The sequence below is a fragment of the Balaenoptera musculus genome, chromosome 19 (assembly GCF_009873245.2).
Source record: "Balaenoptera musculus isolate JJ_BM4_2016_0621 chromosome 19, mBalMus1.pri.v3, whole genome shotgun sequence".
NCBI lineage: Eukaryota > Metazoa > Chordata > Mammalia > Artiodactyla > Balaenopteridae > Balaenoptera > Balaenoptera musculus.
Window position 1 is genome coordinate 60,088,466 of NC_045803.1, and position 248,992 is coordinate 60,337,457.

Below are 248,992 nucleotides of genomic sequence, written 5' to 3' on the forward strand. Positions count from 1 at the left end.
CGACCTCAGAGGCAGGGCGGTGGCCTCCAGGAGCTGCTCAGCCCCAGGGCCTCAGAGCCTGCAGCTGGAAGGGTCTCCTGCCCTCCACCCCCACCTTGGAGCGGTGAGTACCAGGGACACAGTCACTGCCAGAGCCCCTGCCCTCACCCCTACCCCCGGCAGCCTGGCCTCCTTCCAAGCAGGCCTAGGGCGCAGATGGTGCCGCACCTGCTCAGCTGCCCCGCAATCTGGAGAGGAGAGGAGAGGAGAGGAGAGGCCCCCGTGCCTGCTCCTGCTGCAGAGAAGACCGGCTCCCGGAGACGACACTCCCCACTTCCCTGCCCAGAAGACGGCTCGAGGTCCGCAGGCCCCCCCTCGCTCCCCGCCCTCCCCTGGTTCTGAGCCACAGGCCGCCCAGGAGTGCAGGGGCTTGGAGGGGAGAGATAGCCTCCCCCTTCCACCAGGTAGTTACCAACCAAGTAACTGCCAACCAAGGAGGAAGGAAGGGGCGAGTACAGCTGGGCACGGGGCCAGGTCTGTGCCTGTCCTTCCTGTGTGCTAGCCCTGGGGGTCAGCAGCGGACAACCTGCCCTGGGGAGCCCCACCCCAGAGCAGGAGACAGTAAAGGAACACGGCAAACGTGATCCAAGCCCTGAAGGCAGCGAGCGGCTGGCCCTGGGGAGAGCCGGACGGGCAGTCATGGCGAGGGCACTGCCGGTGCAAAGGCCCTGAGGCAGCAGTGTGCCTGGTGCTCAGAATGAATGAGGGAATCCACCCTAGTCCCCAGCCCCCACCCACCGCTGCCTTTCTGACAGCTTCCTTCCTGGAGCCCCGCATCCAGCCTGGGACAGTGCCCGACCCCTGCTCCGCCCAGGACACATGCTGTCAGTCAGCCCCAGGCCCCGCCCCGCACACGTGCTGTAACTCAGCCGCCCCCCCCCCGCCCCGCCCATGTGCTGTCACTCAGCCACCCCCAGCCCCGCACACGTGCTGTCACTCAGCCGCCCCCCAACCCACCCCCCGCCCCGCCCATGTGCTGTCACTCAGCCCCCACGCCCCGCCCCGCACACGTGCTGTCACTCAGCCCCAGGCCCTGTCCCGCCCATGTGCTGTAACTCAGCCCCACGCCCCGCCCAGCCTCGCCCCCGCACACGTTCGTTATCATTCCCTCGCCAGGCCCGCCCGGCACACTTGTGCTGTCACTCAGCCGGGTCCTGTCCCAGCAGAAGGCGTCGCTCCCGCCGCCGGACACTCGGCCCGCTGCCCGCCGCCGGGCCATGGACGCCGCGCTCCTCCTCGCCCTCGGGCTGCTGGCCCAGGTAAGGCACGGGCGCTGCCCGGGGGTTTCTGGCCCCTGCACTGAGCGCCGGCGTCTTAGAGTGGGGCGTCCCGGCCTCGGGACCACTGGCTCTGGCCGCCTGGTGAGCGTCCCCCCTCACTCCCGCAGCCCCCCAGCTCCGGCTCGCCAGCTCGGGTTTCAGCCCCTGGCCCGAGAGCCGAGGGTTCTGCGTGGGGCAGCCCTGTCCAGGGGGGAGTGTAGCCGCCTCCGCTGGACCGGACGGGGAGCCAAGTTCGGGGACGGCCAGGAGAGCACCCAGAAGGCGGGCCCTCACTCCGGAGGTGCGCCCCTCAGCCCTGCTGGGGTCTGGGAGTGTTCAGTCTTGCGGGAGGCGAGGGAGAGGGGGCCGCAGGAGCACCCCGCGCTGGGAAAGCCTGGAGGCCTGGTCCCTAGGGACCCCCCGCCCCCCCGTGAGCTGGCAGGTGATTCTGCTTAGTCTAGTTGGGTGGAGTCTGAGCCCCCGTGTGTCCGGCCGGCAGGGGCAGCTGTGGGCTCTGCCCTCCAGAAACCCCCTCTCCCTGGGGAGCCCTGTGCCCAGCATGCACAGCAGCTGCCCTCCGTGCCTCCCCCTGGGCCCTGGTCTCCCTGGTGGGAGCAGGACGGGCGGCCGGAAACACAGGCCGCCCCACTCGCCACACGGGCACCCCGGGGTGGGTGGGACCACGTCCTCTCGGCCCTTGGCTGCTGGGCAGGCGCTAGGCTGGGGCCAGGAGTGGAGCGTGTGGCCTCAGTGGTCTACGGGCTTCGGGGGACCGGGCTGAGCCGGGGTCACTGGTGAGGGCCAGGAGGACGGCCTCAGGCCTCTTACACCTGACGGGCGATGAGCACAGGCGTTGCCCTGCGCCCACGATTCATCACTCACTGCTACACTTCCAGACCCATCACGCAGCGCCGGACGCTGGTGAGCGTCCCCCCGCACTCCCGCAGCGCCCCACCTCCGGCTCGCCAGCTCGGGTTTCAGCCCCTGGCAGCTCACTAGGTGCTGCCAGCCGGCCCCTCGAGCAACTGGCCTCCGCCTCCCGCCCCAGCTACCCACACCCCCGCCTCTGGGCCTTCACTGACCCCCATGGAGACGGTGCCGGCCGCTCCCCACTGCCATGTCCAGCCGACCCAGAGCGAGGCTGTGGTCACCCTGGCCCGGCACAGCCTGGCTGCCCACGGCCTGTGCCCGTCGGCCTGCTGCTGGGAGCCCACCCGGGGCAGCGGGCTCTCTGCCCCCACCCCAGGGCCTGGATGCCCCCATGTGCTCCAGAAGGCTCCAGCCTGTAACGCCCCCACTATTCCTGCCCCTGCCCCGCATCAGGTGGCATGTCCTCGGAGGCCCACTCCTGGGTCTGGGGGTGTCATCCTTTGACCAGGCCCCAGGGGGACTCTGCTGTGGGGGAGGGCAGTAGATCCCTCTCAGACGCCTCTCCCCTCCCCCAGGGTCATGCCCAATGCGCCCGCTCCCAGACAGCTGGGGACTGCGGGAATTCTGGTGGCGCTGGGGGACCAGCCAACGGGCCTGGCCACTCATGTTCCCGCACTCCCCGCAGCTCAAATTAGCTCCGGTGTGAGGGGAGCGACTTCGGGACTGGCTGACATATGTCTTTGTCAGGACTTCGCACGGCCCTCCCCCATCCAGCTCAGCTTTCAGACTTTTGTCCTCTCCTGTCCAGACACACGGGTCCTGCGGCCGCTTCCCGGACACACCTTCCTCCACCTCCGGGAGCCCCCCAGCAGGGCTGTCTCGGGTGGGGGCCTGTTGACCAGACTCCGCACAGGCCCGTCTTCTGCTTGGTGGCCTCGGGCGAGGCTCAGCCCTCCCTTGTGTCCCCTGAAATCTCAGGCAGGGGGCTTAGCGTGTGTCTTTTCGGAACTGGCCTCTATCGGCCCCTCACCTGTGCCCCACGGTGTCCCCAGTAGCTGGGCCTACACTGGGACCCCACCCTGCCTGGGGGTGGGGGGCCCAGATGGCAGACCCACGTGCTGCTGGAAGGGGCCCCAAGCCTGCGTCCGGCTCCACTGGGCCACATCGCTGCCCGTGCACTCACGTGCGGGGTCACCCCTCCAACATCACTTCCGGGCCTGGGTCCCTCAGATTCCAGGAAGCAGGTGGGAGGCCTGGAGCCTGGGGGAACGTGGGTGGGGTTTGCTTGGGCTGAGGGAGAGGCCCCACAAGCTCCCCAGGCCTGAGCCCCTTCCCCACCCCCGCTGGAATCCAGGCCACCCTGTTGCTGGATGGCCCGGCAGGCATCAGGCGTGCCAGGAATGGACGCAGCTGTCTGCCTGGCCCAGAGGGGCCCCTGCGGCTCTCCCCTGAGTCCCCCTCCAGCTGTTGCGGGCTTCAGAGGAGGGACGAGGATGGCGAGGCGAAGGGACAGCTGTTTTCTCCAGCCTCCCCCCCTCCCCCTCCCCGCTGACTGGGGCAGGCACCGTGCTCCCGGCTGTCCTGCCCACCTTGAGAGGACAGCGCCCCGATCTGGCTCCGCTCCGCGGCCCCGGTTACTGTCACACCGATGTGGGGCTGACTCCCCTGCCTGTTCTGGAGAAGACCGTGCGTGTCTGCCGTGGGGACCGTCCTGCTCCAGGACTTTCCCGTTGCCTCAGGGGGTCTTCACGGTTTGCAAAGCCGCCAGGAGTGTGGCTGAGGCTTCCTCCCAGAGGCCACGGGGCTCAGCAGAGCCCCAGAGCCCCTTCCCCAGCCGTGGCGGCCTCCGAGTCGTGTAAGGGTTGCCCGATTGCAGGGAGATGGAAGATGCACACGGGTCTCCTGCCCGCCACTCACAGGGGCCACTAGAGGCCGTAGTGCCAGGAGCTGAAGCAGGCTCTCCCCGCGGTCCCCCGGCCGCCCTGGTCACCAGCATCTCTACCCAGGGCAGGTGAGCCATCAGCTTTCTTCCCAGGAGACGGGGCCGTGCCTCGTAATTCTTTGTTCCGAACCCACCGAGGGCTGGTGGAGAGAAGCAGAGAGCTCTGCGGGCTGCCCCCAGGCCCCCAGGCAGGACAGACCCCTGCAGAGGGCAAGGGCGGCAGGCATTCCCTCCAGGGCTCAGGCACTTGATCGCTTCTGAACAGTTGATGGTGGGGTGCATCCACCGTGCGCCCCAGAACCACCCCACACGCAGAGCCTCCGAGGGGTGGGGTGGGAGCCAGGTCAGGGCTGTGTGACCCTCAAGTCCCGCCTCTCAGCCCTGTGCCTGCCTTGATTCCCAGATGTTCCCAAGAATCACTTGGGGGCTTCGGGACCCCCTGGGAGTTCTAACTCAGTAGGCCTGGGGTAAACTGGTGGAATCCATATTTTTTGCTGACCTTGGTTGGTTCTCATGATGAGTCAAGTCTGGAAGCCCCAGCCGGTGGTGAAGTAGCCCAGCCCCACTGCGGGGGCCTGAAGGGGAGGAGGCGCCGTCACAGATGCCAGGGGACGGGAACTGCCCAGAGGCCAGAGAGGCACCCGGAAGGAAGCATGCCGGGAGGAGATGGCCAGCCGCTCTCGGGCTCAGGGCCTTGCCCACCGTGGCCTGCAGCTAGACCGTGTCACCCACCCTGGCCCTTGCCTGGGTCTGGGGTGGGTGAGGCCCCTCCTGCCCCTGCAGTGGGTTTGTAGGGTACTCACCGCGCAGCTGGGCCCCACGAGCTCCGAACCAGACGGGGAGCTCTCTTACTCGGCAGCCGTGGGGCTGGGGGCCGGGGCTGGGCCCACAGCGAGGGGGCAGTGGCCCGGCGTCTCCAGGGCTTCCAGGCTGTTCTCTCAGGCTCTTGGCTAAGGGAGCGGTGGAGGGTGAGCATGGGGGTGCCACCGGGCACCCACTGGGAGAAGTGGGTCCCTGACGCCCGCTGGTTCTGTGTGGTGCGGGGGCGGTGAGGGTGACAGCGTTTGCGAGCCATGTGCGCTCAACGTCCGCGGCTCTGTGCACGTGGCTCCGTCCCGGCTCCAGTGTCCTGTGATTCCCAGGCCTTCCCCGGCCACCTGCGTCTTCTGGGAAGGGGCTGGCGGGAGGACAAAGGACAAACCGAGAAGCGTCCCGAGAGCCGGAAGTCGGCTTTAGCCCAGTCTGGCCACCCCACCTACTGCAGCCTCTGATCTGGGCGAGGGGCCCCTGCCAAGGCTCTGCGGCTTCTGCTGACCTCGTGACCTTGGGCCGTGCAGAGTCTGGGGCCCAGGACTCCCAGACTCCGCCCCGGCCACATGCCCTGTGCCGAGCCGGTGGGCGTCCTGGAGTGTCAGCAAAGCTGCTGGCAGGGGGCGGGCAGCCGGAGGCTCGGTGGGGGGCTGCAGGGGCGGAGGGGCCGGCCCAGGTACGGACAGGGCAAAGCGTGTCCCCCAGTGCCCCTCCAAGAGCCTGAGGCCCGGGAGCCCCTGCAGGCTGTCCCTCCCCCGCTGCTGGGGTCAGGGCGGTGCCTCTGTGTCACCGGGCATCACGGAAACGCTCCCTGCGATGGAGGTTCGGCGCTGGTGGACCTGTGGCTGCCTGGCCCTGCCGCTCCCTGGGGGCTGAGAGGGGCGGGGGGAGGGAGCAAGGGAGCTGCTGCCCCAAGATGCCCAGGAAACAGACGCTATCCCGCCCGAGCCTGTGACAAAGGCCGGCAGGTCTCCGCTTGGCGGGAACACCACGCTGGCCTGTGCTGGGCCGTCTTGGTGAGAAGCCAGCTGCCCGGGAGGCTTGGCGGCAGTGCTGCCATCTGTCGGGCCACGGGGAGCTTGGGGCCCTTTCTCCGAGCCGGGTGTGTGGCTACCTGGACCCCAGGCCCCTGGCATTTCAAGTGCGGTGACAGGACGAGGACTGGGAACTGGGGAGGTGGCCCGGGGCCCCCCAGGGAAGCTGACTTTAGTTTGGATGTCAGTGCAGTTCTGTCAGCAAAGTGTACAGGGACCCAGGGGGGCAGAACAGGGAGGCCATGCAGGGGGGCACAGGCCAGAGGTTGCCCAGAAGAGCAGCCTCCTGGCTGAGGGGCATCTCCTCCCTCCCCTGCCCCCCAAGTCCCCCCACTCACCAGTCACCATGCCCCCCTTCCCTGAGGCCACCAGCCCAGGCCCGGTCCCTCTACCGACCGCGACAGGGAAAGGGATGGAAACCTCAGCAGAAGTCGGGGGACTGGGCGGCCAGGGGCGGGGTCGAGGGGTCGAGGAGGGGAAGGGCCGTGGGAGGGGGAGGAAGCCCCCTCCCGTAGGGCCCAGGGCCAATCCCGCAGCACAGAGAGCTGGGGAAGGGCCGTGGGAGGGGGAGGAAGCCCCCTCCCGTAGGGCCCAGGGCCAATCCCGCAGCACAGAGCGCTGGGGAAGGGCCTGGCAGGAGCAGCTCCCCTGCATCTCCCGCCGCCGCCCTGCCTTGGATTTGGAGGGGGCTGGGCAGGGGGCAGCTGCAAACGCAGGGGGATTGGGGGGGGTCATAACGGCCGTGGAAGGCGCGTTGCTCACGTTCTCCTATAGCCGAGCCGAGCCGGGTCCCAGTAGCAACCCTGCCCCCGCCCTGGGCCCTGGCAGCCCTTATCCAAGTCCAGCCAGGCTCTGTACCCTCCAAGGGTGCCCCAGCGTCGACCCCACTCATGAGCACAGAGGGCCCCAGTGCCTCCACGCCCAGCCGGCCACAGTGCCTGAGCCCACACTTAGACCAGCCACTGCCCGATCAAGGCGCGGGATACGGAGACCACATGTTTAAACCAGGGCTGTCCCAGGAGACTCTGGGTGTTTGTTTGGGCTGCCGCCAGCTCTGCCTTCACCCCGCCAGGTGGCTTTCTTCTCTGCGCCTCAGTTTCCCGGTCTGAGGGGTGGGGGGGCGGGAGCTGACAGTAGGTCTGGGGAGGGTTTCGGCACCGCGGGCGCCCTGCCCCCTGCCATGTTCCTGACTAGCCTCAGTGCTGAGCCCAGAGCTCAGCGGGTGGTGGCAGGGCAGGGGGTGCATATCCCTGGCCCCGCCTGTGGGGTAGCGTCGCGGGGACACGGCTGCCCCGCACTCCGTCCTGCCTCTGCAGCCCCACAGGCCCCGAGCGCTGGGCTTCGGGGACACTGCACACAGGGCGCCCCTGTCCTCTGGGCGTGCGGAGCCGGAGAGAGCGTCCCGGGTTCCAGGTACTGAAGTGTTGGTGAGACGGTCACACCTGGTTCCACGGTTCTGGGAGAAAAACAGCACAGGCTGGGGATGGGCTCTGGGGGACCGGGGTGGCTGCGAGAGCCCAGAACACTCCAGCTGCCGCGTCCTCCCCGCCGGCCCCTCAGCCTCACAGCCGCACACGCCCCACCCCGCCGGTCCCTAGAGGCAGAGGCAGCGGGGCGGGCCCGTCCCAACCCCACGGGCAGCTGCCGCAGGGGGAGGGGAGCTGGGAGCTCAGCTACGTTTCATTTCCACAAAGCAGCCCTGGGACAGACAGCCCCACCGCCTGATTCCCAGAGGCGTGTGGAGTGTCCCCCTCCCCAGCCTGGCAGAGGAGACCTGCCGTGTGAACAGCTGCCCTGGGTGCGGGAGGGGTGGGCGCTCTGGCCCCCCAGGTGGACCCCCTCTCTGGGCCCCTTAGGACGAAAGCGCTGGCCTGGTCAACCTCGACCAGCCCTCAAGAATTCAAGTCACAAGGAGGCCTGGGATGGCCGCGTGTTCCCCCCCACTGCCCCCCGCCCAGCTGTCCGTCCTCTTCAACCCACCTCCCCCCCGGGCCTCGCCTCCCAGCCGCAGGCTCCCGGGAGCCAGGCTGCCTTCTGTCCCCCTGAGCACCCCATGCCCCCCAAGTCCTGGCGCCCGAACCTCCCCGGGCCACACAACGGAGGGCTTGGCAGTCAGGGAGGGGACGTCCCGGCCCCGGTGGGGGAGCTCTGGGCGCTGCTGTGGTGGTGACGGAGGTTTTTCTTTGTTGCAGAGCCTGTGCCTGTCAGTGGGGGTCCCCGGGCTGAGGAGGCCCCATACCCTGTACCCCTGGCGCCGGGTGCCGGCACCGGGCCGCGTGCGGAGAGCCTGGGTCATCCCTCCCATCAGCGTGTCCGAGAACCACAAGCGCCTGCCCTTCCCCCTGGTGCAGGTGAGGGGCCGAGAGGGGCCCCAGAGCCGTGTGCTTTAGGATGGGGACACCCCTGGGGCCACAGGCTGCGTGACCCCATCCCAGCTGGGGGAGGGGCCGAGGGCTGCAGAGAGGGGAGACCCCTCCCCTGGGGCACCTCCCCAGCCCATTACCTGCCCCACAGATCAAGTCGGACAAGCAGCAGCTGGGCAGCGTCATCTACAGCATCCAGGGGCCCGGCGTGGACGAGGAGCCCCGGGGGGTCTTCTCCATAGACAAGTTCACGGGGAAGGTGTCCCTGAATGCCATGCTGGACCGTGAGAAGACAGACCGCTTCAGGGTAGGCCCCGCCCCGCCCTCCCCCCCCCCCCCCCCCCCCCTCCCCCTCCCCCCCCCTCCCCTCCCCCCTCCCCTCCCCTCCCCTCCCCTCCCCTCCCCTCCCCTCCCCTCCCCCTCCCCCTCCCCTCCCCTCCCCTCCCCCTCCCCTCCCTGCCCTCCCCCTCCCCTCCCCTCCCCTCCCCCCTCCCCCCTCCCCTCCCCTCCCCTCCCCCTCCCCTCCCCCTCCCCCTCCCCTCCCCTCCCCACCCCGCCCCTCCCCCTCCCCGCCCCGCCCCTCCCCCTCCCCGCCCCTCCCCTCGCCTCGGGGGGCCATGGCCACACCTCCACCAGCAAAACCCAGCATCCTTAATTGGGGGGCAGGGGTGGGATTTGGGACCGGCTGCCCAGGGAAGCAGGTGTTCAGGATCACAGGCTCATTCGGCAGGTGCGTGAGCCGACTGAACACTGGGTCCTGCCCGGGAGGCCTGGGCCGCCAGCAGCAGGGTGGGCGGCAGCCTTCCCAGGAAAGCAACACCAGACACTGGTGTGGCCGGTTCTCCCCCGAGCCTGCTATGTGTGGTGAGGACGGGGTGCCGTGAGGAGTCCCATGGAACTGGCCACCCCCAGTGGCAGCTGCCCCGTGACTGTCAGGGTGGGGTGGCAGGGGAGGTGGGATGGGATCTGCCCATTGGAGGCCTTGGGATCGTCGGGTGTGAGAGAAAGAGCAGCGGGCGGGTGTGAGCAAGGGGCCGAGGAGGGGAGCCTGGAACTCGCCTGAGTCCCCTACAGACAGATGATCAGCCCCCCAGCCTGGCCTCCCTAAGATGTTGTTCAGACTTGCCCCGGGGAGGGGGCTTCAGCCTTTGCCTTTCATGTGCCCTGAGTCTCCCTCAGACTTTGAGAACCAGCTCTTGGTTCCCTTACACAGAGAGTCAGAGGGTGTGTTTGCCCTGGAAGTTGTACCAAGTCTGTTCTCCAAAGGGACAGGAGATGGTTGAAGTTAAAATTTCACGTGTGGAGAGGAAAGGAAACTTCAGTAGCAGCCAAAACTGTTCACAGAAAAAGGGAGAGGGACCAGGAGCGCTAGGAAGAGCATTGCTTCAGCCACGCTTGAAACATAGCTGTGGGCTTCCTGGTGGCCACGGCAAGAGGGGGAGCGTGGTGGCCGCCCTGCCTGCTGGGAGAACCCAGGCTCCCCTTGAGGGAAGTCCCACCGGCCCGGCACTGCCCCGTCCCCGTGCCGCTTCTCACCTGTTTCCGGCAGGACACAGAGTCTGTGCTCACTGCCGCTCTTGCCCTCGTGGGGGCCACAGTGCCAGCCCCTGCTCTCTGCTTGACCAGCTCAGGGCCTTCGCTCTGGACCTGGGGGGGTCCACCCTGGAGGAGCCCACGGACCTGGAGATCGTGGTTGTGGACCAGAACGACAACCGGCCCGTCTTCAGGCAGGAGGTGTTCACTGGCCAGGTGCTGGAGGGCGCCGTCCCAGGTGAGCCGGGTGGGTTCCCGTGGGGCAGGGAGCTTTGCGAAGGGCGCTGGGTAGGTCAGAAGTCCAGGGTTTCCCTTCAGCAAGAGCTTCAGAGGTCCTTCGGAGAGTCTAAAAACACGTAAACAGTCAACAGGACGGAGGGAATTTCCACAAGTCGACTCAAGCCTCTTCCCATTGCAATATACATGTCAACCCCCAAATCTTCCAGAGTTCAGAGAGGATTCCTGGATGGCAAAGCTCTGGTGGTTTCTGTTGCTCTCCCCTCCCCCTCCTCCCCCCTCCCTCCTCCTCCTCCCCCCTCCCTCCTCCTCCTCCCCCCTCCTCCTTCTAAATAGAGGTGACATTCACATAACATAAAATTAACCACTTTGAAACGAACTTTTCAGTGGCATTTAGCACATTCACAGTGTTGTGCAATCAACACCTCTGTCTCCTTCATCCCCGAGAGGCGACCCCCCTGCCCATTATCAGTCACTGCCTCTCACTGCTTATTAATTCCACACTGAGTGCAGGAACCGCTGACCCTCTGTCCCTTCTGCGTCCTCACAGGGCAGACTTGCTGGCCTGATTCTGTTCCAGGCAGGACAGACATTCCAGACAGCGCTCCTTCCCCTCCCCACCTGGTCCCCGGGGCTCTGGTCAGATCCCAGGCTGGTGGCAGACCGGAGGCCTTCAGAGCACACCAGTGACTCGGTGTAACTTCAGAGTCAGGGGGTTAACACTAACACATAGTGACGTCTCATCTGCACGCCTGTTCAGCTTCAGCTGCCCAGTCAAGCCTTTTACAGCAAAGGAGGTCCTGCCTCTGTCCACAGCCCCTGCCTCTTGTCTGAGCCTTGTCTGTTCCTGCATGCCGTCCACCTTTTCCTTTACGGCCTTTTGCACACGGAGGGTGGTTGCTTCAGTTCTGTCAGATAAAAGCCCAAGTGTCTGGTTGGCCGTACATCTGGTTCTGTTGGCTGTTTAATCACTGAGGTGGAGCTTTTCCCTCTTGCTCTGTGTGTAAGAGCACAGGAGAGCTGGGGGCCGGCCCACTGTGGGGAGAGGGGACGGGCCTAGCCTCTGCCGCTGCTTGAGCTCAGCTCCCGGGGGCCTCTCTGCGTTCCCGCCACGGCAGCACAGCCCTGCATGCAGAGGGGCCCCTAGCAGGGTGACAACCCTTGCGTGCTATCTGGCAGGGCTCCTGGGGTGCTGGGGGGTGGGCGGTCTCGGTCGTAGGTGGTCCCTGAGCCCCTGGGGTGGGGCTCCTTCGGGGTCCCTGCTCCTCCCCCAAAGGCGAAGCGCCATCCCTCCAGCCCAGCAGCCCCACCCTCACCCTGTGATTGTGGACCACCAGTGGCCTTCCCCACGCCACGGCCACCCTGTGGCCTGAGCCGAGGGGCCCTCCCGGGTCTCCTCCCGCCCCGCCTTCCCTGGGAGCACTCAGTGGGCGCCTGGGAAAGGGCACAGACCCCCTTGTGGGCACCCAGGGACCGCCAGCAGCTGTGCCAATCTCGGCCCCTCTTCCTGCTTCCATGGGGTCGCTGCACCTGCTCCACCGGGGAGCCCCAATGTGTGCACGTCCTGGGGGGGTCACAGCCTGGACTCGGGGGTGTCAGGTCGCCTGTGCGTCACCATCTGACGGGCTCACACAGGTGTGATCTTGATTCCCCTTCGTTCTCGTCATGGTGGCAGGACTGAGGCCCCCACCTGCTCACGCCCCCTCACTGGGGACGGGTCCTCAGCCGCTAGGTGTTCATGACACTGACTGCTGTTTCGCCAAATTTTACTGTGGCAAAGTACATATAACAGAATTCAGCACCTTAACCACCTTTAAGCGTTTGGGTCGCTGGTTCTAAGCCCGTTCACGTCGTCGCGCAGCCACCGCCAGCACCCGTAGCATTTTCTCATTTTCCCAAACTGGAGCTCTGTCCCCATTAAACACTAACTCCCCATTTCCCCCTCCAGCGCCTGGCACGCACTGCCTACTTCTTGTCTCTACGATTTGACTGCGAATGAGTGGAATCACGTAGTATTTGTCCTCCTGCGTCTGGCTGATTTCACTGATCATCCTGTCCTCAGGGCTCATCAATGTGGGAGCCCGTGTCAGAATCACCTTCCTTTTCAAGGCTGAATAATACTCTATTGGATGTTTATACCACATTTTGTTTATCTGTTTATTCTTCAGCGGACCCTTGGGTTGCTTTCACTTTTTAGCTGTTGTGAATAGTGCCGCAGTGAACACGGGGGTACAACTATGTCTTTGAGACCCTGCTTTCAATTCCTTTGGGTATGTACCCAGAAGTGGGGCTGCTAGATCAAATGGTAGTTCTATTTTCAATTTTTTAAAATTATTTTTTTTATTTATTTATTTTTGGCTGTGTTGGGTCTTCGTTGCTGCGCGCCGGCTTTCTCTAGTTGTGGCGAGGGGCGGCTACTCTTTTTTTTTTTTATTTTTTTTATTTATTTTTATGTTTTGGCTGTGTTGGGTCTTCATTGCTGCACGCAGGCTTTCTCCAGTTGCGGCGAGCTGGGGCTACTCTTCGTTGTGGTACATGGGCTTCTCATTGGTACGGTGGTACGGTGGCTTCTCTTGTTGCAGAGCATGGGCTCTAGGCATGCGGGCTCCAGTAGTTGCAGCACACGGGCTCAGTAGTTGTGGCTTGCGGGTTCTAGAGCGCAGGCTCACTAGTTGTGGTGCACGGGCTTAGTTGCTACGCGGCATGTGGGATCTTCCTGGACCAGGGCTTGAACCTGTGTCCCCTGCATTGGCAGGAGGATTCTTAACCACTGTGCCACAAGGGAAGCCCCCGGGGCGGCTACTCTTCGTTGTAGTGCGCGGGCTTCTCGTTGTTGTGGCTTCTCTTGTTGTGGAGCACGGGCTCTAGGTGCGCGGGCTTCAGTAGTTGTGACTCATGGGCTCAGTAGTTGTGGCACACGGGCTTAGTTGCTCTGTGGCAGGTGGGATCTTCCCCGACCAGGGCTCGAACCCGTGTCCCCTGCATTGGCAGGCGGGTTCTTAACCACTGTGCCACCAGGGAAGTCCCTATTTTTAATTTTTTGAGGATCCTCCATGGTGTTTTCCACAGTGGCCGCACCATTTTACATCCCCACCAGCAGTGTAGGAGGGTCCCAGTTTCTCCATGTCCTCACCAGCGCCTGTTGCTTTTTGTTTTGTTTTGTTTTATTGTTGTTGTTAACAGCCATCCTAATGGGTGTGGGGGGGTATCTCGTGGTTCTCATCTGCATTTCCCTAATGATTAGCCATGTCGAGCGTTTGTTCATGTGCATATTGACCACTTGTATATCTTCTTTGGAGAAAAGATTGTTCAAATCCCTTGCCCATTTTTGAATTGAGTTGTTTGTTGGTTTTTTTTTGTGGTTGAGTTTTACGGGTTCTCTATATATCCTGGATATTAATCCCTTATCAGATATATGATTTGCAAATATTTTCTCCCATTTTGTGGGTTGTCTTTTTACTCTGTTGATAGTGTCTCTTGATGCATTCTTAAATGTTCATGAAGTCCAATTTGTCTATTTTTGTTGTTGTTGCCTGTGCCTTCGGTGTCATATCCAAGAAATCATTACCTTCGTGACATTACCAGTGTCATGAAGCTTATGCCCTGTGTTTTCTTCTAAGAGTTTCATAGTTTTACGTTGTACACTTAGGTTTGATCCACTTTGAGTTGATTTTTGTATATGCTGTTAAATAATTACGGGTCCAGCTCCATCTTTCTGCATGTGGATGTCTTTCCCAGCACCATTTGCTGAGGAGATGGCCCTCTCCACGTTGAATGGTCCTGGCATCCTGTGTAAAATCACCTGCCCGTGGATGTGAGGTTTATTCTTGGGCTCTCTCTTCGGTTCCATTGGTCTATGTGTCTATCTTGAGGGCAGGTGCACACTGATTGCTGTACTTTTTTCAGAAAGTTTTGAAATCAGGAAGTGTGTCCTCCAGCTTTGTTGTTTTCCAGGATTGTTTTGGCTCTTCAGGGTCCCTTGAGATCTTATAGGAATTTTAAAATGATTTTTCTGTTTATATAAAGAAACTGTCCTTAAGATTTTGATAGGGATTGCACTGAATCTGTAGGTCGCTCTGAGCGGTACTGACATCTTAGCAACAAGTCTTCCAAGCCATGAACATGGCCTGTCCATTTATTTGTGTTTTCTCAATTTCTTTCACTGATCTTTTGTAGTTTTCATTGTGAAAGTCTTTCACCGCCTTGGTCACGACACTGACATCCTGGGGCATTTAGGCAGTTGTTGTGATGATTGCGTGGGTCTGTGTGGCTGGAGCCCCCTCAGGAGGCATGAACATCCCGTTCCTGGAGATGCCGATTTGGGTCTGTAGTTCAGGGGGTGTCCGCCAGGCTTCTCCACTCTGGTTTTTCTCCTTTTCCCTTTGTAATTAATAGGTGTCTTGTGGGAGACCCTTTGAGACCGTGCGGGTATCCTGCTACCCCTCAAGCTGCCACCCAGCAGCATTAGCACCCCTGGCGGCTCTTGCCTGCATCCGGTGTTGATCTAATTCATGGTTTCTTCTTCGTCATCACTTGGCTTTCTATTAGATGTTAGGACTTTCAGTACCCCTATTTATGAATACATGTGTGTATGTGTTACCCACCAGGGCTCTTGGCCTCCTTAATCAATAGAAATCGATCAAAGGCCAGACAAGAAATTCAGGCAAGGCTTTATTGGGGCCCCTGCTGCAGCAGTGGGGAGTGAGAACAAGAAACAGGTTCCCTTGCTAGCTTGCTCCTGAGGGGTGGGGGGCGAGCTTGTTCTTTATATGGGGTGAGGGTAGGGGTGTGTCCAGGGGTCAGGCCGGAGGGGTGGCTTAGGTGGTCTGCCGTAAACAGAAAACTCATTCTAAAATTCCTATAAAATCTCAAGGGACCCTGAATAGCCAAAACCATCCTGGAAAAGAACAAAGCTGGCGGACACACTTCCTGATTTCAAAACTTTCTCCAAAGGTACAGTAATCGGTGTGCACCTGCCCTCAAGACAGACACATAGACCATAGACCAACGGAACCGAATAGAGAGCCCAAGAATAAACCTCACATCCACGGGCAGGTGATTTTACACAGGATGCCAGGACCAAGCAACGTGGAGAGGGCAGTCTCCTCAGCAAATGGTGCTGGGAAAGCTGCACACCCACATGCACCACCTTCGGTGGCGGTGTGTGCGCGGGGCACGCACAAGTACCCTGCTTTTGCTCCCGGCCCGTTTTTGCTCTTCAGAAGTGGCAATTGGGCTTTTTAGTCTTTTTGTATCTCGTCCAGAATTTGCTCTAACTGCTACGTACATAGTTATTTTTAGCCCCTTGTAGTTTCTTTGTATTCTGGAGCTCGAGGAGACTGTGTGTCCAGGGGCAAGCCCTGCAGCAAAGGGTCCCAGGTCCCAGCCTGTCTCGTATGTGTTTTGTTCACATGTATCTGTCTGCACTTATGGAGTCTTGCTTCATTCAGTGGGTTACGATTCTTTGCACCGTTGTTTTGAAGCTCAAATCGTCCCAGATATGGTCGATCAGAAGCTCATCAAACCGGCCCAGGCCCTTTCAGCAGCCGGAGCTGGGAAATTAAGCTCACATGTATACAGACATGCGTGTGTGTGCGCGTGCTCTCTCACAGCTGTGTTCACATGTCTCTCTACCTTGTCTACCGTGTCTATCACAAGTCACGAGTCCTCTCTGGCACCTCCACTTCCGATCCAGCTCTGCAGGGTTCCTTTTGGGTCCTCTTCTCTGATGGCGAGAAGCCGGGCTCCAGTCGCCCCAGGAGTTTGCGCACTTGCTCAGTCATAGAGAGCCTGGCAGGTGCTTTTGGAAGCGCTCGCCTGCACCCCCGTGGCAGGGTGCCTATTCTAAACATTCTTTTCGGCTTTAGCCTGGGGTCCAGCATCATGCCAGGAGTTACCTGCTAAGGTAGCTTCCCACCTTGTAAGGCTGGGTCAGTGGCCGGGTCACTACCGTTCATCAGACACCAGCATGACACTCAGCTGACCCGTCAGGGCCCAGGAGGGGCTGGGATGAGCCCAGTCACAGGTGAGGGGGGGTGCCAGCTCCTCGGGTGGCCCGAGGCTGGTCCACCTCACCGGGATAACTTTTAGTACACCTGATCTGGGCCGGTGGGGGGAGGGGTGGTCAGACCTGAATTGCTCCAGAAAACAGGTGGGCACAGGTGCTGAGGCGCCTCCAGGACCCCTGCAGAGGCCCTTCTCTCCTGAGATTCAGGGCCTTGTTTGCCCCAGAGCGCAGGTGCGGCCCTGGGCGCTGCTTCGCTCCGCCTGGGGCTGATTCCCCGGGGGGTCGCCTGGTCTGTCTCGGGGTTCTGTAGGAGACAGGTGTCAGCTGTGTGCACCGGGCACCCGACCTCATCCCCACAAGCGACACGAGCCAGGACGCCGGGACGCTTGCACATGCAAGGCTGATCGGGGGCCTGGACCTGGTGCGGCAGGCCGCAGGGGAGTGGGCGACGCGCCCTGGCACCCATGGGTGTCACCCCCACATGTCCCCGCCTTTCCCAGGCACCTACGTGACCAGGGCTGAGGCCACGGATGCGGACGACCCGGAGACGGACAACGCGGCCTTGCGATACTCCATTCTGGAGCAGGGCGGCCCCCAGCTCTTCAGCATCGACCCACACACGGGGGAGATCCGCACGGTGCAAGTGGGCCTGGACCGTGAGGTGAGGCCACGCAGCCGCACCCTGACAGCTGAGGCAGGGCCGCCCCCCAGACGAGGGGTGTCCGAGTGACACTCTCCGTGGCCCTGGGCTCCGGCAGACCTGCCCTGCGGGTGGTTGTGCGGTTCGGTCCAGAGACGGTGTGAGGGGCCCTCAGCGTGTTTTCTGCCGGAGACCTCCCCCACCCTGTTGCCTGCAGAGCAGTAGGGCTCCTCGGCCTGGGGTGGGCCCACAGCGACCACGCATGCTGCAGAGAAACAGTCGCCCTCCGGCCGTCCATGCCCGCTCTTCCCCTGTGGGGCCCCTGGCTGCCGGGCTTCTGTGTGGCATTGGCACCTCACCTCCAGGAAGCCCTCCTTGGTTTCCCCAGGGCCACTCGCTGCGTTAGTTGATTTCTGTCCCCTCTCTCGGCAGCTGCACCTGGCTCCCCCGCGCAGGGACCTCACACCCCAGTGCAGCAGGTGCCCCATAAGTGCTTATCCGACTCGGCAACTGACCTCTTGCCCACTCACAGGCTGGGGCAGAGTCTGGGGTTCACAGCGGTGCCGTCGGACCCTGAGAGGCTAGGCAGCCTGTTTCGCCCCAGAGCTTGGGAGCAGGGCAGGTGCTGGAGCCTCCTGGGGTCTGCCTGCCCTGCCCTCAGGCCCTAAGGTGGCTGACCAGCCCCGCCCTGCTCTCCTCACCCCGTGTCACTGTGCTCCTAGGTGGTCGCCGTGTACAATCTGACCCTGCAGGTGGCGGACATGTCTGGAGACGGCCTCGCCGCCACTGCCTCGGCCACCATCACGCTGGAGGATGTCAATGACAACGCCCCCGAGTTCACCAGGGGTCAGGTGCTGCCACCGTCCTCACCTCCACCGGCCGCTGCTCAGGGCTGACCTCCCCCCCACCCTGGGGCTTCTGGTGGGAGGGAGGCTAGGTGCTGAGAGGAGGCATCCTGTGTGGATCGTGCAGGATACCCTGCCGGAGGCCAGCATGGCGGGGCTGTGAGCGTGTCAGGAGCTGGAGGGCCCTGGGGGGAAGCCCCCAAGACCCTGGGGTGTGACCTGTCCCCAAGCCTTCCTGGGTGGGAGGGGGCGGCGGCCCTGCCCTCCGGGGAAGATGTGCCCAGCACATGGCCGAGACTGGGAGGGGGCTCCTGGTGCCCTGGACTCCTCATGGGTGGGCAGTGGGAGGGTGAGCCCGCAGGGGACTGTCCCCCGCCCACCCGTGGGTAACGGGGCCGAGTTCCCACAGTTCTTCCTGGAGGCCACGGAGGCCGTCAGCGGAGTGGACGTGGGGCGGCTTGAGGTAGAGGACCGGGACCTGCCCGGCTCCCCCAACTGGGTGGCCAGGTTCACCATCCTGGAGGGCGACCCTGACGGGCAGTTCGCCATCCGCACCGACCCCAGGACCAACGAAGGCGTGCTGTCTGTGGTGAAGGTGAGCTGCGGAAGGTGCCTCTCCTCACACCCTGGGACCCCGTTTGGACCCTCTGTGCATCCTTAGGAGGGGAGCCAAGGGGACCAAGAACGCTAGGACTGTGGGCTCGGGCCACGCTGACCACGGGGGACGGGGCTGGAAGGAGGGGGCAAGCCCACATGTTACTTCCAGTGTCTTGCCACTTAAAGTATGTGATCAGCATGCACAAATACAGACCTCACGTGTTGGCCAACCTGAGACCAGGGACAAAACCAGCAGGAGACAACGTGTGCACACATACATGGGCGCACACCTGCGCACACAGGTGCACACATACACCCGTGCATACACACACGTGCATACACGTGCAGAGAGATGCAGATGAGCTCTCAACACAGGAAGAGCTTTATTGCCGGAGACTGGCTCACGCCGGCCGTCGTGCAGGCTGCTGGCGAGTCCAGAGTCTGCAGGGCTGCGACAGGCTGCAAAGTCAGGAGCTGAGGCTGCATCTGGAGGTGGGATCCCTTCTTCCCCAGGGCAACCTCAGGTTTGCTCTCAGAGACTCTCACCCACAGATGAGACCCACCCAGGTTCTTCAGGACCATCTTCTTTGTGTAAAGTCAGCTGATTGTACAGGTCAGTTCAACCACGTCCACCACATACCGTCTTAGCAAGACCCAGGTGAGTGTCTGCTTGAGGCATTGAGGAGGATGCCCGGCCAGGGGACGGGAAACTGACCTCACAACACCCAACAAATATGTTTGCGTGATGAGTAGCCGTCATTTTTACATTATTTTTTGTGCCTTTTTGTCCTGCATGATTTTTGTTTTTCTGAGGCTTTAAGCAGAAGGAAAGAAGGGGCTCTGAGGACAGACCAGAAGAGGCCTCTCCAGCCTGCAGCTGCCTCTGGGTTCCCTGAATGGGGGGGAGGGGTCCGGAGTCCTGACGGGCGGCCGCCCTGCTTCCCCTACAGCCCCTGGACTTTGAGAGCCGGGAGCGGTATGACCTCAAAGTGGCGGTGCAGAACGAGGCTCCCCTGCAGGCAGCTGCCCCCAGGGCCGCGCGGGGCCAGGCCAGGGTCCGCGTGCAGGTGCGGGACATCAACGAGGCGCCCGTGTTCCAGGAGAACCCACTGCGGACCAGCCTGGCCGAGGGGGCGGCCCCAGGAACCCCCGTGGCCACCTTCTCTGCCCGAGACCCTGACACCCAGCAGCCGCAGAGGCTCAGGTGGGGGCCCCGGGGTGAGCAGGGGGAACTCACAGCCCCACTCCGCCTCCCAGCCAGGGTAGAGGCACAGCTAAGGGTACTGAGCCCTGTGCCCGAAGGGTCCCCATCAGGGCCCTGGTCAGAGGGCAGAGGGCTCACCTGTGTGCATCACCAAGAGCCCAGGGGCTCTCAAGTACTGTGCGTGTGTGTGTGTGTGTGTTCACATGACCTCGTCCTGTAGGCAGGACTGGGGTGCATCTGGCGCACACTGACACGGCCCGTCTGTGTTGGCTAGCCTCTGAGCATCCGGCCCTGTCCGTTCCAGGGAGCCGTTGCTCCCATAGGACTGGCTGTTACTGTCTTGGATTTCACCCCCTGCCCTGACCCTATGTACCCGTGTCTGTCAACACGGTGCCCACCGTTGAATCCTGGCTGTCACTCAGTGGCCACGGGGCCCTGGGCGGCTCACCTGCCCTCCCCGAGCCTCAGTTTTTTCATCTGTTGATTGGGATGGAAAATACCAGCTTAGGGCTGTGGAAGGACTATCCTTAAAGGCCTGTGTATGTGTGCGTGTGTGCGCGTCTACACGTGAGCACACCTCGGGGGTCCAGCTCCGGCTCAGGGCCACCCTGTGCCCTCCTCCCCTCCTCGCCAACAGCTACTCCAAGGACTATGACCCTGAAGACTGGCTGCAAGTGGACGGGGCCACCGGCCGGGTCCAGACCCAGCGCGTGCTCAGCCCTGCATCCCCCTTCCTCAAGGACGGCTGGTACAGGGCCATCATCCTGGCCCGGGATGATGGTGAGCGTGGAGCTCGGCCCGGGTTCCAGGGCTCCCTGACCCTGGCCGGGGCCCCTGCTGCCACCCAAGGGCTGAGAGCAGGCGCTCCACCGAGCAGACTTCAGGGGTGGGCGGGGGCTCTGCAGGGGCAAGGGGCCCACCAGGCCTCTCCTGCTTGCAGCCTCCCCACCCAGCACGGCCACAGGGACCCTGTCCGTTGAGATCCTGGAGGTCAACGACCACGCCCCTGAACTGTCCCCACCGTGGGGCAGCCTGTGCAGCATGCCAGACCAGGGCTCCGGCCTTCTCTTGGGGGCCACGGATGAGGACCTGCCCCCCCACGGGGCCCCCTTCCACTTCCAGCTGAGCCCCAGGCTCCCAGAGCTGGCCCGGAACTGGAGCCTCAGCCAGGTTAACGGTGAGCTCGCCCCACGCCCCTGGGGGTCCCGAGCCGGGAGCAGGTCCCCACTGGTTCCCACCTCAGTGCACTGCATCCTCGGGCCCGCAGGGATCAGTTATCGTACACGGGACGGGTGGGGAACCGAGGCCTAGCCTCTCGGGATCCCTGCCCAGCCGGCTGCCGAAGCACAGGCGCGGAGGGGCACGGCCGCCCCCGGCCCCTGCTGACCGCCAGCACCCTCCGCAGTGAGCCACGCGCGCCTGCGGCCGAGGCTCCGGGTCCGGGAGGGGCTGCACCGCCTTAGCCTGCTGCTGCAGGACTCCGGACAGCCGCCCCAGCAGCGCGAGCAGCCCCTGAACGTGAGCGTGTGCCGCTGCGGCCTGGACGGCGCCTGCCTGCCGGGGGCCGCCGCGCTGCGGGCGGGTGGCGCGGGCATCAGCCTGGGCGCCCTGGTCATCATGCTGGCCAGCGTCATCCTGCTGCTCTGTGAGTGCCCGCGCCTGCACATCCCCGCGCCCGCCCCGCGCCACCTGGCAGCCCCGCCCGCCCGCCTGGCCCCGCCCCACACCGACCTCCGCCCCCTCCCCCACCCCAGTGCTGGCCCTGCTGGTGGCCCTCCTGGCGCGGTGCCGGCAGCAGTCGTGTGACAAGAAGCTTCTGCACGGGCTGCAGGACGACCTTCGGGACAACATCCTCAACTACGACGAGCAGGGGGGCGGGGAGGAGGACCAGGTGAGGGGCCGGGGTGGCTTACACGTGCTGAGGGGGCTCCCCAGGGGCCCCAGCTGGCCAGCCGCCTCCCGACCCGCGATGGCTGCGGCTCACCCCCATGCGCTCTATCCCTCCTCAGGATGCCTACGACATGGACCAGCTGCGCCACCCGGCAGAGCTGGCGGCCCTGGGTGCCCCCCTGGGACGGCCTTCTCTGCGCAGAGACGCCCCGTTCAGCCGAGCGCACCCCCAGGCCCCCCGTGTGCTGCCCACCAGCCCCTCTGACATCGCTGACTTCATCCACGAGGCAGGTGCCCCAGGGGTGCCCCGTACCCCGTTCCCCCACCCCACAAGCCTGAGGCATCGCTCTGGGGTTGGACAGACGGGTGGTGGTTCTTGCCAAGGAAGGAGAGTCGCCCAGAGAGAACCTTGCCTCCAACCCGTCTCGTGGGGCCAGGCCTCAGCCGAGCCGGTGGCGGAGGGCACTTGGCCGGCGCGTGCTGGTCCTGAGCCCCAGGCCTCTCCACAGGGCTTAGAGGCCGTGGACGGTGACCCCACTGTCCCACCCTACGACACGGCTCTCATCTATGACTACGAGGGGGACGGTTCCGTGGCGGGGACACTGAGCTCCATCCTGTCCAGCCTGGAGGACGAGGACCAGGACTACGGCCGCCTCTGGGACTGGGGGCCCCGCTTTGCCCGGCTGGCCGACTTGTACGGGCCCCCGTGAGGGCACCAGGCAAGAGGCTTTCTGATGGGGACCTGCACCCACCCTGCTGAGGGCACGGCCACAGGGGCCTGAGCGGACATGCCGGACTTGGCTGTGTGTCCAGATGGACAGAGGGCCCTGGGCCCCGCCCTGGGGCCTTGGCCAGCCTGGTCTCCGCCAGGGGAAGTCAGGGCCCCAAGCCTGGAGTGGGGTGGCCAGAAGGAGGCGCCCCTCCTGCCCCGTCAGTCGCCTCCAGTGGGGTCAGAGGCCCCATTCCCAACTCTGCTTCCCAGCCACGCTGATCTTATCTCTGTATGAGGGGAAGCACCTCTCGGGCAAACGTGAATTAAAGACGCGCTCATCTCTCCAGTGCACGGGTGGCACGACGACTTGCAGGGCCTTTCTGCACCTCAGTCCCACCAGAGCTGCAGCAGTGGGCTGGCCCCAGCTGCCCCCCGAGGGGGTGGGGGCAGTGGGAGGGGCTGCGGATGCCTGGTTGTGAGGGGAAGGTGGACACCAGAAGCCCCCTTCAGCCAAGGGTGCGGCCTGAGGGAAGAACCAGCGAGGGTGCCAAGTTCCATGGACGCCTTTATGCTCCCCACGTGGAGGGGGAACCAGGGCCCCCGGCAAAGAGGCCCTCTTCCCACCGCCCTCCCGTTCCTTCCCGAGACCCATCTGCCTGTACTGGCGGGTGGTGTGTCTCTGCAGCCTGGTCACCCCTCCTGGACCAGCTGTGTCCCGGCCCTGGGGAGGGAGGCTGGCAGCAGGGGCAGGTGGTCCTGGCTGGGGCGGCCCCAGAGGCGCGGGGAGCGGCACAGGCGGTCGGCGTCCTGCAGCGACTGGGGCAGCGCACGGCCGCGGCTCTCGGGCAGCAGCAGGACGCACGGCAGGGCGAGGACGGCAGAGAACGTGAAGGCCACGTGTTGCAGGAAGAAGCCGTGCCGGCCATGCGTGTCGGTGAGCAGGGCGGCGGCCTGGCCCAGGAATCCAGCTCCCAGCACCAGGCCCAGTCTGGCACCCCTGCAAGTGGGGGCGGTGGGACACGGCCCAGCGGGGCACCCGGCGCTCCTGGGGTGGATGGCCCTTAGCGGGACCCAGGAAAACACCTGCAAAATCTGGGGGGGTAGCTGCCCTGGATCAAGCGTTGTCCTTTCCATTAGAAAACTGAAAGTGGATTTTTCCCCTGGAATCCGACCCTCTCTGGGGGCTCTCACTTCCGACCACCCCCTCCTCCACTCCTGAGCTGATATGCAGACCCTTCTGTGGCCATTGTCCCCCTCGACACCCAGGAAGAGACACCCGAACTCTGGTCCCGAGGGCACGGACCTGGGGAGTGTGGGGAGCGCGGGGTGCACAGGCAGGGCCCTGCATCCTGCTCACGGTGGGGAAGACCTCGGCTGAAAAGAGGCTGCTGAGGGCGGACACCGCCTGGGAGGCCAGGAGCCCCAGGACAGAGGCGGACAGCACTGTCCAGCCAGGCAGGCCTGGGGAGGAGGAGAGGGCGCCCACGCTGCCCACACTCCCTCCCTCCCCTCCCCAGCGTCTCAGGGACCCGGGCCTCCCCAGCCTTCCACCTCTGCTCCTGCACTTGGGGTCAGTGGTTGCAGGCTGTCCCCGTCCAAACCGAGCCCTTATGTTAAGCCCCTTCACGTAGAGTCTTTTTGGCCCTCACCTCTTTGGGCCTCAGTCTCCCCGGGTGCACACTGGGGAGGTGGGTGGGGAGAGAAGAACTGCAGCCTCATCCGAATGCCTCGTGCCCTGTGCCTGCCTCTCCGGGATCCCCACCACCACTGGGCAAACCCCCAGCCACACGTGACAACTCTGCCAGCCTGCAGGGCCCCCACACTCACACTGGGCCCCTGCAAGGAGCAGCAGGGATGCCAGGCCAGGACCAAGGTGCCCAGCAGCAGGTCTGGGCGGCGCCCCCAGAGGTCTGCTGTCAGGAGCAGGAAGACGGTGGCCGCTGCCTCCAGGCTGGCCTCCAGGAAGTAGGGCCAATAGAAGGCGGGGTCACGCGTGGCCAGGTTGCGCAGGAAGCTGGCGCTGATACCCCCGCCGATCAGCCTGGGAGGCACGGCAAAGCTGCAGGCCCAGCCAGAGCCGGGGACTCTCACCCCAGGGGGACGGCAAAGATCCCTCCCTCCCCTTCGCCCACCCACACCCTCCCTTCCTCACGAACTGAAGCCCAGGATGAGTCCGTGTCACCAGACGACGCGGGTATGCCGGAGTTCCGGGGCCGAGCGGTGCCGGGGCTGGGGGCTCCCTGCACACAGCACGTCCAGCTCTGGGGCCCCGGGGACATAATGGGGCATGAATGAGGGGGTGACACCTCTCCTCCCTCCTCCAGTACCCAGGTCTCCTTTCTCCCTGGCTGGTCCATTACCCATAGCCAGGGAGCTCTCCTTCTCCGAGCTGTCCTTGGGGTCCACACCGCTGGCTTCCACAAAGCGCCACAAGATCTTCCTGGCTCGGGCCGGCTGCCCTGTGGTCAGCAGCCAGCAGGGAGACTCGGGGAACAGGGCTGGAAACCTGCGGGGTTTGGGGGAGGATGCCAAGGACCTCCCGGTAGAGAAGGACCCAGGGGCGAAGCACAGCGCATGGCTCTGTGTGTCACTGTGTCCCTGTCCCCTGCCCATCTTCCTGGTGCTGCATGGAGGTCAGAGGGAAGCAACACACGTGGCCTCCACAGTGGATGTGAACCCCTCTCACTTACCCTCAAAAGAACAGCAGGAGTCCCGTTGCCAGGGCGCTCAGCCCCTGCGGAAGGCGCCAGCCCTCCAGGAGCAGGGCCAGGCCGGGCCGCGGCAGCATGCCCGCCACAGAGAAGAGGCCGGCCCCCGTGGAGAACGCCAGGCGGTGCGGGGCGTCACACAGCTCCAGGCCTGGGCAGACACAGACGGCCTGAGGCGCAGGCCTCTTGGGAGGGCTGCTCTGTCCAGGGCTGTGGGGATCAGTCGTTGGCCTGCCCAGGGCCTGGACATCTGAGGCCAACGCGCCGCTCGCTCTGGCACCCGGGCCTGCGCACAGAAAGCAGAGCCCGCAGAGCAAACGGTTCCCCGCCCACCTTCTGGGGAAGGGCCCTCAACTGGAGCGCCAGAAAGGCACCCTCCGGCGGGTCAGAGGCTTAGCCTGAGTGGGCGCCCCCCAGAGCCCCCCACGGTACTCACGAGCCACATGGAGGGCGAGGGAGGCCCCTGCTAAGGCCCCCCCACGAAGCAGCCGCAAAACCAGCAGGGCAGGAAAGCCAGTGGCCAGGGCCTTGCTGGCCCCCAGGCCCGTGGCCAGCACCAGAGAGCCCACAAACACAGCCTGGCGGCCAAACCTAGTGGGCAGCGGGGGACACACGTGGATTTGGGTCAGGAGGGCTCAGGGGAGGGCTGCCAGGGCAGAAGGGAAGGGGCAGTGCCTCACCCGTCACAGCCTGGGCCCAGGAGGACACAGCCCAGCAACCAGCCCAGGAGGTGGTCCACCTGCTCCAGTGGCACCTTCCAGCCGTCCTCACACACGAGGTTCCACTGTAGGGGACACCAGTCACCTGTCAGCTAGCCAGGACCCCTACCCCCGCTGGAGTTCCCAGAATGTCACGCTGGAAGGGACCCTAGATATCCTGTTCCGATTCCTCCCTGGAGACAAGGGGAAACAGGCAGAGAGAGGCAAGGGACTTGCTCAGGGTCACACAGTGTGGCCCCCTGACCCTGGTGGTCTTCACGTGGAACTAGACAATTCCTGGTCTGTGCCCCCAGTGGGTAAAGGCCTGGAGTCCCCAGGACACCTGCATGGAGCCCCAAGTCTGGTTTCTCCTTTGCTCTGGACGGGGTTGCACCTGCCTTTCTCCAGCCATCACTCTGCTGCCAGGCTGGCCCCAGGGCCTCTCCCGCCCCTCCCCTCGCCTGTGCACTTCAAGAGCCACTCCCGGAACAGGCTGTAGGGCCATGCTCACCGGCTTTTCCTGGCCAAGGGCCCTTGACCTCAGCTTTGCACCTCCCAGCCTACTCTGTGTCTTCTCCTCAAGCTTAACACACTCTTTTGGGTCACACTACGTCAGAGTTTTTATTTTAAAATCCGACTACTTGTGAAAGCTGGTGGGCGAGGATCCATCACTACACCAAACAGGTGGCCAGAAGGAGGAAGCCCAGCCGGTTCAGGGCCCCAGATGGGCCTGGCAGGGATGTGGCAACCCTGTCCAAGTTTCCACCCGGGGCCCCTTCTCCCAGGGGCAGGGGGTGGGGCTGCGGGGCAGAGGCTGCCAAGAGGAAGGCAGGGTGGGCTGGCCTAGCCAGAGGGTGGGGACGGAGGCCCCGTTACCCGCTTTGCTCCTGGAGCCCTGGGATGCGCCCTTGCTGTCCCTGCCCCTAGGCCAGCCTGCACACACCTTACAGGTGGGAGGTCTGCTCTTCAAAAACGGAACTGACCCAATCACTCTCTTGATTCAAAGTCTTGGGAGCCCAGTCTGGACACCTGCATAGCCCAAAGTCACAGATTGCTAGAATGTTAATGGCACCGAAGGGAACTCCAGGCCCTGCTGACCGCTGGGGACCTACCTGCTCAAACCTTCAGCTTACTACCGCCTCCCTCCCGGACTGCCTGCCCACCTTGGCAGCCCCCAGCCTCACACTCTGCCTTTAGGCCCGGCACCCTGCCTACTTAGACACCTGCTGCACCGTCAGACAGGAGGGGGCTGACCCCCCCGCAATCGAAAGCCCTAGTACCACAGACCCGGTCGATCAAGGGCCGAAGAGCGAGGCGGGACCGGAGGAGGGGGAACAGAGGAAGGGCGCTGAGGGCAGGGGGACGGAGGGAGGGGGAGAAAGAGCAGGGAAGCAGAGGACGAGGCGGGGGACGGAGGAGCAGGTGCAGAAGACCTGGGTGACCGGGCTGCGCAGCAGGCCGGTGGCGGGCAGCGCGTAGTGCCAGCCGCGCGTGCAGGACCGCGTGCCGTTGGGGCGGACGCAGGGTGCGGGCTCGGGGTAGCTCAGCGGCAGGCAGGGGCCGGGGGCGAGCGCGGGGTCCGGCCCGCAGCGCTTCGCGGGCAGCGCGGTGAGCAGCAGCTCCGAGCCCAGCGCCAACCCCAGCGCCACGCACGGCAGCCACGAGGCGGCGGCCAGCAGGCACCGGGACCGGCCGAAGCCGCCCGCCGCGCGCAGCACCCGCGCCCCCAGCTCCATCCCAGGGCTCTGCACTCTGGCTGCCGGCGGGGCGGGGGCTGAGAGGGATGGTACCAGCGGGGCGGGGCCTGAGAGGGCGAGGCCCCATAGGGGCGGTGTCTGCGCTCTGGAGGCCGGCGGAGCGGGGCCTGGGCGGGGCCCGGAGAGAGGCGGGGCCGGAGAGGGGCGGTGTCGGCGGGGCGGAGCCCTGGAGGGCAAAGCAGGCCGCTGGGCGGGGCCTGGGCCGAGGAGCGGGGCGGATGGGGTGTGGCCTGGAGCGGGCGGGGGGCGGGGCCATCGAGGGCCGGGCAGGTGAGGGGCCTGGCCGTGGACGCGGGGGCGTGGTCAGCGAGGCGTCCTAGCACGGACCGTGGCCTGGGGGCGCGGCCTCCGGGGCGCTTTGGAGCGCCCGAGGTCCGAGCGGCGTCGGAGCGGGAAGGAGGTCGGGAGGCAGCGCTTCGGTCGCCCCCGCGGACCCCGGGCTGACGCTCCCTCAGGCGGCTCGGGGCCTGGAGAGGTCGGGGAACGTGAGGGGTTCGCGGCCGGATACTTGCAGGACCCCGTGCCGGCTTCGGGCCAGGCCTGCGGAGCGCGGGCCACCACTGCTCCCCGGCGGCCGGCCGCGGCGCTGCAGCCAGGGAGGGAGCGCCCCCGGCCGTCCAGCTCGGACCGTCCAGCTCGAACCCTGACCCGTCCAGCTCCCGTCGTCCTCCGGGGACCGTCCTGCGTGGCCACCGGTCTGCAGCCCCGGCGGAGCGTGGTGTCCGGAAAGGAGAGGCCCCACTCGGTGCTGCGCGTCCTCAGAAGTTTGAGGGTTATCGTAGGGTTATTCGGCAAAACGAGCTTCCAAGGTACTTCATCCCGCGCTGGTCCTCCTGTGAGCTTGGCTCGGAATACGCTGCACTTCGGCTTAGCCGACACCGTCACCCTGGAGGGTCTTCCATCCCAGGAACAAGGTAAGTCGCGTTTGTTTTTCACTTTTCTTTTTCGCAGGGAGGAAAGTTAAAATAGGTCCTATAGATTATGCTTAATTTTTTTTTAATTGAAGAAAAATTCACATAACATGAAACTAACCATTTAAGGTACTACCACCACCTCTATCAAGTTCCAGCATATTATCATCACCACGGGAGAAAACCTGGTACCCATTAAGTAATGATTAAGTAATCACTCCCTAGTCCTCCTTCTTCAGCCACCTGGCAACCGCCAACCATACAACACGTGGCCTTTGGGATCTGGCTTCTTTCACTTAGAATAATGTTTTCAGGGTTCACCCACGTTGTAGTAGGTGTCAGGACTAAATTCTCTTTTATGGCTGAATAATGTTCCATTATATAGATATGTCACATTTTGCTTATCCATTCATCTGCTGATGGGCATTTAGGTTGCTTCCACTACTTGCCTATTGTGACTAGTGTTGCTGTGAACACTTGTGTACAAGTGTTTGACTCCCTATTTTCAGTTCCTTTGAGTGTATACCTAGGAGTGGAATTGCTGGGTCATGTGGTGAGTCTGTGTTTAATTTTTTGAGGACTCACCAAGCCATTTTCCACAGTGGTTGCCTATTTTGCATTCCCATTAGCAATATATGAGGGTTCCAGTTTCTCCGCCTCCTCGCCAACACCTGTTTTCTCTTAAAAAAACAAAAACCAAGAAAACCCAGAACTAGCCCCATCCTGGTTGGTGTGAAATATCTCACTGAGGTGTGTGTTTTTTTTTTTTTTTTTGCCACGCAGAAAGGCTTGTGGGATTGCAGTTCCCCTAACAGGGATCGAACCCGGGCCCTAACGGTGAAAGCTTATCCAGGTTTTGATTTGCATTTTCCTAATGGCTAGTGATGTTGGACATTTTTTCATGTGCTTGTTGGATGTGTGTTTGTCTTTGGAGAAATCGCTGTTCAAATCTTTTGCCCATTTTTTACTTGGGTTGCATGCCTTTTTGTTGTTCAGTTGTAAGAATTCTTTACGTATTCTGGATACTAGACATCATTAGATATATGATGTGCAAATTTTTTCTCCCATCCTGTAGGTTGTCTTTTCACTTTCTTGATTGTGTCCTTTGATGCACAAAAGTTTTTAATGCTGATGAGTTTCAATTAATTTTTCTTTATGCTCATGCTTGTAGTGTCACATGTAAGAAACCATTACCAAATTCAAGATCATGAAGGTTTACACCTATGTTTCCTTCTAATCGTTTTATAGTTTCAGCTCTTAGATTTAAGGCTTTGATCCAATTTGAGTTAATTTTTTTTTTTAAATTAGAGTGTGATTTCTTTTTTTTATTTTACTTTTAAAGATTTATTTATTGATTGATTGATTGCTATGTTGGATCTTTGTTTCTGTGCTAGGGCTTTCTCTAGTTGCGGCAAGCGGGGGCCACTCTTCATCGCGGTGCGCAGGCCTCTCACGTTGCGGAGCACAGGCTCCAGATGCGCAGGCTCAGTAGTTGTGGCTCACGGGCCTAGTTGCTCCGCGGCATGTGGGATCCTCCCAGACCAGGGCTCGAACCCGTGTCCCCTGCATTAGCAGGCAGACTCTCAACCACTGTGCCACCAGGGAAGCCCTGAGTTAATTTTTATATGGATGTGATAAGGGTTCAACTTCATTGTTTTGCATGTGGATATCCAGATTTCCCAGCACCATTTGTTGAAAGGCCTATTCTTTCCCCATTGAATTGTGTTGGCACCCTTGATGAAACCAGTTGTATGGTTAATATCTGGACTCTCAATTTTATTCCAGTGATCCCTATGTCTGACCTCATGCCAGAAGCATAATGTCTTGAAAACTGGAGCTTTGTAGTATGTTTTGAAATTGAGAGGTGTGGGTCCTCCAACTCTGTTCTTTTTTAAGATTGTTTCGACTCTTTGACTGTTTTTCACTAGCAACTCTATATGAATTTTAGGATCACTTTTTCTATTTCTGCAGAAAAGAATGTTGGGATTTTAGTAGGGATTGTGTTGAATCTGTAGAATGCTTGGGGAATATTGCCATCTTAACAGTATTAAGTTTCACAAGATGTCTTTCCATTTATTTAAGTCATCTTTAATGTCTTTCAGAAGGGTTTTGTGGTTTGGGGTATACAGATCTTGGACTTGATTGAATTTATTCCTAAGTATTTTATTATTTTTGATGCTATTGTAAGTGAGGTTATCTTATAAATTTCCTTTTCAGATTGTTCATTGCTAGTGTATAGAAGTACAAGTCATTAAAAAAATACTGATCTGGTATCCTACAATTTTGCTGAACTTCTTTATTAGGACTTTCTACATACGACATCAAGTCATCTGCAAATAGAGATAGTTTTACTTCTTCCTGTCTAATTTGAATGCCTTTTATTTCTTTCTCTGACTAGAACTTTTACTATAATATTGAATAGAAGTGGTGAAAATGGACCTCCTTGTCTTGTTCCAGATTTTAGAGGAAGAATTTTCAGTCTTTCATCACTGATTATTATATGAGCTTTGGGTATTTGGGATACTAGCTTGGGGCCTGCTGAGGTACACTCCTTCTATTCCTTGTTTTTCTTTTAAGATTTATTATTTATTTTATTAATTTTTGGTTGCGTCTGTTTTTAGTTGCGGCACGTGGGATCTTCGTTGAGGCTTACAGGATCTTTCGTTGTGGCGCGTGGGCTCTTCATTGCAGTGTGCGGGCTTCTCTCTAGTTGTGCTGTGCGGATTTTGTCTCCTCTAGTTGTGGCGCCTGGGCACCAGGGTGCGTGGGCTCTATAGTTTGCGGCAGGCAGGCTCTCTAGTTGAGGCGCTCGAGCTCAGTAGTTGTGGTGCACGGGCTTAGTTTCCCCACAGCATGTGGCATATTAGTTCCCTGACTAGGGATCGAACCTGCGTCCCCTGCATTGGAAGGCGGATTCTTTACCTCTGGACCACCAGGGAAGTCCCTATTCCTGGTTTTAAAATGTTTTATCATGAAATGATGCTGAATTTTATCGAATGCTTTTTCTGCATTAATTGAGATGATCATTTGGTATTTTTTTCCCTTCCTTCTATTCATGTGGTGTATTACATTGATTGATTTTTGTGTGTGGAACCACCCTTCTAATTCCTCAGATAAATCCTGCATGATCATGGTGTATAATCATTTTAATGTGCTGCTGGATTCAGCTTGCTAGTATTTCCTTTCTTTTTTGAAAAATATTTTATTGATTTATAGCTGATTTACAATGTTGTGTTAGTTTCGGGTGTACAGCAAAGTGTTTCAGTTATACGTATACATATATCCACTCTTTTTCAAATTCTTTTCTCATAGAGATTATCACAGAATATTGAGTAGTGGTCCCTGTGCTATACAGTACGTTCTTGTTGGTTATTTAATATATAGTAGTGTGTGTATGTTAATCCTAAGCTCCTGATTTATCCCCCCGCCCCGTTTCCCCTTTGGCAACCATAAATTTGTTTCCGATATCTGTAAGTCCATTTCTGTTTTGTAAATAAGTTCATTTGTATCATTTTTAAAAATCAGATTCCACATATGAGTGATATTTGCTAGTGTTTTCTTGAGGATATTTGCATCTGTATTCATAAAATACTGGTCTATAGTTTTTTTCTTTGGTGTCTTTGTCTGACTTTGGAATCAGGATTATGCTATCCTCATAACTTAGGGCATGTCCAATAACTTCAGAGGTGTTCCTTTCTCTTCTGCTTTTTGCAAGAGTTTGGAGTGGATTAGTGTTAATTCCTTAATGTTTGGTGGAATTCACCTGTGAAGCCATCTGTTCCTGGGCTTTCTTTCTTGGGATGTTTTTGATTACTGACTCAATCTCTTTATTTCTTACAGATCTATTCTTATTTCTTCTTGGGTCAGTTTGGGTAATTTGTGTGTTTCTAGGTATCTGTCCATTTCATATAGGTTTTCTAATATACTGCTGTTGTTTATTGTATAACCTCTTCTTATTTCTGCAAAACCCATAGTAATGTCCCCTTGTTCACTACTGATGATAGTAATTTGAGTCTTCTCTTTTTTCTTAGCCTACATAAAGAATTGTCCACTTTATTGATCTTTTCAAAGAACCAGCTTGTTTTGCTGATTCTGTTGATTATTTCATGTATCTCCACTCCGATCTTTATCCTTTAAACTAAACCCAAAGCCTCACTTCTAGTGGCTTTGGGTTTAGTTTTCTCTTCTTTTTCTTGTTCCTTAAGGTGTGAAGTTGGGTTATTGATTTCATTGTTTTTTGTGTAGCAGGCATTTACGTCTATAAGTTTCCCTTGGAGTACTGTATTCACTGCATCCTATAAGTTTTTCATTTTCTGTAGTCTCCAAGAATTTCCAAAATTTCCTTTGCGATTTCTTCTTTGACTCATTGGTTATTTAAGAGTGTGTTCTTTAATTTCCACGTGTTTGGAATTTTCCACTTTCCTTTCTGTTACTGATTTCTAGCTTCATTCCAATGTGGTCAGAGAAGATCATTTGTGTTATTTCAGTCTTTTCAAATTTACTGGGACTTGTTTCATGGCCTAGTGAGTTATCTATTCTTGAGAATGTTCCATGTACACATGAGAAGAATGTTTATTCTGCTGTTGTTGGGTGAAATGTTCTGTGTATGTCTGTTAGATCTAACTAGTTTATAGTGTTCAAGTCCTCCATTTCCGTACTGAATTTCTGTCCCGTTGTTCCATCCATTATGAAAGTGGGGAATTGATGTTTCCAACTGTTGTTGTAGAACTATCTATTTCTCCCTTCAATTCTGTCGGTTTTTAGATCATACGTTTTGGTGTATGTAATTTGGTGTGTATATGTGTGTATATGTTTATAATTTTTATATCTCCTTGATGGAGATATATATATAATCTTAAAAAATCAATATATAATGTCTTCCATTGATTCTTGTAACAAATCAATATATAATGTCTTTCATTGATTCTTGTAACAATTTTTAAGTTACATTCTATTTTGTCTGATATTAGTATAGCCACCCCAGCTCTCTTTTGGATTTACTTCTACATTTATTGTTTTATGTATGTCTTCTGTGTGTGTGATTTTTTGTTTTTGTTGTTCCTTAGTTCTTCCATTACTGTCTGCTTTTGTATTTACTTAATTTTTTTAAGCATACCATCTTGATTCCATTTTCTTTTTCCATATGTTTTTTAGTTATTTGTTTGTGGTTACCTTGGGAATTACAGTTAACATCTTATGACAACCTAGGTTAAACTTATTTAAATAATACCATTTAAATGGCATTTAATAATACCATTTTTGTATTATATAAATAATACCACTTAGTTTCAGTAATATACAAACACCCTGCTCCTGTATATCTCTGTCCCTCCTTTATTTTTTAAATTATTTTTAAAATTAATTAATTAATTTGTTTGGTTGGTTTTTTTTGGCTGTGTTGGGTCTTTGTTGCTGTGTGTGGGCTTTCTCTAGTTTCAGCGAGCGGGGGCTACTCTTCATTGTGGTGTCCGGGCTTCTCATTGTCGTGGCTTCTCTTGTTGCAGAACACGGGCTCTAGGTGCGTGGGGTTCAGTAGTTGTGGCATGCAGGCTTTACTAGTTGTGGCTCACAGGCTCTACAACGCAGGCTTAGTAGTTGTGGCGCACGGGCTTAGTTGCTCCACAGCATGTGGTATCTTCCTGGGCCAGGGATTGAACCCGTGTCCCCTGCATTGGCAGGCGGATTCTTAACCACTGCGCCACCAGGGAAGCCCCTCTGTCCCTCCTTTAGATTGTTATTTTCACAGATTACATCTTTATATATTGTGTTCAAAGATTTATAATGATTATTGTGTGCATTTGTCTCTTAAATAATATTAGAAAAAGTGGAGTTACAAACCAAAGTTCAATAATAGTGGCTTTTATGCTTACCTATGTATTTACCTTTACTATTTGCTGTTGACTGAATTGTGTCCCCCAAAATTCATGTGTTGAAGCCCCAACCCGCAATGGGATGGTATTTGGAGGTGGAGCCTTTGGGGGTGATTAGGTATTGAGGGTAGAGCTCTCAGGATGTGATTAGTGCTCTTAATAAGAAGAGACACAAGAGAGATCTCTTTCTCTCGCTCCACCATGTGAGGACACAACAAGAAATTGGCCTTTTGCAAGCCTGGAAGAGGACCCTCACCAATCTGCTAGCACTTTGATCTCAGGCTTCCCAGCCTCCAGAACTGAGAGGGGTAAATGTTGTTTAAGCCCCTCAGCCTGTGATAAAATGTTGTGGCATCCGAGTTGACTAAGACAGTGGTGTTCCTTATTTTACTTATGGCTTTGAATCACAGTCTAGCATCCTTTCATTTCACCGTGAAGGACTCCTTTAACATTTCTGTAGAGCAGGTCTGCTGGCAGTGAACTATTCCAGCTTTTGTTTATCTGGAAGTGTCTTAATTTCTCTTTCATTCTTTTTTTTTGGTTTATCAATATATTTTTTATTGAAGTATAGTTGACTTACAGTGTTGTGTTAATTTCTGCTGTACGGCAAAGTGATTCAGTTATATATATATATATATACACACACACATTTTTTAATATTCTTTTGCACTATGGTTTATCACAGGATATTGAGTATAGTTCTCTGTGCTATACAGTAGGAACATGTTGTTTATCCATTCTGTATATAAAAGCTTACATCTGCTCACCCCAACCTCCCACTCCATCCCTCCCCCAAACCCCTCCCCTTTGGCAAACACCAGTCTGTTCTCTGTGTCCGTGATTCTGTTTCTGTTTCATAGATAGGTTCGTTTGTGTCATATTTTAGATTCCATATATAAGTGATATCATATGGTATTTGTTTTTCTCTTTCTGATCTATTTCACTTAGTATGATAATCTTTAGTTGCATCCATGTTGCTGCAAATGGCATTATTTTGTTCTTTTTTTTTTTACAGCTGAGTAATATTGCATTGTATATATGTACCACATCTTCTGTTCATCTGTTGGTGGACATTTTGGTTGTTTCTGTGTCTTGGCTATTGTAACTAGTGCTGCAGTGAACGTTGGGGTGCATGTATCTTTTCAAATTATAGTTTTCTCTGGATATATGGCCAGGAGTGGGATTGCTAGATCATATGGTAATTCTATTTTTAGTTTTCTGAGGAACCTTCATACTGTTTTCCACAGTGGCTGCACCAACTTACATTCCCACCAACAGTGTAGGAGGATTCACTTTCCTCCACACCATCTCCAGCATTTATTATTTGTAGACTTTTTAATGATGGCCATTCTGACTGGTGTGAGGTGGTACCTCGTAGTTTTGATTTGCATTTCTCTAATCATTAGCAATGTTGAGCATCTTTTCACGTGCCTATTGGCCATCTGTATTTCTTCTTTGGAGAAATGTCTATTTAGGTCTTCTGCCCATTTTTCAATTGGGCTGTTTGTTTTTTTGTTGTTGAGTTGTATGAGCTGTTTGTATCTTTTGGAAATTAAGCCCTTGGCGGTCACATCATTTGTAAATATTTTCACACATTCTGTAGGTTGTCTTTTTGTTTTATTTATGGTTTCCTTTGCTGTTCAAAAGCTTGTAAGTTTGACTGAGTCTCATTTGTTTATTTTTGTTTTTATTTCTATTGCCTTGGGAGACTGACCTAAGAAAACATTGGTACAATTTATGTCAGAGAATGTTTTGCCTGTGATCTCTTCTAGGAGCTTTGTGGTGTTAGGTCTTATGTTGAAGTCTTTAAGCCATTTTGAGTTCATTTTTGTGCATGGTGTGAGGGTGTGTTCTAACTTCATTGATTTACACGCAGCTCTCCAACTTTCCCAACACCACTTGCTGAAGAGCCTGTCTTTTTTTTTTTTTCTGAAACATTTATATTAACATATTTCCATACAAATAACCCAAAGAAAGTTTAGTGTTAGTTGTTTTTTTTGTTTGTTTGTACTGCATGTTCTTATCAGTCATCAATTTTGTACACATCAGTGTATACATGTCAATCCCAATCGCCCAATTCAGCACACCACCATCCCCACCCCACTGCGGTTTTCCCCCCTTGGTGTCCATACGTTTGTTCTCTACATCTGTGTCTCAACTTCTGCCCTGCAAACCGAGCCTGTCTTTTTCCCATTGTATATTCTTGCCTCTTTTGTCAAAGATTAATTGACTGTAGGTGTGTAGGTTTATTTCTGGGCTCTCTATTCTATTCCCTTGACCCATATATCTGTTTTTGTGCCAGTACCATGCTGTTTTGATTACTGTAGCTTTGTAGTATTGTCTGAAGTCTGGGAGGGTTATACCTCCTGCTTTGTTCTTTTCCTTCAGGATTGCTTTGGCAATCCTGGGACTTTTATGATTGCATATGAATTTTATGATTACCTGTTCTAGTTCTGTGAAACATGGGTAATTTGATAGGGATCACATTAAATCTGTAGATTGCTTTGGGTAGTATGGCCATTTTAACAATATTAATTCTTCCAGTCCAAGAGCATGGGATATCTTTCCATTTCTTTGAATCATCTTCAATTTCTTTTATTAATGTTTCATAGTTCTCAGTATATAAGATTTTCACCTTCTTGGTCAGGTTTATTCCTAAGTATTTTATTTTTGGAGGTGCTATTTTTTAAATAAATTTATTTATTTTATTTATTTATTTTTGGCTGCATTGGGTCTTTGTTGCCACACGCGGGCTTTCTCTAGTTGCGGCGAGCAGGGGCTACTCTTCATTGTGGTGCAAGTGCTTCTCATTGCAGTGGTTTCTCTTGTTGCAGAGCACGGGCTCTAGGTGCACGGGCTTCAGTAGTTGTGGCACGAGAGCTCAGTAGTTGTGGCTCACAGGCTTAGTTGCTCTGCGGCATGTGGGATCTTCCCAGGCCAGGGATCAAACCTGTGTACCCTGCATTGGCAGGTGGATTCTTAACCACTGCACCACCGGGAAAGTCCCTGGGGGTGCGATTTTAAACTGTATTTTTTTTTACATTCCCTTTCTGATATTTTATTGTTGGTGTAAAGAAATGCAACCAATTTCTGTATGTAATCTTGTATCCTGGTACCTTTCTGAATTCATTTATTAGTTCTGGTAGTTTTTGTGTGGAGTCTTAAGGTTTTTCTATATATAGTATCATATCATCTGCATATAATGACAATTTTACTTCTTCCTTTCCAATTTGATTATCTTCTCTTTCTTTTGTGGCTAGGACTTCCAATACTATGTTGAATAGAAGAGGTGAGAGTGGGCATCCTTGTCTTGTTCCAGATTTTAGCGGGAAGGCTTTCACCTTTTCACCATTGAGTATTATACTGGCTGTGGATGGGACTTCCCTGGCGGTCCAGTGGTTAAGACTCTGCGCTTCCAAGGCAGGGGGCATGGGCTCGATCCCTGGCCAGAGAACTAAGATCCCACATGCTGCCTGGCGCAGCCAAAAAAGAAAGTTATCATATATCGGCTGTGGGTTTGTCATGAATAGCTTTTATTATGTTATGTTCCTTTTTTACCCACTTTAGTGAGAGTTTTAATCATGAATGGAGGTTGAATTTTGTCAAATGCTTTTTCTGCATCTATTGAGATGATCATGTGGTTTTTGTCTTTTATTTATGTGGTGTATCACATTGGTTTGCATATGCTGAACCATCCTTGTGAACTTGTGATGAATCCCACTTGTTCTTAGTGTATGATCTTTTTTTATGTGTTGTTGGATTTGGTTTGCTAATATTTTGTTGAGAATTTTTGCATCTATATTCATCAGAGATATTGCCCTGTAATTTTCTTTTTTGGTGGTGTCTTTGTCTGGTTTTGGTATCAGGGTGATGGTGGTTTCATAGTATGTCTTTGGTAGTGTTCCCTTCTCTTCCATTTTTTTTGGAAGAGTTGGAGAAGGATCGGTAGAAGTTCTTTTTTATATATTTAGTAGAATTCACCTGAGGAGCCATCTGGTCCTGGACTTGTGTTTGTAGGGAGTTTTTAATTTTTAATTTTTATTTATTTTATTTATTTGGTTGCAGCGGGTCTAAGTTGTGGCATGTGGGCTCCTTGGTCGCGGCACGTGGGCTCCTTAGTTGTGGCAGGCAGGCTCCTTAGTTGTAGCTCAAGGGCTCCTTAGTTGCGGCTCACCGGCTCTTTAGTTGCAGCTCGTCAGCTCCTTAGTTACAGCACACGGGCTCTCTAGTTGTGGCATGTGAACTCTTAGTTGTAGCATGCATGTGGGCTCTAGTTCCCTGACCAGGAATCGAACCCAGACCCCCTGCATTGGGAGTGTGGCGTCTTAACCACTGCACCACCAGGGAAGTCCCTGTAGGGAGTTTTAAAAAATTACAGATTCTAGGGAATTCCCTGGCGGTCCGGTGGTTAGGATTCCATGCATCCACTGCAGGGGGGCACGGGTTCGGTCCCTGGTCGGGGAACTAAGATCCCGCATGCTGCATGGTGAGACCAATAAAGAAAGAAAGAAAGAAAGAAAGGGAAGAAAATTACAGATTCTGTTTCTCTTTTAGTGATCAGTCTGTTCACATTCTCTGTTTCTTCTTGATGCAATTTTGGTGGGCTGTATGTTTCTAGAAACTTGTCCATTTTTTCTAGGTTGTTGAATTTGTTGGCATATAATTGTTCATAGTATTCCGTTATGGTTTTTTGTATTTCTGCAGTATCAGTTGTTATGTTTCCTTTTTAATTTCTTATTTTGTTTATTTGGGTTCTCTCTCTTTTCTTTTTGGTGAGCATGGCCAGAGGTTTGTCAATCTTGTTTATCCTTCCAAAGAACCAGCTCTTGGTTTTATTGATCTTTTTTCTATTGTTTTTTAAATCTTTATTTATTTCCTCTCTGATCTTTATTATTTCCTTCCTTCTGCTGAATTTAGGTATGTTTGTTCTTCTTTTTCTAATTCTTTTAAGTGGTAGATTAGGTTATTTGAGTTTTCTTGTTTTTTGAGGAAGGCCTGTATTGCTATGAACTTCCCTCTAAGAACTGCTTTTGCTGCATCCCATAGATTTTGTGTGGTTGTGTTTTCATTGTCATTTGTCTCAAGGTATTTTTAAATTTCCTCTTTGATTTCATCATTAACCCATTGGTTTTTTAGTAACATGTTTTTTAGCCTCCATGTAATCATTATTTTCTCATTTCTTTTTCTGTGTTTAATTTCTAGTTTCATGCCATTGTGGTCAGAAAAGATGATTGAGATAATTTCCATACTCTTAAATTTATTTAGGCTTGATTTGCACCCTAGTGTGTGGTAATGTTCTATATGCATTTGAAAAGAATGTGTATTCTGGTTTTTTTGGATGTAATGTCAGTTAAGTCTAATGGTTCTCTTGTATCATTTGGGATCTCTGTTGCCTTATTGATTCTCTGTCTAGAGGCCCTGAGTGGGGTGTTAAAGTCTCCTACTACTACTATTATTGTATTCCTGTCAGTTCTTCTCTTTATGTCTGTTATTTGTTTTATGTATTTGAGTGCTCCTATATAAGGTGCATATATGTTGACGAGTGTAATATCCTCTTCTTATGTTTATCTTTTATTAGTATATAGCGTCCTTCTTTATCTTTTTTTACAGCCTTTGTTTTAAAGTCTATTTTGTTTGATATGAGTATTGTGACCCCTGCTTTCTTGTCATTTCTGTTTGCGTGAAATATCTTTTTCCATGCCCTCACTTTCACTCTGTGTGTATCCTTTGCCCTAAAGTGGGTCTCTTGTAGACAACACATTGTAGGCTCTTGTTTTGTTTTGTTTTTATCCAATCTGCCACTCGGTGTGTTTTGACTGGAGCATGTAGTCCATTGACATTTAAGGAAATTATTGACAGATATGTATTTATTGCCATTTTTAACCTTGTTTTCCCATTGATTTTATATTTCGTCTTTGTCTCTTTCTTTTTCTTTTTCCTTTTGTGGTTTGATGATTTTCTTTTGTATTATACTTGTGTTCTCTTCTTTTTGTTTTTTCTGAATCTGTTGTATGTTTTTGACTTGTGGTTACCTTGTTTTTCAAGTATGGTAACCCCTTCCTATATCTACTTGCCTTAGACTGGTAGTCATGATACTGACCAGGGTTATTAGCCTGCTTAATCAATAGAAGTTGACGTGAGGCTAGACAAGAAATTCAGCAAGGCTTTACTGGGGCCCTGCACCAGCTGCAGGGGGGGAGCGAGAACAAGTAACAGGTTTCCTTGCTCACTCCCTAAGGGGGCTGCGAGCTGGTTCCTTATATGGGGTGAGGGCAGGGATGTGTCTAGGGGTCGGGCTGGAGGGGTGGCTTAGGTGATTTGCCCACTCCTTTGTGGTGTTGAGTGCAGGGGGGCATGCATAGTACCGGGCTTTTGCTCCTGACACCCAGTTTTTTTTTTTTTTTAATTAATTTATTTATTTTTGGCTGTGTTGGGTCTTCGTTTCTGTGCGAGGGCTTTCTCTAGTTGCGGCAAGTGGGGGCCACTCTTCATCGCGGTGCGCGGGCCTCTCACTATCGCGGCCTCTCTTGTTGCGGAGCACAGGCTGCAGATGTGCAGGCTCAGTAATTGTGGCTCACAGGCCTAGTTGCTCCGCGGCATGTGGGATCTTCCCAGACCAGGGCTTGAACCCGTGTCCCTTGCATTGGCAGGCAGATTCCCAACCACTGCGCCACCAGGGAAGCCCCTGACACCCAGTTTTTGCTCCCGGCTCTTCAGAAATGGCAGTTGGGGTTGGGTTTTTTTTGTCTTTTATATCTTTTGGGTCCAGAATTTGCCCCAACTGCGCATGCACGCAGTTATTTTTAGTCCCATATAGTTTCTTTGTATTCTGTAGCTTGAGGAGAGGTGTGTCTAGGTGCAAGCGCTGCAGCAAAGGGTCCCAGGTCCCAGGCCTGTCTCATTCCCCCCGAGAGACTCTACACCCTTATTCTTAAGGAGTAAGGGCCTGAAGGTCTCTTCTTCTAAACTTCTTCCTGCTCGACAGGGGCCACAGACCGTAGCCTACCCTAGAGGTGTAGAAGTCCCTCGCTGACTGTCCCAAGGACCTGTAGGGACCTAGGCCGCCCTCTGCTGGAATGGGCTGAATTCCTTGAGCGATCGTGAGCCTCACTTGAAACTGTTGGAGCCTAGAAGACATAAACTTAACCAGAAGATTAAACAAACAAGGGCTTAAAAGGAGAAGAACAACAATAGCCGTTAAAGGGCCTAGAAAGGGAAGGAACCAGGTTAACTTTGGGAGGGCTTCCTTAACTGTTGACCAGACAGGGGGTGATGTTGCCCCTGCCAAGAAGCCATTCTGCTTGGGTATGTATTTGTGTTAATCTTGGGGTTAAAGTTTAACATGTTTCTCTGTTTATAGAATGGAAGGTCTGGACCTTTTGGTTCCAGGTCTCCTTCCTGGGCTGCAAAGTCTTAGTCACAGGTTTACAACAGTAGGGAAGACAATGGAGCACTAGATGAAATATAGCATAAATCAGCATGACTGAAAAGGGTTATGAGAAAATGAAAACCTCCTGCCGGAAAGTTTTTTATACCTCGTGGGATCCAAGAGAACAAACTAGAGAACCAGTTTTCAGTTTCCCCGCCCATGTTAAATAGCGAGGATTGTTGGTTAACTGTCTGCTGAAGACACGTGGCTTGTTGTCGAATTTTCTCAGTGTTGGTTTCTACCTGGGAAGAGGTGTTGACATATGTGCCACAAGAAGTATTTGGAATGGGGACTTCCCTGGTGGCGCAGTGGTTAAGAATCCGCCTGCCAATGCAGGGGACACGGGTTCGAGGCCTGGTCCGGGAAGATCCCACATACCGTGGAGCAACTAAGCCCATGCGCCACAACTACTGAACCCACGCACCACAACTACTGAGCCCATGTGCCTAGAGCCTGTGCTCCACAACAAGAGAAGCCACCGCAATGAGAAGCCCGCGCACCTCAACGAAGAGTAGCCTCTGCTCGACACAGCTAGAGAAAGCCCACGTGCAACAACAAAGACCCAAAGCAGCCAAAAATTAATTAATTAATTAATTAAAAATAAATAAATAAAAGAAGTATTGGGAATGGCACAAACCCCTCCTTGTTCTGCCAATAGATAACCCAGGGCCAATTGGTTGTCAAGTACCACCTTGGCCAAGGAATCTAGAGACTCTTGTAAATTAGTAAGAGATTTAGCAGTCTCATTGGCTAGGATGGTGAGGGTGCGAGACAAGTTTCGAAGGACATGTTGGTGGGCAGCTACCCCCCACCATGGTAGCAATGTGTACCCGAAGAAATAGGTATCTCCATCTGGAATGTTTCTGGGTAAAAATGTCGAGTTAATTGGGTGCACAGTTTTAATGAACTAGCCCAATGCTTGAGCTCCTTTAAGGAAGGAACCAAGAAAGGGAAGGGGTAATTAAAGTTCCCAGCATACATTGCGTGGGTGTGGAATAACTGTGTTAGGCAATTAGTAGCCCACAGTTGTTTATCTACCTGGCATACAAAAACATATCCTGGCGGGGCACAGTAGACCAGCGGGCCCCAGGCTTTAAGTCCTAGCCATCTAATCCTACCGTGGAAATGTTCTCCCGCGTACACCCGACGCGTTCCGTCCATGTCCGGTCTGTCAGTGTCCCCTCCCTCCGTCAGGTAGCGGGTCGGGGTTTGAGCGCAAATGGGCAGCTGGAGCTCCAGCTTGGGAGGGGCCACGGTAACATGTTGGGGTGCTGTAATGCCAGTTCTTTGTCCCCACATTTTGACTTCATACTTTTCCTTCTCTTGCTAAGGGAAGAGTTAAGCAAGAGATAGTAGAATTTTCTTCAGCAGGGAAAAGAACAATTCTGACTCTGCACATTACCGCACTGAGTCTTGGGTTTTCAGTGGAAAACCATTTTCCCTCAGGAACTCGGCTAAACTCTCTTACAGGATGGACAAAGGGGTCTCTGTGGTCAGTGACAGACTTAGCTCGAGGCAAGCAAACCCAGCGTTCAGTCAGCCGCGTGGAAGCCAGAGTTTGAGCAGTGCGAACCAGGGGACTACCCGTCCGTCCTGCGGGCGAGGGAAAGCGGTAGAGAAGGGTTAGGGTAGCTAATAGCCTCGTCGTTGCACCAATCAGAGTTTTGATCTCGAGAGATAACCAGAGAGCAGGTAGCAAAATAGTATTAAGAGAAGTGCTATAGTGACTTAAAACCCAGTGGTAAGTATGGGGTCCTGAGGTTTTAAGGTGACTCATATTAAACCACCCAGCATGGGCAGAGAAGTTCCCTGTGGGGTATAGGTGCCGGACTATAGTGACACTCGTGGAAAATTCCGAGAGCAAGAAGGAGAGCAAGGAGGACAATAATTACCCAAATCCGCCAGAGCCTGTTAATTATTTTGTGAGTGGGCTGGAGTATTGTCAGGCAAAAAAGAAAATAGTGGTTATGGGCACTCAGCCTTGGGTTTGTGAAGTTTCTTTGTCCTTCCCGAACAAGAGCTTCAGGTCTTGAAGAGGTTCACTTGTCCACCTGGGTTTTTCAAGTTGTCCAGGGTCCTCTGTGTCTTGTGAGGACGCAGAGGGGGGCAGGTTCGTAGGGACAGCTGGGACGTGTGCCTTTGGTTCCTGGGACGTACTGGTGGAGACAGGTTTAGGCCTGGACACGTGTACCCAGCTCGTGAGCCCCTGGAGTTGAGGTGCTCTGGGGTGCTCAGCAGACTTGGTAAGGGCCCCTCCATTTCGGGAGTAGCTGGTCTCCAGGGGACTCGTCTTTCCAGGTCTTTAAGCACACCCAGTCCCCAGGTTTACAGTGGAGTGACTGGGGTTGTTACCTGGGGGAGGCCTGGACTCTTGCCGTATTCCTGTATAGCCCTCAGGATTTGGCGTAGGTTCGTGGTGTATTCACGACGGGCTTGGGTCTCCAGGTCAGTCAGCATGTCCAGAGTGAGAAATGGCCTTCCGTATGTCATTTCGCAGGGACTCAGCTTAGTGGTTGTTTCAGGGGCTGCCCTGACGCTTAAGAGAGCTGTTGGCAGCAGGCGATACCACTACTCACTTTTCCTGACAGTTTGCTCAAGGTTTTCTTTAGAATATGATTGGCCTGTTCTGTTTTTCCTGAGGACTGAGGTCCCCAGCACGAATGGAAGTGGTATTTAATTCCTAAAGCCTGCAGAAACTGTTGAGTGACCTTTGCTACAACTGAAGGTCCATTGTCGCTCTGGAGTTGGTGGGGCAACCTGAACCTTTGAATAATTTCTTTTAAAAGCACCTTAGCCACTTCAGTTGCCTTTTCTGTCCTAGTGGGAAAGCCCTCTATCCATCCAGTAAAAAGTATTTATAAAAACTAGTAAGTATTTGAAGCCCTGGAAAGAGGGCATCCGAGTGAAATCTACTTGCCAGTCCTCTCCTGGGTAAGTCCCACGTCACTGGCCTGGGCTAACAAGAAGGGGAGGCTTGAGGTTGCCCCCTGGATTATGGGTGTCGCAAAGGGCACGGGCTTGAGTAACTCTTTTAATTGTCTCTGGGAGCCCTTTTCCTGTAAAAAGCCGGAAAATGATTGTAGACGTTGCATCCCTCCCCAGATGGAGAGAATCATGTGGCCCTTTAATAATTTTCCGTTGCTCAGAGAGACGTATGAGCAGCTTCGGCTCTAGGTGCCACCAGCGGATTCCGTTCCCTTAGCTCCCCTTCTGTCTCGTGCCCAGCTCTCTTCGGAAGTCGAGTCGGGTGTAACGTTAGAGGAGGTGGGTATGGGATTAATGCCATTTCTGGGATGGGCGTCAGGGCTGCTTTCTTCGCCTCCCGATCTGCCCTGCTGTTTCCTCAGGTGATTTGAGAATTTTCCTTTTGGCCCCCACGGCAGTGGATGACTGCTACTAGTTTTGGTTTTTGAGCCACTTCTATGACATGTGCAATCTCAGCCCCATGTTTTACAGGGGAATTTATTGCATTCAAAAGTCCTCTTTCTTTCCAGATAGCTGCGTGGGCATGTAAAATAAGGAAGGCATATTTCGAGTCTGTATATATTTATAATTTTTCCTTCCCCCAAGGTTAAGGCTCAGGTTAGGGCTATGAGTTCAGCTCTCTGGGCTGAAGTGTTAGGTGGCAAAGGTTTGGCTTCTGTGGCACCATGAGTGCTCACAATAGCATACCCTGCCCTCCTGGCTCCATCTTTAACGAAACTACTGCTGTCAGTAAACCATTCTTCCTCAGGGTTTTCTGTAGCCTGGTCTGTTAGATCAGGCCTACAGGCATAAACCTGGTCAAGGGTTTCAAGGCAGGAATGTGTTAGTTCTGGGCCTTCAGCAGGCATCAGTGTAGCCGGGTTGAGGGTGTAGCAGGTTTTCAGGGTTACCTCTGGGGAGTCAAGGAGTAAAGCCTGGTACTTAGTAAGGCGGCCTCCAGTTAGCCTGTGGTGGCCTTTTATCTCTAGAATCCCTTGCACTTGATAAGGGGTCTGGACTTTCAGTGGCTGTCCAAAGGTGAGCTTGTCAGCTTCTTCTACTAATAAAACAGTGGCAGCTACCCTCCCCCAGAGGCAGCCAGGCCAGCCTCGGGCCACGGAGTCTAGTTGTTTGGAAAAATAGCCTATAGGCGGAGGAACTTCTCTTAGCTCTGTACAAGGACCCCCAGAGTTGTCCCCTGCTTTTCAGCTACATACAAGATAAATGGTTTTATTTTCAGTTGGGGAGACCAGAGCAGGATCTCTGGTGAGGGCCTGTCTGATATTATTAAAAGCCCTTTCTTGTTCCCCTGTCCAAAGTAATGGTTCTGTATCTGGGCCTTTAGTGGCTTCATATAGGGGCTTAGCCATTAGCCTGAATCCTGGAATCCAAATTCTGCAAAATCCGGCTATGCCTAAGAAAGTATGAAGATTTTTTTTTTTGTCTTTGGGGTGCTTAGGCCTAAGAAAGCTTGTTTTCTATCTGGAGATAACTGTCTACTTCCAGTGTTTATAATATATCTCAGATATTTAACTTGTTGCTTTGAGATTTGTGCCTTTTTCTGGGAGTCCCTGTAGCCCCGGGCACCAAGGAAATTAAGGACTTCAATGGTATTTTGATCTGAGGGCTCCATGGGGGGGCTACGTATTAATATATCATCCACATACTGTAGAATGGCCCCTTTCTTTAGGTGTATTAATTACCCTTAGTTCTTTTCCTAGGGCCTGGGAGAACAAGTGTGGGCTGTCCCGAAACCCCCGAGGCAATACTTTCCAGGTATATTGTTGCATTGGGCCTGAGTGGGAGTTAGTCCACTTGAAGGCAAACAGGTACTGAGATGAGGGATGAACTGGGGTACAAAAGAAGGCATCCTTGAGGTCAAGCCCAGTAAACCATCTGGCATCTCCAGGAACCTGGGCTAATATAAGGGTTGGCCATGAGGAGATGTATAGGGAGTGCCTCAGTTACTGATCTAAGGTCTGTACCGTTCGATATTCCCCATTTGGTTTAACAACTGCATGAAGACTGACAGGGCACTAAGAGGCCATGTTTCAAGAATTTATGAGGGGTTGCAAACGTTTTCTTGCTCCCAACTTTATGGGGTACTGCCTCTTGTTAGGATAAGTGAGTTTTGGCTTAAGGCTGATTTTTACAGGTTGGGCACTTAGAGCTTTCCCAGGGATTCCTTTGTCCCAGACTGCAGGGTTTACTGCGTGTAGAATATGGTTGGGAATAGGCCCTTGTTCTTCCAGCTGATTTGTCTTAGAGTCAAGAAAAGGGGCTGCTTGGGGCCTCCTAACTGTAACACGGCTCCGCGGGAGCCCAGAAGGTCTCTCCCCAGTAGTGGGGTAAGACCCTCAGGCACAACTAAAACGCCATGTGAGATCAAACCCTGTTCAAATTGACAAGCGAGAGGCCCAGGTTAGAAACGGGTGTGAGGCTTTCCAGTGACACGTCACTGCAGCTTTTGGAGGAAGGAGGTCCAGCGTGAGAGATCAGGACAGAGTAAGTGGCTCCCGTATTAATTAAAAAATTGATTTTCTTACCTGCTACATCAGGGACCACCCAGGGCTCCTTGATGGAGATAGACATCTTGTTGCAGGGAGCCACCGGAATCCCCGGGCCTCCTCAGTCATCCAGCATGGCCATCTCGGGGGTGGGAGCCCCCCTTCCCTTTCGGGACTGGGGACAGTCCCACTTCCGATGACCTGTTCGTTTGCAGACCGGGCATGGAGCAGGGGTTCTTTTTGGCGCTTTTGGGCCCAGTGGCCGGTTGACTTGCATTTGAAGCATTCCCCCTTGCTGGTTTATACCTCTAGGCGGACGGTGAAGCTTCCTTGGCCCCCTTGGGTTGTCCTGAGGTCGCAAGGCATGGCTGACAGCTACGGCTATCAGTTTAGCTTGAGCCCTGGCCTGCCTGTTTTCACGTTGGGTTCTCTCTTCCTCCTCAGCTTGATCTCGATTATTAAATACCCCAAAGGCCACCTCTAGGAGTTAGGACATAGGTGTTTGTGGGCCTAATTGTAATTTTTGGAGTTTCCGCCTAATATCAGGGGCGGATTCACTGATAAAATGTTGTCCCGGAAGGCATTTACCCTCGGGAGTGGAGGGATCAATGTTAGTAAATTTTCTAAAAGCCTCCACAAGCTGTCCCTGAAAGAGGGCTGGATGTTCTTTTTCTTCTTGCGTCACTCCTTTAACCTCTTCATAGTTAACTGGCTTTTTGATACACCTTCTCATCCCTTCTAGTATACATTGGATCATGTGCTTCCTGGCTTCTGTTCCCTCACGGGAGGGGCTCCTGATTTGGGACTGCGTCTCCACCCATAACAAAATGTTCGGGTTGGTCCCTGGCAAGCTGATCAGCGTGCCCCTGGGCTGCTCCCCAAGTCTCTGTTTTTCCTCAGGGGTACAGCAAATAGACAGGACTATTTGGACATCCTTCCAGGTTGAATCAAATGCCAGAGTTAGGGCCTGAAACCCTTCAGCAGACTTACTAGGGTCTTCCGAAAACCGGCCCAGTCTCTGCTTGCATTGGGCTAAGTTGGTTAAAGAGAACGGCACATGTACTCTGATTGTCCCTTCGCCATTTGCCACTTCCCTAAGAGGGCGTAATTTCCCTGGTCCTGGGTGATAGGAGGTTCCACTACGAGTTACCCCAGAGGGACTAGCTTCTGCCTCCTGGGGTAACGGAGGGTATAAAGGAACATAGGGAGGCGGAGTGTAGATTGGTCAGAGGTATCTGAAGAAGTAGGTGGCTCTGGAGACCTGGTTTCCCCCCTGAGAATTGGGGAAGGTTAAAAGGGGATCATCTAAAATGTTGAAAGTGTTTTCTGATTCCCCTGGCTTTTGATTACAGGAGCAGCATAGAGTGGGGTTTTGGTAAAGGACCATGAAGGCTTGAAGATGGGAAACCTCAGTCCATTTTCGATCTTGCGACAGTAAAGATCCAATTGCAAGATGGTATTGTAATTTAGAGACCCGTTTTCAGGCCATTTTTCTCCATCCCCCAACCTATATAAAGGCCAGGCAGTGTTACAGTAAAGTTTAAGTTTTTCGCTTTTCAGCCCATTTATTTTAAAAAATTTCCAGTTTTTAAGGGTACGTTCCAGAGGTGTTTCTTCTGGCTTAGAGGATCCTCCCGTGTTCAGTAACCTGCAGCTTAGAAAGAGCGCTCCTAGAAATGAAGTCCAACGTCTCAGAGACGTTTACTAGGAGGCTTTTGTCGGGAGGGGGTCGGAGTGTCCTCCGAATTCCCTTCTGACTTAATGGGATTTTGAGCATCCTGTACTCTCCCATTGCCTAACCAGACGTCTCTGGTCAGCCCCGTCCCTCGCTCGAGGGGTCCCCAGTAGGGGACGTTTGAACCAGTGTCAGGGCGTTGCCAGGACTCTCCTAGAGGGGGATCTGTTGTCTATAAAGTTTCCCTATGCTGGGGTGTATTCCTCGAGACTGAGCATCTATAAAGCCTAGGATGTGGGCTGCTTGGAAGTGGCCAGTCCAATAGGTAGTCTGTAACAGTGTATGGGCTGCCAAGGCCTGGAGTGAGGGGGTCCTAGAGGTGCAGAGAGAGACTCCTGGAGGAAGTGGAGTTGGGAGCAATGGAAGATGCCACAGGGGTCAGGACCTGAGGGCCTAGAAGTGGGCGTATTCCCACGGGGCAGTTTTTGGACATAGAGTAAGGTGAGAGACAGCGGAAGAGCCCCAAACCCTTTCCCCTACCTGTTTGGTGTCTGTGATAAAATTGGGGAGAGCCTGATGGTTCCATCTGACACAGGCAACAGCGAGTTTGGACAGTGTTTCCCATGTAGTTTAACATACCAACCCAGTTAGTTTAGGATCTTTCTTTGGAATGCTCCAGGGGCCCTTTGAAGCACCCCAAAGTTAGCTGGAGATCAAAAGAACTTTAGTTAAAATTTGATATTTGGGAAGTCTGTCAAAAGTTTTAAAACACCTGGTCAGATAGAATCATAGGTCGCTGTGAAACAATGATTCCTTGAGCTAAGTAAGGTGAAAAAAAGATTCCAAACGTTAATACAGATCACTTAAAGGCACAGAAACTCACACGATCTGTTATCAAAAGCAGCATTCCAGGAAAATTTTGTTCTGAGAGAGAAGAACCAAATCCCGTCTTGCATCAGCCTACTCATAAAATCCTTTTACATAAATAAACTTAATCCAACCTTAGAAAATTGTGACCACATACAAAAGTCTTTTCCCAGTGGTCCTTTTCTGCAAACCTTCTGCAACTTTCTATAACCATCTTTTGTCCCTTATTTTTTTCCATTCAGAAATAACCAGTTTTAGGACAAAAATCATCCCTTTCTCCTTTCAACAAAATATATTTCCATTCCTCATACCTTTTCTGGAAACACACGTCCTATTTCCCTTATGCAACTGTGAACTGTCTTCTACACTGGCATTCTACAGATTGGTAGGGAACATCTCAAGGTGGCACCAAAAATCTTTGGTTTCTCTCTCACAAGAAGACAAAAGTGGGTAAATTTAGACCCGTTTAGCAGTTAATGTTCCAATATTTCATCTTATTTGAAATAGCCTGAATAGTCAGTGAATCCCTATCATTTAACTTAGTTTCAAGTTACCAACATTTGGAGGGACTATTCTAGTATTTATTTATTTATTTATTTAGGCTGTGCTGGGTCTTAGTTTTGGCATGCGGGATCTTTTTTTAGTTGCGGCATGCAGACTTCTTAGTTGCAGCATGTGCACTCTTAGTTGCGGCATGCATGTGGGTTCTGGTTCCCCGACCAGGGATGGAACCCAGGCCCCCTGCACTGGGAGCGCGGAGTCTTACCCAGTGGACCACCAGGGAAGTCCCTGGAGGGACTATTCTAGATGGAGACTTCCAAAACATAATTATTCCTACAGTGTTTCCCAAAAAGCGCTCATCTCAGTTACATTTAGTTAAAAATTTAATTATATCAAGTTATTTTCCTTCTTGTCAGATTTTATAACAGAAACAATATGCTCTTGTTGACTTCCAGTAACCGTAGGTACAATAAACGCATTATACTTAACGTTGATGACGCTAAAAACAGGTCTGTATTGGGAATTCCCAAATGAGGACTTGGCGCTCTCACTGCCAGGGGCCTGGGTTCAATCCCTGGTCAGGGAACTGAGATCCCGCAAGCCACGCGGCACGGCCAAAACTAAAACGAAAACAAACAAACAAAAACAGGTCTGTATTAATTAAACCCACAAGCTTAAGCTAGCTCTAGTACCAGGTATTAATTTAATATTGAATATTTCCCAGATCACATGAACCTGAAATGTATTCTGGTGAGTTTTCTTTTATATTTCTGAGAATGTTTATAAGTGCTCGCTTTCCTTTAAGCTAATTAAATACAGCTCATTTATAAGTGAATTTTTACATAAAGACAGAACCAGAGATCTCAGTTTTCCCACTTGGATTTAGAAAGGCCTCTTTTTTTCCCTCAGTCTGGGGGACTACAGATGGATCAGGTAGTTCCTGAGCGTCCAGGCAGGATAGTTACATTGCAAAGGCAGAGGAGAGAGATGCAAGCTCCTCTCCCTTTTTTTTTTTTTTCTCTTTAAAATCCCACTAAAACCCAAGGCTGGAGTCTCAGGCCACGTGGGCTGTGTTTGTATTTCAAGGCTTAAATGCTCCATCATGCCCACAACGTCAGCAGAGACTTGTAGGAGCAGTTGGACAGACAAAACTACATAAAACAAAAACACCAGTGACGAAAACTTAAAGACACAAACAAGAAGTTATCAGGGTAAAGGGGACAGGAGTGCAGGTATAAGCATCAAGGGAGAGGTGCAGGGAGGAGGGACAGAAAAGACTGGAAGGGAGAGACAGCAGGAAACTGAAGGTGAGAACGCTGGGGTGATGGGGCTTCCAGCCACTACCCGATGCGAGGCCGGCGCCTCTGTCCCTCTCATGACTCTCCGGTCGGGGGAAGCCCGCTGCACCAGGGTCTGCGCCGCGTAAGGCGAGCCTCTCCCCGCTCTGCTTGTCACCCGTCAAGGTGAGCCGTGGCTGGCCAGAGGGAGCAGGTCTCACCAGCTGAGAGGAGTGACGCTGTAGCTGCCTGCCATCCACTGTCTCGGAAGGAGAGGACCGAAGTACGAGAGGACAGAGAGACAGCAGGAGAGGGAAAAAGAAAAGGGGGAGGGGAAAGCGTTGCCTGAATGAGGGTCCTGAGGCCCCCAGAGGCCAGGAAGGCAGACTTACCAAACGTGGTGATGCTGAAACAGGAGATTCAGGCGGCCACTTGTCAGCCACGGGGAAGCTGCATCCGGTGGCCCCCAAGGTGCCCAGATCCTCTCCCCAGAAGGGGGCAACTGCCCCACGATGGGCGCCACTAACTCTGATACCGACCAGGGTTCTTGGCCTCCTTAATCAATAGAAATTGATCGGGGCCAGAGAAGAAATTCAGGCAAGGCTTTAGCGGGATCCCTGCCACAGAAGCGGGTAGCGAGAACCAGTAACAGGTTCCCTTGCTCGCTCCCCGAGGAGGGGCGAGCTGGTTCCTTATGTGGGGTGAGGGCAGGGGTGTGTCTGGTGGGGGGGGCGGAGGGGTGCCTTAGGTGGTCTGCCCACCCCTTTGTGGTGCTGAGTGCAGGGCGCACACGCGTACCCCGCTCTTGCGCGGGACCTCCTGCTTTTGCTCTGGGCTCTGTAGACGTGGCAGTTGGGGTTTTTGGTCTTTTTGTATCTAGTTCATAATTTGCCCCAACTGCGCATGCACGCCGTTATTTTTAGTCCCTTGTAATTTCTTTGTATTTGTTGCTGGAGGAGACGTGTGTCCAGGTGCAGGCCCTGCAGCAGAGGCCCCAGGTCCCAGCCTGTCCCAGTTCCACCTTTAAGTACCTTACAGTAGCACGCTTCCATTTCTCCCACACTTTTCTTGATCTGTTGTTGTTAACATTGTATGTTTCTTGTGCTGTAATCAATAAGTGCATTGTTGTCACTTTTTAAACAGGCAGTTATGTTTTAAAGGAATACATGAGCTATATCTTATTTGTTTAGCCATGTAGTTAATTCTAAAGATCTTTGTTTCTTTACGTAGATGCAGAATTCTCTGATATTATTTTACTTTTGTCTGTAGGACTTCTTTTAAGACTTCTTGTAGTGTGGGTCTGTTTGAGACTAATTATTTTTACTTTTGTATCATAAATGTCTTTATTTCACTTGAGGTTTTCTTTTTTTTTCTTATTGTGTTAAAATACACATAACATAAATTTACCACCTTAGCCGTTTTTTAGTGTACAGTTCAGTGGCGTTAAATACTTTCACATCGTTGTGCAGCCATCACCACCACCATCCACCCACATGACTCTCTTCATCTTGTAGAACTGAAACTCTATACCTGTTAAATAGCTCCTGATTCTCCCCCTGCCCGGGTGACCACCGTTATATTTTCTGTCTCTGATTTTGACTACTCACCGTACCTCATATAAGTGGAATCGTACAGTATTTGTCTTATTTCATTTAGCATAACGTCCTTAAGGTTCATCCATGCTCTAGCGTCTATCAGTACATATCAGGTATATATGCCACCTTTTCTTTATGCATTCATCTGTCAGTGGATAGCTGGGTTTGTTCCATGTTTTAGCCGTTGTGAATGGTGCTACGATGAATGTGGGTGTACAGGTATGTCTTGGAGACCCTGGTTTCAATTCCTTTGGGTATGTACCCAGAAGTGGGATTGCTGGATCATATGGTAAGTGTATTTCTAATTTTTTGCAGAACCTCCATATTGTTTCCACAGTGGCCGCACCATTTTACGTCCCCACCAGCAGTGTAGGAGGGTCCCAGTTTCTCCACGTCCTCACCAGCGCCTGTTGTTTTCTGTTTTGTTTTGTCGTTAGTAGCCATCCTAATGTGTGTCAGGGGGAATCTCATTGTGGTTCTCATCTGCATTTCCCTAGTGATTAGTCATGTTGAGCATTTGTCCATGTGCTTATTGACCATTTGTATATCTTCTTTGGAGAAAGGACTATTCAAGTCCTTTGCCCATTTTTTTTGTTTCGTTTTGGCCGTGCCGCACGGCATGTGGGATCTTAGTTCCTCGACCAGGGGTCAAACCTGTGCCCCCTGCAGTGGAAGCTCAGAGTCCTAACCACTGGACCTCCAGGGAATCCCCTCCTTTGCCAGTTTTTTAAAAAATACTTATTTATTTATTATTTATTTATTTTGGCTGTGCCAGGTCTTAGTTGCAGCACGCGAGATCTTCATTGCGGCATGGGGGATCTTTAGTTGTGGCATGTGAATCCTTGCGAACTTCTTAGTTGCGACCTGCGGACTCTTAGTTGCGATATGCATGCAGGATCTAGTTCCCTGACCAGGGATCGAACCCCGGGCCCCCTGCATTGGGAGCATGGAGTCTTACCCACTGGACCACCGGGGAAGTCTCCCTTTGCCCATTTTTGAATTGAGTTGCTTGTTGGTTTTTTTTCTGGTTGAGTTTTACGGGTTCTCTATATATCCTGGATATTAATCCCTTATCAGAGATATGATTTGCAAATATTTTCTCCCATTTCGTGGGTTGTCTTTTTACTCTGTTGATAGTGTCTTTTGATGCATTTTTAAATGTTCATGAAGTCCGGTTTGTCTATTTTTGTTGTTGTTGCCTGTGCCTTTGGTGTCATATCCAAGAAATCATTACCTTCGTGACATTACCAGCATCATGAAGCTTTTGCCCTACATTTTCTTCTAAGAGTTTCATAGTTTTACGTTGTACACTTAGGTTTGATCCATTTTGAGTTGATTTTTGTATATGCTGTTAAATAATTATGGGTCCAGCTCCATCCTTCTGCATGTGGATGTCTTTCCCAGCACCATTTGCTGAGGAGATGGCCCTCTCCATGTTGAATGGTCCTGGCATCCTGTGTAAAATCACCTGCCCATGGATGTGAGGTTTATTCTTGGGCTCTCTATTCAGTTCCATCGGTCTGTGTATCTGTCTTGAGGGCAGGTGCACACTGATTACTGTACCTTTGGAGAAAGTTTAGAAATCAGGAAGTGTGTCCTCCAGCTTTGTACTTTTTCAGGATTGTTTTGGCTGTTTGGGGTCCCTTGAGATTTTATAGGAATTTTAGAATGAGTTTTCTGTTTATGTAAATAAAATGTCCTTACAATTTTGATAGGGATTGCATTGAATCTGTAGATCACTGTAGGTGGTCGTGACATCTTAGCAACATGAAATCTTCCAATCCATGATCATGGGCTGTGTGTCCATTTATTTATGTTTTCTTTAATTTCTTTCAGCAGTGTTTTATAGTCTTCACTGTGTAATTCTTTCACCTTCTTGGTTAAGCTAATTCCTAAAAATTTTATTCTTTGCGAAGCTTTTGTAAAAGAAATTTTTTTAGTAATTTTCTCTTCAGATTGTTCGTTTCTTTTTCTTTAGCTTTCACTAGTTTGATTATGATTTGTTTAGGTATGGCTTTCTTTCGGTTTATCTTCTTTAGGGTTTTCTTAGCTTCTTGAATCTGTAAGTTTGTATCTTTTGCCCAACTTGGAATGTTTTTTAGCCTTTTATTTCCTCAAATTTTTCAGCACCATCTTCTTTCTCTTCTCCTTCTGGGGTTCCGGTCACATAAATGTTAGACTTTTTGTTTATGTCCCCCAGGTATCTGAGGATCTGTTCATTTTTAAAATTTAATTTTTCTCTTTGTAGTTCAAATTGAATAATGTCTATTGATCTCTCTTCAAGTTCACTGAATCTTTCCATTCTGCTGTTAAGTCTATACAATGAGTTTATTGTGCTTACTTTATTTTTCAGTTCTGAAATTTCAACTTGGGTTTTCTTGATATCTTTTATTTCTTTTATGAGATGTTCTATTTTTAGCATTTGTTTGAAGAACATTCGTGATTGCTTCTTGAGAGTATTTGCATAATAAACATCGTATTTGTCAGATAATTCCAACATCTTTGCCATTTTGGCACTGGTATCTGTTGATTGTCTTTTCCTATGTGAATTGAGTTTTTGTGGTTTTCATATGCTGAAGAATTTTTTTAACTGTATCCCAGACGTGTGAGACCCTGGGTCTTTATTTTGAAACTATGGAGACAGGTACTTATGTGGGGTTTTTTTGTTTTTGTGTTTTTTAAAAAATTATTTATTTGTTTATTTTTGGCTGTGTTGGGTCTTCATTTCTGTGCGAGGGCTTTCTCCAGTTGCGGCAAGCGGGGGCCACTCTTCATCGCGGTGCGCGGGTCTCTCACTATCGCGGCCTCTCTTGTTGCAGAGCACAAGCTCCAGACGCGCAGGCTCAGTAGTTGTGGCTCACGGGCCTAGTTGCTCTGCGGCATGTGGGATCTTCCCAGACCAGGGCTCGAACCCGTGTCCCCTGCATTAGCAGGCAGATTCTCAACTGCTGCGCCACCAGGGAAGCCCAGGTACTTACGTTTTATCAGGCAGCCCACCTGGATAGATTCAAGCAGTAAGTTCCAACCTGCTTCTGTGAGCTGTAGTTCCACTGTCAACTCAGTGCAGAGCCTTTGTGGTTCTCTTCTGATCTGTCCCAGGTGTGCATCACGTAATGGCAGTTTGTGATCTGGGTATGCGTGGTCTCTGTGTTCCCAGAGTTTGTAGTGTGCTATTTAGAAACAAATCCATGCATGTATGAGTGGGGCTGAGCCCTGGAGTAAAAAAAGACGTTTTATGGGATCGCTTTCCTGAGCTGCTCTCTATCCACAATCGCCTGGTGCTTTCTGCGCCGCCCCTTTTTTGATCCTCTGGGCAGAAACTTGGGCCTCTAGTTACCCTGCTCTGCTTGAACTATGTTTGGGTCCACATCCAGGCCCACGTAGTGGGAGGAGAGAGAGGGAAGAACGCAACGGGAGTTGACCCCACCCTCTTGGTCTCAGAGCTACTGTGAGCGGAAGAAGTTTTCCTTCCTCAGAATACTGACCCCCCCCCCGCCCCCGCCCCAGCTGCAGCCAGTCCTGCCACATGAGAGGATGGAGGGGAAAAGGAACAGAGGGATTTCCGTGCTCACTTTGAGCATTAGGAACCCCCCTTTTCTCTCCTCCAGCCAGAAGTGAAAGTTTTCTCCTGGATCTCTGTCTGCGCCACTTACTGCCTTCTGGATTTCAGCCTGTATTAAGTTGAGGCGATGACGCTGGAAGAAAAGACAGCTGTGAACTCAGTGCTGGGTCAGCAGTACTTCAGGTTTTGGTATCTCCCCGTTGCACTTGCTGCTGTTTCCTTCTCCATCCTTACCTAGCTGTGCTGTCATGCTGCTCAGGCTCAGTGCTGTATTCAGCTGGAGAGAAGGGTAAAGCGTGTCTGCTCCGTCGCACCTGGAACTCGAAGCCTCTGTTCACGGTGCTGGCCCCAAGGATGTCCTCCAGCCCAGGTCCTGCTCTGGCTGCCTTGTTAGCTCAGGGGTCTCAGTGGGCACCCCGCCCACATACTTCTTTTGCTAATTATGTGGTGAATTAGCTCAATTTTTTTTTTCTATCAAATTACCTCAAAGTATTTTCTAATTTCCCTTGTAATTTCTTCTATGAATATTTATGAGTGTGATGTCTAATTTCCACATATTTTTTGAATTTTCCAAATTCCCTCCTGTTTTTGATTTCTGATTTTATTCCATTGTGGTTGGAGAACATACTTTATATTATATTATCTCAGTCCTTTTAAATTTACACAGCCTTGATTTATGGCCTAGCATATGGTCCTTCCTGGAACACATTCCACGTGCACTTGAGGAGACTATATACTTTGCTGTTGTGGGTGGGGTGTTCTATAGATGTCTAGTTGGTTTATGGTGTTAAGTCCTCTGTTTCCTTGTTGATCTTCTGCCTGCTTACTCCAGCCATTATGAAAAATGAGAGGAGTGAAGTCTCCAGCTATGACTGTTGTCTGTCTATAGGTAGCATATAGTTGAGTCATAATCTTTTTAAAATCAATTCTGTCAATCTCTGCCTTTTAACTGGAGAGTTTAATTCACGTACATTTAAAGTAATTATTGACAAGACTTCTGACATTTTGCTCTTTCTATGTGTTGTCTGTTTTCTTTGTCAGTTCCTCCACCACTGCCTTGTTTTGTTAGATATTTTCATGTATTCCATGTAAATTCCCATTTCTTTTACTATATGTTAAAAAAAATTGGTGTGGGGCTTGCAATTAACATCTTAACTAAAATAACCTAGTTTAATTGAACAGTAAGGGAATTTCAATAGTATCCAAAAACTTTGTTCCAACATAACTATCTCCTTCCTACCTTTGTGCTGCAGGTCACGTACAAGTTACATCTTTATACATTGTAAATGCATCAACAGTTTTATAATTATTGCTTTATGTGGTTGTCTTTTAAATAAAACAGAAGAGTTTAAAACAAAAATGCATTTACACTGTCTTTTGTTTACCCGTATAGTTGTCTTTAGCAGTGTTTTTTATTTCTTTATGTGAATTCAAGTTTTTATTTAGTGATTTTCATTTGAGCCTGAGGGCCTCTTTTTAGTATGTCTTGAAGGGCAGATATACTAGCAATAAGTTCTCTGTTTTTGTTTATCTGGAAATGTCCTACTTTCTCCTTCACTTTTTGAAGGATGGTTTCACCAGGTAGAGAATTCCTGGTTGACCGTCTTTCAGCATCTTGAGTATGTCATGCCACTGTCTTCTAGCCCCATGGTTTCTTTTTTTTTTTTTTTTCAGTTTTTTTTTTTTTATGTGGACCATTATTTTCAAAAAGTCTTTATTGAATTTGTTACAATATTGCTTCTGTTTTACATTTTGGTTTTTTGGCCGCGAGGCATTTGGGATCTTAGCTCGCCGACCAGGGATCGAACCCCCACCCCCTGCACTAGAAGGCGAAATCTTAACCACTGGACCTCCAGGGAAGTCCCTGGCCTCCATGGTTTCTGATGAGAAGTCAACTGTTAATCCTACTGAGGGTCCATCTGGTGGCCTGAACTGATTTCTCTTGCTACTGTCAATATTCTTTGTTTTTTGCTTTTGACAGTAAGATTCTGATGCATCTAGGTGTGGAGCTCTTTGAATTTATGTCCTTGTAGTTTATTGAGCTTCTTGGAGATAGATTAATGTTTTTCATTAAATTTGGGTAACTTTTGGCCCTTATTTCTTCAAATATTCTTTCTGCCCCATTCTCTCTCTCCATCTAGGATTCCCACTATGCATAAGTTGGTACACTTGATAGCAGCCAACAGGTCTCTGAGGCTCTGTTCATTTTTACTGTTTTTCTTTCTTTTCCTCAAATTAGACCATACTAATTGATCTGTCTCCAAATTTGCTGATTCTTTCTTCTACCAACTCAAATTTAGCTTTTGTACTTTTCAATTATGGAATTTCCCCTTGTGTCTTTAAAAACTTTTGTTCTCTCTCTTTAATGGTACCCTGTCTTTGGCGGGATACTGTTCTCTTAACTGTCATATTAATTCTTTAGACATGATTTCCCTTAGTTATTTGTACATATAAAAGCTGATTTTGTCTTTGTCTGATGTATTAGGGTTCTCCAAGGAAACAGAATCATTAGAAGATATATAGCTCGATGGATAGCTCGATTGTTAGGACTTAGTTTCTCTGACTGTGGAGGCTGGCAAGTCCAAAATCCACAGGTTAGGCTGGCAGGCTGACCCCAGGGCCAGGGGATGCTGCATTTTGAGTCTTCAGGCAGTCTGGCTGGCAGAATTCCCTCCTCACTGGGGGACGTCAGTCATTTTTTGTTAAGGCCTTCAAATGATTGGATGAGGCCTTCACATGACCTCCATAATATGGAGAATAGTCTGCTTTACTCAACTTCTAGCGATTCAGATGTTAACCACATCTAAAAAATACCCTCACAGAAACATCTAGAGTAATATTTGACTGAAATTCTGTGTACTGTGGCCTAGCCAAACTGACATAAAATTAACCATCTTTCTTCCCATTTCTCTCTTTCTTTCTAGGACTCCGTTTCAGCATTATCGGTACCCTTGATCATACCCTGCTGGTCTCCGAAACTGTTCATTTTCCTTCGTTCATTTTTCCCCTGTTTCTCACGTGTGATAAAATCTCAACTGATGTGTCTTCAAGTTTGCTGGCTCTTCTGCCCGCTCAAGTTCATTTAATGTGCTTTCAACCACGGAATTTCCATTTCCTTTTTGAAATAATTTTTTTCTTTACTGGTATTCTCTATTTGGTGAGAACCATTCTGTCATATTAATTCCTTAGACATAATTTCATTTAGTTCTTTGAACATGATTTATGAAAGCTGACTTATCTAGTATGTTTAACATCTGGGCCTCCTCAGAGATAGTACCTATTAGCTGATTTTTAAAAAAAATAAATTTACATACATACATACATATACACACACACACAGACATACATTTATTTATTTATTAGTTATTTCTTTATCGTTGGCTGCATTGGGTCTTCGTTGCTGTGTGCGGGCTTTCTCTAGTTGCAGCGAGCGGGGGCTACTGTTTGTTGCCGCGTGCGGACTTCTCATTGCGGTGGCTCCTCTTGTTGCGGAGCACGGGCTCTAGGCACGCGGGCTTCAGTAGTTGTGGCTCGCGGGCTCTAGATCACAGGCTCAGTAGTTGTGGCGCACGGCCTTAGTTGCTCTGCTGCATGTGGGATCTTCCCAGACCAGGCCTCGAACCCGTGTCCCCTGCATTGGCAGGCGGATTCTTAACCACTGTGCCACCAGGGAAGTCCCCTATTAGTTGATTTTTAAAAACGTTCCCCAGTTTCTGGGTCATACTTTGTTTCTTTGCATGTCTCCTAATTTTCTGTCCCAAAGTAGACATTTTCTTTTTTCTCTTTTTTTTGGGGGGCCGCACTGTGTGGCATCTTAGTTCCCTGACCGGAGAGCGAACCCGCGCCCCCTGCACTGGAAGTGTGGAGTCTTAACCACTGGCCCACCAGGGAAGTCCCCAAAGTAGACATTTTAAATAATATAATGTGGTGACTCAAGAAATCAGTTTCCTACTCCCCAGACTCTCTGCTGTTGCTGTTGTTGGTTGCTCTTGCTGCTGCGGTTAGTGACTTTCCTGAACTAATTCTGTAAAGTCTGAGCTCCCTGTTGTGTGTGGGTTTTGAAGTCTCTGTGCTCTTAGCTCGTTACTCAACTAATGATTAGACAGATTTCCTTAAAAGCCTTGATCCAGTAAGTCATCTACCCTTTACCCAAAGGCTCTTCAGTATCCCCGCAGGTTACAGTTCTGCCTTGGCCTTTACCTCCTGCTTCCGCAAGGCCTCAAGGTTAACCCAAAATGAGAAAATAGGATGTTCTCAGTTATTTCCTACGCATGCACACAGACCTGCACATGTGCATGGACTTGTGTGTCCCCAGGAGTATGTCAGAGCATTTAAGAGTATTCATGGGTGGGCATTTTATTCCCCAGATCTTCCTTTTTTTTTTCCACTTTATGTGTGTATGTATTTTAATTGAAGTATAGTTGATTTACAATGTTGTGTTAATAACTGCTGTACAGCAAAGTGCTTCAGTTATACATACACATACATATTCTTTTTTATATATTCTTTTCCATTATGGTTTATCATAGGATATTGAATGTAGTTCTCTGTGCTGTACAGTAGGACCACGTTGTTTATCCATTCTGTATATAAAAGCTTACATCTGCTCACCCCAACCTCCCACTCCCTCCCTCCCCCAAACCCCTCCCCCTTGGCAAACACCAATCTGTTCTCTCTGTCCGTGAGTCTGTTTCTGTTTCATAGACAGGTTCATTTGTGTCATATTTTAGATTCCACATATAAGTGATAACATGGTATTTGTCTTTCTCTTTCTGACCTACTTCACTTAGTGTGATAATCTCTGGTTGCATCCATGTTGATGCAGATGGCATTATTTCATTCTCTTTATGGCTGAGTAGTATTCCGTTGTATATATGTATCACATCTTCTTTTCCGTTCATCTGTCGGTGGACCTTTTGGTTGTTTCTGTGTCTTGGCTATCGTAACTAGTGCTGCAGTGAACGTTGGGTGCATGTATCTTTTCAAATTATAGTTTTCTCTGGACATATGCCCAGGAGTGGGATTGCTGGATCCTATGGCAACTCTACTTTTAATTTTGTGAGGAACCTCCATACTGTTTTCCATAGTGGCTGCACCAATTTACATTCCCACCAACAGTGCAGGAGGGTTCCCTTTTCCCCACACCCTCTCCAGCATTTGTTATTGTAGACTTTTTAATGATGGCCGTTCTGACCGGTGTGAGGTGGTACCTCATTGTAGTTTTGATTTGCATTTCTCTAATCATTAGCAATGTTGAACATCTTTTCATGTGCCTATTGGCCTTCTGTATTTCTTCTTTGGAGAAATGTCTATTTAGGTCTTCTGCCCATTTTTGCAATTGGGTGGTTTGTTTGTTGTTGTTGTTGTTGAGTTGTATGAACTGTTCGTAACTTTTAGAAATTAATCCCTTGTCGATTGCATCATGTGCAAATATTTTCTGCCATTCCGTAGGTTGTGTTTTCGCTTTGTTTATCGTTTCCTTTGCTGTGCAAAAAAGCTTGTAAGTTTGATTAGGTCTCATTTGTTTATTTTTGGTTTTATTTCTATTGCCTTGGGAGACTGACCTAAGAAAACAATAGTATGATTTATGTCAGAGAATGTTTTGCCTGTGATCTCTCCTAGGAGTTTTATGATGTCATGTCTTATGTTTAAGTCTTTAAGCCATTTTGAGTTTATATTTGTGCATGGTGTGAGGGTGTGTTCTGATTTCATTGATTTACATGCAGCTGTCCAACTTTCCCTGCACCACGTGCTGAAGAGCCTGGCTTTTTCGCATTGTATATTCTTGCCTTCTTTGTCAAAGATTAATTGACCGTAGGTGTGTGGGTTTATTTCTGGGCTCTCTATTCTGTTCCATTGATCCATATGTCTATTTTTGTGCCAGTACCATTCTGTTTTTATTACTGTAGCTTTGTAATGTTGTCTGAAGTCTGGGAGGGATATGGCTCTTGCTTTGTTCCTTTTCTTCAGGATTGCTTTGGCAATTCTGGGTCTTTTATGGTTCCATATGAATTTTAGAATTACTCATTCTAGTTCTGTGAAAAATGTTATGGGTAATTTGATAGGGATCACATTAAATCTGTAGATTGCTTTGGGTAATATGGCCATTTTAACAATATAATTCTTCCAATCCAAGAGCATGGGCTATCTTTCCATTTCTTTGAATCAGCTTCAATTTCCTTTATTAATGTTTTATAGTTCTCAGTGTATAAGTCTTTCACCTCCTTGGGCAGGTTTATTCCTAAGTATTTTATTTTTGGGGGTGCAATTTTTTTTTTTTAAATCTCTTTTTTTTTTTTAATTTTTTAAAAAGTATTTATTTATTTATTTATGGCTGTGTTGGGTCTTCGTTTCTGTGCGAGGGCTTTCTCTAGTTGTGGCAAGCGGGGGCCACTCTTCATCGCAGTGCATGGGCCTCTCATTATTGCGGCCTCCCTTGTTGCGGAGCACAGGCTCCAGACGCGCAGGCTCAGTAGCTGTGGCTCACGGGCCCAGCTGCTCCACGGCATGTGGGATCTTCCCAGACCAGGGCTCGAACCCGTGTCCCCTGCACTAGCAGGCAGACTCCCAACCACCGTGCCACCAGGGAAGCCCTTGGGGGTGCAATCTTAAAACATATTGTTGGACTTCCCTGGCAGCCCAGTGGTTACAACTCCATGCTTCCACTGCAGGGGGCACAGGTTCCATCCCTTGTTGGGGAACTAAGATCCTGCATGCCAGGTGGCGCAGCCAAAAAAAAAAAGGTATTGTTTATTTAAATTACCTTTCTGATATTTCATTGCTGGTGTACAGAAATGTGACCTATTTCTGTGTGTTAATGTTGCATCTTGCTACCTTGCTGAATTCGTTTATCAGTTCTAGTAGTTTTTGTGTGGAGTCTTTAGGGTTTTCTATATATAGTATCATATCATCTGCATATAATGACAATTTTACCTCTTCCCTTCCAATTTGTTTACATTTTATTTCTTTTTCTTGTCTGATGGCTGTGGCTAGGACTCCAATCCTGTGTTAAATAGAAGAGGTGAGACTGGGCATCCTTGTTTTGTTCCAGATTTTTAGCAGGAGGGTTTTCAGCTTTTCACCATTGAGTATTATGTTGGCTGTGGGTTTGTCATAAATAGCTTTTATTATATTGAGATATGATCCCTCTATACCCACTTTGGTAAGAATTTTTATCGTGAATGGATGTTGAATCTTGTTAAATGCTTTTTCTGCATCTGGCGAGATGATCATGTGGTTTTTGTTTATGTGGTGTATCGTACTGATTTCCATACATTGAACCATCCTTGTGAACTTGCGATGAATCACACTTGGTCATGGTGTATGATCTTTTTTATGTGTTGTTGGATTCGGTTTGCTAATATTTTGAGAATTTTTGCATCTATATTCTTCAGAGATATTGGCCTGTAACTTTCCTTTTTGGTGGTGTCTTTGTCTGGTTTTGTTATCAGGGTGATGGTGGCTTCATAGCATGTCTTTGGGAGTGTTCCCTCCTCTTCCATTTTTTTGGGAAGAGTTTGAGAAGGATCAGTATAAGTTCTTTTTTGTATGTTTGGTAGAATTCACCGGTGAGGCCATCTGGTCCTGGACTTGTGTTTGTAGGGAGTTTTTTAAAATTACAGATTCTATTTCACTTCTAGTGATCAGTCTGTTTAAATTATCTATTTCTTCCTGATACAGTTTTGGTGGGCTATATGTTTCTAGAAACTTGTCCATTTCTTCTAGGTTGTTGAATTTGTTGGCATACACTTGTTCATAGTATTTTCCCTTATGGTTTTTTATATTTCTGCGGCATCAGTTGTTATGTTTCCTTTTTCATTTCTTATTTTATTTGGGTTCTCTCTCTTTTCTTTTTGGTGAGCCTGGCCAGAGATTTGTCCATAGTGTTTATCCTCCAAAGAACCAACTCTTGGTTTTATTGATTTATTTCTATTTTTTTAATCTCTATTTTATTTCTTTCTTCTCTGATCTTTATTATTTCCTTCCTTCTGCTGAATTTAGGTTTTGCTTGTTCTTCTTTTTCTAATTCTTTTAAGTGGTGGGTTAGGTTGCTTGAGATTTTTCTTGTTTTTAGAGGAAGGCCTGTATTGTTATGAACTTCCCTATAACAGCTGCTTTTGTTGCATCCCATAGCTTTTGATGGTTCTGTTTTCTTTTTTTTTTTGATTTTGTATGGTTGTATTTTCATTTTTTCAAGGTATTTTTAAATTTCCTCTTTGATTTCATCATTGACCCATTGGTTTTTTAGTAGCATGTTATCGTTTTTTTCCCATATCTTTTTTTTTTCTAATGTCTGATCTTATTTGTTAGAATATCTCATTTTTTAAATAATTTGGTTAGTTTTATGTTAGATAATGAATATTTTCTCAGTTTTATTTCTTGTTTCAAATTTTTATTTTATTTATTTGGCTGCATCAGGTCTTGGTTGTGGCATGCAGGATCTTTGTTGCAGCGCACGGGCTTCTCTCTAGTGGCACGTGGGCTCTCTAGTCATGGCGCGTGGGCTCCAGAACACGCAGGCTCAGTAGCTGTGGTGTGTGGGCTCTCTAGTTGTGGCGCACGGGCTCCAGAGCACGTGGGCTCAGTAGTTGTGGCATGTGGGCTTAGTTGCTCCGTGGCATGTGGGATCTTAGTTCCCCGATCAGGGATTGAACCTGCGTCCCCTGCATTGGAAGGCGGATTCTTACCACCACGCCACCAGTGAACTCCTAGAACATCTCATTATTTTTTTTTTAATTTATTTAGTTACTTTATTTTTGGCTGCGTTGGGTCTTCATTGCTGTGCATAGGCTTTCTCTAGTTGTGATGAGCAGGGGCTACTCTTTGTTGCAGTGCGCGGGCTTCTCATTGCATTGGCTTCTCTTGTTACAGAGCACAGGCTCTAGGCATGCGGGCTCCAGTAGTTATGGCACGTGGGCTCAGTAGTTGTGGCTCGTGGGCTCTAGAGCGCAGGCTCAGTAGTTGTGGTGCATGGGTTTAGTTGCTCCGCGGCATGTGGGATCTTCCCGGACAAGGGCTCAAACCCGTGTCCCCTGCGTTGGCAGGCAGATTCTTAACCACTGCACCACCAGGGAAGTCCGAACATCTCATTTTTGACTGGACTCAGAAGCTCTCAGAGAGGACAGCCTCCATCTCTTGACATTCTGTTCCCGGCATTTTTCTTTGGCCTCCTTCATTCTCTTGGCCAAGAGTTTAGCATATTCTGCAGTCTCTGCCTTAGTTTTCCTAGAATGCTGTTTCTTCAGAGCAATACACCGACGTTTGTGTTGCAGACACATGGAGTAAAGGATACTGAACTTGTGTGCTTTGGTCCTAGATTTCTTACCTTAGTTTAGGGGGTTTCTCACAACATACTGGTGGACATCATCTTCTTTAGAGAGACTGAAAAGTGTGCAGATCCTGCTAGCTCTTTTTATTGATTGATCGATTGATTTTTTTATTTTTTGGCTGTGTTGGGTCTTCGTTGCTGCGCGTGGGCTTTCTCTAGTTGTGGCAAGTGGGGGCTGCTCTTCATTGTGGTGCATGGGGTTCTCATTGAGGTGGCTTCTCTTGTTGCGGAGCACGGGCTCTAGGCGCGTGGGCTTCAGTAGTTGTAGCACGTGGGCTCAGTAGTTGTGGCTTGTGGGCCCTAGAGCACAGGCTCAATAGTTGTGGCTTGCGGGCTCTAGGCACGCGGGCTGAGTAGTTGTGGCTCGTGGGCTCTAGAGCACAGGCTCAGTAGTTGTGGCTCACGGGCTTAGTTGCTCTGCGGCATGTGGGATCTTCCTGGCCCAGGGCTCGAACCTGTGTCCCATGCGTTGGCAGGCGGATTCTTAACCACTGAGCCACCAGGGAAGTCCCTCTGCTAGCTCTTTTGGGTCCCAGGCGATGAGGCACAGTAGTATCAGTGAGTCCAGTAATACTTTTCTCCCTTTTTTTTACGAAGACCAAATTGAGACCACTCAGATTGGCATCCACAGTGCAACCCCATACAGATTTGTGAATTCTTTCTCCAGTTCTCCTTGGTCTGTAACAGGAATGTCCCTTACTCAGTAGCAGGCGGATGTGGCCATGGGTTAAGACACTTTGCTTTATGGGGAAACCCTGTTTGTCATTCCCACCACTTATTCGGACCACATAACCCTTCCGTTCTTCACCCAGAGTGTCAGCAGCAACTTCTTTGGCCGTACGATTCTCATAAAAGGCGTGAAGTTTTCATTCATCATCCACTTCAGTGAGTTTCTGGCAGCCAGTGGCCAGGAAAGAAATGTTCAGCTTCATCCTGAAGTGGCCAGCTGCGTCCAAGGCACCACCTAAAAGAGCTCTCGTTTCTTTTCCTGTGGTTAATTTCTAGTCTCATGCCATTGTGGTCAGAAAAGATGCTTGAGATAATTGCTATACTCTGAAATTTGTTGAGGCTTATTTTGTGCCCTAGTATGTGGTCAGTCCTATATAATGTGCCATGTGCCCTTGAAAGGAATGTGTATTCTGGTTGTTTTGGGTGTAATGTCAGTTAAGTCTTACTGTTCTATTGTGTCATTTGGGATCTCTGTTGCCTTACTGATTCTCTGTCTAGAAGCTCTGAGTGGGGTGTTAAAGTCTCCTCCTACTACTATTATTGTATTCCTGTCAGTTTCTCTCTTTATGTCTGTTATTTGTTTTACATATTTGAGTGCTGCTATATAAGGTGCATATATGTTGACGAGTGTAATATCCTCTCCTTGTATTGATCCTTTTATCATTATATAGTGTTCTTTATCTTTCTTTATGGCTTTTGTTTTAAAGTCTATTTTGTCTGATATGAGTATTGCGACCCCCACATTCTTGTCATTTGTGTGCATGAAATATCTTTTTCCATCCCCTTACTTTCCATCTGTGTGTGTCCTTTGCCCTAAAGTGGGTCTCCTGTAGGCAGCATATTGTAGGCTCTTTTTTTTTTTTTTAATCCAATCTGCCGCTCTGTGTCTTTTGATTGGAGCATTTAGTCCATTGCCATTTTAAGGTAATTATTGACAACTTTTTGTTTCTCCTTTTGTGGTTTGATGATTTTTTTTTGGCCATGCCATGCGGCTTGAGGGATCTTAGTTCCCCTACCAGGGATTGAACCCGGGCCCTTGGCAGTGGGAGCTCGGAGTCCTAAGCACTGGACCGCCAGGGAATTCCCCGATGATTTTCTCTTGTATTATACTTATGTCCTCTTCTTTTTGGTTTTTGTGAATCTGTTGTATGTTTTTGATTTGTGGTTGCCCTGGTTTTCAAGGATGTTAACCCCTTCCTATATCTGCTTGCCTTAGACTGGTAGTCATATAGGCTCAAACACATTCTAGGAAATGAAAACAAGTCTACATGTTCTTCCTCTCCTGCCCCACGTTTTATGAATTTGATGCCCTTTTACGTCTTCATCTTCTTCCTGTGGCTCTTCATTCTGGTCATCACCACTTTCCCAGAAATTTTCTGATTTTTAAAAAATCTGTGTACTGGCTTATTTAAGTGATTTACTTTCCAATTGTGATTTTTCTGTTTCCTATAGATTCTTCGTTCTGTTCTATTTAGAGACGACCTTTCAGTGTTTCCTTTAGGATAGGTTTAGTATTGCTGTATTCTTTTAGTTGTTGCTTGTCTGAGAAATTCTTTATCTCTCCTTTTTTCTAAATGATAATCTTGCTGGGTAGAATGTCCTAGGTGGCAGATTTTTCCCGTTCAGGACTTTGACTCTGTCTTGCCACTCCCTTCTGGCCCGCAATGTTTCTGTAGAGAAATCAGCTGATAGCCTAATGGGGGTTCCCTTGTCACTAACTCTTTGTTATTCTCTTGCTGCCTTTAGAATCCTCTCTTAATCTTTACATTTTGCCATTTTTATTATAATATGTCTTGGTGTAGGTTTGTTTGGGTTTACCTGGTTTGGGACCCTCTGTGCTTCCTCTACCTGGATATGTTTCGTTCTTTAGATTTGGAAAGTTTTCAGCCGTAATTTCTTCAGATACATTTGTGATGCCCTTTTCTCTGTTTTTCCATTCTGGAATCCCTATTACGTGTAGATTGGCACGCTTTATATTCTCCCATAGGCCTCTTATATTGCTATCTTTTTTTTTTTCATTTGGCTTTCTCTCTGCTTTTCTGATTGGGTCATTTCCTCATTTCCATTGTTCTACCTTCACTTATTCATTCTTCTGCTATTCATTGCCTTTAGCTCAGCTTTTGTCTCTGCAAATGAGTTTTCTAATTTTTTGGGGTACCCTTCAGAGTTTGTTTCTTTTTATAGTACTGTGCATTTCTGTCGATAGCCGTTCTTTTATTTTTTTAATGTATTTATTTATTTATTTATGGTTGCGTTGGGTCTTTGTTGCTGTGTGCAGGCTTTCTCTAGTTGCGGCAAGCGGGGGCTACTCTTCGTTGTGGTGTGCAGGCTTCTCATTGCGGTGGCTTCTCTTGTTGCAGAGCATGGGCTCTAGGCACGTGGGCTCAGTAGCTGTGGCTCGTGGGCTCTAGAGCGCAGGCTCAGTAGTTGTGGCGCATGGGCTTAGTTGCTCCATGGCATGTGGGATCTTCCCGGACCAGGGCTTGAACCCGTGTCCCCCTGCATTGGCAGGCGGATTCTTAACCACTGTGCCACCAGGGAAGTCCCCGATAGCCTTTCTTAATTCCTTAATTTCCTTTTTGAAATCAGTGTCTATTGGAGTGAAGAGGTGTGTGTTATTGGTTCTTTCAGCAGAATTCTCTTGTCTTTTAACTGGGAGCGGTTCCTCTTCTTCTTCTTTCTCTTACTCTGTGTGTTTAGGAGAAACAGTTATCTCCTGTGGTTTTGGAGGGCTGTTTACATGTGGGGGCATCCCCGTGTAGCTCCTGTGGGTTTCATATATTTGGTACCTGGTTTTGGAGGGCTGTTTACATGTGGGGGCGTCCCCGTGTAGCTCCTGTGGGTTTCATATATTTGGTACCAGGGCTGTTTTTAGTATGGATACCTGTCAGCTCTTTCCTTAGTGTGTGCTGGTTGTTTTCCCCTTGCTAGGGGTGTGCAGATGCGGCAACTGGTAACCGGTCCTGGGTTTCTCGACAGCGGTGGCAGCTTAGGCACACCCCCAGAGTATGCGATGGGAGTGGAGGTGGCTCGCGACCAATCCTGGAGCCCGTGCAGTCCGTGTCCCGCTCTCTGCGATCCCACACGCAGGGGAAAAGGCTACAATTGCAGGTCCCGCTCCTCCTCTCACGCACCCCCCCGAACAATGGTGCCCGGCCTCCAAGGCAACCCAGGCTTCCTCTGCGTACACCCTCAGTTGCAGTTGCACCGGATTCCAGCCCCACCCCCCAGGCTGTTTCCGCACAATCAACCCAAGTTTTCTCCCCGGGTCTGACATCCGAAGCCTGAATTTCAGCACCCATTCCCCCCCGCCCGGGTGACCACCGTTATATTTTCTGGCTCTCTGATTTTGACCCCTCAGAGTACCTCATATGAGTGGAATCATACAGTATTTGTCTTATTTCATTTAGCATAATGTCATTAAGTTTCATCCATGCTCTAGCATCTATCAAGTACCTCATTCCTTATGAAGGTTGAAAAAATACCAGTGTCTATATATGCTGCCTTTTCTTTATCCATTCATCTGTCAGTGGATAGCTGGGTTTATTCCATGTTTTAGCCGTTGTGAATAGTGCTGCAGTGAACGTGGGTGTACAGGTATGTCTTTGAGACCCTGGTTTCAATTCCTTTGGGTATGTACCCAGAAGTGGGATTGCTGGATCACATGGTAAGTGTACTTGATGAACCTCCACTGTTCTCCACAGTGGCTGCACCATTTTACATTCCCACCAGCAGTGCAAGAGGGTTCCAGATTCTCCACGTCCTCACCAAGTGCTTGTTGTTTTCTGTTGTTGTCGTTGTTCGTAGCCATCCTAATGAGTGTCGGGGGGTATCAAATTGTGGTTCTCATCTGCATTTCCCTAGTGATTAGTCATGCTCAGCGTTTGTTCTTCTTTGAGAAAGGACTATTCAGGCCCTTTGCCCATTTTTGAATTTTTTGTTTTGTTTGTGGTTGGGATTTACGGGTCCTCTGTTTATATCCTGGATACTCATCCCTTTTTGTTCTCTGGGGCCCACCCCGCACAGCCATGTGACGAGGGCATCTGTGCCATTGTCTCTCATGGCAGGAAGTCACACGCAGAGCCAGGAAAGCGACGTCGTGATGTCACAATGTCATTGTGGTGTAGACACGCCAGAGCATGGGGTACACCTCCAGATGCGCTTGCTGCAGCAGGACCAGCACCTACAACAGGCGGGACCTCTCTGAGTGCGGGGTCTCTGTGGGGTGGCCTGAAGTTGCTGATGCCAGGATGTGCCAGATGAACAGGTGCGACCTAATTCATGCTGTTTAGAAAGACACTGGGCAGTGAAGGCTCTGGCCCCGCCCCAGGGCCACTCGAGGTGGGACCAGCCAGGGGCGGGGGGCAGGGATTCGCACAAAGGGGAATGCAGAGTCGGGGTGTCTCTGAGGCAGAAACCGAGGGCTTGGGTCAGGCCAGGCAGCCCAGAAAGAGGAAACCGGGGCTGCTCTGTGGGGCACGCTGGTGGCACAGGGCTGGGCTCTCACTCCCGAGTGGGGTCATGTCTGCAGCTCCCACCCCCGCCAGGTACAGGAAGCATGGGGGAGGGAGCGAGGTGCCCGAGGACTCGGGCAGGGGCTAGGGCCACCCCAGACCCCCTGCCTGGCCCTGCAGCCTCCACCCGTTGCCCTCCAGCTGGAGCCCGCCGTTGGATGGGAACCGTGGGTGGAGCGGGCGGGGCAGACGCCTCTGCTCAGAAAGGGGCCCCCGGCCCGGCCCTGTGCGCGCCCTCCTCGGAGAGGAGCACAGACCCCAGGTCACGCTGGGCTCAGATCGCCGACTCCTGCCCCGCGAGCCGGTCTTCAGGCGGGACACGCGTCCCAGGTGGGGACTCCCACGTGGCAGCCCCACGGGGAGTCGGGAGACAGTGGTCCCTCCACAGCCGTGCCACCCAGGGGACCTGCTGCCCCAGCACACGCCTCGCCTGTCTCCTGCCCACTCTGATGGGCCCTGGGAAAGAGCCTCTGGGCAACCCCTGCCGTCCCGGCCAGCAGCCCCAGTTGTTGAGTGGAGGGCAGGAAAGGGGGGCGGGGGGAGTATAATTTGTTTCAAAATTAAAAGCTACTCATTTGGTAGGAAAAAAGTGGAAGACACTGGGATTTGCAGGGCGGGAACCCTTCCCTCACAGCCATGTCCACCCTCCTGAGGGGCCTGTCGTGTACAAAGAGCATTTAATTAATTTATTTATTTCTTTACACATAACTGAAGTGATGTTACAGTACATAAGTTATTTACAACTGTGCAGTAATGTGTTGCAAAATAAATTATCTAGAAGGCAGCAAAAGTACATTGTGAACGTGTATAAAACTGTACAGCGTTTACGGGTACACTTTTTATATGATTATTGGCTCTGTAGTGTTTCAAGTTATGTTCTCAGAAAGAGAAACAAAATGCCCAAGATTAAAGGAAAAAATATACAAACCACGTGGATTTGACTCCATTAAAAACACAACCCGGAGTCCTGCCTGCGTGTCCCTGCGAGGCGGGCGGGCGGCGCAGCCAGGCCCTCACCCGGCCCGGCGTCCCAGCCCAGGTCTCAGGCCGGCACCGTCGGCAGCTTCGTGGCGACAGGACGCAGCCGGCCCGAAGCTCTCCCCACCCTCCGACCCCAGAGGCCGCTGTTGGTGAGGGGTGGACGCCTTGATTTTATTCTCTTTTGTCGATCAGAAATGGAACAAGGAATTTAAAAAACGCTCTCCGTCCCGCAGCTCCTGAGATGCCCGTGCAGCCGCCGGAAAGAGCCCGAGTCTGCCGTGTCCGTGCCCGCGTCCCCGGCTCCTCGTCCTCCTGCGGCGGCGGGTGTGAAAGAGCCGCGTGCCAGGGACCCAGCGCGGGCTTCTCCCTGGGTGTCCCCCCCGGGGACGTGGTCTCCTCCCACCGCCCGGACTCGGCGGCGGCCTGGGGGGCTCGCCTGTGACCCGGGCAGCTGCCCCAGCGCGTCAGGCTGGCAGGAGCACGAAGTCATCGTTGACGTCGACCATGGGCACGTAGAAGGAGGGCACCTCGTTCACACACAGGGACTTGTGCCCGGCGGGGTCCAGCTCCTGCACCTTCAGCTGCCACTCCATCCTCTGCACAGCGTTGAGGGCTGCGGCCTCGTGCTGCTGCCGCATCAGGAGACACGTCTACACGGGAAACGCAGCAGGTGAGGGGAGGGGAGGCGAGAGCCCGGCCGCCCCCGCACCCACTCCCCCTGCCGCAGCGCCTCCCGGGAGCTCGGGGCAGGGGACCCATTCGCACTCTGGCCTCAGGACGACCTCCGCGTCTGGGTCTCGTCCTGCACGGTGAGTGGCCTTGCTGACCACACACGGGTCTGTCTGTCATCCCTGCTCTGTGCCCCCACCCCTGGGGGTTTCACCACAGCCTCTAGTCGGAATTTATAATAGCTCTGCTCTTCTGTTTTCATTTTCCATTTATCTTATTTATGGTTGGTAACATTGGCTTCATTTGCATTCACAGTGGAAATTATGCCTTTTAGAAATGTACTTAGTTGTTAAAAATTAATGTTCACGTGTTTACTCTTAAGCGGGTACTAAGTAAGGTAAACAGTTATACTACTAAAGGCGTACTCTGTATTTCATGTTAAGAAAGGAGAATGTTGAAACTGAAATAATGACGGTACCTGGGTTACCAACAGCATGTGGGGGGTGGGGTGGGGGGGTGGCGTTTGGGGTACAGGCGGGCGACACAGAGCACAGCGGGCGGAAGACCAGACTTCAGGTGAACAGAGTTAACGACGTGACAGTGTGCATCTTATTTTCTTAGATGTACACACAAGCATGTAGGGCCAGGTATCACAATTTCTGATTTGCTTAAAATAGTTGTTTAAAAAAGTGCTCTGGAAACAAGCCCCACGTGCTCCAGCGGCCAGCCGTGTCCTCCTCGGCATGCCTGGGCCACTTGTCATCCTCAGGGAGACGTGAGTCCGGCTGCTTTCACCTCATTTAAAGTGTTACATAGCGTTTCCATCTCTTGACTAAATTGATGGGCCGCTGGGTTTCCACCACTGTACTGAACTGTACGTACCCCCGAGTTTTCAGTGACTAAAATGAAACTCTTTGTTAGGCTAAACCCCGTGACACATGACCGGCATGTCTGGAGTTGTCCCAGGGCTGCAGGAACTGAGGGAGGGCAGCCTGTCTCCCGAATAGGACCTCGTCCACGCTGTGCTCTGAGACCAGTGGCCACGCGGGTGGCCGTTTTGTGCCCCTGCACTCTCCGTACTTCACCAATTCCTTTTTCTATCCATCTTTTTTTCTTATTGGTTTGTAAGTTCTTGGCATGGCACATTATGGAAATGAGACTTAGGTTGTCTTTGTAATGTACCAAGTCTAACTTTAAATTATTTCTCTCTTTATAGGAAAGTTTCCCGTGCAGCTCCCTTCAGGCTGGCTGGTGGTGGGAGGAGTGACCGTGGGACCCCCGAACGGTCACCTTGGAGCTTGTTAGAAACGCGGCCTGGGCCCGGCCTCAGCTGGGCCTGAACGCCCTGTAGGGTGGTTCCTCTCTGCTCTGGCCTCTGGCCTCCTGGCCGCCCCTCTGGGTGCGCTGCCGCAGTGCCGGAGGCAGGGTCACTGAGGCAGCCCAGCGTGGGAGCCTGGGTCACGCCTCCATCAGCTCCACGCAGCGGGCCCTGCCTCCTGGGGCTTCCCGGGTGCCGGCTTCTAGGTGTTAATTCTGTAACGGGCACGTCACTGCCGGTCTCTGTTCACAGGGGACCCCGGGTGCAGACAAGGACTTGCTTCTTACTTGCTAATCTCTCTCTATCTCCCCCCCGTCCTCTGCCCGCTGCACTGGTCAGCACAGCCAGGGCAGGGTGATGGGTGGATGCTGTGACCTTTGAGGAGGGCTCAAGGTGGGGTCCCACAGAGGTCTGACCGCCAGCTGGTGACAGGAGCTGCTCCCCGCACACCTGGACAGGAGGGAAGACACTCTAAGAGGCAACATGGGGGCGGGGAGGCCTCGGCTCCCTCGCTGCCAGCCGGGCTCAGGGCGAGTCTGAAGCTGCCTCCTCCGAACACGGCCCTGCCGCCCCCGCCCAGAAGAGCCCTGGCCCCGCCGCCGCCGCCGCCGCGGCTTACCTTCATGCGGTCGTACTTGTCGTCCACGTCCTGCAGCCACGAGATGAACTGGCGGGCGTTGAACCGATCCCGCACCGACTTGTTCTCATCGCCCTGGCGGGAGAGTGAGGCACGTGTGGGCATCGGGAGGGGTGGGCCTGCCTGGCACGTCAAGCCCCGTGTCCCCCGGTCAAGGGCTGACCAGCAGGGCCCTCCCTCCCCCACCAGCTCTCCAGGCCGTGACTCGGGACCCCGGCGGCGCCTTCAGGCTCCCCTCTGTCTCCTGGGGAGGCCCCAGGGCGAGCCGGCGAAGGTAAAAAGCGGCAGTGACTTTCTTCTTTGAAAGGACGTCTGGGAGGCCTGGGGTGGCTGCAGGCCGCCCACAGCGGACTGTGGTTTACAAGCAGGGCAACCTCGGGAGCAGGAGGTCCCCACAGGCTCCTGCCGGGTGGGTCTGCAGGGCCTCCCGGGTCTGGGTCTCGGGGCAGGAAAGTCTCTCTCTCGCCCAGCCACACGCAACCACCTGCCTGGGGGAAGCCCAGGCCCCACGACAAAGGGGCTTGAGGGGAGGAGGCTGCAGCCTGAGAGTCCTGTCTCCTTGACATTCAGAGGAAACGCAGCAATCCCTTGAAGGTGAGCAGATTCTTTTTCTTTCAGATGCAAAAAAGCAAGACTTCCACCCAATACTTCCACCCAATCCCTAAAATACTTTGTGGACAAATGTTTTTGCTTTAGGGAAAACGCGTCACTATGCATAGTATGTTAAACGTAGAAGCTTTTACAGATGTATCCTTAAAGGTTACACGTAAGACTCTTTAACGCACTAAAAAGAAATAAGGTTTAACTGAACCACCGTACGTCACCACGCGGCCAACCTGGGAATGCTGCTCAGACACCCAGGGGTCCATGTGATCCACCTGTGGGCCTGGGGTCACTAGGGGCCTCTGTCAGGAGGGAACTCAGCACCGAGGCCTGGCCCAGAATGACACGCTCTGGGCTGATGGGCTGAGAGTCACAGTGGCTGCGGGGTAGGAGAGAATATCAGGGAGGATGGGAACCGACTTGCTTTCTGCACATTTTAGATCTCCGTGTGTCAGCGGATGGGTGGGGCCCTTAGGGGCACAGGTGCCACGGGGACAGGGGTCGGCTGGGGAAGGGTGTGACCTCATGGGACAAACACAGCCCTGGGGGCGGAGGGAGGCGGGCTGGACTCTGGAGTGGACAGACGAGGCACACCGTGTGCTCCAACTGGTGGGCATGCCCTGGGCCCGCATGCCCGTCGGGGGCGGCAGCAGCACGGTGGTCCCCAGCGTGACAGCCTCTCTGGGGCCCTCGTTGAGGAAGCCCTGGTGCAGCAGCTCCAGCTGCTGCGCGTGCAGATCGCACGTGAGTTTCAGAGGGAACTTTCAGTAGAGTCCCAGCCCGTGACCCCAGCGCCGACCCGTCACCCGGCGGGGGCACGCCCCCCCCCACAGGCCCGGGCACCCACCTGACTCTCGAGCGGCATGTTGTACACCTCCGAGTCCAGCAGCATGGTGCAGGCGCTGAACGGCACCGCCTGGTTCGCGATGGTCCTCGCCGCCCGGCAGTGAACCCGCAGGATCTCCTGTTCGCAGGAGACGATCAGCTTTTCCTGGAGGAGAGGAGCTGGTGAGCTGAGACCCACCCGGGCCGGGTGCCCTGGGCCCGCGGCCGCCCGCTTACCCGCTCGATGCTGTGCTGCAGGCGCAGCTTCCCACGCACGGCCTCCTGCTGCTTGAACAGCTCCTTCAGGGGCTCCGCCAGGGAGGGAGGGGGCGCGATCTGCGGTCACAGGGGGAGACGGGGGTCAGCGGGGGCCGTGACTCACCCCGGCTGCCAACTCGCAGGAGTCACCCCGGAGACCACAGTCCTGTGAGGACGCGCGAGGTGCTGCCTGTCCCCAAGAGTAGGTGAGCGAGCGCCCGTCCGCCCTGCGTGTGGCTGTGAGGAGGGCGGGCGGGGAGGGGGCGGCAGAAATGGGGGAGGAGGCAAGGGAAGCTAAGAACAGAGGGCATCTGCACCGCGGCCCTTGTGCGGCCAAGAGGGGACGGAGGAGGGGCAGGGTGTCCTCTGTTTACCGCGGGCTTCACGCACCCTGAGTAACTGTGAGACCCAGTGGGACACAGCTGCCCAGAGGCCACACGAACAGGACAGCTGGGCCCGCCCATCTTCCCAGGGCGTCAGTGAGGGAGAGGGCTCGCCCGGGTACCACCCCCAGATGCCGGAGGCCACCCTTGAACCCGGGAGGGCGCTTCTCCCGGGAGAAGAAGCCGGTGCTTCCGAAACACACAGGAAACGTGTCACGTGTCACAACAGCACCAGATGGGCTGGAGCCTCTCGTGGGGCCAGGAAGCGAGAGCGTGTTCAGGAAGCACGGGACTGCCGAGGAGCCCCTGGTGGCCGAGGCCAAGTAGGGTGCGGTGGCTCGTGTGGCCACGACCTCGGGCTGGAGGAGAGGAATAAATAGCCCACGGTACAGTGGCTGCCTCAGACAAGACCCTCTGAGGGGCTGGACTCGAGGCCCAAGCTCAAGGTACATGCTCTCTTCCAACTTTTCGTCTAAGATTATCTCAAAACCCGAGATGAAACCACCCAGCCGGGTCTCTTTGGCTGCACGTCCTGCCCATCGTGCCCCCAGGGGCCAGGGCGCTGGCCTCCCCTTGCCTCTTGGGCGCCTACAGTGGTCTCTGTACAGGGGTCTTGTTTGGGGCTGTTGTGGGTGTGAGGTCACCTCTGTTTCACCCTCCCCGGCTCCGGAGGGTGTGGGAATGAGGCCTCGGCCTGCCCTCACCCAACAGCCTGGGCCTGGCTGCGGGGCGACAGGCTGTGAACCGGAGCCCGCCTCTAGAAAGGGCTGAGCTCCAAGAGACACACAGGCTGCTGCGGGGTGAAGTCGGGTGGCGGGGGTCCAGGGGGAGGCAGGAGCACAGCGTTCTCTCCAGTTTCCAATGCTCTATGGTGGCCACGGTGCTGTTTGTCTAAATTTTAGTTACTGAAACCAAACAGCAAAAGTCTCACTGACCAGGGATCCCAGGCCAGGTTCCTGAGTCCAGTGCCTCGCGCTCCGCCTCTCTGCCTGGGAACAGGCAGCGCAGGCCGAGGTCTGACAGCAGGACCCACGCGTGTGACATAGCCCCACGGAGGGGGCCCGTCCCGGGCGGCACTGACAGCCATTACGGGGGCTTCTCCCAGGCCCGACAGACAGAACAAGCAGAAAGCTGGGCTTTTCCTCACGGGGTGGGGGTGGGGGTGGGCTGGTCAAACAATGAGGCTGGTCTGCCACACAGGTGTGGGTCGGCAGCACCTGGGGAGCATGGCGAAGCCTGGGGGCGGGGGCGGCTCTGGGACCACTGAGCACAGGTGGCTGAGATCAGCTTTACTGGCCGTGACGCCTGTGCCTGCTGCTGGGGCGGTGGGGGGAAGGGCAGCACGTGCAGGATGTGCGCTCCCCGCGTGACTTTGTGTGCCAGGACCTGCCAATGGCCCGCGTCCGGGCGTGAAGAGGGGGTGGGGTGTGCACGGCGGGGCTCGGACAGGTTACATCTGCACAGACGTGGGGCGAACCACCCAGGGGAGGGGGCACGTGAACAGACGGCCGAGAGGCGGGGCGTGGGCCTGACTGGGCAGGTGGTGAAGCCTGGAAACCCAAGGAAGGACCTGCTTTGAGGAGGCAGAGAGTTGCCCTCAGGTCTCTGGGGGAAAAGACTGGGGTCTGGCCTTGGGTTGGCAGCGTGGGGCCGCTGGGGGCCAGGGTTGGAGTCTGGGGAGCCCTCGGGCTGTTGAAGGGGGTGGAGGGAGCACTGAGCCAGAGAGGGGGCCAGGCGTGCCCCACGTGGGTGGAGCCCGGGTCAGGCGAGGTCCAAGCATGCGGACTGGGTGGGAGCCGACGCGGGGCCGACGGGGAATGCCAGGGAGGACAGCGCGGTGGGCCCTGGGCCTGGGGGCGCCCCCCAGGCAGGCACTCACCACGGGGATGTGCAGCTTGCTGAGCGGCTTGCCGTCCAGCAGGTAGGAGCCGGTGTAGGTGACGTACTCGGCGTAACACTGGGGCGCCTGCGGGCTGATGTAGCAGAGGATCTTGCGCTTCTCCTCGATCTTCTTCCTGATCTGCAGGTACTCAAAGTACGGGTTGGCCCTGTCGCTGTGGTAGGGCTCGATGTCGTCCAGCTTGATGGCGTCCACGATGGCAGCCAGCGTCTGCTGGATCACCTCCCGCGTCTGACGTGTGGACGTGTGCATCTGCTGGGCCAGCTGCTGGCTGGAGCGCTGGAAGCGGCGTTTGCGCGGGTGCTGGGCCTGCGGGTCGTCGTCCTCGGAGCCGCGGCTCTTGGCCCTGGGGGTGGGTGCGGCCGCGGGCTCCTTCTCGGCGGGCGGCGAGCTCTGCTTGTGCTGGTTGGCCAGCATCTGGGCCCGGGTCCTGGTCATGCGCTGGGGGATCTCCTCCACCTTAGGCGCCTTCGGGGCTTCGGCTGTCGGTTTGGGTTCTGGTTCGGGGGCTTCGGGCTGGACGCCGTCCGGAGGCCCCTCGAGCCCGGCACCGTCCTGGGGGCCGGCCCCCTCCACTGCGCGGGCCTGGGCCGAGCCGTCCCCGGGGGCGTCGGGAGCACCGTGGGGCGTGGCTGAGGGCTCTGGGCCCGCGGCCTGCTCGTCCCCACTCCCCGGCGGATGCTGCTCCGAGGGGGCTGGCGTGGGCCCGCGGCCGGGGGCGGGGTCCTCGGGGGCCCTCCCCTCCGGCCCAGCCCCGGCCTCCACCGTGGCCTCGGGCAGCGCGGCGGGCTTCGGCTCTTCCGGGGGCTCGGGCGCAGGCTCGGTAGTGAGCCGGGCGGCCGCCTGGTCAGGAGGCAGCACCAGCTGTTCATCAGCAGCTGCCACGGAGACGTCCCCGCCGCTCGGGAGCGTGGGGGTGTCGTCCAGAGGAACGAGAGGACTCTCTTCCACAGGCTCTGCTTCGACGTCGGAAACATCCTTCGTCTGGAGAGGAAGCTCCGGCAGCGAGAAAGGTCCCAGGTCGAGGTCATCTTCGGCGGCGGGGAAGGCACCGGGCCAGGGCACCGGCTCCACCTGGCCGAGGGCAGACAGGTTGTGACCACTTTCCAGGAAGTTATTCTCCAGGGGACCCAGGGCCTCCACCTGAGCCACGGCCGTCACGCACGCAGGCTCGGGGGGCGCGTCGGGGGGTGCTTCTGGGACGGACTTGCAGTTACTGAAGAAGGACTCCAGCCTGGAAGGAGGGGCGAACGTGGCTGGCTCTTCTGAAGCAGAGACGACGGCCGGCACCGCTTCCCCGGCCTCGTCCTTGACTTCCAGGCCCGGCTCGGGGACCGACAGAGGGTATGAAACGGGGGACACCGGGTAAGGGGGCTCCGGGTGGAGAGACTCGGCAGGGCAGAAATGTTTTGGGGACTCTGGGAATCTCTGTGGGGACTTCAGCAGGAGGTCCGACCCCACGGGCCAGCTGGCGGGGTTTTCGGGGGTGCCCCCAATGAGGCCAGAGGGGAGGCCCTGCTCCACAGTGGCGGGGTGCGCCCACTCGACCGGCTCCTCTGTGATGACGGTGCTGAAGGGGCCCTCGTCCAGGGGCTCCAGGAAGCTGGGCTCCGGGGGGATGATGGCCGCGGTGGCCTGCTGGTCCTCCGTGGCATCCAGGGGAATGCCAAGGTCAGGGGGAAGGGCTCCCTCCATGGACGGGGCCAAGAGCTCGTCTCTGTGTGAAGGGGGGGACTTTGTCGGTAAGCCAGAGAAGGCGCCCTCTGGGGAAGGGGTGATGTTGGCTGCGGCCGCAGGCGGGCAGTGCAAGGCGTCCGCTTTGGGGGAGGGGATGCCATAGTCCGGGGAGTAATACCCCGGAGACAGGCAGGCGAACTTCTCGGTGGGTGCTGGGGGCCCCGGGGCCTTGTCCTCTGGGTGCCGCCCCGGCGAGCTGTAGCTGGGCGCGGCAGGGACGCTCTGCTGTCTGAACAGCTTGTCCCCGAGTCCGAACTCTTCCTCAGGGGTCCTCCTGATGTCCACAGACATGGAGCGGTAAAGGTTCGTGCATAGCGGCCTCGTAGGTGTCTGGCCCGGGGTTTCTGAAACCCCGCTCGCGGCCACGGAGAACCTGTCGAAGAAGGAGGGCGAGCAGGCGCTGGCGGACGTGCTGGACACGGGCTGGGGGTCTGCGCAGTCGAACATGAGGTCGGGGTAGTCGTCGGCGCTGCAGGACGGGGTCCGGGGCGTGTGCATGGCCTCCTCGTAGCTGGGGCAGGACACCACCGAGGCGGGGGTGGGGACCCCGGTGGGCCGGCCGTGGTCTGGCCTGGGGGAAGCGGGCAAGACCTCTTTCATGTGGGGGCCCGCCAGCCAGTCTCGGGGGTCCACCACGGGTCCCGGGTGGGGCTTGTTCTCGGCAGCAGGGGCGGCGGGAGCGGGCTCCTTGAGCTTCCTGTCCTTCGGGGCAGGGTCCAGCCCCAGCGGCTTCTTCAGCGGGCCGTCCAGGCTTTTCTTCCGCCCGTCCTCGGCAGGCCTGGCCTTCTCCTTGAGCTTGGGGTCACCAGACCGGTGGCGCAGCTTCTCCATCTGCTTCATCCTCTCCTTGTGCCGTTTGTGGCGCTCCTCGATCTCCAGGTCCTTCTGGGAGAGCATCCGCTCGAAGCTCGTCATCATCAGGTCCCCATCGCCCAGGAGCTTCTCCCGGGGCCGGACGTCTTTCTTACCTGGGTCTCTGACCGGGAGGAGCTTGTCGTTCCCGTTGCTGAGCTTCACGGGGTCGCCCCTTTCTTTCTCCAGATTCTCCTTGACCTTCTCCTTCAGCTTGGCCTCGCCGAGCTTCCCGCCCTCGTCCTTGGGCTTGTCCCGGAAGGAGCCGGGAGGGTTGTCCTTGTCCCTGGCGGCGGGCTTGAGCTCCTCCCGGTGGTGCCGCAGGGGCCCGTCCCCGTGCCGGTCCCGGTGCCGGTGCTTCTCCCGCCGCCTCTTCTCCTTCAGGAGGGTCAGGGTGCTAGAGCCGTAAGGCCTCAGTTCCTTCTCTATCTTCTTGGCAGGTTCTCTTTCAGGATCATTTTTCTCCTTCTTTTCGGTAGAAAACAACTCGATGGTTTTCTCTAACTCGTCCTCTGCATCGGCCTTGATGCTGTAGGAGAGGCCGTAAGCGTCGGCCTCCAGGACCTCCTTCTCGTACGGGCCGCTGTCCTTCCGGCCGCCCGCGTCCTTGCAGTCGTCGCTCTTCTCTTTCTTCTCGGGCTTGTCCTTCCTGATCCGCTCTCGGTCGTGGCTCTTCTTGGAGGACGACGAGGCGTGCCGGTGCCGCTCCCTCTCCCGCGCCCGCTCCTCCGGGGGCTCCGGGAAGGGCACCTCCAGGAGGGCGCCGAGGCCCGGGTCGTGGCCGCGGTCCGGGAAGCCGTCGGACGACGCGTCGCTGCCCTTGTCGTTGGAGTCCTCGCGCAAGTCCTGCAGCGCCGCCTCCTCCAGCCGCTCCAGCAGGCTCTTCTCCGCATCGGCGCCCTTGCCCGCCTTCCTCTCGCGGCCCTGCTCCCGGTCGGGCCTCTCCCGGTGCCTGCTCCTGGCCCTCTCCTCCGCGGGGGGCCTCCTCTCCGCCTTCTCAGGCAGCTTCTGCCTGCCCCTCTTGTCCTGAGTGGCGTCCACCGACGCTCGGTCCTTCCGGTCCTTGTACTTCTCCGTGGACTCTCTGTCCTTCTTCTCTTTGTGCTTTTCCAAGGTTCGTTCTTTCTTGTCCTTGCCCCCGTCTGTGGCGCCCTTCTCCTTCTTCTTCTCCCGGATGTCTTTGTCTTTCTGCTTCTCCGCGTGCTGCCTGTCAGCCGAGTGCTTCCGGTGCCTGTCGGGGGGGTGCGGCTCCCGCCCGTCCTCCCTCTCGGGGGGGCCATCCCCCCGCCCCTCGCCGGCCTCCCCGACTTTGAATCCGCTCGCCGTGTAGTCATCTTTTTCATCTTCGCTTTCATCAGTGAATATATCTGCAATGTACCAGCTTTTCTCTTTGCCCTTCTTTTCATCTCTTTTTTCAGAGAAGTCCTCCGAGAGAATGCCGGGGAAAGTCTTCTCCCGTTTGTCTTTACCTTGGTCGAGAGATGCTTTTCTCTCTTTGTCTTTGCTATGCACATCTTTGTGCTTTTCCTTGGCATCCTTTTTCTCTTTAAAACACTTATCAAATTCCTTGTCCTTCTGACATTTTTCAAGGATCAGTTTCTCGTTTTTGTCCTTGTCACTGGACTTCTCTTTGTACTTCTCTAGCTTTAGCTTCTCCTTCTTCTCCTTCTCTCGCGCCGGGTGATGCCTCTCCCAGGGCTCCAGGCTCTTCCCGAAGTCGCACTCGGGCCTGTCCTTGAAGACCCCCTCGCCGCCGTGCTCCTTCAGGTCCTCGCGGTGCCCCTCCTCGGGCTTCGCGCGGCCGTCTCTGCGCTCCCTGGCGGCCTCGGGGGCCTCCTTCCTGTCGCGGCCGCCTTCCGCAGCCTCCCGCCGCCGCTTGTCCTTCTCGCAGAGGTAGCCGGGCACGGCCCTGGGCCTGTCGGCCGCGTGCTCCCTCCTCCGCTCCGAGCCCCGCTCCAGGCCGTCCCGGTCTTTCTTGCGAGAGAAGGTGTCCCTGTCAGGGCGCTTCTCCCGGGCCTTGCTCTCCCGCCTCTTCTCCTTGCTGTCCTCTTTCACCGTCTCCAGGATCAGCCTGGCCACGGACTCGCTCTTCATGTCCCTGTAGTCTGTCACTGGAGAGTCCCAGCTATCTTCCCCTTTGAAATCGAAGGACGAGTCTGACAAGTCAGAAAACCACCGGTCCTGGTCGTCAGAAAGACTAAACTTAGTGTCTTCGTTCTCCAGAAACTGGCTTTTGTTACAATATTCATCAAAAGCAGAATCCTCCCTGTACACTTTTTTGAGTTTTTCTTTATCTTTGTCCTCTTTGAAGGTCTTCTCCTTCTCTTTTGAAATTTTATCCTCTTTAAAGTCATTCTTTTTCTCTAATTTTGAGGGCCTGTCTTTGGACTTCTTCTTTCTTTCCTCTTTGTAGAGCCTCAGCTTTTCCTCTTTTGGAGATTTTTCCTTCAGCAGTTTCTCCTTGTCGGCTTTGCTGGAACGGTCCTTCTCCTCCCGGAAGGCCCTGCCCCCATCCTTGTTCAGGTCCCTGATTCTCTTGAGCGACTTCTCCTCTCTGGAGACCTTGATCATCTCGTCCTTAAAGAGCCACTCCTTCTCCTCCGACTTCACCTTGCCGAGCTTCTCCTCCTTCTTACAGTGGTCCCTCTCGTGCTTCAGGCCTTTCAGCTTGCTCTCAGCCGGCGCGTCGTCCAGCAGGACGGCCTTGTCTGCCCTCTGCTTGGACTCCTCGTACTCGTAGGTGAAGCTCTTCAGCTTCAGCTCCTGGCTGACGGAGCACAGCCCCTTCTCCTTGCTTTTGTGTTTATGTTTCGTCTTGTGCTTCTTGACGACCTTGCCCTCCTTGTCCAGCTTGGGGATGGCGCCGTCCCCGCCTGGATGGAAGGAGTTCCTCCTATCGGGCAGCGTGCCCTGCAGGCCGGCCCTCTTCCTGTGCTCCTGCCTCTTCCTGACCGGCTTGAGCGACTCCACGCTGGAGCCCTCGGAGGAGCCGTCAGACTCGCTGCTCAGCCTCGTCCTCGTGGAGTCTGTCAACGAGCTGACCTCGGACCAGGCTGGGGAGGAGATGGTTTTCCAGTTGTCCGTCCGCCAGTGCTTGGCGTGCGGATCCACGTGGCCGGGGTTATGCTTCTGGGGGGCGGAGCTGCCGTGGGACGAGGTGGAGGAGGCGGACAGGGAGCTGAACAGGGCAGGGTCCTTCAGCACCAGCGGGGACTCCTTGAGGCAGCCGGGGCTCCCCGCCGAGTCCCCGCCGTCCTCGCCGCTCTCCGAAGACTCGCTCTCGGACTCAGAGGAGCAGAACTTGTCGCTCCTCTTCCCAAACCGCACTTCTTTGCCCTTTATTTCTTTCTTTCGCTTCTTTTTCACTTTATTTTTTTCCTTCTGCTGCTTGGAGTTGGAAGGCTCCCGTGTTTTGCTACCAGGCAGCATCGTGTGAGCTGAGAGTCTCAGCTTCTCCCCGGTCCCCACGGCGACACCGACGTCCTCCTCGTCTGACGTGTCCGACAAGATGCGATGAGACGCCTTCTTTGGTGCAATCGTGCTGTTTTTAGTGTAACTTTTCACTTCCATTTTGGGTATAGAAATAAAACTATTTGACTTAGTTTCTTTCCTGTAATCCTTTTTCAGCAAGTGTTTGTCGTCCACGGGAGGGACTCTGTCCTGCTCGTCGTCCTCGTCAAACTCATACTCGTCCTTGACGGGGGTCACAGTTTTCTGGGGCTCCGGATTCTTAGTCTTGTGCTTCAGGCCCTTCTCACACTCGGAGTCCGTGTTATTGCCGTCGACTGAGCTGGAAGGTGCGAATGATGGGGCGTCGTCCTCCTCCTCAGAGCTCTCTGCGGGGACAGGGGGGAGGAGGTCAGAGGTGGTTCAGGCAGGGGCTGCAGGCGCCTGGGGAGGGAAGGGCGCCTGCCCAACGGGCACGTCACCTGGCTTAGTTCAGGTTGAGGCTGGCCCTGGGCAGAGGGGCCACAGAGAGGTCTGCACAGACACGGGGCTGGAGGCCCTGCACGGAAGCCCCCCATCCCGGCTGGGGGGGACTCCTTACGGTCCAGAGGCTCCCGTCAGCAGCAGGCATCCAAGCAGGCTGCCGCGAGAGCCCTGCCGACCGCGGGGACGCCACCTGCCCAGCCCGCGCCCCCGCAGCACTGACCGGCCGAGCTCTCCTCGCTGGACGTGTAGGTGCCCTTGCCCAGCAGCAGGTTCACCATGGTCGGGGAGCTGGCCACCTTCAGCGGCGTCTCGCCCTTCCTGTTGCTCTGCTGGGGGTTCCCTCCGTACCGGAGCAGCAGCTTCACCACCTGCGGAGCAGTGAGAGGCCCGTCAGGGACCCAGGGACCCTGGCCACCACGCCGACGCCCAACTGCGGCCCCTTCGCAGGGCCTGAGCACGACCAGGCCAAGGGGTGGAGACCATTCGCGCCGCCTGCGAGGCCTCTCCCACCACAGACCCACCACTCACACAGGCTGCTCCCCTCGTGCCGCCGGGTTCCTGCAACTTGGGGGGAAGGCTTTTATGGGGGCGGGGGGGCGTGTTACACAGTAGAGAAAACAAAGACCAAGCTTGTGCAAGCAGGTTTATTGCATGTTTTCATTTATTGCAGAAAGTAAGATTACCTGTCGCTAATCCGTGCCCAGGACCCACTGAACGCAAGGACAGCAGACCTCACTTTCGTACGCTTCAGATGCCGTGTTGTCTACAGACTAAAGGTCTGTGGCGACCCTGCACCCAGCAAGTCTACTGGCGCCATTCCCCCGACAGCATTTGCTCACTTGGTGTCTCTGTATCACATTTTGGTAGTTCTCTCAGTATTTCAGACCCTCCACCAGCAAAAAAGATCACGACTCCTGGAGCTTCAGGTGACAGTTACATTTTTTAGCAATAACGTATTTCTTTTTTTTTTTCTTTTTTTTAAGGCCACATGGCACAGCATGCAGGATCTTAGTTCTCTAACCAGGGATTGAACCCGTGTCCCCTGCAGTGGAAGCGTGGAGTCTTAACCACTGGACCGCCAGAGAAGTCCCGCAATAATGTATTAACGAAGGAGTGCAAATTGTTTATAGATACTGCTGTTGCACACCTAACGGCAACTGTCCAGGGCAGACAACGTTCCGATGTACCAGGAAACCAAAGAATTCTGTGTGACTCGCTCCATCTCGATCCTCGCTGCACTCGGGTGGCCAGGGTGGAACCCACGGCCTCCCCCAGGTGCCTGGCAAACGGGACGGCGGCCTCCACTTCAGCCTGGGCTGCACGCAGCTGCACCTGGGTCTGCATGGCGGGAGCAGGACACTGCTTCCCGGGCAGGAGCTCCCCTGCCCTGTGACAAATCACCACGGTGTTGGACAATCCTGGCGCCAGAGTCAGGGCTCTGGTCCCGTGTCCTTGCTGTCTGCCAGCCAAGGAACACCCCAACTGCTTGAGGCCACCACGTTCCCTGGCTACGGCCCTTCCCTCTGAGACCAGCAACGCAGGTGAAGTCCCCTCACGCTGTCCTCCCTCCGGCCGAGAAAGGGTCTCTGCCGTATGCAGCCCTGAAGGCCACCAGCCCGCCCGGAGAGTCCAGGGTCATCTCCCATCTCCTGGCCCTCAGCCTTCTCCTCTCTGCAGAGCCCACACCTGAGGCCACGTGTCCATGTCTCTGACTGCTCCCTAATAACAAGTTTAAAGACAATTAGAAAAGCGGAGATTCAGGCGGCGGCCCTCTCCCTCCCAGCTCCATCACCTACCAGCCAGCCAGCCTCATTTCACCCATACCCCATACCTGCCCACTGTGCCGGGTATCTTTTTTTTTTTTTTTTTTAAATTTTTGGCTGTGTCATGTCGTAGCTGCGGCGTGCGGGACCTTTCATTGCGGTGTGTGGGCTCTTTGTTGTGGTGCGTGGGCTTCTCTCTAGTTGCAGCACGTGGGCTTAGTTGCCCCATGGCATATGGGATCTTAGTTCCTTGACCAGGGATCAAACCTGCATCCCCTGCGTTGGAAGGTGGATTCTTAAGCACTGACCACCAGGGAAGTGTCTGCCTGCCCCGGTTGTTTTTAGCAAATCCCGGATATTTCATAAAGTTTTTCAGCATACTTCTCTAAAATGGCTCTTAACAAACAGTGACAACAAAAACCCCATAATGCCATCATCTTCCCTAAAACGTTAACTGATTCCTGACATCAGCTCTGTAATCAGCGCTCAGGTGTCCCAGGCGTCTCGGCACCCCGAGCCCAGAGCACCTCCCCATCTCTCCCTGCGCCGATGCGTCATTTTCACACTGGCCACACCGCCGGTTCCCTGACACCTGCCTACAGTGACCAGCGGGGCCGCCACGACAGACCAGACACTCAGCAGCCGCCATGTGTCCTCATCCCGCGCGCCATCCCATCTCCGGCCAGGGGCCTCTTGGACAGCGTGGCAATGACCGCGGCCAGACCCTCACCTGCACGTGCGGCTGCTGCGTTGGACCGAAGGGGACGTGCCCCAGGTGCTTGCGGCTCCTGGGCTGCTCACCCCATGTTGTCTGCCCCCGTCCAGGCTGCCGGCTCTGGCAGCAGCACAGGGACGAGGACAGACAGCGCCCCTTCCCCTGGGTATGGCCACTCACCTGCTAATGGCCGACCACACCTGAGTGGCCAGAGCAAGGGCCCTGACACACAAGCCACAGACGGCGCCAGAGGCCATCCAGGTGCTGACCCAGGATGAGAAAGCTGGGCTGGGGGGAGGTGGGGCCTGTCAAAGACTCACTTCCTGGTCACCCCGCAAACAGGAAGGACAGAGAAACAGGCGGCTACGGACCCGTGCAGTCTGACGGCAGGCCTGCCGTGGGGTCCGCGGGGAGGCGCCCACCTTGTAGTGCCCATTGTTGGCGGCGTCGTGCAAGGGCGTGTCGTCATCCAGGCCCTTGGTGTTCACCTCCGCGCCGGCGGCCAGCAGCTGCTTCGCGACGTCGTAGTAGCCCCGGTTACAGGCCTCGTGCAGCGCGGTCCAGCCTGGAAACAGACACTCAGCACATACGTGACTTAACCCTCGGGAAGGTCACCCCCGCCTCTGGGCGGCACTCAGGAAGCGCTAAGGACAGGACAGAGGCCTGGTGGGCACCCAGCCTAGAAGTGCCAAGTGGTCTTTACTTGGGCGCCTCTGGGTTGCTCGTGACCTCTAGCGGTTAACCCTACAGACTAAGAAGCTGCGAGGGTGACGTGGCCCACCGAGCTGACAAGGGTAAAGGATCAATGAACACAGGGTCACAAGGGGCAGCCTCAGCCCGAGTCACCTGTCAACACACAGGGAGGATGTGCCCCGTCTGCAGCCAGGGAAGCAGGCAGAGCATGGCCACGGCCGCGGGTCTGGAAGGGCCTCCGTGAGCACGCGCTGAGGCCTCGCGGGGAGCGGCTGCACACGTCGGCACGCACACGGAGCTGCCCCGTGGACAGATCCCAGGGCTTTGGAAAAATGCAACTTAGGAAAATTGCTTTTTTTTTTTTTAAAAAAAAAGAGGTGCTAAACTAGGTTTGGGTCCAACACCCAGGGCCGTGGGAAAACCTAGGATTCCACACGGGAAGGCCTCCTGGTCTCACATATGCTCTTCTCTCAGTGCACAGCTCTGGACACACAGAGCAGATCATCCCATGTAAGAGGGGGTCTGCCCCGCAGCCCTCCCTCCGAGCTCTCACCTGCGAAGTCCTTGACGTTGACGTCCGCCCCCTCGCTGATGAGCTCCTTGATACGCCGGGCGTCCCCCCGGATGGCCGCCCGGTGTAGGCGGGTCTCTCCACGCTCATTTCTCTTGTTCACTTTATCTTTGGTTTTTGAGGCAGAATTGGGCGTCCCCTTCTGACACACTGTCGACTGGGAGGGGTGCTTTGGTGTCGTGTCCACTGCAGGCCGAGGAGAGGATGGGCGGAGGTTACCGGGAGGGGCCTGCGGGGCTGGGCCACCGTCCCGGAGGAGGGCCTCCCGGGCCCCAGGACCACCCGCCCCCAGGGCTCACCTGGGCTGTTCGCAGACTCCTCGGCCGTCATCTGCATGAGGAGAGCCACCTGCTGGCGCTCCGAGAGCGGGTAGCCGGCGCGGATCCCGGACAGCCCCATGCCGAACAGCAGCCCGGCCTTGCGGGTGACAGGCTCCTTCTTAATCCTCTTCCGCTCAGGACCCTGCTTCTCTGTGAGGCGTGGAGGAGAGAGGGGAGACTTCATGCCACGGAGCCCTCTGACTGCGGAGCCTCAGCTGGCAGCACGGGGCCCCCGCCTCACAGCCTGCGGGGGAGGGGAGGGACAGCCGGCAGCGCGCACGCCGCCCGTCATCACCTCTTCCGGCAGCAGCTGTGCTGGGGACACGATTCCGACACCTCGTCACCCGCCGCTGAAGCCAAGCCTGGCCCCCACCGACCGTCCACTGCTCCAGGCGCCTCCCCAGACCGTGCCCTGCGCGCCAGGCGGCTCACGCAGGACGGGCCTCGGTCTAGCAACTCCTAGCGTCTGTGATCCAGGTCCTCCGCCCCACCCCGCCTCCAAAGAGTTCAGATGGAAAATGCAAACACAGCTTAGAGACCCGCGGAGAGGTCAAGGCTGACTGGGCGGTACTGTACCTTTCTTCTTGCTTCTAGGAGCCTCCATCTCATGCCATGGCGCTTCGAGGAGCGAACCAGCCTTGCAGTACCACGGCGTGGACTGAGCTGGAGGCATCTAAAGGCATCAACACAGAGCACTAACGAGATACGGGGCCAGCCCGGCGCCCCCTCACGACAAGCATACTGTGCTCCTCTGGCCCCTCACCTAACACCCTGCCGGCCTCAGGCAGAAACACTGCGCCGTTTCTTTCACAGGGGCGGGGAGGACGAAGAGAAAAGACACCCCCGACTCCACGGATCAGGAGTCAAAAGCTCACTTTGCTCCACACTCACCCTCCTACTCACAGGAACTGGGGCTCCGTCGAGTCTCAGACCCCTCCCCTGCTGCCCTGTGCGTTCTGGGGAGCCCGGGGATGGGGGGGGTCCTAGGTCACAGGTGCGGACCACGGGGAGGGAAGCTGGGTCGCCACGGGGCCCGGGTCTCTGAGGGGCTCTCCCTGCTCTCCGTGTCCCAGGGCTGGGGCGACCTCTCCACTCCCAGAAGTACAACCCTGGGCTGCTCTCCACCTCAGGCCCCACAAGCGTGTCACGCTTTACATTTTCTTACAAAGAGTTTTCTGTAAACTGCCTTTTTAAAAACTAAAGTTGTGATCTGCTGACAATGCTGATCTGTGCATCTTAGGTGATAACCCCCAAGCACCACAGGCCACCCCACCAGCAACAACTGGTTTTTAACCAATGCACAAGGCATACGCCCAAGCAAGGAGGAAATTCAGAAAGGACGCTCCTCAGGGGTGACCAAGGACCCCGCTCGCCTTCTCCCCCGCCCCGAATTCCCCCACGACCCGGCAAAAGCAGTGAGGAAAGGGCGGCACGTGGCCCCCGGGGCCCGGCCCTTCAAGGAGGCCTCTGCACAGGGCACAGCTGGCACCCAGCAGCTTCAAGGAGCCCCGAGAAACGAAGCCACGCTGGGGCAGCGGCCGGACGCGGGCAGGGGCCTGGCTCAGAAGCTCTCCCACAGCCGAGTGCCACACGGACGGGTCTGGGCATCGGGGCAGGGGGAGGCCGTGTGGCCCTGCCTGTGCCCTGTGACCTGGGCCCTGCTCTGCCCAACCTCCCGGGAAGCACAGCCTGGCCTCAGACAATTGGGGCGTCTGGCCTCTCAGGGGCTCCCCGCTCCCCCCTGCCCAGGGGCGGTGGAGACACGAAGCCCCCAGAGAAGAGGACGGAAGCAGAACCTCAGCGAAGCGCGTCACCCCGTGGCCCCCCGCCGGGCTGTGGGTGGCATCTGCTGAGTACACTGGGTCACCTCAGGGGTGGAAGCAAGCAGACCAGCCCCCCTCTCCGCGGCGCACGGGTCTTCAGGACAGATGCACCCGTGATTTAAGACGCCAGAGGAACCTGGCAGAAGGGCCACAGCCACCTCTGTCTTCAAGTGACCGTGCAGGCAGTGGACGCCCAGGGCCAGGGAGGTGCCTCGAGGGCCTTGCCTGCGCTGCTGTTGAGTGGCAGCGAAGAATCAACTTCTGCCCAGAGACTCTGATGCCAGCTGCAGAGCTGGGCCCTGTGGCACCGGCCTGTGGTCTCAGGAAGGGGTTGGGAGAGCTGTAAGGCTGAGGCAACCCCAGCACGAGTCCACACCTGCCCAGGGGCCCTGCTCACCCCACACGTGGAGGAGAACAGACTAACCCTCTGGTCTCCCCAGGCTTAACACAGGAAAAAACCCCAAATGTAATCCCATCTCCTGAGACGCCAATTTCTCGGTGGTGGAGTGTACTTTTCCACAGGTGCCGCGGCTGCCGGGATCTGGAGAGCCCACGTCTGGCCGGGCTGGGAGTCTCGGGTGGAGCGGGCGCCCACGGAACCCCGGCCACAGAGGAGCGGAGGCCGGGGCGCTGGTGCTGCAGAAGGGTCCTCCTGCCCAGCCACTGCGTCCTGTCGGCAAGGGCCAACCCGGGGGTCAACCCAGGTGAGACCTGCAGAGCCTCCTTCCTGCCCTGCCCTGGGGTGGGCGACGGCCCCACCTGCCAGTGCAGGGACGGGGACGCGGCAGAGGAGGTGCCCGGGCCACGGCCCAGCTCCCTCAGCGCTCTGCGAAGGTTTTGCTTCTCACATCCAACCGGAAGAGAACAGAAGTTACACGAAGCCCAGGCGGCGTGCGTCAAGTTGTAGACTGGAAAACTGGCAGGTCCGTCTGAGTGGCGAGCGAGGCCAAAGGGTGCTGTGGAGGCGCAGGGGCTGGAGCGCACCCTGCCCCCTCGTTCCCCGGGGACGCCAGCGGTGCCGTCTTCCCAGGGTAATGGGGGGAAGGCAGTCTCATGAGCCTGGACAGTCCCCTCACCGTGAGGAAAGCAACGCACAGCCGTGTGACTCGGCCTGTATGTCCACGGCGCCTTGATTCTCACGCTCGGTCACCTCGCTGGTCCTCTGTGAAATCGGGGCCATGTTTATCCTCTCTTTCTGGGACACGGTCACCCAGCTAGCAGATGCAAGGGTCCCCAGCCCCCCAGGCCATCCCTGGGTTTCCCCCTAAATGCTGTTCCTGTCGCCCCCGGAACACACCTCTGCTCTCCTCCCACAGCCCCCGTGGCCTCTTCTGGGGCTGGGCCTGCGGAGGGCGCAGCCCTGAGGGCCTCTGTTTCAGGACCCAGCATCCAGAGTCCACTCCTCCTGGGGAGTTTCACTCCCCAGCAAAACTGACAGCGTCCAGTGGAGAACTTCCCCGAGTCACGGCGAATCCTGGCAGCAAAGACACAGAGCGAGCTTCTGGGAGGTCTCCTCTGGCTTCCGGGACGTGGTCTGCAGACACCCTCCGGCCGCCCTGCGCGTCCCCTCGGGCAGTCCCGTGGTCCCACACGACGCTCCGCGTGGAGCCCGCACCCTGCGCAGACACCGGCGGCCCCGTGTGCTCCTGCTGGACCCTGGCTGGCAGCTCTCCTGCTTCCTCTGTGCCTCAGTCAAGGCGGCGTCTTTAGTTTCAGCAGCGTCCAGCTCACTCATCCTGCTCATGGCGGACCCGGTAAGCGCTAGAACCGTCCCCTGAATGCTTCGTTTCAGCCGTCATTTCTGCTGCCTTGTGCTCTGTTTTACACTGTGGAAACTCTGCCTGATCTTCTGGACGCCGTTCTGTGTCTGCTCAGGTGTCTTCCTCCTGCCGCGGCCATCTCTAGGCCCAATCCTCGTCTCCGCTCTGGGCCCTAGGAAGGCGCACAGAGGCCCAGGGAGGGCCAGCCCCGTGGGGGCAGGACGGCGTGAGCCTGGGGAGCCCTCTCGTCCCCCAGGCTGGAGGACGGCATCTTCCAGCCGGAGGTGTCGGCGGGCACGGCTGCCCTCAGCCCGTCCACTGCCACCAGAAGCCCCGTGGCTGACAGCCAGGGCATACCACGTGGCCGAAAGTGGGAAAGCTATGACCCTCCTCAGATGTCACCATCGTCAGGGCTCGCCCTGTGGGGGGAGGGGCGGAGCAGGTCCTCTGTCCCCCAGGAAGTTGCAGGGCTCGGCCCACGGCAGGCTGACGGGAGGTGGGTGGTCGGCACCGGGACCTGTTGTCCCGAGAGCGTCCCGTCCCTCGGCCTCAGAGCACACCTTCCACACCACACAGGGCCTGACCTGCACGATCAGTCACAAACACATGCTTCTGACCAAGAAGCCGGCCCAGGCACAGTCCACATGTGACAGACACCCCGTCAGGTGACGGGCTGCACGGGGTCCTCCCGCATTACACTCCGACCCTCCAAGCGCCACTGGACCCACACAGGCACCATCATTCAGGCTGTGGTGACAACCGGCTTTCCTTCCGGTTTCCTGCTCTATGTCTCCTCCTTTTCCTTTTTAAAAAAATTTCTGGCGTTGATCATTTAAAGAAAGAGCGGTCTGTGTGGCCTTCAGCAAGTCCCCGGCCTGAGAGGGACAGGCTGGACCCCCCCCCCGTCTCACTCCCCCCGCAGTGGCTGCTCCAGCTCCAGGTACGGGCGACCACAGAGCCGCCCCACAGGTGACCGTGATCAGGAGGCCAGAATCTACGGAGGTGAGGTTGGCATAAAGGGCCTGGACAACAGGGGTTCCCAACCACTGACCCCAACTTTCAGTACAGCAGTAAATCAGAACCAGTAAATCGTAATCCAGACCGCCAGCAACGCACCAACAGCGTCAACCATCCCGCCGCTCCCAGCCTGCCTGGGGGCCTCCGACCACCCCTCCAGCTCCCCACACCCAAACCCGGGAGTTCATCGGGTGGAGCGGCCACCCTGACCCAGACCAGAGAGAAGTGGGCCCAGCCACGCCCTCTCGACTTGGCCTGGGGTGGAGGTGGCCAGCGTCCTACACCAGTCCTGCCCGCTCTGGGGTCCTGAGAGCTCCAGGGTCACGGTGTGGGTGGCATGTGCCCTCCCAACCAGCGACTCACAGCGTGTCACGCCTGGCAGGCGGCCAAGCCCCTGCATGGTCAGCCACGTGGCCTCCGGCACTTGGCAGGGGGCGTGCTCAGAGCCCAGCGCCAGTGAGTCCCTGCACACAGGGCAGCCTTGAGCAGGAGTCCCGACAGGCCCTGCCCACCAGGGGAGCTGCGTGCCCGCCGCCTCCATCCCCAGATCCCAGCCCTGACGGGTGAGCTGCTCACACACCCTCCCTGCAGAGCCAGCCCGAAGGAGAAGCAAAGAAACGCTGGGAGCTGACAACAGGCCCCTCTCTGGAGGGCCCTGGGGGCTCCAGGTGGGAGGCGGGAGCACTGCTGCCAGGCTGACAAGAAGCCCGCAAGGCTCCATCCACACAGGCCTCAGCAGCAGGTGTGTGTACATGTATGCTGTGGGGAAATCAAACACGTAAGAAGCAGACAGCAAAGTATAATTTGAAGCAGGTCCCGGTCCCACCAAGACTGGCACCGGGCAGGAGGGCCCCCTCTCCCTGCCTGCAGGCGCCTGCCCGCTGGCGGCCCGAGCTCCAGGGAGGACGCCCCAGCCCTGACTAAGCGCTGCGGGCCTCCTGGGGACCAGCAAACAGGAGGATGCTCCCAGGGAGCCCGGGGGTCTCCGGGGGACGCTCATCAGCCTCCCTGTCTCAGGGAGCACAGCCGGAGAAACTCGCTATTGGCCACTTGGAACCGTCGCCTGAGCGCCAGGCTGCATCTTCCCAGCAGGGGGCGCTGGAGGAACACGGCAGGAGCCAGCAGGCAGGGAGGGGACGTGGGAACACGGGGACCTTCAGCCTCCCCAGCTCGGCGCTAACCAGAGTTGGCACTTCTGTACAAGAGCCTCCCCATCTGCCCTGGGGCGGGCGGGCGGGCGGGCAGGCGGCACCTGGTGCAAGCGCGGATTCTCAGGGGAAGAGCTTCACTCCGCCCGGCCAGGCAGCCGCTCACCAGGAAGGGCAGGGAGGGGTCAGTGACCAGGGCTGTAGGCGAGGTGCCCAGTCCTGGCCCGAAGGATGAGACGCTCCCAGTTACTGGAGACCAGTTCTGCCACGTGACCAAAGCAGATGTACAAGAAAGCTGCACGGTCGGCCCCTGAACCCCGGGGGGCGGGGGGGATGGGCAGGACACAGTCCCCCAGTCGAAGGCCCCTCCTCCTCCCACACTGTGTACTGAAAAAACCGCACATAAGCGGACCCATGCAGCTCACACCCGTGCTGTTCAAGGGTCAATGGTACAGTAAAACTGGCCCCCAAAGAGATAAACAATAAACAGTAAAAGGACAAATGCTGTACTTTACATGTATTTAGACTTTGTCCCTGCCTGGAAAATCCCACTTGCAAAACGTTCTTCAGTTTCCCACCTGCCTGGAGCCTCGTGCTGAGGTGCCAACCGTCCCCCAGGCCTGCTGGAGGCCGCCTTCACGGCCAGCACACCGCAGAGACCCCAGAGGACGCCCCGCCCGCCTGTGCTCGGGCAGCAGTCCTCCCGGGAGCAGGCAGGAACATCCCGGAGGAGGACACGGACCTGCAGACCCCCAACATCCTGGAAGCCGGCAACCAAACAGCGATGCCACGCCCTCCAGTACCGGAACTGGCTCGGGCACCCAAGCCTGAGTTCGGCCTGTCTCTTCTGCACCCAGAGCCTGAGGCACAGGGTCCCCGGGAGGACCCCCACCTCCTCCGCCCTCCTCCCCGGCCCACCCCCTCCCCTTGCGAAGGACCCCGCCGAGGTTGAGCTGCCTGTCCCGGACCCCAGCCACACCCCAGCCGGCACCCCCAACCCCGCCAACCTGCTTCACCAGCCTGCAGCTACCCCAGGTCTCTGCTCAGTGGCTGCGGGCCCGGGGAGCACCCGCCTGGGGGGCGCCCCGTGCAGGAGACGTTGTGAGTGAAGACGTTCATTCCAGGCTGTTCCCCTGCCATTTCTCCCCGTTCTCTCACATTTATCTCATTTCTGTACCTGCCATTTTCCTGAGACTGGACACAAACCCTCACGTGCAGCAAAGCCCCCCTGCCCTCCTCCCGGTCCTGGCAGGACCTCTGCTCCTTCCCCCGTGGCTGTATCCCGGGGGACCCAGGCCCCCCTTGCGGCTCTGCGGATCCACCCCGCACCTGCCCCTGGCTCAGGGGGTCTGCAGTCAGATGACCAGCAGGCGGGGAAGGCCCAGGACACCAGGACCAAGAGGAGGAGTGTGAGCCGGCTGGCAAAGGGGCCAGGTTCTTGCCTGGACCCAGCACGTGTCCCTGCAAGCAGCTCAGATGGAACCAACCTGAAAGTGCGCGCACCACATGGAGGTAACCGGCAGGCCCGCAGCGCGCGCATGCGCAGGAAGACTGCATGGTTCCTGCCCATTTTCACAGCTCCCTTTGGCCTCTATTTCAAACAACTGGGTTTAATTTATGTGCTGCTGTAGCCCTGAGGGGAAACATGTTTATCCTCCCATGTAAAGCTCTCCAGAGGCTCTCCTTGAGGGAGAGGAGCCCGTGGTCACACGCACGGGAGGCCCCGGGCAGGCTGGGGCTGGGGGAACGTGGCTTCTTGGCGCACTGGCGGGAATTCTCTGCCTGGGAACCTGCCCTGTCAGCTCTGAAGCACCCCTCCCGGGCCTGTGCGGCGGGACGGGGGCGGCGGGGGCGGCGGCGGGGGTACCTGTGTCCGAGTCCTGGGAATTCTCTGCCTGGGAACCTGCCCTGTCAGCTCTGAGTACCCACCCCGGGCCTGTGCGGTGGGACAGGGGCGGCGGGGGCGGGACGGGGGCGCCGGGGGTACCTGTGTCCGAGTCCTTCTGCTCTCCATGGGCGCCCACAGTGAAGGGCAGCTTCCGCTTGGTCGCTCGCTCTCTCACCTCCTTCCCGCCATCACTGCGGTCCAGCTTCGGGGTCTTGGTTAGAGAAACTTTATCTTTATCCTGGGAAAGAGAGTGACGCTTTCAGACGTTGGCCCTAAGTTAGATTCTCAAAGTCCTCAGGTCTACCAGGTCTTCACGTGCCAGGAAAGCAAGTCTCTCATTCGGGCAATGGACACCCCTCCTGCCCACCAGGCTCAGAGGCACCCACGGCCCTGCCACCTCGCTGCCTCCTTCCTCGTGCTCCCAGAGACGGACTCAGTAACGGGGAAGGCGCACCTTCAGAGGGGCCTGCTGACAGACGGAGCCCGCCCTCCACTGGAAACTCTCCCCGTGACCGTGGACGAAGGGGCCCGGCCTCCCACCCAACGGGAGTATGTCTGCCCTGAGACGCTGGCTCCCCTCCAGCGTGTCGTCCTTCGCCTGCCCTGTGCCTGAGCCACCTCTGGCCACCACAGGCCTGTGACACTGCGGGGCCGTCTTTGGGACGGATACTGCAGCCGCAGCAGCCCCGGAGCAGAGCCAGTGCAGGCGGCCCAGCCCAGAGCAGGAGCTGGCTGGAGGGCGGCCGGGTGTGGCCATCGCTCCCGGCCCTGCTGACCTGTAAGGACCCAGGAGCCCGAATTCCAGCCTCAACCTGGGAGGTCCAGCCGGGCGTCTGCCTCGCCTGTCACCGTCTGCAGAACCGGGGGAAGCGCCACCTTGGGGGGGGGTGGGGGGCTCGGGATGTGACACGCCCCGCCTGGAAAGGGCAGCACGCAGAGCCCTGAGGGCGGGGGCCGCTCAGCGGAGCCTCAGGCTACCCAGCACCCCGGCTCGTCTGCCCGCAGCGCACCGCACGGGCCAGCCAATTTGCGTTGCTGACATGGAGGACGGCACCGCTACCACCAGGCGGCTCCTTCTCCAGCGGCAGGCTTTCCTTCTGGAATCCACCCCGGGGAGGCGGAGGCAAACACACGGCCCTCACAGCAGCCCTCATGGCACTGGGGCGTCGGGTGCTCCTGGGAGGGGACGCTCAGCCCTGAGCGGCGCAAGTCCTGTCTCCCAGGGCCCTGAGAGTCCTCCGCTTGACTGCCACGCCGTGCCCTCCAGTCTCAGCAGGCAACGAGACACCCTTGGGTGACCAGGGGGACTCCGCCACAACACACTGCCAGCTCCGAGGGCACCTGGAGCGCGAAGAGGGACCAGCAGGCAGAGCCCGAGCCTCGGCGGAGCCGGTGCCAGGGGCGCCAGGACACAGGCCCACTTGTCACCACCTGCACGCACCTCCCCCCCACCCCGCCGCCCCTGCCCGGAGAACAGCACCACCAGTGAAAGCCCCGAACTGTAATAAGCAACTTGCCACCAAGAAAACTCCTGGCCCAGTTGGTTAATCTGATCGACAGACACAAAAAAGATAACACAAATCACAATAACAACGTATTCAGAAATGCAAGAAATTAAAAAATCAATGTAATTCACCACACTAAGAAAATAAAGGACGGGAGCTTCCCTGGTGGTCCAGTGGCTAAGACTCCACACTCCCGATGCAGGGGGCCCAGGTTCGATCCTTGGTCAGGGAACTAGATCCCACATGCCGCAACTAAGAGTTCGCACGCCGCAACTAAAGATCCCGCATGCTGCAACTAAGAGATGGTGCAGCCAAATAAGTAAATATTTTAAAAATGCTTTAAAAAAAAAAAAAGGATGGAAAATTATGATCATCTCCACAGCTGCAGAAAAGGCCTGAGGTCCTGAGACCAACTCCCAGCACACTGTGGGGAGGGACGTCCCCCACCTGACACAAGTTTGGTGCAGAAGATGGGGTGCCGCCCCCGAGAGGGGGTTCAAGTCAGGAATGCTTATACTCACCACATCTACTGAAAAACTAAACCTTTTTTTTAATGAGCAAAAGATCTGAACACGCACTTGTCAGAAGAAAATATCCATACAGCCAGTTAACATTTGGAAAGGTGTTCGGCGTTGGGAAAACGCAAATTAAAACCAGGAGGCAACACCAGTACTCCCACAAGAATGGCTGACTGGACCGGCAGAGCAGTGGGCCTCGGACGCTGCTTGGGGCCACTCAGAGTTTCTAACAAAGTCCGGGGAGTAAGTGACGTGCCACACAAACTCACAGTTTTGTTCATAACAGTAAAAGAAAGAAAGAGCAACCGCCTATCAAAAGGCAAATGGGTGCATCCACTCCAATGCAGCCGTAGACGGAACATTCCACAGCTGTGGGAAGATGCCGGCGGGCTGCACCCCACCGTGACAACACGCCTCAGGGGGGCGGTCTCCTCCACGGTCAGACCGGGACAGCCCCGCCCCCCTCTTCTTCCTGAGGGATAACAAGGAGTATTCATCTTACGATGCTGTGATTTTACACAGGAAAAAATCCAGAGGAATTTACAATTAAACTCTTCAAATTAGTAAGTGAATGAGAAGCTCAATCACACAGAAAGTGATTGGTTTCTATATACTATAAACCATTGGGAAATCATGCTGAAATATGACATATTAATATCGAAAGACATTACATACATAGGAATAAATCAAACAAAAGGTGTTCAAGTCCTCTACGTAGACAATTACAAACATTACTGAGAGAACAGAAATTAGACTGATAAAAATGGAGGCCCACTTATGGGACACTGTTCAATACTGTTAGCACAGCAAATCTCCCCAAACTCATCTTTACATTCAAAGCAATCCAATCAAAACCCAGCAGGCTTTTCGTGGAGATCAACCCTTTTTCCAAAATGTACATGGAAACGCAAAGGGTCAAAAGTAGCAAGGACAATTCTGAAGAACAATGAAGTTGGGCAAATTAAACTGCCAGGTATCAAGATTGTACAATTATAGAGTCACAACAGGTGGTCCTGGACCCAAGGGCCAAAGGTTCAGAGCAAAGAGCAGAAGCTGAGCCCCACCTGACTAGTGACAAGGGCTCCGCTACAAGCCAGCAGGAAAGGACAGTCTTCCCAGTGACAATGTCCACGTGGACATCCACAGGGAAGAAAATAAACCTTGACCCTCCCTTACAGCACAAAACAAAAAATGAGTCCAGATGGATCACAGACGGAGAGCGTGTACAGGACGGTACAGGAGACCAGTAGGCGACAGAAAAAAGCAAATTAAACTGACATCACCAAGTGTTAGCACGGATGGGTCCACCTGACCTAGGCTTTGGGGGTGCAGAACTGTGCAGTCACTTTGACGAACTATTAAATCCTATCTGCTGCCTCCACAGAAAAACCCCAGTGTATGTCTGTTCACATCACACCCGGACTGGAAAGAATCCAGATACGTATCAGCACAGGAATCGGCACAAGCTGCTTGAACGTCCATCCGATGGACGCCACACAACCACAGAGGAAGAGCCTCCTTCCAACAGCAAGGGCCTGTCCATCGAAAGGAAGCAGAGATCCCCGCCATGAGTCCGCATCCCCTGTGGGTGGGGGCAGGGTGTTACCGCGGGGGCTGCTTGCGGGGGAGGGGGGTGTCCCGAGAGCCTGGTCTGGATCATCGTTATCCCAGGTTCTAGAAATGAAATGTGCACTTCTACTTCACTGAAAGTGCTCACCGAAAGCTTTTAACCCTCAGCCAGAGCAGAGCGGGGCAGACCTCGCTGAGCCCCCCTCATTAGCACCCAGGCACCGTCACAGGGACCAACCGTACACACTCCACAGTGTGTTTATTTCCTCAAAGCTAAAAGGATATCTAGACGTCAAGTTCAACCTCTATCAGGTTCAACCTCCATCAGTTCAACCTCTGTGTCAGACCCTGGCACACCCTGAAAACTGCCAGGGCGGGGAAACAGGTGCAGCCTGCGGCCCAGCAACCAGTGTCCCCACGGATGCTCAGTCAACTCCCACACACCACGTACAGAGAGAGGAGGGCTCGCTCTTAACCCGCACCCCACACACCTGCCCTGGAACCACCTCGACTATGATGAACTGAGGCTTATCTGTAAATGACCAACAACGACAGAATCCAGTAGAAATGAGGACTCTATATCAGCCACCAAAAACAGCACAAACAGGTTGATCCGACTGTCCCACCTTCGTTTGCTGAAAAGATGATCCTTTCCCAATGGAGCAGCCTCAGCATCTTGCAGAAAAGCAGCTGAGCACACACTTGGGTGCCTGTGAGGACCCTGCTCCCCAGGACGGGTGTGCACCTGTCCCCACCACCCCGCAGCTTCACAGCCAAGGCTGAGGGCCTCCGACTCCCTCCTGCCTTTTCAAGATGGCTGTGGTTATGCCAGGTCCTTTGAATTTCCATACACACTTTGGAAGCAGCTTATCAGTTTCTCCCCAAAAGCCCTCAGAGGCTTGGACCCGCATCACAACAGCTCTATGAGACGGGCCTGGGGAGCGCTGGTATCTGAACACTATGGAGCCGCCCTTGGCCCGCGAGCCCTGCTCCTCTCCAGCGGCTTGGACCTGCCTGAATTTCCCACAGCAAAGTTCTGCAGGTTTCAGGGCGCACATCTTTCATCAAATTAATCCCTAAAGAGTCTGTATTTTTGATGCCACTCTACCATAGATGTGTTTTTAAACTTCCACGCCCGACCGCTGGCTGACAGCGCTCAGAAAAAGCACTCTGCACGCTGCTCCGGCCACAGCCTGGCCTCCTCAGGCGCGCGCCCCGCGGCTTCCGTGCGCACCTCCTGGGCCTCCTCCACGGACGGCCCTGTCATCTGGCTGAACGCAGCTGCCCTCCCCCCTCCAGTCAGGGAGCTCCTCTCTCTCAAGGCCTGGCCTGTCCCTCCCCTGCAAAACCTGCGTGGACACCTGTGGTGTCACACAGCCATGCCCGGGGAGCACCCAGGGCGGACGGCACTGCCCTGTGGAGGGGAGGGAGTGGCGGCGGGTGGCGCGTGCTTCAGCCTGGCGTCCCGCAGAGAGCGGGGCAGGGCGCGGGGCTGGCTCCTCGGCCAGGCACAGCTTGTTCCTTGGGCCTTTTTCTCTATTTCCCTCTCTGCCCTTGCAGACAGACAGGTAGCAATCCCCAGCGTCACCGGGACCGCAGGAGTCCACCCGGGACGGCAATACCCTGACGCCTTCACTGCCACCAGAAGGCCTGTCTGGAGCCCCGAGAGGAGCTGGGACTCCCAGGGGCTTTGGATCCACGGCCCCCAGCCCCTGCCACCCTTCCTGTGAACTCAGCATCTGATGTGGCCTCCTACTCGCTCCTCGGTGGATCCCTCTGGGATTCCGGGAACCAGCGCTCCCAGAGTTTCCCAGCGTTGGGAGGAGCAGGGAGCCCGAGGCCTCTTCCCAGACCTGCCCGTAAAACCGCGGGACAAAGCGGCAACAAGCCACATCCAGCTTCCACACTGAGGGCACCTCTGAGCGTCCTCCTGGATCAAGGGGGGCCAGGGCACGGGCCACAGCACCCCACGCAGAGCACAGGCAAGGCCACCTCTGCAGGTGGGCCCTCCCTCAGGAAGCTTGTGAGTCTGTAACTCCTGCAGACCAGCCTGGGGCTCCCTCTAAGAACAGTCTGGAGGGAACACTGGGTGTCCCAGATTGTGGAGCACACAGCACACACCCCCGAGCCCAGGGCACCAGCACATTAACAGGACACAAGGATGCAGATTTACAACCCATTTTCCTATTCACATTGGCAACAAGCAAACAAGGAGTACAATTACCCAGCAGTGTTTCAAGTCAGGACCACTCGCATGGCTACCGTCAGATGCGGTCTGCCAGCAACCGTATGGCAGGAACCCATGGTCCTGAGGGACAGACCGTGGGGCCGAACTGGGGTTCGCTCAGACAGCGATTTCTGTCCACGGACCTAGTGGTTAAAGCTCCACTTTGGCCCCCAAATAACAAACACATCCTTAAAAAAGCCAGACGTGTCCTCCACAGCCACCCAGACCACAGCAGTTCCTCCACTGCCACCCGAAGAGGGTTTCCCGGCACAGATGTCGCCCACTGCAGAGGGACGAGCGACAGAGACAACCCCAGCCCTCCCCCGGGCCCAGACGAGGCCCACGCGGCGTGGTGGGGGAGGAGCGAGCTCACCTTTTTCCCGGGCTGCTTCTCCACCATGTCGCTGCTCAGGGAACGCTCTTCCTGCTGTGGGGTTCTAGAACACCCACCCTTGGGCATCGTTTCCTCCTCACCAAGCCTTCATTCACGCCGCCATCGCTTCATCGTCAACCGTCTGCTTCAAAACAGAGGACACGGGGTTAAGGTCCGGTGACCCCACATGAAACCCAGGTGCCTCCAGTCGGTGATGCACGACGCATGGATGCAGCAGCCTTCTGAAGGGGCCGCTCCTGATGCACCGGCCCGGCAGGCAGCCCCGGCAGCAGCACGTGCACCCTCCACGACGGAGAACGGCAGAACCCCAGGGAGCACACGGGGCCCTGCTCCGGGGGTCAGGCGCCACACATGTTCGGCGGCAGCACCCTCTGCCCATGGGCAGGGTCACACCTCAAGGTCCAGGGGATCACGCCCACCACCCTCTCGGCCCCCTGCCCTCACCCCCAACATAAGGTCAGGATGAGGGCTACTCTGCCACTCAGAAAGCACCCAGCACCCCGAACTCCCCAACTCCCGCAAGTAAAATGTCCAGAAGGCAGGCAAGTGACACCGCTGGGGAATGCCCGGAGGATGCCAGGTGCCCACTCCTGCACATGGGCCTGAGGCCTTGGCCCCTGCATTTCCCAAGACACAGGCTGTGTTTATCGTGTTTTCTGTATTTTATGATGTTTTGGCATCTTCAGTTTGCTTTCTGGGGACAGACTGCCCTCCCACCACGGCCAGCCCTTTCTTGGCAAAGAGCCCCCACAAAACCACCCACCACCCCACCTACCTCTCACACACAAGCCGGTGACTCCCCCGAACATAAAGCATCCCAGCTACCAGGTAACCAGAGACCACCTCACAGCCCGTGGAACTGTCCACTCCGCCCGCCGCCCTCCCCACGGAGACCCCAGCGGAGACTCTGGCCGACTCGCCTCTCAATCCTGCCTGCTGCTCCCGACAAGCCCGGTGCTTCCCTGGCGGCCCTGCCGGCACAGCCAGGCTCTCTGCACCTGTGCGTGGCGTCGTCTCTGCCTGTGGCCACGCTGACCCGCCCCGCCCCGCCCCACCCCGCCCCGCCCCTGCCCTGCGTGGACAGCTCTCCCCACCCCGTCCTCCTGTGCTTGCGCCACGCCTCACATCCGGGGTGCTGGCTGCGCTTAGCAGAGGAAACAGGGAAAAGCACATCCACTCCGTCTTCCTGAAAGCCTTCCTCTCAGACATCCTCCTCATAGTCAGACTCAGAAAAGAGTTCATACAAACCAGATCACACCTCTGGTGCCTTGCTGTGTTGGACGAGGTTTTCTGCAAGTAACTCACCCGGAATTAAACAGCCTCTACTCTGTATGGTTTTGGAAACACACTGTTCAGAAGCGTTCTGGAGTGGCAGCTCCGACCCGCCCTTCACCAGCCTCCGGAGAACCTGTCTCCTTTTCCACGTGAACGGATAAAAGGTTCCCAGAGTGTCCCCTTGGTTCTTCACTGGCCAACACACATCTAACTGTAGTCAGTGGAGGGACCACGCCACCTCCTGACACCTCCTCCGCAGTACACCACGCAGGTGGGCCGGGTCTGCCTCCACACGTTCCCCATGGCTGTGGCTGGAAATGATTTCCTATCAGTGCTTGAAACTGTGAACTCCAAGCTCTCTTCCAGTTTTCCACTACAAAACTGGGCTGTCTCAGCCTGAGGAATGGCATGTCAGAGCCTGACTCAGGACAGCTGCTGAATCTCAGGGCTATCTGGGAACTCATCAGCAATGCTTCCATAGAAATTTAAAGATTATCCGGAAGTTAAAAATTTTTTTAAAAACTCCTGACTGCCTGCTCCCAAGATGGAAACTCCAGACAAGGAGCCATGGGACGCTCGACCCTCCTGCTCCCAGATGCAAAGGCCCTGAGTCTGTGGCGCCCAGGCAGTGGACGCCGAGCAGACCCACGAGTGCTGGACCCCGACCTCGCCGCGTCCAGACCAGGAGGGCACGTGGAGGGCCGGTCCAGGCCTCGAAAGCTGATGTCACCAAGTGCCCCGCGTCGGCTCTGGCCTTTCCTGGGAAGCCCTGCATGAGCTGCCCAGAGGCTGGGGGCAAGAGGGGGGCCTGCTCCTCCAGGGCCTCGGCGCCCATGGCGGCCCCCCCAGGCGCACCCCCAGCTTCTGGAAACACCTGCAGACCCTGAGGCTCCTCTAGCGCCTCCTGCTCCGCTGCTGTCGTCGGCGTGAAATTTCAACACTACAACCGCGTGCACGTCTCCGACCCGGGCTCTGGCACGTCCCTGCCACCAGGAGACACTCGCCACTGCCGTCATTTTGGGCGTGATCCACCAGCTGATGGAGGAGGCCCGCGCCTCACCAGGACGTCCGTGTTGGCAGCTGGCCCCAAGTGCCAGGTCTCCACTCACTCCTGAGGAGGGACAGGGCTCGACGGGCCCAGGTCCGCCCCAGCTGTGTCCCGGTCTCACAGGCACACTTCTGTCCTCTCCCCTAGTTGCCCAGCGGGACCCTCCCTGAGGCTGCCCAGCCCCTCGGGCTCCACACCACCCTGCACCCCTCCGCTGGGCAGCCTCTCCTTCCCGCCTGCCTGTCCTGGGCCCGGAGAGACGTCCATTCAGAGGGGCTGGCAGGACAGACATCCTTGTCAAGAGGCCTCGTGTCACAACGAGGCGTGTTCCTCCCCAAAGGCGCTCTGAGTGCCGCGGGCAGACCCAGCCCCTCGGGCACCGCAATAAGCGACTGCCCGGACCATGGCATCCTCCTCCTTCCCGACACAACACGACCCTGCGAGTCCCTCTCCGTGGGCAAGAGGCGCTACGCTCGGGGAAGAGGCTCCCTCCAAACTAACCCTGAGGAAGATGGGTGGCCGCACCCCTGCCACACCCGCCGTGCAGCAAACTCCTGCCTGTGCGAGTGACAAGCTAAAAAGCAAGACACGAGGGGGAATCTGAAGGCAACTTTACTGGCCTCATGGGGATCAAAGCTGGAACCTGAGTGGAAAAGGCCACGGCACCGTGGGCCCCAAATCCACGGACAGGGAGAGCCCGGCCCAGCAGCTCCAGGAGGGAACGCAATGGGGCGGGATGAGGGCCCACCGCCTGCCGACCTGTGCCAGCCACCCCCCACCCCCACCCCCCACCCCCCACCCCAGCGGCCTGGTCCCCACAAGCTGCAACCACAGGGGCAGAGAAGGCACCCGGGAGGGAGGCTGAGAGCGCGGCCCGCAGCAGGAACCACCACCCCAGCCCCTCACAGCGGGGCCCGGAGGGACACACACACACGAGAGCAGGGCGAGCAGGGGCTACAAAACAGACAGAGTCAGCAGCAACCCTGGCTTCAGGAGAGTGTAGAAAAATTCAGAGACAGAAGAAAAGACTCACAAATTTTAAAACGAGAGAAAACGCTAAGTCCTAGAGAAGCGATCCAGAAAGCCCACTATCATAGCAAGGCAGAGACACTGCCCGAGGAGGAACAAGAGACAACAGCCCAGGACAGGACCGCAGCCAAAGGGCAGGAGCCCACTGAGCCCCGCCTCTCCCGCACGGGGGCCTCAGTGCAGGGGACGCGGACACAGCACAGCAAGGGTCCCAAAAAACGACTTCCAGACTCAAACACCAAATGTAGCCACACTGGCAACCAGGGTAACAGCAAAAGAAAGGCACTTCCAAGCCTGCAGAAAAGCCCCCCTGCCCCTCCCCCTCCTGCAAGCCTGGGGGTGGGGGGTTGGTCAAGGGCAGCCGCAGGCACAGCCCAGCCTCTCCCGCCGGATCAGAGCTGAGCTCCAAGAACGGTCTGAATTTAAATCCTTGGGGGACAAAGAAAATCAAAACTAATATTTTGTAACCCAGAAAAACTGCGTGGAATTAGAATTTCTGTGTCCATAAGTAAGGTCTCCCTGGACAGAGACCACACCCAGAGCACTATCCTGGGCTCCACAAGGGACTGTGGCCTATCGGTGTCACCCGAGGGCCCCAGGACGCCCCAAGCCCTCTCTGGCCAGCGTGGCCCAGCACCCGCTGTCACATGGCCGCGGTGAGCCAGCCAGCGTCCCTATTGCTGCCTCGATAAAGCAGCAAACATCGTCCACTCTGTCCCTCTGCAAACCCTACTCCCCGTCCTCCTGACACTCTGAGCAGTCGGACGGTGGGGCTGGCGGGACCGCACTGGGCTCTGGAAGAGCCGCTGCGGCGGGGCTGTGGCCACACCGGCTGCATTTTCATGGGGCACAACTGCTGCTTGAAAGACTCTCCCAGACAAGCTATGATTATTAAGGACTGGTAGGTGTTTTCTCAAAAATGAACAAACTGAGGGCATCGCCTCAAGGAAAACTAACAGTAGTTATGGCCAGCAATAAAATTTGAGCTTTCACATGAATTCTGGGAAACTTGTATCCCTTCCATTAGCTTCCTAGCACCCAGCCTGAAGACGGGTCAAATGAGGTTGGTGGTGATCACGGACCATCCACACTGGGGAGACCCACACACCTCAGGGGACCAATGCTTCACAAGGGAGCCCCCAGGGTCTTCAGATCCCCCGAGTCCAGTCGGAGGAGAACCCACCCTCACGTGGAGGCTCCCAGGCGACTCCCTGTTCCCTATACGTGTCTGTGAGAGGCTGGATCGTTTTCACACACTTTAAGCAAAACCGCATAATGCAACAGATGGAGTAGAGGTGCCAGGTACTAGAAAGAGCTGCAGCTATATGAAACAATGCCACTCTTCTCACTAAACTTCTGTTTTCTTTTATAAAATAGTTACTTTTCAGTAAAAGTTCAGTAAAGTTTACTGTGGGGTCCTCACTGTGAACCCCCTGGTGTGTAAGGGACTCAGGGCCCAGCAGCTGAGCACCAGTACAGAGGCTCCCGGGCAGAGGGAACCCAGCTGGAAGTACCTGCTGTCAGGAAACAATGAGTGCAAACCAGGAGCAGGGGCTGGGAAACCATAAAATGACTCCTGTACAGAAGCCCAAATTGGCGTAAGAAAAAAAAGGAAAAGGTCTTTAAAAAAGAAAGAACTTGGAACTTCCCTGGTGGTGCAGTGGTTAAGAATCCGCCTGCCAATGCAGGGGACACGGGTTCGAGCCCTGGTCCGGGAAGATCCCACATGCCGCAGAGCAACTAAGTCCGTGCGCCACAACTACTGAGCCTGCACTCTAGAGGCCACAAGCCACAACTACTGAGCCCACGTGCCACAACTACTGAGCCTCTGCTCTAAAGCCCATGTGCCACAAACTACTGAAGCCCGCGCGCCTAGAGCCTGTGATCCGCAACAAGAAGCCACCGCAATGAGAAGCCCGCGCACTGCAATGAAGAGTAGGCCCCGCTCGCCACAACTAGAGAAAGCCCGCGCGTAGCAACAAAGACCCAACGCAGCCAAAAATAAATAAATAAATAAATAAATAAATAAATAAATAAATAAATAAATCTTCCTTCCAAAAAAAACCAGAAAGAACTCATGCTAATAAACTTAAAATGAAAAGGAAAGGACCTCAAATTGCATAAATAAATACTAATTTAAAAATTTAAAGTCAAAGTTAAAAAGCTGAAGAACGTACTGACACAGCCTGATGCTGACAAGGGCCAACCGACAGGCCAAGCGCATGTGCACGGTGACCCGTGTTCCGACCAAGGAGCCCCCCACCTGCGCCCCCCGGCAGAGTCCACGCAGAGAAATGAAGGCGATTCCCACTCACCCCCACAAAGAACCCAAGTCCAGACACTGCAGACCAGAGAACAGGCTGCTGGACAACAGGGTAGAGAACACCTTCACAACCTCAAGGTAAAGAAAGAGCCCGCACAACCGGAAACGCTAACCATAATGGCAAAGTCTGAAAATTCTGACACTTCATTTTTAAATTTTATTTATTTATTTATCTTTGGCCGCGTTGGGTCTTCGTTGCTACGCGCAAGTTTTCTCTAGCTGCGGCGAGCGGGGGCTACTCTTTGTTGCGGTACATGGGCTTCTCATGGCGGTGGCTTCTCTTGTTGCAGAGCATGGGCTCTAGGCGTGCGGGCTTCAGTAGTTGTGGCACGTGGGCTCAGTAGTTGTGGCTCACAGGCTCTAGAGCACAGGCTCAGTAGTTGTAGCTCACGGGCTTCATTGCTCCGTGGCATGTGGGATCTTCCCGGACCAGGGCTCGAACCCGTGTTCCCTGCATTGGCAGGCGCCACCAGGGAAGCCCAGATTCTACCACTTTAAAAACAACAAGTTTTGTTCATTAAAGGTCACCTTCCCACAAAAGAGAAGAGAGTATTTCCTACACACATAACTGACAAAAATCTCTTATCCAGCATCTATAAAGAGCTCCCACAAATCAGTAAGGAAAAGAGAAAACGTCCACTACAAAAGATGGAAGTGAGACTCAGGCCTTTCACAGAAGAGGAAATCCAGATGAAAAAATGATCAGCTTCTTTAACCAACAGGAAAATGCAAACAAAAACCAAAATAAGCTACAGAACATCAGCGAAGATGCAGAGCAGAGGAAACGACGCACCCTGATGGGAGCGCGAGCAGAGCCACAGGACCCACCGCGCACGTGCGCCCAACAGCCCACAGCTCCTGGGGCGACACCCAGAGGCCACTCCAGCGCAGGATGCAGGCCTGTACCGCATGCCCCAGCGGCCCCTGTGGGAGCCTGCAACAACCCAACCATTTCACAAGTCAAGGCAAAAAAAAAGTTACATTGTATGTTTCCCTAAGTTTCTGAAAACAGTGCTGAGGGATGCAGGCTCAGCGGACAAGACTATTAAAAACATCAAGCGGTGACTATTGTAAACGTCTGGAGGAGGGTGGGATGGGCAGTCATGTCTGGGAGTGTGACCTGGAGTTTTCTACACCAAGGTCACATGGGTGTTTTTTTGTGAGAATGAAATTGTACATGTTTATTTTGCAGACTTTTGGATATTATGTTACATTTCACAATAGTAAAGTTTAAAACACAAGGTATGTACCAGCTACACCTGGCAGGCGCTTAGAAAGTGGAGGGCTAGTTACCAGACCCTGTCCCAGGACGGTCTCCCTTCACGGGGCCCCACGCCCTGTGCAGAAGTGCAGCTCCCTGGACACAATGGGGCAGCAGCTCAAGGCTCCAGCCTGTGGCGAGACCCCCCTCCCTTGCACAGAGCACACAAGCCACTGTAACTGTGGCCAGAATGGAAATGAAAACCTGATCAATTAACGGTGAACACACAGCTCTAGAAGCTGGGGGTGAAGGCGGCTAAAAACAGAGGAGGAAAAAGATGTCTTAGAGAGAAGGGACCAAGCTGCAGAATAAATGCGGGGAGAAGACAGGGAAAGGCCGGCACCCCGAGAGCCCCACAACCTGGTGACCAAGAGCACAGCAAGGGACGAGTCCACACACCTCCACGGCCGCTCCACGGAGACAAAAGCACAAGCCAGAGAAAGAGCAGACTGAGAACCCAGAGGAGGACAGCCCTGGGGAGGGACAGGATGGGAAAAGTGGCCCTGGGCGGGCACTACACCCACCCACCAGGCAGCTGCAGGACAAAAGGGGGAAGATCCAGCACCGGGACCAGAGGGGGCCCCACAGGGTCACCACATGGAGGAGGCGACTAGAGAGGCCGGTGCGACTATGCTTGTGTCAGAAACATGCAAACCTGGCTCTGCGTTTGAAAACCGATCAAGGCAATCCACCGCATTAACAGGCCAAAGAAGAAGAATCACACAATCCTAACAACTGGTGCAGAAAAAGTATTTAACAGATATCAAGGCTCACGATGGAGACTCTCGGCGCAACAGGGTCCAGAGAACCCCTCAGAGCGAGCAGGAGGTGGACAGCGTCGTCGGCCAGCATCACCCCTAACGTGGGACCCGGGACACGGCTGCCCTCCCACCACTGCTTCTGGACATCTTGCTGGAAGCACCAGCCAGTGAATGAGGAAGCAAGGAAATAAAAGGCAAACAGACTGGAAGGGAAGAAATAAAACTTTCTATGTGATAATGATGTGACTGTCTAACTAAAAAACTGCAAGGAATCTACCAAACTCCTAGAAACAGTGAGCTCAACAAGGTTGCAGAATACCAGATCGACACACGAAAATCCATCACATGTCTACGAATCAGCAAGAACATGTGGAAACAGAAATAAAACACAATACCATTTACAAGTGCGTCAAATAAAAATGAAATACTCAGGTATAAATCTAAAAAAAAAAGTATGAAAACCTGTACAAATTGTAGAAAAATAAAAAGAAGAAGAAAATCTTTAAGACCTCGGGCTAGGCAAACAGTTCTTAGACACGACACCAGAAGTACCATCCATTCACAAAGGGAAAAACTGGTCAACTGTATCTCAGCAAAATTAAAACCTTCTGCTCAGTGAAAGACCTAGTTCACAGGATGAAAAGGCAAACTGCAAATCACAAGTCAAAGGACTCGTATGAATAAAAAATAAACAACAATCAAAACAACTGTAAACAACAAACATCCAATTACAAAGTGGACAAAAGACGTGAAGAGACATTTCATCAAAGGAGAAACATGAGAGTGAGAGCAACTCTGGGAACGTGCCCTGCAGACACAGCTCACCTACTGGGGGTTTCCAAAACCACACTCAGTCCCACAATTGTTTTAGCATGTTCAATAGCCACTTGTTAGAAAGTGAAATAACACAGAACAGAAAATATCAGGAGGCATCACACACACCATCTCATGAAGAGTTATTTTGTGAACACGTTTCCAGGGTGTCTGTTAAGGGCAAAGACAGAAATAGACTGTTTTTCTAAATGATGAGAAGCTGTCAGGACACTTCAGAAACACTGACCTAAGTAGTTAAGGACACAAATCTGTTACTTTTCTATACACTAATAATGAACTATCAGAAAGAGAAAGCAAAAAAAAAAAAAAAAAAAAATCCCATTTTGAAGTGCATCAAAGAGAATAAAATACTGGGTTGGCCAAGAAGTTCATTCAGGTTTTTCCATAACATCCTACAGAAAAACCCGAACAAACTTTTTGGCCAACCCAATACCTAGTCATAAACTTAACTATGGAGGTGAAAGATCTATACTCTGAAAACTATAGAACACTGATGAAGGAAATTTGAAGGTGATGCAAAGAAACGGAAAGATATCCCATGCTCTTGGGTTGGAAGAATTAATACTGTTAAAATGGCCATATTACCCAAAGCAATCTACAGATTTAATGCAATCCCCGTCAAAATATGTCTGACATTTTCCACAGAACTAAAACAAATAATCCAATCCTAAAATTTACATGGAACCACAAATTTTGCCTAATTGCCAAAGCAATCTTGAGGGAAAAAAGAACAAAGTTGGAGGTATCATGCTCCCTGACTTCAGACCATACTATAAAGCTCCAGTCATCAGAACAGTATGGTACTGACACAAAAACAGACACTTAGGGACTTCCCTGGTGGCGCAGTGGTTAAGAATCTGCCGGCCGGGCTTCCCTGGTGGCGCAGTGGTTAAGAATCCGACTGCCAATGCAGGGGACACGGGTTCGAGCCCTGGTCTGGGAAGATCCCACATGCCACGGAGCAACTAAGCCCGTGAGCCACAACTACTGAGCCTGCGCATCTGGAGCCTGTGCTCCGCAACAAGAGAGGCCGCGACAGTGAGAGGCCCGCGCACCGCAATGAAGAGTGGCCCCCACTTGCCACAACAAGAGAAAGCCCTCGCACAGAAACGAAGACCCAACACAGCCATAAATAAATAAATAAATAAATAAATAAATTTAAAAAAAAAAAAAAAAAAAAAAAAAAAAAAGAATCTGCCGGCCAATGCAGGGGACACGAGTTTGAGCCCTGGTCTGGGAAGATCCCACATACCGCAGAGCAACTAAGCCCGCGAGCCCCAACTACTGAGCCCACGTGCCACAACTACTGAAGCCTGCGCACCTAGAGCCAGTGCTCCACAACAAGAGAAGCCACCGCAATGAGAAGCCCATGCACAACAATGAAGAGTAGCCCCCGCTCACCGCAACTAGAGAAAGCCTGTGTGCAGCAACAAAGACCTAACACAGACAAAAATAAATTAATTGATTTAAAAAAAATAGATACTTAGATCAATGGAACAGGACAGAGACCCGTGCACCTATGGTCAATTAATCTACCACAAAGGGGACAAGAATATAAATGGAGAAAAGACAGCCTCTTCAATAAATGGCGCTAGAAAAACTGGACAGCTACATATAAAAGATGAAAGATTAGAACATTTCCCCACACCATATACAAAAATAAACTAAATATGGATTAAAAGATCTAAGCGTAAGACCACAAACCATAAAACTCCTGGAAGAAAACATAGACAGAACTTTCTTTGACATAAATCATAGCAATATTTTTATTGGATCTGTCTCTAAAGGCAAAAGAAATAAAAGCAAAAATAAACAAAGGGGATCTAATTAAACTTAAAAGTTTTTGCATAACAAAAGAAACCATAAAAAAGACAACCTACTGAGTGGGAGAAAACACTTGCAAATGATACAACGGAAAAGAGGTTAATATCCAAAATATATAAACATGAACTCCCTCGCGGTCCAGTGGTTAGGACTCTGCGCTTTCACTGCTGAGAGCGCGGGTTCAATCCCTGGTCAGGAAACTAAGACCCCACAAGCCTCGTGGTGCGGCAAAAAAATATATATGTGAGTGTGTGTGTGTGTTTGTGTCTGTGTGTATGTGTGTGTATATATGCATGCGTGCACACACACACACACCATGTAGATACAGCTCACACACTCAAATATCAAAAAAACCAACCAACCCAATCAAAAAATGAGCAAAAGACCTGAATAGACATTTTTCCAAAGATCGATAGATAGATAGCCAACAGGCACATGAAAAGATGCTCAACATCGCTAATTATTAGAGAAATGCAAATCAAAACCACAATGAGGTATCTCCTCACACCGGTCAGAACGGCCGTCACCAAAGCCTACAAATTACAAACGCTGGAGATGGTGTGGAGAAAAGGGAACCCTCTTTACACTGCTGGTGGGAATGTAAATTGGTGCAGCCACTGTGGAGAACAGTATGGAGGTTCCTTAAAAAACTAAGAATAGAGCTACCATATGATCCAGCAATTCCACTCCTGGGTATATATCTGGAAAAAATGAAAACTGTAATTTGAAAAGATACATGCACCTCAATGTTCACAGCAGCACTATTTACAATACCCAAGACATGGAAGCAACCTAAGTGTCCATCAACAGATGAATGGATACAGAAGATGTGGTGTTTATACACACGATGGAATATTACTCAGCCATAAAAAAGAATGCAATTTTGCCATGTGCAGCAACATGGATGGATTTGGAGGGCATTATGCTAAGTGAAATGAGTCAGACAGACAAAAACACACACTGTATGAGATCACTTATATGTGGAATCTAAAAAATACAACAAACTAGTGACTATAACAAAAAGAAGCAGACTCACAGATACAGAGAACAAACTAGTGATTACCAGTCAGGAGGGGGAAGGGAGAGGGGAAAGATAGGGGGAGGGGATTAAGAAACACAAACTACTATGTATAAAATAAATAAGCTACAAGGACATATTGTACAGCACAGGAAATTATAGCCAATATCTTATAATAACCTTAATAGGAGTGTAATCTGCAAAAATACTGAATCACCTGAAATATATATAACATAACATGGCAAATCAACTATACTTCAATGAAGAAAAAAAAGAGCCCTGGGTTTGCGGTTGGATATATCTGTTTCTCTATCTATAAAATATGGAAGTAAACCTTCCTCATGTTAAGAGCTCAGGATGATACCTGACACCTGCCCAGGGCTCCATCAGGGACCATTGACGTCTCTCAGGCTGGGGAGGTGGGGGCTGAGGATGGAGCCCTTGAAGCCAGTGTTCCTCCAGGGCACTTCCAGATGCTTCTCCTGAAGGAACACCTGGTTATGGGCTTCTGCCTGAGCGCCAAGGTGTGCCCCCCTCTCTGAGGAACCAGTCTCCTCCTGCCATCACCTCCCTGCCCCCAAAGGGTGAGGTCCCGCCACTTCCAGCGAAGAGCCACAGCCGCGGCAGTGACAAGGGGCGGGCAGGCACAGGCTCCGCCCACTGTCCTCACGGTGGTTTATCGCCTGCGTCTGCCCCAGGCCTGCACGTGCAGATGGTGGGGAGCAGACACGCAGCGGCCGGTGGCTGGACGCTGCCTCTGCCGTGCATCTCTGTGAATGCAACCGTGGACGTGCCCCCCTCTGCCTGATGACACCCGTGGGTAGATCTTTCATCAGTTTCTAAATTAAGAAGTGATGGCGACGTCACAGGAAACTCGACACTTTTTCTGCCAGTTGGTTCGAAAAAGCCTTAACTGTTACTTCGATAATGGGTTTCTGGCCACGTGACCATGCAGCCAGGAGGCCTGAAGACTCAGAACCACCATCCTCAGGGGCAGTGAAGGCCCAGGCCAAGGACACTGCCTCCACCAGAGCCTGAAGCAGCCCGGCTGAATGCACACACACGCAAAAGCACACGGCACACTCACCCCTGAAGGCTGGACAGCCAGGCCCCGTGTGAAAATGCTACCCCCTCCCCACTTCCCGGCACCGTCCCACAGGGCTCAAATAAGAGCCACCACCACCGTGGGAACCCAAACTTCCACGAGGCTGGAGGCACCCTGCCTACAAAGGTGCCTTCCCAGGAAAGGGAGGGGGCCGTGGCTGACGTGGCCCTGTGGGTCCTCCCACTCTGCACAACCCTCAGCACCTCCGTGTCCCCCCAGGATGGTCTATGTGGCCAGAAAAGCCAAAGGACAGGTGACAAAAGGATTTTGTACAAGTGTAACATTTTGGATATAAAGGGACATCTTCCCATCAGGAAACCGGACAGATGGATGGAGACACCAAGCAGAGCATCAAGGTCAAAGTCGCGGTGCTCGCACACCTCCTGCTGCGCAGGTGCATCCAGGAGAGGGACCCCGGGTGTCTCCTCCCTCCTCCGGTCTCGGCCCGGTGCCCACACAAGGGCAGCTCTGAGCAGGGGCTCGTTTCAGGAGACCGGGGCGCCACGTGTCCTGTCCTGCAGCCCACGCCCCGCAGTGTGTCCCACAGCACGTCCTCACCGAGGACGTGAGACGCCCAGGCCCCGCTCCTCCAAAACTGCTTTTTAAAAAAGGTTGTTCACATCAGCCTGCTGGGCCACACGCTCTTACGGGCGCACGTGGCCCCGCAGCTGGTTATCAGCTCCGCATGTGCAGGCGCGGGTGTGTGTGCGCACTCGCAGCGTCTTCGGAAGGACTGCCGCTCGGCCTCTGAGCCGGCCCAGGAGGGCGCCCTGGCCGGCCGCCAGAGCCGGAGAAGGCTTCCTCCCCTCCCCTCTGTTCTCAGCCCACAGCACAAGCCCGGGCCCAGTGACCGCAGCCCCCGAGGCACACCTGCTGCCGGACATGCTCGGTGCAGCAGCGTCACAACGTGGCCCCGCGGTGTCACAGGACCAGCACCAGCACCCGCCTCAGGGTGGGCGATGTCCCCAGACGCGTCCTCCGCTGGGCCCCATGACACACTGTCCCCTGGAGCCCTGCACGTCCACCTGTCCGGGCCGGGCACCGCCGAGGCCGCTCACCCCATCGTGTGCTGCTGCGGTTTCCCCGGGACACAGCCCACCCCAGCCCGGTCATCTGTCACAGGGGACACAGCGGCTAAACTCACACAGCAGCCTGGAAAAGACCTGTCTGTGCTGCCAACACTGTGTCCACCATACTCTCTGGTTCCTGAAACAGAAAGTCTTTTGCAGAAAAAGGTTACCAAAAGAACGATCCTCTCCACTTCCCTTACGTTTAAATAATCGGCTGGTAATTTCCCTCTTTGAATGGCAAGTTTGCCAAGGGGACGCTTGGAGCAAAACAAGCCTAATTAGTAACAACTGAATCATCCAGAAATAAACCCATAATGAAGCCACCTCCTTTGTCCCAGAAGTCACCATCACCTGGCCTGTGCCCGGAGTCTCGTCAGACTTGGGAATGAAAAACCAGGGAGGGACGCGTGTCCACGGTTCCCGACGCTTCACCTTGGAACTTGAGCAGAGGGGTGTTCCGGTAACTGCTCGGGGCAACTACACTCACTGCGACCTTCTTCTGAACAGGTTTCCCCGCACCCGAAACAAGTAACTCTAAACACACACCCCAGTCACAAGTCCTGTTTGTAGTGAAGGTCGGCCACGTTTCACGTGCTGCTGCTGTGTGCCTTTGTGACAACGGGGGGCGTGGGCCTCATGGCGGGCAGGTGGAGGTCGTGGCCCTGCCGCCTCCAGGGTCCCGGGAGCACAGGGCACCACTCCCAGGTCTCCCAGCCCTTCCTGGGCACTGGCACCGCCCACTCGGAGCACAACACACGCTGACCCTCGCCCTGGACCCACCTCCTCCCCAGACTGCTCACTTCGGCAAAAACCAACAAAAAGCCTCTCCTGGACGGAGCAGCAGGGCTCCTGGAGAAACTGAGCGGTTTTTCCTTAGTAAGAGGGCACGGAGAGAATATATTGAAAATGCATTTACCCAGACACCCTACTTCCTGTGGGAGGGAGCCTTGTGCACGACAGCCGCGAACTGCAAAGCACGTGTCCGCGAGGGAGCGGCGCCGGGTGCACCGTGCCCACAGGGCAGCGCTGCTCAGAGGCAGGCCCCCCACCGTGGAGTCCCCGCCGCGTCACGGAAGTGCCCTCTCAGTGGCGTTGAGAGTCCCAGGGGTGGGCACACTTACACTGTACACCTAAGACCTGTGCATTTGTTCACGTCTACATTACATCTGAAAGAGGAAAGAGAAAAGCTACACGGTTACCTCAAGGAAACACCAGCAGTGGGCTGAACGGGAGGCCCGCTCCCAAAGATCTTGCCACGCAGCACTTGTGAGCGTGACCTTATTTGGGATAAGGTAAACTAAGTGAAGGACCTCAAGATGAGACCTTCCTGGATACTCCGGGCAGACCCTCACCCCAACGGCAAGCGTCCTCGTGAGAGAAGCGAGACAGTGCCGCGGCCACGAGCCGAGGAAGGCGTGGGCCACCAGGAGCTGGAGGAGACCGGGGGTGCTGCCCAGGAGCCTGGGGAGGGAGTGTCCTGCCAGCACCGCAACCTACAGTTCTGCCTCCAGAACCGTGAGGACGCACTTCTGCTGCCTCCACCACCCAGCGCGTGGCGGCTATTACAGCAGCCCCAGGAACCAGCACAACATCTACGCAAGACAAACTCGTGGAGCGTCCTACGACTGGCCACGTGCTCCCCAAAGCCAAGATAAACGACCTCCCCCTGTGTCCTGCAGACCAACAAAGGCTGCACCCCGCTCTCCACCTTGCCTGGCGTGGCCCCTCGGACCCCTAAGGGAAGGCGGCACACCAGCTTCAGGGGTCACCTCCGCCCCGAGGAGGCCCCGGCCTGGATCACTGGCTGCTCCCCTCACCCAGGGAAAGGGGCTCTGAGCGTGGTGGCTCCATGCCAGGGAAGAAGGCTCATCACAGAAACCGGGACTTGTTCACAGCAAACTCAACAAGGGCTCAGTTGAGCCCAAGGCAAAAAGCTGGTGGGCACTTGCTGCCCCTCCCTGGAGAGGAGGGTGGCTGGGAGGGGAGCCAGAGGGGCCCTCCTAACAGTCCTCACACCGCCAGTGCAGGCGTTCCTCCCTGCTGGGCCCACCAACAGTGCTGACACCTGTAAACGGTGATACAAGTACCCATGTGACACCCTCAACACTGCCCCTTAGGTTGCGATGCCTGAAATATTTACTCTCTGGCCCTTTAAGAAAAAGACACCCGGGCTTCCCTGGTGGCGCAGCGGTTGAGGATCTGCCTGCCAATGCAGGGGACACGGGTTCGAGCCCTGGTCTGGGAAGATCCCACATGCCGCGGAGCAACTAGGCCCGTGAGCCACAATTACTGAGCCTGCGCGTCTGGAGCCTGTGCCCCGCAACAAGAGAGGCCGCGATAATGAGAGGCCCACGCACCGCGATGAGGGGTGGCCCCCACTTGCCGCAACTGGAGAAAGCCCTCGCACAGAGACGAGGACCCAACACAGCCATAAATAAATAAATAAATAAATATTTAAAAAAAAAAAAAAAGAAAAGAAAAGAAAAGAAAAAGACACCCAACCCTGTGCTAAACCAAGGCACTGACAGACACAGTAAAAAGCAGCTCATATCAGCAGTCACGGAGAAAAAGCCTGTTTCCACACAACAGCTCTGAGGTCTGAAATGGAAAGGTAAAACCAGTTACAAGATAGGAGGATCTCACTTTTGCTAAAATATAACATGTAATAATAAAATACAATTAATCCACGAAACAAGACTCCAGAAGCTAGTGACACAGGGACCCCTGCGGGAATGTACTTTCAGTCTTATTTGTATTTTATGATTTTCCACCATGCACATACACTGCCTCTATCATTTGATTACAGAATCAAACATATGGAATTGCAAACTGCATCCACAAACCTTACTTAACATTTCATGTTTTACTAATCATTTTACCTACATGATCTGGAAAAACCCCACGAGTTTTGTCCTAGGACAGATATTTCACAGGGTGAAAAACAGAATCCGCACGGTGGGAACGACACGCCCAGAACTAGCAAGCGGGATGCTCGGAGAGTCCAGAGTAGAACCCACGTTCCACCTAGAAACTCCCTCCAGGGCCACCGTCACAAGTCCCGTTCACTCAGGATCAGAACAGAAGGTGACGTCTGACCACTGTGGTGAAAGCCTGGACTGGATCATGAAAGGACCCGGTGGGCTTCCCCTGGACACAACCAAAGGCATGACAAGTGGCCAGCTCAGTTCGAACCCTACCACCTGCCAATTAAACACAAAAAACAATCACAAACAAAAAACCTCACCTACGAAACTGTAATAAAAAAATTACAGACTGGGCAGGCCAGTCAACAGGAGCAAACTGAGGTCAAATTCTAAATTCCCAAAGCCCACGGCACACATTGTTTGAGTCACATTTTCCCAGTGTCGAGGGTAAAAGCAGTTCTTTTTCAAACCATTCCAGGAATCCGGAGGCCCCTTAATATGTTTAAAATGGGTTATTACATTTTATGATTTCCTCACAGCAAATATTTTCTATCCTTGTCATTTTATAACAAAGTAACAATGGCTAATATTTTCATTAAAATGTAGAAACATACAGAAAAGTATGAGAAATAATGTAAGAAACATTCATGTATCCATTGTCTGTTCATTTTGCCGTATTTGGTTTGGAATTTTTTTATATAAAAATATTACATACATAGTTGGAGCCCCTATGAATCCTGCTATCATTCCTCCTCCTCCTCCTCTCCGAAGATCTTGGATTTTGATGCTAGTCATCACCATACATGTTTTCACACTCGTGCTACACGCTACACTGTAAACCTATAAACATGATACGTGATATTTTTTACAAGAAACATGTTGCACGGATCTTCATACACCGTTTCCCCTCCAGATTATGCTTCGGGGATTTATCTATGCTTCTGTTAAATGTAGTTCTACTTTATTATAACTGCAGTGTGGTATTCATTGTCTGAAAGGGAAAAAAAATTCTCTTATTGACTGGCATTTATTTTGTTCCAGCTCTTTGGCAGTACAAACAATGCTACAAGGAACATTTGTCTTTACGCTTCTGTACATGTATACCTAAGAGTTTCTTTTAGGGTTCACAACTAGAAATGGAACTGCAAGAAACTAAATTCTTTTAAAAAACCTGATGCAGCTTCTCACTGCACAGTCATTCACACCATGCCCTCTGTTACTTCTGATGGTGGCATACGTCTTCAGTTGTAAAATTATCAAGAGATCTTGACAGAGAAAGGGGGAAAGGTATTTTGCATGTGACAGAGTCTTTTGTGGAACGCAACTAGGTTCCACCCCAAAAGTCAATAACCGGGAACCTTCATCTAAATAGAAATTGTAAATTCGAGTGATGATAGGAGACTCTCCCTGGGCCAAACCTCTGAGACGAAGTTCAGGGACAGCTGAGGTGAGGGGACAAGGGTCTGGAGAGCCCTGAGGCTCCAGAAACGGCGCAGGAAAAGTGAGAGGATCCACAGCTTTTAACCCGATCCCCAGGGAGTCCATGACCCAAAGAAGGTTGACAGTTTTCTCTTCCTGGAAGTGCACAGTGACATGGCAGGTGAATAGAAGGCGGCCCCAAATGAAACACGAGGCCGCTTCACTGTACAAATTCAACCTTCAGAGAGACGGAAAAGCCACCGACACACCCGGAGGAGCACCACTCTCATGCACACGACTTCAGGCTCCTTTAACCCAGCGGAAAAACCCATACATCACAACCCAGGTCCTATGACTGCAGTTGTCTATGTGCAATGTTGTAGAAATGTTTAAATGGATATTTCCACTGACAAACATAGGAAGCCCGAGTTGGTCACTGTGTCTCTAAGGAGGTCGGCTGAAAACAACCACAGAAACGAAGCGGGTCCCCTTCTCTCCATGGGAAACACACTGCAGGGAAAGCAACCAGGCAATCAAGCTACAAGGGGGCAGACAATGTGACTGCAACGGGACAGCCTGGGGACCCTTGTGTGAACAGATCCCGCCAAGCGTCCCCCGCCCGGAAGGACTGTGTGGGCAGTGAGACGAGGCTCGTCACCTTGGCAACAGCTCTAAACATATGTGCAGTGATACCAGATGATTCCTGAAAGCTGTAAATAGAGGATAATGGCATAAAAATTCCAGATTAAAGCAAGGACCACCCACCCCCTCCCCTCACTACCCTGCCCACGGCTTAAATCCCACTGGTACCACTCAGAGCAATTCCATGTATGCAAACGTGCTTTTAATCTCCGGATATACCAAACACTGCAAAATTATGTACCTACAGAAGCAAAATATAAGGCCCCCGGATTAATCAGCTTTGTGCAAACTCGTGTACGGACATGAAGTGGCCGCGAGACGGCAGCGTCTACAGCACAGGGCGTGAGCCCACAGCGGCTGCAGTCACCTCAGGGATCTCTGGGCCCTCCCCACACGGTCACCTGAGCCTCCCCGGGCCCTCGGGGCCAAGGTTCCTAGGACCAACTCAGAGCTGGCTTCAAAGGAAGAGGTGGAAGTGGGGGCAGGCCCACAGCCGGAGGAGACCCGAGGGAGGGTCCAGGCCAGAGAGTCCAAGATTTCCGGCCTCAGAACCCAGTTCCAACTTGGTCTGAAAAACACAGTCCACTTCATCTTCGGAGAGTTTGAGACTTTGGAACCAAATCATGCAGTCCAGGATAAACCAGCAGTATAAGTCGGTGTGCTCTTGACAGGCTTGCAGAGAGAAGGCTGACATGAACCCAACCGAAGGTGTGAGGGCGTGACTTGGCAGGACTGCAGCATCGTCTCCGGGACTGTCAGCATCCACCCCATCACCTTTGGTCTTCTTCCAGCACGTGATGCGGTGAAGAAGAACATGCTTTTCCCCTTTTTCTTCCTACCACATTTTTAAAGCATCGTACAGAAAACTAGGCAACTAAATCCCCAATCATGAGCTGATATTTTTAAGAGAAAAAACAAACTTGATATTTTGTGTTGCAAAAACCTATTTATGGGCCCTACAGATACACTTCTCAGGACAGTCATCATTAAAATTAAATACTAAATATTCCAAGGAAAAGAACAATTGCATGTAAAACGGAGATGATAAAAATGTTCCGAGAAATTGTTTTTACAGAATAAGCGAACCTTCGTTTACTCAGAGTGTCCCCTGCACTGATTTCCGTCCGCATGGCAAAGGGGCGGAAGAAAGGGAGCAGGTGCGAGGCGAGGAGGCCTGGGCCATCACATGTTTAGAATCCTGGACTCAGGATGCAAAACCAGGAGAAACTGCAGTCACGTCCGTTTGCAAATCTAACTTCCTGAACAGATATACAAAATAACATTTATAAACTCCAGTGCTTTGTTTTAAAGATCCAGCTATTTAAACTGCATCTGTGGCAAATTCTTTCAAAGTAAGTATCAACTCAGATTTGTCTTTTTTGTGAACTTCCTAAAAAGTCACAGTACGCAGGTATTCCTCTGCACAGGGCTGGGGAAAGGGGGCGGGTGCAGGCAAGCCCCGTGTCTCCTCTCGACAACCTGCTACAGAGAGAGGACCTGGTCCCGAATCCACTCCAGGGAGTAAACTCACATGTGTGAAGACGCGTCCATAGGTGCTGCCTGATGAGAAGCGTCCGATAAGCCCTGCACCAGGGTCATTCCCAAAGCTCACTGTTCCTGGTGTTCAAGGAAGCGCCTTGGGCCCTGAGAAAGGGACCCCAAGGCCACGGAAGGCTCCCTCCCCCGTTCTTGCTCCAAAGCTGATGGAGTAGAGGGAAGGCAGGCCTCCGGGAAACTACGACGACAGGGCTGTTTCCGGGCTGTTTCAGGCCAGGGCATCTGCAAGCCAGACCCTCACAACCTGTGGTGTGGTGTGGCCGTGGACCACGCAGCAAACAACCCGTGCTCACTGGCTGAAATCATGAGCAAGCCCTTTAATCTGCATCTCGGTCTCCTTGTGTGTATATCAGGAAAAGAACCACTGTCCTACAGGGCCACATGGAACCCAGGCAAGTGCGCCGTACACACAGCAACTGTAACTAACGACAACGCCCCACCCCCTTCAGTAAGGGCCTGGGTTTAATGATCCATTTCCAATTACATTTGCACGCTGCTTTACTCTCATATGTCATTTTATTTAGAGCCCCTAACTAGCCTCAGTTGAACAGATGGTGTTGTTTCCACTTTACAAAGGCAGGCAGGGGCTCAGAAAATCACGGGGGTGCCCCGGCAGGGCCTCTGAGGACCATCTCTCAGGGTCACGGCCACAGGGTCAGCAGCTCCAAGCAAACCAACCGACACAGATTTTATCCTCTCGGGGATAAAATAATTCCATCTTCCAAAATTACCCCTGAATAAAGGAGTCTTGTCCTTCCCTTGTCTACAAGCTGCCTCAGAGTCTCGAGGACAAATGCGGGTACTTCTCCGCAGCCCGGAGAAGGTGTCTGGGAGACATCGAGAACCACGGGCAGGAGCGAGGGTCGTGGGCTGGGGGAGGCTCGGCCGAGGCCTGCACACAACAGAGGCCCCGACCCTCAGCCTTATCTTCACCTGCAAGGAAACACCAAAGTCCATTTCTCCAGTTTCATTACGAAGCTCCTCATGAAAGATACCAATAAAGAAGATCATTCAGAAGAAGTGGCAGTTATAGGTGAAAATATATAAACACACACACAACGCAATCGAAACAAGAATGGACACGAAGCGCGAGGAAAGGCAACCTGGGGGGTGTCCCAGGTGGTCTGAAAAGGCTGGCTTGCTACACATCACTCTAATGTCCAAGGTGACCACGAAAAGTGTGTAATTCCCAAATCTGTAGAGGAAATAAAAAGGGAACAGAAAAAGATCTAAAAAGGCAAAATAGGAGAGAAAAAGAGACAGAAAAGTCAGAATAAACAAATACAATGTTAAAGAACTAATGTTTATTAAGTACAAAAGTAAGAGGACTAAGAAATACAGCTAAAAGACGAAGTCTGTCAGACTGGAGAGGAAAAAGCAATCCACCTAGCTCAGAATGAGCAAGGGATATCAAGAACATAACAACCTAGAAGGATTTCGAGAGAAGGAAAGAAAAGATACATTGCTTAAATAGCCAGCAGAGGAACTGAGGCTGCTACACGACCCAACCCAGGAGGTGATGAAGTGTGTCACTACCTCACAGCAGAGGCTCCTTTCACGAGACACAGAAGACAGCCTCAGAGCAAAGAGCAAAAACTGACACAACAGGGAAGACAGAGCCACAATCATAGGAACAGGCTTTAAAGCACCTTTCAGTAGCTAACGGGCCAAGGAGACAAGCCCAGCAAACACTAGAACACAAGAGACTGGAACACAATAGCCAGCTTGATCCAATGAGCACACACAAAACATCCCAGCCAGTAATCGCACAATGCCCATTCTTTTCAAGGACACGGGACAATTGGTCATGAAAACTGGCCACACACAGCCCAGAGAGCAGTCTAACAAATCTGAAAGGACCAACTTCTTACACCACAATACAGTTTAGATGGGGGGCGGAGAGACCACGGACATCTTAAATCTGAGAATTAAGAAATGCACTTCTAAGGACGAGGGTCAGAAAGGAAATCAGAGTGGGAATTAAAAGCCTTCAAAACTGGGGATGACAAAACGCTACACAGTAAACTGGGAAACACCAGTATAGTGGTTCTTAGAGGAAAACGTATTTATTTCCAAAAGGTATCTCGATAAAGAGGCTTTCAAATCAGAATATACCTAAAAGCACAGAAGGAACATGTGATAGGTAATTACACAAAACCAATAAAAAGCAAACGTATAACAGAGCCCAAAGTCAAAGGTGGATTTTCATTTTAATGACCCATAAAATAGGCAAGCTAAAAGGCACAGGACGAGGTACTAGTGCAACAGGAGAGCAGGAAGGCAGGACCATAAAGGGAGGGCTTTGTGGGCAGCAGCAGGGGCAGGAGGTCTCTCCGTGGTCCGCGCAGTAGACAAGACAGGGCTCACTGACACGGAAGGTGGCAGTCACTGACTGTAAAGAGGGGATTCTATAAAATTACTAAGTATACATTACACACTCTTATCAGGTCAGTCAGGGTCAGCCAGAGACACAGACACACATACTAAGAGACTTACTGCAAGCAATCGGCTCGCAGGGTGGCAAGCAGGGCCCCGCCGTGGGATCAAGCCACCTTTACTCCAGCCACTGGCCACTGGCCATGAGGCAAGCACCCCACAGCAGCACCTGGACTGCGTGGGCTACCTGGGCCCCAGAGCCTCCCACACACAATGCACGCATGCACACGTGTAAGCACACACACACAGAAGATCTCTTCTCCCGGCAGGGAAAACGTGGTGTTGTATGCTTTATTTTTCCTTATCAGTATTTCCTAATTTTCCACAAGGCAGAGTATTGCTTCAGCAGTAAGTTATTTCTAAAAAGAGAACAAAAGAGGTGCCAGCATCAGCCTACTTGCACTTGGCATAGGAGAGGACTCAGCTGTTCACACTGCAGTACCTGCAGCCACTGCGGGGACCCCTAAAACCTGCTCATGAGACTGAGGGAGCGCCTTCCGTTCTCACTTTGTAGAGTGTTTTTTATTGTGAATGCGTATGGAATTTTGTCACTTTTTTTGTTTGTTTGTTTGCATCTTTCGAGATGATCGCATGGTTTTTCTTTTTTATTGCGTCAGTATGGCACATTACAGCGATTGATTTTTGAGTGTTAATCCAAATGCGAGTTTCTGAGATAAACCCTACCTGCATTATTATCCTTTTAAATTGCTAAATCAATTTTGCTCCAAAGTAAGGATTTTTACAGCCATATTGACGTGGGAACTGGCTTGTAGTTTTCTCATCACAACCTCCTCTGATTCTGGTATCAAGGTTATCCTGCCTCACAGACAGGTGGAGAAGCCTGTGTATGACAGACATTCCCTGTTCTTTAAGCGGTGGTAGAAATCACCAGTGAGGTCACCGGGGACTGAAGGTCTCTTTGTGTCAAGATTTTATTAAAAATTCAATTTCTTTAATAGATACAGGGCTACTCAGGTGATCTATTTCTTCTTGAGTGAGCTTAGGTAGTTTCTGTCTTTTAAAGAATTTGTCCATTTCACCTAAGTTGTCAAATTTATTGGCATAAAGTTGTTCGTAAAATTCCCTTATCCTTTCAACAGCTACAGGATCATAGTGATGTTCCCTCTCTCACGCTTGATATTGAAAATGTGTCTTCTTTTTTCCCTGATCAGTTTCACTAGAAGTCTATCCATTTTATTTCTTTTCAAAGAACCAACTTTTGGTTTCACTGAATTTTCTCTATTGCGTTTTCAAAAATTATCATCTTGATAGGTAAAAAAGAGCGTAGGACAAAACTCTACTCCTGTTTGCCTTAAACACTCTGAGCAAACTAAGAAAAGAAGAAAACTTCGTCAACCTAATAAAGGGAACCTACTAAAACTCAACAGTAACCCACTGAACTGTAAAAGACTGCACACACCAAGAGTGCCCACTCTCAACACTTCCCTTCAATACTGGGCTTTGGGCGTAGACGGCGCAGTAAGACAAGACATACAAGGTACACAGAATGGAAAGGAAAACGTAAAACCGTCTCCACTCACATGTGACAAACATATCCACACAGAAAATTCTATAGAATGTATTTTTTTTAAAACCTATTACAATAAGTGAATTTAGCAAATTTGCAAAACAGGTCGCTACTGCAAAAAAAAAAAAAAAAAAACAAATCAATTATATGTATATGCAGTACCAACAAACATTAGAAAATTGAAATTTTAAAAAAGCAAGACGCTTACAATAGCACCCCAAAATTACTTAGGGATAAAATATGTGCAAGTCCTCTCTACACGTAACATTCCATGTTGTTAAGATACTGATTCTCTCCAAACTGATCTACAGACTTAACACAGCTTCAATCAAAATCCAAGCTGACTTTTTTTTTTTTGGTAGAAACTGATGACCTGATTCTGAAATGAACATGGAAAAGAAAAGCACACAGCGTAGCCTCAGCAATGTTGAAAAAGAGCAATGTGGAAAGACGTACACTACCTCATTTCAAGACTTAATACAAAGCTACAGTCATGAGGACGGTGTAACACTGACCTAAGGACTGATGTGCAGATCAGTGGGACAGAATGGGGAGCCCAGAAGTGGACCCACATATACACGCAGCTAATCTTCAGTAAAGGTACAGCCACCACGTGGCAAACAGCCGGCTGGTCGGCAGGCGGTGCTGGGATAACTGGATATCGTCACGTGCAAAACAAAGAACAAACACAAAAACCCTTTAACCTTACACAAAAAGGATCTCAAAATGGATTGTAGAACTGAATATAAGAGCCAAAACTACCTAACTTCTAGAAGAAAACATAAGAGAAAATCTTGTGACACTGGGTTAGACAAGGATTTAAGACCCCAAAAGCATGAAGTATCGGAAAAAAACTGTTATTTAGCTTGGACTAAAATTAAAACTTTGGCTCTTCAAAAGATACTTAAGAGATTGAAAAGACAAGACACAAACTGGGAGAAAATATTTGCATGACATAAACCTGGTAATGGACTTCTGTCTAAAATATATAAAGAACTCTCTAAAGTATAGAATTATAGAGGATTCTCAGTAAGACAACCCAGTTCTTAAATGGACCAAAAAAATTGATATGAAGGAATAGATACTTCACCAAAACAGCATACAAGGAACACACATACATACACACACACACACACACACACACAAGAAAAGACAGTCAACATCATTTGTCATTACGAAAACAGAAATTAAACCCACAACAGGATACCACTAGAATGGCCAAAATTAGAAAGAACGACCATACCCAGTGACGGTGAGGCTACAGAGCAACTGGACGGACTCTCATTCACCGCCAGTGGAAACACAAAATTGTACAGTCACTTAGAAAAAGTTTGACAGTTTCTTTAAAAGTTAACCATTCCCCTACCAGAAATCCCAGCTCTGAGCAACAACCAAAATGAAAGGAAAACACAGGCACAGCGTCTGTACACAACTGTTCACAGCAGCTCTGATTGTAACAGGTAAGAACTGGAAACAGTGCAATGTCTGTAGACAGACAGGTGCTGCGTGGAACCCATGGGATGGGCGCTGAGTGGAAGGATGAATGGAGCAGTGTGGTTCCGTTCACAGCAAAGTCTAGAGAAAGAAAACCTATAGTGACCAAAGCACACCAGTCGTTTCCTGGGCCCAGGGGATGGGACGAAGGTGTTGGCTTTGAAGAGGCACTTCGGGATGATAGAGATTTCTGCGTCAGGATTGTGGTGGTAGGAACATGGCTCCAATGATTTGTTAAACTCTGTGCACTGTATACTTAAAACTGGTGCATTTCGTTGTATTTAAACTGTGTCTCAACAAAGCACTCAAAGAGCGGGGGCAGGAGAGGCTCTGAAGACAAAGGTCCAACCACCTCTTTAAGAGGACTTTTGCTGTGAAGGGGAGCAAAGAAACAGGGTGTAGCTGGCAGCACAGTGGGTTTGGAGGATTCGGTAAAGAAGGGGAAAGGACAGCAGCTTGCGTGCCCATGTGCACTCCACGCTCAGCCCTCCAGCGACAAGCAGGGGGCTTGGGGAGGGGAGGGGGTCTCCTGGAAGCTCCATAGGAGCGGGAGCCGGGGTCCGGGGCACAGCAGAGGCCCGGCCGAGGCCTGGGGGGCTGGGAAGGAGGCCGCCTCTCTCAGCTCAGCAGGTGAATGGCTGGTGCTATGAGCACACATGCAGTCTCACTTAAACAAGATCAGACCACAGTTTTTAAATGAAACATCAGATATAATCTCTTTAACGTGTCTGCAAGTTACATTCCGCACATCTGGGTTCTTCCCGTGATTCTGCCATCACAGACAACGCATTCCTGACACGTGCCCAGGTGCACACGTGCGTGTTTCTCCGTGGTAGCAGAGTGTATGATTCCAGCACACCCAGGGTCCAGAAGAGGCAAATCCTCGGAGACGGAGAGCAGATGAGTGGCTTGCCGAGGGCGGGAGGGGGGTGGGCGGCCATGACCAAGGGGCGCGGCTTCTTGCTGAGGTGGCGAGGCAGCCGTGGGGACACAGAGGCTAGGCGGGGCTGTGTGGTGTGCCGACTGTATCTCAGCAAAGCTGTTACCTTCTTCAAAAATAACCATGAGACGAGGGTCCCTAGAGATGGCTGGGTCAAAGAGACAGGGCCTTGTGACAGGCGGGCCACCGCGCACCTCAGCAGAGCCCCGGCGCCCGCGGCCCCTCGCCCTGTGATCAGGGCCGCCCCGCCGACACCGCACAGCCACGCCACCACCTCCCCCCGGGGCTGTGGCCGGGGCCACCTCTGCCCCACCTGTCCGGACCACACGGCAGCTGATCTTCGGAAAGCCCAGCTCCGGCCACGCCACTTCTCAGCACGGACGCCTCCCGTGGTGGCCCGTCCACCGGATGACCCAGCCTGCACGTCGAGCCCCGCTGGGCCGCACGGGGTGCCACGCGCTCAGAGGAGCCCGCTGGGTGGCCACTGCCATCCCGCCCCCGGACCCCAAGCCTCTTTCACGCCCTGCGGCTGCTCAGCAAAGGGGACCATCGGAACCAGCTTACCTCTAATCGCAAGTTTGGAGGAAGGAGGTGGAATGATTAAACCTTAAGTATGGAAATACTACCGTTACAGGGTTTATTCACTTCATGCGAACACAGACATAAAACTATAAAACAAGAGAAAGTAAACAGGAAGCTTCTACCTGTCTCTAAAGAGCATCTCAAAGGGTCTGTCAGCGCTAGCAGGAAGGCTCCTCACAGACGAACACCAGCCCCGGGCAACCGGACGGAGCTGGTTCCAGGCAGCGCTTCTACCGACAGACACACGGCCAACACAACGGCACACCCGGCAGCACTGCGACACCAGAACAAGGCCCTGAGCGCGCTGCCAGGCCGGCAGGGTGTGCGGGGGCCGGGCGGAGCCTCCTCAGCTGGGCGCCCCTCTGTAAGGACAGGCAGGGGCCCCGCGCCACCCCCGCCCTCACGGTCCACCCGCTGCGTCATTACACTGCTTTTCAGGAATACGTGGCACAGCGGCTGAAACACACACCTCCGCTCCTACACGTCTTGCGAGGCCTGCATCTTCAAGAATTAACCTTACGTGCGGCAAACAAAAAAATGCTCTTGTTGAAGCAAGATATCTCACCCTCGGATGTGACAGCGTCCTGTTGCCTGCTCCCTCTGAATTTAAGTGAAAGGAAACTCTGAGAAATGACTTCATGACTTCATGAATATTAGACAAGTCACCAAATGCTTAAGAGGCTGAAGACGGTCAGTATTTCAGCAGGCGGAGCCGGGCCGAGCGGCACCGACCCGGTGAGGCAGCCGGTCTCCTGCCCCAGCAGCCCCATCACCAGGGACGGTGCCGGGGCCACCACAAGCTCGGACAGAGAGCCGGGTGGGGGCCCGGGCAGCCCACCGCGGGGCTGCAGGAACCAGGTGGTTGATCCATCTGCAGTTGTTCTGTCATCTAGGTGTGGCGGGGTGACATGGCAAGGTCCGTTCTACCCCCTTTAAGAATGAAAAGCCCCAATGGCAGGAGGGGGCAGCGGGGGATGGACCCTCAGAGTTGCAGGGGGTTCAGAGAGCAACGCACTGCAGACGCACTAGAATACATGAAGGAAAGCTCGGGGTCGCAGTTTGTTTCCATCTAACAACGTTAGAAGAATCTAAAGGTTACCAAGTCTTCCCAGGCAGATGGACACTGGCTGTGTGTGTAGCTGCCCGTGACCCCAAGGCCAGCACCAAATCTGAATGAGGAGCGAGGGGCAGCGGACTCCCACCTTTTCGCCCGCTCCCAGCTTCCTCTCAGCCCAAGCGGGTCTTGCTGCCACCCTCAGCAAACCTGCAAGGATCACACACACAGGAGCAGCCACAGCAGGGAAGAGCTGACGGTCCCACTTCCGGGATTTTAAAAAGCAAAGTTTCTCTTCCCACTTGTGGTATTTTAAAAGCAGAGGTTTGTTTTTGTTTTGTTCCATAATGAACAAAAGAAAAAGCAAAGATGCTTATTTTTACTTAGTCTTGGAATAAGCAGAGACACACTGAGGGTGGGTAGTTTCTTAAGGACCCATTCACAATGAGCACTCATGCTCCACTCAATGGGAGGCAAGGCCCCTTGTGGAACTGTCTCGTGGAGCCATTAAATAACCCCAAGAAAGAAGGAGACAGGGAACACAGATCATTCTCATCCACAGCAGGGAGATCCGTGACTTGCCCAAGATCACAAGAAACGGAACCCAGAGAAGCGGCGAGGCCTCTCCTGCCTAATCCCTCCGCACCGGAGCTGGTGCGCACTGGCCCGGAGTAGAGGGGCAGGCTCAGGGCAAAGACGAGAGCCAGACTGACCCCGCCCACTGGAGGGATGTCCCCACCCACCAGAGGGACGCAGCCAGTGTGAGCCTGTGTGGTGAGCTTTTAATAAATAATTCAAGGCCCCTCACGTTACTACTGCAGAGAGCAAACAGATGACTGCAAAAGCATTTTGAAAACCTTACCATGAGCTGGGGCTGCTTTTCACTAACAAAGCACAGTATTTTTTTTATTCTCAAGTTTCTGATCCTTACCTTTTTAAAAATATGACATTATAGATTGCAAATAACAGTCTGTGGTGAATTTTTTAAAATTATTTATTATTGATTCTCAACAAGTCCACATGAGACGTCTCCTGTGAAGGGAGTGAAATGGAAACTTCCAGTGATGAGCACAGGCTTCCCAGGCCGCCATCGACTGGACCCGGGGACACTGGATGTCAGCTGACCTTGGTCAGAAGAGGAAACAAGCTCAGGAAGCTGGAAGGAGCAGAACAGGCCTTACAGCCAGGATGCAGTAAGGAGCACGTTCCCAGAACGACACTGCTGATGCAAGTGCCAGCTCTGTGAAAAAGGTACAGCGCAATTTTGGGGACCTCCCCAAAAGGACATTTTGCACATAATAAATGTCAAGAGAAGCCAGGGTGTCACCTCCCAGGGCTGCTCCGAGGCCCTTCAGCCATCATCTCCAAGGGGTCAACTCCTGGACCCCTGGTACACTGCTGGCGAGAATGTAAAACAGTACAGCTGCTGTGCAAAACAATATGGCAAGTCCTCAAAAAGTGCAACTGAGAATTACCATGTGACCCAGCAATTCCACTTCTGAGCATACACCCTCCCCCAGACGAGAGCAGGGTTTCAAAGCGATATTTGCTCCGCCATGTTCACAGCAGCATTACTCACAAGAGTCAAACACAACATGGAAGCAACCCAAGTGTCCATCGACAAATGAATGGATGGAAAAAAATGTGGTTTATCTCTACAATGGAATATTCATTATTCGGCCTTAAAAAGGAAGGAAATTCTGCAATATGCTACCACACAGACTTCAGAACATTGAGGACATTATACTCAGTGAAATAAGCCAGTCACAGAAACACAAATACTATAAGATTCCACGGATATGAGGTCCTTGGAAGTGTCAAACCCACAGAGACACACAGCAGAGGGGATGACAAGGGGCCGTCTGTAGCCGCTGGCATCACAGCCCATCCCGGCCCGCCTCCTTCCCCCCCACCCCCAGCGGATGGCCCGCTCCTGCTCAGCGGGGGAGCACACACGCCAGGCAGAGGCCTGCCGTACCCACGCCCAGGCCCTCCGGCCCCAGGTCCTCACCAGGGTGACCCCCTGCACAGGAGGCAGGAAGGGGCCATGCCCGTGACAGTGAACCAGGGGGTCACCGCAGCCAGCCCCCTGGACCCCTCTGTGGGGAGGGCCCACGGCTGTTCCTGCTTGTGGCAGCATCTGGGAGGGCAGAGCAGAGAGCAAGCCTGGCCGGCACTCCAGGGGAGGGGGGTCCTGGGGTGGGGCCGACGACACCCCACCCTCCCCCAGCAGCCCTCTCCTGCTCGCCAAGCTGGAGGCTCCATTCAGGGCAACCTTCCTTTCTATTCTTTCTGTAAAGAACACTGGAGTGATGGGACTTCCCTGGTGGCACAGTGGTTACGAATCCGCCTGCCAATGCAGGGAACACGGGTTCGATCCCTGGTCCGGGAAGATTCCACATGCCGCAGAGCAACTAAGCCCCTGTGCCACAACTACTGAGCCTGCACTCTAGAGCCCATGTGCCACGACTACTGAGCCCACACGCCACAACAACTGAAGCCCACACACCTAGAGCCCGTGCTCCGCAACAAGAAAAAGCCCGCGCACCAGCAACTAGAGGAAGCCTGCACATAGCAATGAAGACCCGACGCACCCAAAAAAATAAATGAATCTGTTAAAAAAAAAAAAGAAGAAGAAGAAGAACACTGCAGTGAAAGTAACGAGAAGCAGGAAGTCCTTTATAACACAAGTCAGGCATCATTACTACGCTCAACTTCTGACATCTATCTTTAAAAATGGTCCTCTGGGGGCTTCCCTGGTGGCGCAGTGGTTGAGAGTCTGCCTGCCAATGCAGGGGACACGGGTTCGAGCCCTGGTCTGGGAAGATCCCACATGCCGCGGAGCAACTGGGCCCGTGAGCCACAATTACTGAGCCTGCGCGTCTGGAGCCTGTGCTCCGCAACAAGAGAGGCCCGCGCATCGCGATGAAGAGTGGCCCCCGCTTGCCACGACTAGAGAAAGCCCTCGCACAGAAACGAAGACCCAACACAGTCAAAAATAAAAATAAATAAATAAATTAAAAAAAAAAAAAAAGTCCTCTGGACTTCCCTGGTGGCCCAGTGGGTAAGACTCCGCGCTCCGAATGCGGCGGGCCCTGGTTCAACCCCTGGTCAGGGAACTAGATCCTGCATGCCGCGACTAAGAGACCGTGCAACCAAATAAATAAATAAACGTTAAAACAAAAACCAAAACAAAAACCGGTCCTGTGGCTAGTCCTTCTCCTCCCGTGAGACCAGGCCCACTCCCACAGTCACAGGCCCCCGGGGCTTCTCCAGGCAAGGCGCCCAGAGCTATGTGCCCTCCTCGAACACCACCAGGGACAAGCACATCCACAGCCTTGGGTCCCAAAGACCGCCACCCCCACCCCTGCCCATCGCTGGTTTTAGTGACGAAGAAACTGAGGGATCAGATGCAACTTTTAACCTCTCGCCACGGGTCACTATGAAGGGCCGAGATCTTAGCCACATCAGCGCGGGTTTCACGTCACCCACACCCGCTTCCTGCTTCTACGTGTGTGCAGCGCAGCAACGGCGCAGGCGGCAGTGCAGGTGTGCCTCGGCCACTGGTACCGGGTTTCCACGCTGGGTTCGTCACCGGCACCTGGGTAAGAGCTGGGTAAGACCTTCCCGTAACGACTGCTCCCGCGGGCCTCGCGCAGAGATTCTGTTTCAGCTGAAGTGGGTGTTCAGAAAGGTCAGAACACGCAGCACCTGGAGCTGCCTTGGCTTCACCAGCCGGGGGACCGGCGGGGGCACCTGCGTGGACATTCTCTAAACTTCATCTCTTAAGGCAAGAGCAGCCAGGCCCAGAGGCTTCTGTGCTGGGAGGGCGCCACGCGCCCCCCCACCCCCACCCCGCCCCCGCTGACACCCATGCTCGCTCGCTCCCTGCGGGTCTCAGAGGGTAATGCTCTGAAAGCCCCAGAGGGTGAAGAAGACGGGCAGCCTCGGACAATGGACAACCAGACGGCCTGACACCACGGCACTTTCCCGGGTCAATCGCCAGCTTAGCTTCCTGGACACAGGGTGCCACCTGCAGCCAACTTCACAGCCATCAAAAGTGCCAGGCGCGCTCTGCCCCTGAGACGGGCGCTCGCGGCCGACACTGGAGAGCACGCGGCAGGCCTGGATGGCAGCCTCCTTGAGGCAGCAAACTCCATGTCTCTCTGAGAGTTTTACTTTTAGGGTTAGTATCTGCGCCCCCCTCCTTTTTTTAGACTAAGATTCTGGAACATTGTTCACAGCCATTTAAACCTCTGCTAGCAAAACACACAAGAACGGCCAGCTGAATGAGGATGCAGGTGCCATCAACTCTGCTTCTCCAAAATACCGCAGACGACCAAACACGGCATATAAGGAAACAACGGTGACCGGATGTGCGTGACCCTCACAGGCAGCAGACGGCACCCCCTCCACCTGCGACACAACACCCGCCCAGCTGTCCGTCCACAGGCAGGAGGGCTGGGCGACGACAGGAGTCCCGTGTCCCACACACGAGCTCTTCTCCACGCGTCCTCTGCGCCACGCGCCCCGAGGTCCCCACAGCGCCACTGCCCGCGTCCTCCCTCGAGGACGCCTCCGGAAAACACAGCCTAGAGACCAGACCACGGGCGCAGCCCACACACACCACCGTGCCGCCAGGAAGCGAGTGCCAGGCGCCAAGGGCTCGGGATTCTTTATTTTCAGCGAAGACCAAATAAGATCACCCAGGAGCCCGCTGCTGTGGACACCGCACCAGACCTTCCCTGCCAAGGGCCTCCCACCTCCTCCCTCGGGTCCAACGTCTGGACGGTCCACTAAGCCCACACCCCGAGGCCAGGCCACCAGAACACTTATTCGTGTTTCAGCGCCTTCTACGCCACAAAGGCCACCGTCCGCCCCTCCGCCCCTCACGGGGTACACTGAAAGTGCAGCTGGAAGGTAATTTCGCAAGAGCCACCTGCATCCACCTTCACACCCACAATGAAAAGCACAGCACACCCTCAGCGGTGCAGAGAGGAAGATGGGACGGCATTCACCACGGTTTTGCGTAAAAGCTACAAAATCCCAAAGTGTGTGTCACAGATGCCAAAAGCAGCATCACGGATTTTAGTCAGCTGACCAACACGCCGGGAGTGAGCGGCAGTTATGCTGTGCAACGAGACTCTAGAGCTGCGTGCCTTAAACCAAAGGCCCACAGGCCTGGGTCCGCCTCCTGCCAGGGCTGGCGCTCCAAGAATTCCCGCCCCTCTGGGTACAACAGCAACACGGCATGAATGGCAGTGAAAAGGCTTCCAGGGACAGCCACCCTTGGGCAGAATGAACTGCATGGAGCCTGGAGCATGCATGGTCACCAACATTCAGCCGCCTCATCTAATGGACAAGGGCCCCCTTTCCGTGAGTGTGTGTGTGTGTGTGTGTGGGTGTGTGTGCGTGCGTGCGTGTGTGTGTGCGTGTGTCGAGGGGCTATGGAGAGAAGAGGGAGAGTCACATCCACCAAGAACTCCCACAAGAGAGACCCAGGCAGTGCAGCATCCTGCTCAGCTGGCCTAGAGCCTGACCCGCATGGTAAGGCCCGTGGCCGGCCTCGGGGCACTGGGCTATGCCTCCAGGGGCAATGCAGCCACACACTCTGCAGTCGGGCTCACAGCCCACTACGGCACAGAGTGAGTTATTCCAAGCCTGGGCCCCCTGCCTGCGCTGCTCAGCACCACCCACCCACCTCTTCCCTGTGAAGACCCCCTCGGGCCTTGCCTTCTTCCTCCAAGTCTGAGGCCCTCTCCACACAGGTGGGGAGCCCCGCCGGAGGCCCGCCCAGGCCCCAGGGCACACCCCGATAGTTACGGCTGAAAACACTGAAAGTGTTATCTTCTTTGGTTATACACAGGTCAAATCCCATGGCATCCTCATGAGCAGGGAAGCACCCACCACCAGACGGCTCCACCCAGCAGCACCAGGGCAGTATCCCGTGTCTACTTAGAACCAAATCAAAGAGATAACAGTTGCAAAATGAAGCACAACACCGAGGCCTGAAGGAAAGGAAACACAATAAATATTCACCAAACGTAACCCAAATCCAAGTTGGGAAAACATATCTATCAATATTTATTTAAGACATACAATATTTCCAGGCTAAAGAATTCTGGTCAGAAATGGGTACATTTTCGGGATTTCCATGGGGGCGCAGTGGTTAAGAATCTGCCTGCCAGTGCAGGGGACATGGGTTCGAGGCCTGGTCCGGGAAGATCCCACATGCTGCGGAGCAACTAAGCCCATGCGCCACAGCCACTGAGCCTGCGCTCTAGAGCCCGCGAGCCACAGGTACTGAGCCTGCGCTCTAGAGCCCATGCTCCGCAACAAGAGAAGCCACCGCAATGAGAAGCCCACACACCACAACGAAGAGTAGCCCCCCACTTGCTGCAAGTCTGAGGCCCTCGTGCAGCAACAAAGACCCAACGCAGTCAAAAATAAATAATTTTTTAAAAACTTAAAAAAAAAAAAGGTAGATTTTCATTCTAATTTTTTTCATTCACTCTACAATCTGAAGCATTGTACAGTGAATGAAAAAATCTCTAAATTTACCCTGTAATTTGACAATGCGTACAAATTTGTTAATATGCTTAAATGCCAGGCAAGGGTTATAAGACAGTCTTATAAAGTTTTGAAATAGGAAAGAAAGAAAGAAACAAAGAAGGAAGGAAGGAAGGAAGGAAGGAAGGAAGAAAGAAAGAAAAGAAAGAAAGAAAGAAAAACCACGCTTACATTGTCTACAACTCTGTGTCCAGAATTTAGAGAAATCAACCCAAATTTTCTTTGCATTCTATTAAATTCACATGCAATCTCTGTGCCAAGCCTGGCTCAATACTTCTATACACCAAACAGCCTACACTTAGTTCTGTCACACACCCCAGCGTCGTCTGGGTAACAGGCCACCAGTTTCCCACCCCTGCCCATCAGGGAGGGAAGGGAGCCTCTTCCCCAGCGCCTGGGCCCCAGAGGTCTCGGGGGACACTCCGGGCAACCCACCAGCTTTCTGTCGCTGCAGTGACCTCTGGCAGGACCAGCAGAAAGACCACCCAGGTGGGGTGACCTCTCGGGAGGGCGGGGTGTCTGCCGGCCAAGAGACCCTGCAATGCACGGAGGCTACCGGACTTTCTGGAACTTGCCTTCCCGAACACGCCAAGCTCGTGCGCGTTGGGCTTGCCCCCAACTCCTCCCGCTCTGCGTCTGCAGACACAGGGGACCGTGCTCAGGGGAGCCCAACACAACCCTGTCTTCATGACAAATCAGCTGCAACTTGCCTGCAACCAGCAGACTCTTGCTAAAGACTGGGGCTCCCAACCCAGCCCCTTCCCAGCTGTGCCACGTGGGTGTTGGCACGTGCTCACAGGCAGGTCAGTGGCACTTAATGGGACAGAACCCACGACGTCAGTTTAACAAAGCAAGTCCCCGGAGCTGGCCACCCAGCTCCGGGCACCCCACATGCCAAGCCTGGTCCCAGGAGGCTGACCCTGGGGAGGGCCAGATGGAGGCCCTTTGCCCTCTGCAAGCTGCGCTATTGTGAACAACTCGTTACAAACGTGAAAACCACCCTTATCAATCTGGCTGTACAAACTCAGGCCACAAATACAAACACTGGCCTGTGGCCAACTAGCGTGCCGCCCAAATCCCTCGCCGTCCCCCCCTCACTTGGGCCCTCCACCAGGAGACCCAACAGAGCCCACTGCCACCGCGGGCCTCCCGAAGGCCAGGAGCACCTCACTCCCGGCACCATGCGCAGGGACCGTGACAGCACCCAGCCCGGCCCAACATCCAACACGACCCTGGGGTCCCAGCGTGTGCGGGCTCCCAAGACTCACGGGCCGAGGCTGAGCCCAGGGTCCCTGCTCTGCAGAGTGAGCTTCCGTGGGGGCCAAACCTGAGACCGCCCTGCACGGCAACCCAAGGAAACCAGAGAGGGCTCTGGCTTTCAAACCATCTCTCCCAGATGTGTGGCTGCCCGAGACAACCCACGGCCCCCGCACGCTGCCTTCAGGGGTGCCTCCCGGCCCACCAACGTCCTGATGACGTCTGGTGGCCGTGCACGTGCCACCCGCCCATGCCACCTCCCTCAGACCCCAGGTCCAGCTCTTAGAAAACACCTCCTAGACACACATCGTACGCTACTACTCACTCCTTATTTTGGACTAAAGCCAGTTCTCTTTGAGGGAAGTAACATTGAAACAGTAATCCAAAGCTAGAGAGCACCTGTACATTCCCTGTTTCATCCATACGGAAGCAGACAGACTTGTCGTGTGTTACATGTTCCTCATCTGCTACTGGGCACCCCCCGGGGCCCAACAGTGAGCCCCACATGGGAAGATCTCTCTGGAAGATGCTGCACCTGCAGCAGACGTCTCTGTTACCAAGGGGCTGCCCTTCCCTGGCTCCCAGTTCCGTTCACAAGGCCTGCGTTCAGCGGTGTCACCAACAGGCCCTCAAACCAGCTTCCGACATCCCTTTCAACACACATCTTGTCCAGGCTTTTCTCTTTAGCACTTTCTCTTGCTCTCAAATTAATTTCTTGCTCAACAGGAAAATTCAGAGCAACAGAAACCCACGGGCCAGGGGTGGCGGGATGGCAGCAGAACACCTTAGCGTCTTCCAGAAGGACGCGAGTCGCCGGCGGAAGAGCCCCTGCAGGCCTCCCTCAGCCCCCTCGGCCCTGGCAGCCCACGCCAGACTCGGCAAGATGCGCAGGGACCCCAACCTCCACGGGCTTCCCCAAAGAGAACGTGACTCTCTCACCACCAAAGGCTCCAGTCACAGCAAAGAGCAGAGCAACATGTCCACTCCTGGTGTAGCCTGAGACAAACGCACACGCACACACAAACCTGTGTGCTCGTGTCCGCAGCTGCACGGTGCACAGTCGCCAAGGGGAGGAGACGATTCAGGGGTCTGTCGACTCACGAATGGATCACCGAGATGTGGGTACTGCCACACGGTGAACTACCACTCGGCCACAAAAAGGAACGGCGCCGCTACACGGGATGCGGACAAATGACAACACGATGCTCGTGGAAGCTCCCAGACACAGAGGACGTTTATGGGCAAATCCAGAGATGGGAAGCAGGTCAGCGGTTACAGGTGACAAACAACATCAGGGGGTCCTCGTGGTACGGGAGCTGTTCTTGTGTCCTGACTGCGGTGCTGCATGCAGGGAGCCAAGGACACACACACACATCTAGGTAACAACAAGGCAGTCTGAGTAAAATCAGAGGATTTGACCAAAGCCGGTACGCTACGCTGGTTGTGATGTTGTCCAGTTTTGCAAAATGTTACCATTACAGAAAACAGGCCAAGTGTACAAGGCTCTCTCTGTGTTATCTCCTACACTTGCATGTGACTCTACAAAGATCTCAAGAAAATCAACACACACACACACACACACACACAAGCCACAAGGAGCCAGCCTATCTCAACACCCATGCACCACGAGCGCACAACCCCCAGCCCCACTGACAGGCCCCAGCTGAGGGCTTGAGCTCTGAGAGGCTGGGGACGTCCCCCAGGCTCAGCCCATGCTTGCGTGAGAAAGCAAACCTTGTTTAGATGCAAGCGTCAGGAAGAGCAGGGAAAGGGAGGGACCGTTTCAGTCAGGTGTGGTGAGAAGGGATTGGTGGTCAAAACACTAGAATCAGTAAAACCAGCTTCTCTCCCTTTGCAAGAACCCATGTGCTCAGGCTTCCCTGGGGGCGCAGTGGTTAAGAACCTGCCTGCCAACGCAGGGGACATGGGTTCAAGCCCTGGTCCGGGAAGATCCCACATGCCGCGGAGCAACTAAGCCCGTGCGCCACAACTACTGAGCCTGCGCTCTAGAGCCCGCGAGCCACAACTACTGAGCCCGCATGCCTAGAGCCCGTGCTCCGCAACAAGAGAAGCCACCGCAGTGAGAAGCCCGCGCACCACAACGAATATCAGGCCCCACTCGCCGCAACTAGAGAAAGCCCACGCGCAGCAACGAAGACCCAACGCAGCCTAATTAATTAATTAATTAATTAATTAAAAAAAAGAAAAGCAGAATAAAATGATTTTAAAAAAAGAAAAACATCTGTGTGCTCCATCACAGGCTTTCCTCTCAGGGCTCAGCACACTCAGCTGAAAGGACCTGCAGCCCAGGGTGGCCAGCGTGCATCCCCACAGCAGCTCTGAGGACATGCGTACAGCCGTGGGGGCGCACGTGGAGAAGCTTCCCGAAGGGCCTGTTGCCACATCTGGCAGTCCGATCCGCTCCCTGGCCTAAGGGTGCTCGTGGGACAGCAGCTCCTGCCCCCGGCCCAGGGAGCAGGGCCGAGTCGCCATGTGGCCCAGCCATCACCCTGGAGCCGCTCAACAGCCACTGTGGGGTCTCATCGGCATTCCCACGCCCTACAAACCGGGCCATATGCAATGCCAAAGGTGGGTCACTGAAAACCGCTTTTTCAAAAATCCTATTAAAGCTCTAAAGGTGAAGCCAGAGGGATGATGGATTCACGAACGCAAAGGCAGGAGTGAGGGTCTGCACTGAGCACAGGGCCCCTCCCACCGACTCCTGCCGCAAACTGAAGGAACACAAAGACCACCAATGATGGCACCTGACTCTCAAATAAATAAAAGATTTTAAATTCAGTTCTGAGAAAAATTACCACTAGAGTTCACACCCTTATGAGGAAAAACCAACTACGTGCATTGCGAGACAGACCATAATACTCGAAGTCTAAGGAAAAGGCCCTGCACACCGTCTGCGGAAGGTGCGGCACCCGCCAGGTGGGCCCGCAGCACAGCACCAGCAGTCTGCAAGGACAGAATCACCAACACCAGCCGCTCACACCAGCCATCACTAGAAGAACCAAGGGAAAGGTTTTAACTCTTTAACTGTTAGACTTACTACTGAAGTACGTGCAGGTAAAGTGATATGATATCACAGATTTACTTTAAAATACTAAAATTTAAAAATTTTTTAAAAAGAAGGAAAACAAAGACACACACAAGCAGGGGAAGAAACAGAACCAAATGCTGGTAATTGCTGAAACTGTACACAGAGTGTGTATGATTGTCTCAGATTCTGGGAGTGTTGGGAAACGGAAGGTGAAATAAAAATGTTACCTTTACATGTGCTGTGAGACCGCACACGCCGGGGCTCCTGACAATGCGCTGTCCACCCTCAGGCGGCCAGAGCTGTCTGTCCATCCCTAGACTTTTCCTGAACGACCCAGTCACCTTCAGAGTCATGCACAGAATGGCCTCATGCACGCTCCTCCGCACACGTGCACACGCGTGCACACACACGCGCATGAACGCCTGGGGAGGACCAGAGAAACTAGTCGATGTTTTCACTACAGGAAATGAACTCTTGAGGTCCCAGCCATGCCCTCCCTCAACATCACAACCATAAAGGGCTCTCCTGCCCCGCCTCCAGATCACGGGCAGGGGACCAGGCACTGTCACACAGTGGGGGTGGAGAAGGCCTTCAAAGGTCATCCAGTCTAACCCAAAACAGTTCACTTACTTTCCCACGATCCTAAAGCAAGCTAATGGTTAGCCTGAACAGAAAAACCGTACTTCCAAAATCACACCAAAATAAGTCACGTGGCTGTGAGGTAAACAACACCCACATCATGTCAACCCTGGGTCTGGGCCGCCGGAACCCTTCCGAGCCAGCCCTGCGCGCCGCAGTGGCACTGACAGCAGCAGCCGCAGGAGCGTGTTCTGGTCCCTAAACACATGCGCGGACAAGTGGCACCTGTACCTGCCATGGGCACCACGACCACGGCCATGCTCCCCCCAGGGGCTTCCTGGAGAGCAGGAGGAGGGCAAGCTGCGGATACGGGAACCACAGTTCCCAAGTCCAGGCGCGTAATTGGGGGGGGGGGGGGGGGGGAGGCTGAACTGCCCTCCTGGTCACGGCGCGACACCACAGCCACCGACAGGAGACATGGCCTCGCCGGAAACCAGCCACTCCGGAAAGAAAGAAACTGGCACGAGACCATACCAGCACCTGACATTTGTGTTCCCATGAGATGCTTCACTTAGCAAAAATCAAAACACTGAGTAACTCTCACATTCACCCAAGACCCACAGGCAAGCTCGGAGCACACACGTGTCCACCTGCCTGCACACCTTTTACAGTGACCAGATCGACACGGTCAGTACAATTACTTGTGATGAGATCTGTTGATTCCATGCGTTTCACAGAAACAGAGGTGGGGCTCAAGTCTCGGGAGGCGGTACCAGCTGGGCAGGACGCCTGAGTCCCGGCCCAAGTGGCCTGAGTGCCCATGCAGGCCCATCAGCTTCTGGAGGAGAGCATCAGGGCCTCTTCCCCGCCCTGGACAGAGGCTTTCGCGACAAGCAAGCACCTGCTGACCTAGGACACATCCCCGAGGGCGCAGTGCTCCCCGACCAACCTCTCACCTTTCAGCCACAGACACCTTTTCTCCATCCCGTGGCAGAAAGGCTGAACCAGGACATGGGGCGCCCAAGTTCAGGGTCTTGAAACTAAGGGGGGCTCAGGGTGAGCTCTGCTGCCACCAAGGCCCTCACCCCTGTCCATCCAGACCCAGCGGGCACACCAAAGGTGACCACTCCTGCTTCCCGGCAGGGCTCTACGCTTTCCCATGGAAAGAGGAGCGCTGTGCGAGCCATCCCCCTAACCCCTGCCTACCTCCAGCCTGCGCTCTCCTGGCCTCACCCACAGGGGTGGAGTCGGCTCTCTGCCGGGCAGGATACGGGCCTCTGGTGGCTAGGGCTTCAGGATTCAAAGTTCCCCAGCGTCCTCTCTCACCCCTTCCGTTCCCTCCCCAAGCCCTGAGGTCCTCTCTGGAAATCCCTTTCCTCTGAACTTCTATCAACCGTGTTTACTATTAGTGTACTTAGATACCTGTATTGCTGATATTTTATGTCTCATTTCATGAACTAATCTGTTGAACAATGAGAATCCGGGGCCTCAAAAAATACTTAACACGGCACTTAATGCTCAGCAAGTATTCAAGAAAAGAACAAACTTGATGACTGAAGGCTACATAACACAAGTCCTGGGTGCTGGTCCTCTTGAACCCTCTTACTTCTTTGTGCTTTGCAACAAAGTTAGACTGATACATGGTCGTTTTCTACCCACGCTTCCACAAAGTTGCAGTGAGAGACTCATTTGCTTACAAGTGAACGATGGGGGCAGAGCATGCAAGAAAGACAAAACTTGTAAATAATTATTTTACTGGTAATTGCCTTCACCTTCTCTCCTCCCCGTGACATCCTTTAAACATAAAGACTCTTTCAAACATTACTATCAGATTTCGCAAACGTACAGTATTTTAACAGAAACCATCCAGATCTTGTGCTTCTGATCCGAGCCATTCTCTTCACCAAACCAGTCTCCCCGAGAGCAGGCTCGGCAACCCTGGCCGCCGGGCCCACCCGTGAGCACAGTTCTAAGGGACGGTGCTCACTAGCACACACGTCACCGTGGCCACTTCTGTTGTGCACCAACAGAGACTTCACAGTCAGCAAAGCCAACTGGCCCAGACGGAAAGAGCATGCCGGGCCTGCTCAGGGCTGCCTTCCTCAACAAGGTTCCGTGAGAGAATCAGACACCACTGTTTGTAATGAGCTAACTTCTCCCTATGCTTCCAGACCATGCCATCCAGGCAGCACCCTAACCAAGAAAACCATCACTCAGGTCATTCGGCTTAGATGAGAAGAGCACTGCAGGAGCTCTGTCCAGATAAGGCACGGGAAAACACCTATCCTTTCAAGTTTAAAGCCACGTGATTAAAACGTATACATGCACGTATATAATGATTTTATTGGAAAGGTAAGTCTACCATCTTGATCACAGTGATTTAGTCCCAATTCTTGATACCAATTTCAAATCACGACACTTAAGCTTGACCACCATAATGACCTCCATAGAAAATCACAAAAATGTAGAGCTTAAGAAGATATCAAACTAAGTTTATGTGTTATTAGGTCACAGATAAAGCAGGATGAAAATAACAGTAACAGGATTATAAAGCCTGGTTAACTTGCATATTTTCTCAGGCTTTAAGACACTGGTGTATACAAAGATCCTGAATATTAACAGGCCAAGCAAAATGCATCTAAATTTATCCATAAGCCTGAGTTATAAGCCTAAAAATATGCAGAAACAGTCGGAGCTTAGAAGTGGCTAGAAGCTCAGAGAGGCTCAACCAACCCACCGCTGAGTCACTTTTCTAAGGACTACGCCCCGCTGAGCCTCCATGTGCACAGCGCCCCCGGGCTCCCCATCACGCACAGGGCAGGGACCACGCATGCCACAGCCTCTGATCTGTGGCCATCCCACTATGGTTAGGAATCACTTGTGCGACAAGCACAACTTGGAAAAGCAGAACACAGGAGAGGAGATGCAGTCAGGAGACACAGGAAGACGGAGGAAGCATTCTCAGGCACTGTTTTGGTTTTTTTCCTTTTGTGCATGTTTTCTGGGAAGGGTAGTGGGTGGGGAAGGATTGTGTAAAGTTGAAAGTCCGTTCAGAACCAGATCATCATGAAGGGCGTGCATGGCACCCAGGAGTGGCAAGGCATCCGTGTAGCCACAGCCAAGCCCAGACCCGGGTGGGGTGGCGGTGCTCACTCAACAGCATCACTGAGAACCCTGGGGCTCCCTGACAATGACCAACCCCCAGAGAGAGACTCAACGCGTGGGCTCATCCGTGCCCACCAGTGTCCTTAAAACAGCTGGCCCCAAAACGGGCAAAGGCAGGACATGTCTGGAAAGCCTTTCTGACTGGTTACAGGAAGGTGGGGCAGCTCCCACACCTGCCCCACACTAGCCATGAGGCAGTTCAAGGAGCGCCTGCAGTCGGCGGGGCACATAGGAAGACTACCAGTTTCTAAGTGAAATGAAAAATTTATAGGATTAAAAAAAAAAAAAAACAGATCAAATGTCAACAGTGAACGGGGCTCTCGATATGACTTGAAAACTGAACGTGGGGTTAGGAGGCCGCCAGACCGGACAGGCACAGCCTGGACGCGCTGACCAAGTGCTCCAGACGCTCGGCCTCTGAGCAGGGCAGGCTGCTCCATCACTGCTGGCCCAGGTGTCTGTGCGGTGTGCGCACTCACGCCTAAGGAAGTGGGACCCAAGGTGGAGGGCAAACGAGGTGTCGTTTGTTCCACTCACGTTGTAATTGTTTTCAATAACTGCCCAAGAAGTATTCATCAAAAAACAAAAAATTTAGAAAGAAATGACCTGCTACAGACACTTGCCATTTCACAGTTTCCTCATCGCGCAAAAACATACACCTTCATCTTTATTCACCAAACACTCTATTTTCTGCATCTCCAAACTACTCAATTCAAGTCCAAATATAAATGGGTGTATAAAAAACTCCTCCTTTCTACCAAGAAATTCACTATGAAGAGATGTTATTTCTGGCACCCCAGGTGCAGAACGCCAATGCGGTTTTAGCTCCTCTGCTCCCAGGTTGCTCGAGTGCCACGACCTCCAGGGCCGGGCCACGGGCTACTCCAGGGCCCTCGTGGCCACACCTGTGTCCTCGGGGGCCCCAGAGGGAGGTGCTCTGGGTGGTGGAGAGTCAGCATGTGTGCTGGAAGCCAAAGCCGTCTCTGCTGAAAGGCAACGACCCGGTGCACACGGGCTCACTAGCAGGCAATCCAGAGAAGATGACCACGGCCGTGAACAGGGCACTGAACCGACGCTGCAGGTGCCACCCAGTGTGCTTTCCAGGGAGGAGCACAGAACCCGGCAAACACGCCCGCCAGTCTCCACGCCAAGTGACCAACACGAGGCCTGGTGTCTAAAGGAGGAGAGAGGCTGTGAGGTTCTGGCCCAAAACGTCCCCCTAGTGACAAATGCCCGCAGCTCCCCTGCGCGGGCTCCAGAGGAGAGCTCAGCACAGACGCGCCAGGCCCGGCACTGACGGGTCCCAGGGCCCAGCTCCGAACAGAGGGCAAGTCATCAACCTAAAAAGCAGGCACTGCAGGAAGAAACCCGCCAAGAAACTGCCAACACGCCTGGGCGTGCGGCCTGAAGGAGCAGCGTCTCTCGCGCTGCACGACCCACAACCCCAAGCCATCAACAAAAAGCCACACGGGACAAGCGTTCGGCCTATAAACCAGGTGAGAGGACTCCATGGGGTGACCCGCTTCCAACTCTAATAGAAAGATGGACTTAATCCTGCGCCGAGGCCCATCGGGGACACTCAGCACAGAGCCCCGGCTTCCAAGAGATGGCTGACGCCTGCCCACAGCCCCTCCGCCCCCGGTCCTGTCTGTCTAATCTCCACAGCTCCTCTGCATTGGCAGCTGGTTCCATGTGAAGCAGCCTCAGGATGTATCCAGAGAAGCCTTTCCGGCAAAGGGGAAACCGCACCTGAACCCAGATCCGCTACCCTCAACTGCCGAGCGCCCACACCACGGACTCGCTCCAGTGTGGCCAGCGGGACTCGAGTTTGAAACTGCACACAGTGAAGGGCCCGAAGCACGGCCCCCACGGTCTGCTTGCACACGAGGGTCCGAGGGGCCCTCCGGACAACCTCGGCCCCTGTCCCAACCAGACTGAACCCTGCCCACAGGCTCGTCAGGACACACGGTCCACAGAGCCAGACCTTCAGAACTCTCATGGCAAGAAACGAATGGCCTTCAGCTAGTCAAGTTCAGCCTGGAGGATATTTGTCAGTATACATGTATGTACGTACACACACACCCCATATTTACTCACGTTATCATCCAGTGTTTAGTGAACATTTTTCAGCCCCACAAATGGATGTGACAGGGTCGGGGGAGAAGACTGAGCTCAGGGCATACTGTCGGCCGGCCTGGGTCATTCACTTGGTGACCACAATGCAGCCACGCAAGCTCTCTGGGCCGTGGCCTCCCAGCGGTGCTCATACCGTGTCTGTTCTCTTCCCCCAGACAACTCAAGACCTTTCAAGTCCAAGTGCTGTGCAGCAGTACTGTGGAGGACCAGGAAGGCAGCAGTAGGCAGAGGTCCCCTGCTCTGACCCACCTCCTCCGGCCCCTGGAACCCAGCAAGCTGGCCCAAATGCTTCAGACAGTGCCCAGTGCAGAGGAGGCCCAGGCAAAGCTGAAAGCAATCTGTTACTTCAGCCTCTGCACACCAGGGCTCTCAAAGGCTAGAAATCAACAGTTTGTCCCTGCCTTACAGCCTAACGAAGAAATAAAAAGTGCAGTCTTTAAAACATAAGTCCAGGGCTTCCCTGGTGCCACAGTGGTTAAGAATCCGCCTGCCGGGGCTTCCCTGGTGGCACAGTGGTTGAGAGTCTGCCTGCCAATGCGGGGCACACGGGTTCGAGCCCTGGTCTGTGAGGGTCCCACATGCCGCGGAGCGACTGGGCCCGTGGGCCACAACTACTGAGCCTGCGCGTCTGGAGCCTGTGCTCCGCAGCGGGAGGGGCCGCGACAGTGAGAGGCCCGCACACCGTGATGAAGAGTGGTCCCCGCTCGCCACAACTGGAGAAAGCCCTTGCGCGGAAACGAGGACCCAACACGGCCAAAAATAAATAAATAAATAAATAAATAAATTTAAAAAGAACTAATTTAAAAAAAAAAAGAATCCGCCTGCCAATGCAGGGGACACGGGTTCGAGCCCTGGTCCAGGAAGATCCCACATGCCGCGGAGCAACTAAGCCCATGAGCCACAACTACTGAGCTTGCGCTCTAGAGCCCGCGAGCCACAACTACTGAGCCCGCCACAACTACTGAAGCCCGTGCGCCTAGAGCCCGTGCTCCGCACGAGAGAAGCCACTGCATGAGAAGTCCGCACTCCACAATGAAGAGCAGCCCCCGCTCGCCGCAACTAGAGAAAGCCCGCACGCAGCAACAAAGACCAAAAATAAAAAAAATAAAAATAAATTTATTTAAAAAAAAAAAATCACACACAAGGCCATGTATTTATTCAACTATGCCCTGTCAAATAACTGTTTCCTGTCCGGATTTTCACCTTTCATACCACTGTCAGTTATTTTAAAACAGTTAACAAAAGTTACTAAAACACATTCGATGGACACACTAACTCAGGCCTGACTCTGACCCCCGTCCCCCTGCACCACAGTCCAGGCTCCGGGCTCAGGGGTTGGGGGACAGGAAGAGGGGTGCGGCAGGGTCTGTCTTTTTTTAAACAACCATAATGTGAGCAGCATGTTTTTCTTGCAAAAATTTAGATAATACTGATACGCTAAAAGAAAAACTAAAAGAAAGTTTAAAAGAAACTAAAAACAAAAGAAAACTAAAGACAAGCCCCCAACATCGGGTCTCCAGCCAAACACTGAATCAATACTCCCCCGCCTCCGTTTAAGATTACAAGTGTTACCCATGAGCAAACTTCCCCTAACTTAACATAGAAACCCACGATTGATTCCCCAAACCTGCTGTGCTCAGTCCCACAATAATTTATAAAACTGCAGGACCTGTAATCACAGCCTGTCTTCCCCTACTGCTCTGTTTAGGAGCAGAAAAGCGGGAAGTCACAGACGGCGCTCACCTCCTGCCTTGCAGAGCAGAGGTGCAACAGTCAATCCAGAACGACCACCTCAGGAAATGCTCCCTCCCAGGGAAGGGGGCACGCGGGCCGCACAAGCCCAGCCCTCCCTCCTGGGACCACCCCCGTTCTGGTTCTCTTCTCTTTGGGCAGCTGCTAAATGAGACGGGCCAGCAGCCTCTGCCCCCTGGAAATGCATACCTATGACCTAAGGCAAAAAAGACGCCATGGTGCTCAGGTCCGAGACAGGCTGAGGACCAAGGTCTCCGGGAATGGGAGCGGGGAGCAGCCACAGAGGAAAGGATTAGTCTGCGGACGAAAGGTTCAACAGAACAGAAATCTGCCAGCAGTGAGCCCTCCCCTTACTGCTTCCTGAGGGACCACGGACGTCACCACCTCTGCTGGAACAGCGGGGACGAGACGGCACTGCATCGGCCCTTTCTGAGAGCCGCTTTCTGCCTGATTCCAAACCTTCGCGTCCCGCTCTGTGGACACCTGCTGATGACTGTGTGTCTGCAGTGACAGAGTCGCCACGGAACGCGGTGCACCAGAAGCAGCACAGCCCAGGTGCAGCGGGTGGACAGCCCCACGGACGAGGGTCAAGGACCCGACACGAAGTGGGCACGTGCGTGGACCGCACTGACCCTGGAGAGCTGCCTCCATCCTCCTCCTGCCCGCCCTCCCTGCTCGGCAGCCACGGGGAAAGGGGGCCGTGGTCAGACCCGCCAGCACCCTGCAGGATCTCCGCTCCCGTGGAGGGAGGTGCTCCACCGAAAGAATCTAAAGCACCCTCCTCTGTCCTGAGTCCTGAACTCCCCCCTCCGGAAAGAGAGTATTCTCTAAGCTGAGGCCTGTCCCACACCCTCAGACCCTGGGATGGGGGAGCTTACAGAGGGACCGGCCCCACGGCTGGACCCGTTTGCAAATCTAGCTCTGAGCCAAACACAAAGCCTGTCGGCAAGGGTCAGGGAGTCACCAGGCACAGCCTTGCAGGCTGCAGGGCTGCCGGTGCACGCAGGACAGAAGGCCAAGCACACCTCAGGAAGCAGGCGAGTCCTGCCTGCAACATCTTCCCCTCATGTGCAGGAGGCCACCTGCTCTGACGTTGTTCTGAGCCAGTGAGGCTAAGGTGTGAGGCTCGGCTCTGTATCGAAATCGAGCTGAGATCCAGAACACAACACCTATCTACACACACACACACACACACACACACACACACACACACACACACACACACACACACACACACACACACACACACACACACACACACACACACACACACACACACACACACACACACACACACGTCAATTACGTCTCAATCACACTGGGGGGGAAATAAAACATAAAAATTTTAAAAATTAGAAAGGGACAGGGAACGATTTTTTCCCTCCCTTTTACCTCAATCAGGTGGCCTTCTGATCTTACAACATTTTACAGTAACCCACATTTAATATCAAGAGAATTCAATCCTAACGACAGCCCCGTGGTGGTCAGAAGCAGGGAAGGTCAGTGAGGAGTTGGCTGGCATATATGCGAGTGCCTGTGTGTGAGCACACACGTGAGCACATATACATGAGTGCACAGCAAGAGGTAGCTTTTCACGGCAGAGTCTGTAAGAGAGAAGAGAGCTTCCAGGCCGTAAAAAGGAAACTCGGGACTTGTCTGCCCATCAGTCTTCACAAAAAGAGCAAAGAGTCCCGTGTTCACGTCCTCCAGCACCAGGGAAGCGTGTGACGTGGGAATTACCGTGGCCGGAGCCGTCCACATGGTGGGGACCCCCCTTCCCAGGAAGTCGGGCTGGTTTCCAGCAAGAGATGAACCAAGTAAGGGAAGGCGACAGCACCCAAAGCCACCCCCAATTCTGCCTGCAGAAATGCAGTTAACTCCCAGCTATTAAGCAACAAAAAAAAACAGATGTTTTATGCTATCTATAAACTTTTATCTCTTCATTATTTTTTAATCAGACCACTGAGTTGAGAAAACACCAACTAAATGCTTTGTAGGCAGCCCTGAAGCGAACATCGTATAAACAAAACCTTTCTATCATCCTTCTGCTGTAGCTTTTTTGAAAACAGGTTCCGAGAGAAGCTTCTAAGAAATTCCAATTCTCCATGGCCGAGACCCAGAACGCCTGAGTAGATGGCACCATTACAGACACAAGGACCAAGAACTTTCCCAGCGACCATGGCAGCTACGGCAACGCAGGTGGCACTCGCACTGCAAGGTCTCAGCCTTCGGAACCCAGCAGAGCCATCCCCGCCGGCCGGGAGATGGAGAAGTCCCCACCCACGGCAGGGAAGCTCGGAAGGGCCCGCGTGTCCTGGGCTGGCCGAGGGCCGCCCTCCGTGGCGAGAAAGGAGGCAGAGCGACCAGTCCCGACAAGAAAACAAAACCAAAGGACCGGGTCTTCACTCCTCAGCAATTACATTCGCTTTAGGTACAGCCTACCAACCACAGCCTGGAAAGAAGACCACCCCCTGCGGCGGTGGCGCTGCCCATCCGTGTCACAGGAAGCCCTCCTCCAGGCCATCACGCACGGGGACACCGGTCCACTTAACAGGCAGCTGTCGTATCCCCCGAGCTACCACCTGGGCCCCAAACCTGCATCGACAAACCATGGAGGGTAAATTTTAATACTTAACCAATCCTTGGGAGATTGGGATTCACATAGAGACACTCATACGTATAAAATAGATAAGTAATTTAAAAAATTATAAAAAACACTTAACCAATCTTATTTAAGGAGAGAAGTCACTCTAAGCTCTCAATCGACTTTAAAAACTTAAGGAACACAGTCGTATTTGTCAGCAAAAGCAGCAAAGAGGCTGCCGGGGTCTCTCCTATTTCTCGGATTATAGTTGTTGAAGTAAAGCCCTTACTGATTGGAAAACATAATGTGGGACTTTATTTTTTTTTAATAAATTTATTTATTTAGTTTTGGCTGCGTTGGGTCTTTGTTGCGGTGCGCGGGCTTCTCTTGTTGTGGAGCATGGGCTCTAGGAGCGCAGGCTTCAGTAGTTGTGGTGTACGGGCTCAGTAGTTGTAGCTCACGGGCTCTACAGCGCAGGCTCAGTAGTTGTGGCGCACGGGCGTAGTTGCTCCGCGGCATGTGGGATCTTCCCGGACCAGGGCTTGAACCCATGTCCCCTGCATTGGTAGGCGGATTCTTAACCACTGCACCACCAGGGAAGCCCTAGAAAGTCACATTTTTTAAAACTTTATTCAACTGTAGTTGATCTACAACGTTGTGTTAATGTCTGCTGTACAGCAAAGCAGTGCGTCGCATTGTTAACAGTGTGACGAGCAGGACAGTCCACAGAGCCTGTCCGCCTCGTCACAGCCGCACAGCCGGTTCCCCAGATGCAGCGTGCCAGGCAGCCACCCCACCCCCCACCCCAGGAAGGCCTGCCCAAGAGGCCACAGCCACACACAGCCACTCTGGACGCGCGCAGCCCAGCCTCTCTCCTGGGCTGTGACAGCACAGCACAGCTCCCGGGCAGGGCGAGGCTCTCTGAGACCATGGTGTAGTCTAGATGGCCCCCCCAGAAGGAGGGCTGCAATTCGGGGAGGGGGGCTCAGAGCTGCTGACACTGTAATCCCAAAAGGTACCTGCCAGGGAACAGTATTTCTGAAAGAACTTCAGGACACAAATAATAGTGATAAAACTGCAAGTCGTGACCTGAAACAGTTTACCTCTTACCTCTGGTGGGTGGAGAAAGCAGATCCTTTCCCAAGTGACAAAACGTTCATTTAAGAAAATAATAGTCTTGACAGCATAGATGACATCAAGCAAAACAAACGCTTCAGACGTTCTCACATGATGCAATGAACACTTCGTAAAATGGAAGCCTGGAGACGCTTCCACCCCGACGGGACTGCAGGCATTCCTCACCCAGGCGGGCGCGGGGCCAGCCAGCACCCCGACTGGACACGATGAGCAGGCACTTCTCCTCTGTGGTCATCTGCCTCCCAAACCACAACCCCGTCTAAGGAGAAAACATCAGAGAAACCCACATGGAGGACATTCTCTAAGAAACACCGCACTGGTGGTCCTCGAAAGTGCCCAGGTCACAGAAGAGCAGAAGAGACTGAGGTGACAGGACCACCGAACGCGATGGCGTGTGCCGGGCAGGGCCCTGGGACAGAGGGGGCGTCTGGCAAGGAGTGAGGCTGAATAGTCTGAGTGCGCCTTAATACAGCGCACCAGGGCCAGTTCCGGGAGGACAGACCGCCAGCGCCGACCCGACGACGCAAACAGGCCCGTCGACGGCCCTGTGTGCAGGGCCGCCGAGGAGCCCGGAGCCCGCGCCTCTGAACCATCAAACCCCTGGAGCAGAAAACTGCCCAGGGCTGCTTTCTTCTGAACACCAAGTCAGAGAAGAGGAACACCGGAAACAGATGCTAAGCAATTCCATTGCAGAAGAAAGGAAACCGCCTTGAGTGAGCCCGTGTCGAATCCCTGCCGGGGACCCTCCCCGTCGCCCTCACCCATGTGACCCGGGCACCTTCCTGTCCACGGAGTCCTTCCCTTGTCCCCAACTCACAAAGTTTAAAGCCAAGGAACCCACAAAATGCTCCCATAGCAACTGTGAAGACCCGAGAGGCAGTGGTGCCCAAGCTCCAGTCAGGCAGAGGCACCCGAGGCCGGACCCCCACCCCGCTCCACACCCCCGTCCAGCCATTCTGGTGCCCGCTCCGCTCGAGCCGGCATCACGGGGAAGGAGTGAAAGTGTACCTTAATCCACACGGCTCTGCAAAAACTAACATCTGTTCTTGGTGACGCATAACTGTGCCAACTGAATGAGAAAAGGGACGTCCCCAAAGGTCCGAAGCAGCCCCAGCAGAGCCGTGGGGACTGGAGGCCCAGTGTGCTCTGCTCTGCGGCCACCCGCGCCACCTGGCACGGCAGCCCAGGGGAGGTCCCGACAAACCTGCAGTCTCCAGGCCTCGGGGCGGAGCTCTCAGGCCTCTGGTCCTAGCTGCCTGCGAGTGCTGCGTTCACTAGTTTTGCTGTGTTCTGGCTCACCTGGTCTCACCCTTCACACTCCCCAAAACTGAAGGAAGTCAGCTTTACAGGAGCTTTACAGGAGGCAGAGAGGTGCTTGATAAAGAGTACAAACCCATTTCAAGTTGAAGCAAACAGCAACCAGTACCTGGGGGTTCCAAGCTGCTTAAGCCTCACCACTAATGTCTAGAAATTAAACCACACTTCTTGGATTCTTCTGCGGAGGCTTCAGTCTAAAGCACATCGTTACTGGTTCTTCAGACCATTTAAAAACCCAAAAATTGCTAGTAAAAAAAGGAACACGAAGTCCATGTGAGCTATGCTTACTACGAGGTTTAAATACGTAATAATGTACAGATTAGAACATAAGGCACCTTACTTCCCAGAACAGGAACGTGACCCAGACGACCACCCATCATCCATTCAAAGAACCTACTGCTTACAGTGGAGAAATCACGTTTATGGATGTTCTTTTAATTTTTTACCTTATAAAAAGCAAACCTGCCCGCTGAAGACTACTACATTACGCTAGGGCGCTTCTGGTGGTTGGTGGTCTGCTCTGTTTATCTCCCCTCCTCCTGCCCACCCTTCTCCCAGTGCGCACACACCCGCACCCATGGGGGACCCCCGGCCTCCGCTGCCTGCTGGGCATCCCAGTCACCCTCCTTCCGGCACCTCAAGTCCCTCGTGCCCAAACACAGCGCCTCCCATCAGCCCCTTCTCTCTGTGTCCCCCGTCTCTGCAGCGACACTGCCATCCCTCCAGGTACCGAGTTGAGGGTCTGGTTCCCCACTTCCCAAGTCCCACAGCAGCCTCGGAGATGGGTCTGCGCCCGCTCGCTGGGCTTCCTCCCCGCCCCCCTTCCAAGACACCCCTTGGTCTGGCGGCCCAACCTCACCTGCGCCCCAACCTTTAGACACACGGGACTTGCAGCTCCAGACTCACTGATTCCTTCACCCGAAAGCCCTTTTTTAAACACCACAGCCATTCATTCTAATTATACTTATTACTCAAAGCCCACCCAAAGCTACCTCCTCAGTAGAGCCGTGGGCAAGCTCGATCCACAAGAGAAACAGTCTCCCCGTTCCCACACACCTCCTTCTCACAGGTGCTTCTAGGGGGTCTCTCTGTGAGTCTGACATCTTTCTGCGAGACTCAAATGCCTTGAGAGTCACTCGTGCTCACAGGTGACGTCACAGCCTCATGAAGAGCACCCGCTGGAGCTGCCGGAGTCCCACGCACACACGAGACTCCACCTTCCTTCTGCAGGCAAAGTGAGAACGCCCACCCCAAGGGGCCTGTACGCATTAAAAGGGGGAGTGGCTGGTCCAGGGCTGATGGGCAGGAGGCAGCCCAGCTAGGCCATTACTCTTCGTGCTGGAAATCCAGCTGAGTGTCGCATGGCATCTTGCACATACAGATGCTAAATATTTACTAAATAAAAGGAAATACGTCAGACAGTGAGAACTACCATTCTGATCTGCATGAGTTTGAAGTTTATGCCAAAAAAGAATCACCAAGAAAGTTATGGCACAGACTGATTTAATTCTGAGGGCCCAAAATAAGGCAAGCTCCAACCACAGTGTGTCAAAAGTGGCAGTGGGTCCTGACACACAGCTGTGGTCACACAGATCCAGCAAAGCCACAGCCCACAGAGCAGGAGCCAGTCCAGAGCAGAAAGCGCTGGGCAGGGCCCGCCGCAGGGTGAGGCGCTCCTGGCCCAGCTGTCCCCAGCGCAGGCACGCTCTCAGACTACGATCCAACCGGCTTCCGCATCCCTGGACACAAAGGGCCTCGACTCCACCAAGCTTGCCGTACTCCTCTCACTAATCAGGAGACCCCTCCTGATACAAAAATATCTCTGACAGACAGTTAAGAGTATTTTCCCCTCCTCATCTCAATAAAACCTGAAAAAGATCACTTTCATATACAGGAATCATGTTTTATGATAAAGAACTTCATTAAAGATGCTTACCGGGTTGTACATCAGAGTTTCATAGTAAACGGCCTGCGGAGTTACATCCAGGAGGTTACTGAGTTATTGGGAAAAGGCCCAGCGTCCTCATTTCCAATTAAAGCAGATCGGCCCCAGCATTATTAGAACGTCAGTCTCAAGGTCCCTTCACAGTCAATTCAGAGACAGCAATTTTTTAGAAGACTAATAAAAGTTGAGTATACAGAACTCCATAACTTTAAAAAGTTCTCCAAACCAGCAAACGTATAACGATATATTTCGAGTCATTGCAATCCAGATCATCTTAAAAGGTCTGCAAAATTTGGAAAAACAAAGAGATTTTTAGATCAAGTGACCAGGCTGAACTACAGAAGACAAAACCAAAGTGACCCAAGAGGAAGCTACATGGTTCAAATGATCCAAGAGAATCAGGGTCTAAAACTATGAGATGCACCGTCAGTTTGGAGGCAGCGTCTCAGCCGGAAGAATTACGCAAGGAAACTGGATGAGGCCCAGGGAAGGGCTGTGTGCTGCCAGAGGAGTGGGCTGGACCTCGCCCAGCAACCTGTCCCGGGGGCAGAGTCCACACCCCCAAGAGCGGCTGGCACACAGGAAGCCCGGCCGCACAGCACTGCCTTCTGCTGCCGGTCTGCACCCAAAGAGGAAATCAAAGGAAGGGGAACCAGCTTAGGGCACCGACACACAGCTGAGGATGTGTGCTGAGTCTGTGAGCATGCGCCAGAAGACATGCACAGACCTACTTTAAAGGGGGGGGGGGCGATGTTCACATTTCTGTGAGAACTACAGGAGGGGTGCTTACTACCAAGGGTCCACCAAATCAGGAGCCCTCTGAAAATGCACACGAACTCGTGAGCTTACACACTAGGGAGAGGTCATGGACACCATCGGATTCTCCTAAGGCTGTGGAATTTGGAGAGACCGATAAGCATGTAGGCTGACTTGAGTTGTTCAACTATGATTTCTCATACAGGTTGAAGAGCTTAGTACAGCTGTTTACAAAATGTGGTCCAAGGACCCTTAGGAATTCCCGCAGCCCTTTTGAAACTTTTTTCATAGCAGCACTGCCTTTTCAGCTGGGGTGATATTTGCACTCATGATGCAAAGGTGATGGTCCAATTTGCTTAAGAACCTCCATGATGAACCATTAATTAATGAATTATTAATTTCATTAAATACCAAGCCTTTCCGTACTTGTCTTTTTCATATTCTATGTAACAAAATGTGAAATGTACATGAAGCATTTCTGCTGTGTACCAAATAACAGCTGTCTCCAGCAAAAGCATTTTTATATGGAAGAATGACTGATATACAAACTCTACAAACGAGGGTATTTGGCAGACTGTTTCTAGAAAATGAACAAAATGAGACTGCCACTTCAAGGAAAACACCTGACCTAATTTACTGATTTTTGGCCACGATGTGCAGCATGCGGAATCTTAGTTCCCCAACCAGGGATCGAACCCAGGCCCTCAGCACTGGAAGCTCAGAGTCCTAACCACTGGACCGCCAGGGAAGTCCCAGCACCTGACCTGTTTTATTGCCAACGCTAAAATTCAAGCATTTGGTCAAATATTAGAATTTTGGAAAATGCCATGAGCAGATAGCTTTTGACGGCTTAAAGGCTCTTCTGATGAGACTGGTGGTAACAGAAACAAAAGTAGCAAAACAAAATACATCAGCATCTGGAAGACGGAAATAACTGAGCAAACCACAGTTGACCAACTGCCAATGCACAATGCTGCAAAATCCAACACAGGTAAAAGGTCCAGTTACAGGGCAAGAAAGACCAGTGGGTCGAATACAGCTGAGAAGAAACACCTGTGACCCAATGGAGGACGCACGCTGCCAGTGACCATCACCACATGACCATTTGCTGGGTTTCAGTGTCGTATCAAATAAAACCTCCAAAATTATATCAGAAAGCTATTAAAGGGAATTCCCTGGCCGTCCAGTGGTTAGGACCCAGTGTTTTCACTGCCGGCGCCTGGGTTCAACCCCTGGTCAGGGAACTAAGGTCCCGCAAGCTGCGCAGTGAGGCCAAAAACAAAACAAAAAAACAACAAAAAAAACAAAAGCTATTCAAATAATCTTCCCTATTCCAACTACATTTTTTTGGGGGGGGGGGGTGGGGGTGGGTATACTTTAACCAAAGCAACATATGACAGTTTTTCATTTTGGAAAGTACAGTGATTTAGAGTAACATGCAATGGGTTTACTACTCCTACTTTTAAATGAAATTAGAAAATAAGCATTTTATTCACAGATGCCCCTATACAGACAGAAGTTTTCTGGGCCCCTCCGTGTTTACAACATGAGGAGCTCCTGAGATGACAGGGCCCAGGAACACGGGCGTGCAGGAGAGACAGCTACTCCAGGCCCCCGCTCCATCACAGACCCCGCCAAGACCTCACCCACGACAAGACCCTTTAATCCGTGTGCCCCACTCCCTGGATCCCACCATGATCACCATCAACTAGATGAGAAGAGAGAAAAGACGAACATATACAAAATCTGAGCGTTTCTCTCAAAGAAGCACTGGCTTTCTGTCTGTCTCCCTGGTGGCAGCCGACGCCCAGGGCCGCGTGGTTCCACATCAGGAGCACAGAGGAGACTGGAGCAGGGTGGCGGGCCTGGCCCGCCTGGTGGGCCTGTCTGTCCATTCAGCTCCACTTGAGACTTGTGGAGGCCAGCAGAGAGTGCCCGCCGGCTGCGGGACGCGGACACCGACACGAGGGGCCCATGCGCCCCGGGTTGGGGCATGACTGGGACTTTGTCCTTTTTGCTCGGCAAGAATAAGATGCACTATTCCAGATTTTACAGCAATCTTTTGTAGACCCTGACCCAGTACTATCCTCTGAATGTCAAGATGAAAAGGATCCAAAATCATGTCATTTACAGATGGGGAAATGAAGGCCTAGCGGTGAGGCTGCAGCACAGGGGTGAACGGACCGGGTCCAGGTCCAAGCAGCCCCCAAGCTGGCTACCAGAACCTCCGGGCGGGGCTCTGCTTCAGAACGTGGCTCAGGGCCCTGAGCGTCAATCCTACTGCTGAGTCCAGGGGCAGAGCTCACTCTCAAAAATGCAGTGTGTGGGTTGCGTTTGGAGAATTTGGCGGCATTCTGAAATAGCTACAGACCCCATGACACTCTACGTGTTCTAAGCCCAGGTTAAGAATTACTGGTCTTGTCTCTGAAAGGAAAATTAAGTGGTGTGGGCAAAGGCACATTGGCTGGACAGGCACACAGACTTCCCGAGGGACCCAGCGAGGGCCTTGCACCGCCTCTGGACTGGGGTGCGCACCCTCGGACCCCAGAAGACCACAGCCCGAGGCCATCCTTCTCCCTGTCGCCCATCACCAACTCCGCAGTGTGTCACCGCTGTGGGGATGGTTTCCACGCGAAGTGTTTCAGGTGTTCCCTGAACAGAAGGCTGCATCGTCCTGGAGCAACGTCCTGCACAGTCCAGGGCTCTCGGAACTGGGGGACAACACGGCACAAGCATCCGGGCGGCAACACCCCCTCTTCCAGGCAATTCACAGAGAGGTCAGAGGTCAGCAGCTGGCTTTGTTTACTGTCTACTTCCCATCAGAGAAGACCAGAGAGACAATTAAAAGTGATCCAAGATGCCCTTCAGTAGGTGAATGGATAAATAAACTGTGGGACATCCAGACGATGGACTATTATTCAGCACTAAAAAAAAAAAGAGAAATGAGCTATCAAGCCATGAAAAGACACGGAGGCACCTTAAATGCACATTCCTACGTGAAAGGAGCCCATCTGAAAAGGCGGTACGAGCCCAACCACATGATATTCTGGAAAAGGCAAAACTGTGGAGACAGTGAAGAGATGGAAGGGTAAACAGGTGGAGGGAGAGGCTTTCAGGGCAGTGAGATGAGCCTGTGTGAGGCTGTGATGCTGGAGACGCATCATCACACACTCGTCCAAACCCACAGGACCGACAGCACCGAGAGGGAAGCAGAATGCAGACCGTGGACTCTGGGTGACACCATGTCTGTGCAGGTTCACTGCTTTCAACAGATCAACCACTCCGCCGGGTTGGGTGGGTGGGGGTGGAGTGTATATGGGAAATCTCTGTACCCTGCTGCTTGATTCTGCTGTGAGCCTAAACCTGCTCTAAAAAATAAAGTCTGCTTAATAAAAAAGGTGACCGAACTGCCACAAGCTCACCATGCTGGGCCGGGAGGCCCCCAGGAACAGAGCACATGGTTTACGTAACAAAGGCAGCCACGCCAGGCTGGGCAGCCAACCCCCAGCCCAGTCTCCCACCTCCTGAAGCCCCTCCCACCTCACCTGCTCCCCACCCAGCCCCCAGGCTCCGCTCAACGGGACGCCCTGCTGTGTGAGGGCGGACAGTGTGCAAGGGGACAAGGCCCCTCCTCCGGAAAACGTGAAAATCGTAATTTCATCAGGCACATTATATACACTGCTCTCTAGACTATGTAGTCACTAGAAGTCACATTTTGAAGTTTCACATCATCGGAAGTTAATGCTAGGTTTTAAAGTGCAGAACACGAAAGTTTATACACAGTCTGATTCCTGTTTTGTGAAAAGTATGTAACATATTCACAATATTTAATTTGTATGTTTATCTTTGAGGGACAGGATTACACGTGATTTTTATTTTATTCTTTATATTTAACTTTATTTACCGGTAAGTGTTATTATCTAAATTGTGTCCCCCCCCCAAAAAGGTTATTTTGGGATCATAACCCCGGAGTACCTCAGAATGCGGCCTTATTTTGAAACAGGGTCTTTGCGGATGTTGTCAAGATGAGATCATCAGGGTGGGTCCTCACCCGGTACGACTGGTGCCCTTATAAAAAGGGGAAATTTGGACACAGACACAGACACGCACACGTGAAGACGGAAGCAGAGATGGGGGTGACGCTTCCGCGAGCCACAGAACACCAGAGGCACCAGCAAATGCAGCAGCTGGGAGAGGCCTGGGGCAGATTCTCCCTCGGCCCGTCAGGGACCAGCCCGGCCGGCACCTCGGTCTCGGACTTTTGGCCTCTGGGGCTGTGGGGGAGTCTGTCTCTGTGGTCTGAGGCCCCCGCTCTGTGGGTTTGTCACGGCCGCCCCAGCAAACTGATACACTGAGTTTTGGTCAATGTGCACGAACTACTTCAATCATGGGGAGCCCTAACTTTTCTCTAAGACACTGAATAGCGTAACTCTTAGAATAAAGAAAAGATTTCTGGGCTTCCCTGGTGGCGCAGTGGTTGAGAATCTGCCTGCCAATGCAGGGGACACGGGTTCGAGCCCTGGTCTGGGAAGATCCCACATGCCGCAGAGCAACTGGGCCCGTGAGCCACAATTACTGAGCCTGCGCGTCTGGAGCCTGTGCTCCGCAACAAGAGAGGCCGTGACAGTGAGAGGCCCGCGCACCGCGATGAAGAGTGGCCCCCGCTCGCCGCAGCTAGAGAAAGCCCTCGCACAGAAACGAAGACCCAACACAGCCAAAAATAAAAATTAATTAATTAATTAAAAAAAAGATTTCTACACTTCACTGCACTAAGAAACTACCCTTTCAACAAAAGAAAGCAACGTCATGTACAATTATGTTCAGTGACCTACACTTTACTTTAATCCGCTCTTTGTAGAAAAGGTAGGGGTTCTCTTGTTGACAGCAGTTTCCCTGCAACCTCAGCGAGCGCAACTCAGCCCGCCAGGTGTGTGCAGGGGAGTGTGCCAGCTGGGCGGGGACAAGACAGAGCTCATTCCTGGGGCAGTTCTGCTCCCACGAACCCCAAATCCTCCGTCTGCCCCAGACTCCACCCACCCCCAACCTCCCATCAGTAGCCAAAAATGTATTTTTTGTTTTAAACACGTAACAACTGGGAACAGCCTGAGTAAACTCCAAAGGCCCCAGGCCCCAGCACGTGAGAAAGGAGCCTCGAGAGCTGAGATGAGGCCAAGGGCGGCCCAGACGGCGCCCCTGGAGAGGGATGGGAGCGGCGTCAGGGATGGGGGAGGCCCACAGAGGGTCCTGCTCGCTCCCCACTAAACCCCCAGCAACTCGCAGCTGAGCCTCTGTGACTGGGCACCAGCCCAGAAGGCCCCCGACGGCTGCGAACGGGCACCTGAAGGGGGACCTGCCCCTCAGGCCACGCGGATCCCTGCGCGGCACATACTCACGGCCCATCACCCTCCCAGGTCAAGCACCTCGAGGAAACCCCACGCTGAGAGGCGAAGCCCTCACTCCTTCCACGTCAGACCGCAGCTCAGCCCACCACCTGGCCGGTCTCGGAGCCTGTCCGTCCTGCCATATCTATGGGCGCGTGGCCTCCGGGACCGAGCACGCGCTCCACCAGGCTGACCCCGTGCCCACGGGTGTGGTCCCTCCCCGCGGCCTCCCACGCAAGCATTAATGGTCACAAAACACTACGCTGTCCTCCTAGTGCCCTGCAGAAACCGCAGCCTCAGCTCGAACGGTCTGGGTGACAGGGAAGCGAATGGCAGCAGCCCCGAGCCGCTGAGCCTCAGTCCGGGGTGGTCACCACACCCTTCCCTGGGGGGCGCTTCCAGAGCACGAAAGCCAAGCCAGCGCCCCTCTCCCAACCTCACGGGGCTGTCCTAGGACCCAAGACTCTGCGCAGCCCTGTGGAGATCCACCCTCAAAGCGCAGCCCGCCAAGAGCCACCCTGTGCTCGCACCGCCAACGCCTGCCCGCGGGCCCACTGGGAGGGGGAACCCAAGTCGTGAGCCCCTGAGTGGAAAGCACACACCATAAACACAGCTTGTTGTTTTAAATAAAACCGAAATCGAACTTCCAAACAGAAACATCTCACAGTCTCTCCTCTCCACACGCCAGCCCAGGGTCACGGTTAAGACCACAGCCCGAGGCCACTGTCACAGGCTCTCGGGCACGACCACCCACCGGTTGGCCTGGTGAGGCTGCTGGGAAAAACGCTCCCTTTTAATACTTCTCTATGGCTATTTCTAAATGAGTTTAAGAGAAGTTCTTCCCGCCAGAATCTGTGCTCTCAAATAACTTTCACTAGCTTATGACAGGCGCCCTACTTAAGTAATAAGGGGAAGAGAAAATATTTTGTAGCACACACTTGCAAAACAGCCCTTGGCAGGAGCCTGTCCTCACGCAGTGACTTTCCAAGCAGCTTCCCGAGTACAGACTTGATTACGTCCAAGGCCAGGCTGCCCTGAGTTCCTTATCAGGAAATGCGCTACTGGAATTCCAAAGAGTCCTCAGGACCCACACAGAGCCCGCACCCAGGGCTCAAATTCCTCACATGACCTCCCAGGACTGTTCCACGCACAGGATGCACCACAGTGAACCTCACCGGATCTCCAGCGAAACTTGAGCCAGACAATCACCGAGGTCCTGAACCCAGTCACGCACTGTGCTTCCCGCTTCCTGACTCTAAAGCACAGGAGGCGTGAACACTGTGAGCAGGACACCCTTCAAGACCAGGCGCTCTGGACTGCAGCTCCCGCATGGCGGGCTCCAGGCACACACGTTCGTGCCCACTCTGAGCACCGAGCAGAATGTCCCCAGGCTACACACACGGGCACAGGCACACATGTCACACCGGTACTCCCTGCGGGGAGGGGCCCCAGTCCCGAAGGTCCAGGCCGTAGGCACTTGCAGGTGGTCCTGGAGGAGAAGTGAAGGTTCGCAGTGCCCAGAAGAACCAGAGAGGCTAAGGTGCCACATGAGCCATGGAAAGAGGACAGCTGCAGAGAGGGAGACAGATGCGCCCCGGTGCGGGGGGCCTGGGGGGCAGAACAGACAAAGGGAGCAGGCGCGGAGTCCCCAGGCGCAGCGTCCGCCTGCATGGAGAAGAAGGACAGAGCCTTCCTTGAAGACAGGCCTCCACGTCTCTCGGAGCTCCCCGGGAGACCAGCAAGCCTGCCCGCCAGCCACAGCCCCGCTCCTGCCCCAGCCCCGAGGGAGGCAGTGCCCGCCTCGCCAGCGTCTGGGCCACCGGGCAGCACGAGAGCACCAAGCCCATAACTCCTTTGTGCATACTACACAACTCCATCTTCCGCTGAGCTGACAACTTATCAGGTCAGAAACGAGGGCACCGACAGCGGCGTGGGAGCTGTGGCTGTCCTTTCCCGGCCACCCCAGCAGGGCTCCCTGGCACTGTCCCACTGCCAGGGCGCCGGGCCTCACACACTGGTGGCCAAGCAGCCCCGAGTGGTCACCAGCTGGGAAGCCTCTACCGGCCACCTTCTCCGGGGGTTGCAGGCCCCACGACTCCTCTGAGACCACTGCCCTCGGGACACAGACCGCAGTTCACTTAAGTCTCAGGAAAAAGTGTGAAAGGGTCGAGAGTGAACAGAACAGCAACTTCTTCCTTGGACAAGGACGGCAGGTGCGAGGAATCGAGAAAACAGGCTCTGCCGTCGACCTAGAGCAGTGGACCCAGTCCTGTCTGTACTGTGCCCAGGCCTCGCCCTGCACCCGGCACAGTTCAAGCACATGACCTCTGCCCCGGAGCCGAGCACTGGGTGATGGCCGGAGACGCCCCACCCCCCACCACCGCGTCCCCACCGCACACACGCCAATGCCACACATACACCCCACCACACACAGTCCACCATAAACCCACGCTCACTCACCCAACCACCACACCCCCTGCAGCACAATCATGGTACAAGTGTAAAGTGGGGCCCAGGGAGTGCCATCGCCCAGAGCTGATACACCAGCACGCCACTTCGTTCACTTCCTGCCCGTTTCCTCAAGTCAGATGCCAGCACAGTGATCTCCTGCCTTAGTGTAAGAAGGACCCCAGGATGCACTCAGTCTGCCGCTGATCAGCTATGGAACCTTGAAAACCCTACTATTCAACATCTTCGAGGCCTAGAATCTTTTAATAAAAATGTGGAAAATGCCACCTACTTTCTTGGGTTTCGTAGGGGAAGAAAAAGAAGGTAAGTGAAAGTATCTGGAGAGCCCGTGCCTCTCGTGCCTCTCACAGACCTTCAGGGTTCCTGCAAGATGCAACGCAGCAGCCAATTCCTGAGTGGGATCCCTCCCGCGTGGCCCGGGGCAGCGTGGGCCCCAGGGCTTGCCGGCAGGAAGGCAGGGAAGGCAGTGCACACGCGCCTCCCGTCTCAGCCCCGTGCCCGCTCCCTGCTTCTGTCCACGCAGAGGCCCTGGGGCGGGAGCCGGAGAACAGGGGAGGAAGGAAGGGAACAAGAATGGGGTCTTGGGGAATCGTATGGCACTTACCGTTTCTGACTTTGTGGACCTTTTGTGAATGGGTAGTTTGCTTATTGGAAGAAAGAAACCCCGGGGCCCTCATCCACCTCAGAGGGCGCTGTCACACGTGAAGACAGGGGCCACCCAGAGACCCTCTGCACACAGACCTAGAAGAGCAGCCGTCACTAGAATGCCCGAGAGACGTCCTGCAGGGTAGGGTAAAAAGAAGAGCCTCAAACACAAAGAAAAGGGATTTTTTCTTTGAAGAGTGAGGTGTTAGCTTAAGGAGGTTAGATGAGCTTACACACCTGATTATAGCTTTTCCCATAAAAAATGCTCAAAAGAGGGTTGAGCATTCGCAGCTGTACCACCCCAGGTTTGGCTGCAAACCTCTGTCCTACCCCCGACCCATCTACCTCCATGGGCCTCAAGCCCAAAGACTGCATCTGAGATGCTAGCGTGAGACCGGGCTGCAATAAAGCCCAGCTCCACGGGCTCCAGCACCCAACTCACACACGCTCTGCCAGAGACCCCTCCCCCAAACACGGGGGCGGGGCCCGGGCTTCCTGCAGCTCCTCCATACGTCACCACTCTGCCCGAGGCCAAGATGAAAATACACGGGGGGGTGGAGGGCACGGGTGGGTGAGCTAGGTGGTAAACTTTTCAAAAGAACAGGAAAATTCAAAATCTAAAAACAATCCTTGTTCAAAAAATTAACAAGAACAGGGGCTTCCCTGGTGGCGCAGCGGTTAAGAATCCGCCTGGCAAAGCAGGGGACACGGGTTCGAGCCCTAGTCCGGGAAGATCCCACATGCCGCGGAGCAGCTAAGCCCGTGCACCACAACTACTGAGCCTGTGCTCTAGAGCCCACAAGCCACAACTACTGAGCCCGTGAACCACAACTACTGAGCCTGCGCTCTAGAGCCCATGCTCCGAAACAAGAGAAGCTACCGCAATGAGAAGCCCGCGCACCTCAATGAAGAGTAGCCCCCGCTCGCCTCAACTAGAGAAAGCCCACGCGCAGCAACGAAGACCCAACGCAGCCAAATAAATTAATTAATTTAAAAAAAAATTCACAAGAACAAATTTTAAACAGAGGTTGACCACAACCAGGAGATGGAGAAAATGGACAAGAAGACTTGTGAAGGATGTGCTGGGATCAGACGGTGGGTCCTCAAACCAGATGCAGATGCGCTGCCCACACAGTTCCCAGCCCCGCCCCCACAAACACCCAGGATCCAGACGGCGGGCCCGGTCTTCACGTGTGACAACGCCCTCTGAGGCGGATGAGGGCCCCGGGGTTTCTTTCTTCCAATAAGCAAACTACCCATTCACAAAAGGTCCACAAAGTCAGAAACAGTAAGTGCCATGCGATTCCCCAAGACCCCATTCTTGTTCCCTTCCTTCCTCCCCTGTGCTCCGGCTCCCGCCCCAGGGCCTCTGCGTGGACAGAAGCAGGGCACGGGGCTGAGACGGGAGGCGCGTGTGCACTGCCTTCCCTGCCTTCCTGCCGGCAAGCCCTGGGGCCCACGCTGCCCTGGGCCATGGCCGTGTACACATCCAGGGCCATGGGAGCAGACTCTGCCCCGCCCTGGGCCAGGGACCAGACCGCTGCTCTGCTCCCCTTTCAAACTCGCTACCCTGGCCAGCCCTCAGCTCCATCTGCAGGGTCCCCCACACAGCTTGGGGGAGCCTCAGTGGCAACCATGAGATGGTGCAGACGACCCTGCCGGACCAAACCCCGCATCCTCACTCTCAGAACACAGTACACCGCAAACCTCACCATCACCTTTCTTTTTTTGGCACTAAGAATACCCAAATCCCTATTCCCAACGGGCAACACAAATAACGATCAAGGTACGTATTCTATGATATACACACAGTACTACATATAAAATAGATAACTAATAAGGACCTACCGTATAGCACCGGGAGCTCTACTCAGTACTCTGTAATGACCTATACGGAAATAGAATCTAAAAAAGAATGGATATGTATATGTATAACTGATTCACTTTGCTGTACAGCAGAAACTAACACAACATTGTATATCAACTATACCCCAATAAAAATTAAAAAAAAAAAAAAAAGGTACCTAATCTAGAGTGCACAAGGCCAAGCCATGAAGGCGCCTCCCTGATTCTGTCCTGGTCGACCCCACAGAACAGCCCACCGGCCCGCAGCCCCCTGCATCGCCTTTCCCCTGCCTTCTTCTTCCTCCCACCAAGATCCAGGTGGGCTGCACGGGAACTCCCCGCAGCCAACATCCACAACTGCGCAGAGCCCTCGCCCCCTGAGGCACAGCAAGGAGCAGGAGGGAAGGTGGGGTTTCAGGTTGGTCCAGCAGTCAAGTTCAGCTCAGTTTTAACAGAACCTGTGGAGCTCTGCTGTGAGCCAGATACAGGCAAATCTCTTCACCCTCAAATATAAAACTTGGAGGAAATCCCTTTAGCCAGCTTTTAAAATTTGAAGGTATTAAAAATAAAATGGGGAGTTCCCTGGTGGTCTAGTGGTTAGGATTCGGCATTTTCACTGCCGTGGCCCAGGTTCAAGCCCTGGTCCGGGAACTGAGATTCCGCAAGCCTCGCGGTGCAGCCAGAAAAATAAAAACATAAAAAATAAGTAAAAAAATAAAATGAACACTGGCTCCATGAGGATCCCTGTAGCTAACGATGGAAGGAAAATAATGGCAATATTGTAAGCAACAAATGAGGTGCTACAAACAGCCGACAAACCCTTCCAGTAGCAAGCAGAATCTCCACATGCCTTCCTGCCCAGCACAGCTGGGGTACCAGAGCCCAGAGGCCAGTTCAGCTAGAAACTTCCAGAGGGAAAGGAGCTGGGGCACAGCCTGGGCTCAGACCCTCCCTTCTGCTCTGCCCTGCCTATATTCCAAACCCTGTTCTTGGGCATGTGCACTCTCCAGGCAACTCCAATGTCCTGGAACAAAAGGACCCAAGTCCTACTGACCAACAAGGGCTGTGGTGGGGAGAGCGAGAGCTTTCTGGGGAGGTGTGTGAACACAACTGCCAATTTTTATATGAACAAAAAGCATGCATTTAATGAAATCTAATTTAAATGACATCTAATATTCCACACTTTGTATCTTAAGAGCGCCTAGCCAATGAATATTCCCCAGAACTCTAAAATTACAATAAGAATTTACTATACTCAAAAATCCGGAATACATAAGTTTTATTGGTGTAATTAGCTAGGCATACTTCTTAGAGAAAGAAGCAAAAGTGTGCTTTGTTATCTATTTTTAAATCCTGACAAATATCTTTGTTAAAAAGGCAAACGTATCATTAGCATTAGGATCTACAAGCTTCTTACCACCTGCAAATCCAACCCAGCCTTCCGCCCTGCAGCCAAGGCACAAGACGGAAGCCCCCCCCCAGCCACGTGTGCTGTGACTGTGAAGTGCCACAGTCACTAGTGGCCGACCACTAGCCGGGTGGTGGCAGGGTCAGCAAATCGCCACTCCTACCATATGAGGGGCACGAAGAGACCTGCCCAGAAGAGCTGCATCACCAGACGGCAACACATTCCCCGTCATGAGGGGCCCCAGGCACAGGACGCCCTCGCCCACCCCCCCAGCCCACATCCGGACAGCAGGTGGAGGGGGACTTGGTTCTGCCGCTGACAAGACCTGCAGTTCCCGTGCTCACAGCTCCACAGTGAGCACAGCCTGCTCCGGGTGCCAGGATGCCACAGACAGGGCGTGTCGCTGCTCTGCACACCCTAGCCAAGTCAAAAGTGATCACTCTGCAGTAACTGTAATGTAGTATAACGTTTAAATTTGAGTATCACTATATTGTACACCTGTAACTTACTACATAAGTTGTATATACTACACATCAACTGTACTTCAATTATAGAAAGTGATTGCTTTTCTATTTTTTATGGAGGTGTTCAATTAAAAACGTAAACCATTAGATCCAAGCCTCCATTCAGATAGAGACACTGCCTTTATTACTCTAACAGCCACTTCCAGAAGCCACTCTGTTTTTGGAAACATACCTCAGAACTCCTGTCCACAGGAAGCAACTGTACCACCCTGCGCTGCCCTGGGGTCCCTGCTGCTGACAACCCTCGGCGGCAGCAGCCACACCCGCACCGAACCCTGGCGGAACGCGGGCCACCGAGAGCCATTTCAGGCTCATCTCTCCCCCGACCCTTGCGCTTTACCAAGAAGGATGTTAACACAGTGAGAATTACACCAGCCATCAGGTGAAACTAGCGTTTTATGCTAGAGAAAGGAAAACAAAGACTAAATCTAATTATCGTAAAGCTTCTATTTGCATCGAGCTTTACCTCCATAAACAGTGTCGCTGAAGCTCTAGGGAAATCTCTCACAGGGGAGGAGCCGAGGCCCCGCAGGACCTGGGCCCACCCCCTCCCGCCCCTCACGGACCCTGGAGCCACAGCCACACCTGGATCACCTTAGGGCAGGGCCAGATGGGAGAGCACAGCAGTGTGCACTGAAGGATCTTTAACAAGCCCACCTCTGTCAGAGAAGGTGATCTCAGATGTGATCTAAATGGTTCATATTCCACCTTACGTGGTCAAAATGAAAATTAAAAATAATGAATGATATAAATAACAATGAACAATTATTAGAGAGCCTGCAAAATTATTCTGTTTTTATATTTGTGCCTTTTGATGCCAGGAAAGGTCATGGATCGCAGACCCCGGCACCTGTGCCCACACACGCAGGCCCCGGACCCGGGAGGTGGCCTCCCTGGTGATCAGTCACAGTAGCACCTTTATCTCTATTCCTTCCATACACTGTGGATTTTTTAAAGACAATTATAATCAATATGAACTGAATGTTGATGGTTCACAAAGTGATAAACGGCATGAGACACCGTGGATTACTGCCATGGGATTTACCGTCAGAGCCAGCCCTTCACACGTCAGAAAACCTCCCAAATATTAACACACCTACTGCTCACAATCCGCCAGAAGAAGTGGGCCAGCCCCAGAATCTGCCAGCAGAGCTGCTGATAACTTGTTTCCTTTTAATCAGGGATCACCAAATGCCTGTTCATAACCTAGTTTAAGCAGCATGTTGTTTTTCCTTGTTATAAATTAAGGCCAATGTTACCGTTTCCAAGCAAAGGCCAGGCTCCAGCCTGCAGTGTGGGTGGGCCCGGCTGCCCCTCCGCGCCCAGCTCACCCCCTGCTGGGCTGAGTCTCTCAATGGCTGCCCCACGGCCCTGACACCCAAGCTGAATGCATGGGCTCGTCCTGGAAGACGGCCGTGGGAGCGCTCCCAGCATGCTACAGGGCCCACCACGGCCCCTCACCACCACACCCCACTGGCCGGGCTGGCTTCTTTCTAACCCCAGACTACCGTGCAGACTAAGATCTCTTTCCATCATACCTCACCCCCATTTCCAAGGAAACACTTCCTCAAGTCAAAGAGGCCAGCCAGGTGCATTTCAAAGTGGCCGGATACAATGACGACTGAGATAGAGGACGGGGTCTGTGAGATTAAGTAGCAGGAAAGGCTTCTTTCCTGTCTGCTAGAAACAACACAAAATAGAAAATACACTTTGGCACTGTTTGCTTTAAAACACTAACTAATACCTGGCCAAGGTAGGAAACACGCAAAGGAGCCAAGAGTTTTCTTTCCAACGTGTCCCGGGGAGGAGGGCTCTGTCCTAGAGCAACGAGTGCCAGTCAGGCCCCAGGCTGCAGGAGGGCGGCTGCCCCTCCGGCCACAGCCGCGCGAGGAATTCCCGGCGGGAGGCAAGGCTCAGGGCAAACGAGCCAGGAGCCCACTCCACACCCACCAACCACACACGCTGGCCTCGGACTTCAGGAAAACCACGTGTGGCTACCAGCTGGCCCACACACGGGACACAGAGCAGAGCACAGGCAGGCACCCTGCTTCCCCAGAGGAGGGACAGTTCTCAGACGGCGTGTGTGCGACACGCCCAGAGCACGAAACAGGCACCGCAAGCAGGTCCTACGGGCTCCAGACCACTTGGGGACAGAGCCAGTAAGACGGCAGAAGTTGACAAGAAACCAACTTCTTTCACAGACCAGGCTGCCAACCTGTCTTAATTTGTCCATAGAACTCCTCTCGCTGGGACACCACACAGCTCACTACCGCCCTGAAGCACCCTCGTTTAAGTGAAATCCAGGACAAAATCCAAAACACTTAGCCAAAACTCTATCAAGCCCAAGAAAACCAATGTGAAGACTTAAGAAATATTTTGATACTTTTTACAAACCAATGAAAATAACACAAACTGATGAGAGAGGCAATACAATAAAATATTTACCGAGTCCATCGTTAGAAGCCGAGGTTGATGACTGTAAATTAAATCCAACAGAGGCGTGTCCCAGAGCAGCGCTGAGGGTATTCTGAAAGAAGAGAGTAAAGTTAGCTCATGTAAATAATAATTTCTACTCAGTTCTTTTTATGTCAGTCTCTCTCCATTTGGACCACACTACAACCTTCCTTTACCTCATGGAACTCCAGACAAGCAAGAGGTTTTTAGGATGTCTGGCTGGCTGGTTTGGGCTGTAAAGGGAGAGGACGCCAGGAGAGGCACTCACACCTGGTGGTTTGTGGGAGGACGCTACCCAGGTGGAAGTCTCTGTTCTTGATCATGGTTCCTGGACAGCAGAGCCCAAAGAGGCCCAGTTAAGGGAAGAACACTCCGATGGGCCGGTCATTCTCCCCAGAGAAGGGGCTTGAGGACTGGGGTCCTGGAAGGGCCGTCCACAGACTTTCACCTTACTTGGAGTTTGACACTAAATCTTTGTCGAAGTTATGCATTTGTATCTTCTACGGACCCCCATCACACTCAGAGTAAAATGTGAACTCTCCTTTTGGCTCACAAAGCCCCGACGGCTGGCCCGGCCGCCTCGCTCTGCCTGGAGGCCCTCTCCCAGCCTCAGGCTGTGCTCCTGCGGCGCCCGGATGGGCCCGCTCCCGGCCACCCTGTGTCCACTCCACTCCTCTCTCCAATCACCTAGGGATCCATCCTCAAAGGCAAAGGACCATAATTCAGACCGCATAAGCTTCCCGGGATCCCAGGTCGGAGACGTGCCTCCAGCGTCCATGGCAGGAGAAACCGGAGGTTTGGGGCGGCCCCACAAGGGCTGGCACACTTCGTCAACATGACTAAGAGATATCGTCTGGGGGTGGCTGCACACAGGGGCCTCGTGGGCAGGCCAGCCACGGGCAAACAACCCCCTTACTCATGAGTAAGCTGCAGCTACATGTATCAACATAAGCGAATCTCAAAAGCCATAACAATGAGTGAGGAAAGGTCTCAGAGGAATATATTGAATATATGTGTCTTTCAAAAGTACATGAAACTTAATATATTCGATTTACTATGTATACAGTAAAAATCAATAAAAAAGGACTTCCCTGGTGGTGCAGTGATTCAGAATCCGCCTGCCAACGCAAGGGACACGGGTTCAAGCCCTGGTCCGGGAAGATTCCACATGCCGCAGAGCAACAAAGCCCGTGCACCCCAGCTACTGAGCCTGTGCTCTAGAGCCCGCGAGCCACAACTACTGAGCCTGCGAGCCGCAACTAGTGAAGTCCGCGAGCTAAACCCCGTGCTCCGCAGCGAGAAGCCACCGCAATGAGAAGCCCGCGCACCACAAAGAAGAGTAGCCCCCCCTCGCTGCAACTAGAGAAAGCCTGCGCACAGCAACGAAGACGCAATGCGGCCAAAAATAAATAAATCTTAAAAAAAAAATCAATGAAAAGTAAATAATCATAAACTATAAATCTCAAAATAACGGTTCCTCTTGGAAGTGGGGGTGGGGTGGATACCAACCAGGAAGCACACCCGAAGTCTCAGCAACACTGCTCAAGCCAGGCAGGCCAGGGCCCCGGGGCCTGGAGAGCTGGTTCTCACGTTTACACCGTGAGTCTTCCCCAGGTCCAGCAGCGACCTCGTCCCCTCTGCTGCCCTGACAGGGACCGGAGAGGAGGATGAGAGGGCCATGCCCACTCCCGGGACTGTGTAACTGCGCAGCCTTCCATTTTGTCATTAATTGAAATAATTTATTTCCATCATTCAAAACTAGGAGTTTAAAGGCACAGAGACAACTAAAAACATCTTTTCATCCATCAAATATTTTTACATCAAAATGTAGCAATTTCAACTATTTGAAAGTAAACCCAAAGTACAGTATCAAAAGAAAAGCAAATGGCACAGTATACAATCTTCCAAAAGCATTATAAAAAGAAGAGCTTTTATTGAAAAGCCTCTCCAAAGAGCTACATGCCCAAAATTAAATCAATCAATCAAGTAAGCCTGCGGCCTGGCCATATGAACACAGTGACATTGCAGGGTCCTGAAGAAAACAGACTGAAGAGAACTGTAATCTTCCAAGAGAACTGTGAGATCCCAAGAATAAAACAAACCAGTATTGTTCCATTCACACCCATTTTTCCACAATCCCACGGGAATTCCACAATCCCATCAAGCTCGCTCCCACCTCCAGGGCTTCCCTGGTGGCGCAGTGGTTGAGAATCTGCCTGCCAACGCAGGGGACACGTGTTCGAGCCCTGGTCTGGGAAGATCCCACGTGCTGCGGAGCAACTAGGCCCGTGAGCCACAATTACTGAGCCTGCGCGTCTGGAGCCTGTGCTCCGCAACGGGAGAGGCCCGCGCACCGCAATGACGAGTGGCCCCCGCTTGCCGCAACTAGAGGAAGCCCTCGCACAGAAACGAAGACCCAACACAGCCAAATAAATAAATAAATAAATAAATAATAATTAAAGGTGCTAAAAACAAACAAACAAAAAAGGAACACAGAAACTTCCCTGGTGGTCCAGTGGTTAAGAATCCGTCTTGCAACGCAGGGGGCGCCAGTTCGATCCCTGGTCAGAAAACTAAGATCCCACATGCCATGGGGCAACTAAGCCCGCGCGCCTCAAGGAAAGATCCTGCATGCCGCAGCTAAGACCCGACGCAGCCAAAAAATAAATAAATAAATATTTTTTTAAAAAAAGAATATAAAACCCTAGAGAATCTACAAGAAACCGTGAGAGCTAACAAATGAGTGCAGCGGAGCAAGGCTGCAGGACACAAGATCAATGTGCAAAATCAGAGGTACTTCTAACATGCCAGCAGTGAACATTCTGAAAGAGAAATTAAGAAAACAACATCATTTACAACAGCATCAAAAAAAAAAAAAAAATCTAGGAATGGATTTAACCAAAGAGATGCAAGACTTGTACACTGAAAACCCACAAAATACTCGTGAAAGAAATTACAGACGACCTGAACAAGTGGGAAAGCCCTGTGTCTGCACTGGGAGACAAGATAGTTACGAGGGCAGCCCTCCCCAAGAAGGAGCCCACACCGCCTCTCCCAAAGCTGGCCCAGGTCCTCACAGCCACAACCAAGTGTCATCAACGCTTTCCTTTAAACATCTCAGACGCTTGCAACTTACAGATCTACAAAAGTTCCGTGAAAGGTTTTTTGAGAGCAGGCAAGGAAGACATAGCTGAAATGTCTAGTACTCCTGAGTTGCCAGTTTTATTCCCTAAAAGGGTGATCAAAAAAAAAAGGACAAATTCTGAGAAAGGTATAACCTTCTAAAACTGAACCAGGAAGAAATAGAAAATACCAACAGACCAATCACAAGTAATGAAATTGAAACTGTCATTAAAAATCTTCCAACAAACAAAAGTCCAGGACCAGATGGCTTCACAGGTGAATTCTATCAAACATTTAGAGAAGAGCTAACACCCACCCTTCTCAAACTCTTCCAAAAAGTTGCAGAGGAAGGAACACTCCCAAACTCATTCTATGAGGCCACCACCACCCTGATACCAAAACCAGACAAAGATACTACAAAAAAAGAAAATTACAGCCCAATATCACTGATGAATATAGATGCAAAAATCCTCAACAAAATACTAGCAAACAGAATCCAGCAACACATTAAAAGGATCATACACCATGATCAAGTGGGATTTATCCCAGGGATGCAAGAATTCTTCAATATATGCAAATCAATCAATGTGATACACCATATTAACAAATTGAAGAATAAAAACCATATGATCAACTCAATAGATGCAGAAAAAGCTTTTGACAAAATTCAACACCCATTTATGATACGATCTCTCCAGAAAGTGGGCATAGAGGGAACTTGCCTCAACATAATAAAGCCCATATACAACAAACCCACAGCAAATATCATTCTCAATGGTGAAAAACTGAAGGCATTTCCTCTAAGATCAGGAACAAGACAAGGATTTCCACTCTCACTGCTATTATTCAACATAGTTTTGGAAGTCCTAGCCACAGCAATCAGAGAAGAAAAAGAAATAAAAGGAATACAAATTGGAAAAGAAGAAGTAAAACTGTCACTGTTTGCAGATGACATGATACTATACATAGAGAATCCTAAAGATGCCACCAGAAAACTACTAGAGCTAATCAATGAATCTGGTAAAGTTGCAGGATACAAAATTTATGCATAGAAATTTCTTGCATTCCTATACACTAATGATGAAAAATCTGAAAGAGAAATTAAGGAAACACTCCCATTTACCATTGCAACAAAAAGAATAAAATACCTAGGAATAAACCTACCTAGGGAGACAAAAGACCTGTATGCAGAAAACTATAAGACCCTGATGAAAGAAATTAAAGATGATACCAACAGATGGAGAGATATACCATGTTCTTGGATTGGAAGAATCAATACTGTGAACATGACTATACTACCCAAAGCAATCTACAGATTCAATGCAATCCCTATCAAATTACCAAAGGCATTTTTTACGGAATTAGAACAAAAAATCTTAAAATTTGTATGGAGACACAAAAGATCCCGAATAGCCAAAGCAGTCTTGAGGGTAAAGAACGGAGCTGGAGGAATCAGACTCCCTGACTTCAGACTATACTACAAAGCTACAGTAATCAAGACAATATCGTAGGGCTTCCCTGGTGGCGCAGTGGTTGAGAATCTGCCTGCCAATGCAGGGAACACGGGTTTGAGCCCTGGTCTGGGAAGATCCCACATGCTGCGGAGCAACTGGGCCCGTGAGCCACAACTACTGAGCCTGTGCGTCTGGAGCCTGTGCTCCGCAATAAGAGAGGCCGCGATATTGAGAGGCCTGCGCACCGTGATGAAGAGTGGCCCCCGCTTGCCACAACTAGAGAAGGCCCTCGCACAGAAACGAAGACCCAACACAGCCAAAAATAAATAAATAAATAAATAAAATAAAATAAAAAACACAATATGGTACTGGCACAAAAACAGAAACATAGATCAATGGAACAAGATAGAAAGCCAGAGATAAACCCAAGCACCTATGGTCAACTAATCTATGACAAAGGAGGCAAGGATATACAATGGAGAAAAGACAGTCTCTTCAATAAGTGGTGTTGGGAAAACTGGACAGCTACATGTAAAAGAATGAAATTAGAACACTCCCTAACACCATACACTAAAATACACTCAAAATGGATTTGAGACCTAAATGTAAGACTGGACACTATAAAACTCTTAGAGGAAAACATAGGAAGAACACTCCTTGACATAAATCACAGCAAGATCTTTTTTGATCCACCTCCTAGAGTAATGGAAATAAAACCAAAAATAAACAAATGGGACCTAATGAAACTTAAAAGCTTTGGCACAGCAAAGGAAACCATAAACAAAATGAAAAGACAACCCTCAGAATGGGAGAAAATATTTGCAAACGAATCAACGGACAAAGGATTAATCTCCAAAATATATAAACAGCTCATGCAGCTCAATACTAAAAAAACAAACAACCCAATCAAAAAATGGGCAGAAGACCTAAATAGACATCTCTCCAAAGAAGACATACAGATGGCCAAGAAGCACATGAAAAGCTGCTCAACATCACTAGTTATCAGAGAAATGCAAATCAAAACGACAATGAGGTATCACCTCACACCAGTTAGAATGGGCATCATCAGAAAATCTACAAACAACAAATGCTGGAGAGGGTGTGGAGAAAAGGGAACCCTCTTGCACTGTTGGTGGGAATGTAAATTGATACAGCCACTATGGAGAACAGTATGGAGGTTCCTTAAAAAACTAAAAATAGAATTACCATATGATCCAGCAATCCCACTACTGGGCATATACCCAGAGAAAACCATAATTCAAAAAGACACACGCACCCCAATGTTCACTGCAGCACTATTTACAATAGCCAGGTCATGGAAGCAACCTAAATGCCCATTGACAGATGAATGGATAAAAAAGATGTGGTACATATATACTATGGAATATTACTCAGCCATAAAAAGGAACGAAACTGGGTCATTTGTTGAGACGCAGATGGATCTAGAGACTGTCATACAGAGTGAAGTAAGTCAGAAAGAGAAAAACAAATATCATATATTAACGCATGTATGTGGAACCTAGAAAAATGGTACAGATGAACCAGTTTGCAGGGCAGAAGTTGAGACACAGATGTAGAGAACAAACGTATGGACACCAAGGGGGGAAAGCCGCGGGGGGGGTGGGCATGGTGGTGTGACAAATTGGGCGATTGGGACTGACATGTATACACTGATGTGTATAAAACTGATGACTAATAAGAGCCTGCTGTATAAAAAAATAAAATAAAATTCAAAAAAAAATACCAGAAAACAACCCTCGAATTATTAATCCATAAAACAAGGGCATTAGGTTTGATAATCCCTAAAACACCTTCCATTTGAAAAGTTTAAGGTTCTTCGATATCCAATGTAAAATTGTTTCCTTTAAAAATACATCATTTTCCCGGGCTTCCCTGGTGGCGCAGTGGTTGAGAGTCCGCCTGCCAGTGCAGGGGACGCGGGTTCGAGCCCTGGTCTGGGAGGATCCCACATGCCGCGGGGCGACTGGGCCCGTGAGCCACAACTACTGAGTCTGAGCGCCTGGAGCCTGTGCTCCGCAACAAGAGAGGCCGCGATAGTGAGAGGCCCGCGCACCGCGATGAAGAGTGGCCCCCACTTGCCACAACTGGAGAGAGCCCTCGCACAGAGACAAAGACCCAACACAGCCAAAAATTAATTAATTAATTAATTAATTAAAAAAAAATACATCATTTTCCCTAAATGTGTACTGCTCTTTTCATGGAGAATGTGAGCTCACACCAATAATCTGTACAGCTTAACATCTAAAATGCAACGAATGTGATTGGGGGGGCGGTGTGGAGCAGGCAGGGATGAGCAGCCCTAACACCACAGAACCGAGATGCAGCGGGGTCAGGCGGCCCAGCACAGAACAAGGACAAAGTCCAGGAACTGCTGAATGGACAACTTAGTACCAGGTGTCCCACACCGCAGGCCCCACCCCAGTCCCGCTGGACAGGCCCACTCTCTGCAAGTTCCACCAAGGCACCAGCTGCCCAGCCAGGAAAAAAAGGGACAGCACCCAAATGAACTAAACAGCTCTCTTCAGACAGACAGAAGGCAGTGCACACTGTCTGGAAGCTCTCCAGCGTCTCTGTGGAGATCAGCACGGGAGCCGGTGCCCACCACACCTTCCCACGTTCGTGGGCATCACAAGCAGGGCACCTGCAGCCGCTGGGCAGGGAGGTGCAGGCGGGAACCCGGCCCCAGCCCAGCCTCTCAGGAGAGCTTTCCCGACGGCGGACTGACACCCAACTCTGTCCTCCCAGGAACCCGCAGTGGTCACAGAGCTCTCGAGCAGCAACGGTGGGCGGAGGGGCCAGCTGGCCACGCGCCTAGCATGTCTCTGTGCCGTCCGCACACACTCTGGCATGCGTCCTGCACAGAAGGGTAGCCCTGCCGCCCCACAGCTGCCCACCCCTGCCCTGCACCTGCTCTCCCTACACTGGCTCATTTAACCCTCATGACAACCCTGACAGTAACAGGATCGGGCTCCTTTTTTCTGTTGAGAAACCAGATTCTGAGATGTTGAATCATTTGCCTCAAAGTCAGGATCAAAGTCAGGCTGCAGAGCCTGTATTCACGAAGGTCACTCACACTACCACCTCCAACCCCACTGTGCACTCACAGCTTCTGGGACGCAGCTGAAGTCTAAAAGTGACCAAGCCCTTCTGACCCAAAATACCGACACAAGGCTGGTATTCACAGGATCGTTCTCAGCTCAGAGACCCAGGGCACGCTGAGCTCCTCCTCCCTCCAAACCAGGATCATGACTGATGCTGCCCTGCCTTGGCCTCCGGGCAGCACCCATCCCGCCGGTCAGCACCCCACCCAGCCTCTCTGCTGTCACCCCACCTGCTCCTGCGGTGTGGGTCTTCCCAACTCTCCCGGGGCCATCCAACCTGCCTCTGAGGTTCTAACAACCATATGGGTAGATCCCAATTCACGTTCTCCAGCTCAGAGCTCCCCACTGAACTCACAAAGTCCAGCCACACCACAGACACATCCACAGCACACACAAGTGCACACAGATGGAGCCCCAAGGCAACTATGACTGTATTTCCTGCCCTGGTTTAGGGTACCACTTTCTAGACGATCCTCCAAGCCAGCAACCTGCCATGCCCCTCTCACAATCGAAACCCAGTCCATTCCATCTCCAAATCATCACTCTCTCCCCCTCCCTCCGCACCGGCCCGACTCCTGACTCAGGCACAGTATTTCTGCACCTGTGTCATCACAACAACTTGATTCTCTCCACTTCCCACCACACTGCTGAGGAGTGAACGTGGCACGTTAGATTCACCCCTATGCACACCTCACTCTGCCCCCGGGTGTCACTGAGCTCATGAGGAACAGATTCGTGTTCAAACTTCAGACCCCATCATGGCACAGCACACGCGTACATGCACACACACAGCTGAGGAAAAGGCCTCACGGGACAGAAGCTCCGTCCTGCACGGCAGGCACCCCAGCGTTTCCTGCCGCGCTCCCAGAGCTGGCGGGGGTCGGCTCTTGCTGCAGGTGCACCCACTAAAGGTGACCTCACAGCCCATCAGTGCCACCACCCTGGTGGACAGCCCCAGGGACACAGGTGCTGAAGGATGCTGTCCCCAGCTGCCGCCGTGGCAACTCCAAATCTCGCCAAGTTTCTTGGAAACATCCCGTCTCACTCACAGGAGGCTGCCTCTCCCCTGCTGCCCATCTGGGCAGGTTCCTCTCCACCCTCCAACAGCACACTCAGGCCCCTCGCTTTCTTCCTTAACCTGTCGCTACTGTCCAGGCCGGCTTTCTGTTTTTACGTCACGTCACGATCATGCTGCAGGCCCCACGCTGCACCCTGGTCACCGGCAGGCACGTAATGGGAGGCCCCATGTGGAGGAGACCCTGAGCCTCAGGGGCACCAGAAGAGCACAGCTGATCAGTGGGCAAGCGGGTGTGGAAAGGAGGCCACTTCCCAGAGGCACGGTCAAGTGCTCGGCCCCGCACCTCCAAGCATCTGTGCCCTTTCAATCCACCCAGCTCACAGTCACCCTTTGACACAGATAAAAATTCACCTCAAATCCACGTGGTTTACGGACAAAATTAATCAGAGGTAAATACGGACAATAAGAAGCCCTCCCCGGCCAGCGTGTGTCCCTGCGAGCCCCAGCCGAGCGGCCGTGCCTGGTGGGCTCCTGAGCAGCCGCGCGAGGTCGCTGGCTCGGCGCTGCCTCACCTCCAAATCAGTGCGCGTCCAGGATGAAGTGTCCACGTTCTCCTTTCCATAGTCACCAATTCCTGACAGCACCGCACAGCCCTTCCTGTATGCCACCCCACACACTACATTCCTCCTCCACCTCACTACTGCCACGAGCCTTTCAAACTAGATTATCGAATGCAAAGCAAGTTTTGTTCACTAGCCCCAATTCAAGCAAGATTAAGCGTTCAGATTGACAGCTGTCCCTCAGGGAGCAGTGAGGGGTGGTGTGAGGCAAGGGGACACCGCCTCTGGCTCAGCCTGCAAGGACTGGGTAAGAAAACAACTACTTAATATATACCTGGTCTCTTCTTTAACCACAGTACCTGGGGTGAATGACACAAACAGGACCCTGGCCTCTAAATGCAGGAGTCTCCGCTCCCACCACTTACACTGCGTCTCACCCACCAGGAATTTAAGATCCTACCACCACCTGGCCTCTTCCACACTCCAGGTGTAAACACGTGGCCCAGAAGAAAGAACGGGGCTGCTCGGAAGATACGCCCTTGTATTTCAAAGACTTAAATCACCCGTGACTTGTCTCCTACACATTCCCACCCCCGAAAGATGCTTCAGATTCTGTGTGTCTGCGGTAAGCGTTGCAAAACTGTACTGTTTTATCTTTAATGCTTTCCAAGCAAATCTAATAAATGATCACTGATCTAGTCTCATTTGCCCATCCAAACCCCCAATTACAAAACCGTGGAGACCGTCACCAGAAAGTGGTGTTTCTCAGCCTTGAGAATTCTTACCACCCTCACCCTCTAAAATAAGTTGGAGAGAACTACTTTAAGAAGGAAGACCACAGAAATGAGAAGGTTCCACAGAAGTCACTGAAGCAGGAGTAGCAGGGCTGTGAGAATCCACACACCCACAGAGCCCAGGCTGCCCCGAGCTCAGAGGTAACCCACAGCCCCATTTGTCAACACAAGGACACAGGGCTGCTAGTTGCTGGCCCACCAACCATGCTGCTTGGCCAAACAAAAGCCTATCCAACAGCCTAACACTATACGTGCCACGACAGACATCTCCTGGGCCCAAAACCTGCTTTGAGGGGTAAGATCCAATCCTTCCTTATTAAAGGGTAGAATGTGGATGGGCTAAATAGACTCCTTATGGCCAAACCACTCATGTGAAGTTAGGACTTGAATCGAGATCAACTTTGGGTTTCCAGTGATTCAACGTGTGATGAGTGATCTATGCTATGATCCCGGGCATGAGAGGGTGTCCCCACCCTGACGACTGCACAAACACACAAGCACAGCAAGAGCACCCTGAAACACCTCTGCACAGGGCTGCAGGGTGCGGGTGTGGTCTAATCAGCAGGTGTGCGCGTGAGCAGGGTGACCTGCCCCCGGGAGCCCAACACCCTCCCGCCAGCCCCTGGTCGCCATCCCTGCACAAACGTGCTTTCAACTTGTCAAGTCAAGGAGTGAGGGGTCTTTCTCACTTCAGTTTCTACGTTTAATTCAGTATGCTGGCGATGTTCTTCACCTCTAAACCACCTCTAATTTCCAGAAGAACAGCTCTGTTCCAGTGACAGTGCTGAACTGTTAAAGTGATGTGCTCATCAGCCAACAGGTCCTGCTACCAAGCAGGGAGACGCTGGCCCTCGCCCGCCACCCCAGTCTCCCAGGAAACCCCTCAAGCAAAGAGTCTCCATTCTGAAAAGTGGAGTAAAATTCTGTTCTGTTAAAACATAAAAATCCATGTTTCTTTCCTGGTAGATGACCCTCCTCAACACGAGAAACTCCAGTAGAAAACACACACTGTTTCCTGACAACAAGTATTACTCAGACCTCAGGATGATCATCCAGCAAGAATAAACCTACAGGGACTTCCCTGGTGGTGCAGTGGTTAAGAATCCGCCTGCCAATGCAGAAGACACGGGTTCGAGCCCTGGTCCGGGAAGATCCCACATGCCGCGGAGCAACTAAGCCCGTGCTCCACAGCTACTGAGCCTGCGCTCTAGAGCCCACGAGCCACAACTACTGAAGCCCGGGTGCCTAGAGCCAGTGCTTTGCAACAGGAGAAGCCACCACGATGAGATGCCCGCGCACCTCAGCGAGGAGTAGCCCCGGCTTGCCGCAACAAGAGGAAGCCCACGCACAGCAACAAAAACCCAAAGCAGCCTAGAATAAATAAATAAAATTAATTAATTAAAAACAAAACAAAACAAAAATGACACTTACGGATCCTGTGAGCGAGAATACAAGAGAAAGGCCGCCCAAAGTCTTCCATTATACACCAAAACTGGAGCACTGTTTGCCTTGGTGCCTGCCTTCCTCCCCAGCAGCAGGCACCAGGCCCGGAAGTGAGGCGCTTCCCCCAGGGCCTCCTCCCAGCAACTGCTCTCTCCTCCACTAGCCCCCACACCTCCCCACCAAGTCCCCACTGGCACCTCTGAGCAAGCAGCCACTCCCGGGAGGTCCCAGTCCCTCCCAGTCTGGCTACACACCTCCACTGGCTTTGCGGACGCAGAGCTCGGACCCAGGCCTCCTGGCCTGTGGGCTTCACTTCCACGGCTCTGCTGCCCCTGACACCTCTGTGGGCACCAGCTTGTACCCTTCCTACAAGTCGCCTTCCGATGCCCCTTCATGCTGCAGCCAGCTTAATTTCCTGAAGATCAACGTGGGGCAGTGCATGCAAGCTCAGACCAGGGACAGTGGAGCGTGACGGCCGTCGTTAAAATTCTGACCCTGCCACTGTTTTGGCAGTGACCTTTTGGTACATTCTAACAGCCTCTGTCATTCTTAAGTTTTCTCATCTGTAGAAAGAGAAGTTCCTGGATACAAAATATAAAATGAATATACACAAGCCAACTGCATTTCTAGACACCAGCAACAATCAAAACTTATGATGAAGACAGGGGACAGTGTCACCAGGATAGACAAGCTGACCAATGGGACACACAAAAGCTCCAACACAACGTGGGCACACATGGGGAGAGCTGATTCATGACAGTAAGCAACGCAGGTCAGCAAGCAAAGAACAGTCCACTCACGGACAAGGCTGGGCCAGTTGGCTTCCGCAGGCAAGACTGTGAGCAATCAGCTCGTACGCAGACATCAGTCTGGGACAGATTAAAGGCTTAGGTGTAAATAGCAGAAGTACAAACTTTTCAGAAGGTACAGGAAGCTATCTCTATGTCCTTGGGACAGGAAAAAATTTCTTAACTAGGAATGATGGTTCATGATCCACAGTTTGAAGACACTGTCCTAGAGGATGTGGCACAGATCCTTCTAAATAAAAGGATTCAATATCCAGGCCACAAATCTAAGTACATTTTTCTGTTCATCTCGGGGTAAATATCACGACAGAACATCACCTTAATGCATGACATGTTGTTCAAAATGCACGTATATGCACAACAACAAAACTCTTATCTTTCCTCCTCAGCACTGAAGGTTCAAGTAAGTCCCATTGTTTTTGGTAAACAGAAAAGATTTTTGAAAAAATGGACAGTATTTAGGTATAAGCACCTCTATGTATGAGTCATGAGCACAATTATATATGACCTCTGAATATATAACACTAAGTTAATGGTTTTATTTCTAAGAAGACAGAATCAAATACACATGCCCTTTTAGTGCTAAAAACTGCACCAAAGGGAAAAACCAGTGACGAAGGTCTCCATGTAAAACAGTGATTTATGGATATAAGTGAGGGGAATTTCCTGAAGGTCCAGTGGTTAGGACTTGGCACTCTCACTGCCGGGGGCCCAGGTTCAATCCCTGGTAGGGGAACTAAGATCCCATAAGCTACGCAGTGCCAGGGTGGGAGGGCGGGGTTTGGCTGCTGGCCCGAGTTTGTGTTGACATTGTTATTAAATTGTTAGTAATAAAATTTTAAAAAGCGGGGGCGGGGGGAATGAGAAAACTCATCTAAAATGCAAAGCAAGAGGAAGTTGAAACCTACAAGAGAGAGAGCCTCAGTACCCAGGACTGTGAAAATGACCACCCCGCCCACAAAGGAGTGCCTGCCCTCCTCGGCACCCACGTCGGCCACACGCAGCACCAAAGGCAAACCCAGCCCTGTGCAACGTCCACGCCACGGTGTTACACACGGACCCCAGGTAAGCTGAGCAGTAACCACGGCAGAGGTCAGCTGGGTCTGGACCCACAGCCAGCCTGAGGAGGCGGGCTGTGCGGCGCCGCACAAGGCTTTCAGACACAGCACCACGGCCCACGCCCTCTGCTTGTCCTTGGTTTGGGAGCTGAGTCAAGTCCACCATTTCAACTCTGTGATCTGTGACTCTACTCTCAGAAAAAGAGGCGCAGAGGGATTCACTGCAAACCAGGACCAAGGTCCGCAACGTAAAAGTACCCTCACTTCCAGCCCTGCGTTCTTTCTCCTACACCATTCTGCCAGCCTCCTTCTACTCTCTGGTCTTCAAGGGGACAATGGAATGATTCACACCACAGGCCTCCTCCAAAGAATCCAGCGTGCTGCTGTTGAACAATGGGCAGCTAACAAATACATCAATATAAAATGTCAGTGGCCCTGGGGGAGGGGCAAACGGGAACAGGAGAACTGAGAAAAGACAGCCACCAGACCAACAGCAAGCCGCACTAAGGGCCCACAGAAGTCGGACCCAAAGAGCCACAGGGGCAAAGCCCTGGAGAGGGCTGCGGGGGCCAGCGAGAGGGCTACCCACCCTGGGGGCTGCGAGTCCCGCCAGCACTTCCTGCAGTCTCGCCGCAGCACTGTGCACGTGCTAAAACTCCCTGGGAGGCGCGTCCCAAAACATTTAAATGAGTTTCATTCTGAAGAGACTAAAGAAATTCGCAAAACAGAGTCTATTACAGATTTTTTTTTTTTAATATTTTTCAAACCCAATGTCAGAATACATTCTGCCACCCAATAACAAATGCAAAGTCATAAAAAAAAATCAGTCTTCAAACGAAGAATTATTTCAAAGATGTGCAAACCTGATTCTAAAAAATTAAACCTACCCTGCATAATTAAACAGAAGCTGCACGCAGCAATCTATGTAACCCAGTGTTGCCATAGTGAGCCCTTGGCGCTGGCCAATTACAGCCACTCACGGAAAGCTGCCTTTCCCACATCCTCCCTGCAAAATGCTTTCCTAAAATCAGCCGAGATCTCAGTCTGACAGTGCGTTTGTTGGAAAATTTCAAAACAATTTATTCTAGTTTAAATAACTCCAAATTAAAAGTCTGTCACTTACAAATCCTTGCACTGGAGGCAAAATCAAGATGAGTTGTGACTAAGATCCTAGAAATACACTTTTTTTAAAGGTAATAAGCATTAATTCACCGATCTGTGAAGGGTTAGATAGGCCTGAATGTCCTTGGTGGACACCACGAGGGCACAGCACAGGACAAGGGGTGCAGGCACCGTAAAGGACAGAGCAGGGAGGGAGGCAGCTGGGCAGACGCAGGGCCCAAGTGACACCCACAGACGGTGGTGCCTGGGGAAGGTGCCAGGCCCTGCCTCCGTCCTTCTCACCGGGGCTTAATCTCAACAGTCTACATTCTCCTCTAACTCTTTAAAACATAATTTAAAACTTTGTTTTTGGACATGATAGATCTTATCTAGACAACGCTTTGTAAACTATCTCAGAACGCTGCCTGTTAACAAGAGACCAAGACTTCTAAGACTCTTCCTTTTCCTTTCCCTAGAGTTTTGCTCAAAACTGATGCTGAATATAGAAAATTCTAGGGAATTCCCTCGTGGTCCAGTGGTTAGGACTCAGTGCTTTCACTGCCACGGCCAGGGTTCAATCCCTGGTCGGGGAACTAAGATCCTGCAAGCCTGTCTTCATCTCTCTCTCTCAATTCCTCTAGGTTTTTGGCCAAAACAAATCCATTTTTACTGAGCTGGAGCGTGTCATTCAGAAGCGGTTTTACACACCCTAAGACTTGTTTCCAAAAGACGTTTGTAAGCAGCTCGTGGAGAAGCCTGCGTCTTAAAAAGGGCAGACTGGGGCTGCTTCAGCCCCTCCCCCCACCCCATCTACCAGGAATGCTGGTGGATTCCAGATTCTCACAGGAGACCCGCTCCTGCGGTGCTGGGGTGTGCCCGCGCCACCCCACCCCTGGCAGCACGAAGGCCTGGGCTCCCAGCAGCCTCCAAGCTGTCACCACCACTCCCCCCCCGCTGGCTCCTGGCCACTGTTCGCAGCACTTCACCACAAGAGCCAGTCTCTCTCCCTCTTTCACGAGAAAGATAAATAGGAATTTTTACTCTAGCCAGGAAATGTGTCAAATGTGAAGCATTTGATACGAGGCTTGTTCTTAGTCAGCAAAAACAAACAAGTACCTGGCACACCAGGGCATCAGGTGCCCTCCAGTCAGTGGGGGGATGACACACAAGGAGCAGGTGGGTCCCCAAGGCACACACACTTCCCCAGCACCACCCCGTACGTGTGTGAGGATGCAGTCACACACCCTACCTGCCCACTGCGCAGGGAAACTCTGTAAGCAACACCCTCCCCACACAGGGCCTACCAGACCTGTTAAGACCTTTCAACAAGTTTTGCAACCAAGAGAAATGAATTAAGGACACTGGAGGGATGAGTGAGAAACACCCTTTTTTACATGTAAAGATACACAAATCCGACGAATTAAATGGGGGCACAAAACAATGACCTATTACCTAGACAAGTTCAGAAGCAGGTCTGCACGTGTGGTGAGGGATGGACCTCGAGCCACATGGGTGCAGAGTGAACGCACTTTGAGAACAGAGGTCTGTCCCTGGAGGACAGTATGAAGCAAAACTGTGCTAACGTGTAACTGCGGTGCAGGGAGTAAGCAAGGACACAGCACCTGCCAGGCTGGACAGGTGATCAAGTCTCAGGGTCAGGTACACAGCCTTACGGGGACATTCAAGGGCCCCAAGGCTGGGTCAAAAGTTGATGGAAAGTTTAAATCTGAAATCAGTAATAACTCGCTTAGATATTTTACCAAGGAAAGTAGTTAAATAAGCTTTATACTCCTGCGTGAAATAGTAACAAGACTCGAAAAAGATAAATAGGGCTGTGCAACTTTTAAAATTACAAACAAAATAAACACACTGTACTGCAAGCCTCCACGTCAAAAAGCAGTGAGCACAAGAATTTATCAGTAAAAAAGGTTTTCATGCCTAGAGATACTCTAGTTATAATTCCCCCCTGAAATATAACTCTGAACAGACGGAAAACTGCAAGTGGCTGCTTGCCCGAAATTTGTTGTGCATAAAAGGCTTTCTGCTGGAAAGGGCAGCTGAGCGTGAAAACATGCTTTCTTCAGACAGCCTACTTCTGAGAGGGGGTTGCAGGGGGGCCAGCTGCCAGCATCAGCAGCTTTACCCACTACGAAAGCCTGGACCTCGGCCCAGAACCCTGTCCGTCTCTGGACTGCACCTGAAACCCGACCAGACCGAGAGCACCAAAGGAGCCAAGCAACCACCCTCTCTATCACTGCCTCTTCTCCCAAACGCAGGAAAAGAGAAGGAGGCCGGTTGGTGTGGGCCGCCAGGGGACTCACCAGCATGCAAGCCCTCTTTCCCGAACTCTAACAAACAGAAATCAACCACGGAGCACCGACCGGAGACCCCGGCTAGACTTGTCCCTGCAGAGCACGCATCGGGCCGGCCGAGGGGGTCCTGGGGGCGTCCACGGGAAGACGGGCCCCGGACCACGCAGGCACCCGCACGGCACATGCCAGGCACCGGCCGAGCTCCGAGGCCGGGACGCGTCACAGGGCGCCCAGGCACTAGCTTCCCGAACCCGGATCTCTGCACAGTGGGCTGGGCCCAGCGGAGGAGACTGCAAACGACCGACTCCTCCCTGGAAAGCTGAGACCCTATCTGTGTGGCTTGCTCGCCAAAGGAAACCCGGCTGCTTGGACAGGGCGAGGAGCACCACGATTCCACCAGACACCCGGCGCCCGCTTTGGCTCGAGCGCTCCAGCCGCACAACCCCATGCCCAGAGCGGCGGCCTCGCAGGCCCACGCGCGCAGGAAGCACGCACCCCACACACGCCTGCGCGCACACGGCCAGGCCGCCGCCCCCACCACCTGCCAGCTGGGGACGCACCTCCCCACACCCCAAGCAGCGAGAGCACAGCCTCTTCGGTCGAACACGGGGACAGGCAGGGACCCAGGTGGACAGGACCTGGGGCAGACGCCGGGACACAACATGGGGAACAACAAGGGGAGTCACGGCGGGAGGCCCCGGCAGAAGACGGCTCCGGGGCACCAGGGCCGCCATGCAAGTCCCACCGCTGACTCCGCAAGTCCAGGGAAGAACCAACCAGCTCTGTGGAGCCCAAGACGCTGCCCCTGGAGCCACGGCCTACCACCCGCGGGCAGCCCTAACCCCCCAAGCCTCCCTAGGACCAGTGCCCGAGCCCCCAGTGATCACCCCCACCTCCTCCAACTGCCAGAAACAAAAGAGAAGTCATCACAGGCACAGTGACGACATGTCACCTCACATCCCATCCCCACTCTTACGCTGATATCCTGACAGCCTCTTGACTAAAATCAGTAAACAGGTGTGTGTATGTATGCATGTATGTATTTTGGCTGTGGTGAGTCTTCGTTGCTGCACGCGGGCTTTCTCTGGTTGCAGCGAGGGGGCTACTCTTCATTGCGGTGCGCGGGCTTCTCATTGCGGTGGCTTCTCTTGTTGCGGAGCAGAGGCTCTAGGTGCGTGGGCTTCAGTAGTTGTGGCACACGGGTTCAGTAGTTGTGGCTCACGGGCTCAGTAGTTGTGGCTCGTGGTCTCTAGAGCACAGGCTCAGTAGTTGTGGCACACGGGCTTAGGTGCTCCACGGCATGTGGGATCTTCCCGCACCAGGGCTCGAACTCGTGTCCCCTGCATTGGCAGGCAGATTCCCAACCACTGCGCCACCAGGGAAGTCCCCATTTTTTTAAAAAAAGAAAGATTTTTTTAAAAGATTTTTAAAAAGGAAGGACTAGCCTAACCTAGCATATGTTCTGCAACAAGTGAACAGCAAAGAGAACATGAAGTTTTGTTTTTAAGAAGAGTCTACCTAAAACCACTGTCCTGAGGAACAATGCCCTTACAGCTCTACAGTAATTTTCAAAGGGCCTCCTAACCGCATTCGTGGAGGACGTAAGAAGTGCATGGTCAGCTCCTAGTCAGACGTGATCTCAAAGAATGCACCGCCAGGACGGAGAGCCAATGGGAAGCAGGCAGAGGCCCCCCAGGCTGAACTGACCCTGGAGGGGGCACCGGAAGCCAGACCTGAGGTTTCCAGGTACAGCAAGGGCTGAGATGTAGAAAAGGTCCAACACATGAGCTCTGAACAGTCCCCTAAAGCTTGGGCCAGAATCACGAGTGGTGAGAATAAGGAAAAAGAGGTGAGGTTTTTCCTTGGCACTCGCACCTAAAAGGAACTTTTAAGACAAAGTCAATCCGGCAACCAGGTCACTAAGGGCTTCAAGTGAGCTCATGAAATCCTCTGGCAGGAACCTGGAGGTACACTGAGGGTACCCCCGAAGCTCTGCCCAGGCGGAGCCCCCCACACCAGGCCCTGCACGCGGCCTCTGCCCACACCCATGCTCTGCACCTGTGCGCGCACGTGTGCGCCTCCAGCGGCCCCTCCTCCTGGCCCCCGTCCTGGTTAAGGCCTCCGGGGAGCAGAGCTAGGGAAGAACACAACGTGAGGCCCGGCCCACAGTCCAGCTGCCACCGACAACAGCACCCGACTGGGCCTAGCCCCAGCTTGGCCTGAGCTGTCCCCACAGGAAGGGCACATCCAGCTGGCCACCTCAAGCTCCGTGCTCAACTCCGGTGACCCGCCCACCTCCAGTCCACGCTCCTGCCCTCCCACCCAGCACCCCCCATGCACTGTACCCCGGGGGACCCTTACCAGCAAACACCCTGAGGTCTCCCCTGCCTGTCACTGAACCGGCACGAATGCCAACAACGGGGCCTGGCAAAGGGCTGCAGGAACATCACACAAGTGCAGACTGCAGTGTCCACACCGTGCGGGCGCCCACACAGCAGGACTCCTGCTGGCCCCAGGGCCCCTGTCACGCCTCAGCAAGTCCCAGAGGCGTCGCCCTACTCGGCCCAGGCACCGCCTCTTCTCCCTCTTCCTAAGCAGGCGGCATGCAGGCCCCCGGCTTCCATGATGGCTCGCCCTGTGCTCTTCCAGGAAGGACAGGGACCCTTCCTGCCTTAGGCCGAGCCTCCCCAGCAGCCTTCTCTGCCAAGCTTTGCCTTCTGTACCTCATGCTACACATACACTACCCTAACACGTGGCACCAGGGCCTCTGTAACTAACTCCATCCTCTCCGCAGTCCTCAGAGCCCGCTGCTTTGCCTTGTGCGCCTCCCCCGCCCACCAGCACCCACCCCCCCGCAGCGCTCACCACACTGTCCTCTTCTCCATGCTGACCAACCTTGGTCCCTTTGCATGCTTAGGCCCCTCGGCCATTCTGTCCACTGGTCACCTCCTTACTCATCCCACAGAGCCCAGGTCAGGAGCCCCTTTCCTCAGGACACATGAGGACAGCCCCTGAGCTGAGGCGATCGCCACTGCCTTGGGCCACGACTCTGCCTCCTGCTCATTTCTAGGACGTTTCTAATGTCACACACCACACTCAGCTGCCTGAAGATTCCATCGAGGATGTGGCTGCCAATCAAGGGCAACCGTGCCCTCCGGACGGTCCCGTTGAGCCTCTGCTCCCCTCCCCCGCCCCGAGGGAAGCGGCTGTCCCCTCCTGTCCGTGGTGGTGGTCCTGGGGTGTCACGGGCACTCTTCAGTTACAAAGTTCAGCAAACATTGGTTAATGGGTTCCATAAAGCGCTCAACTGCTGCTTTGCAAGACACAGAGAATTGCCGTCATCAGGCCATGCTGCCCGGTGCCGTGCTGGCAGGAACCAGGGCCTTTCTGCACACACAGGAACTTCCCACTTCCAGGCCGAATCTTCGTGTCATCTTTCAGAAGACATTCCAACATCAACTGTACCAAGACTTTTACTACCACAATATACATAACAACTAAATTTAAGGAGTTTAAACAGCAATGGCGAAGTCCAGCCAAGTGCAGGGAATTACAACTAGTTAGGACCGCTGCCGATGTCCAAGACATCCCCTTCCAGAGTTGTAAAACATCACACATCTTGGAATCAACATGAAAAGACAGCAGTGATGGATTTATAAAAACTGTTTTCTGATAACAGACAAAGAGTTCCTTAAGGGCAGCACCTGAGCACTGTTGCCCAGGGCCTGGCACCTAGGGGGCTTTCAATACATACATGATGAGAAGCTAAGCAAAGCAGAATCTCAAGAGGTGGAAAGTCCCTTCAAGGTCACCCAGACCAGGAGCTCTCATACTTTTCCACACATAATCCATGGTGAGGAACACAACTGACACCCTGACCCGGGATATACCACACCCAAGCAAAACAAAAACACAGTATTTCCATATAGTATGTGTGACACGCTGATGTTTTCTAGTCTATTACCTTAAATTTTTAAAAACTGCCAAGACCCACTCGGCTGTGCTATCCTCTGCCCTACGCAGTCAATGTTTGCAAACTCACTCATCTAGGTACCGTATCCCTAAGTTTTTGCCATAATCATGCATTCATTACCCATGCCACCATTTATCTACTATTTTTTTTTTTTTTTTGCTGCGTTGGGTCTTCGTTGCTGTGCACGGGCTTTCTCTAGTTGCGCCAAGCGGGGGCTACTCTTCGTTGCAGTGCGCGGGCTTCTCATTGTGATGGCTTCTCTTGTTGTGGAGCACAGGCTCTAGGCACACGGGCTTCAATAGTTGTGGCTCGTGGGCTAAGTAGCTGTGGCTCGTGGGCTCCAGAGGGCAGGCTCAGTAGTTGTGGTGCACGGGCTTACTTGCTCCACGGCATGTGGGATCCTCCCGGACCAGGGCTCGAACCCGTCACCCCCACAATGGCAGGCGGATTCTTAACCACTGCGCCACCAGGGAAGTCCCATATCTAGTATTTTCTTTAAATAGAATAACTTTCTTATCTTAACGAAAGTAACTTTCCTTTCATAAGCGTGCCATGATGAATGGGAAACGAGCACCACTCTCTGTACAGAAACGGAACTCTACACTGTGCCGTGCGCCTCACCTTCACAACCGCGCCCCCTACTTGGCAGCAGCCCTGAGAGCCCTCCCGTTCCCTTCAGGTGAGCCCCTCGGCCCCAGGCCCCAGCACCTCCACGCCCCGGCACGGCCTCAGCATGCTCCAGAGCTGCAGGAAGGAGTGCAGGGCTGCTGAGCCCTGGGCCCCCATCACCACCACACACAGTGCCCAGGTGGCAAAGGCATGCGGGCCTCCAAGACTCACCCACCCGGCCCAGGGGTCCCCACAGCCCTGTGCACGTCTCTCCCCATCCTTCCCAAAACTTCCAGCTGTCTGGTGTCAAGGGCATCTCCACAGGCAGGCGGCCAACTCCTGCAGGTGGAGAACTGGGCCTCCCCTCTCGGCGGTCCCCACGCTGAAGCACGGCGCAGCCACATGGGCCTGATGCCCCGCTGCACGAGTCCAGGCGGGCCCACCGACCGAACATCCACCCTACAGGTGCCCAGGAACTCACGCCGGGTTACGTTTGGACTTAGGTAGCAAACACGTGCATATTCTGCACAGAAAACACAAACAAGACAGTCTCCTTAAGACCTTCTCAACCACAAAACTAACATACACAGTCCTCTCAAACCAAAAGTTGAAATTAAAAATATATATAATAATATCTAGAAAATACTAAATATGGGACTTCCCTGGTGGCGCAGTGGTTAACAACCCGCCTCCCAATGCAGAGGACACGGGTTCGAGCCCTGGTCTGGGAAGATTCCACATGCTGCGGAGCAACTAAGCCCGTGAGCCACAACTACTGAGCCTGCGCTCTAAAGCCCGCATGCCACAACTACTGAGCCCGCATGCCACAACTACTGAAGCCCACATGGGTAGAGCCCATGCTCCGCAACGAGAAGCCACTGCAGCGAGAGGCCTGTACACCACAATGAAGAGTAGCCCCTGCTCAATGCAACTAGAGAAAGCCCACACACAGCAACGAAGACCCAATGCAACCAAAAATAAATAAATAAAACTGACTCATGATAAAAAATAAACTGATTCTTTTTAAAAAAAATAAAACTGTACACACATATACGGTACATATACACTCACATATATGTTACATATATCCCACATGTGTTCCATATATACGCACACATGTGCTACATGTGTTACACGTGTTACATATACACCTGCACACATTATGTGTGCCCACACGTTACGTCATGTTACTTGCACAGATGTGTTACATGTACATCTGCACACGTGTTACATGTACACCCAAATGTTGTGTATACACTCACATTGCATATACACCCCACACACGTATGTCATATATACACCCACAAGTGTTACATAAACACTCACATGTGTTGCATGTACACCCACACACGTGCTACATGTTGGGAAGGAAGTGAGCGTCTTTTAAGGCACAGCACATCTCCTGCACAAGGTCAGTCATGAAGTGAAGCAGAGGGAGCAGGTGGCGGGTTCAGTCCCAGGGACAGGCCGACCGGGCTGCGTGAGGAGCCCTCCTGGCTCCCTCCACCTGCTGACCCACAGGGTGACCCCTGCCGTGGGGGTGGGGAGCACCTGACGGCAGGCTTGGTCCACACTCATGCATTTATTCCCTCCTTGTTACAAGAAAGCGCACAGCTGATAAAACAGTGGGCGATTCTAACTTGATCCCTTTCCTCTTCCCCTCCACGCCCAAATCTTGCATCACACCATCACGGCAGATCCCTCACCGTGACCCTGCCCCACACATCTCAGTCACTGAGCTATCATGAAAATTTCTACCTGAAGGACATGAAGTAAATTATTTTTAATCATTTAAAATTCAAATACTTAAAAAATTCATCCAAAAGTTACACTGTTACATATCAAACTTAAACTTATTACAAACACTGTGGGGCCAGGATCAGGCCTCAGTATCTGTCAAAGCCATTTTTTAGTTCCATGCATCACTTTCCTGTTTCCTTGCATTATGGGTTCTACATAACTTACCTCTAATTCACTGATTAACAGTAAGATAATCCCATCTTATTGTGCTGACAGAATCACAAACCTTCCTCACTTGTGCTGTCTTCCTGGGACAGTCAGCAGCGATTCTAAGAGAGGATGCTGGTTGATGCCAGAGGACCTACGAGTAGTGCACACATCACAAAAAGCTCTACTTTGGTGAGGAATGGAATCAATGAAGATGCCCAGGATGACTACTTATGCGTTTTTATAGAAATTCAGGTATAGATTAAAACGGATGAAGATCACTTCATCTTCTTTTCCTGCAGTTCCTTAGACACAAGAAGTTATCAGAAGGGAAAGTTAAAATATTTGAATTGCATCAGAATATAATTAAATTCTGCCCCCAAAGAAGTCCCAGAAAATCCCAAAGCAAGTCTCAATTCTACAGCACACAGCCAACTGCCCTAAGTCCCACCCGATGTTGCATTATGCATTAAAGAGCAGAAATAAATCAAAGTCAGTCAGAAAACCACCCAGGGCTCTAGTCACAAAGTGGAAGCCAACTTACACAGGGTCCTCGCTGTTAGTGATACTCCCAACGTCCTCCGAACGCCCCATTAAGAAAAACAAAGGCCAGAAACCTAACACCCTGAGATGATGGGGGTGGGGGGGCGGGAGACAAACTCGGAGGTCTACACTCTCACTTCACTTCCACCTTCATCAAAAACCTCTCTATAAACACGGTTCAGCAAAGCACTCCTGCAGGAAGTGGCTGCAAAGAGCCCCAGCACCTGGGAAAGCGTAAGCGTGTGCATTAAAGCGTAACTCATGTCCCATGGCCTGTGTGTCCCAGGAGCCACCAGGCAGGGGTGGGAGGATCACAGGGTTGGGGAGACCTCCTCAAGGACCCAGTTCCCTGCAAGCAGGGGTCGCTGCCCCAGCACCTGCCATGGGAGACACCTGTGAGGTGAGGAGGGGCACGCTGCACTCCCTGACTTTAAAAAAATCATCCTGTTTTTAATGCTATCCTGGGAAACTTCTGTATTCTTTCCTCAGATCCCAACTGAACATCTAGCAATTCAAGATGTGGTGAAGAGATGTGCACGATATAGTAAGATTGGAAAAAAAGAGAAAACAGGGTGTCTTAACATACAAAGGCCTGTGACTTTAGTTCACATTTTTTAACTTACATTTTAACATATACACACACCTGTTCTCATAGGCCCAGGACGGGCACTGCAGCCTCCATAGGAAGACAACCAACCCCCCTCTGCGCCCTCTGTGGTGGGACCACGTGTGCACAGCCGGTGTGTGCAATATACGCCTCACTGTTGCTCACAACACAGCACTTTCACAAACTGGAGACGGGAATTTTTCCACTTTATAAAAAAGTAAATATAAACTGAAGCCTCTGAGACAGACCAAGAGCACACCCGGCTGGTGGGGCAACTCCCACAGCGACGACCCTCCCCCAGGAAGAGGGGCTGCAGGCCCAAACCCACACTTGACGGCACAGAAGGGCTTGTTCTCCCAGTTAAATGTGACTAAGCAATATTCAAAATTAACAAGTTTTGGGGACTTCCCTGGCGGTCCAGTGATTAAGATTCTGCGCTTCCACTGCACGGAGTGCGGGTTCGATCCCTGGTCAGGATATTAAGACCCCATATGCCACATGGTGCAGCCAAATTAATTAATCAATTAATTAATTAATACAATTAACAAGTTTTAAGTTCCAAACCCATTCATTTTCACATTTACTGCTGATGAGTGCTTATGATCCTACAAAACCCAAATCCTTTCTCTTATCATTTACAAATTCTCTTTCTAAAACTTACTATACATGCACTCTTAAATTCCTCATTTCTCTGAATCGTCAGGACCATCTAAATTCATGCTTTATCTTCCCAGATATCCTCACATTTTACGCAATTTCATATATCCCCCAGAAACTAAGTATGCTCTCCATCAGCCACCAACATGTCACATGACTGGAGAAAGGTCCAAGCTCGGCTTCTGCAGGAAGTCCCGCTGGCCCATCCCATCTTGGGCGTGTGACCGCGATCAGGGGGAGCCAGGGCCTGGCTCTGTAAAGGGTTTTCCTGGAACACGGCCACACTCATTCCCTCCCCCGTTACCCATGGCTCTTCTCGTGGTTCAACAGCAAAGCTGGGTACCTTTGACAGACACCTGTGGCCCACAGAGTCCAAAACACTGAGCATCTGGCCCTCTATGTCAGATCCCAAGGTCTTACTCAACCAAAGATAAAGTGTGTCTTCATACAGACAACTGAGGAAGGTGCTACTGCTGCTTTTAAGGGTGTTTAAAGGTTTTCATTTTTAAAGTTAATTATCTGTAAAGACAAATCTATAGAGATGGGAAGTAGACTAGCAACTGCCTGGGGGTGGGGGCAGAAACAGGAACTAACCGATCTTACTCAGTAAACTCAGGAAAAATCACTAAATTATACACTTAATATGAGTCAATTTATGCTATGAAAATTACAACTCAATAAATTAAAGAAAAATTTTAAGTTAGTTAACCATGCTTTTGTCATCTAAGACTGAAGCTCAGGGTGCAATTCACAGTAATTCTCTACAGATTCCTCCCAAACATGTGTCCTAAACCGTAACCCTGTGACAGCACGCAGCTCACTGTGGCTGGAGGGACAGGAGCGCATGCGCGCCCTCCTCCCGGCCAGGCAGCCTGCGCATGGCCCACGCCGGTGTCCAGTGCCGCCGTGAACCCCCAGTTCTCCACCCTCCACCCACCCGAGTGCTCGAGGGCTAGGGTATCCACGTTCTGGACCCAGCTTAACCAAATAACGCCTCGCTCTTAGTAACCACAGAGGTGAACACAGCCGTTTAGCTGTCACAAGTCAAGAATACTTCGTCAGGAGAAACACATCTTCAGCACATTTTAAATATTCTCTACTATGTTAGTAGTTAAAAAATCATCCTTTGTCATCAAATTTTGTTTTACTTTGCTGACATCAATGTTTCAAATCTAGGAAGTAAGATGATTATCATTAAAGGTAAATACTACACTTTTTTTTTTTTTTCTTTTTGGTCACGTTGCGTGGCATGTGGGATATGGGATCTTAGTTCCCCAACCAGGGATTGAACCCACGCCCCTTGCGGTGGAAGTGCGGAGTCTTAATCACTGGACGGTCAGGGAAGTCCCAATACTCCACTTTTTTTTTTTTCCTTTTTTTTTTTTTTAAGTCTTTATTGAATTTGTTACAATATTGCTTCTGTTTTATGTTTTCGTTTTTTGGCCGCAAGGCATGTGTGATCTTAGCTCCCCGACCAGGGATTGAACCCACGCCCTCTGCATTGGAAGGCAAAGTCTTAACCACTGGACCACCAGGGAAGTCCCCCAATACTCCACTTTTATATCAAAAAAATTCGAACTTAAAACTGAAGCAGGCCCACACCTCTACGGTCAATTAACCTATGACAAAGGAGGCAAGAAAATACAAGGGAGAAAAGAGAGTCTCTTCAGCAAGTGGTGCTGGGAAAGGTAGACAACCACATGTAAATCAATGAAGTTAGAACACCCCCTCACGCCATGCACAAAAATAAACTCAGGGGCTTCCCTGGTGGTGCAGTGGTTGAGAGTCTGCCTGCCAATGCAGGGGACACGGGTTCGAGCCCTGGTCTGGGAGGATCCCACATGCCACGGAGCAACTGGGCCCGTGAGCCACAATTACTGAGCCTGCACGTCTGGAGCCTGTGCTCCGCAACAGGAGAGGCCGCGATGGTGAGGGGCCCGCGCACCGCGATGAAGAGTGGTCCCCACTTGCCGCAACTAGAGAAAGCCCTCGCACAGAAACGAAGACTCAACACAGTCATAAATAAATAAATAAATAAATAAAAGACCGTGAATTTCAAAAAAAAAAAAAAAGGTTAAAAAAATAAATAAATAAATAAAAAATAAACTCAAATGGCTTAAAGACTTAAACATAAGACATGACACCATAAAACTCCTGGAAAAAAACACAGGTCAAACATTCTCTGACACAAATGGTACCAATGTTGGGACTTCCCTGGTGGTCCAGTGGCTAAGGCTCCATGCTCCCAATGCAGGGGGCTGGGGTTCTATGCCTGGTCAGGGAACTAGATCCCACATGCATGCCACAACTAAGAGTTCGCATGCCATGACTGAAGATCCCGAGTGCTGCAACTAAGACCCGGCGCAGCCAAATAAATAAATAATTTTTTTTTTTAATTTGTCCAAATGTTTTCTTAGATCAGTGTCCCAAGGCAAAAGAAATAAAAGCAAAAATAAACAAACTTGACCTAATCAAATTTATAAGCTTTTGCACAGCAAAGGAAACTGTAAATAAAAAGAAAAGACAACCTACAGAATGGAAGAAAATATTTGCAAAGGATGCAACCAACAAGGGCTTAATTTCCAAAAGATACAAGCAGCTCATACAACTCAATAACAAAAAAAAAAACAATCAAAAAATGGGCAGGAAAAAAAAAAAAAAAAATGGGCAGAAACAACTACTGAAGCCCGCCTGCCTAGAGCCCATGCTTCGTAACAAGTGAAGCCACCGCAATGAGAAGCCTGCATACCGCAACGAAGAGTAGCCCCCGCTCGCCGCAACTAGAGAAAACCCGCACACAGCAACAAAGACCCAACGCAGCCAAAAATAAATAAATAAATAAAATTAAAAAAAAAAAAAAGGGCAGAAGACCTAAATAGACATTTCTCCAAAGAAGACATACAGATGGCCAAGAGGCACATGAAAAGATGATCAACAATGCTAATTATCAGAGAAATGTAGAAAAACTACAATGAGGTATCACCTCACAAAGGTCAAAATGGCCATTATCAAAAAGTCTAAAAACAGCAAGTGCTGGAGAGGGTGTGGAGAAAAGGGAACCCTTCTACACTGTTGGTGGGAATGTAAATTGGTGTAGCCACTGTGGAGAACAGTACGGAGGATCCTTAAAAAACTAAAAACAGAGTTACCATATGATCCAGCAATCCCACTCCTGGGCATATATCCGGAAAAAATGAAAATTCTAATTTGAAAAGATACACGCACCCCAATGTTCATAGCAGCACTATTTATAATACCCAAGACATGGAAGCAACCTAAGTGTCCATCAACAGATGAATGGATAAAGAAGATGTGGTATTTATACACACGATGGAATATTACTCAGCCATAAAAAAGAATGAAATAATGCCGTTTGCAGCAACATGGATGGACCTAGAGATTATCATACTAAGTGAGGTCAGAGAAAGACAAATACCATGTGATATCACTTATATGTGCAATCTAAAAATTAATAAAGGGACTTCCCTGGCAGACCAGTGGTTAAAGACTCCGAGCTTCCACTGCAGGGGGCATGGGTTTGATCCCTGGTCAGGGAACTAAGATCCTGCATGCTGTGCAGCATGGCCAAAATTAATAGACTGATTAATTAATTAATACAACTGAATTTGTTTACAAAACAAAAACAGACTCACAGACAGCAAATTTATTATTACCAAAAGAAAAGGGGGGGAGGGATAAATTAGTAGTTTGGTATTAACAGATACACGCTATATATAAAATAGATAATCAACAAGAACCTACTGCATAGCACAGGGCACTATATTCAGTATCTTGTAACAACCTAGAATGAAAAAATTCTGATATATATATATATACACATCTGCATCACTCTGCTGCACACCTGAAACTCACACACTACTGTAAATCAACTACAGTTCAAATAAACAAACAAACTGAGGCAGGAATCCCTCAAACAGCACCTATATCCCTGTTAACGTTTCTAAAAAGAATTTATAGCTGAGTTAAAGTCCTAATCAGCCCAAAAAAAGTTCTCTCCCTCTACAGAAAGACCCTTCTACAAGCCAAGCTGCCTTCCCCTGAGCAGGAACCAGCTGCTGAGGACCCCCTGGGCCAGTGTCCCCAGCAGCTCAGGGCAGCAGCACCGGCTACGTCCACAAGCACAGCCAACCCAGGAGCCAAAAGAGATGTCATGTTACTTCAGTAAGAGCACAAGTCGTCCTTTCGCCAGCAAGAGTGTAAGTGGGAAAGCACGAGACCACAATGTAGTGAGAAGACGTTCACTCGGCGCTCTACTACCTGCTGGAGATACAGCTGCCAACACAACATATGGTATTTACCTGTCCAAAACAGTGCGGGGAGGGGGGTGGATTATCACAGAACGTGGCCAGAGGTGGGGCTCTGGAGCCAGGCTGCCCAGGGCCCAATGCCGGCCTTGCTACTCATGACCTGTGTAACCCCAGGCATGTGGCCCAGCCTCTCTGTGCCTCGGTTTACTCACCTCGACAACAGAGAGATGAGTAGGTCTACCTGTGCCTCAGGAGTTACCAGGATTAAATGAGTTGATCTTGTGAAGCACACAGAACAGCACCCGGCAAGGAACGCATGTTTTATAACTGTTCCTTCAATAACGAACAGAAATGATGTGCTCACTAAATGCACAAGGTACATCGCTTCACAAAGGCCTGGACGCAAGCTGCCACGCGGACACATGGAGAGCTGCTCTCAGGCACCCACGTCCAGGGGCCAGAGGTCAGGACGTAGCGCAGCGCCACCGCGGGCAGACGGAGCAGGCGGCACCGCGGCCCCGGCCACAGTGTGGGGAGCGGGCCTGCACCTGGCCCGGCACTGGCAGCACCTGAGAACCGCACTCCACCCAGACCAGAGCCCGATCCTTCCATGAGCACTCTTCACAAACCATAAACCGACCTGCTTAAACCAGCCTCTACAGAAAAACGCTCCAGGCAAGACTCCTCAGCAGTGACCAGGACCACAGGGTCCTCAAATCGGCTCCACGTGAGCCACACAGCTATGTGTGTCTCCTCAACAAGAAAAAGTCGCAAAGTACTAACACAGGCGTGTCTCAGAACACAGGCCAGGTGAAGACGTCACCACAAAGGCAGAACAGGGAACCCCACAAGTCCCTCCCTCAAAAGAAAGCAATGGACAAGCTGGCAAAAACCATCAGAATCAACTTCTTCAGAACTATGTAACCATGGGATCCCATCAAAAGCTTCCACCTACGGGGACACATACTGAGAAAGCTCCTGAATTTCTGTGGCAGAGCACTGACAGTGGTGGGACTGACCCGCTCACCACACTCTTCGTGCAGGCGGCTGATGCCAGACAGGGCACCGCACACCCGATCCCCAAAGGACTGTGGTTGTGCTTCTGACCTGTATGGTAGGAATGTAAAGCGGTGCAACTGTTGTGCAAAAGAGTTTGGTGATTCCTCAAAAAGTTAATAACAGATCTAGAAAAAATAAAAAAAAAATTTTTTAAATCACTAGGGACTTCCCTGGTGGTCCAGTGGTTAAGACTCCACGTTTCCACTGCAGGGGCTGCGCGTTCAATCCCTGGTCGGGGAGCTAAGATCCCGTATGCCACTCAGCACAGCCAATAAATAAATAAATAAAAATTAAATTAAAAAAATTAATCACAGGGCTTCCCTGGTGGCACAGTGGCTAAGAATCCGCCTGCCAATACAGGGGACATGGGTTCGAGCCCTGGCCGGGAAAGATGCAACTGCTCGTGGGGAGCCCAATCTGACTCCAAAAAACAACTGACAAACTATAGTTTTTCAAGTAAACAACTGTCATCAGTATCTGTTGTCAAGTATAAAATCTAAGCTTTCAAGCAAAAAATATTAAAACTCTGGAAAATTTCTATCCCAGCTTCCACTCTGACCAAGATGGCATAAAAGGAACACATTCACCATCCCCTTAGCCCTGGACAAAAGTACGGTTTCCAGACTCTGGACACCAGGCGGTGAGGAGTGACCCCCCCAAGAGATGAGAAGCGGGGAGAGGGAGAGGGCGCGGCACGGGCAGGGGAGCCTGAAGAGGACGGAGCCGGGTCCAGGTGGGCACGTGGGGGACCTATACAGGGACAGAGCTCCAAGGAGCAGAAAAACCAGCTCTGGACTGAACGCTGCTCTGGTCCCACCTAGCAAAGCTGCAAGTAGAGAACTGAAAGAAGTAACTGCTTCAAAGGAGCTTAACTACCCCCAAGAACAAAGCTCAAGGATGTTTACAGTAACACAAAAATATCCAGCAACGACAAGATACCATTAACAATGCCTGGCACACAATCAAAAATGACCAACACGCAGAGGAGCAGGAGAGTGTGGGCAACAACAGGGGACAGCAGCCACACACAAGTGAGAGGACAGCCACGTCGGATGGACACGGACCTGGACGCTGAAGACCCATGTGCTGATCAGACAGATGCAGGTCTAAAACGACCCAAATCAAACTTCTTGACAAAATAAAACTACAATGTATGAGGTAAAATTTTCTGAGACAAGAATGTGTGTCACAGTAGACATCACAGAAGAAAAGCAGTGAGCTGAGAAACACAGTGACAGAAAGGGCCCGGGGCACCACCGTGCTGGGTGACATTTTAGGCAACCCCATAGAAATGAAAGTGGAGTCTCCAAAAGAGAAAGGGAGGGAAAGAAAATTATTTGAAAAAATAACGGCCAAGAATTGGTGGACACTATAAACCCACAGACCCATAAAGCTCAACAAACCCCAAGCACAAGAAACATGAATAGAACTGCTCTACGCTGCATCAGAAACCAAGAGACATGAGCTCTCAACAGCTTCAGAGGAAACAGCCACATTCCACACAGAGGACTGAGCACCAGAGGGACAGCAGATTTCTGGCTGTAAAGAGTACATGCAAGTCAGAATCAGTGACGTGACAGGACTAAAGCACTCGGAACACAAGGCCAGCCTCCAAAACACCTCTCAAAACAATGGCAGAAGAAACACACAGTGAGGCAGAGAGAAGCTGGAAGAGCTCATGCCTGAGTCCACTGTGAGAATACCACACAGAGGAATGAAGAACACCAAAAAACAGAAACCATCCAGTTTCTCTGCAGTTTTACTCCTGAAACTTACAGACCTGAAAAAAAAGAAACCATCCAGTTTCTCTGCAGTTTTACTCCTGAAACTTACAGACCTGCGAACTATACCGTATGATTTAGGTTATCTAAAAAACTTTTCAAGTCTAGGTTTTAAAGTTTTTTCAACTTATTATTTAAATTTAGAAGAATATTAACAATTAAAGTAAAAATAACGTAGCACGTATTCTATAACATGTAGAAGATGTATCACAACAATAACACAGAGACCTAGAGGGGAAGAATGAAGTACAGCACACAAGAAAAGCAGAAGCACTGCTCACAACACCGACGGCCCACGGATGGACGACAGACACGCTCCACGCGGTCCATCCGCACAAGGGAACGGTATTCTACAGCCTGGACGAGCCTTAACGACAGTACACTCGGTGAGGCGAGCCAGACATAAAAGGACGATGCCGTCTGACCCCACTCACACAAGGTCCCTGGAGGAGTCACGCTCACAGACGCAGAGCAGTGTGGGGGCCGGGGCGGGGGGCAAGTTAACAGTGTCCTGGGGACAGAGCTTCAGTCAGGGAAGATGAAAAAGTTCTGGAAAAGGAGGGTGGTGATGAGAGCTGCACAACAATATAGTGACACAAAACTGTACACTTAAAAATGGCTAAGGGCTTCCCTGGTGGCGCAGTGGTTGGGAGTCTGCCTGCCAATGCAGGGGACACGGGTTCGGGCCCTGGTCTGGGAAGATCCCACATGCCGTGGAGCCACTAGGCCCGTGAGCCACAACTACTGAGCCTGCGCGTCTGGAGCCTGTGCTCCGCAACAGGAGAGGCCGCGACAGTGAGAGGCCCGCGCACCGCGATGAAGAGGGGCCCCCGCTTGCCGCAACTGGAGAAAGCCCTCACACAGAAACAAAGACCCAACACAGCCAAAAATAAATAAATTAATAAATTAATAATAAAAATAAAGGAATTCCTTTAAAAAAAAAAAAAAAGATTCCAATGGGTAAAGGAAACTGGAGTCTTTAAAAAAAAAAAAAAAGGCTAAAATGGGGCGTCCCTGGTGGCACAGTGGTTAGGAATCCGCCTGCCAATGCAGGGGACACGGGTTCGAGACCTGGTCTGGAAGGAGCCCACAAGCCGCAGAGCAACTAAGCTTGCGAGCCACAACTGCTGAAGCCCGTGCGCCAGGAGCCCATGCTCCACAACAGGAGAGGCCACCTCAATGAGAGGCCCAAGCACCGCAACGAGGAGTGGCCCCCACTCGCCACAACTAGGGAAAGGCCAAGTGCAGCAGTGGAGACCCAATGCAGCCAAAAATAAATTTTTTTAAAAAAAATGGCTAAAATGGGTTGTGTTACGTGTACTGTACCACAATAAAAAGAAAACTCAAGTTGGCAACAATCCAACTTTAAGGCAGTTTTACTAAATAAAGAAAAATTCACAGAACCATGAATGGTACCATCCTAATTTAGTTGCCTAAATTCTCCAAACTTTTTCCCCTAATCTAGGAAAATAAGGACAAATGCCTCCTCTAACTAATTACCATGGTCATTTCTACTACACTATAAAGCTGTAAACACTAGGGCTCTCCTCTAGGCCATGGTCACTGACCAGCAGTGCAGCTCCTGGATGCCAGAGGACCAAGTCCCATCCTCTCCCCCACCGCCGTCCAGTCGTGAGGCGCCGCCCAGGATGTGCAAAGGCCCCTCAGCATCTCTGTAATCAGTGAGCTACTCCGCTCATCACAGCTTCACTTCACAAGCAGCCTCGTTAGTACCAACTCAATCATCATAAATACTTCATCCCAATGTGTTACTCCACGGCAAAGTGTTCAGTTCACATTTAATTCAAAATTAATTCCTTAGGCTGGCATACATGCATGATGACTGTTATTAAGTTTAATATTCCCACAGCTTTCTACTTAAGGAAAAAATTCATTTCTTCTGTACAAGTCAAAACGCACTTGGGGAAAGTGCTTCCTGTTCAGAGCGCAACTGTGTTTACAAAAAGATCAATACTAGTAGATCACGACGGTGGAATGTATCCCCTTAGCCTAAAATTTCTTAAAAGTGACAAACATCTTTGAAAAAATAAATCTAAAACAGCACTGAAAAACAATGATGTTATCAGTAGCTGACCAGATCAGATGGACAAATAACCCACATCTAGGGAAACCACAAATCAAACTATATAGAAAGACCAAAGTCAAGACACTGCTGCAGTTAAAAGAAGGCTGCAAGGACAAAAATCAGTGAATTTATGCACTTCCAAATTCAGCTGGTATGACAGGGCTCAGCACACTGAGGCCAGAAGGCCAAATCTGTCCCACTGCTGTTTTTGACACAGTCCACAATCTAAGAATGTTTTTATATTTGTATCTGATTGAAAAAGAAAAGAATATTTTGTGACAACAGAAAATTACATGAAATTCAAATTTCAGTGTCAACAAATAAAGTCTTCCTGGACCACAGCCAGGCTCCTTTGTTACGTATGGTCTATGGTTCCTTCATGGCAGAGCTGAGCAGGGGTAATGGAGACCATGCAGCCTCAAAGTCTGCAAGTTACTATCAGGCCCCTTAAAGAAAACCTTTGAGAAATGAATGAAAAAAGACAAGTATGCATATTCAAAGAGCTACTAAATACTGACCAAGATGAAAAACTCCAATCCAAACCCTAACAAATTAAATGAAATTTCAGACTCCCACAAAAAGGCAGAAAACCCTACAAATTACCATAAAATCCTAAAAGATTACCTACAAAGGATCATGAATCAGATTGGTGTCAGATGCCACATGGCACAGAACAGGGGTCTGGAAAGCTCTGACGTTCAGGGCGCCGGTGCTCAGCCACTCGGACCGCACAGCCGCGTGCTGGCCCGGAGAACAGCTGCCCCAGCAGGCGGGCGGGCGGGCGGGCGGCCCTGCTCCTGCCCCACGCTCCTCCAGTATGCCCGTATCCAGCAACAACCGCATGGCTCCTGGTGACAGCTCCAGGCACCAACCACACTCTCAGAAATGTCAGGATGCCGACGACAGGGACCAGGACCAGAATGAGCCGGTACCTGAGCCTGGCAAGATGCCAGCAGAGCCTCCCGCTGGCCGTGGGGCAGCCACATCATGTCACTACACAAAGGACACCCTCACGCTCTTTCTGTAACGAGCCCAACTTTGCTGACAGTTCAATTGTCTGAAGAAGAAATGATTCTCTGATTTATCTAAAACCTGAAAGCCTTACTCCTTAACCTCTTCACTAAGCCTCGGTTTGGTCATCAGTCAAGCAGAAATCATCCTGCCAACCACACAAGATCATCGGGGGATACAGAGTACTTGGATGATGCCTGGCACAAAAACAACTAAGCACCTGACAAATGCTAGCATTATGTGCTGGCTAAAAGCTAAGTAAATTTTGGAAGAAAATCACACTGACATCAAAGGGAAAAAAACAAAGCTTAACTGCTCCCTAAGCTTAAGAGAGCCAGACCAAGGCCCTCAATGAACATTCTGACCTCGATAAATTCAGCATCAAAGCAGCTATCAGATTAGGAGTAACAGTGAGCCTTGCACAGAGCCATGAACAGCGCCTGTCCCCACCAGCCCACCTGCACACACACACGTGTGCAGACATACACATATCCACACATGGATACACACATGGATACATAATGCAGGATATTACTGTATGTTTATAAAAGTCACACACAACAACTGAGTTACTTACTACCCATTTTTTTTGGCCATGCCGTGCGGCCTGTGGGATCTTAATTCCCCAACCAGGGACTGAACCCGGGCTCCGGCAGTGAGAGCGCCGAGTCCTAACCGCTGGACCGCCAGGGAAGTCCCGCCAACCCATGTTCTTTAACACCCCTGACTCTGTAGTCAGGAAACCTGGCAAGAAGGAACCGTTAGTGTAGTGTTAACCTGAAAAGGAAAACCAAAGCAGAGAACTAGACAGATGTCAGGAAAACTACAGCAAAAATGAGAGGATCTGGGTGTGGGCCGTCGAGACGACTGTGCCCCACAGCGGACTGTGCACAATGCACCTTCCCTGCCTCGCCATCCACACCTGCAGGGTGACTCCCAGCTCCTCCCATCAAGAGGCGGCGTGGCCACAGCTATTTCACACCCCTTAAACCTGGGCTGGCCTCACGACGAGCTGGGCCCAGCAGGACGGGGCAGAAGTGACATCGTGCAGCTCTGGGCCTCGGGGGTCACACCGTGCCTGCCCTCCGGTCCACTGTCCTGGGCAGGGTGATGAGAGGCGCAGCCCGGTCACCCGTCAGCCAGCCACCAAGATGGCCTAGCAGCACACGGAACCAAGGCTTTAACCCTAGAATACAAGACTGGTTTCATGCTCAAGAAACAGTCCATGTAATCCACAGAATTTACAAACTAAAGCAGCAAAATCTTAGGACCAACTCGACTGGTGCAAAAAGTTTTTGCTAAAATCCACCATTCATTCCTGATGAAAACTCAGCAAATGTGGAATAAAAGGGAACTTCCTCAACCTATGAAAACCGTACAGCTAGTATCCCAGTTAATGGTGAAAACTGACAGCTTCCCCACAGTCAGAAACAAGCCTCAGACGGGAAGCTACTCTCCCCACTTCTTTTCATCACCACACTGGAGGGTCTGTTCAGGGCAGTCAGACCAAGAGAAAAGAAAGAAAAGGTATCAGAGTAGAGAGGAAGGAGTAAAGCTGACTTCACGTGTGGACAGCACCATCATCTACGTACACAGACAAGCCAAACAAACCTAGCAAAGAAGCACCGGAACTAACAAGTAAGGTTTAGCATGGCTGTAAGATACAAGGTTAATAAAAAATTTTTTGACATCTCTACTAATACAAAATGTAGAAATTTTGGGAATTCCCTGGTGGTCCAGTGGTTAGGACTCCACGCTTTCACTGCCGAGGGCCCAGGTTCGATCTCTGGTCGGGGAACTAAGATCCTACAAACCGTGTGGAGCAGCCAATTAAAAAAAAAAAAAAAGAAATTTGTTAAAAACAACATTTATGGACTTCCCTGGTGGCGCAGTGGTTGAGAATCCACCTGCCAATGCAGGGGGCATGGGTTTGAGCCCTGGTCCGGGAAGATCCCACATGCCATGCAGCAACGAAGCCCGTGCGCCACAACTACTGAGCCTGCGCTCTAGAGCCCGCGAGCCACAACTACTGAGCCCGCGTGTCACGACTACTAAAGCCCACGTGCCTAGAGCCCGTGCTCTGCAACAAGCCACCACAATGAGAAGCCCACACACCACAACGAAGAGTAGCCCCCGCTTGCTGCAACTAGAGAAAGCCCGTGCGCAGCAACGAAGACCCAACGCAACCAAAAATAAATAAATTTATATACATATAAAAAAAAAAGTCCTACAACACACAAGACAGCCCCGGCAGCAAAAAAAAAAAAAACCATTTACAGCAGCATCAAAATATGAACAACTGTAGGGGAAAATCTGACAAAAGATGTACAATATTCTAACCCTGATGAGTGAAGCCCCGCTGAGGGAGACAGCAGGACAGAGCCAGCAGAGAGAGACCAGTGTCCAAGGCCGGGAGACTCCGGTCTGCTCACCCCGAGAGCCAATGTGACCCCAACCAAAACCCCAGCAGGCGGGCTTCCCTGGTGGCGCAGTGGTTTTGAATGCGCCTGCCAATGCAGGGGACACGGGTTCGAGCCCTGGTCCAAGAAGATCCCACATGCCGCGGAGCAACTAAGCCCACACGCCACAACTACTGAGCCCACGTGCCGCAACTACTGAGCCCGCGTGCCACAACTACTGAGCCCGCGTGCCACAACTACTGAAGCCCACGCACCTAGAGCCCATGCTCCCCAACAAGAGAAGCCACCGCAATGAGAAGCCCTCGTGTTGCAACTAGAGGAAGCCCGCGCACAGCTACGAAGACCCAATGCAGCCAAAAATAAGTAAATAAAATGAATTTTAAAGAAAAAGAAAAAAAAAACCAGCAGGCTTCTCTGTGCAATGTGACATAAGACAGAAAATAACCAAAACAAGTCTGAAAAAAGAAAAACGAGTCTGCAGTACTGACACCCCAGGACGGCAGGCCTCACTGTACACCTACAGGAACCGTGACGGGTGCTGTGGTGCAGGGACAGACGAAGAGATCAATGTGACAGAACAGAGTCCAAAAACAGACCCACCCACACACAGACAACCAATTCTCTACAAAGATACCGAGTCAGTGAAGAAAAAAGATTACATTTATATTAAATTCTAGAATATGCAAAGTACTCTACAGAAAATCAGGAGCAAGGGAGGGCTGAGGCGGGGGGAATTATGAAGGGGTCCTAAACTTTGGCAGGGTGATAGATACATCTGTTATCTTGAGTGTGCCAAAATTTATCAAATTGTACACTTTAATAAGTACAGTTTATTGTACGTCAGTAACACCAGATTAAAGCTGGAGAAAAAAAAAAAATAGCAGTTACCAGGCATCAAATGTCACCCTTGGCCAAGCAAAATGGGGGGAAAATAAGTAAAATTATTGTTTAGGGCTTATGTGCTAGTCACTGTGCTGGCTGCTTTAACAGTCATCAGCTCACTGAATCAGAGAAAAAAAAAAAAAAAGCCCTGAGAGGCAGATGTAATCTCAATTCTCATAAGAACAACAAGAGAGATGCAGTGACTTGCTCTCAGTCCTGGCTCTGACCCTGCCTCCAACTCCTGCAGAACGCCGAGATGCCACACGGCGTGCACGGGGCACAGGGCAAACACGCGCCGTGATTCCAGCCACAGCTGGCGCATGGCAGTCTTAGGACAGGGCACCGAGTGGCCAGGCTGTGGACAGGCAGCCATGGGCTTTGTGTGTCCAGACTAAACGTAGGTAAGGGAAACTGGTTAATCTACGAGATGTAACAGCAAAGGCAGAATATCAGCCTCTAAGGACCAATCGTCTCTCCTCTACATCCTAAATTTAAAAGCACTATTGAACTCCAAACCAGAGACTCTATGGAAATTCTAACAATTTCCATATCATAGCCTTCGAGCAGCTGAACACAAAACTTAAAGGACTGGTAACCTGAGTCCCTGAGTATCCATATTTCATACCCTCAGAAACACAAATCTGAGAGAGGTGATTACAGCAAGTCAAGGAAAGCTCAGAAGACAGCAAGAACGCACCAAACTGGCCCAGAGGCCTGAAGGAGCCCTGCAGGAAGGGACTCTCTGCCAAAGGCTGCTCTGAGCAAAGCATGCAGTCACGATGAAGCCACCAGGGAGGTGTTAGAGGTACAACTCACCATCCAAGTCACACACTCAACTCCCACGCAGCACCGCACAGAAGAGGGAAAAAGGAGACACTCCTCTTACCGTGTATTTTAAGGACTTGGCACCCTAGCTGCCGGTCTCTGTCCACCAGGCGCGGGGCAGCTGGCGGTGTACACAGGTCCCTGCCAAGCGCTAGGACACTCACTTTATCTTGATTTTTATAATAATTTTTCTTAACTAATTTATTTTATTTTTTAATTTTTTGCTGCATTGAGTTTTCATTGCTGCATGAGAGCTTTCTCTAGTTGCAGGGAGTGGGGTCTACTCTTCGTTGCAGTGTGTGGGCTTCTCATTGCGGTGGCTTCTCTTGTTGCGGAGCACGGGTTCTAGGCATATGGGCTTCAGTAGTTGTGGCTCGCGGGCTCTAGAGCACAGGCTCAGTAGTTGGGGCACACGGGCTTAGCTGCTCTGCGGCATGTGGGATCTTCCCGGACCAGGGCTCGAATCCGTGTCCCCTGCATTGGCAGGTGGATTCTTAACCACTGCGCCACCAGAGAAGCCCTATCTTGATTTTTTAAAATCTCTGCCAAAAAGTAGCTGAGTGGTAAACTGAAAATCATTAGCACTGTTTCCCACTTACCAGGCGTACGTCATCACTCACAGAAAGACAAATCTCTGTAAAACAAGAGGCTGGAGGACCCAGGCTGAGGCCTCCTCCAGCTGTGCCATCTGCCCAAGCAGGAGTGAGCACGGGGATGGGGACAGAGATGGAAAAAGGCACCTGGTGCAGATCCAACGGCAGGTTTCCCACCTTCTTTCTGAGGCTGAAGCTGCCACGTGAACACACCCAGGGCACAGAAGCGACAGCTCAGCAGGAAGCCAGAAGGCCATGTGCTCCCTTCTCCACGTGCCAAGTCTGAGCACAACACACATTCTTATTTTTGCACAAAAGCGGGAAGAGGGTAGCAACATCTCTAAGTTGGGCGCAATATTTAGAAGATGCAGACGATAACTAAAAGAAGAAATCATTTTGGACTCACACAGCAAACCCAGCAGTGAAGCAAGGAGCCTAACTGACACACGAAGCGAGTGAGAGGCAAGGCGGGTCCAGACAGCCAGAGCCGACAGGCACAGCAGCTGGCACGGCCAGGAGCTGCAGGAACCCACCGTGCTCGCCAAGACAGCTTCCTCGGGTGGGAAGACAGCTAAGTAAAGGACAATTACAACACAGAACGATCAACTATGACCAGAGAGGGGAGCAGAGATGTCCCCCTGGAGACGGAGGATGAGAATCTAGCCAACAGGGGCTTGGGCACACCCGACAAAGGAGCAGCCGTGAGGTGGAGAAGGCTGCCTGGGGAGCTGAGGCCTGAGGGTGAGCGGGCAGCGCCAGGCACCAGGGAAAGTGGGGAGAAGGGACTCCTGGGCAGGAAGCACCCCATTTAAGACCTGGAAGAGGGCAGTTTCCTTAAGGAAGGGAGTAAGAGAGTCAAATCTTCGTTTTAGAAAATCACTGTGGAAACTGTGTGGAAGTGCCAGCGACTGGTGACAAAAGGGAAAGAAGGACCAACAGTAACAGAGGGACGATGGGGACAGACCTAAGTGGACAGACGGGAAGGAAGGTGTTTACGAGGGAGAACAGAGAGAGGCCTCAGAGAACGCCCCGCGCCGACCCCAGCTGGAGGAGCGGGAGGTCTGAGAGCCACGGCCGGGCAATCACCCTCCACTGACTCCGGAAAAGGACCAACCGCAGCCAGGAGAACAGAGGAGGGCTCAGTCCGGAGCCCCGCCCGGGGTTCCCTGACACACCCCATCACCCACCCGTCTCCACCGGCCCTGAGAGGTGCACACTCGAGCCGCCCAATCCCACGTGTGCGAGCAGGCCCAAGAGGGCGGTGAGAAGAGGCACCAAGGCCACAGTCAGATGCAGGGAACCAGATTTCTCGAAGGCCCCCATCGCAGGGGCCACCAGGGGCAGACAGCCCAGCACAGGGCCGGGCCTGGTGTGGACTCCTCCTGGGGCAAGGCGGCTGGCCTGAGGCTCGAGCCAGGGGCTCGGGACGGGGCTCCAGGGCCAGGAGCCTGCAGGGAGAGGCGGTACAGAAACAGGGACTTCTCAGACACAGGGAGGGGACCGCTCCCCACGCTGCCCAGCCCGTGACCAGGCGAGGCCCAAGCAGAGGACCCCAGACGCCGTGCAGCAAGCAAGCCAGTATCTGCAGCTGCCACCTCCTCACACACACAAATGACCAGGCAGGTGCTGCCAGAAGCGGGCGGGCCTCTCGGACGCAAAGTTCAAGACCAGAATGTCAGAACCAAAAGTATTCTCGACAGCCTGTCATTCAAAGGGAGACCAGGGTCTTTACAAGTGACCTCGTGGCTTCCAATGGCAACCACACCGCAAGCTGTGTGTAACGGAACAGAACACTGCTCTCCAGGAGGAAGCGGGCCACCACCTCCAACCACAGAGTGACGCGTGACGGGCCGAAATACACACACCCGCAGTCCACAGAAACCCCAGTGAACCCAGCTTACGTCTCCAGTGTAGCCATGCTGGCGCTGTCAGGCGGTCTCCCCCACCGCCACCCCCAGCAGCGCGTGAGGCCATCCCTGCCCTCGCTTCCTGCCCGCTGCTGCAGTGGCACAAGGACCTCAGTGAGGGCTCAGCAGGGGAACCTGCACAATTCAGGACAGATGTGAACACTTCTTGTTCAAGCAGTCACTTTCAACAGGCCCTCCTGAATGCTCCCTGGGAAGCAATCTTCCAGGCCAGGCCGAGAGGCTGGAGGGGTCTTGGGCAGCAGGTGGGGTCGCACAGATCGACTCAGGTAGGAAGGAAATCCATGGCCACTCAGCTGAAGAACAAAAGCCTCTGGCACTTAAGCTGGAGGGAAAGAAAGTCACGCCGTTCTAACCTCCAGAACCTGATGCTCTCGTGACCAAACAGGAGAAGAACAGCGGACAACCCAGGGCCCTCCCCGCGGAGCTGCGCCATGGCTGCGGAGAGCCTGTAATGAAGGCCTAGCAACTCAGCACTCGACGAGTACTCACTACCAAGCTAGACTGTTTCCATAGCAACCAGAAAGGAACTCTAAATCAACCGGTTTTACATGGAAATTATTCTCCATTACAATAAAATGTTGCAGTCAGGAAAAGCATTTTGACAAACAACTAGGTAGGCAACATCAATAACATTAATGCTAATTATTTATTCACCATCCGTACAACTTTTCCTTAAATTCTAAAATTACTTTATATTATATTATTCACACCAGAAGTTTGAAAGCTATTTTATGAGCACTAAATATTACCATCAATAAAGCACGATGGGTCTTCCATCTTTAAATCAGGAGAAAGTGGCAGAAGATATCACAAGAGCAAGTCAACAAGTACAAAAATACAATCAAATCAAAGTTCTGATCTTTGCTCTAATATCTACATCAAGCAAGAAATGCCCTCAGAAGTCTGAAGAAAGATCAGGAACATAAAAACAGCTGAGCAACACAAAGATGAAAAGATAGAAACAAGTAAATTCTGAGAACAAAACCACCTTAGCCAAGGCCTTCTCACATCAAAACAAACAAGTTACAAATCCAATTGAGGCGCATCAACCCATTTTCAAAAACTGGAATCAAATTCAAAAGCCCCTGTCTTCGACATCCCTAAAGCTACCGCTAACGTGTCACAATCTGAGGAACTCAGCACAGTGGGAACAGTCACGCTGCCCTGGAGAGAGATGAGAACGCTAGTATTTCACAGTATCCTCTGTTCTTAGGTTGTTCACAGAACAGAAAAGGATTTGTTTTGTAATGATAAAATGATTATTTACATGTTAACATGAGGAAGAAATACAAAGCAACACCTAGGCACACCAGGAAAGGGGTCCAGGCCCTGCTGGGCCACGCCTGCCTCCAAGCGGCCCTCCCCACCGCGGCGGCTGACGGGGGACTGGGCTGCCCAGAAAGACTCTTCTCCCCGATCCCCACCTGACTGGGGGTGACCGATTCTTCCAGAAAGAGGCTCTAGCATCTCGCCTGCCAACAGCACCGTGACCACTGCCAGTCCTCACACAGGCCACAGAAGAGGCCAGAGCCACCCACAACCCCCTTACCAAACACAAGGCCCACCACCCCTCCTTGACTGGTATTCCTCCCCCAGACCCACCTGCGCCTCTGGAAACTCCCTGACCCAAAGAGAACAAGGTACCTGCGAGATGCCTTGCCCTTCCTCCTGACCGACAAACTGGTTTAAAGGTGACTGAATCTGGGAGGGGATGAACCGCACGCCACTCACCATGGTTACACGCTCTTTGTGGTCCAAAAGGACTTTCACGATCTGACACATGTGCAGATGCTGCCAGGCGTAACTACAAACTAAAACCATGACAACTTTTAATAAGATTAACTGTCTAACCAGTAACTTTTTCAGCCTTTTCTAGACAGAAAGAGAATCTCTGTAAGATACAAACACCCACCAAACAGCACTCCCTCAATGTATGAAAGCTTTCTACCTATTCAGAAAGGCTGGCCATCCTGACGCCCTTCTCAACAGGTCAGAACTGTGCTGCTTTAAAAGCAAATCAAAAGCACTCAGACCTCATTGGTGAGTGTGAGCCAGCACAGTCTCAGCAGAGAGCAAGCAAAACGTCAAATGCCCATAACCCTGACCTTGGAATCCTAGGGACGGAACCAACAGATGACACTTACACCAGAAGGATGCACAAGGATGTCATTCTGTCACAGTGAGATGCTGGAAACAAGAAAACGTCCGTCAGGAACAGGCAGGTTAGCTAAGTTGTGGCACATCTGTATTATGATGATGGAAAAACTTGAAGCAGCTCCACAAGTATTAACACAGAACAAACTCAAAGCGTAAGTGGAAAAAAGCAAAGTACAGAAGAACATATATCTGCCACTCATGTAAACCACTCTGCACAGACCCATACACTTGTACACGCAGGGCCACCCCTGCAAGGACACCCAAGGGATGGGAAGGAAGTGGCCTGGAGCTCGGCACTGGGGGCCAGGAGCCAAGGCTTCCCGTGCCAGCCTACAGAGAAAACCACTGTTTTCAGTGGAAAACCAAGCATAAAGACAAAAGCAAAACAAAACTGTGGGAGGATAAAAGAATGTACAGTTTTAGTCATCACAGCAGGATCAATCTACTCCATCACCATGGATCTTAAGAGTCCGAAGCAGAGAAATTTTTGTTTTCTCCTCTTTGATCTGAAAACCCTAGCCAACCTCTATCTGTCCAACTGTTGGAGTTCCTTACATGTTCCCTCTAATGACACACCTGACACACACCCTGGAAGTGTCCCCAGCTCTTCACTCACTGTGCTCACAGCAGAGCAGGCCTCAAGTCCCGGTGAACCGGGGTCTCTCAGGGCATTAGCAGAGCTGGGTGGAGACCAAATGTGGGTATGCACTTCAGAGTCAGTCATTCATTCATTCATTCATTTATGGCTGCGCTGGGTCTTCGTTGCTGTGTGCAGGCTTTCTCTAGTTGCGGCGAGCAGGGGCTACTCTTCGTTGTGGTGCACGGGCTTCTCATTGCGGTGGCTTCCCTTGTTGTGGAGCACGGGCTCTAGGCGCGCGGGCTTCAGTAGTTGTGGCACGTGGGCTCAGTAGTCGTGGCGCACGGGCTTCGTTGCTCTGCGGCATGTGGGATCTTCCCAGACCAGGGATCAAAGCCATGTCCCCTGCATTGGCGGGCGGATTCTTAACCACTGCGCCACCAGGGAAGTCCCCAGAGTCTCTTTGGGCAGACACAACACGCACGCACATGGGTGCACAGGCTGGCAACTTGCACCACACGAAGCCAGTCAAACGGGTGCAAGTCTGCCCCATAAGTGTCTTCCCTGGCCTCCTCCACCACAGAGGGGGCAGCAGGTCAGCACAAAGGACATCACAGGATGTGGACGCAACATGACGTGGACGAGCGTCACCTACAAAGGGCTTTTCCAACACGAGAGGCCAGCAAGGCCCACACACACACAGCACAGTCCCCTGCCAGACTTCCCCGCCTAAAACTCATGGGGGCAAAGAGTAATCTACAAACCACGAAATCATTCTCACACCTAAGCAGATTAACAATTCCCATTACCACCTGACATCTGGTTCATATTTATATGCCCAAGTGTCCCCAAAACACTCTTTTAAATTGAGATCTGACACACAGCTCAAAACATTTTTTTTAAAGCCCTTTTGTCCGCTCCCTCCAAACCAGGATCCAAGCAAGGTTTCCTCACTGCCTGTGGTCACTAACACAGATGCAGGTTAAACATCAGTTAGAACAGCTCACAGACAAAGCCGTGAGTTGGCATTAGTGATGCTGAGTTAGATCACCTGGCTAAGGTGGGACCAGCAGGTCTTCCTACTACACCGACACACGAGTCCTTCTACAACCAAGAAGTCATCGGTGGGGTGACCCTTTGTCAGTACATGAATACTTTGAACCAAAAATTTTACCCACGAAGGTAAAAAGGTTTAATCCAACTCTAATCCAGCCTTTCAACCTAACTTCCAGTTCACAGGAAACACAGGACAGAGGAGGAACCAGTTAAGACCCCAGAACCTGGACAAAGCCAGACAACTCAAGAATGCCCTTCCATCTACAGTGACTGGTCTCAATTCAGGAAGAAGAAACAAAGAGGGAGGCTGACGCTGAAGACCCAAAGGAAAGGTGCGAACACAGGATGGAGTCCGCCAGGACCTGAGCGCGGTCCCGCAGGCTGTCCCACGGCGCACAACACTGCTGCTCACAGGAGACTGTCATTTTTTGAAGGCGCTCCTGAGGGGGACGTGTCAGGAGGCTACGTCTTGCTTCCAAATTGTAGGGTAGCACGCACACCCACAGACGAAGCAAACAGGGCAAACTTAGCAAGCGCTGAACCCAGATGGTAGCACGTGGGTGATCACGGTGCTCTTCCTGCCTCTCCATAGTTCTGAAAATTCTCATGTTAAAAAACTGGAGAAAAACTAAAACCTTCATTTTTTGCGCTCAAGTTTGCTGGACTAATAAGAGGTACTTACAAAATCAACTAAAAATACTCTTTACGCTAGGTATGAGGGACTTCCCTGGTGGTCCAGTGGGTAAGAATCTGTGCTCCCAATGCAGGGGACCCAGGTTCGATCCCTGGTTGGGGATCCCACATGCCGCAGGGCCACTAAGCCCGTGTGCCACAACTACTGAGCCCGTGTGACTCAACAAGAGAGCCCTCATGCCGCGAACTACAGAGCCCACGTGCCCTGGAGCCCACGAGCCACAACTAGAGAGAGAAAACCCTCACGCCACAACTAGAGAGGAGCCCGCATGCCGCAACTAGAGAAGCTCGCCACAACTAGAGAAGCCCGTGCACCACAACGAAGAGCCTGCACGCTGCAACAAAAGATCTCGCATGCCACGACGAAGACCCCACGTACCGCAACTAAGACCCGACACAGCCAAATAAATAAATACATATGTATTCAAAAAAAAAAAAAAGACTGTGCTTCCAACGCACGGGGCACAGGTTCAATCCCTGGTCAGGGAACTAAGATCCCACATGCCACGGCGCGCCCAAAAAGATTTTTTTTTAAAGGGTAAAATACTTCAACAAAATAATAATAAAGCAAACATGGCAAAATGCTAACTATTAAATCTGATACACGGGATGTTCACTTTACCATTCTGTCCTCTTTTCTGCATTTTATAACAAAAAGTCAAAAACGAGTGTTCCTTTAAAAAAAAAAGTGTTACTGGTATAGCTGCTGTGGAAAACACTCCGGCAGTTCCGCAAAAAGTTAAACATAGAATCACCATATGATCCACCAATCCCACTTCTGGGTGTGCACCCAAAAGAACTGAAAGCAGGAACTTGAACAGATATTCACACACCCATGTTCACAGCAGCATTACAATAGCCAAAACATGGAAACCTAACCATCCGTCAACGGAGAAATGGATAAACAAAACTTGTTATATACATACAGTTCAGCCTTAACAAGGAAAGAAATAATGCTACAATATGGATGAACCATGAAAACATCACGCTAAGCAAAAGAGGCCAGGCACAAAAGGGTAAATATGCCGAGTCCATGTCCAGGGGTCTCTGTGGATAGACTGCTTCCGTGAGGGAAGGTGAAAGAGTTCTGAAACAGATAGTAGTAATGGTCATAAGAACAGTGTGGATGTAATTAATGCCACTGAATTGGACACTTAAAAGTGGTTAAAATGGTCAATTTTATGTTATTTACATTTTATCACAATAAAAGAAGGATGAGAAAAGTTTAAGAACATATAGATCAAGGTAACACCCCCAACTCTACACCAAAGAGTGCCTAGAGAGGACTGCAGCTAAATATGAACACATAAAAGGCAAACTCAACACAGTATGCAAGAGCTTCCTAAGCCACTCCCAGAAAACACGGTTCAGCGCTACAGTACCTAAGACGAGGGTCCCCCCTTTCCTAACAAGCTTGTTTCCACTACAGCTGAAGATACCTCTTCACTGAATCCACATGCCAGATACAAAGTGCTTACCCACGAGTAAGAAACATGAAAACATCCTTGATAAGGAGGACCAGGAATGACTGCCTCCAATCACTGTACCCTGACCTCCCTGGATGTAGGGGAACTGTGGGCACAGAGCCAGAATTCCTTTCTCTCTCCAACTTGCATTTCTTTTCTTTCTTCCTTCACCAAGTTTTCACAACACTGGTGATTGTACATCTTTGAATATGATTAATTGTGCTCCATGGGAAAACAGGTCACAGTAAAAGTTTCGGAAATATTAAATATGGCTGATATATTTTAAATGTTAAAAATTAGACCTCGGGCTTCCCTGGTGGTGCAGTGGTTGAGAATCTGCCTGCTAATGCAGGGGACACGGGTTCGAGCCCTGGTCTGGGAAGACCCCACATGCCGCGGAGCGACTGGGCCCGTGAGCCACAACTACTGAGCCTGCGCGTCTGGAGCCTGTGGCCCGCAACGGGAGGGGCCGCGATAGTGAAAGGCCTGCGCACTGCAATGAAGAGTGGCCCCAGCACCGCGATGAAGAGTGTCCCCCGCTTGCCGCAACTGGAGAAGGCCCTCGCACAGAACGAGGACCCAACACAGCCAAAAATAAATAAATAAATAAATAAATAAATTAGACCTCATATTTGTTTCTTGGTATGTATTCTTCTATTTCCAATTTATTATGGCTTCAAAAGAATCTAAGGGGGGAAAATGGCTTACTATGGGGAGCGCTTGATAAGCTGATGCTGCATCTTCCCCTTTCGGGAACAGTTCCTAACTTAAGTTCAGTCTTTATTAGGACACCCAGGACAGAGCACAGCAGCAGCGGTGGCCTGCTTGGCCAGCCTGCATGTGGATTCTGGGGAGCAGCACACGCGGGGCTCTCAGGGCCGGCAGGTCCCCATGACTTGAGGACCTTACTTTTACGGCCAAGTCTGACAAACTGGAGGGCACATATGAACAATCACCCTAATGCACACTCTAACTGCAAAAATGAAAGAGAGGGATAGACAAAAACTGGAAGGTAAGTAAAACCAAAGTTCTGGAGTTGATTTTTCTTTTGAAATCCCTCAAATCTGTCTAAAAATAAGACATCTTATCCCAAATACCTCAGTAGAAAAGACAGACCCTACACCCTTAACCAACTTGCTGCCTGCATCCCACATGGCAACTCACGGCCTGGCTGCCCCCTGGAAGCAACCTGGATGTCCTGCCCCCACGAGCAGCGAGCAGCGACCAGCGTCCCTGCTGACAGGACAGTCACACCGGCGGGGGGCTGCACCCTGGCCCACTCCCCTTCCACCGCGGCTGGTGGAGAGCGGCACTCACGTGCACCCACTCCTGGTAAGTCTGCCAACAAGCAGCAGCTGCTTCCTACCTTTGTCATCAACAATTCTGGATGCTTAGTGAAAACCCCTTATTATAACTATAACTGTAACCTCAAAGGACCACACCTCAACAGAACGAAACCTTGATTATTCTGAAGTTTTCCAGGATGAGGTAGCCTGGAAAGCTCAACGTGCCTGAACTGAGACGTCCCACAGTGACACACTTGAGCCCTTGCATTCAATGACTCCAAGCAGGTAAACATCCCACCACTGGTAACTGCATGGATACCGCGTCCCCTGCTCCCCATGTGTCCCCACCCAACACTCAGTCCCTGGAGGATCAGTCCTTAAGGGTTTTGGTGTCAGATAACCAACCTCGGGAAAGTGTAGGGTCACTAGAAGGCAGGTTTGCTCCTGCAAGAAACAAATATGACCTGATAACAAAAAATATCTCACTACTCAGAAGTGACTTTTAATGAAACTGAAGGCTATTTAAAGCAGCCTACTTCCCTAGATTAACCAGCACTTGATATTTGCTTTTGTATAAACTCCGTTTGTGAACTATTTGCGTTTACCTTTTCTCTTCTTAAGTGAATGCATGTACAGACATACTAACATGCCAGCAACAAGGACTGGGCAGGGGCAGAGTGGTCGTGGGGCACCATGGGGACGGTGGGGGGCAGCAGAGCGCTGAAGGGCCTCACCCTGTGCAGGAGGTTTCAACGGCACTCCCAGCCTAGATCTTGTAGTGAACTTCTGTATTCTTTTCCTGTTTTACTGAAAAATAATTGACTTCCATCACTGTATAAATTTAAGGTGTATAGCCAGATGGGTTGATGAACATACATTGTGAAATGATTGCCACAGGTTCAGCTGACATCCATCTTCTCATACAGACACAATAAAAACAAAAGGAGAGAAAAGGAAAACAACCTTTCTCCTTTTCATGAGGACTTAGGATTTAGTCTCCCAACAACTCTCCTGCAGACTGTTCAGCAGTGGCAGCTATAGCTACCAAGTGGTGCACCACACCCCCAGGACTTATTTGTCTTATAGCTGGAAGTTTGTACCTTTTGACCACCTTCCTCTAATTCCCCTCTCCTCACTCTCTGCCTCTGGTCTCATCTCTTTTTCTATGAGTTTAGTGTTTTGTTTTGTTTTAGATGCCACATGTAAGTAAGATCATACAATGTTTGTCTTTCTCTGACTTACTTCACTTATATAATACCCTCAAGGTTCATCCATGTGGTTGCAAATGGCAAGATTTCCTCCTTTTTTATGGCTGAATAATATTCCATTGTATATATGTACCACATTTTCCTTATCCATTCATCTATCAACAGACATTTAAGTTGTTTCTATACCTTGGCTATTGTAAATAATGCTTCAATGAACATGGAGGTGCATGTATCTTTTCAAACTAGTGTTTTCATTTCCTTAGGATAAGTACCCAGGAGTGAAATTGCTGGATCTTATGGCAGTTATTTGATTGACTGACTTATTGATTGATTTAGATCTTAGTTGCGGCACGCAGGATCTTTTACTTGCGACACACAGACTTCTTAGTTGCGGCATGCATGTGGGATCTAGTTCCCCAACCAGGGATCGAACCCAGGCCACCTGCATTGGGAGTGCAGATTCTTACCCGCTGGACCACCAGGCAAGTCCCCATATGGTAGTTCTATTTTTAATTTTTTGAGGAACCTCCATATTGGTTCTATAGGGGCTGCACCAATTTACATTCCCACCAACAGTGTAGGAGGGTTCCCTTTTCTCCACGTCCTCACCAACACTTGTTAGTTGTCTTTTTGATAATAGCCACTCTGACAGGTATGAGATGATATCTCACTGTGGTTTTTTGTTTGTTTGTTTGTTTTTTTAAATTTTATTTATTTATTTATGGCTGTGTTGGGTCTTCATTTCTGTGCGAGGGCTTTCTGTAGTTGCGGCAAGTGGGGGCCACTCTTCATCGCAGTGCGCGGGCCTCTCACTATCGCGGCCTCTCTTGTTGCGGAGCACAGGCTCCAGACGCGCAGGCTCAGTAGTTGTGGCTCACAGGCCTAGTCGCTCCGCGGCATGTGGGATCTTCCCAGACCAGGGCTCGAACCCGTGTCCCCTGCATTGGCAGGCAGATTCTCAACCACTGCGCCACCAGGGAAGCCCTCACTGTGGTTTTGATTGGCATTTCCCTGATGATTAGTGATGACGAGCATCTTTTCACGTTATCTGTTCGTGATTCATTATATTCTTTGGGAAAATGTCTACTCAGGTCCCTTCCCATTTTTTTATTTGGGTTATTTGGCTTTTTGCTATTGAGTTGTATGAGCTCTTTTTTGTATTTTGGATATTAACTCCTTATCAGATACATGGTTTACAAGTATTTTCTCCCAACTCCATAGGTTTTCTGTTCACTTTGGTAATGGTTTTCTTTTGTTAATCGAATTATTAATATAAATTCACTAACATCTAGAACGAACTTGACTTTTACATTTTACATCCCAAAGAGTAGTTTTCGTTATGCAATCAGTTTGTAACATTTGCAAGAGAGGCCCATGGGAATGAAACCTACCAGCACCGCCTCACCCACACCACAGTTCTACCTACCTGGGCCCCCAGCGCACACGGGCCTCTGGGCGAGGAAACTGGCGTGCTCTCCCCTGTGAGGGGGGCCAGGAGAGCCTTTTCTCCCCTTTGATGCAGTGACAATACCAGGAGAATCTATTCAGCAGACAGTATCAACAATTAACAATGAGGGCTTACTTCTCTGAATTACATGCTAGGCTTCCAAGTCAAACTGTGAATTTATTTCAAGGGAAAAAAGTCATGCGTGCTGAGTCTCATCTATGTGACTATCACCTCTAAATCTTATTAGGTGACAAGTTAGTTATATTTTCAGCAGTAAAGCTACAGTTTAGGAAATGTAGCCACTAACGAAAGATATTATTTATGTGGGAAGTTTAGAAAGTACCCTAGCTTTTGATGAGGACACAGGTCCTCGTTCCAACTCTCAAGTGGCTGCCCTGTAAACAGAGGTGTGGGCTGGAGTTAAACACCCAGACACCAGGCCACGCAGGAAATAAACTCATCAACATTAGTCTGTTTGCTACAAATCTCTCCGCCTCCTTTTAGAGGCCCACAACCCACTTCCAGTCTCCCCTAAGAGGGATGCGGTGAAGCTTGGCCCCCCAGTAGTAGACACCTGGCACCCCTGCAGCTGTTATTTACTGCTCTCAGGACTGCAACCTGCAAGCAACTCAGAAAGAACAGAGTCTGAGAATGAGGGGAGCACAGACTGTTTCTCTTCTTAAACCAACAGCCCACTTGCAAACACCTGGAAACCAAGTAGCCTTCGCCCATTAATCTTAAGTTATTTTTACAGAACCCTCTTAGCTCTCAAAAGCATCCCTGGACAAAGAAACAGTACCAGGCCAGCCTCGGGGAGGGTGAGAAAAGGCCAGAGAGTAGCGAAGCCACTTGAGTCCCTGCCCCATCCCCGATCCCCCATCCCGGTGGTAATGGGGCAGCCATCAAACACTGCAGTCAGGGTCACGAAAACAACCATAGCAACCTGTTCTCTCCCTCAGGTGCAGGGCAGTTGTCAGCCGGTGAAATGCTTTAATGTTATGGAGGGGTGGTAACAAAGGGACTTGGGAGAGCTACGAGCGTTTAAGTGAGAGTGAACGTTCAAAGCCAAGCACCACACAGCCAAGCGGCCCAAAACATCCACTTCTGCTCTCCGTTTATCTCTCCATCTGCAATTAGACTGCATGCAATTCAGGGCCCTGACTGTACTGCTGGCCCAGTAAAGCCTAGAGACCATCCCCCGCTGAAGGCTCCAGGGCCAGACGCCCTGAGCGTAACTGCTGCCGCCCACAGTCCAACCAAAGGACAAAGTCCTCGTGACACAGCACATGACAAGCATGCAGTGACAAAGCAGGACAGAGGCTCCGTTCTGACGGCCTGAAGCAAACCGCACCTACTCTCAGGCGAGCAGGCACCGGCGCACCTTCACTGGACGACGAGCTCCAGGCACACGGGGCTCTGTATCTCCTGCCAGGTGCCACTCCTTCCTCAGCCTAGAGCCTAACTTTTAAGATCCGTCTTTCAGGCAAATACTGACTAGGTATCTGATCATACATGCACAACATTTGCGTAGAACTATGGGAAATACAAAACAGACGTGCAAGAAAAGCCTAAGATATCGTGGCCTTTCTCCTCTCCACCCACCCGCCTTCACGCCTTCACCGAAGGCTGCTTCTCCAGCTTCAAGTTCTCTAGCCCCTCCTACCCAGACTCAGAGCTACTCTCCTTGGCCTGCAGTTTAACTGTCTGGGAATAAGACGTGTAGGAGCCAATCACAGGCTCCTGGGGAGCTGCCCACTCCTCCCTGCAGGGGACAAGCACCAGAGACTGGGGCGCCTGGGTCTGTCACAGCTCCACAAGGCAGGGGACCTTTTATATAACTGGCCATCCCTCTCAGCTGACCCTCAAGTATTTACATCAACACTTGTCAGCAGGGACTTCCCAGGTGGCACAGTGGATAAGACTCCGCGCTCCCAATGCAGGGGGCCTGGGTTCAATCCCTAGTCAGGGAACTAGATCCCACATGCATGCCGCAACTAAGAGTCCGCATGCCAGAGCTGAGGAGCCCGCCTGCCGCAACTAAGAAGCCCTGGAGCTACAACTGAGGAACCCGCCTGCCACAACTAAGACCCGGTGCAACCAAATAAATAAAGTCTTCGCATCTTGTCCAGGCAGCCCACTCTCAAGATCCCCAGGTGCTCTGAGGGCGGCCTCGATGGGAGGCCCTCCCAGCCTCGCCTCAGGCCAGACTCCGGCAGACACACTTCGCTCCTCAGTCACTTCCCTGGGACGGCATCTCTGCCAGTCATTCGAAGTCAGGCATCATTCCTACAACAAAATCTCAATCCCATCACCCATTTCTACTGCTCATCATACATTTCCCTAGAAAATGGTGTTCCCACTTCTTGTAACAGTTTCCACTGAGACCTTTCTAAACCAGACATCATCCAAAAGCAGAGGATGGTGGGGCTGAAAGAACAGGCCAGAAGACAAGGCAGGGGCCCCTCATGAGCAGTGGCCGCCCTGGCTGGCGCTCACTCCCTCCACCCAAGCCCTAGACGCCACCCCTCTCCTGGCAGCCCAGATTCAGGCATCGCCAGGCCCTGGCCTTCTGCTGGCACCAGCAGACCCCACGCACGGCCTCTGCCGTCCCTCAGCAGGCCATGGCCAGGGCCCTCATCCTAAGTCCCACACACTCGGGCTGTACTCCGTTTCCCTGGCTTCATCTGCTACCATCTCCTTTCATGGGCTCCGTGTTCAAACAGGCCAAGCTGACATTCTCACGTTACAACCCGCCCTCCTGGCCCTTGTCCAGAGCCTTCCGGCCTGACCCTGCCCTCTGCACGCCCACCGACGCCCACCATGCTTCCAGAGCACTTCCTGCATCACCCCCCAGACCCGGAGCCAGAAATGCCCTCGCCCCCGCGTGCAGTTCCTGCCCCACACCTTGCCCTCATCTTTGCGCTTCCCCCACACAGCCCTGCACACAGTGAGCAACCAACAAACATCTGACTAAGTCAGTGGGACGTGGGGAAAGCTGTCTGTTTAGTCTTAGAAGCCCCTCCCTAAAGCATGTTACGCATTCCAGTCACAAAAAGACACCAAACTGTTCTCCCCGTATACAGCAGGCCACATTCAGGAAAGCAGTCAGAGAAACCAGAAGTCAGCTACACAACTGCCTATACACAGTTGCTTTACAACTGTGCCAAATGGGTGAATGGTTACAAAGACAGAAAAAACAAAGACTGTACTCTTCACAACTGCCAAGGTCATGAAAAACAAGGAAAAGACCGAAAAACTGTTACAGATAGAAGGAGACCAAGGAGACAGGCAACTAAATGCCATGTGTGATCCTGGAGCAGTGAAAGGACGTTAGTGGGAAACAAGTGAAATCTAAACGAATCTGGGATTCAATTAACAGTATAACGCATCAATGCTAATTTTTCTTTTTTTAATTTTCAGCCACGTTGGGTCATCATTGCTGTGCACGGGCTTTCTCATTGCTGTGGCTTCTCTTGTTGCAGAGCATGGGCTCTAGGTGCATGGGCTTCAGTACTTGCGGCTCGCAGCCTCAGTATTTGTGGCTCGAGGGCTCTAGAGCACAGGCTCACTAGTTGTGGCACAGGGCTTAGTTGCTCCGCGGCATGTGGGATCCTCCCGGACCAGGGCTCAAACCTGTGTCCCCTGCATTGGCAGGCGGATTCTTAACCACTGCGCCACCTGGGAAGTCCCAATGCTAATTTCTTAGTTTGGCCAACCTTACCACTGCTACGTAAAATGTTAACCTTAGAGGACCTCGGTAAAGAATATAATGGAACTCTCTGTACTACTTTTGCAACTTTGCTGTATATCTAAAATTATTCCAAAATAAAAATTTATTTAAAACAAGACCTTGGGACCTCCCCGGCAGTCCAAAGGTAAAGACTCCGCAGTTCCACTTCAGGGGGTGTGGGTTCAATCCTTGGTCAGGGAACTAAGTTCCCCCATGCCATGCAGCGCAGCCAAAAAAATTAAATTAAAAATAAAATAAAAATTAAAAAGAATAAAATAAAAATTAAAAAATAAAACAAAACCTTGTCCAGGACATGTGTTTCCACCATATCCACTAATCCCCTATCAATGCCAAATTATGCTGGCTGATGGACGGCACTGAGTCTCTCCAAGAGCCAAAACAGTTCTGGGGAACCAAGGCCAAGCGCCAGAGCCTGCTGCACACTGACCTGGCCCAACCTCACGTGTTAGGACAGCACCGTGGACTCCCGGTGTGGCTGGCAGAATAACATCCCCAAGGGGTCCACGTCCTAACCCCCGGAGCCTCTAGATATCTCAGGCTACTCATCAGCAGACGGGGGATGAGTCTGCATCATCCAGGTGAACCCCACAGAATCACAAGGGTGTTTAACAGTGGAAGATGGAGGCCGAAGAGAGTCAGAAGAGAGCTACGTTCTTAGCTGTACTTTTAATTCTTTAATTTTATATGAAGGTTTACATAACACTAATGAATGTACCCACTAAGGTAACAGAATGAAGATACTGACCTGTGATAAGTTCCAATGAGTTATGAAAAGTAACAGTTTAAATAAACGTGCTGTGTTTTAAAAACAAAACAAAACAAAACCACCTCCGAAGAAGGTCAGAGAGACACAAGGTTGCTGGCTTCAAACATGGAGGAAGGGGCCATGTGAAGAGCCTCCAAAAGATGGAAGCGGCAAGGAAATGAAGTCTCCGTGGAGCCTTCAGAAGGAACCAGCCCTGCCGACACCTTGCCTTCAGCCTAGCACGATCCATGCCAGGCTTCTAAGTTGCAGGGCTGTAAATAAGAAAAAATCTGTACTGTTGTAAGCCTTTAAATTGCTGGTCATTTGTTATAGCAGCCATAGAAAACAGTGACAGCACTGAAATATAAAAACCACAGGGGTTTCTCCAGATTGTGAGAGCATGTCTTCCTTCCAACCTTCACACCCTCCTGTGGTACCTCTTCAAATCCTCCATCTCCCTTCTGTTTCCCATCTCCCTCTGGACAACATATTTGGAGCCTAGAAGAAAACTATCAAGGCGAGGAAAACGAGATGCTGTGGGTTAAATTCTAAGAGATTCCCTCCCCAGTGTTCTAAAACTTCATTGTGCCCTTAGTCTTTGCTTAAATATCTTTTTTTTTTAAAGATTAGAGTTATTGCTTAAACAGTCTTCTTTAAAAAGTTAGTCATCTGATGAGAACCCAGGTTCAGCAGAAACAGATCTGATCACTTCACCAAAGAAAAACAAAGTTCACATGTAAATCTCTATATCTGCTGAAAACTACTTCAGCTGTGAGTGAAAGCACATATCACTTTTCTAAGCTTCATACTAAAAGATAAGAGACACAATTCAAAGATCACCTTTCCCAAGTATTTAGGGAAAATTTTTCCCATAAGAAAACATTCTGAGCTTTAGCATATTTAATATATTAACCTCTAAACTAAAACACTTCAAATTCCAGATGGACTCTTCTCAAAGTAATAGAAATACCTATGTAGGTAAGCTAAAGCTAAACGGAAAAAATCATACACCTCAGCAAAGAAAGATTTCACAAAGTCTAAAAATTCTTTGAAATCAGAATCACCTGAGGGCTATAGTTTCAGACCCCTAAAGACTGGCTTTTCAGGACTTCCCTGGTGGCACAGTAGTTAAGAATCTGCCTGCCAGTGCAGGGGACATGGGTTTGAGCCCTGGTCCGGGAAGATCCCACATGCTGTGGAGCAACTAAGCCCGTGCGTCACAAGTACTGAGCCTGCGCTCTAGAGCCCACGAGCCGCAACTACTAAAGCCCGCGCGCCTAGAGGCCGTGCTCCGCAACAAGAGATGCCACCGCAGTGAGAAGCCCACGCACCGCAACGAAGAGTAGCCCCCGCTCGCCGCAACTAGAGAAAGCCCGCGTGCAGCAACAAAGACGCAACGCAGCCAAAAATAAAGTTATTTAAAAAAAAAAAAAAAGACTGGCTTTTCTCCTCTGTAAGCATCCAAAAAGGCAAGATTTCTTATAGTGTTCTGCACATCCTTTAATTAGTCAAGTGTTTTAGTAATTTTTTTTTAAAGTTAATTCCTTCAAGAGTGCTGCTTTGGGGTTTTGTTGTTTTTTTATTTTTACTTCCTGTTTTACAGGATGTAAAACCGCATTTAGAAACATGGTACATACCAGCAAGGCTTAATTTCTCAAGAGTAATAAGGTTCTTCTCTGCTTTTCTCATGCTCTCTATTTTAGATAAGTTTACACAGTACAGCCATAATATTCTCAAGTCTACATTATCACCGAGAATTAAATGAAAATCTTTTTTATTTTACTGGATATGAATGTAGTTAAAAAAAAACACAAAAAACCCACTATTCATAACTTTAGCCCAAACCTTATGAACAAAGCACCTTCCCAAAATGTTCTCATTATTTAGAAACGTTCATTATTCCAGGACATTCGCATTCTGGGTCTGAAGACTGCCACTGGAAGGGGGAAAGGGACACTACTAATGAGCTGAGAAAAGTCTATTTGCTGCACTTTAGGTGAAAAGTCATCTCTGATATCACAAAGCTATTAAGCATTTACAAGTTAAATTTCAATCCCAGCCATTCTTAAAGGTCACATTTTTTTTTTTAGTTAAACAGGTAACTGAAGAAGGGGGGATTTTATGAATTTTATTTAACCCTGACAAAATACTTTTCTTTGACCTAAGTGATCAAAAATGTTTTAAGTTGGGCTTCCCTGGTGGCGCAGTGGTTGAGAATCTGCCTGCTAATGCAGGGGACACGGGTTCGAGCCCTGGTCTGGGAAGATCCCACATGCCGCGGAGCAGCTGGGCCCGTGAGCCACAACTACTGAGCCTGCGCGTCTGGAGCCTGTGCCCCGCAACGGGAGGGGCCGCGATAGTGAAAGGCCCGCGCACCGCGATGAAGAGCGGTCCCCGCACCGCGATGAAGAGTGGCCCCCACTTGCCGCAACTAGAGAAAGCCCTCGCACAGAAACGAAGACCCAACACAGCCAAAAATAAATAAATAAATAAAAATAAAAGTAGCTATAAAAAAAAAAAAAAAAATGTTTTAAGTTGAGCAAAGGCCAACATTCTTATTTTGTGAAGAGGTGCACACTGGTTTCTTTGCAAGTGGAGAGCGCACCTACAGATTTTCAGGATAATAAATAATTCACTGCACAGATGCCAAAGGCAGGCCTGGACACGTGGGTCTCGCCCTCAGCCAGCAGCAAGGACGCTCAAACTCAGACAGCACCGCTCCCGATGGCCACCTACCTCCGTCCTGGCTGCGGAGGGGCATCACAGAAGGATTTTCAGTCCTTTCAGCCTCGGAAAAATCTGAGCTATATTAATAGACCAGACTTCTATTTTCATGTTGAAAACCCACTTAACTCTTTATTCAAAGGACCAGAGTTTGAACTGCAGGATATCTCAAGTTCTAGAATGATGTCTTTAAACGTTTTCAACAACCACCAATTCCCCTCACTCATTACCACCTAAAATGTTAAAACCACACAAATCTACTGTTATCTAAACCAAGAACTCAAGTCTTTATCACCCAAATTATACCCACGACTAGGCTTTTCAATAACAACCTTTTCCCAAATATATGTTTCATCTTTTAAATTTTAGAAAACAGAAACATAAGGGGGAAAAAAATAACACACAACTCCATTTTGGTGTATTCCCCCCAAAGAGATTTTTTTTTTTTTCTTCATTAAAATGCCAAAACTAGGGACTTCCCTGGTGGCGCAGTGGTTAAGAATCCACCTGCCAATGCAGGGGACCCGGGTTTGATCCCTGGTCCGGGAAGATCCCACGTGCCGTGGAGCAACTAAGCCCATGTGCCACAACTACTGAGCCTGCGCTCTAGAGCCCGTGAGCCACAACTACTGAGCCCACGTGCCACAACTACTGAAGCCTGCGTGCCTAGAGCCCGTGCTCTGCAACAAGAGAAACAACCATAAAGAGAAGCCCGCGCACCGCAATGAAGAGTAGCCCCCGCTCTCCCCAACGTAAAGCCCATGCACAGCAACGAAGACCCAATGCAGCCAAAAATAAATAAATAAAAATAAATAAATAAATAAATAAATAAATATTTAAAGTGCCAAAACTGGGCAGGGGTGAGGCAAAAATGTTAAGGGGCCCGCCTCCATTCTGGAGAATTTATATTGCTTTGGCCTTTTTTATTACAAGCGCTTAGGAAATAAAAAACATAAATCAGAAAATGCTAAACCTTTCAAAAGACTCCACACTGTTCACATGACACGTGGCCAGAGGTGCTTGAAGTTCTCATCACCACGAGCTGCAGCAGCAAACTACACTTGGCGAGCCTCTGACTGTGGCCCCCACACGGCAGTCCTACTAAAGCTGCTTTCACAGAAAGCATTCTTCTTCTTCCACAAAGACAACCGTTCGTTTAATTATTTCCTTTCTCTCTCGTCCTGTGCCAATTTTAAAAGCCATGCCCCACACCTTTCGCAAGTAAACTTGTAATAACAACAAATAGGAAAATGGCTAAAGTGTACATAGCGTAATTCCTAGTCAATCAAATAAATGTTCATGATCCTAAGTATGTCCTTTCAAAATTTCTCAAACACTTGCATACATTGCCTTTAAACAATTCAACAAATACTTCCTGAGCCAATTCTAAGCCCAGGGTCATGCCTAGGCTGGGCCCTGGGTGACAAAGAGACCATGCCTCTCTTCATTCAGCTTAGAGCCCTGCGATCACACATCTGATCTACTGTGTTGATGTGGGGGGGAGGGGGGGGAGGATTTGCAAGGGAGACAACGATGGACATTCAGCAAGACCCTGGTCCAGGCAGAGGGTCACCTAGGAAATGAAAGGCCAATGGAACCGGAGCATGAGGAGTTGAGAGAACTTGAGTGAAGGACATGGGGTGGGGGGGGTCACACAATCAGGGTTAGGCCAGTTAATAATCCTTTGGGACACTTTCATAAAAATAATACTTGTAGTTCTAACATATATACAAAACACTATTTGGTTGAAAGGTGAATTTAAAGAAAATTTTAAATATGGGGAGGGAGGAGCGGGAGTTAAGAAAAGCACAGAAGAATACTAACAAAAACATACACTTACGTACACAGCTGAGTCTGACTCTGGCAAAGATATCAAGAATAAGATGCATCAAACAACAAAAAAAAGAACCGCTTAGAAACAGAAACATCTCTATAAGAATTAACAGAGAGTTGTTGAAGTGGATCATTTCCTAAGCCTTTTTAAAAAGGCTTTCTATACCGATTATCTCTAACTGCCTGCGTTCCAGGTGCTAGGGATTGACGCCATCTTTCACAGAGTTTAAGATAAAACTGAAAAAGTTGAATTGCACAGAAATTCCATTTGAAATTCAAATTAACAGAACACACATGAAAACATTTCAAGACAGTAACTTTTGTGTTCATTCGACTTTTTTGTATAAAGTTTATCAAACAGGCCAAACTCAGTCCCCACAGAGCACTGACTGAACAGCAATAGTGAACTGACCCAGCACACAGCCAGGCAATAAGTGCAGTATCATTCGCACCTATTAACTAGCAAGTATCTTGTTATTCCAGGAAGCTCATCCATTATACTTACATTTGAGAGATGAAGGGACTTACATGGACTAATGGACAGATCAAAACACTTATTTTGGCAACAAATGCAGACCATGCTCTGAACCAGCATTTACTGACGCTCTCTAATTATGTTATTTAGTTGATGATGGGCTCATTGCCATCCTATGCAAAGTAACTCTCCTCTCATATTGGATGAAACGTAACCTTACTGTGTCAAATGTACTTAAAAACTCAAGGCACGCAACGCAACGCCTCTTGAAAAATATTCTCCAGTACAAATAGCACAGCTTCTTTAACTCTATTTGTAGAAAGTTCTACTTGTCACTGTATCAACACTGTAATTAGAGCTAAGATGACAGCCACTAGTCACAAGCAGCCCATCTGGTTTGGAGAGATGAAAGGCCTGCTGTGCAGTGTGATTATCATGGCTGGCCCACAGCACGCCCAGAGGAAAACATCCAACAGTGGCAGCACAAAGGTACAACTGCAAAGGAGGAATTCAAGACTATGTGACACCTTTAAAAACAAACTTCTGGTAAATTTTGTTACGTATATTTTCCCACAATAAAAAAAAACGTTTAGAAGAAAAAGATCTTTTCAAAGTTTCAAAGCTGGGTCAAATTTGGCACTATCTGTGGGTAGCTTTTTAACTAACTCAAGAGGCACACACAAAGAGCAGAGGAAAATGTCACAGCAACTTGGTCTTTGTTTCCTCCGTTCAGAGAGCCAGCCTATCAAAGGCAAGCCCGCTCCTGAGCGTGACACCACAGAGGGAGGACAACAGCTGAATGGAGGGCGGGGGATGAAGGGTCACAATCTAAGTTGAGCAAGATGTGTTCCCTTTTTCCTTTCTAACTACAAAGTAATACCAGAGTACTTGTGCAATCATCCTAAAAAACACAAACAGAACTCCAGGTCTTCCAGGACAGCAACACTGAGTAAGTGCAATCAAGGTCCTAAAGGCATCAAACACAGTCTCAGGGTCTCTGATTTAGAACTATCCAAGTTATGCCATTGACTGGGTTTGCACAAACCAAAATAGTAACTGTTTCAATGGCACTTCTTCTACAAGCAGTATCATCTTACATCTTTTGGCTGAGAGCATCTCATCACCCCCCCAATTCAACAACTGCGCGCACTCTCACTGCTCAGTGGAAAAGGAATGTTAAGGACATTGTGCAAAATCACTTCAGAATACCCTCTCACCATCTAAGAAAGCCTGAAATATGACTTCTCTGCTGAGAAGTCCTGTTCCTGCAAACGAATATAAAACTTCTCATAACCTACAGAAACCATGAAACCTAAGCCTGCTGCATCTGAACTGTTAGAAAGAAAATGGTTTTGAAAGCACGGGGCCCTCTTAGGACAGCTTCATCTCCCAAAGCCTCTTCCAAAACTCTTTGGAAGTTTGGATACGAGACTAGCTTTCAAAATACAACAGAAGCAGAAAACCTTGATGGGACACCAGGAAAAGAGCAGCTCTCAAGAAAAATTAAGACTCCCCCCAAAACGGCAGAGATAACAGGATTCAACAACACAATCCCTCTTTGAAAGGGGACTGAATCCATGTGGCAGGGCCAACCCTACATACATACATACATACACATACATACACACACACACACGCACGCACACACATACACACTCGCTCTCACAGCTACCGCCCTGCCAGGGGATGATGAAATGAGGAACGGAAATTAACATTTCAGGCAACGTCTCACATTGTTCCTTGAGGCCAAGGGCTGCTGTTGCAGCCGCCGCCGCCTCTTCCCTCCCACCCGCCCCCCAGTCCCGCCTACCCTCCCCCTGAAACACCCCCGCACCGCTGCCCCGCATTCCTGCCCCTCCGCGGGCCCACGCGCCTCCTGCGGCCCCAGCGCCCCCTCTCCCTCCAGGGCCCCGGCTCGCCCTCCCCCTCCGGCTTGGAGCCCGAAGCCGCCTGCTCCCATTTCAAAACAGCGATAATAATAGGACGCTGGGAATAACAACTACAGCCTACACCGCGAAGGCGCCCCTCCCGCGGGTCAGAGGTCGGCGCCCCACTCCCCAGGTGCCCGGGGCCCTCCACAGCCCACGGCCGGCCTCTCAAGGCTGCCCGGGCCCCCCAGGCCCGCCCGGAGCCCCCAGCGGCCCGCCGTCTGCCCCTCACTGCTGCCCCGGGACCCCAAGGTCCCCACGCCCACCCAGAGCGCCCCGTCGGCCCCTCCGGCTGCCCAGGCTCACCCAGAACCCACCCTCAGCCCCCTGTCGGCCCCCCAGGCCTGCCCGGAGCCCCTATCGGCTCCTCAGGCCCCTCGAAGACCCCCGTCGGCCCCCGCCCGTCCAGAGCCTTCTCTCTGCCCCTCAAGGCTATCCCAGGACCCCGGTAGGGCCCCCAGGGCCCGAGGCCCACCCGGAGCCCCCCGTCGGCCCTCTGGGCCCCCCAGGCCCACCCAGAGCCCACCCTCAGCCCCTGTCTGCCCCCCAGTCCAGCCTGGAGCCCCCCGTCTGCCCCCGGCCCCCAAGCCCGTCCGAAGCCCGCCGTCGTCCCTCCCGGCTACCCCCCAGGCCCTCACGCCCTCAGGCCCACCCGTATCCCCCCCCCGCCACCAAAGCCCGCCCGGAGGCCCCTGAGGCCCGTCACGGCTGCCCCGGACCCCGGACCCCTGGCCCGCCGAAGCCCGCTGCGCTGCTCCGCCCGGCGCGGAAGGCCTGCAGGCCGCAAGGCCACCCCACGTCCCGCACTCGCCCCGACCCCCGCGCGGCCGCGGCTCTCACCGGCTCCGGCTCCGGCTCCGGCCCAGGGCTCAGCGGCGGCGCGCGGGCGAGGCCATGCAGCCCCGGGCCGTCCCCGGCCCGCGGCCCGAGCGGGAAGGCGGCGCGGGCTCCGAGCGCCGGTGCGGCGGCGAGGTGGGCAGAGGCGAGCCCGCCCTCGGCCTGCGCCGCGGCGGTCGGGCGCTCACTGAGGGGGCGTCGGGCCGCGCGCTCGGCCGCGCCTCCCCGCCTGGGGCCCTCGCTCCATCGCGCTCCGGCTCGGGCGGCCTCTGGCTCCGGGACCCGGCGGCGGCTGCGGCGGCGCGGGCCGCATGAGACGTTACCTCCCATTGGCCCGCCGTATCCGCCACCGCCATTGGCCGCCGCCGTCGGGCACAGGGCCTGCGCACGTCACGGCGTCGGGAAGGAAGTGCGCGCGGGGCCACGGGGGACGACGAGATTGACAGCTTCTAGCACAGGCCGGGGCGGGACCAGAAGCACGTCCCGGGACGGATTGGGCAAGGTCTTGCGTCTAGGCGCACGGGACGCTGAGGTAGCGAGCAGCTGGATTGGCTACCTGCGTCGCGGAGGGGGCGGGTCTTTTGTTCTCGGACGTGACGATTGGTCGTCCCAAGTGCCGGAAGCGGCGAGGGCAACGGTCGGGAGCGGGTCTGGGCGGAAGGCTCTGGAAGGCGCGGTGTTGCGGTGCGGCCGCGGCGCCAGCTGGTCCGGAGGCGCGCCCGCGAGGACAGGGCCCGGGGCTGGGGCCATCGGTTCTCTGTCCGCTCACAGCGAGTCCGTCCTGTGTTGGCTGCACCTGCCGCTGGCCAAGGGATGCTGGACCAACCGTCCGCCAACCGAGTCAGCTCTCAGACCTGCTTCTTTACAGGAAACTAAGATCCGCAAGCCGCACGGTGCGGCCTAAAAATCAAAAAGAAAAACACTGATCTCAACCAAATAGAGAATTTAAAGTAGGAAATACGAAAAAGGAGGCAATTTGCCTTGAAATAATCTGAAAACATACTAAGGCAGAAGCAAAGCGAAGTTCCACAGAAGCAGAACCTACGGGTAAAAATATACAGTAGAGAAAAGGAAAGAATTAAGCCATTGAATACATTAATTCACAAATGTTTACTGAGTGTCTGCTATGGGCCAGGCACTGAGAACGACCAGGAACAGCAGGTAGTTCATCAAATAGCCATACAATTATCTAATTACAGGCTCTGATAAGTGCTTTGAAAGAGAAGTATAGGGAGTTAAGAATACTGAGTGAAAATCAGGTCTTGTCTGGGGAGTGGCTTGCAGGTTTCCCTACTTAAGTATTGACACTCAAGGTGCTGACAGAAGGTTAAAGAAGAACTACCAAGTAAGATGTGGTGGAGAACATCCAGTGAGGCCGCCCCAGCCACATGTGACAAGTCCAGGTTGACATGGGCTGTGAATATAAAATACTGGATTTGGAAGACTTAGTACTAAGAAGAAAAGAATGTAAAAAAGTAAATTTTTTGTATTTACAACATGTGGAAATGATAGTATTTGAGACAGTTGCATTAAATAAAATATAGTGTTGAAATTAATTTTACCTGTTTCTTTTTTCTTTTTAATTGTGGCCACTGGGGAATTTTAAATCACACCCTGGCTGCATTCTATTTCTGTTGGACAGCCCTGGGCAAAGGGGCAGCCTAACCCGTGTCCTTAAGGTAGAGAGAGGGACAGCACCTCTCCTCCCGTGGTGTCTGGAGAGATAGCACTCATCGGTTCAAAACACACTGAGGGCTTTTAAGTGCCTACTGTGTGCCTGGCACCATTCTAAGGCCTGTATTAAATGTGGAGAAATGAGGGCTGGGGAAGGACTCAGATAAGATGACCTTTGAGCTGAATCACAGAGTGAGGAAGCAAGGCCAGTGGATTGAGGAAGAGCACCCCAGGAGGGGGCAGGAAGGAGCCCCGACAAGCACAGAGCAAAGTTGGAGCAAATGAGATGAGGGAAGTGGCTGGTGACGGTCCCAGTTCAGAGTTGGGATTTCACTCTGAATGAAAAGTAAGCCACAGCAGGTCCCAAGGAGGTGAAGGGACCCACTGTTGAAAGGGTCGCCGGACTTCCCTGTGGTCCAGTGGGTAAGGCTCCGCGCTCCCAATGCAGGGGTCCGGGTTCCATCTCTGGTCAGGGAACTGTATCCCGCATGCCGCAACCAAGACGCCCACGTGCTGCAACGAAGATCCTGCAGGCCACAACTAAGACCTGGCGCAGCCAAAGAGAGAAAGAAAGAGTCTCTCTGGAGATGATGGACAACAGAGGAGCTGGCAAGAGGTGGCAGTGACGTCTGGACTGGTGAGACAGTGTGATCTGGCATGTGTTTTGAAGATAGAGTAGGCAGGATTTTGTGGGCTGTAAGAGAAAGGTGTCTGGGATGGAATCGACATTGGCTGGAAAGACGTGGCGGGGGAGAGCTTAGTTTTGTACAGTTAAGTCTGAGATGCTTTGGCCTCCTTGTGGGGCTCTAGGGGGACAGCAGCAGAGAGGTGGCCAGGGCCTGCAAGGCGTCCGGGCACAGGGGTGTGTCTTAGCCTGCAAGCGGCCCCTGCAGTGAAGGGCTAGGAGCAGCGCTGCTGAAACAGTGTGAACAGGACAGGAGGCCAGCAGGGAAGCTCGCATAGTGGTTCCAGAGAAAAGAGACATGAAGAATGACAGGGACCTAGTGAAGGCGGACGATGGCAGGGTGGTAGGGCAGGGGTCAGGGGCCAACCGCCTGCTGGGCCAGAGCCAGCATTGCCACGTCTTCCAGTTTTTTATTGGAAATTAAATCTTTATTGGACATTTCAACAAAAGGAATTAATTTGCCAAACATCGTGTGGCCAAGCAAAACATTAGATCTACAAATTCCTGATCTTGATACCTAAAGGGTAGTTCTCCAGCCCTTGCCTGGGAAGCCTGCTTTCCTTAATGCAGTTACCTGCGCGCACCCCAAGACTCTGACTCGGAAGCTCTGGAGTGAAACCCAGAGCGTGCACCCACGTAGTCCAGGGGCCATCCTCCGCCCCCAGAGCGTCCCCCAGCCCAGTCAGGAAGGCCTGGCCCCGACAGTGCCTGTGCTTGGACATCTTCTCTGATACCGCTCCTCGACTGGGTTCATCACAGCCCGTCCGCACCCCACCCAGAGCTCCTGGATTCATCTTGCAAACACTCGTACAGGGCCTACTGCTTGCCAGGCAATGACCTGGGAGCTGTGGATTTAGCCATGAACAAAACCAGGTTCCTGCCAAAGGCACTCATGCTCCAGCATGTCTGTGTCCCTGGAACCAAAAGGAGCTGATTGTTGACCAGACACAAGCCATTCATGGCTCCAGAAGGCCCAGTGATGCTGGATGCCCTCCCGGACTAGAAATGATGCGTCCTACCTAGTCCTCCCCTGGGCGATGGCACAGAGCACCTCTCCACGCTCCCCTGCCCGCCCACACCCCTGTGCCGTGGCCTGGGAGAGCCGCGGGGCTGCGGCACCTGCTGGTCTCCTCTCTCCCTTGCCGAGTGGCCAGAGCAGGCCCACAGTCTGGCGCCTCCCTTCTTTCTCTTCCCTGCGGCCATGTGATAAGAACTGAAATCTGGGTTTGGGCCCAGCTGGCCCAGCCTCAGCCCTGTGCTCGACCCCAGCTTGCCAGCGTTCTCAGCATTAGAATTTGGAACCCAAGCTCATTTCACAGTAAATTATTACGCGTTTTGCTTTCCAGTTACCATAGCTCTGTGGTGTGTTTTCCCCAAAACCTCAAGAGGAGGAGGAACTGTGGCAGAAAGCCGTATTCAGATATTCCTGGGACCCATGACCTTGGGACCACCAGAACCACCCTCCAATTTTTAAAGCTCTGTACCCGGTGCTTTTCCTGTAGTCCCACCTGCTTTGATGTCATGTTAGAGTCAAAATGTCATGATGTATTCTTTTTTTTAATGAATTCATCACAAATCCGACTAGGAAGCTTGAGAGTAAAAATGTCTTCCTAAGACTTTTTTCCTAGAAAGGCTGTCCCACACTTGCACAATGTGTTTTACGTGATGAATTTCAGGCTGCAGAAGGCAGGGGCCTTGCTCAGCTGGGAGATGAACGTGAACTCATTCAGCAAACGATTGGATGCCTGCTGTGTGCTGGACAGTGTTACAGCCACAACAGAGCATGAAAATCTCTTAACACTCACAGTCAGGACTTGAAGCACCGTTTTGTGATAATGTAACTGGAGTAGAATATGCCAGAAGCTTTGCTAGGCAGACACATTCAAGTAAGTGACATGACACCGCCTGCAGCCCCTCTCCTTGGATTTGTGCAAGAGCCACAGACGTCCCTTCAGGGAGGCCGTGCTCCTCGCCGTCCCTGGAAAGCAGCCCTTGGAGATACAGCTGAGCTCTGCTGGTGACGGTGGATGGGACAGCAGCCCTCTGGCTGGTACCAGTTCTGCAACTAACTACAGTGCTTATCTTCCAGGATGGTAAATTCAGAAACTTTTAGTAATGCTGAATTCAGTAAAGACTTTACATTAAAAACAAATTCCCCAAATTGTCCCTTGGTACTTGGAGTTGTCTTAGCTGGAGAAGGGCCCAAAAGGAATAAACTTTTTTTTTTTAATGGTCTTCTTTTTTTTTTGAATTGAAATATAGTTAATTTACAATGTTGTGTTAGTTTCAAGTGTACAGCAGAGTAATTCGGTATACATATATATACATATACATATTCTTTTTCAGATTCTCTTCCATTAAAGGTTATTACAAGATATTTTATATACAGTAGTGGGTATGTGTTAATCCCAAACTCCTAATTTATCTCTCCCTCCCCCCCCAGCCCCTTTGGTAACCATAAGTTTGTCTTCTATGTCTAGGAATCTTCTTTTCGTTTTGTAAATAAGTTTATTTGTATCATTTTTTAGATTTCACATGTAAGTGATATCACATGACGTTTGTCTTTCTCTGTTTGACTTACTTCACTTACTATGATATCTCTAGGTCCATCCAAAGAATAATCTTGAATCTAACTTCCCTTGTTAAATGTATGATGCTCATGGGGAATTCCCGGGTGGTCCAGTGGTTAGGACTCCGCACTCTCACTGCCCAAGGCCCGGGTTCCAATCCTGATCAGGAAACTAAGACTCTGCAAGCCACGCGGTGCGGCTAAAAAAAAAAAAAAAAGTATGACACTCATAGATAACTTTGGTAAAAAAAAATAATTCTAGTTGCATAAGAATTGCCAAGTTTACCTTAGACCACAGCTTGCAAAGCGAGGTTCAGGGGGAGGTCCCCAAGACCCTTTGTGGGTGTCAGCAAGGTGAAACTCTCTTCCTGACAATACTAGGAGGTGTCTATTTCCCTCTGCTCCTGAGTGCACACGCATGACGCGGGACAGCAACGTCCCTCTGACAGCTGAGGAACAAGCCTTCTTGTGTCTTAAACTTTTCTCAGTTTTGATATGAACATGGTAAACATCAAGAGACACAACCCACGTAATCAAAAAGTCTTGGGCTCTTACGTAGTAGAATCTACATATTGAAAGGCTTAGCTGGAGGCGAGGGTGGTGCAGCTGTGAACGAGCCAGGCCTGCAGTGACCAAGCACCAGTCATGCCAAGGTCAAGTCCCGAAGAATATAAAAACATTTTAAGATAATGCATAGGGACTTCCCTGGTGGCGCAGCGGTTAAGAATCCGCCTGCCAATACAGGGGACACGGGTTTGAGCCCTGGTCCAGGAAGATCCCACGTGCCGCGGAGCAACTAAGCCCGTGCGCCACAACTACTGAGCCTGCGCTCTAGAGCCCACGAGCCACAACTACTGAAGCCCGCGCGCCTAGAGCCTCTGCTCCATGAGAGAAGCCACCGCAATGAGAAGCCCACACACCGCAACGAAGAGTAGCCCCCGCTCGCCACAACTAGAGAAAGCCCGCGTGCAGCAACGAAGACCCAACGCAGCCAAAAATAAATAAATTAATTAATTAAATAAAATAATGCATAATGTGTATTTAATACATGAACGGCAAGATGACCATGACTACGGACTCCGGAGCGGGCGTGTGCTCTGTCTTTTGTAGACAAGGCCCCACGGATCCCTCTCCCACGACAGTAGTCATTAAGAGCACACACTCTGGCACCAGACTGCTTGGGTTCAGATGGGTTCAGACCCCAGCTCTGCCCCCTATTAACTGTGACCCGGGGCAGCGCGTTCACTCAGGGCCTCGGTTTCCCCACCTGCAATGGGGGATGAGAACACCTACCTGGCCGGATTCTCAAGAAGAATAACCCACCCAGCACGGTTCGCACAACGCAACCGACACCTGTTAACCGTGACCACAAACCTAAGGAAATGCTCACATTAGTGCTGGGAGTGCCCTTCTGTATTTGATTTCTAGAGTTACTCTGCATCAAGCTCCAGTTCTCGAATGCCCACGGGAGTGAGCAGGGTGCACAGATGCTAGGCAGCCTGGGGGCCGTGGCTGGGCTGTGGGGACGGCTGTTCTCAGAGCCCTGGGGTCCAGAAGACGGAGCTGTGTGCCACCAGATGGGCGGGCGGGAGGACGGCAAGGAGGGAGAGAGGAGGCTCGGCCCTGGAGATCACGGGGAGATGGGAAACGGTGAAGCAGCGCATAAAGATGGAGCTCGGCCCAGCCTCAGTGGCTCGTGGGCTTGCACATGGCCCCGGAGCTGTCCTGCATGTCACTCACGCACCTGCCGATGGGTTTGCTGTGGAGGACGTGCCCTGCCCAGGCCCGGGCTGCAGGGCCTGGACGCCAGCCGCCCAGCTCCTGCCCTGACCTCAGCCTAAGAACCGGCCCCTGCCTGCTTCTCGGGGTCCTGGGCGGGTGCTGTGCTCGTGCACCTAACTCCCACGATATGGTAATCTGGGGACAGCGCGGGCATTCGGTGTTACAGGAATTAGTACAGTTTGTCACTGAAACCCAGATTTACTTCACAACTTTAAAGGGGATTCTAAAAGGACAGCTGTGCATGTAGAAGCACTTTGGCTGCCCCTGGGCTCCTGTGTTCGGGGCTGTGACCCCTCTCGCATCCGCCAGCTCCGGCCAGGCCAGCTTCTCCCCGTCCACCCTCAGGGTGCTTCAGTTCTTCCCTTCTGCCAGTAGAGACGATTGTAAACACAGTCTACGGGATTTGTTCTGTTTATTCTGTTTATTAAACTGTAACCTCATATAGGATTGCCTTAGGGCCCAAGTAACAAATAAACTGTCAAACGAAATAAAACATAAAGCAGCAGGGGTGGAGACGGCAAAACCCAAACTGCACACTGCGATCTGAGGCATCTGTGAAGCCGAAGTATCCTCCTGTCTCCAAATAATCTCCAACTTGGCCTGATCAACTCTTGTGCCCTCTCCAACCAGGGCTGGCTGGAGGGGGCACAAGAGGAATTCCAGAAACACAGGACCCCTTGGGGGAAGCTGCCGGGAGATCCTGGTGCCCAGCCGCCTGTGCTGGTCTATCTTTTCAACGATCCACGGGGGAGGGGGGAGTATGTGAGCCATGGTTGAAATTCTATGTAGAAGCGGCCACCTCTTCCTCTGTCAAATCAACCCTGTCAATCACAGAGAAAAGGCAGCAATGCCTGCGCCCCGGAGCCTCGTGGCCGCTGCCGCCGCAGCCCAGCCCTCACTTTGCGCCGCATCTGCGCTGAGGCTGTCCTGTGTGCTGACCCTGTGCTCGGCCAGCCTGGCCTCCCTGGGACTGCGAGGCAAGCCAAGCGGCCCGCCACTGGGGGAAACTGGAAGCTCCCCAGGTTTCCAGGGCCTCCTGGAGACCAGCCCCTGTCACCGCACCTCCCCTCCGCCCACGCAGGGTCTTCCTGCTCTCCCCTTCCCCACCTCCCATCTGTCTAGAGTCTGCTCTCCACGAAGCAGTCCAAATCATGCTTATAAAACAGAGCAATTGGGCCTAGGCTCAAAACCCTCCAGCCCCTCCAGCACAGAGGAAGGGTCCTGACCACTGGGCATTCTGGCCCTGGCCTGAGCCCAGCCCTGCCTCCCTCCCCTTCCCTCCACCCAACCCGGCCACAGAGCATCTCCCACCTGCACATTCCCAGCTTCTGCCTTCCCTTCCCTTCCAAGAGAGCAGATTTTATGTTATGCATATTTCACCACAATTTTTCAGATGTTCCCTTCTCTGTGGAGTCTGATCACCCCGCCTCAGGGTTTGTCACTAGAACAGGAGGCCACTGAGACCAGCCATCACTTTGTTCACGGCCGTGTCCTCAGCACCCAGGACACAGCCATGCAGTAAACATCTGTCAAAGGCAATTTCAGTTTATACCACAAAAATCTCCCTTTCTCTCCAGTTCCTTCCTTCTCTGCAACTGTTTTGGAGGCCTCTCACCAATCCCCCCCAAAACTCGCCCCCAGAAACTCCAGCCTCCTACCCCATCTCCCCATCAGCTTTGCTTTGGACCAGTAACAGCACTGGTGTGTCTTCCCCATCCTCTGCCTCTTTCATCCTTTCTTTTGAGCTATTTTTGTCCTTTGTCTTTCTGTTCTGCCCTCCAGAGTATCGAGAATGGGCCAGCCACCTCCGAGTTTGAGGGGACGGGACAGGAGGTCGGAGGGAGGCAGGTTTTCCTCAGTGGGCTGGCAGGAAAGGCCAGGACCTCTGCAAGCACTTGCTCGTCACTGTCTTTTCCCGTTTTGCTGTCACTGTCCAACTTCAATGTGGTTTGTGGAACATCTGCAGAGGCAGGCCCACCACTGATGTGCTGATAGATCGTTAACAGCCACAGACCTCTGGGGTCCAGAAGCAGCCAGCGGTGGCCACTCTGTGTCTTAATATGGAAAAGCACAAAGGCCTAGGACCGTCCTCCTTCCGGGAGACGGCACGCTCTGTCCAGCGGGTGAAACGGAGCCTCTCTGTGACAGCTGCTAGCTGTGTGTTATGGGCGCACAATCTGACTAGTGGCTACAGGATCCCAGAGCATCCTGTTGGCTACAGGGCACGTCCAATGGGGATCTCCCGGGAGACCAAACACAGACGAGCGAAGCCTTCCTTCTTTCCTTATCTTATCATCCCCCTAACAGGTAACCCGAGGGACCAGAGACATACCAAGCCTGTAACTTTCAGATACTGGCTATAACGTGGACATCCAGACACGATCCCTCTTTCCTGCCAGCGGGACCCAGACAAGGCTGCTGAACAGGTGGCAGGGCGTGGAGGTGAACCTCGGGTGTCTGGCTGTGGCTCCCCAGTGGCTAAAGGACCTGGACAGGCAAACCCCAGTTTGAACAGACAGAAAACCCACTGCAAACTCGCACTGTAGGAAAGGGGTTGGCCCCTGACAAGGGAACGATGGGGGTGCCCACTCACTGTGACTGGATCTGGCGCGCACACCGGGCTGTCTGGAGGCTCCCTTGCAGCCTCCCCCTTTGCTGTGGGCGCGCCCGCTCCAACCACAGCTCGGAGGGTGCCGGCAGCACTGTCAACTCACGCCTCTACTCCGTGAGCCCAAAGGCAAAGTCCTCTCCCCGTTTGCAAACACGAGTCCTAGGAACTCCCTCACGGTCCAGTGGTTAGGACTCAGAGCTTTCACTGCCGGGGCCCAGGTTCAATCCCCGGTCAGGGAACTAAGATCCCGCAAGCCATGTGGCTCGGCCAAAAAAACACAAACTATGAGTCCTAAGGAAGGACTTGGGGGATGACTGTCCTCTCCCTGAACTAACCAATGTGGTGACTAGTGTGACGCTACAAAGGGCTAGGGCCACACGATGGGCAGTGAGGAACCCAGCGGATGGGCTTTACTGAGCAGGTATGAACAGCAGACATCTTCTCCAACCATCACTGCGGGCAGCAGCCTCCAAGCTGGCCCTTGATGACCCCTGCCCCCTGGGATTCATACCCTTCGGTTGTCCCTGCCACGTGGCACCACATTACATGAGAAGCCCATGGAGTCACACGGTGAGGAGCTGCTGCCACCTGCCAGGAGCCAGGCAAGGGTGTTACCTTGGACACTTGGCAAGTTTCAAGTGACCACAACCCCAGGCGTCACCTGCACTGCAGCCTGGTGAGAGGCCAAGCACTCTGGAACCATGTGGCAATAAACACTGGTTGTTCTAACTTGCCGAGTTTAGGGTAATTTGTTACACAGCAATGGGTAACTGATATAATCAACAGAGCAAGTGGTTAAATTAATGAATTTGGCATGTGCTGTCCAGAACTCTGGGTGTTAACACAGACCTGCCCTTTCCAGGCCCCTCCTAAATGTCTGTCCAGAATCCCACGCCCACGTCTGGAGAACTATTGAGGAATACATAGCTACTTAGTCATGTGCGAATTCCTGGACAGGTTTTTTGCTAGTAATAATGGACTTTTCCCCTTTCAAGAACAAATCTGATATTATGAAATCTTGTTGTATGTGTGAGTAAAACCCAATTAGTGAGCCATACGAGAAGAAATCGTTTCCTAAGAAAGATGTGCAGTCCAGAAACAAAATTTACCAAAATTCAGAGGGATGATGACTTTATTCAAACATTCCACAGGGGAGTGTATTTTATAGATGACAACCTAATATTGGCCAAAGATCTAGGTATAGGCCAGGTCATTCAAAGCTGCAAGACAGCCTCAGCCCAGCAGCTCACCATTATGGGAACAGTTACAGTCATTACCTTATGCGACAGCCAAAGGGTTCCAAAGGTCAGGCCCAAGTGTGGAGTCACTATGCTTTTTTAAAAATTTTTATTGAAATATAGTTGATTTACAATGTTGTTAGTTTCAGGTGTACAGCAAAGTGATTCAGTTACACATACATATGTGTGTGTATATATATATATTCTTTTCTATTTTTATTTTTTTAATATTTATTTATTTGGCTGCGTCGGGTCTTAGTCTTAGTTGTGGCGCTTGGGCTCCAGAGCCCGCAGGTTTACTTGCCCCGAGGCATGTGGGATCTAGTCCCCCAAGCAGGGATCGAACCCCCATCCCCTGCATTGGAAGGTGGATTCTAAACCACTAGACCACCAGGGAAGTCCCTATCTATTCTTTTTTTAGATTCTTTTCCATTATAAGCTATTACGAGTTACTGAATATAGTTCCCTGTGCTATACAGTAGTTCCTTATTGGAACTGTGATTTTTTAAAAAAAGTTTAGCACTTTAGTTGCAGCCAAGCTGCCTAATTTGCGAAGAAGCAAATAATTATTTGCTCTGATATTAATAATGAAGCTTATATCTTAAAACCAAAGATGGCCCAAAAGATCAACCTCTGTCCCAGACTGCTAAAGTGTTATTCCTATTTTACAGACAAGGGGACGGACAGATGTCCTCAGAGAAGCTTGCCTGAAGCCCCTCGGCTGACAGCTGGCGGCACAGGAGCCCAGCAAGGGTCAGAGGGACAGCAGCAGGACGAGGCGCCTTGCTCCCCTGCCTTCCCGCCTGGTGTCAGGGAGGTGATACAGAGGCCTAGACAAGCCTGGGCCGCAGCCAGTTCACCGTGATTGCCTCTGACACAGTTAAGGGAAGCCAAGACCAAAGGTCCTGATGTGCACAGGGTTCCGAGAGCTGAGGAAGTAGAACTGAGTAAACACAAGTCACAAGGTACAGAAAGAACAGAGAGCAGGTGATGGACAGGAGTGGCTCAGGAAAGTGAAGGCGGTGCCTCAGGAGTGCGGCCCGGGAGGAGTCGGGTCTGCTAAGGCCACCCCCCAACCCCAGGTCCTTCTCTTCCAGGGTCCAGGCCACTGGGCGTCTGAATTCTCTAACTGAACCCCCATCGCCCGAGGCCACTGCAGTGGTGGGACTGAGCAGGGCGGGGTTCAGAGTCAAGGTTCACCTCTCACCCGAGGCCTGGGTTGCAGCCAGTTCTCAAAGCACAGTAGTTCAGTAAATGTGTTTGGATGAGTGAATTAATATTTCCCAGAACCTCATTTCCCACGACATCCTGGATGTGGACGGCTTCCCAGCTGACGAGCTGCTTTCATGTATTTTTATTGCATTTTATCTTTACAACAACCCCGTGGGACACCCAATATCAGCCTCACTCTGCAGATAATTTTATCCCCATTTTACTGATGAGAAAATTGAGGCTTGGAGAAGGTAATCACTTGCTCAAGGCCACAGACTCAGAAGGACAGAAGCCAGCACTCCTTCCCCAAAGCCCAGCTCCTGCTATCACCCTGCACTGCTTCCAAATGAACCTCCTGCAAAGAGCTTAGGTTCCAGTAACACTTTTTACTTCAAACAATGTTAATAGGACTGCATCTTACACTCTCCCCAAACACGTTCAAATTTGTTAGAGGCTGTGAGTCACAAATTCTCTGTGCTGGGTGAGGAGGGAACCGGGTGAGGGTGGGGCTCAGCCACTTCCTGGTTAGGGCGGCGTTGCACAAGCTTTGATAGGGTGCAAGGGGGCAAGAAACTACTTGGAAGCCTGGTCACGGTTACGGCACTGGTCTGGGGAGAGTGGACAGCATAATGTGGGTGGGACAGTTTAACCAGTGAAAGAAAAATAGTGAAGGAGGACACCGGGGAGGATGGATGGATTGTTCAGAGAGAAAGTGAGAAGGCAGGCAGTCCAGCTGTGCAGGTCAGGGGCAGCCCCCTCTCCACAATCAACCACACTCAAGAACCTGGCTGCCAGAGCTGGGACCTATAATCAGGACACTGCATTAAAAAAAAATGTCCCTAAACCTTTGTAGCTTCAGGACCGAGGGGGGGAGCACATATGACCTTTATAGCCATAGGGCAAAGAACACAGGCCCTGAGACCAGTCAGACCATCTCTGAAACTCTGTGCCATTAATTCTTAGCTGCGACCTTGGAAAGGTTACTTTAAAGTGTTCTGAGTCTGTTGCCTTATCTGTAAAATAGATGTAAAAGCATTTACTTCGCACACTTGTGAAGATTAAAAGAATGTTTGATACACA

General features: G+C 52.4%; 4 protein-coding genes, 1 long non-coding RNA gene and 1 pseudogene across 18 annotated transcripts; 3 read left to right on the plus strand and 3 right to left on the minus strand.

Annotated features, from left to right (window-relative positions):
* The first annotated feature begins 1,039 nt into the window (after positions 1-1,039).
* Positions 1,040-22,328, plus strand: CDH15 (cadherin 15). Its single transcript, XM_036834939.1, has 14 exons — positions 1,040-1,298; positions 8,147-8,305; positions 8,469-8,624; positions 9,944-10,088; positions 16,595-16,755; positions 17,457-17,585; positions 17,989-18,174; positions 19,127-19,380; positions 20,018-20,160; positions 20,321-20,557; positions 20,786-21,025; positions 21,135-21,271; positions 21,390-21,557; positions 21,780-22,328. The coding sequence occupies exons 1-14, from the start codon at positions 1,257-1,259 to the stop codon at positions 21,978-21,980; spliced, it is 2,358 nt and encodes a 785-aa protein (XP_036690834.1). The 5' UTR covers positions 1,040-1,256; the 3' UTR covers positions 21,981-22,328.
* Positions 22,329-22,672: 344 nt separating this feature from the next.
* SLC22A31 (solute carrier family 22 member 31) lies at positions 22,673-27,124 on the minus strand. The gene is given in 10 exon segments (XM_036834751.1): positions 22,673-22,979; positions 23,329-23,443; positions 23,810-23,845; positions 23,848-24,023; positions 24,139-24,243; positions 24,343-24,488; positions 24,673-24,716; positions 25,127-25,281; positions 25,371-25,474; positions 26,822-27,124. Coding segments are annotated over 10 exon segments (1,491 nt in total).
* A 239-nt stretch (positions 27,125-27,363) lies between these two features.
* LOC118884646 lies at positions 27,364-70,621 on the plus strand. Its single transcript, XM_036832348.1, has 3 exons — positions 27,364-27,415; positions 27,466-28,059; positions 70,428-70,621. The coding sequence occupies exons 1-3, from the start codon at positions 27,364-27,366 to the stop codon at positions 70,565-70,567; spliced, it is 786 nt and encodes a 261-aa protein (XP_036688243.1). The 3' UTR covers positions 70,568-70,621.
* On the minus strand, positions 65,390-66,563 carry LOC118885543 (annotated as a pseudogene).
* A 929-nt stretch (positions 70,622-71,550) lies between the features above and the next one.
* ANKRD11 (ankyrin repeat domain 11) lies at positions 71,551-236,436 on the minus strand. 14 transcript variants are annotated; one of them, XM_036833912.1, is made up of 17 exons: positions 236,145-236,434; positions 171,970-172,051; positions 158,988-160,176; positions 156,488-156,779; positions 153,208-153,493; positions 102,861-103,002; positions 96,768-96,906; positions 89,012-89,182; positions 88,695-88,898; positions 87,871-88,013; positions 85,191-85,338; positions 78,428-84,873; positions 76,145-76,243; positions 75,930-76,073; positions 74,462-74,554; positions 74,130-74,292; positions 71,551-72,505 (listed from the first exon to the last, which is right to left on the minus strand). In XM_036833912.1, the coding sequence occupies exons 6-17, from the start codon at positions 102,945-102,947 to the stop codon at positions 72,342-72,344; spliced, it is 8,001 nt and encodes a 2,666-aa protein (XP_036689807.1). In that variant the 5' UTR covers positions 102,948-103,002; positions 153,208-153,493; positions 156,488-156,779; positions 158,988-160,176; positions 171,970-172,051; positions 236,145-236,434; the 3' UTR covers positions 71,551-72,341. The 14 variants fall into 14 exon arrangements, with proteins under 14 accessions (XP_036689807.1, XP_036689804.1, XP_036689814.1 ...); XM_036833909.1 differs by having other exon boundaries at positions 158,955-160,176; XM_036833919.1 differs by lacking the exon at positions 76,145-76,243 and having other exon boundaries at positions 158,955-160,176; positions 236,145-236,435.
* LOC118885306 lies at positions 76,021-76,844 on the plus strand. Its single transcript, XR_005017482.1, has 3 exons — positions 76,021-76,090; positions 76,309-76,371; positions 76,754-76,844. It is a non-coding gene; the product is annotated as an uncharacterized LOC118885306 (long non-coding RNA).
* Positions 236,437-248,992: the final 12,556 nt, after the last annotated feature.

What these genes read in the sequence shown, in the direction of transcription:
- LOC118884646 (XM_036832348.1), top strand. Translation starts at nt 27,364, where the DNA reads ATGGGGTGTGGCCTGGAGCGGGCGGGGGGCGGGGCCATCGAGGGCCGG. An exon ending in GGCCATCGAGGGCCGGGCAG is followed by an intron (nt 27,416 to 27,465) that starts GTGAGGGGCCTG and finishes GAGGCGTCCTAG; the next exon opens with CACGGACCGTGGCCTGGGGG. An exon ending in TCTTCCATCCCAGGAACAAG is followed by an intron (nt 28,060 to 70,427) that starts GTAAGTCGCGTT and finishes CTCTCATGGCAG; the next exon opens with GAAGTCACACGCAGAGCCAG.
- ANKRD11 (XM_036833913.1), bottom strand. Translation starts at nt 102,947, where the DNA reads ATGCCCAAGGGTGGGTGTTCTAGAACCCCACAGCAGGAAGAGCGTTCC. An exon ending in TGCAGCACAGCATCGAGCGG is followed by an intron (nt 76,074 to 76,144) that starts GTAAGCGGGCGG and finishes CCTCTCCTCCAG; the next exon opens with GAAAAGCTGATCGTCTCCTG. An exon ending in ACATGCCGCTCGAGAGTCAG is followed by an intron (nt 74,555 to 75,929) that starts GTGGGTGCCCGG and finishes CTCTCCCGCCAG; the next exon opens with GGCGATGAGAACAAGTCGGT.
- CDH15 (XM_036834939.1), top strand. Translation starts at nt 1,257, where the DNA reads ATGGACGCCGCGCTCCTCCTCGCCCTCGGGCTGCTGGCCCAG. An exon ending in TGCCCTTCCCCCTGGTGCAG is followed by an intron (nt 8,306 to 8,468) that starts GTGAGGGGCCGA and finishes CCTGCCCCACAG; the next exon opens with ATCAAGTCGGACAAGCAGCA. An exon ending in CCGAGTTCACCAGGGGTCAG is followed by an intron (nt 17,586 to 17,988) that starts GTGCTGCCACCG and finishes GAGTTCCCACAG; the next exon opens with TTCTTCCTGGAGGCCACGGA.